This window comes from Syngnathoides biaculeatus, chromosome 1, assembly GCF_019802595.1.
Source record: "Syngnathoides biaculeatus isolate LvHL_M chromosome 1, ASM1980259v1, whole genome shotgun sequence".
In the NCBI taxonomy this organism is placed as follows: Eukaryota; Metazoa; Chordata; class Actinopteri; order Syngnathiformes; family Syngnathidae; genus Syngnathoides; species Syngnathoides biaculeatus.
The window spans coordinates 10,764,463-11,014,027 of record NC_084640.1 but is presented as its reverse complement, the minus strand read 5'-3'; the positions used below and the strand labels follow the sequence as shown (position 1 = coordinate 11,014,027).

Genomic DNA, 249,565 nt, shown 5'->3' with positions numbered 1-249,565 from the left:
AGGCGTGCTCACCACTGCTTCACTGTGGTACCCTTGCTTTTTTCCATTGTTGCCAATTTTCTATTTTCGACAAATTCCAAAGCAATAGCGACGTGGTGCGGTTTCAGCCTTCTTGTGTGAGGTGTGCGCGCTCACTTCTGTTTTTTTCTGGGTACTCTGGCTTCCTCCCAATATTCCGTAAACGTCCATGTTAGCTCCATCAGGGCCTTGAGTTTGAAACCTGTGCTCTAATCTCCCCTCACAATTATGTGACTTTGAATGATTTTTATGGACCAGCAAAAACAAATCCTTCTGGAAATAAAAAAAAAAATGGTCACAGGAGGAGAAAATAAATAGATTTTTTCCCTCAGTCACAACATCATTAAACGACTCTGACATAAGCGCGACCAATAATAAAACACATAGCCGGGAGTCAAAGCAACTGTTCCAACCCCCTTCCCCTTCGCCGTGCATGTTAAACCAACTAATGCGCTCCTTTTCAACACTGTAGGCGATGCAGCGCGTACAAGTACGACTACTGTGTTTGGAATCCAAGCACAAATCGCAGAATTTCAAGAATAAATTTCGTCCCCTATCGCCTGAAGACATTCGAAAGTCAACACATGGTCATGTAATACATTAACACAAAAAATATGTGACGTAATTGACCTTCAAACCGCCTTCTCTCTTTCACACTAAACAACTCAGTCCGTGTGTAAAAAAAATGATGAAGAACAATTTATTTGAGATACAATACATTCACAAATATTACGCACAAAGGCACAATCGTGGCTAAGAGCACATACTGATAATCGGGCCATTTTTCTTCTCTTCCAATCATAGTCAACGCAGGTCTGATTATTGGATATCTAAAAAAATATATCGTGAGCGATCATCCTACAGCATGGGGGGGGGGGGGGGGTGTCAAGAGTGATTTTTCCTAACCCTGATCAGCTCACAAAGCAATCATGAATGTTAGACTTGTTCCATATTCACAATCGCAAGGGAGACGTGTGTGGTGCAGCGTTTATAATTTTGACTACGCACAATAAAAACAGCATGCGCACACTTTAAACCTATTAAATATTTACAATTGCCAAGGAGATTTGCTTATGATTCTTGTGGAGATATGCTTAGGAGTGTTGTTGTGGTTATATTGAGTTGCGTACTCCACACACTACAAAAGCAGCATGTGCACACTTTCCCAGTTCCACTTTGTCACTTGTAGGCATAGATCCGTCCCAATTTAAATTAGGTGAAGATGTTACGTATTAAGATAGTGGCCTGAACTATTTGTCCCCTGTTGAGATGTGAAGATTGACTGAGAAAAAATGCAGATGGCAGTTTACACTTCATTCTGTATTGCCGCCGTCGAAAAGGTCACTTACAGTATATACAAGTTTTCCTATAAAATGAAGATAGTACCGTACCTCCAGCTGGGGTGAACAATACAGAGCAATGATGAGTGTGGTAAGGAAGTGAAGAAATGGGTCCAACTGGGGTGGAACAGTTGGCGGAAGGTGTCTGGTGTTCTGCGTGACAAAAGAGTCTACGCGAGGATGAAGGACAAAGTTTATAAAACAGCGGTGAAGTCGGCAATGATGTACGGATTAGAGTCGGTGGCACTGAAGAAACAACAGGAAGTAGAACTGGAGGTAGGAAAAATGAAGATTCTGAGGTTCTCGCTTGGACTGAGCAGGTTGGATAGGATTAGAAATGAGCTCATTAGAGGGACAGCAAGAGTTGGATGTTTTGGAGACAAGTTTAGAGAGAGCAGACTTCGATGGTTTGGACATGTCCAGAGGCGAGAGAGTGAGTATGTTGGTAGAAGGGTGCTGAGGATGGAGCTGCCAGGCAAAAGAGCGAGAGGAAGACCAAAGAAAAGTTTGATGGACGTTGTAAGGGAAGATAGGAGGACAGTGAGTGTTAAAGAGGAAGATTAGATGGAAAAAGATGACACGCTGTGGCGACCCCCCAACGGAACAAGCCGAAAGGAAAAGACCGTACCTCCAGCTGTGCTTTTCTTTTCTAAAGCTACAACATTAATTGTCATTTACGCGCAAGCTTCACGTTGCTCTTTACTTAGCGGCAGCCTCTCCTAACGCATCCACGATTGACAGCGCCGACCTCGACGGCGTTCATTTCAGGCGGGGCCGAGTTATCGAGAGCTTCATTTGCGACGGACGGGCCCAGCTACAGTTGTAGGACAGAAGCGTGCGTACGTTTCATTTTGTCTTTTTATGCTCACACGGTGATGTAAAACAAACCAAAAAAAAAAAAGATGTCATGGGATGAATTAAAGATCCCTTACTAATTGCTTCCAGTACAGTGGAGGTTAAATGATGACAGTAGTATGTCGAGTTTTTTTTTTTTTTGAACATTTTATGCCATACCCTACTGGTGCGATGAGTAAAACAAAGTTTTTATACCCAATGTGCAAAAATGGTTTTACAAGTGTCTTTCAAGGTCTTACAAGAGCATATCACTATATGGCCCTTAAATTGGATTTCAAGGCTATATAACAAATGCTTAAACGGCTGGCTGGTGAGGTAGACAAATATGAAATGTTAGCTCTGCTGTAAACGTGAGGATTCAATCGTTTTCATTACACAGTTTGAAGGGATTGAAAAACAAAAGAGCCTTAACAGATCTGAGATGCAGCTGAAAGAAGTCCCATACCTATTCCAAAGGTAGCAGTTATGTAAAAAAGTACGCGGGTGGACAAACGGAGGGAGTGCAACATTTATCCCCAGCGAAAAAAAACCCCCAAAGTCAATAAACTCCTGGATGCGCAGAAAAAATGGAACTGCTTCCCGCTTAGCTTATGTCACACGTCCATCAAAAAAGTGGTTGTCGAAATCAGTGACATAGTAAAAAAATACATACATTACTATATATAAAATAGAAAACATCCCATAAAGTGAACCCTCACTGCTGGGTCATCGTCAATACGACGAGCCCATATTATGGATTTTCAAGCTATCATTTCTAATGAGTTTTTAGCATATACAGGGAAGTTCGAATTTGAAGTTGCGTGCCTTCAATGTAGTGGGGTACCATAGGAAAAGAAATGAAAACTAATTGAAAAAAATCAAGAGGATAGAGAGGTAATATTTGCCTGCGAGGATGTATGTTGTTTCAAAGTTTATATTTCCCATAACATCCGTGCTAATTTCTGTTCGCTATGCTATGGCATTTTGAATTGTTTAAGCTAGTAGAATTTTGTTAAGAAAACCCATATGTTTCGGTTGAAAATGTTGGCCATCCATTTTCTTCGTTGCTTATCCTCACGAGGAGTGCTCGAGCCTATCCCAGCTGTCAACGGGCAGGAGGCGGGGGACACCCTGAACTGGTTGCCAGCCGATCGCAGGGCACATAGAGACAAACAGCCGCACTCACAATCACACCTAAGGGCAATTTAGAGTGTCCAATTAATGTTGCATGTTTTTGGGATGTGGGAGGAAACCGGAGTGCCCGGAGAAAACCTGCGCAGGCACGGGGAGAACATGCAAACCCCACACAGGCGGGGCCGGGATCGAACCCGGGCCCCAAGAACTGTGAGGCCAACGCTTTACCATCTAATCCACCGTGCGGCCATGGCCTAAAACAGACAATATTTAATTGTATTTTAGTTCATGTGCCAGTTTTAGAGTAAAATTCATCTGGGCGTGACAACTAACTATTTTAAAACCAGGACTCTTTGTCGCTTATTTGGAGAACTTTGCAAATAAGCACAGGAGCGAGGCACAAAGGAATAGTTTAAAAACTGTGTTATAATAAGTTTATACTCTATGGCACTTAGTGTGTTAAAACTATTTTTTTTTTTTGTCTCCTACAGCGCCAAAATTTCAGCTATCGCAGGTCTGGACCACATCCGCTGCAATTAACGGGGGGTTCGCTGTATTCGAGTCTTTTCTAAAGCAAAAAAGGGATCAATGCCTTCCTGTTTTTCGGGTAGTCTTCAAATTTAGCGAGATACCATCTGGAAAAAGCAAACACACGAGAACGTCTATTAATATTGCCCGCGAGCGAGGGACGCAACGGCCGAGCGCGTTTGTCCGGTTACTTGTGGTGGGCGCGAGCCCGGCTGCTGAGGACCACTGCGGTGAAGATGGCGAAGGCGGCGCTGTGAACAGATTGGCCCGCCAGAGCGAAGCCCGCCCATTCGGTTATCTCCCCGAAGAAGTTGGCGGCGGACACGTACTCGAACATTCCACCTGTGGGGGCGGCACGCCACACACGAATGCGCACTGAATCTATGCAGCGGAATAGAATGAAATGGACCATGCTACAGCTAACGTTACAGGGGACTGAAACAAAACAACAACTTTTTAACGGCTTGAATATAAATAACTGGATTTGATTTTTAGCAGAGCAGAAATTAGTTTTTAGATGTCTGCTAGCTGCTGAAAAATGAACCTTAACCCTTTCTAAACTGACCGTATTGCTTTGGCGCCATCTTGTAGCACCTTGGTGGCAAAGAACTGTGTTGAAGTGAAGGGAGGAGCTCTTTTCAAATAGGTGATCGCCCTTTCTAACAAAAATGCTGTGCTTTTCCGCCGTCTTGGAGCACGTATGGGCAATTTTAATTTTTTTTTTGGGGGGGGTGGCGATCAATTGCACAGATTTTGGCAGGCCTCGTTGTCTAAGGATGAGACAGGACCTGATTTCAGCAAGACAAAAAAATAGGGTGTGTAAACTAATATAACCCAAGGATCAATAATTATTAAGACACAAGGTAATGACTAAGTTGTGGGAAAAATGCATCATAAGTCTTCTTTCATAAAAAAAAAAAAAAGACTTCAAAGTAAGAGAAAGATCCCGGTTGTCGCGTGCCAAGACAATTCTACCTCTGGGGATCTTATATCCGCTCTCTCCGGGCCTCCTCAGATTCCTCAGGATGTGGTCAGAGTGTAAATTTGTCAGCCAGCCAAGCAGCCACAGCGTAGAGCCTGCAAAAAAAAAAAAAAAAAACAACAACAGCTGGTTCAGCAAAATATCAGACGGACACAAAACTTGAAAGCAGCCAAACAAACATGTTCTTGTCACAGAAATCATTCAGTGGTTGTACCTGTCGGACTTGACTAGCAAGTAGTAAAAGTCCCAAATGTGCATTTATTCATGATGACAAGCATTTAGACTGCTTAAGGGATCCAAACGAACTGCATAAAGTCACTTGAAACTCTTGAACTAATAATTCACGAGTAATTAATGAATAACATTTACATTTAAAGCAATAGAATGAAGCTAGCACCGAAACATAAAACCTGTTTAAATTCTTTTCTTCAAGTACAGTGCAGTTCGGTTGTATTTAGCTTTCAACTGGAATATAACTTAAGCGTGTCAATGTGAAATACTTCTTTTTAATCAACATCAATGCTGTATTATGTATGTATATACATTCATTCCACTTGCCACCCAACAAGGCCTGAAATGTGCCACGTACCTGCAATAAAGCAAGGATGCGTCACCCAGTCCGCAGGATACTCGGCGTAGTGGCTCAGGTATCTGATCTGCATGAATCCATTATAGATGCAAAAAACGACAGCCAGGACAAAGGAGACAAATGGCGTCGGTTTACCTCCTCTGATTAAAAATGGATAAATAAGTGATCTGCAACAACAACAAAATAATAATCAAACATGCAATTAGTGTTTAAGTAACCATCATAAATACAGAATCGTGCTGTGGTATATATAGTGAAGGCTAGCAGGACATTTTTTCAAGTACAGTACATTTTTTGCATGTGAGAATTTGTTGTCCAACGACCAAAATAAATCTCCTCCAATCTCCACCACTGATCTAAATAAAAACAACAACAACAAAAAAAAAGCTGGATGGCTCACTGGCCACCCAAACAGAAGTTGCCATCCGCCATCTTGATACTCCCAAAACATCCACGCCGACCTGTGCAGCGACAGCGATGAACTGCGTTAATCTCCAGTTTCGTGGCTGTGAGAAAACATTTAGATGTACAAGATTTACTTTGAGACTGTTAAAGTTTGTTTGTAAAGTTTTTTTTTTTTATTTTCTGATGAGCTTAATATTCACTTGAACAAAGTTTTGTTTACAGTGGTTGTTGTTCACTCTCTGCTTCACCTTTGTAGGCCGACGGTTTTTCGCGAAAAAGCGATGTCACTATTTTCCCAAACTTCATCAGTATATAAGCAAGAAAACACTTTTTCTGTGAAATTTTTGATGAATTTCTTAATACAGAACTCTGCAAATTGAATTTGATTTTCAAATGGAAGGAAACAAGTTGAAATTGTCTTTCTGAAATAGGACGTCGCAGAGACAACCAATGAACAATGCGTTTTGCATGTATTTTCCCATTGCGAGTCCTTATTTCCAAAAATATATCAAACTGATTGACCTAAAATTGAATGTTTTCATGACAAAAAATGCTTAGATTTTTGCTATGTTATGATGATAGTGCTTCACAGCGTATTTTGGGAAAAGTTAACATGTCATAGGTAATATGCAAGGTTTCTTGGTAGTCATGGTGCTGTCTTTGCTTTGCACTTTGTCTTTTTTGACTTACCAAGTGAAATTAAAAATCCTTCAGGTTACCAGAACTGAAAAAATGTAGAGCTCAGACGACCAGTTTTAATTCCACCATAATCCAACCTTTAAACCATGTCCTCCACACCTTTTGGGAGTACCAAGATGGCGGCCAACTGGCTTCAACCAATCGACGTACTGCTCGATGTGTCTGCGCCATCCAGTCTTTTTTTTTTTTTTTTCTCGATCAGTGCTCCACATGCACAGGTCCTTGGCCCCCAAGATGCCATTTGAGGGCACCAATGCAAGATTTTCATGAGACGTGGCTTTGGTCTGAGCATAAACATAAACAGTAAATAGGTGAATTTTTAGTGAATGACGCAGGGTGGGGACCCCCCCCCCCGTGGGGACCCCCCCCACCCCTAAAAACCGCAAAAGTGGGGTTCACTTGTGCAACCGCTGAGTGCATCTTCGCGGAAGCGACAAGCACGATCTTTCATTCAAGCGTCCAAGCATAAGGGGAAAATCCAGGTCTTTACCTACCTCTGTGAATAATGGCACAGAAACATGCCAATGAGCAACCGATTTGCAAGCAGGGAAGTCTTGGCCGAGGATGCCCACACGAGCAGACACACGGGCAGGAGGAAAGCAGGCAGCTCTTGGACAAACCAAGCCAGCTTGGGGTTCACCGGGAATCCGTACGCGCTCGAAGCGTACCGACCGTACGGCACGTTCACGAACAGCAAGGAAACGAACGTATACGCTGCCATTAAAATCATCAAGTAAGCCATGCAGTCCAACACGTACTGCTCTTCGGCCGAAGAAGAAAATAACGCCGATAGAAGGTTGTCCATTATGGCGGTGTGTGCAGGATGGAAAATAAAAAAAAAAAAATAAAGGGGTAAAAAAATACCGTGATTTTAGCTTAACGAGGATGTAAACATGTGCTACAACGTGCGCATTGACACACTGGGACCGAATTGTGGAGTCAACCAATCACATTGCATGAACTGATATGGTTTCCGAATTATCAGCCAATCAAATCGCGCGGGGTTGTATAGCTTATTTAACGTAGTGAGGTAACTAGTGTGAGTTCAAGACAACGTATGAAGTTTTAAAAAATATATAATACGTACAGTACCCGCTCATCCAGTTAAAAAAAACAAACTTGTCTGTAAATTTAGATTTACATTAACTCTTTTTAGCGTTCTTCATACCATATATAATCTAATAATAAAAAAATTGATACTAGTCGAGGTCTTCGTGATTTCGTCCGTCTAAAAGGGAGCCGCCATACTAGTCCACGATGGCGCTACTTCCGTATGTATGCCATTTAACGGCACCGATGCAACACTGACATCTGGTGGCTGACTTAAGTCAATTCAGCCGGAACAACTACCAAATAAACGATTCACGTTTAAAGTGTAGAAACAAAATATAAATCCACAAAAAAGGTGAAAGAAGTTGAGAAAACACAATGTATGCACAAAGCTTAATGTCTTTATTTTTTTTGCACAGTATATTCATTGAACATTTTCATATCTTAACATTTTCTTTACATTTCCCCCATGTTTTTTTGTTTGTTTCATGTTCATGTTTGTGTGTTATGTTCAGTTGAAAGTGTTTCTTGTCACTCATTCATACCGTCGGTTAAGTCGAGTCGAGTCACAGTTTATAAAGATGGGTCGGAGTTGGGAGCAAATGGAAGGGAGACAAAAAAAAAAAGGATTAGAGGAAATAAATACACAAAAAAAGAAATGAGAAGGACCAAAGCAGACAAGATGAGGACTGGTCAGTGATGTCGCATATATGAAAAGTTGTAGAGAAACATTGTAAACATTTGTAGCGCAGTACATTACATGCTGTTGGACTTTTGATACAGATGGCAACACTTTCCAGGACGGAAGACATAAAACATTAAGAGTTGGGATTTTCCGTGATTCCACCTGGAACATGATTTCCTGATTACTAGGCAGCTTTTTCTTTTTTTCCCATTTTGAACTCTAAACACCATTATCCAAAAATATATCTCAGAATATCCCGCTCAGGAAAAAGCTGAAAAAGGCTTCCTGCTGGCTGCGTCGTGCCTATTTATTTTTTTTTCCTGCCACATATTCCAAATGAGGCTTTTTTTGTCCACTTCTCAGAAGTGAGTAGAATTGCATGTGAATCCCTGTCAATGTATCACAACATACATATAATTAATACCTTTTCACACAGGGGTGGGTGACCACTTCGGGCCTGGATTTTAAATTTTGAGCCCTCATTTACATATGAGCCACCCATAACTTCTCAATTATACATTACGAGCATGTTTTGAGGCTCAAACAAATTGACCAGATCAATTGCTCTGTGGCACACATGCCGTCGGTTCCCCCACCCCTGTTCGAATGTAAATCGCCATGAAATCTCAATGTCAGATATTTCTCAGCGTAGAGGAAAAAAAAAAAAAAAAAAATCAAGTATGAGAGGAAGTCATGTTTGCTTCCCCGAGTGCCTGATTGTTGGACATTTATTGCAGTCTCGCGGGTTGGCAGCCGCTTGATTGACCGACTCCCTTCAAAGTCAAACGCGAGTCGATCAATCAGAGAGGGACTTTGAATGGATATATCTCAGCCTTCGATTTCGGGAAAGGAACTTTGGTAAACAAAGGTCGGTACCTGAAACCCTCCACTTGCGGACAATACACATCACCCAAGTAACAGCCACGTCAGAGCGATTTCCTGGGGCTCGGCTAAATGCAAAGTGAAACCCATCTATAGACTAATTGTAAGCAGGTGGAGAGCAGTTAAATGCATCAGGATCACACAGGACACTTGTTAATCAGGTGCCCGCAGAAAGGAAAGCCACCTTTTTATTTTCTTTTTTTGATAATGGCAAAAATAATTACTTAAAAAAAAAAAAAAGAAGGAAAATAGAGCAGCAATGTTTTTTGCACAGTATGTGTGCACATTCAAGTAAATAAAAGATAATATATATAAAAAGAAAAAAAAATAGAGGTCAAAGACATAAGAATATCCAGTCTTTGTTGGTCAGATTGGCACTTTTGTGAATAGGAGTGCAGTTTAGTGGAATACAACGCTTGGTTTATTTCCCCTCGACAATTATTAGCGCACACAGTGCTGTAATTGCTGTGAAACTGAACTCTCGATAAATCCTGCTCCACATCTGTCAGGTAGAGGAGGTAAAGTAAGCCGTCGATGCTCAATTTATTGTACTTTCACCTCGGAAAAACGGGGACAGGGAACCTGGTCCCACCCCTGTTCTATGCGTCGTTTTTAAAGAGCGCACATGCTCTGTGGAGAACATCGAGAAGAGTTTGTGATACACTGAGTGGTGCTACCGGAAATGAAAACACAATCACGAGTATTGGGAGAGTCATCTTTGTCTGTCCACGGAACACAGAGGCTCCGGCACACCGATCGAGGACGAAGCGAGCGCTTCTTCGCAGTGCCGCTCAGTCAAAACATCACACGGGCTCGCACGGAGCAGAAGTAGCGATGGGGTCGTATACTTGACCCCCCCCACGTCGGAAATTGAAACCATCCAAAAGTCTCAGTGGCTACCAGCAATCACCAAAAAAAAAAAAAAGTTTCCATGTGTTCCTTCATACCTTGCAATATGACAAAGTTCGGCCGGAACAGTCATAATATTGCAAAATTATTTTGGGGGAAATATTTTGGGATTCAAATAGGGTCGAGATTTAGAGATTCTGAGCTCTAATGGGGGCAGTATTAAGGCCACACTGGAAAGAAACCCTGTTAGTTAAATTTCATCATAAATTGAGGAGGGGGGGGAACACCATTACACTACAACAAAGAGATTTCCATCAATTTAGACAATTAAAAAAAAAAGCATAATGTTTTTACATGGTTATTTTTTGTGTATGGCAAAATTCCCAGATGTCCACAAATGGAATAGTATATATGCTCCTTTATGCAGAGATCTGACACATATTCAGTGTGTCCTATCATAAGATTGTCAACAGTCTAATAATCCCCCCCTCAACCACTGTAGCCTTAATACACAGTTGTACTTTCAGACCCAAAATTTTGGCTTCAACTATAAAAAGTTGCAAAAATGTCCTGGAAAGGGGAAAAAAAAAAAAGAAATCCAAAACTGAAACTATAGACAATGGAAACTTATTTTTGTTTTGCTTGCTAATAGCCACTTATCTGTGTGATGTGCAGTGTTTTCAAGTGTTGAATGCAAGTGTGGGTGTGTGTATGTGTGCATGCATTCAAACAAATACATTAATAATCAAATGGAAGGGAAAAAAAAAAAAAAAAAAAAAAAAAAAAAAAAGGGACTATAACTTCGAACGGCGCGCGGACATCCCGTGCCGACTGGCTACGCAACAGCAGGGTTACATTAGAACCATGCAAATGCTTCTCCGTCCCACCTAAGTGATGCATAAGACCTTTCAAAAGCTATACATCCTCTAGTACTACGTAGTACATGACAACACCACTTCTACTCAATCATGACTGCTTCCTGCCGAGTGAGGCACGGGATTGTGCGGAGACAGCGACGAAACCGGGAGGCATATCTCGGAATTGTCACCTTCCTATATCCGCTCATCTAAATATACATTTGCTTTTATTGCAGCTACCACGCCCAGATTTTTCCATGTTAGATCACCTCACAATTCTAATGTAATCCTATTAATAACACAGCACACGACGGGCATTTGAACACCAACTAAACCGCCTGCAGGAACCCTGAATTTTCATCTAACAATCTCAACTCGAGCCTTTTAACATTTTCTCCTGCCTACTTACACAAAAAAAAAAATCCCAGTTTAAAAAACAAAAACGGATCAGGGTCTGAACCCCCTCCTGCAATGGATTACCTAAATTCCTTCCCCAAGTCTCGCAGACTAGTACTTTCCATAAAAGAAATATATCTATCTATATATATTTGAGGGGAGAACTTAAAAGGGAAAATAAATTTCGAAAGTACATTTGTTTAATTGCACTGTCAGGATGTCAGGCTGACATCAAGGAGGTGGGCGTCTCAAAAACAGGAATGGAATTTCAAAAGTCTCCGAATCATCATCATCATGCCTCCCATGAAGATAGCCACAAAGCCGGTGGCAGAAAGGTGTGTGTGCGGGCTTTAAGTCAGAGTACTGCGACGGAGACCAGAGGTGTGACATCAAAACACTGTGCCCCCCCACTATCACATGGATGAGCGTGAACCTTATTCTTATAGTTGGAAGCCCTCCATGGGCGCCTCCTGCTGGGGGAACAGGAACTGCTGGTTGTCCTGATCCACCTGAGGGGCCAGGCTGCTGTCCTCGTCCTCCACCCCAAAGTAGTGCTCGATCAGGTCGAAGGCTTTCTGATAGATGTCCTGGTTCTCGTGACTCTGGAGGAACTCGATCTTGTCCAGACCTGAACGGCACAAACAAGAATCAAGTTGGTACGATTGTAAACTGGAGAGATACAGGACCAGAATTTTGCAACCATCCATTTCCTGCACTGCTTATCCTCACTAGGGTTGTGGGAGGGGTGGAGCGTAGCTCAGCAATGTTCGGGTGACAGGTGGGGTAAACCCTGACTGGTGGGCAGGCAATTGCAGACTTAGACGGTTGTATTGAAAGATGGCGTATGAGAATAAAGTTGTACATTTCAAAATGAAACATCTGACACCATACAACTGTACGTTTAACTCGTGGAAACATATCCATGTAAACTCTCCTGTGGCTTGAATATAGTCCAAGTTTGTGTCACGCGAGAAACAAAACGCCGTCACACTAGCTAGCTATCATGTTGAAGCTTTTTTTCTTTTTTAAAGTGAGTTGACATTCGTGGATTTGAAATTCCTGCTCAGTACCGTAAGCTTCTTCGATGAGGCTGCAGTACGGATTAATGCCCGTGCCGTGGTTCTCCTGCTTGGCTTCCTGCTCGCCCAGCCGGAGGATGTTCTCAAGGGCGTTGAGGGCCACCTGGACGATCTTAGAGTCCATTACCGTGAGGAGATCACAAAGCGGCTTTATGCAGCCCAGGTTGACCAGATACCTAAAGCACACACAACAGCAGATTAAAAAAACTTAATGAAAAGAAAAACTATCCCAAATTGAAATAAGTCTGGACCTGATCTGTTCTGGTGTTCCTCCCGAGGTGGCGTTGGAGATCGCCCATGCGGCCTCTTTCCTGGTCCTGAACTCTGCTTTTTGTAGAATTTCAATGAGCACCGGAAAGATGTTAGCATCAATGACAGTCTGCAAAAGAGGAAGGGAGGGAAAAAAAAAAAAAAAAAAAAAAATCAGAACCAAAGAAAAACTTAAAACCACCGAGTGACTAGTTTTGTAGTCATGTGCCACCTGTATCTGCGCTCGATTTCCAGCCGTAATGTTGGAGATGGTCCAGCAGGCTTCCTTGCGGATGGACTCTTTCACGTTGCTCAGTAGGTGCAGAAGACAGGGGAGGGCAGAGCAGTTCAACACCACCTTCGCACAGCAACGACAGATGAAAACTGAAGGGCAGCAACTCAAATATAATCCAAAAGCAGCATTTCCCAACCTTTGAGCCTAGACGCATTTTTTACATTAATAAATTCTAAACACCACAAAACGAAATGTTGACAAAAAATATATATTACAGTCTGACTGAAAAACTGGCATCGATGACAACATGTCACTGATAAATCAATATTGTTGAATGTAACCAATAAATTTGCACCACGAGCACGCATGCACCCACAATAGTCCATGACCAGCTGTCGCCACAGATCAAAATACCATCTTTGTTTTTAGGGACGCCTACTTTATTTCCCCCACAAGTAGAAGCTCGCAGTCGATTTAAATCGATATATAATTCATCTCAACGAGAAACGTTCAAACTTTTGGGGCCTTTCCCCTCAGACTCGCACCTGCGTCTGGATGTCATCTCCTGTTACAATGTTCCCCACAGCTCTCAAGGCAGGAGAGGCCACCCTGTAGTCGGTGTGCCTGCAAATAGAAGGCATTGCAGCAACAGGCTGGGAATAGAAATTGCGGGGCTGGTCGGTGGACCGGGCTTACATGAGCAGTTCGATGAGGCGCCTGCAGACCCCGGAGTCGATGACGGCCTGGATTTTGTCGTTGGGGCCGTCGGAGAGGTAGGACAGCGCCCAGCAGGCGTCTGCCAGCAAGTCTGGGTCGCTGCTAAAAAGAAGTCTGGACAGAACAGGCAGACAGGGCGACACCTAGAAATACACCAAGCAGAATAGACTTGGGATCAGGAACAATCTTTGACAGCACAAGCAATTTTACAAGTCAATAGCGTCATCAGTTCCACAAATAAGCATTCAAAGTACATACTGTAAAGAATAATATGTCATCATCTCTTTAAGGGCAGTTTTATTTACACTGCTCTTGTATTGGCACAGGTGAAACTAATAAAGTGTCCAGTAAGTTTACGTGAAATGCACATTCTTTTGGACTGATGATAAACACCATTTCAAATGCAGGGGGAGGGTTTTTTCCTCTGCAGAGATTAGACAGGGCCCACACAGCGTTCCTGGTCATGGTCAGTCTCGTGGATTTAGTCAGAAGCCTGCAACGGCAATGACAGACAAAGTTCAAGTGTTTCAATATGTATTTGAAAATTTGGAAAAAGGTTAAGTAGCTACTGTACACTAGTAGTGGTGGAAGGATGTTGCAGCTCAACACGTAGTCCCTGCACAAGGCGCTGTCACCTGCGATATTCCCCAGAGCCCACACAGCCTGAAGGACAACAACACAAAAACATGTAAATCTGGGCGACAACTGGCATGTCTACACAATAGACGCATTACCTGCTCCTGCACATCCTCAAAATCGGAATTCAGGAGTTCTATGAAGATGGGCACAGCTCCAGCCTCAATCACAGTCTTGGTCTGCATGGACGTGCCTGATGCGATGTTAGTCAGAGCCCAAGCGGCTTCGAACTGCAAAGACACACCGAGTGATATTAAACATATTCATCTGTTAAACCTTTATCCACATCCACCTATCGTGTTTTACACACTGACCTGTAGTGTGCAGTTGCTGCTCATCTTAAGGAACTCCACAAACCTCACAACGACTCCACTTGTGTTAATAACTTCATCAATAGGTGGGTTTGGCTCTAAAAATTAGCACAGGGAAAATGAGACTAAATTCTCTGTCGGTTCAGCTCACTTTCACATCACACCAGTTGCACAGTACCTTTAGAGAGAAGTTTCCTGAACTTTTGCGTGGTGGCGAGCTGAAGCTCAGGGTCCTCTGAGAAAAGCAATTCAACCATATCTCGAGTGATGACTCCTTCCTGCGACAACATATACAAGCACGCTGAGCACATTGACTACTCTTTACAAAACATACTATAGGATCCATCTTGACCTGTCATTTATTCTTCTTGAGACTCCACTTGCGCATAGGAAAAATACACATTTGAACTTTCTTACCCACCAAACAAGTGCAACAACAATTTAACAGTTAATTGTTCAATCAAAAAAAAAAAAATAGAATAGGAGAGCGCTGTTATATAGCATTGGATTATATTTATCCTAACGGACATTTGTTCTCAAGTTTTCCCGTTAAGGGTTGCAGGAAGTGCTGCATGAAGCTCCTCAATTCACACCAACAGTACTTAGGCACTAACACGTCACAAGATGGCACCAAAGCAACACTTTCATTGCAATGGCCCGAGAAAACAACTTTTGAAGCACTCTCACACGCTAAACTGCTGACCTAATGCCAAATTCTACAATTTCAAAAGGTCGTCTGCTTTATTCCCTGATGAAAAGAGACAAAAATAAAAGCCCAATGAAGCAAACACTTACTGTGACTGGTATGCTGAGTTGATAATCCACGAGGGGGCTCTCCAACATGCCTTCCTCTTCAGTGAGGACATCCACGTTCCTCCGTTTGCAGAGCTTGGAATAAAAAGGAGACAACTCTCACCTCTTCAATCTTTTTGTTTTTTTTTTAGTATTATACAGAAGGAAGACAAAGACATGAAGTTTCAGGGTACCTGTTGTTCTCGTTTTTGTTTCCTGAGCTGAATGCCTTCCTCCTCTCTCCTGCGCCTCATCTCCTCAGGGTTCAGCGCTTTGTTCTTATAGCGGTTCATCCTATAGTTGTTATCCTTGGCCGGACTGGCTGATGGCTCTGTCGAACCACAGACGAGTTACGACAAATTTTACTTTGAGAATACGACGGGGACAACGTTGACGCATCTGCAATAACGAGCTACTGTGGCGAAAATGTTGGTAAACAGGCATGGATATAAAAAGACCGTTAACACATTAGTTGGCCCCATGTGGACAGCTCAGCCTAAAAATACACACGTACGTACGTACACACAGTTTACAGAGTTAAATCGCAGAGTTTGCATAAAACGCTGCCCACCCAAGAGAAAGTGACCATTCTGAGCATGCGGCCAGCAGTCGAAACGGTGCCAACAATGAGGTTGGGCACATTGTGGTCCCATTATTTAGACACACACACGGACACACACACGGACACACACACACCATAAAAAGTGTATGCACATGGACACCGGATAAGTCAAAAAATATTTGGACAAGCGCAAGGTAGATACTATAAAAATAGTGTGGATACAGCACCATCAGATATGGAACAATACCACATTAACAATACAACTTTTGGGGAGCAGATCATTTATTTGTATTCAAAAATGCCCAACAAGGATTCAAAATGTTCTATAGCTGAGCTGCTATCAATTTTCTATTTTAGTCAATCAAGACAGAAAATATCTTTTTTCTTTAATATCCACCATTATGTTTGAATTAATAATGAGGTCCCATGTTTTTTCTCCTTTTAGGCCAAAACATATATGCTGTGCTCGGCCATTGCAAAGTTTATGCTACCGTTTCGAGGTTACTAGTCAACCATCCATCCATTTTTTTAGCCGCTAATCCTCACAAGAGTCAGGGGAGTGGTGGAGCCGATGGCAGCCATCTTTGGGCAGCCAATCACAGGCCACAGAGAAACAATCAACCAGTCACACTCACACCTAAGGGCAATTTAGAGTACCCAATTAATGCATGTTTTTGAGATGTGGAAAGAAACTGTTCTTAAAAAAAAAAAAAAAAAAAAAAAGTTACATGCACAATTTATCTATACAACACAGTAAGCCTAAATATGGGATACGGTCATCTTTGATAACTTTTGACTTCCTGTGTAAAACAAGGTCATATAATATTTTAACAAATTAATATATAACATATTTCTACAGTTGCTTTGTCCCAGTCTCCAGGAACGGAAGGATGTCCTTCACCAATTTTTTGCTGAATAGAAGTTGCTTGCCCACAACGCCGATTCCCAATCAGTAGGCTTTGGAGGATCATCAGGTGTTCTGCAGTAACTTATACAATTCTACTTAAATAGTCCCAAAACTCACGGTGGAGCAGTTGGAAAAGCGTTGGCCTCACAGTTCTTTGGACCCGGTCGATCCTGGACCCACCTGCGTGGAGTTTGCATGTTCTCCCCGTGCCTGTGTGGGTTTTCTCCGGGCACTCCGGTTTCCTCCCACATCCCCAAAACATGCAACATTAATTGGACACTCTAAATTTGCCACTAGGTGTGATTGTGAGTGCGGCTGATTGTCACTATGTGCCCTGTGATTGACTGTCAACCAGTTTAGGGTGTACCCCGCCTCCTGCTCTTGGACAGCTCCAGATACGCTCCAGCACTCCCCGCGACCCTTGTGAGGATAAGCGGCAAAGAAAATGGATGGAAGGTTCCAAAAGTATTTACTACAAACAATATACTGCATTTTTGTCCATCTCTTTGTGCCAGACAGATCAACTAAATTTAAATCGCTGTCCAGATGGCAGTATCAGATCCATAATGACCCTGTCCATCCACTTTTTGTGACTTATCTGACATTTATTTTCATGTAAATGATGTATTGGAAGAATAAAGGTTGGCTTTGGGAAAAACTGAACTACAGATTTCAGATTTAACAGCGTAGGGAAGGAAACTCCATCGTGAAACGAGGACCTCAAATTTAGACAGTGACCAATCAGAGTATGCCACACGGGGTATCTGGAGTTCTGTATTATGTAGTGTTGTAGTACAAAAAATAAAATAAAATAAATAAATTAATAAAAAAAAAAAGAGGATTTTGGGCCATGGTCGAGATTTTCACTTTTGTGGAGGGACTGTTAATTGCATAAGAGTTGTCAGCATTCTAGGTGTCACACGAACGAGTTGGTTTGAAACCGAGCCACTTGGAAAGACTCAACGAACGAGCAAACGTGTCAAACTGCTCAATGTTGAATTTAAAAATGACTCCAATGCACGAAAGAGCGACAGACGTGAAACGGGGATTATTTGAAACATTCCAGAGCCGAGGAAGGCTAGCATAACGTCAGCTAAGCTAATGTACGGGTGAGCAGCTACACGAGGGACTGCTGACACGCAAACGTACTTATATTAGCTAGTTTAATTTTGGGTTAACTGTAAAAACGGTGAATTCGTCAATAGCGCCCTGGTTGAGCTATAAAGTGCAGAAAGAAATTTTCACAAGCATTACCCCATGACGACTTAGCATACAGCGCAGCGTACGCCTGTCTATTTTAAACCAGTGGTAGTAAAAAATAACGTACCCATCGTGTTTTCCATGTGGTTTATCCGTACGACGCAGTGTATATGCTGGAGATGTTGACAACTTTGAGCCGCTGTCGTCCTACTTCTGTTGAACAATTTGCTCCGGTAACTTCAGCAATATGTCTGCCGGAGGCGGAACCATTAATATAACAACCGCTTCCTGCCACCAGAGGCCCACCTTATTCAACAATCTCCTCTAACGCACCAAAAAAAATATCACTATTTAGTTGTATTCAATCAATAATAAAGCTTGATTTTTAATATCTGTGGAGTTTCGGAGGATGTGTGTTGGAAATATGAGCAAAATGTTATCTTTTATTGAGGATAGGAGTGGCTCGCTGGATTAGTTCTCACCAAATCACGCGAGACTTCATTCAACCTGGAAATCCCGTTCAAAGGCGACAGTGACACTTGGTGGAAAAGTGAGAGAACTTTTCAAATGCAAATCGAGGACAGAAAAGAAATAAAACTTGATGAGTTATTATATTCTGCATTCATACAGTAACGACTGAAACGTTCTCAAAATGAAGCTGTGCTAGGCTGCTTGTTTTGCTCAACTGTTAGCACCCACCATGAATTCCACAGTAGCAGGAAGGGTCACTAGTTACATAACCCAAACACATCTCAGAGCCACAAAATAAAATGCTTGATGTACTGTTCTAATTTTAGCATTTGTTTTGGGCTTCCACGGTTTTTGTTTTTAAACTGTATATAATTAACTGTCTTGTATTTATTTGATTATTTATTTACCATGTACAGCACTTTCTTTGCAGTTGTTATTGCATAAAATTGAATTGATTTTACTGTTGATCCATCCATCCATTTTCTTGTGCTTATCGGCGGTTGTGTCACAAGGCAACAGCTTAAGCAGGGAAGCCCGGACATCCCTCTCCCCAGCCAGTTCGTCGAGCTCGTCCCAGCCCAGGCCAGGCCAGTGGAGGGATGAGCCCTCGTCCTGGTGGAATGTGCCCGGAACACCTTACCAGGGAGGGATCCCGGGGTCATCCTAACCCGATGCCCGAGCCACTTCGTCTGGCTCCTCTTGATGAGTATCAACCAGTCTATGTGTTTTGTGGACTTCGACTGTGTCCCTGACAGTCTTGTGGGGGATGCTCTTGGAATATGGGTTACCGTAACACCTGGTACGGCCATTTCAGTCCCTGTCATACGAGTGTCACAGTTTGGTCCGCCTTACCGGTGGGAAGTCATATTCATCCCTGGTCAAAGTTGGACTCTTCCAATTCTGTTTATTACTTTTATGGACAATGGAGAGAAATTTTAGTCACAGCCAAGGTGTTGAGGAGGTCCTGTTTGGTGACATCAGTATTATGTCTCTGGTTTTTGCAGATGATGTGGTTTTGATAGCTTCATCAACAGTGAATTCCAAGTCTTGCTGGAGCAGTTCACAGCAGAGTGAAAATCAACGCCTCCAAATCTGAGGCACGAGCTGTGGGTCATGACCGGGAGAACAACATGGTGGAAATGAGTTTCTTCCCTTAGAGACTGGGTGACATTAATTTCAATTTTCTATAGCTGCAACCTATCATAGCTAACGTTAGAGTGATTGCCTATAAATTGCACGGTACATATAGACAACCATTCTCGCTTACATTTACCTAGAGACAATTTTGAGTCTTCAATGAACGCAATATGTTTTTCAGGCAGGAGGAAGCTGGAGTACACAAGCATGAGAAAAATTCATGCAATTCATGCAGAAACCCGAACTAAACCCAGAACCTCAGAACTGTGAAGCAGACACGTTAACTATGAGTCCTAAGTGCCCAAGACAGAAATTCATTAAAAAAAAAAAAAAAAATCAACTACATTGTTAGTTAATCATTACACATCAATAAAACACAATAAAATACATTTTACTGCAAGTGGATTCTTTTTTTTTTATTTTTTTTTTAATCGCATTTGTTTTCCACAACAGTGAATCAGCTTACTGGCACAAACATGAGGAGTATTTTTCTCTTTGGCCTCTCTGTGGGACACCAGGGCCCGTGATAGCTTGGTAAACATCACTGAAATAGATTCGCATTCGCTGACGCGTCCGGGGGACGACGGTGACTCCCTCGGCTAAAAATGAATCCCACTCTGTCCGTGGCAGCGAGTTTCAAAGTCTTTTGATTTGTCTTGGGTCCTGTTGCCGTCTTTATTGGAGCCTGACTGACTTACTTAGCCTCATTTCGTGTGCGTAATTCTTGAGCGCAGAGGACTCAATTGAAAAAATATTTTAAAAATAATGAAAAAAAACAAAACAAAACAACAAGGTGTAATAGCTTTTTGAGATGAACTCCACAAATGTTTTCATTTTTTATGCGATGCTAAGTGCAAAGATTACATAGAACCACAAATGTACTGTGGAAAAAAAGGGTTTGGCTACTTATATATGATGAAATATCAATTACATACACAAAGCAGATGCTTATTGAAATACTATACACAGTTATTTAATTCCAGAAAGCCCTTGAAAGCACCTTGTGTATGCACATGAAAAATGTCAGCCTGACGTAAGATTTCATGCTGGAATTGTCCTCCAAAATACACACCTCGAGTGTTTCCAACAAATCAAACATAAAAATGTAGTATTACCCACACGCGCTCAAATTGCCAGGAGCAGATGCTTATAATCTGCCGTATTTTTTTATTACCATGTTGCATTGGCCGCCATGACCTGGGAGCTGCTATGTGGTGGAATAGACAACAGGGGGCAACGTTGCACAAATAACGCACATGCAGCTGCGAGAAAGGGCGTGGGAGGTCAAGTGATCAGCAGAACAAAAAGAATACTACTAGATACTTCCCTATTCATTGCAATTTCCCCAGATAATAAACAAAATGAAGCTTTTGGGATGAGCCACAGGCCGCAGCAGGCGTCGTGTTTCCACCGATATACACTGCTTTCCCACTTCTTCCCCATTTTTCCCCCCTCAACTTAAAGCTCGCTGAGGCACGTCATACACGGGCCAAGCGGCAAAGGTTACGCATTAATCAAAGCCAAAGCTTTTGAGCTGGAGTTATAAGACCGAAGACGAGAAGCATCAAGGAGAACTTTCAAATGAACGTGCACGGGGAAGGAGGCCGTTCTGATACACTTTCCCCACTCCCCATTAGATCCAAAATATTCCCCGGCTCCTCGTTCAAATTTAAACAATCCATACCTAAGCTAGAGGATCACTCAATAGAACGTGTGTGTGTACGCTGCTGTTTTTCACCGCCTGCAACTATATTTCATAATGCTGACCTAAATGTAACATACACACAATTAGATATACTCACATAGTATTGTGGAATCCATTACAGTGCATCCCGTCTTTATAACAGTTCAGTTTTTGCAGGCCCACCTAATCGTTTTTTTTCTTACCGGACTCCACCTACTTGCACTTCAACTATTTTTCAAAATACATTGTAAAGATTTTTACAGTAGTATACATACTGTAAGGTATTTAAAACAAATATTGGTTAATGTGGAGGAAAAAAAGTGGCTGTACTTTGATGCTCTTGGGCTCTGCAGGGTTGAGACCAAAACAACAATTCCAGCCTCTGAGAAACATTAGATTAACAGTGCAATACTTTTATTGCTGTGTTTGTAGTTTATGGTGGTGTGTTGGGAGTGGGTGTTTGTGGGAGGGGGCATTACAGACCTCACAATATAGTGCACCTACAATACAATTCCATATTTTACGTATAATGAGTTCAATGCAGCTCTTGAACTGGATCTCGTCGGTGAATCAAAGTATCCCACTGATTTGACCCAAATAATTCATAATTAAAAGCCTTGTAAATATTGCTCGGAGGTTATTTGCTCATTTTGTGTTCCACACGGCGGAGATAATTAGCAGACACAAGGAAGGACCCTTGCTGACATTGCGAAGTTCAGGCTGGGCCCAGTCAGCAATATTGGGAGAGTTAACTTGCATATTTTAGGTGATTTAAAATCACCAATTTAGCATATTAAACACATGCAGATGTGAAATTAGGGCTAGATGAATACATTTCCTAGGTGCAATATAGAGAATTATTTTCTATTGCGCATGAATTTTAATGGAATGTGAGGATGTCGATGAATGTACCGAACTGCCTGAACAAATTGTTTCAGATCAGAGACGATATTGTTCACGTTTGCTCGCATAAACAGTCCCTCAGATGAATGAAAGAGTCCAGACTTACTGCATGCTGCAAATAATTCTGCACTATTGAAAAGTATCTTATGTACATCATCTTGAATGTTAGATTGTGGCGCATGATGGCACCGCAATGTTGTGTCCAGTCGACCTCATGTCTCACTCTCCAAGAATCCTTCTTATTTCATTTTAAACTCCTGTTTGACTTGACCACATAATATATTGGTTACTTGGTTTAATCCTGACCCAAAACTGCTTTGTTTGGCCCGTAACGGAGTACTACTTGTGCATCGCTCGACAACCAATTTCGCACAAAGAGCGGCATTCTAAATGATTTCTTCAATTCCTTGTGGGTTTTTTTTTTCATCGTGAATTCAACATTTTGTCTTTCTACAAAATAAAATCTTTGTGCAGGCTTTTTATGCAAATACACACTCATCTTCTCTGCATGGTAAGGACGGCTCCCGCCTGTGGAGATGTTTCATATGGAGACCTTTTGTATATTGCCCCCGCTAGACCACCCATAAAAATACACTGTGAGTGATTGATCTCTGCAGGTGGACAGCGCTAAGAATAAAGCTTCTCCTCCAACGGCAATATCAATGTGCTGGGCTGGTTCAAGACCCGCAATTGAGGCTTCTGGAGACCCTGTAGGTCCTTTGACCACTGTGAACTACACATTTAGCATAACTTGAGCTTTACTTCCAAGCACTGTGCTCCATGGACAAATTCTAAATCCTGACAAGACAAACTACTTTCTCCTTTTACCGCACACATTTCAGTCATTGGGGAGTACAAAGTCCATAATGAGTCATCAAACTCTGCTTAGTTTTGATTGTGCTTGTTTGTGCCAATTGGCCGGATTGGAACGGAGCCTTAATTCACTTATGTGTACTATGATAGGACTAATTGTGGATATAAATGACTTGCTCCACAGTGGCCGAAGGCTCTAGGACACCAAGCATATTCAGCTACCAAATTGTTTCAGAAAAAGAAGCACTTAATCACCACATTAAAATCTACGGACCACCAAATCTCCTAAAGTAACAGGACCGCCGAGTATTTTAATCGTTAACTGCATTGTACGGTGAAACCCTCCATGGATGATTTGTACAAAGAATTTGAAGCAAATTTCCAAGGAAAACAATCCATAATTAGAACCTAAAAACCAAAGGTTAAGAGAGCTGATCTCCCTTGCATCAGAGTCATTATTTGTTCAAATGATTTCTTTCAAAGAACCATCCATCCATCCATTCATCCATCAAATTTCTGAGTCGCTTATCCTCACGAGGGTGGCGGGAGTGCTGGAGCCTATTCCAGCTGTCACCGGGCAGGAGGCGGGGTACACCCTGAACTGGTTGCCAGCCAATTAAAGTGTACATCGAGACAAACAGCCGCACTCACATTCACACCGAGGAGCAATTTAGAGTCTCCAATTAATGTTGCATGTTTTTGGGATGTATTGTGGGAGGAAACCGGAGTGAACCTAAAGTCCATGCATGAGGAAGCCCGATTAGCCGGATAAAACTCACATACGCAGCTCCAAATCCGAGACTATGGTCCTCAGTTGGAAAAGGGTGGCGTGCCCTCTCCAGGTCGGTGATGAGATCCTGCCCCAAGCGGAGGAGTTCAAGTATCTTGGGGTCTTGTTCACGAGTGAGTGAAGAATGGAGCGGGAGCTCAACAGAAGGATCGGTGCAGCGTCTGCAGTGAGGCGGACTTCGTATTAGTCCGTTTTGGTAAAGAGGGAGCTAAGTCGAAAGGCGAAGCTCTCAATTTACCAGTTGATCTACGTTCCTAGCCTCACTTATGGGCACGAGCTGTGGGTCGTGACCAAAAGAACAAAATCTCAGATACAAGCGACCAAAATGAGTTTCCTCCGCAGGGTGTCTGGGCTCTCCCTTAGAGATACGGTGAGAAGCTCAGTCATCCAGGAGTCAGTGCTGAGCCGCTGCTCCTCCGCATTGAGAGGAGCCACATGAGGTGGCTGGGGCATCCGATTTGGATGCCTCCTGGACGCCTCCCCGGTGAGGTGTTCCGGGCATGTCCCAGCGGAAAGAGACCACGAGAACAACCCAGGACACGCCGGAGAGACTATATCTCTCGGCTGGCTTGGGAACGCTTCGGGATCCCTCCGGAAGAGCTGGAAGAAGTGGCTGGGGAAAGGGAAGTCTGGGTATCCCTACTTCCCCCACGACCCGACCCGGAAAAGCGGCAAATAATGGATGGATGGGTGCAGGTAACCGTCTACCGAGGGCTCCTAAGAACTGGGTTAGGGTTAGGTTAAACGTGCTCCCCATCCTACACCAAGCACTAGTTGACCAACGGGTGAGGGTTCGGATGTGCTTCGAGAGTTGTCCACAAGTACTTTGCGGTGGATGGGAACGCCGCTGAAACCAAGGGTGCCCTAAAAACAGTTAAAAAGAGACGAACTTTCTTTGATCCTATTTAAAGAAAGCAAACATACATTTTCAGAAGAGAACTGGGTTGTTTCAAAATGTAAGGGGGAAAAAAAAATCCCTCACTTTGAGACCACTTAGGGTTTCTTCAGGACCACCAGGGATTCGCAGACCACACTATGAGAAACACAGCTCCTGGGGGGTAACATAGAGAGAAAGATAACACCACGGAGACAGCGGCGCGAGCAGTGCGTCAGTGCATGCGGTGCAGAAATGGGCAAAAAAAAGCAGATATGTCTTCATAATGTAGTGTTCAAAATTCACACTCTGCTGTCGTTCCCATACTTTTTTTTTTTTTTATCTGATGAACGGCACCTTCCGCCCGCTCTCGCCATCTCACTGTCGGCTCGCTTGGCTTAGTGACATCTAGCAGGTGGTGCGGCAGATAAGTGGGATGCTGACGAGGTGATTCTGGAATATTCCTGCGGATCATTCGATCTTGGGCGGTGGATATTTGCGGGAGCCACGTGAATACCAAGGAGTAATTCTCACCTGAACGGATAATAGACGGACACGGAGACTGATCTACTGTCAAAGTGCAAAATCACAAGGTAATCATGTAGCCGGCACGGTGGATCAGCTGTAAAAGCGTTAGTCTCACAGTTCTGAGGTCCAGGGTTTGATCCCGGCCCTGCCTGTGTGGAGTTTGCATATTCTCCCCGTGCCTTTTCCTCGTGGCGTTTCTCCGGGCACTCCGGTTTCCTCCCACATCCCAAAAACATGCAACATTAATTGGACACTCTAAATTGCCCCAAGGTGTTATCGCGAGTGTTGTCGTTTGTCTCTTTCGTGCCCTGCGATTGGCTGGCAACCAGTTGAGGGTGCACCCCGCCTCCTGCCCGTTGACAGCTGGGATAGGCTCCAGCACTCCCGCGACCCTCGTGAGGATAAGCGGTTCAGAAAAAGGATGGATGGATGGAATCATGTATGCTACAAAGCTGTACAGATCTTGCTCCAAATTGATGTGTCTATCTGGGTTTTATGGTGCTATGCTATATTTACATCACATTAACATTTTGGATTTCAAATGTCTGAAGTTTTAATGAGCGAACGATGCTCACTAATTAGTTGTAACGTTAGGTATACCTGTACAAGTTGTACAGAAAAATCAAAAATGGATCAAAATTGCCTTTACAAATTCTCATCCTGTTCTCATTTTTGATTAGGTTTCCCCAAAAATTCAAACTGGAAACTTTCAAACTGGAAATAATTCCGACAATCAGGGGTTCACCGTATCATCTTTGTGAATGGAGGTGATTTCATTTTAATTCTATTGTGCATATTGTACCATTTCTAACCTTGCAAACACAAATATCATGGAAACAGAAATATGCGCAGGCACGCAAACTTGCCCTTGAATCACTGTACATTTCCTGACAAAGATTTGAATGTATGAAAAACCTGCTCGCATCCATTCTTTTGCTGGTTCTTTGCAATCATCTGCTAATTACATTCCCACAACTAATTCACCGAACGTTCGATATATCACAATAATGTTTAGCTTCCAAGCCAAAGTGCATTTTTGGGTCAGAAGTGCATGTAGAAGAATGTTAGGAGCAAAGAAGATGGAGAAAAATTTCAGATGACGCTCACGTATAATTAGCTAGTGAAGCTTTTGATGTGTCTGATTAGTTATCAGCGGAGTAATGAGCCACAACCAATTAAACATCATCCAGCTTCTCCTTCCATCACTTAGTCGTGACATGGAAAAGGTCAGCAGAGACGACGACTGACTCATGAGAGTCAAAAGTGAGCGTAATGGCGTCCAGTTAGCTTGAAACGTGGAACCCGTTTAACACACCCTGCATCGAGGATGATCGCTCAGGATCATCTTTGAAAACATCCCTTAATCGTGCCTTGCCTGATCAGAATGGATGTAAAAATACTCAAATGTACCCAGATTATCATTATGTGTGTAGCGTATGCCAATTAGAACATCCTACACCGAACTCGTTTTGGGATCAGAAATCAAGGGCCATGTGTTTTTCCAAATGTTAACACAAAAATGCTTGTCATATCTCTAATTCATCATTTATGATAGTGACATTTTGAAACTTTGATACAGATTTTGCAAGAATCATGAAAATTGACACTCTGGATTTAGACATAAAATCATGTGGCGGGCCAAATCTGCCCCCCGGGCCTTGAGTTTGACACCTGTGTTTTAGAGACATCTGCCAGTTGGACCTTTGCCGACTTGGAGAGGAAAAATGCAAAAATTCATCCCAATTGTTGGTATGCGTGTACTCAGCCAGAGGACGACGTGACTGTCGACATCATATTATAAATTGAAAAGAAATACTTGACAATTTTTTTTTGTTTTTTTTACAATTCTATTACGGACTTGACTAAACCCCGGCAAAAAATAAAAATCACCTAGTTTCTGCCTGCAGTTAATTAAAAAGATATACTCGAGGTAAGTTGCTTTTGGCAGACTGGAATGATCTGACTGCTGTCCAGATCAGTGTTGGTGTTATTTACCGAGCAATGTGTTTTTGTGTGTGTGTGTATTACACCGTGCACTCGGACCCTCATTACCTCCTCTGTCCAATCACAGGGGGAGATTTATGACCACAGCAGGGCGGCAAGCGAAAGGCCCACGGCGAGCTAGTTAGGCGCTGTAACATCACCTTTACAGCACCTCCTGTCTCACATCAGGGGGGCCGAGACCGAGAGGTGAACTGAAAAAGCAGGACACATCATTTGAAGGCTTTGCTGTTACGTTTTGTGCAGAAGAGGCACCAACACGGCAGTAAAACACACACACACACACACACACACACACACACCACACACACCACACACACCACACACACACACACACACACACACACACAAAGAGCCAAACGTGCTATAAATAAGACTCAAAACAACCCAAGGCATGCTCTCACCCTTGAGGGTAAAAGCAGCTCGTCACAGAAATCTTAAAAACAAGACAAAAGTATCGGAGTGGGAGAGAGGGGGTGTAAATAATAGCAATTTGAGTTATTAGTAGCACGTATTGATCCGCATCGGATCAGTCTGTGTGTTCATCAATTACGGTGAATGTCCAATAATTGTGTCTTATTGATTAGGCTGCTTCAGTGGCATGCTTAAGTGCTTTTGTGGTGCAAACACACCTCCCCGCTCATTATTGAATTAGACTATGTCGTCTAAACTCGGAACACACGCTACCCGAGGTTATGTACCAATTTCCTCGTACATCTACCTTCACGTACATTTCGCCTGAACTTTTCTGGATCATTACGGCACACAACCCCCCCACACGAAACTGCTTCCAGGAGGGGACAATGACCGTGTCAATGTGTTTTTATTTTGTTTCTTAGTATTAAGAATGTATTTATTATCATTTTTTTACACTTCTGTGACAATTAGTCTTATTAAAATGTTACTTACAACATTGCCTGGGCGGTCAACAAAGCTTTTACAATGGCAACACTTGGAAATTGAAGTCTTATGTTTTAATGTACATCAGGGATTTAAAAAAAAGGCATGGATTCATACACTGTCATAGTAAACCACAAAAAGTTACTCGCTTGAGGAAAGTTTTCCCAACAAATCAGCATTCTCAAATTGATTAAGTTTGATGAGGTTTCCTTTGTTGCCAGTTTGCCAAAATGAAAAACAAAACAAAAAAAAAAGTTTCCAAAAAGTGAGGAGCGACACTTTTAATTCACAATCTCATCTCTTTTTCTGTCACGATTCCGATGATGAAAGTACTCTTTGAAATGCCTCAGAGAGATCGTTGTGACGCTTTAGTTATTTATTCATTTACTTATTGTTTTTAATCAATATGATCCATGCACAACGGATGCATCATTTTACAAATCCCATTTTTTTCTTTAATAGAATCATTTTGTCAGACAGGCCATCTATCAAGCATATAATTGTGGGCGAAGTCATCTTAAAATAAAGAATGCCTTTCGCTCTCTTTTCTTTTTGTGTTGCTGCTGCCACACCTCTGTTTGCCTGTGCCATGGACTTTTTATTAATGGATGTAATATCCACTATATCATAGCGTTAATATCCCCTCAGGCTGCATTCTTCTCCAGTGGAGCGTGACGTTCCTCCCGGGGAACTCTCAAAGTCAAATATCGGATCCTTGATCATTTTGTATTCATATGGTGCCTTGATGTGATGATGTTAGCAAGGTAGCGTCCACATTTTTATTCATGGCCATTGTACACAAAGTAAATCTTCACACTTTTAATAGCGGTGGGATACTTTATGTGTTGTGTTGGGATGCACTCAGACTTAAAACAGACAAAAATCCCTCCATCCATTCTTTGTTAGCTCTTCAGATGGTGTCGACCTATCCCATTTAAAAAAAAAATGCAAACACACCTTTAACATGCATGTTTTTGGAATATGAGTGGAACCTAGAGTACCTGGAGAAAAAAAAACACCAAATCCCCCCCCCCCCCCCCCAAAAAAAAAACAGACCAAAAAAAACCCCAAATAGGATTTATAGAAAGTATGGCTGAGGGGCAACTGGAGAGGTTCAGTCCAGTTATAGCTCATATCCTGTGATAGGAGCTAATTTGCGGACACGTTACTGCACCATCCATCCATCCATCCATTTTCTTTTGCTGCTTATTCTCACGAAGGTCGCGGGGAGTGCTGGAGCCTATCCCAGCTGTCAACAGGCAGGAGGTGGGGTACACGCTGAACTGGTTGCCAGCCAATCGCAGGCCACATGGAGACAAACAGCCGCACTCACAATCACACCTTGGGGCAATTTAGAGTGACCAATTAATATTGCATGTTTTTGGGATGTGGGAGGAAACCGGAGTTTCCGGAGAAAACCCACGCAGGCACGGGGAGAACATGCAAACTCCACACAGGCGGGGCCGGGATCGGACCCAGGTCCTCAGAACTGTGGGGCCAACGCTTTACCAGCTGATCCATTGTGGCGCCTGTTACTTTATTTTTGTGGCAAACCATAGAAAGTTGCCTCCCAAAGCAAAGTGTTGTTATTGCACGACAATGTTGTCAAGACCAAAGCCCTGAGAGCATTTTAGAAAACTGCTGACTTGGTGAGTCCGTGTTGCGGTGCAATGTAGAGAGACACACATGGCGAGAGGCAGGTTGTAAAGTATTAGGGCCAAAAAAAAAAAAAAAAAAAAAAAAAGGGGGGGGCACTCTCTCCCTCCACTTCACTTCCACTTCAGTTAAATTTACATCGTAGCCTCTTCGGAAATACGAGAAATAGGGGGGAAAAACAGAGAAACAACACAAGAGCATCCAAATTCCTAACAAGGGATCACATTTATGAAGTATTTGTATTGTTTGTGTATGTGTTTTCTTACCTAGTGCAGCATCGGTTCTCAACTGCAGTGCACTAACGTGATTGTTGCGGCACAGCTTTATGTAAACATATTGTTCACCGTGCGGGTATTAATGCACACACACGTGCACGGCAACTGTAAATAGGTCTATTGTTTTGTGAACCGTACTTCTGCAAATAGAGAAGACGCATTCACGGACTCGACTGCAAATCGGGGAAAACGTCTATTGGATGAACTTCAGCAGATTGCTGACGCGATTCTGCTAGCAAGCGAGCTCAAATGGGCTCAGATGAAGAATGATTAATGAGCATGATTATTTTAGTTGGTGTCGTAGATTTTTCATGAGGTGAAAAAAAATGGTGTTTATTAAAGGGACATATTATTGAAATATAAGGCTAAGGGCTTGTGTACAGCTAGACTGGGTGAAGTTCCAGAGTCCTTTTCAAGTGATGGCTTGCTAGTGTGATATACGGTGTGTTTGTGTATATATAGGGTGGCACGGTGGGTCAGCTGGAAAAGCGCGTTAGGCTCACAGTTCTGAGGTCCCAGGTTCAATCCCAGACTCGCCTATGTGGAGTTTGCATGTTCTCCCTATGCCTGCGTGGGCTTCCAGCGGGCACTCCGGTTTCCTCCCACGTTCCCAAAACAGGCAACATTAATTGGACACTCTAAATTCCCCCTAGGTGGGATTGTGAGGGTGGCTGTTTGTCTCCATGTGCCCTGCAATTGGCTGGCAACAAGTTCACGGTGTACACCGCCTCCTGCCCGTTGACAGCTGGGATAGGCAACCCTTGTGAGGATAAGCGGCTAAGAAAATGTATATATAACACACATACTCTATATCCTTGGAATAAAACGATATACTGTACAGACCTAGGAGTTGTTATATATTCTATTCATATTAAGTGGATGATGATGCTTCACTAGTTATGAAAAGTCTCTAGAGGAGTAAAAAAAATGGGGAAAAAGAGGAAAATAACAAAAAATAAATAAGGAAAAAAAAGGAGTCTCAATGGGGTGGTAAAATGAAAATATGGCATTTAATGATGAAAAGTAAACTATGACCATTTATTCATTGAGTCTTACGCAAACAGACAAACGTTAAACATAGTAGGTCCCAGAATCCTTAAAATATGAACTCATTAAATTTTTTACTCTCGAACACACACGCTGTTCAAGTGTACGAAGAGCACACGAGCATCGCAGGTTACACGATGAACTCAAAGCGGAGTTGGTTAGCCTCCAGAAATAAACAGCGGCCGCGAGACTCTCCACTGCTGTTATCCACAGAAGGAGTAATTTCTGGGTTGCGTGGCGGTGGCGAAGCGAGGTCGCGGGGGTGTGTCGGCGGAGGTTGCGGCCCACCCGCCGAGTGTAAAAAAAGGCTGCCGCCGCGCGAACTCACTGGAGTGCACGGAAACGGGCCACCAGCGAGCGCAGTCTGTCGCTTTTTGTACTTTGACGTCACTGTGACCTACTAAAGGAGATATGCTATGCAATTTGTTCCCACAGATTACAAGAATTACAGCACATTCCAGCCATGCTGTCTGATGCAAACGGGCCACTGTTCCACGTCCCATCTACTGCGGGGTGTGTCAGCGCGAGTAAGCTTTTGTCTACATTTTTGGGTGCGGCGTAAATGGTCGGCAGTTAATTGGAAGCTAAACTTTGAATGCGCATGTGCAACGGTTCAGTGTTTTGATATTTAAGACATCATTTGCTGTTCTCCGACATGGGAAAATTCACTGGCAGGAGTCTGATCAATAAATAGATCCAAATATTTCCAAACTGTAAATAAATCAAATTAGCTTTTTGTGCTTCTGATTTTATTATTTCAATCTATGACGGCTGCAATTTGTGAGATGCCAAATCGATTTTTCTGTGAAAGTCACAATTCAATCCAGCTCTATTCCGTTCTGCCCTAAAGATTCAGTTTTGACAATATGAGATCAGGTCAACACACGATGACGAGAGAATCGTGGCACTGAGATGAGAGTCCCACGTGGTGTCATCGGCGGCTTGCAACAGCCATACGGGGGACTGGAAGAGTCACAGAAAGGTGTGTAAGTGGATGTCCTTGGGGATTTTTATGTTATCAAACACTTGTGAATTTTGCTGTTTATAGAAAGTCACGTTCAAAGGTTAAGAGTGCATTTTAGGTTCATCCTGAAATATCACCCGCAAGCCCGACACCCTGAACACTCTGTGAATAAAGGGGGCCACATTTGGTCCGTGGACCACAGTTTGACAAAGCCTGGTGTAAATGCTCCCAAAGATTGCGTTCTATCTCCCGGAGGCAAACAATTAGTTCTCGGCCTTTTATCAGCGCAACGAAGCTGCTCTTTTTTTTCTTTTCTTTGACGAATAGCTGAGATGATTCTGATATTGAAGGTATTTCTCACGCACGGAGGAAGACTTAGATTAGCGCGCAGCAATGATAGGAATGCATGGGCACGCGGATGAGGGAGCTGTCGCCTTGCACATCTCTCTCCGCCGTCTGCCTCCGTGTCATTATGACGATCCCCGTTTGCGACCCCGTCCTACTCTTTGCAAATCGCGCTGTCCGCCCTTCCACCTCTCCATCGCGCCGTCTCTCCCCTCTCTCCGTGACCCCTGTCCATCCTCCAGCGTCGTTCTCATTTGGCGAAACCCCCCACCCCCCCACCCCCCATTTTGGCACGTCGGCACGTGTTTCCATCCGGGTGACATTTCCACAGTCACGCCTGTCACGCCGCTCGGCTCGCCGCCACTGAGGTGTCATTAATGTGTTGAGCTTATTGTGCTTAGTACTAGAGGTGTGCTCTCATTAATCCGAAGCCTTTCATTAGGCGGCGAAAGCATGCGCGTGTGTTTCACGCGCATGAGTGGGGTGGAAAAAAGTGATTAGGATGAGAGAGCATCTAATTACATGGACATGAAAGACTCCTGAAATTACTCGACAAAGCTCCCCATCTAAATCTTGTCACCAGCACATCACATTCCCACCACATGCTGGCAAAACGCAGACCTCTGCAATGACAATTCTGCGACACGCTCCTCTGTCTGTCAGGACGTCTGTGTGAGTACTATGACTTCAACATATACTGTATTGACCCTGTGAAGAAGGACGAGACGAGAAAGACAAGTTTCTGACACGGCGCTGATTAAATGTGTTAGTAAAAGTCCGGTATTGAGTGAACTGACCGTGGAAAAAAAAGTGGGGAATAGCAAGCAAGCAAATTTATTTGTATAGCGCATTTCATACATGAGGCAACTCAATGTGCTTTACAAACAAAGAGATAAAACATTTAAAACTGGATAAAAAACAATAAAAATGACAAACGAAATATACAAAAATAATTAAAACCATATACTGTGCAAGTAATATGAACAAAAAGTGGACATATATAAAACAAAGAGTTTTCAACCGGGATTTAAAAACATTTCCTCTGACCTCACCTCTGCTGGCAACTTATTCCATTTGTGTGCAGCATAATAGCTAAATGCTGCTTCACCATGTTTGTTTTGGACTCTGTGCTCCACTATTTGACCCGAGTCAGTAGATCTCAGATCCCTACTGGGTTTGTATTCTTCAGGACCTAAATCATTTAGTGATTTTATAGCCCAGTAGCTGAACTGTAAAATCTATTCTAAAGCTGACTGGAAGCCAGTGCGAGGACTTTAGGATTGGAGTTATATGCTCTGAGCGCTTTGTTTTGGTCAGAACGTGACCTGCAGCATTCTGAATGAGCTGCAGCTGTTTAATCCGCTTTTTTTGGGAGTCCAGTCAGAAGACCATTACAGTAGTCAAGTCTACTTGAGATAAAAGCATTGATGAGCTTTTTGCTTGGATTACAACTAAGGGAGCAAACAGCCATTCACAATCACATTCACATTTTGTTTTCCAAATTTAATTTGTTCCGTCATCCCACAACGCCCGTGACCCATATCTCTGAAATCATCTTTCCCCATTGAAATGAATAGAAATGTCATTAATGCCCCTTCAACCCCGCACCCCCAAAAATAGTATATTTTTTGTAATCTGCTTTTAAATAGTGAAGAGTCCTGTAGAGTATTTTACTTTATATAAAATACACAAAGATAATACAACAAAAAAGATTGTAAATACTATGCTTGCATTTGACGATGAAACATAGGACAGTCACAAGCTGAGTAAATGTCAGTTTTATGCCGAGTATTAAGAATATATACGTTTGAGTATTCTTATACTATCTGTCTTCATTTGTAGCTACCGTATAAATGTAATAAATGTAAACATAGTTTTTTAGAAGTTTGTACCGACCGCAATATCTATGCCAGTTTCATTAGCTTTATGGTATCATCCATTATACAGTATGTTAGCATAAAGTTATTAGACCGTCTTTAGAGAAAGTTAGATTAAATAAACAAGATAATTGTTTTATATTTGACAAATTTAAACTGGGAGTCGGAATTAACAGTTTAAAGCTAGCAATGAACCTCATTACTGAATAATGTTCATCGTCTGCCAAAGCGCTGATGAATTTCGTTGCCTACATCCAAGCACTTGCAACTCAAATTGTCGCTCATAACGCAAAGCAAAAAAAAAAAAATAACTTCAAATGTGAGCTCGTACGTCAAAAAATGTATTATTTGGGCCACCCGTGAATTGAAGTGCCACTGTAATTCGTCTTTCTGCCAGATACCACCACAGACGTAGCTCTTCGCAATGAGGATAAACTGTAAAACTTCTTTGGGGCTCGAGCAAAATCGCCCCCATGCCAATCCCGAAATTCCACGTCTGTATGTAAACTCCCTTAGAAACAGCAGCAATCACATCCAGAGGGAAACAAATACTTTTGAAATGTTAACTACTCTCTGACATACAGTAAGGGCGTGTTACATGTTTGACTTTTTTTTTTTTTTTTTTTGACAGATGGATCAGTTCCTCAGAAGAAGAAGAAAAAAAAAGTTCTATGCAAATAATTGACAGCTCCCAGGTTTGATCTTGTTCCTCGCCAATTCCCTCTGGTGCCGAGCCGCCAAACATCTGGTGCCTTCCGGAAAGTGGGACGCAAAAGTGTCACACCGAGACTCGGGCGCCCGGCTCAGCCGTGCATTTGCGGAATGTTTTTGTTTTTATTTTTTTGCATAAAAATAAATTAACTTGTGGTTAATTTATCCTTTCAGCAACAAGCCAGCTGCCGTTTTCAAGCTGTTATTTTTTTTTTTCCTTCTCGTACGCAAACTTTTTGAAAGATTTTTGAGCGGCGTTTCATCTTCCATCCGCCGTATCTGCCGTGCCATCGCATATCCGCCCGAGATCTTTTTCCTGGTTTTTCACTGCAACTGGGGCACATTCCCTTTTTGAGACAGACAAGCAGATTGCATCTCAAAAATCCGCCAAGCCTCGCAGCAAATATGCGCCAGTCATGTCAAATATCAAGGTGAATGATCCGACTCGCGAGCGCAGGCCATTTCTGCGGCAACCTGCAAAGAATACGTTCGGGAACTTCTCGTCAGCCTCCTTCGTTGTTATTTTTCATCTATCTTTAGTTCCGTTTTTAATTTTTTTTCCACCACGAAATGTGTCATTTTCCAAACAGATGGGCTTTAATAAAACATTTTGTATCTGCCACAGGAAAAAAAAAGGGGTCCGCTCGACGCCGGGAGAACAGCTCAAGTTGTTATTGTGACGGCAAAGCCGGAAAATTCTGAATGTGATGAGAAGTAGGGCAAAGGAAAAGTCTTACATGTGTACAATATGAGATGATGTGAAAAGATGTTACTCGTGAATATCACATTGCAATTAACCGATACGTAGAAACAAAACCTATACACAAGTCAATAAAAAGAATGACAAAAATCAATTTATAATCAGAGCTGCAAGTGACCTGCAACCAGTCCAGGGTGTATGCCGCTGTACATGGTCGTATGGATAAATGTATAGTTAACTATTTGGAATATACATCACAAACAGGTATATGATATATGCAAATAATACAAATAAATATAAAAATCCATCCATCCATCCATCCATTTTCTTTGCCGGTTATCCTCACGAGGGTTGTGGGAGTGCTGGAGCCTATCCCATCTGTCAACGGGCAGGAGGCGGGGAAAACCCTGAACTGGTTGCCAGCCAATCGGCCGCAATCATAATCAAACCTAGGGGCAATTTAGAGTGTCCAATTAATGTTGCATGTTTTTGGGATGTGGGAGGAAACCGGAGTGCCCGGAGAAAACCCATGCATGCAAGGGGAGGAGAACGTGCAAACTCCACACAGGCGGGGCCGGGATCGAACCCGGGTCCCAAGAACTGTGAGGCCAACGCTTTCCAGCTGTCCACCGTGCTGGCCTAAACATGAAATTATTAACATAAAATTATGAAATGTACCGATTGTGGATGAAAAGGCAGTGGAAATGTCTTTCTGATGTCATTGTAGTAACAACAACAACAAACAACAACAACAACAACAAACTATTTTGGCTTCTGCGGGGTCAGTTGTGATTCTATTTGGATTTGGCAGCAACGGTCCGGTGTGATGGCCAATCAAAACAACACCACACATTCGCAGAAAAATGAACTCAAGTCTGCTCAGCCGTGAATTTCTTTTCAAAGGCAAGCGCTGGACGGTCGGGTGTGTGTGTGTGTGTGTGTGTGTGGGGGGGGGGGGGGTCATTGTTTTCTGGCTCTCTCTCTTGTCACTCATTCTCACACCCACACACATACAAAAAAAAAACGTGTTACAGTAGATTGTCTTCCAAACAAACAGAAGACAAAAATGATTGAGCAATCTAATTTTTTTTTTTTTAAAATCGCTCAATGGACAAAACAACGGAATGACTTTCCAGAGGTGTGTGTGTGTGTGTGCACGCGCACTTGTACTTCCGGGGCAAAAAGGACTGTGGTATGATTACACACCTACTCCGTGAGAATAGTCAATAATTACTTTATCACACACATTTGGCAAGCATTTACCTCTACAGACAATTGAGAATCTTGTTGATTCCTTTTCTAAACCTTCCTCTGATGGGCCCCAAATTCAAGCAGTTCTTGTAGGCTTTTCCTGACATTTTTTTCTCGTTTGCTAGCATAGGCCTGAAGATTATATCCCAACATTGACTTTGAGCACCTTGTGTATAATGAGAATTCGTGGGTTTAATCATTTGTGCCTTTTTGTAACCGTTCCTCTGAGTTTTTCTTTGTTTTCAAATGTTCTGCAAACAGCGCACCAAGCAAACCAACCACACATTTTAAGTGGACCAGATTCATGATGCAGCAGTCAAACCTTTGTAAGGAATCAGGAGGGTCAGCTTTGGTCCTGTGAAAAGCCTTATCTGATCCTACATCAGTCCAGAAAGGACACAATCAAATCTTATCGAGGAAGAGTTAATGTTTCCAGCATTACTTATCGACTACTTTACATCCTGATGGCTTAGCACAAAGTGTCTTTTTTTCCCCCGCTCTTCAGGAGCAAAGACACAGTTCAACTTGAGGGATTATTTCCACCCTGGGAGATCTCATTTACCGGCTGAATTATAGCGGTGAGTGTTTCTCCGCCTCTTTTGTGAACAGATCCGCCAGCAACCTCCCAAAGACCAAAAGACAGTTTAAGCAGGAAAGGCTTGCACAATGCGATAGCGTGATGGACGGCTAAAGTGGTCGTTCGCAATTGTGCTCGTGTTTAGTATTGGTCAAATTACTGGAAAAAGGATTTGGGTTACAAAAAGTGCCTTCAATATGTTATTCTTCATTAAATGGGAACATTTGAAAACTTGGTACAGCTTTTAGAAAGAAGCAAAAAAGTCGAGACAGATCATTTACTTTTCGCAGGCCACATAAAATGATGTGGCGGGCCGGATGTGGCCCCCAGGCTTTAAGTTTGACACCGGGCCAGGTGTCAGGCAATGAGTGGGCGGAATCGATTGGGGGCCAGGGCGAGCCGGGTCACGTTCACGGGGGAGCGCGGGATAATTTAGCCCCGCCGCTAAAGATGCTGAAAGGCCCCGGCTTGTCACCTTTGACTTCCGCGTGACCTCGTTACTGTGGCGACGGCTCGCAGCAAAATCTTTCACCTTCTATGATTCTTGCAATGTGACCCCCAAGATAACTTTCGGAATAAAAAATGAAGAAAATTGAGGCTGTGAGGTGGACACACATACACACACGGGTACATACACCACTTTATCGAGATAATTTATAATGCAATAAAAAAGCGGCGTCAAAATTCACCTTTTTCAGGGATGGTTTTACTCAACAAACTGAAATGAATCTCCAGTGTAAATTTAAAAATCATTACACTCTCATAAAACAGCAACAGCATACACCTTAGTGCTCTTATTCAAACAGATGGACTAAAATGCAACAAAAAAAAAAAAAAAATCAAAAAAATAAAGAGATTTGTTCTCAAAATGAGAGAAATAGTCAAACTATTTATTGTCTCATAATTGTGTAGATCTGTCTCCTAGTTTTAGTGGCTCACCAAGCATGAACCTGACTGCATGTCACCTCTTTGAAGGCATATTTTTCAACATTAATTTCAATTTCACCATCATGTGTTCCTACTTCAGGTTAAAAAAAAAAGGTGGCAACATGCATTGAAAAGGTAGCAAGCAATAAAGCTTGCTTCATTAACAACATGACATGGAGGCGCTAATTCAAACCGAAAGGTCCGCGCGCACACCAACGCACTGACATCTGAAAATGACAGATTTTGATTAATGGCGGTAGCAGAAGAAACGGCGTCGGATACGTTCCGCATAAAGTTATGACATTTTTATGAAAACACGCAAACACACCCGCACCCACACGGCGTGACTCGCTCACCAAGAAATTCCAGACTGCCAACCACGACTACTGATTAGCGCCATCTTATTCTGTGATATGCTAAAATACATCCCTCGCTGATCAAATAACCTTGAGCAAATTCTACTCCTCAACTTCCATTTGAGCAACGGAGCACACACAGCGCAATTCAAACTGCAATACGTGGCTGGATTGCGATTTCCAAATCTTTTTTCGTGCAAACATTTTTTTTTTTTGGTCCCACCACTTACAAGCCTGTCAATCAATAGCCTCCAATTACAAATATAATACACTCAATTGACTTGACGGGCAGCGGATAGATTGCGGTGTGGAAAACTATTACGGGGGTGCAGAGAAGTGAGCCTCTGGAGTTTTGTGTGTGTGTGTGTGTGTATGCTAGGGCCTGTCAGACATTGGCTTGAAAAAAAAAATACGCAGTCAGGAAGTAATCACTTTCCAGACGGATGGGGGAATTAGGCTATGTTTAAAAGGATGCACGGATGTCTAGCATCAGCAACGTATGGACGACAAAACCAATCACGTCTATGTGGAAAAAAAAAAAAGTAAGACCTTCCCTATGAGGATGCCTTTTTGTCAAACGCAGACAAGCATAAAAAAAGAACAGACAGAGTGATAAAAAGCGTGAAGGACAGGTGTAATATTGAGGAAGATCTAAAGACATGGCGAAGGATGACAGGCGGAGACTGTTTATTGGAAAGCTACTTATCTTCATAAATATGCCGCGGACGATAGCGGTCGGACTGTGTCTGACTGTGAGCTGTACGCCCATGTTTACCCTCCATTAATATCGCATTTGCACGGTAGGGGAATCGAAAGAGTGGGTGCCTCTTTGGATTCCTGCAATTCGCGAGTTTCTCCACACTGAGAAAGAGTCAAGGCCCGCTGTGTCAAGGTTGATGCTCATGATATCCTTGTCCCACCGGGTTATGGATTGCGTAAACTCACTCGCTTCTGCGTCAGGGACAGCAAGATATGAGATCCGAAAGAAGAGTGGTGGGGTGATAAATTCCAGATGATGTAGATTATAGATTACTATCATTATTAAAAACATCTTGAACATTTTTTTGTGGGAGGTTGGAACAGAATCATGGCATTTCCATTCATTTCAATGGGGAAAGATGCTTTGAGATACGAGTGTGGTCACGGAATTTGTGTTTCAAGGCAACACTGTCATTGACTCTGTACGTAGATTGTATGCTAGAGGAAAGAAATTTATTCCTAGTGCACCTACATTATGTAAAAAAAAGATATAACCAGGATTTAAAAAATATATATATATTTGCTTCTTTAAGTCAAAGTAAAAATCACAAGGACGTACTGAAATTTTCATCTGAACTCAGCCGGTTCTGAACAGCGCTGTGATGTTGGACATGTTCAACATAAAGCGAATGAATCATGTCTTTAAGTGACATAATATTCATGTCAAATTGATGATCCTCCGTCGACGCTCCACAGCTCTCCGGCTTTGTGCCTCGGAGGGACGTTTGTTTATTGAGCAGTCTTTACGTTGGCTTTACGGGGTCATGGATTCTCCTCCTTTCAATATGTCAGACGAGCCACGGCTCCATTTTCGCGCTCAGGAGTCCCCACCGAAATAAATAATGTTGGAAAAATAGTTAATAAGATTTTTATGATCAATAAAACATCAGAGAGGAGCTTTGATGTCAGTCATTGCGGGCGTGTTTTGATCAGTATTCATCTAAAAATGAGATTGATGACTTGCTGCTTTCTGTTTGTGCCCCTGCAGACTTGTGGCTCGTGTGTGGTGATGTGGGCATGTCCGTGTATTGTATATGCGCGTGTGATGGCTGCTGACGTTACAGTGGTCAGTAAGAGGTTTTTTTTTTTTTTTCATTTTATTTTCACACCCCCTTGCCCAAAAGCGACTAATGTAAAATTCATGCTCTGTGCTGCTTGTGCAAAAGAACACTGGAGGTTCGCACATCTGTGTGTGTGTGTGTGTAATGATGGTGGTGGAACAGTGGGATGAAAAGAGAAAAAGATGAAGAGCGAGAGACAAAATATTTAAGAAAGAACGATGATCCCCTTTGGACACAGTAAAGAAGAAGTGGGTTTGGAGGAGGGGGGGGGCAAATAAAGTGATGCTGTCCTGCTTCACTGACTTTATGATTCAGAGCAGAGCTGCAACACAAAGGAGATGTCTCGCAGTAATTGAATCCTGACCGAGTGCAAATAAAATAAAATAAAATAAAATATGTTCTGTAGCCTACTGCAAAATTAAATTGCATTTTTTTCTAATAAAATACAATGCCAAAAATATGAAAACATTGAGGATATTGAAAAAGTGTCAAATAAAATATCAATCCGAAAGTATACTGTACTTACACCGAATCCCCCTAAATTATTATTTTTGTCTGTGGCTCATAAAATATAGTATATTGAGTATATTCAAAATTATCATAGAGAAAGAATTTCATTAGGTATTATATTTAATTATTTTTGCTTTTTAATAAAATAACGGAAACAAATAAGTAAAGTAATTTATGTTGGAACAAATCATTTCGTCACTATATTAAGATATTAAGCATTCATTATCATCTCTTTCTAAATTTTATATTTTTTGAGTTCACAAAAACAAATTATGAAGCCGTGTTGTAAGTCACACTGATTATGATAAGTAGTGTCTGGTGCATCTGCCTCTCATAGTCAGGAAATTTGGGTCTGAATCCCAGTTGGAAGAACTTCCCATTCATATTAAAGTTAATTGAAGATCAAAATGTCTCTCGGTGTGAATGACAGTGGGAAGAAGTTATAATTTGACAGAAATTTAAGAAATGAATCTCGTTTGTTCTTCATTACAGTAGTTTTAGCAGGTTGATATCACTTCACCTCCTTCCTCCTACACATTGGCGCAATGGGAGCGTCTTCCTAATTGTGTGCTGAGATTCCCTGACAGCCAAGGACGGTCTCGAGTTCCACTTCCTCAGTCTCTATCCGGCGTGATTGAATGCGTCGTGCTCCTCGCAGAGGCGGCACGTTGAGGCCGCCCATGCCTGTGGTCGCCCGATCATTTTGATTTCCCCAGTTGTACTTTGCTACAATCGTACTTTAACCGTGCCGCTGCCATTTTGTACATTCCCGTTGCCAATCAAAATGTCCAATCTTGTCTCTGTATTAAAAAAAAAAAGTGCTTCTCTTCAATGGAGTGGAAATAACGTTTCCAGTGGGGCCGGAAATGGATTCTACTGTGAAGACATAGTCTATCAATGTGCAATGTAGATGCATGTAACAATAAAATGTTATTGGTAATATATTAACATATTCATCCATCCATTTTGCACAGTGTTTATCCATGGTCAGGCCCTTTCACACTGCACTGAGCACAGCGCAGCGGCGTCAACCAACCCATTCAATGTGTATGTGCTGCACGGCTGCAATGGCACAGCGTTGTGCCACGGAGGCACGCTGTGACAACATCCTTGTGCATGTAGGAGAAGTGCTGGAAAAGTCGTTATAGAGGGACAACAGCCAGCTACAAAGCTCCAACAGGCTCTTAAACTGCTCCCTGGTCCACCTAAATTACACCCTGAAGTGGTCTTCATCAGCTCCACCTCATGAACAACCCTAAACTGACCCAAATCATTAAAACTGGAGGAACACATTCCCTCATTTACTTGCTTCCCATCTCTTTCTCCTGCATTTTAGAAGCAAAGCAAGGACTTTCAGTTCTAACAGTGACAAATCCATTCTTTCAAGCACTTTGGTCGCTTAGCAACCAGCACCAAAAATAGGCAAACTTAGGAGACGGAGACTGGTACCTAGAACTCCTACCTAGAGCTAACTTCACAGGCTCAGTACACTCCACTGCTGCTATTCATCAGTGTCAACATGAGTCGTGACGTCAAGACAACGATAGTAACTTGGTATTTAAATGATTCAACAGACTGCTAAGTGGAAAGTGCACTCAGTTAATTCTTCTTCGTTTGAGTTGCAAAATGATTGCAATTTCCTGCAAGCCAGCTTCCTATATCAGAGCACTTTGAGCGCCAACGGCAATGACGTCGACAACCTGCAGCTTTCGGTACCTTTGACTAATGATGCTTTTAATGAAAGCCGTGAAAATAATTGCGCCGCACACGTTGCGAGGTGATGGACGTTTAAGCGGTTCTATTATTAAGACTGCGTCAAGGCGGACACCTGCTGGCTGCGTTTCCCATTTGCGACACGCAGCTTTGTCGAAGCATGAAACACAGGTGCCGAGAAGTTTTTCTCGGGCTCTGTCAGGTAAATTATATATATTTATATTGTAAGAGTTACCTCGCAGCGTGAAAAGGAGATTCACATAACTTACCACGTCATTAGGTACACCTGAACTTAAAATCAAATTCCAAACCAAAAAGCTGCAATAATGCTATTGATCATGCTTACTTTTGATACATGACACAGCAGGTGGTTCCCCTTTAATACCAACAACGTTCCACCTTTTGAGGTGATATTTCAGCAGTAACAGGTGGGACACACCTGTAATTCCTTGAATGTGGACTGAAGAAATTGAATTATTTCCCTCTGCATCAGAAATTTGGGTTCTTGATGAGCAGCATGGACACGGAAGAGGCGGGTTTCAAGTCCTCCTTGCAATGTTCTGCCTACAGCGCATCTGGTTTGACTTTAAGCAATGACGAGGATCACAAAGCAAAATCAGGACACTAATTAAAAAATGTCCTATAATCAAGGGGCATGGAGATTGGGAGTGAACAAAAACAAACAAAATGGTTAATCCAGACAGTAAAAACGGCCAAAGTGAACACAAATTACTGGCACTTTGAAGGATAATACCCGTACTTGAAACACAAAAACTAGCAAAACCAGACAAAAGCAATACGAACCTTACTTTCCATTTCAGGTGCAGCTACAAACCAGCCGACTGACAGACACAAAGCAGGCGCGCAACAAGAAGACGACGCTCACCGACGTTCACAAACACAACGTGACACACGAACGGGAACTTGACAAGGGGATAACCTCGTTGCAGGATAACAGATGGTGAACTTGCGTATCGGACTGTTTTATTGCCGGAACAAGAGTAAGAAGTCGCGTACCTGCTGCGTCGGAAGCTGTTGTTGCTGCATTTTTTTTTAAACATCAGGGATCTAAGCGTCTGATTGCAGGATACACAGTTGTGGCAATGTCCTACTTCACTGGCTTCTATGTAAAAGGCACAGGAGGAGAAATAAAGTCTCTCCGTCTAACGGCAGTTTTAGCGGAATGTGCGTGACAGAGCTTCCTGATTATTAGCTTTTCACATCTCAAATGTCCTAAGACTGTCAACGGCGACTGATTATTGGAAGTGGTAGAAACTCGGCTTTGTTCACTTCACTCACCTTGTACTCTCACCCTCTGTCTCTGCCTTTGAGTTTCGTGAAAAAGAGAACAAAAAGCCGGTGTGATGTATATGCCGGGATGCCTGGCAATCGTCAAAGCATCGATCAAAGGTTTTAACGGCGCGTTCTATTCATAGAAAGCCATTAATCACCTCGGCAGGCTGAAGCCTCAAAAGAGCCCGTAGGCGCAAAACTTTAACGCCGAGACCCCTTTATTTGGGAGTGAGATCTGAACAAAACGTGGGTGTTAACTTTGAAAACAACCCAGCCGTCACTGCATATGCAAATATGTCACTTTGCTGAGGAAGTCGCACTCATGACGGTGCAATCTGTTGACAAGAGGTGTCATTTTCATTTGCACATGACTTACGTGGTGGTTTTTTTTTTTAATGGGAACTTTAAGGTACACACACATACGCAGTGCAGTTGCCCCCCCCCCCCCCCCCCCGGCTGATGGTGTATCAATCAGCCTCTCATTACATTCCTCAGTGATATTCACACCATTAAACACAGCGAAAATAACACCATTGTGTATTCAGCATCATTCCAGTGTGGGCCTGTGGGACAATAATGTGCGTCCAGATGGATTTGCTATAAAAAAAAAGAACATTTTCAAAGTCAACCAGTAGTTTGTGGAAGGAAGCTCAAAAAAATATGCTTTTCAAAAATGTTCAGAAGCAGGATGACTCATGGCGCCAACAAGGAATGTCGCTATTTTTGGGAAAAAAAAAAAAAAATTGGCACCGAAATGGAACGTAAGGATGAAATGAATCCATGGTGGTGCTTTCAGTTAGATTTGTTTTCATAAACAAGCGAGCAACTCAAAATCGCAAATCATCTTTCCCCATTGAAATGAATGGAATTGTCTTTCATCCGTTCCACCCACCACACACACAAAAAAAAAATTGTAAGTTGTTTTTAACTAAGCGGTCTAAAACATTACACATTACAAAACACATGGCCATGACATAATTACATACTTTAGAAGAAGAAGAATGCACATAGTCATCGCATGATTTTATACTTTAGAATGTCAAGAATTACATAGTTTTATTTCAATGGTTATTGTGCTGCTCTTTCTCTCACCTGTGGGCAGCATTGATAGGTTTCCAATTACCCGTCATGCCTTGCGACGGCCGTCATCTTGTGTGTCATAGAGGTCAGAGAACACAGGTGATGGGCGAAGCGGGAAGTTTTTTTTCTATCGTTAATTTATCCGATTGGTCTAAGAGTGATGATGTCGTGAGAAAAAGGGAATCCTGGGACTGCGGTGACGTCAACTGAAACCTATCCATGATGCACACATATGGATGTACTGTACATTGGTCTCAGCAGTTCAGCAAGACGCAGTAATATTAATTATTCTTTGCTGAGGATAAAGAATATGTGCTTGTGAGTATTATTATATTTACTTTGTGTATGTGTCGTCACCGTTTATTTTTAAATATCCATTGCTGAAAGGGATAGGCTATATTACAGCATCACCTACGACGACAAGCCTCAGCTGGGAGTGATAAACAGCTTGATGTTATTTTTGAGGGAGATTTTTTTTTTTTTTAAATCCTATTTTCCATGTTGCTAGTCTAAATAAAATAGCACCGACACTGTAGAATTCTGACTTTGGATGGACTATCTGAGCGGAAAAACATGCAAAGACAAAATGCATTTAGGGAAGAAATTTTGAACTCATGCGACAGCCTCTTCATCATCCACACAGAGTTGGAACATTCCTTCAAACACCCTAAAAAACTCATTTTTATTCTGTTTAATCGACAAAAGATATGATTCATTATTATGATGTATTGCAAGGCTGTATTTGGACATGTGGAATTCACAAGTGGTTCTATATCAAATAATTTATTATCTGCTAACAAGAGGTGGGAATTGAGCAAGTACAAGTCCGTTAAAATTAAATGTTGGAACTGGCCTCCCACTGGTGTCAGGAAATAGGGGAAAAGAACAGACCTTATTAGTTGCTGAACCATATTATTTTAATGGCCAAACTGATGAGAGGCTTCTCAGAAAGAATCTACAAAAGTTAAAGAAGAAGGAACGGAAAAAAAAAAAGTTAGGAAATCAAAACTTAATCCTGGCGAGCGGAGGAAATATAGTGGGGAAAAAAATTGCAGAAAATCCAATCCTGCTGTCTTCTCGTGTTCGCACTCCCGACATCTCCACCCTCCGCTCATCTTTGTGTTTGGTTTTTATTTGTTTCTAGTTCCACTTCACAGACATTGCCATTTATAGATTCAATTAAAAAATATGTAAAAATAATGGCCAGACCCATGCAGCTTCCTCCTCTAATTTGCAGAAATACAGAACAATACATCATTTTTGGGTAAGGATGAGTATCTCCACGGAGTACATTCAAAATTGCATAATATTAAACCCTTTGTGTGAGCAATATACTGGAAAAGCATGTTTCTAGCGCATAAAGAGCAACGCAAACGGTAAGATGGGAAACTCTGCGGCGCCGGCAGGAGATCCATGCATTTTCCAGCGAGCGGGCTAATTTTAAGAGATGCGGCGCCGACGACAGTGCCAAATTGAAGCCCGTGGAATGGAATGCGGAGACGAGAATAGCCGCTCGCTGAATCACAATGTTTATCCGTGAACACAAACAAAACAAAAATAAAAGACGCGCGTGGGAGGTGACATATCTTTCCTGGTTGACATTCCTTAGATGTACGAGTGGCATCAAGAGCACATTTTGACACCCGCACGTCACGCTAGGGGAAGGTTGGGGGAGAATTGCTGCGGAAGCCGCGCGGCTGGCAAACGCTCTTAAGCGCTTGTGGCGGTTTTCTGCAGTACTTGTGGAAGACAACCACACTTGGACTTTGGACAAAAACCAGGCTACACCCTGGACTGCTTGCCCATTATATGTTAGCATTAAGTTAGCAGACTTTCAACATATGTAATTATATTACAAATGTGCTTTGTGTGTTACTTTCACAGCTAGCTACAAACGGTTAGCTACAACTTGAAGTACAAGTAAGTACACTTTGCTCCTTCTTTTGGTTTCTTGAAAGTGATGTTACACGACGTCTTGACAGCGAGAGTGAGCAGAAACTGAGGAGTATTTTCAAAAGTCTGTTTTTCAGTTTTTCTTTAGTAACTTTAAAAGTTTTAATGAGGTTAAAGCATGTAGGAGAGGTAATGCTATCCCCAAAAAGTTTTTTTTATGGTCTGTCTATATCACAAATTTTTGTACTGCGTATGAGGATGGATCTGGAACAAGTCAACTTTATTCCTTTCAAGAAAAGTGCTGCACATACAATGAACGTGCCATATTCGATTCAAAAAGCCATCAGCCTTAGCAACAGTAACTAAGTGGGTAATTTTTGGCAAAACGGTAATTATTCCGCTCTACCGCCATCAATCTCTCCATTTTGGAATCGAGGCTCGCTTGGTGCTCATCATTTCTGCTGAGCACTGATTGACTTCTGCACGGCCCCCCTTTCTCCATCCATCTTGGCGGCTTACTCCACCCCCCCCCCCCAATCGGTCACCATCAGGAATGACTTCTGGCACTTCACCCGTGTCTGTCCATGCATCTCTTCTCTTATCCTCCTCCACCCCCCCCCATCCATCGCTCTCAGTGTAAACAGACAGCCGCGGTGCGGTTAAGGAGCCGTGCGGCGCCTGTTATTTATAAAAACAAAAGGCTACACGTGCTGAATGTGGTGGTCAAATGCATCGGCGCAGATTAATTGTATGCAGGTGACAAGACGCTTTCATCCTCTGACTTGTGCATTTAATCATCAAGACGCATTGTTTGCTTGCCAGTGTGAGAAATGACAGTATGATGCGGTGCAGTTCTAGAACTTAGCAAAATAAAGCCAAATTGCCGGAAAAAAAAAAAAATTGTACGGCATAGTTATACAATAAGGAAGTGCTTTTATTTCGGTTCAGAAGTATCTGCTTCATGAAGACATGGCACATAGTGGAATAGTGGTTAGCATGTCTGCCTCACAGTATGGGTTCAAATCTTGGTTACATCGGCGTCCTCCCACAACTCCAAAAACATGAAGGTTAAGTTCATGGAAGGACTCCAAATTGAATGTTCGTGTGAATGGTTGTTGGTCTGTAAGCGGCCTGCTATTTGCGGGCAACCGGTCCCCGGGGGACGCTGATTGATTGAGAGGAATCGCATGAATTCTACCGCCTCACATTCATCTGCGCAGGGTCCATTTTGAGCACCCGCTGACTAAATATAATTCCTTGGCCAAGAGGCCGTTGATGAAGGCAAAGTGAACCCGAGCATGTGCATATATCACGCTGCGAAATTTGACACGAGCATTAATTTCATCTAATTCGAGTTGGAAGTTATTACCTGGGAGTGACTTACATTATAAAGTTGAACGTAATGGCCGGAAGGAATGAGAGAACACGGGGTGGGGGGGGGGGGGGAGAAACAACTAATCACATGAAATGAATGAAGAAGACATGACCCTTGCAGACAAAATGCAGAAGGAACAGAATTCCCATAGAGCAGGGGTGTCAAACTCATTTTTGCGACGGGGCACATTGTAGTTACAGTTCACCTCAGACTGAAACTATAAAAATCTTTAATCGCCTCATCATATCCATCCATTTTCTCAGCTGCTTATCCTCACAAGGGTCGCAGGGGAGTGCTGGCGCCTATCCCTGCTGTCAACAGCCAGGAGGCGAGGTACATCCTGAACTGGTTTCCAGCCAATCGCAGGGCACAAGGAGACAAACAGCCACACTCACAATATCTCCTTGGGGCAATTTAGAGTGTCCGATTAATGTCGCATGTTTTTGGGATGTGGGAGGAAACCGGAGTGCCCGGAGAAAATCCACACCGGCCCGGGGATAACGTGCAAACTCCACACAGGCGGGTCTGGGATTGAACCCGGGACCTCAGAACTGTGAGGGCAGCGCTTTCCAGCTGATCCACCGTGCCACCCTATACACACACACACACACACACACACACACACAACACACACACACACACACACACACACACACACACACACCACACACACACACACACACACACACACACACGCGCACACACATTATATCACGCTAGCCATCACTTGAAAGGGACTCTGGAACTTCACCCAGTCTAGCTGTACACAAGCCCTCAGCCTTATATTTCAATCATATGTCCCTTTAATAAACATTTTTTTTTCACCTCATGAAAAATCTACGACAACAACTAAAATAATCATACGTATGTTCTTCATCCAAGCACATTTGAGCTCGCTTGCATACATGCATATTTACACAAGAAATTAGTTTTGGAATTAGAAATCAAGGGCAATAGGTTTTTCAACAATTGTTGGTGTTTGGAAACAACAATGCTTGCAATTTGTAGATGTTATTTATTTATCTATTTATTTATTATAAGAACTTGAAATTTTGGAACAGATTTGAACAGGAATCATGGAAGTTGACACACGTGATTTGCCTTTGCGGGCCACATGAAACCATGTGGCGGGCCAGATCTGGCCCCCAGGCGTCGAGTTTGAGGACCGTGTGAATCTTTACATCCAGCTTTTTTTTTTTTTTTGGGCCAGAGAGCCCCCCCAGTCAGTATCATGAATCATTTACAGTCTTTCCCTCAGGAGCACGTGTTGAAATATTAATGCTCTCCATTCAGATCACAAAGCCGCCCTGACCTGCATTGTGGGGTCCGCTCCCCCAAGGCTGCCGCGCCTCACCGGAGCCCATACAAAACACTTGCCTGCACCGTCTCGCATGCAGAGATACACCGCGACTAAACAGAACTCGCCATGAAGCGTGTGACTAAAACGGATATATTAGCACAAAAGTGTAGCTTACCAGTACATATTACTTCAAAAACGGGCCCGCGCAGAATCTCTTTGTACACAAACAGAGATGTGAAAATCTCGCCTTCAGATAAATGACGGCGCATGGAAAACATCCTCATTTTTTTGTCACTTCTATTACCTGCGATAGCTGTGAGCAGCCTGCTCAGGTTTGTAGACTTGCTTCAGGGACCGTGTCGGCAGCTGGAATACATAAATAATATTATTAGCCAGGTGGTCCGGTGGACAAAACACGCTACAAGCTAGCCGTTTTGTCTCCCACATGGCGATGACCCGTTTTAATAGGATGCTCATGACAGCTTTATCAGAGCCGTGTTGCAGAAACCCTGCAAGCGCAGACTGAGTTGAATACATTGTCATATATGATAACATTTCTGCCTTCAAAAAAGTAATAATGCTCACTGTCAGCGGGGTGATGAACGGACAATACAGTGCTACCTTGACTCGAAACTTTAAACTGCTCCACGAACAAACTCGTACTTCTATTTGCTCATTTCAAATCAATTGAAATGCTGTTAATCCATTCCAGCTACCTCCCCTGACCCCATTTTTTTTCTGTTTGGAAAAATATTACTGTATTGTTGGCAAAACTTAATAAAAGAGAATGTAAAAAACAAACTTTTTAAAATAATTGGTCAGGATCTATTTCCTCAGTTTTAGCTTCGTATATTAAAGGGGAAATCCAGTGGTTTGCATGAAAAATCTATCAAATAGGTCATGTAATATGTACTCTATTTTGACAATCTCATGTTAAACCATTTCTCATTTAATAGTGTTTTGAGAAGATTTTTAGACAATAACGAATTTTCAAGGGTGCTGCCATTTTTGCGACTCACATGACGTGTAAGGTGCCGCACCAATGGCTCGATTACATTGTGCCCAGCACTGATTTCTCGGGTTTATCCTCATCTGATGAAGAAATAGCAATATCGGTTGATCGGGAAGATGGAGGAGCTCCGGGTCAGCAGACGCGGATGGTTCTTCGGATGGGAATGACGCGGATTCTGACGACTGAGCTCCGGCGGCGGGCCGGGAGCCGAAGCTCGGCTAACGGCCTTCATCAGATGAGGATAAATCCAAGAAATCAGCGCTGGGCACAATGTAATCAAGCCTTTACCTTACAGGTCACATCCACGCATGTAAGTGATGTGACTGGCGAAAATTCGTAATTGTCGATAACAATCTTCTCAAAACACTATGAAATGAGAGAGCATTTAACATCACATTGTCAAAATAGAGTACATATTACATGACCTATTGGATACATTCTTCATGCAAAAGCCCCGGATTTCCCCTTGAAAGCCAAATCCTGGACAAGTCGAAGCCAAGCCCAAGAATAATAACGACAAAGAAACAGAAATTTCAAGTGCGGCGTACTCTGTCCCTAATGACAGAAAAACACAGCGAAATGTTGTCTTTAGCTTTTTTTCTCCTTGGCATTTTCTTTTTTTAAACACACACTGCAGACAGACATTAGCAACATCTGCCACAACCGTGCTCTTCGAAAAGATGAAGACCCTTTTTCCAACTGCCAACAAGCCCAATTAGTGTCCCCCCCCCCTCCACCTTTCCGCATCAAGGCTCACTTTCTTCCGTCAATTCCCTCTTTGTTCTCACCTCTAGGAAAAAATAAAAATAAAAAAATCCCACACTTTGCCCCTTTGCTGGTTGGCTGGCTCACATGTCAAAGTATTTGCTGCTCCCCTCTCTCCATCCCTCCCTTCCTAATTTTGATTCTTTCTTTTTCATCACAGCATGAACGGCTCACTCCCCGATGCACTTTTAATAAGGCTTCTGTTGGGATCAATCCCGCCCGATCGATAGTTAATATTAGAAAGAAGCGCCCGGACTTTTTACTTGCGCAAACTCCGGCATATTGTCCAGACACGTCTGCGCTCAACCTATTCACACCGAACCTAATGAGATATTGAATTGGCCTCAGCTACGCTAAAGGTGCACCCGACGTTGTACCCTCCACAATTGCTACATTTCTCCTCCGAGTACCTGATAATATTTGATCAGCGGCTCATTTTTCTTCATTTGGTTCATCGTATCCAAACAATGCGAGCCTGGCGTTCCCCCGAACTTCCCTTTTGGCTCTAACGCAATGGAGTTGAGCTGCGTAATTGATATTCTGCCAAGTGTTTCCGATGATAAATGAACCCGGGGCCACTTGGCTCTCTGCGCTAAGAGCATTTACATCCAACTATGTTCTTTTTTTTGTTTTTTTTTTTGTTTTGTTTTGTTTTTTGAAGAGGCTACTTTCAAGACCGAAAACAAGAACCGAGTCTCTCAAGACGGTCCCAGATCTCCCATTAAGCATGCATTACACGCCAAAGTCTACTGGTTGTAATGAGCGGGCAGCAGCCAGATTTTAAGTATGTCTTACTTGGGCTGTATAATTTATCATGTTAGGAGCCTCAAGCTTTTTTAATGGTCTCCACTCTCATTATCCAGTCTGTTTTTTCATCGTGCCTTTCAGAGCGTCCCCCCACCCCCCTAATGGAGAGACAAATAGATTCATATGAGATGGTAATTACAGCATTAAGCGCCGGCGTTCGATAGAACAAAACAGGCTGGAGTGCCTTTGCGAGACACGAGCGGCGGGCTGAGAGTCCGACGGTGTCAGATTACCCAGCATGCTTGTCCGTCACCCGTCTCAACCAAGTTTAGATTTACTTTCTGTCTCGGTGGTGACGGGTGAGGCCTCCGAGGACGTGTACGACTTAGCCGAGAGGTGCCGGGAACTGATTTCTTGTCAGTTCAGATGCCAACTCCCTTCTCCTGTCCCAAAAAACAAGCAGATGAAGCACTGAGGAGGTTAAAGGCATGCGCAGTCGTCTGCCTCGAACAATCTCCAGTCGTCCCCGACCCCAAAGATTGTCTCATTGTATGGGAAAATTTACTCTAACGAGCGGTTTTGCCACAAAAAAAAAAGACGAGTGAGTCATCGACTGGTGTGTCATTTCACAAACCGCCCCGGGTAACAACATTCTACTGTTGTCTACGACCACGCCACACCCCCATTGAGGTATAAATAGTACTATAATACTTAAAAATTCCTGACTGAAGAAACCTTTTGCAGAATCTCATTGTGATTTTTATTGAGGTAAAAGATTTCGAGAACATTTTTCTACAGCTTGGCAGTGGAGTTGAAGGTTCAGATGTCCAAAGGTTTTGACATCCATATAATTGGATTTTTGACTTTGAAACTGTTATCGGTACTGATCATTTTCTAAACAGATCCTAGTTTGTCGGGATCATTTTAAAAGCTACAAGATAGGGCCTTTGATGATTTATAAGGGAGGGGCGTTTGGCTCAAAAGCATCAAGGTGACGTTGCTTTAGTCTTTAATCGTGACTTGTTCTCAGCCAGTCTTGGTCTTGACTTGACCTCAGTTCATGTGCTCTCGACTACAGCGATGAGGGCCAATCGTTGTCAAGCTCTTAGGATGGCAGGACTGGGGTGCAGTCACGCTAAAACCAAACGATGGGAAGTATACACTTGCCGTAGCGTCTTGGGATATTGAATCATTAACATTAACAAGAGGTCTGAAGGGGGTCCAATTGAATCTTTTATTGATTACTAGATTAGGGTTGTTCAAGGAGTACGCCTCTCCATAGCAAACCAGAACTATGTTGCAGTTTGACAACATTTCCAAATAAACATCCTTTGAATGAGACACTTAAGTCATCCCCGAGCTACGAACTCTTCGCTTTGCCCAGGAAACAATCGAGTAACTGACAGCATTGTCAAAAACAACAAGTGCATCTTTCGCGCACTTGGAATGCAGCTCGGCAGAGCTCCACGTGTTGTCGAAAATATTAGCATTGAAAATCCACATCCCTGCCAGGAGGAGCTCATGAATAAACAAGACTCCTATTTGTATAGGCATCCCTGCGGAGTCCTTCCACTATTGCGCCGTTGTACTAACTAGCTCTGTTGTGGGAACATGACAGTATCGCCACAACACATGTTCTTAAGTGATTAAAATTCGCTCTGCCCTTGTAGGCCTTGCTTATCAGCGAGCAGTTTTGGTGTTCCTCAGCCACACTGACGGTCACTGGGGGCAGCTGCGGGTGGCAGATAAAAACGGCGTTTTTCCATCGTCATTGAGCCGCCACGCATCGATACCCGCGCGTACCGCAGAATGCTTATCAGGGTGGAACGCTTTGTCCTACAACAACTGAATCCCTGCGCTGTATTGGCGCCTTGTTCTCTTATCTGAAGCCTATTGGTGGAAGACTGCGGTTATTGGGTTTTCCCGGGAGAAGACAGTTTCAATCCTTAGCACCACGGAACACAGCCAAACATTGTTGGCGTGCATGAGATTAAGATCGTCAGACATCTTTTCAGGGTGACACATCACCACAGACTCATCCTTCATGTCAAAGTGCACCGTAATTGAATAAAGAATTTTAGTACCACGGCGTTAGCAGTTAAAGTCACAGCAGATACAAGCTCAGAGGGGATGATTAATCTTTTATTGCACAGGAACATGTGTGTGTGTAACCCAGACTTGGGTTTATTTTACAAGAGAGAAAGGAAGTCTGCGAGGTATGCCGGATTGGTTGATAGGTTTACACATCAGTCACGGTCCACGGGTGAATGAATTACAGGGAGGGAATCGATTTCCACCCACATCGCTCTCATTATCTCTCGAGAGATAAAGTTTGCGGTGAGGAAGAGATCCTCTCAATTCCAAAAACCTTAAAACCGGTCCAGAGTACTTGACCTTGCAAACTTTCCCTGCTCGCAGCCAAATAAAGTTTCACGTCAGCTCCCGGGCGCTGCGAACTAATGAGGGCTCGTCGAGAGAGTAGCGCGTGCTATCTGTGGGGCCTTGTTTTGAAATGAAAGGTCATTCTCACCGGATGAGCAACCCCGATACCAACTCCTCGCTTATCCCCAGCTCACCCCTCGCTGGCCGACTGGGAAATCAAACGCCGTTAGACCAGAGAGGGGTCCTTTATCACGGCAGTCATTATCCTCCGAATCATCACCCCAGCCGCGGAGCGTCATTTAGCCTTCCCATTTAGCTTCTCGCCGACCACGTGTCAAAAGGGAGCCACCGGTGACAATGTGTCCGGCAATGTCGGGAGGCTTCGGGGAATTATGCGGGAAGGAAAGCAATTAGCTGCCCTGATAGGGAAGAAGATTCAAAAGCGGGGCCTGTACGGTAATAGAACAAGTAAGGAAGGCGAGATTCCGTCGGAGATGGAGAGCTGAACGACTTATTAATGCGGCTAATGAGGCCACTGGAATTACCACCGAGATGCTCTGCTACGCGAAAGAGGGCCTGCAAAGGGGACGCCTTCATGTTGCATTTGGTGCCCAGCAGGGGGCGACTTCCAGTGGGGAGCTTAATGAGCGACGTGGGCTCAGGAGGTTGAGTGGCCATTTCATACTTGGCAGGTTACCTAGTCGACCTCTGGTTCCCGAGACGGAGCCAAAGTGTGCTTCGGATAGACCTTGAAATTCTAATGGCTGCACGCACTAGACGGATTTCTTTTTGCCCTGAAAAGGGAATGGATGGAGGGATCGCTGCACACTCTTTGTATTTCTATATAAAACAATGACATAATAAATGAGAATGTAAAGATTTTTTTTGCCTTTAAGGGGCGTGGCCTAGTGCAGGACATTTGGGGTTGCAGTCAGTCGGGTGGGCCGTTCATCACTTCAGTTTTAGCATCTGCTCCATGCTCCTCTGCGACTTTTATTTTTATTTCATTTTTGTTCATCCAGTGGGTGACGTGATTGAAAGTGCATCTGTGACTGTGGCTTTTTTTTTTTTTCACCCCCACTTCACTCAAGCACTATGGGGGGGGGGGGGGGGCGCTCTTAAGTCTAGGTACCACAGTACTTTATTTATTGAATGTACGACATGTACTTCAACCCTTTTAACATGAGAGGAAAAAAAAATACTCTGTCAGGCACTTCTCAAACTGCGGGGCCCGACACCCTTGGAGCCAGTGTTGCAATGAAGGGGGGGGGGGGGGAACCCTAAAGAACATGATTAACAACATTAATACATATATTCTTTATTGTAAGTTGATTTATATCACTTTCTTATGTACTTTCTTCAATGTTTATAAGGATGAGATTAGATTATCCTTTATATACAATATATAGAGATGTACGCGGGGGGGCTGTGGTCAGGGGGGTCACAAATTTTCTATTTCTTCCTGGGGGGGGTCGTAATAGAAAACAATTGAGAAGCACCGTATTAAGGACAGAAAGATAAGCATTCACACTCACATTTTACGCCTACAGACAATTTAATCTTTGATTAATTTAAAATGCATGTTTCTGGAATATGGCGGGAGGTCGGACTACTGGAGTTTCACGCCATGTTGACAGAGTAAGATTTTTATTTATTTTTTTCAGAACAGTGCATAGAAATCACACTTAAGCAAAAAGTTTTTTTTTTTTTTTTTTTTTCCCGACAGGGTGCCCACTGCCCAGCGCAAGAGGCAAAGAGTTTTGAGGGATGATTTTGTGTTTGAAAAGCACCAGTGATTCCTCACAGCATGGCTGCCACTAATTAGTCTCGCACACATATTTCCCCAAAGGCCCCTGGAACCCTTTTGCTCTGCACCAACCGGGAAGTCAACCCAAGATGAGACAATGATGGGTCGGGGAGAAAAAAAAAAAAAAAAAAAAACTTGGAAAAACAGAAACACCCAAGAGATGGAAATGAATACTCTTTGTGTGTGTGTCTGGAACTATGAACTTCATTTACATTTTCGCGATAAACATTGTATTCCAACAAGATAACTTTTAACATCACACAATCATGTAATTACCATACAGTGGAAACATAGACCGGGTGCTTAATTGGCATCCAATTTGCAGCACCCAAAGTTTTAATTTAACGACAAAAACTCTCTGTTTTGTGTAACACCGAGTTAGCTACAGTGTTATAGTAGTAGTTAGATGAAATTACCGAAACAGTTATACTTTTGCTGTCCAATGTAAAGCATGTACAGTCGCGCCTTGAGATACAGTACAACTAACTTGACATGTTTTGAGGAATATGAGCTATCACTGATAAAAAAATAAACCAGATTTCAAGCTTTTTATTGCAAATCCCAGTTGAAATTTACCACCAAACTAAACAAAGATTACATCTTGTATAGTTAAAACTAGTACAAAGCTTAGCGTTTGAAACTGCTAGCTTGATGGTAATGGTAAACAGCATCTATGTTACAATGCTTTAACCTTAGAAGCAACAGAGTGAACACAAACGCTCGAAAATATACTTAAAATGACGTTATCAAATCATTTTTTATCCTCTGCATAGAACAACTAATTAATTGATTAATGCTGAATTGATGAGCCCAAGAGGAGATGAGTCTCAATGAACAGTATCAGTATCAAATGTGTCGTGCACCGCAATATAACAAGGGGAACAGTATATTTCCAATAAACAGTGCAGCTTTGTTGTAGTGGTACTGCAGCACGGTCTCGAGGGAAGATGGCCGCCGTGAGCCTGGCTGATGTCTGTGTACCCTGCGAGGTTGAACTTGTGCGCTGGTGGCTCAGGTCGCTTTGCCCGCACCATTCAAACGGAAGTGTAAATCTCCTTGCAAGTGTACCCTTGGGGTGGGGGGAGGGGGAGAAGCGAGGCCGGTGCGGGGAAGTGCACGGGAGCCAAATGCGGGAAACCCACAGCGAAAATGCCAGCTTTAATCAGAGTTTCCTTTTGATGCGAGTTAACAAGCAACAACCTCTGCTTGATAAAAAAAAAAAAAAAAAAAAAAGAGAGGAGGAGGAGGAGGGATCAACAAAGGGTGGCCTCGCCACTGTGGGGCGTTCCAAGGCAATTGGGATGGAGAAAAGTCATCGACAGCCAGCCAATGATAAAACCTTCTGAAGCCCAGCGCTTAAGTACAATTGAACCGCTATTTGTGCCTCATTACATTGATTTGATGGCACCTGCACACCAGAAATGCTGTCGTCGACTTTCTACCTCATTACATTTATAATGTTGACTTCTAGCTTGCATTTAGGATTTGACTCTGTATGATTTGAAGCATAAACCATTTCAGTACTGGCATCTTTTTTTCTTTGTGTTTCTGCTAAATGGCGTCGCTTTTCCTCATCCGTTAGTAGGGCTCATAAATGACTATCAGTTAATTATATTTTGTTTTCACAGTTAAATGAAACTGGAAAAACAGCGCTCAGGTGTCTTAAAAAGATCTTGGGCATTCTTGTCATGAGCAAGGCTTGGCCACTGCCGAGTGCAGCGTTTTTGTCACTGGCATTTGCCAGTTCCTTGCCTTGCATCAGTGAGTTGCATTCATTGCCTGTGGGACTCTCAGCTTCTACTCGTAAATTAGAGTAACCCAAGTCACAGCGATTCTGTGCCCTGTCCTGTTGAGTTAGTTAGTTTGCTTCAGAGTCATCAAACCCATGCTGTATGTCTTTTGGTTCCCACCTAGCCGAGCATTTCTGTACCTCTGCCTACACTGTGTATGACCCAGTTTCCGGAATAAACTATATTGAACATTATGCCTCTGCCTCAAAGTCCTGCGTTTGGGTCCACCCCTGCACTGCTGGTTCTTGACAATTCTTCAATCGAAAGACGAAGAACTGCAATACATTGGTTGCTGTCATTTGGTTTTGATGGGCATACTTTTAAAAACAGCGCTTGTAACAGATTTATTTCATCAGGGTGTGGGATGCACTTGAAGTCATAGAGGGTCTTTCCTTGAAGGGGATGGGGGCAATAAGGAAAGGTGAGAATGCAAAATTACCGTTGAAGCATACAATACACAATGCAAGAGATTTGGTGTGTTCCATTTCTGTGGGATGGAGACAGGGAAAGTGGGTGTTAAGGGGTGGGGGTGGGGGTGTGGGGGGTACATTACAGTGAGAATAAAGTGGAAAAAGGAAGGCAGGAGTGGTTCACTGGGGAGAAGAAGATTGCAGGTTGTTCTGTTAAGATTTTACAATGTAATCACAGGGAGGTGGGGAGGGCAGGGGGGCATGGGCGGTACTGGGGAAGGTGGGTGAGGGGGTGGGGATGAGGGCTTGCGCGAGTGTGTGTGGAGGGCCCACGAGAGGAGAGGAGATAGAGGAAACTAATTTGCTCACTTTAAAACACAATAATAAAAAAAAAAAAAAAAAAAAACAAAGGATCCTGGGCCTTTGTTTCCCCACATCAAGATAGTAATTACCTTGAGATTATTCATCACTAAGAGTGCACGTAGCCTGTAAAATAAAAAAACTAAAAAAAAAAAAAAAAAAAAAAAGTATAATCCTCACTAAGACTGGAAAGACCAAGAAACTCTGAAGCCGAAAAGGATGAGAAGCAATAACCCACTTCATGTTGCGTACAGCGGAAAGACTCAGAGGAGTCGACTGCAAACTCCTTGGCCCCTACTCTGATATTTATAGAGCAGACAGACTTTTATCTTCATAAGGATAAGGAGCAGGTAGAAAGCCTTGGATCTGTCCCGGAATATGTATTTGTAAACACTCTTATTTTTGTCTAAATAAGTGTGTGCGCTCAGCAGAGCAGGACAACGCATACAGATGTTATCGCAGAATAAATACGATTTACCCTAAATAACATCAAGGTCGAGCTGGAGCTATTCTAAGAAATCTCGAGATCTTTCGCAGGAATGATGAGACGAGTCGGTCTGGTATTTGTTCTCATCATTTTTAGAGTGGAAAGTTTCAGAGAAAAGTTTTCCGCAAAGCACGTTCGCACTTTTCAGCAGAAGTCCCCCCAAAAACTGCAGCATTTTCAGAAAATTTGACATTTTGAGACATTTTATGACATTTTCTGCGAACGTCTCTGCGAATAATGCATGATTTTCAATTCATGGGAAAGGGCGTTCAACAGGTCACCATTCTAAATCCCCTCCTGATCTCATTTTTGTCATTTCTTAAAATCCTCCTTGTACTCGTTAAGCTGTGTCCTTAATGCGACAACGTGGTTGCAAAATGGTTCCACGACCTTCTTCATTTCATTACACTGAGAAAGGTGTTCCACAGGGCACCCTTCTCAATCCCATTCCAATCCTCTCTTTGTCGAACTACGTTTTCTTAAAATCCTGCTTTTCCAGCTGAAAGATAATCAGCAACTGGTCTTACATCAACTTGAATCAATACATAAAAAAAACTGTCTGTGCTTCTTTGTACAATATGTTCAGCAGCACCAATACAGAAATATTTTGTATGTTTGCCTGTTTCATGCATGTTTTATTCTGTGACCAGCTGTGAGGCGTTGCCGCCATGTTGCTATGCATGCACTTCATTAGTGTTCTTTAGGTTCTTCGGGGGTGAACGGATATATCCGCGTCTGGATAAACATCAATTATTAAGATGTGCTCAGATTGATGATTTGAAGAAGTGTACAGAAAGCATTCACCCGCCTTGGCTATTAAGTTGTTTTCTTGAAGGTGCAAGTCGAGCGAGTTATACACACGCACACACCACTTAAAACGGCATTATTGTTTCATTTCTTTAACCGCTTCCTCCCAATAACTACTTATACCCAGAAGCCATAATCAGTGCTCATTTTTAATTCAGTTTGCCAATCCATGTGATTGAATATTCTGTCTCAAGTCCAATGTACATTTCTGACATATTTGGGCGAACTGAACGCCGTATTTCTGTTTATGCTCTTTAATCGACTGTGCTGCTGCATGCGGATGCTTGAGATGAGGAATGAAAAGCAGACGGACTGAGTACGCTCACTGGGGTACTGATCATTAAGCCTGTGAAGGAATGAAAGCAAGGACGTGGAAGTGGACGTGAGACTGAAAAGAATGAAAAATGTTTCACGGTTGCGCCGCGGGCGGCAGACGAGCCGTCGACGCCGGCCGGCGCGCTAATTGTAACATTCCGGTAGTCTTCCATCACCGTGCAAACAAGGAGAGCACAACAAAAACCTCCATGTCATTAGACCCGTATTCACTGCCTGCTAAACAGGAGGATGGTGAAGAAAATAAGTATTTGAACACCCTGCTATATTGCAAGTTCTCCCACTTAGAAATGAGGGATGGGTTTGAAAAAGACGAATGACGAGTTCCATCCCAAGAACACCATCCCTACTGTGAAGCATGGGGGTGGTAGCATCATGCTTTGGTGGTGTATTTCTGCACATGGGACAGGACGACTGCACTGTATTAAGGAGAGGATGCCCGCGGCCATGTATTGTGAGATTTTGGGGAACAACCTCTTTGAAGATGGGTCGTGGCTGGGTCTTTCAACATGACAACGACCCAAAGCACACAGCCAGGAAAACAAGAAGCAGATCAAGGTTCTGGTGCTCCCTAGCCAATCTCCAGACCTAAACCCAATATAAAATCTTTGGAGGGAGCTGAAACTCCCATGTTTCTCAGCGACAGCCCGGAAACCTGTCTGATCTAGAGAAGATCTGTGTGGAGGAGTGGGCCAAAATCCCTCCTGCAGTGTGTGCAAACCTGGTGAACAACTACAGGAAACATTTGACCTCTGTAATTGCAAACAAAGGCTACTGTACCAAATATTAACATTGGTTTTCCCAGGTGTTCAAATCCTTATTTGGAGCTGTATCACACAAATAGATTTCTAAGTTTCTCGTTTTGTTTTTGACTCACTCAGTCAAGGTGACTTTTACTCTGAAATTCTCTCGTTGGCTGCATTCCAAAGTGGAGATGACAATTTCCTCAGAGGCTCACAGGATGAGTGTTATTATGCGAGGGAGAGTACATGTTCTCAGTGTTATTTTTTAATGATACTTGAAGGACAATGAAAAATAACAACCTCTTGATTACGCCTCATTTTGGAACACATGCCTTGCCGTTGACTATTTTAGAATGGAGACCAAAAAAAAAAAAAAAAAAAAAAAAAAGAAGTGGGATTTATATAGTCTGCTCTGTCACGCTACCAGATCAGGGCCCAGCCTTTTCAATCTGCATGCAAATATCATATTTCGGGATTGCATGCAACGCGGGCATCGGATTTATGTGCTGGAGGCGGAGGGGAGCGCCTCAAAACACAGCAAATGATGATATTATTATGCCAGAAAGTCACCTGGGGTTGTAGTCGCTCCAACTAGCAGGCAAGTTTTACCTGAAACTGTGAGGACGGCACTTTAAGAGTGGACATGATCATTGATTAATTGGTGAAGAATATTGTGGATGCAGTGGAATTTATTTTTTAAAACATTTTAATTATCATTTAGTTAAGACCGCAACCATAATTCAGCTGTGTAACAATGTAAAATACCAGTTTCCCTTTTCACAATTGCCCAAGTCAAGGATTCTCTTACCACTTCAACTAATCATAAAAGATGAATTATTAAAAGTTTAATTTGAGCTCATGTAATGAGATTTTGGTTTTCACTGCCAGAGAATCATTTTAAATCTATATTTACCAAGATTGATTCAAAGGTGCTGCTAAAATTGAGGACTAGGAAAAAAAAGAGAGGAACGTGGGTTTCTATAGCCATCCATCCATCCATCCATCCATCCACCCATTTTCTACCGCTTTTTCAGGTCGGGTCGCAGGGGAAGTAGCTTCAGTTGGGATACCCAGACTTTCCTTTCCCCAGCCACTTCTTCCAGCTCTTCCGGATGGATCCCGAGTCGTACCCGAGCCAGCCGAGAGACATAGTCTCTCCAGCGTGTCCTGGGTCGTCCCCGGGGTCTCTTTCCGGTGGGACGTGCCCGGAACACCTCACCAGGGAATCAGATGCCCCAGCCACCTCATCTGGCTCCTCTCGATCGGGAGGAGCAGCGGCTCAACATTGAGCCCCTCCTGGTTGACCAAGCTTCTCAGCCTATCTCGAAGGGAGAGCCCGGACACCCTGTGGAGGAAACTCATTCTCCAGACTATTTCTTTTGTGTTAATTGGTGTCTTTAAGACGCAAATGCCGCATCTTTTGCTCCATCCGCATTGCATCAACAAACAACGCTGGTGCCCGGCGTCCCCCAGCAAATTGGCGAGGTGGGACTTCCAAAAAAGAAGCCGAGGGTGGCTGCTAAGACTTTTACAAAAGAGCCCTTGATATTGTTCCGTGTTTTGTGTAATAGCGACTTTGAACAGCTTTCTCAGGAGGTACAGCCAAAAGCCCGACGTAATCCTCCCTCACCGTGTCTAAGTCTACATCAGCATCGCTGCTACAGCTCTGAGATGAGATAATCACCACCCCATCCCCCCTCCCTTTCTCCATGTCTTTATTCCTTTCTAGTCTTTTGCCGTCTTTAGAAGACGCGTACCAGTACTCGGTCACAGGCGTGCAGCGCACACGTTAATGGGTTGCATTTTGGGACGGATGCAAAAACTTTGGAAATGCCTTTGCAAGAAGATTAGTTATGCCTGTTGTTACAAATAGTGTGTGGTTATACCAGCGTGAGCTTATTTGAAAAGCATGATTTAAAGCAGGGACGGCCAGACTTTTTTACCCCAAGATCTACTTGTCAAGCAGCCAGCCTCTCGCGAGCTACCAGCGGGGGTTGGGGCGTGATGATGATGCTCCCCAAACCGTTTTAAGGTTAATGTTGTGTTGCCTTCTATATTTAAAATACAGAATTAGCTTTTTGTGCACTATCTGTGCTTTCATCCTGGATCAGGTTGTGCCAAGGTGGAATTTTAACATTATACACCATCACATCCTGCACTTTCTACTTTGGCTTCAGACCGGACCTTTCCCCCTCGGGAAAGAGAAAATTTCATCCAGTTTAACCACTTTTTTCTTCAATTATTCACATACTCCGACACTCATTGCATCGTAAAACAGCAGCATTTCTTTTTGAACTTTCTCGAAAGTAAACATAAGCTGCATGTCTAGCTCGTCTTTGCTCTACGTTGCCCCGACTGTGTTGCTAGCTAAAACAGCGGTGGTGGACGCTGTCATTTATAAAACACATTGATGGGCTGCGTAAGTACTGTAACATTTGTAATTATGAGTATTTAAGAGTGGGGAGGGGGGGGGTAAGGTGAACTAGGAAAAAGAGTGTGGCAGAGAAGCTTTCGTTGTTAGAGAAAGTTCCGTGTGCTGCCTAAAAGAAACCAGTGGCTTTTTCTTTTCATTTTTTTCCAGTACGTATGTGAATTGTGTCATTGGATGTAACAACCATTCATCCTTCACTCATTGAATCACGTTGCAAAATGACACAAACTGAATAGCTCTATGTTATACTTTCAATTTACATTGGATTTTTAATTTTTTTTTTTTTTTACACACAACGTAGAATATCTGCAAAGAAACTGCATCAGCGGTACACAATTGCGCACACGCGCAGTTTCGAGGGAACATTGGCTGACGTCTTGGCTGACGATCGACGCATTGAGCACCGCTGATTTAAAGTCATAGTGACGACATTTAATGTCTATAGGACGCGATTTAAAATGGTCATGGTGAGATTAAAGCCACCCACATGAGATAAAGTCAACAATTTTCCCGTTTTATTTTTGCTTACATCATTTTTAAGAGCGAGTGCACACTTGTGTAAGCACATTATCTCACTTCTTTATTTTTACTCCCTATTATTGAAAAGACGAGAAAAATAATAAGATGGTTAGCGGTCACAATGAAGGGCGGAAAAATTTAGCGTGTCGACTTTTTGACACCCGCTGTAAATACGAGCATTAATCCTTGCACATTCATTCCGATTCAAGTCAGCAAATGATCGGACCTCATTGGCTCGCCATAAAGGTCACGGCCAGTCAGAGTTTGCGTTCCGTCTCTGCACGACACCGCACCAAACGACTCTTCTTTTTGCCACCGAGGGCGTACAAGCCGACTGAATTAATGAGCAGACCTTGACACCATTTATTCACCATTTTCACCAAGAAAGCCTTTCGGGGGTGGGTTGGGGGGGCGTTTGTCAAGTACCTGAACGCTCAGTTTGCTTTTTTAAACAAATGGTAAACGCGCTGCCTTCCTCGTTGGGATTTTAAAATGAAACATGAAACATCTTTCCATCTTGGCAGACTTCATCGAAATGCATTAAAAAAAAAATAATAATAATAACCGAGAATGTAATGTTCTTTGTGTGGGCGGGCGGGAGAAAGCTTTTTTTGCTGAAATGCATAAGGAAAGGAAAAAAAAAAAAATCAGCATGCAGGCCAGTTGAGCGGGTGCAGGGCAACTTAGCTGTGAGATCGGACCAATTTATTTCATCTTGGAGCGAAAGGAAAAGAAAAGAAAAAACCTTAAAGCTACACAAAACCACATTAAAATTAAGTGCTGTACCCAGTTCCTACATACGTACATAAAAAAAAAAAAGATGACAACCCATCAGCTTTGATGGCTAACATGAGATAGGATGATCGGCGATGGCAACCAATGTGCCGTGACAGCCATTTTGATTGAATACGCACGTGCACACACACACACACACACACACACACACACACACACACACTGTCCACAGAGTCGCTAATGAGGAGCCAAAGGGGGCTCTCACTCAGCAGCCAATTATCCCGTCCCTTCGGAGGAACACCGTGCGTGTGTACGTGCGTGCATACGTTTCCAGCCGCTCCGGTTTCCCTCCCCGTACCGACCGACGCGGCGACAACAAGGCTCTGATTTACATAATCGCTCTGCATCACTTATGACCGTGAAACGCGTCCTGGACAAGGACTGTTCAACCGCACTCGGCAGATGTCTGCGGCGTTTGCGCGCTTAGCAAAGTGAAGGAAAACTCTTTTTTTTCTTTTTTTCTGGGGTTCCTGATGTTGCGTGTATTGTGTACTGCGATAGGCTGGCAACCAGTTCAGGGTGTACCCCACCTTATTATTTCTGCGATGTGAATGAATATGTATGAATTGTGAAAATGTCTGTCATTAATACGACTCTTTAAAGACGACGGCTAACGTGTTTGATGAGTAGTTAGCATGATTTCTGCACTTGCATCCACAGATTTTGAAGGAAAAACGCGTAAATTGTGCAATTCACATGATTCTTATGATGATTATATTTGCAAAAAGTGTATTTCAGTGTGCCAGAATGGCTGACTGACCTGCGCTTAATCATTTGCAAAGATTTACCGAGGGACGTACTAATCAATTTGATAAAATATTTTGAGAATGTTATTTCTGTTTCAATAAATGAGCTAAAATGACAATGAATAACGACAAAACTTCATTCCCAAAATCCATCCATCCACGTTCTTAGCCGCTTATCCTCACGAGGGTAGCGGGGAGCGCTGGAGCCTATCCCAGCTGTCACTGGCCAGCAGGAGGGGTACACCCTGAACTGGTTGCCAGCCAATCGCAAGGCACATCGAGGCAAACAGCTGCACTCACAATCGCAGCTAGGGGCAATTTAGAGTGCCCAATTAATGTTGCATGTTTTTTGGGATGTCGGAGGAAACCGGAGTGCCCGGAGGAAACCCGGGGAGAACGTGCAAACTCCACACAGGCAGGCCCGGGATCGAACCCGGGACCTCAGAACTGTGAGGCCAACGCTTTTACCAGGTGATTCACCGTGCCACCGATTACCAAAATGTCACTTCAAATTACACATTTCTCTTGAAAGATCCTGTAACAGTGCAGCTTTGTTCTGATAAAATATTACCACTTTTGATTTATAAAACATTTATGCTTATGGTATTACAAATACATTCCCGGAAATGTGCTATTTTCTCCCCTTTTTTGGAGGCTGCGTGTTGGGGGTGGGTGGAATCGATGCCGGGAGATGAAATGCTATTTATTTGACGACCGGGAGCATGTTGATCATAAATCATCAGCATCTGCTGAAATCTCCAATCCCTCCCCCAGAAAAGGCGTGTGTTCCTTTACTGTTTGCGCAAGCGCTTTCCACAAACTTGAACAAACAGGGACGTCCCCCGTTTCTTCCCTCATTCACTTAAACCCGTTAAAAACTGTCAATTTGACGCGTCTGAACGACAATTTGCACAAATGAGCCCGTTCGTGTGTGCTGTCAACGCTGGAGAGGCCGCTCGCTTGGTAGGAGCGCGCCGCACTTTGCATTAACGCTCTCGTCGCGTCTAAATTACATGCAGTCAAATCATTATCATATTCAAAGGGCAATTTAGTGGTGACATAAAGCCTTCCACTCCAGCAGAGGTATGATAACAATGTTTCCACAGTGTGTGTGTGCGTGTGTGTTTGCAGGGCTTCGTGAGCTTGTCAATAAGAGTTAAAGGCCTCCAGAAGAGCAGATGACTCTCGGGGGCTCTGGCGTGACCCTCGCGACTCGCCATGCAAAGTGTTGCAGAGCGAGCCATCACAAGCCATCCGTCAGCGCGCATGTGTGTGCGGGAGTTTGCAGATTGCAAACGCGCAGCCGAAAAATGTGCTGTTTGGAAGACGAGAGGCCCCCCCCCCGGGCGCACGCATGTGTGCAAAAAGTGTGGAAATTCGTGGGTATTCCGAGGCCCCCCCCCCTGCCGGGCATCCCGCGGCCATTCCGATCCCGTCGAGTTTGCGTTAGGACGGGAGATCGCCTGCAGGCTCGCCGTACGCTGATGCTGCTTTTAACCGACGTCCACGGCGAGCTTTGGGCCTGTCTGGATGCATCCGGCGCTTTGCTCTTTTATCCGGGCCTTCTACTTTCAAAACGGACTATTTCACACGAGCTATGTTTAGAAATGGCTGCCATCCACCTGTCCATTATTATTATTTTTTTTTTAATCGGGCCTGTGTTCGCTTCCTCCCACATCCCCAAAACATGCAACATTAATTGGACACTCTAAATTGCCCCTAGGTGTGGTTGTGAGTGCGGCCGTTTGTCTCGATGTGCCGTGTGATTGGCTTGCGACCAGTCCAGGGTGCCCGTTGACAGCTGGGATTGGCTCCAGCACTCGCCGCGCCCCTTGTGAGGATAAGCAGCAAAGAAGATGGATAGATTGTTAGTATACTTTTATTTTTAAATCTACAGCACGTCCCTGCACATTTGCAGTTTTTTGTGTGTGTGTGGACCATCTGGTGGCATCTCGGAACAAAAGAACTGTTTAAGTTAGTTGAGGAGCTTCATTCGGAGAAAAGAAGCCCTTTGTTGACATCTTGTGGCATCTATAAGCAATTACAGTACAAATTTAGATCTTTTTGGGGGGGTTGTTAAGTTGAATTCATCACCCGAAAAATATCACATGGGATGCGGGAGTGCCTGCACAAAAGCCACACGTCAACCATCCATCCATTTTCTTTGCCGCTTATCCTCACGAGGGTCACGGGGAGTGGGGGAGCCTATCCCGGCTGTCAACAGGCAGGAGGCGGGGTACAAGGAAGTAAGGATATTCCCAGTTTCATACCCATTTTTTTTTTTTGCAGTTAAGTACGTAACAAACACAGCGTACTTTCTGATAAGCAGTAAAAGCCGGAAAGTTTTTCCACAGGCGCTCCCACATGGGGTGGTAGTTTTTCTTTTTTCGCTCTCAGCTATAAAGAACCAAACAACCGTCCCATCCCGTGACGTCAGCCAGCTACACGAGCACCACACAGCGACCAACATCTGAGGATTATTTCATGGCAAAGCCGTAAAGTGTAACAACTGCGTGGCGTACGCAAAGGAAGAAAAAACAACTAACTCATAAAGTGCGGCTGCTTTTATGCGGCGGACGCGCGGCGTCAACGTGGGAAGATGCCGCCTCAAACAGTTTTCCTTGGGCTGCTGTCAACGTTCATTGCGCAGCGAGACGTCGCGGTGTCAGGATGCGCCGAGGCTTTCTGGAAAAACAGTTAAGGGCTGGAGCGCCCCACAAATGTGTTCTTGACCCCGCTCACGTTTGTCTCTCCGGGGCCCCACCACGCTGACGCAAAACGGCAGGGACAGGCGGACTTGAGTTCGGCGCTCCCGGGGCGACCGCGGGATCGGGCCGAGCTCCCGACTTGAGTCGACTGGGGTAGTCGCGGCGGATGAAACGCACATTAGCTTGACTTTTACGCGCTATTACCGCGCAATGCGGTCCATTAGGGCCATTCTGGTTGGAATGATGTCGGGGCTGGCACAATACGCAATACCTGCAGGGACACCGCACTGCATTTGCACTACAGGTCCAATGTCACTATTCAGAGATGAAACTGTATTGAAATTTTCCATCACAAATATACGGAACGGCGTTTGAACATTTATTCGATGGGCTTGACATCCAGCTTAAGGTTGATGTACTAGCGCCGTCTTCTGCCTCATTATTAAGGCCATCCAGCGCACGAGCAGAACAACAAGGGCGCACCACTGTCTTATTAGTTGTGTTTTTTCCACTACTTCACTTTGGATAGTCGGTCAAGCATTATATTCAATATTCTTGATACAGTGAAGAAAATAAGTATTTGAACACCTGCTGTAATAAACGTTCTCCCATTTAGAAATTGATGGAGGGGTCTGAAATTTTCATCGTAGGATCACATGGGTCAGGACGACTGCACTGTATTAAGGAGAGGATGACCGCGGCCATGTATTGTGAGATTTTGGGGAACAACCTCTTTGAAGATGGGTCGTGGCTGGGTCTTTCCAAATGACAATGACCCGAAGCACCCAGCCGGGAAAACCAAGGAGTGGCTCCGTAAGAAGCATATCAAGGTTCTGGCGTGGCCTAGCCAGTCTCCAGACCTAAACCCAATAGAAAATGTTTGGAGGGAGCTGAAACTGCGTGTTTCTCAGCGACAGTCCAGAAACCTCTGTCTGATCTAGAGAAGATCTGTGTGGAGGAGTGGGCCAAAATCCCTCCTGCAGTGTGTGCAAACCTGGTGAACAACTACAGGAAATGTTTGACCTCTGCAATTGTAAACAAAGGCTACTGTACAAATATTAACATTGATTTTCCCAGGTGTTGAAATACTTATTTGCAGCTGTATCACACAAATCGTTATACAAAAATCATACATTGCGATTTCTGGATTTTTCTTTTGAGATTATCTCCCTCACAGTGGACATGCACCTACGACGAAAATTTCAGACCCCTCCATGATTTCTAAGCGGGACAATTTGCAATATAGCAGGGTGTTCAAACACTTATTTTCTTCACTGTATCTAAACTTTCCAGGGTGCGCTGCTGAGTTCGCCGACGTAAAATACGTAGTTAACCGGAAAATAAATAACGAGTGCGTTTCCGGGAGGTTGAGGCAATTCATCTCGAAAGAATATAGCGATAAAAACAGAACTGGCAATATAGCAGGGTGTTCAAATACTTATTTTCTTCACTGCATGTAGCTTAATGTCCATGTACTCGTACGCGCTTTGAAAACGTTGGCATAGTAGTAGGCAGGATGGTGCTAATGCACTATTTTGACAATTGCATGCTACTCGTGCTATTGTTGAAGTGCTAGATGCTAATGAGTACAAATTGATCTCGTATCCTCTCCGTCAACCGACTCACGCCGCAGACCTGCGCGCAAGTTTGCCTTCCTTTGTTCCCACCCACTTCCTCACGCGCTGCTTTCAGTACACTCTTCCTCGCCGGGACATTTGCAAAGGTGCAAAACAACAGCAGATAATGGTTGTCGTTCATAAATAATGCAAAGAGAAGCGTCGGTACCCGCGCGTACGTCTCCATTAGCCGAGAGTTGAACGCTACTTTGTCAGCACCGAAGCTCCTCCCTGACAAAAAAAAAAAAAAAAAAAAAAAGACCCCGAGATGAAAGTTTCACTCAAAGGCCCTCCATCAGGTTTTAATCTCCCGCATTGTGCTCCTCCTTCCGCTCGAGACGGGAACATGTAAAGGAGACAAATGGCTCGTGTTACGGCGGAGGAAAATGACCCTTCCAAGACGTATTACACGACGCGCGCATACATTTATTGTGGGGAGAAAATGAAATTTCCAACGTGTTTGTACGAGGGGGTGACAAATAACGGCGTAGGGCGGTTGGGGTGGGGTGGGGATTTCCGTGATATTTGTTCCGGATGGCTCGACATTGCGTACGACGTATAGAGCACACTCGCCTCCGGGACGCCCCCGCGCTGTAATCGATCGACAGAGAGAAGATTACAACGAAAAGATAATAAAATCCCTTGCGCGGAACAGGAACAGGGTGTACGCGCCCCTTGGGACGTGTCAGCAGATTACCGGGGGTGGGGTGGTTTACCGCAGAATATCCATTTATGATGTTTCCAGATTACAAACGCACAGTGAACTGGGTAATTGGGTCTTTTGCGTGATCAGAACGGATAGCTGCGACTGTGCATTGCGGTGACAGAGACTCTCCACACTTCACTCTTTAGTCACAGATATGTATACTGTATATACACTACGTCCCCGTTTTCGAAACGAACGAACGAAAACTTAGAGATTCAAACGCCCCCCGAAAATAAACCCAGAAATGACATAACGCGCGGCGCAACCGACGCACTTTTGTTATTCTGTATAACGCAGCCTCTGTACACGGACGTGTCCCGGTAGTGACTGTTGTTTTTCTTCTTATCGAGGACGACCGTATTAACCCCCAATCACAGCTCCGAAGAAGGAGAGTTGCTTGTTTCAAGGTATTCTGCACTTTTGTCAATAAAAAAAAAAAAAAAAAAAAAAAAAGTTTACAAGGCTGGGGGCTGAGTCACTACAGATACCCTACCACTAAAGCATACATTTTAAGCCAAAAATAAATATATTTCTTAAATTATTTGATCATATAAATTATTTAAATTATACATGTATTTCTGCTGTGCAGTTTATTAGCAGGAAAAGCTAAAAAAAATGCTTTAAAAAGCCCATTTTTTAAGGCTTTGGAACGCATTGGGGGTGGGGGGGGGGTGGTAACAGTTCGACCAACCTTGTTTCTTCAGTTTTTTCCTCATTTTTAATGGCTGGTGCAACTGAAGACCCAATTTGACAAACATACTGACAGCGGTACAGTAAATAACATCTCCGACGCGACGACGTAATTCGCCTGCGATTGAGATGTGGAACCTCAGCAGAACGAAGTGGCCGACGGTCAGCCGCTCACGAAAACGGATGCCGAGACGACGACAGTTTTTATGCTAAGGCGGTCGCACTTTCTCCTTCCGTGAGATTTGCGCTCCGTTTTGAAAGTGTTTAACGTATGCGAATGTGTCATCCAGATGCACTGCGTGTGTTATAGGTTGATGACTATTCATTTGAAATATAGCTTCCAGCGTCCTGGACGACAACAAAAGCCTGTTGGAGCTTTGCGAGGCAAAAGTGCACTTCGCTCCAGGGGGCTTTAAAGCACAGTTATGAATAAATACGCTTCATTTCCTGTGTTTGATAGAATGTTTATAATAAAGAAAGGCGCGGTAAATATTGTAGTGCATGATTTGCAGCAAAGTCGGGCATCATTTCTTGTGCTGGCGGGAGGCCATTTTTTTTGTTTACAGGGATAAGTTAGCGCGTGCGCGTCTTCAATGTGTCTATATTGGAATTTATTTAAACCCATCTAGTTTACTGTTAAAAATATAGTAAATGCATAATGTGATTGACATCGACATTACATTTTGCATTCGTAAAAGTCCTCATCACAGCATTTCTTACTTTGTCATTGACTCAATTATCACAAGTTCAAAATAATTACAATAAAAAAAATAGCTTCCAACTGATCAATTCCTACCCATAAATTATTTTTTTAATTTCTTGAGCTGGAGAATTTCCATTTTTTTTTTGCCGCTGTTGGTGTAAACTACAATCATGAAAACTGCAACAAATAAAATCTTGAAATGATTCTGAATGTGGTGGCTATATATATATTTTTTTTCCCCCAAAATATTCAAATCGATGCACTTCGATATAAAATAAAAGTGATCTATTAGATGAACCTATCTATAATGTTGTGCATGTATAACTTGATGAATTATTCCATAAAACTACTTTAATTCTCGCTGAGCAAGCGGAAGGGGGGGAGGGAGGTTTTTTTTTTTTTTTTTTTAATTTAATGTTCTGTGGTTTCCTGGTGATTAATTGGAGTCAGATAACAGATTATCCCACCTCAGCACCATCGCAAAGAAGCTCAAATGAATTTCCTGATTGTCCTAATCTTCCGGTCCAGGCCGGAAAAAAAAAAAAGATTGCAGTGACTTTTCAAGTCATTTATTTTCTTTGTTTTCTGAAATTAAAAAAGTCACTTTGAGCAAGTGTCCCCCCTTGAGGGATGGGGGGGGGGAGCTTGAAGTGGGAGACGGCGCGGTAAAAAGTACTCGACGGCGCCGATCCCGCGACACTATCCGGCCGCTCATCTCGCTCGCCGTCGTCGCGCAGTTGACATGCGTCGCCTTCGCACTTTCCCGAGTCACACCTCCCGCACAACAAACATCTGCCTGCGTGCACACGCACACACACATGAGCGCCCACTCACTCTTCCTGCACCGAGTGACCACTTCCGAAGCATCTCTGCCACTTAGCTCCCTCATCACTCACACCCTTCACGGCGCTCTCGGCAACATTTTTAAGAGTCGGGGTGGGGATGGGGGGGTGAAAAGAGGAAAAAAAAGTGAAGATAGATTGAGATTTAAAAAAAAAATACAATTGTGTTTCCACACATCAGTCAAAAAACATCTCACTCTTCTCACAGCTGATGTATCAGTTGACCTCAGGGGATGAACGTCGTCCGTTCAAAGAAATTCGACTCATTTTTATGTTCTGCCAAAAAGCACATCCCTACTCGTGAAGAACACGAGGCAGAAGCTGAGCTGCACTGCATTTGTTTACCGACAAGAGCGCTAGGCAGTTACATCTTATGTTAGAAGTTCAGTATGGCAGCCCTGATAATCGCCCAATCATGTTATGTAATTGCTTCTGAGTTTATCACTTTTATGGTTTATTTTTGAAATGGAAAAAATCCATCCATTCATCTATTTTCTTCACCGCTTATCCTCACCAGAATCGCGGGGAGTGGTGGAGCCGGCACCATGAACTGGTTGCCAGCCAATCGCAGGGCACATGGAGACAAACAGCCACACTCACAATCACACATTGGGGCAATTTAGTGTGTCCAATTAATGTTGCATATTTTTAGGGATGTGGGAGGAAGCTGGAGTACCCGGAGGAAACCCATGCAGGGGAGAACAGGCAAACTCCACACAGGCAGGTCCGGGACTGAACCCGGGACCTCAGAACTGCGAGGCCAACGCTCTACCAGCTGACCCACCGTGCTGCCAAGGGAAAAAAAAATGTTCCATTTAAAAAAAAAAATGGAGATGTTAGCAATAAACGGGAAGTAGACACACCCCAAAAAGTTCAGAATTGCAAACAGACGCCACAAGACAGCGTCAATATACTTCCATTTAACAAAGTTACGGCTTGACGGACAGAAGCTCCTCACCTCACTTCAACATGCAGGAGTTCCTTGGCACCAACATGCAATAAGATGGTGCCAAAGCATTTTTTTTAAACTATTCAATTTTCGTTCCGTGAGTAATGGATGGTTAATCCCCCCCAAAAATCAGCTAACTGGCGGATGCCAAACTGTGCAGTTTGCTGTGTGCATTATAATATGATTGTAATATGAATTAAAGTCAGGGTTTTAGTTAGAATAAGAGCAAGAATGGGCTGCATTTCCCCAAAAAATGTGCCTCTGCCAGCGAAAACTTTCCTCCATCACACATTGCGATTGATAGTTTGAGACGTCCGCCCACTCAGCCAAGCGACGGGACGATTCTCAGCGTCGGCAAATTGGGAGACGACAGAGTGATGGCTGCGGCGTGGGTGGTTGGGGCTTGGAGGGGGCGACATCACCCGCAGCGCTTGTCGTGATTGTTTTTATCGATTTCGTAGCCCACCTTGCCTGTTATCATCACCAATGTTACCCGTGCTGTCTGCGCCAGCTGTGCCACGACCGATTAGTCATCATTATCGTCGTCTTTACGGTAATCATCATCACGCAGGTCAGTCGATGCCATCAAGGGACGTAATCGGTCGCCTTTACCTCCCTCTTTACCCTGCAGACAAATGAGCTGACCAAATCCAGCTAAACATACATTCATAGGACACTCCATTAGGTCGCGAGCTAAACGCGATACAATTACCGAGAGCACATTAATCAAGCAAATGGTCACTTTCAAGGACCACTGACGCCTTTTACCGTCGATGATAACTTTAAATGTTTGTTTTAAAAGCAATGAATTCACATTCGGGTCTTCTATTGTTTTCACAGAACTCAAAGTCATCGAAAAAAAACAAACAAAAAAAAAAACGTTGCCAATTTGTCAACATTGGTGAGCACAGCAGAATCTAAAAGCCTGGGGGGGCAGATTAGATTGACATGGCAACACGTAGAGGCTGAAATTTGATTGGCCAAGAAAAAAAAATGTCTACAAACGGTACTGGGAGGCCAAGAGAAATGCTATGAAATAGACTGCATAAATTAATACAGATCTATGTCACAAATGCAGGAATTTCGGGGGTCAGTTTTTCAAGTGCTGTTTCGACCACCTGCCACGTTTTTTTTCATGAATCTATTGGAGGGGTAGCCGCTATTTGAGGAAATATGATATGTCCTCCACTGAAACAGACTACAATAAGAGGTAGCCATGACAACTATTAATATGCATTAGCGTTATGATCCAGGGTAGAATTGGGGCTGCACATACTTTACACGTTTCAACACATTGATGACGTTGTGGTTGTCACTCCTCAAAACGGGAAACACACACACACACACACAATAACAAGATTACGACGGCTCATTTTGCGTCTCAACTCAAGGGGAAGATTACGAGATCCCCGTCGTAAATGAGCCCAAATGAACGGCTCATTCTCGGCGTAAACGCGACGGCGGCGGGCCGCGATCATTAAGGGCCGCTTTGGCTTGATTAATCGTGTAATTGCTCAGACGGACTCGCCTTGCACACCGCGGCACGTGGCGCAGCGTAATCTGCGGGAGTAACGAGCGGATTTGTTCTTTTTTTGGGCTAACCTCATAATGTGCGTGTTGTACGAATCTAAACAACGGCGGATTAATTAGTGATTTTAGTCAAAACACACACGCGAGGCGTCATTGCTAATCTGTAGATTTTTTTGTGTCCTTGCGTCGCTTTTTTTTTTTTTTGTCTTCTGCAGCTTCTCCCCGTCTGCCTCGCCTGTCCCAGGTGTTTGATTTGCTGCACAAAGGCATCTCTTGAATGACGCCTCGAGCTTGTCAATACAATCACGCGGCGTTGCCCTTCATCAATGCGAGCCGTCAGCAAACAAAAGCGCTACAAGTCACGCTTGCAGCGGGAATCTGGCGCCCACGCCAAATTTTATTTTATTTTTTTAAAACAGATTTTTCTCTCACACAACAACGCGAGCAGGTAAACAACGCAAGGGAAAAAGTCCTGAGAGTCTGACATTGCCTTTGTGTGTTTACAAGTGGAAACTATTTTCCTGTTGGAGGAAAAACTCCCCGCTGTGGGCTAATGATGGCGCCTGATGGCAGATTTAGATGCATTATGGGAAACCGCTCATTCACTTCAGAGTTGGGGGGGGGGGGGATACTCAACCATTATTTTGTCCTCGTATTGACGAAAATGTGTTTCCTTCCCTGTTGAATAGGACCCGGAGACAACATCCAAAGCGGAATCCTCGTGTGTGGGTTTTAAATTGATCCGAAATTAGATCGGCAAATGGGTGCGGTACTCAAGTCCAATTTCTTTTTCTCATCAGCTAGCAAAGATGAATCCATTTCTCTGCTTCAAAGCTGCCGAAAACTGTATTTTGGAGTCAGCCAGCCTTCCCCTTAAATGTCCCTACTTGGCTGAAAATGTTGTTGCTTACCTCTGAACTGGAGCACATGAGAAGGAGCCAAAAGATACTGGGTACATAAGTAACAAGAGAGGAACTGTGGTACTACTGCATGCGCAAGTCTGCTGTGGCGGAGAAATATGTTACAATAGTACAGGACATTTATGAGGGCAGCAGAACAGCGGTGAGATGTGCCACAGGTGTGTCAGAAGAATTTAAGGTAGAGATGGGACTGCATCAGGGATCTGCTCTGAGCCCCTTCCTGTTTGCTGTAGTAATGGATAGGTAACAAAAGCCACACCTCGCAACCTAATTTGCACGAGACACAACCGCCCCCTAAAAAATAAATTGAAAGGGCGTGACGCGTCCTGTAATTTTTGACACTTGGGGTATTTTGACGAAAGCTTGTCGCGGACATTTTATAAAGACCCTTTGAAATTGAAGTGAAGGCGGCGCCGGTTTCATCGCGTCTACGCGCTGAAATGATTGCAGTTATTTCTCCCGTTTATCTTCCTCAAGTGGATGACCGAGTGGGGAACAAAAACTCTGCCAACGCAGTGTGACATTGTCGCTTTGAGTATTTTCACGGGCAGACGTCCCCGCTGTGGCCTAATGACGGGGGCTGATGACAGATTTGGAGAAGACTTATGAGAAACGGCGACCACTTTTTTCTTAAAAATAAACAAATAAAATAGACGCTCAACTTTTGACGCGAGATCGCTCGTCGTTGTGCGTAAGCAGTTTCGTCATTTAGCGAAAAAAAGGGAAGGTCAAAGCTGGGCATGTTTGTCGACGGCGCGTACGCAACTTTCGCTGGCAGCTACACGAGCGGAAAGCCAGACAGGATGCGCGCGGCTTCACAGCCCATCATGCGAGACCAACAGATAGCTTGTGATTTATGTATTCACTTTGAAGCAAAAGCAACTTCCTGGGAGCAATTGCGCAAGAGAGGAGTAATCGCAAACGACAGCCACGAAAAGAAAAGAAAAAAAACCTGCAACGATCGCCCGGAAAAGTTTTCGCTCCTCCGCTCCGGCCCGAAAACCGAGGACCCCCCCACCCCCAATCAAACCTTGAACCTTCAAATGAAGACAAATGCGCGACACCCTGAGAATAATTGGAACTAATTGGCAGATTCAGATGCGCCGTCGACTTGCCGCATCAACAACCTGACGTGTGAGCGCTCGGCGTTGTGTTACAGCAGTGCAAATGAGATGCACCCCCTAAAAAAAAGGCATCAAAACTGTTTCTGTTTTGCGGCAATTCCAGAAACTTCCCTAATTAGGCCTGTTGAGGTAGTTAATAAATCAAAAGCCGCCCCCCACCCCTTGTCGTTTGTGGCTATATCATGAATAAATGATGAAGTGTGAGACTGACAGAGCAATTATTAGCTTTCTTAAACATCGTTTACGCACCAAACAGGCTCTACATAATGCATGGGGTTGTTTTTTTTTGAACGTCGTGGATCAAAGGCGAGCCCGAGCCCACTGCTGCAACTTTTAAACTGACTCCAATTAATGAAAACATCAACAAAGGCTTTCACGTTGGTTGTCCCACGAGCGAAACGAGCGATATAAGGATGATATAAGTGTGATATTTCATACAGAAACACTGCAGGTCCAAATTAAAGTAGGAAGAACTAATAAATCCTTGCCCTTCCCCGTTAATTAACATATTACAACATGTTTATGTGATTATTGTTCATGAGCCGAACACAAAGATATGAGCTTTTCTCTTTTCATTTGATCTCAAATCTGCCCAAAATATTTTTCGTGAGCACTTCTCCCTGGCCAAAGCAATCTCGAGCGCTGATTGGAGCGAGCTCGGACAATGGCAAAAATCAAGCTCCATCTCCGCGTGCTGCGTTATTCTCCACCGCCCTCCAGCAAGGTGACACTTTGAGAGCTTGAGCGAGCGACGCGTCGAGTTGAGAGATTTTGCTCATGAGCTTGACCGCCGGCTCAAGTCGGGCATCCAATATCACGACACGGATTACAGCGGCGCTTTCAATTTTCTTTTTCTGCAAAGAGTCCCTCCACCTCCGCCGGACCGCGGTGATGATTTTATCCCTCCGACAACCGCGAGGTCAGACTGAAGGACAGAAGCGAGCGGACCCCGAAAGAAAGGCTCCTCTTCCCATTCATAAGACAGCCTTATTTATTTGGGGTTTCATTTTATAGCATCCCAATGGAGAAGGAGCTGCGCGCACCTCCAAATGTCGTTATGTTTCGGAGCAGACTGTGGCAAACAAATCATACTTGCTTCGGGGGGAAAGGGCAGCTTGTACAAATATGGACAGGAAAAAAAAAACCCAAATTACAATTGTCCTTTCAAATATTTATAGGAGTGTTCTGCAGGTGAAATATTGGTGTATGATGCAGAAAGTACACATGAGAGTGTGTACACTAAGAATAGAAGACGAGCTTCAGAATTGTTTTGTGTTATTGCTAACTGTAATTTCTCGAGTATAATGCGTCCTGAAGTATAATGTGCACCCCCAAAGTTGACCTAAAAAAACAAAATTCAGAAAAACCCTCCTACCAATGTACAATGCACACCACCAATTTGGTGCTACCCATATGCTCAAAATATTGGGAATTATCTGTATTTATATTTTGTTGGGTTTATACTTGTATTGTTTTTAAAAAAAAAACTGTCTGTACAACAATCATTAATAATAATCATTGCGCGTGCTAATGTAGCCATAATACAATTATGGGACAGACCACAGGACACACTTGTCCTAGTCCCTGTAATTGTCAGAACAGAATCCCTCAACCGACTAAAATAAATGCTCAAAGATGGCATAATATTTTATTAATACTGTGTATGTATATCATTTTTTTTTCAATGTACCTTATGTGATTGTATTTTTTTTATTTTTCATCCATACCTAAATATAACGCGCTCTATTAACGTTTTGATATTATTTTTTTGAATAATTTGCGCATTATTTTCGAGAAATTACGGTAATTTGCATGACGTGCTCACTTTTAATGGCTTGTAGAAAAAGAAAAAAAAAGCTTCACAATTTAGCGGCAACCCCCACACCCCCTGCTGGTCTGATTTGAGCAGATTTCATAAAGTCTAGCAATTTGCCCAAAATGGAATTGATAAAGTTCACACTAATAATGCCCCACCACACAAATCACAAACTTGCCCATGTATTATTGTACAGCCCACTAAACAGCAACGTAAAAAACAACACCCACAAAAGCTGCTGTGTGTATTCTGAGACTTGCAGTAGACAGAACAAAGTAAAAAAAAAAAAAAAAAAGTATTGTATTCACCATATACACACGCGCGATCTCACGCTGTCTCGTCAATCAGGCCCGGTGCATTGGCAAATGTCAAACAAGGATGAATGGTTTAATAACATTATTTAGTATCTCGCCGTATACTTTTTTTTCCCCCTTTTCTGTATTCTTTTGTGCGTGAGTACGGAACTCCCCCCCCCCCCCTCTCCCCAGCGTCCTTCCTCTCCTTGGGCGCACTAATAATGCGCGTGCAGGATGTTAAGAAGCAATCTCGCAGGCCCAAAACTCTCTGCAGAATTGAATCTCTGGTCCCCCTTTTCTGTCTCCATTCCGACAGCACCGCTCCCCACTTCGTTACGACGCGTTATGTGTGTATGCGTGCGCAGTCCGGGTTATTGGGCCTTCCGTTAAAGCACCTTCAGCGTAATCAGTGGAGAATTATGAGCGCCCGGGGCAAGACGACGGTACTCTGTAAACCTTTTGCCCGGTCGGCGTAGCTACGCGAGCGCGTATTCTCCCGCGCTGCTTTTATTGAGTTTTATGAGTCTGTCTACATGTTTTTCTCAGGTTTAACAATTAAGGAGGACTTTCCGGAAGACTCTTTGCCACGTCCAAGTCGTAACGCATGAAGCGGCTCCCCGCAACGATTGCAGCGAAAATGCGCTCCTGCCAGTTTCTTGATATTATTCATATATCTGCTGTATTAATTTTGCTTCACCCGCTTGGATTATCACCAATTGAGATGTTTTTGAAGGCGCTTTGCAGCCGCAATATTGCTGATGTGACAAAGTGTAAGTGAGTGAGTTATCCGCCGCCTTGAATTCTATTTGGGGCGCAGCCTGCTCAGAAAAGGTCAGGCTTAATTTCCACGGGGAGGGATAATGACCAAGGATTTTCACCTTCTCTGCTGGCCTTCTGACCACAAACAGGCAACTCTGCTTTGTAGGACTTTGACTTCATACTAATCAGTTCAGTATTCCGTTCTCTGAGTCATTGCTCGTTCATATTTGCGGACTGGTAAAAGCAAGGCAGAGGCCAGGTGGTGATAATCGTGTGAACTGGTCAAATTTTCTGACATTTTCTTGATAGAGCGCCACAATGGTTATGAACTAAACCAATCAGTATGCATTCAGTGGGTGCGTAAAGCCTTGAACGTCACATGTACAAGGGCGAGAACATCAGCAAAATCCCTCACCGGTCGATGCTTTGCCAGGTTTTTTATGGATCGTTTGTGACTCTTGATGCCTTGTGTTTGCGCTTCAGCATGTCAAACACATGCTCTATTGAGTTTAGATCAGGCAACTGACCTTACCATTAAATATTCTATTCATGTGGCTTCAGGCATTCAGTTGGTTTATGTATACTTTCAGTTTTGTAGCATCTGAATGGATGTGAACAGATTCAGGAAACGCTATACACTTTGCGGCAGTGAGCGCGTTCCATTAGCAGTACCGCCATTAAATTTGACGTATGGTGCGGTTTGATTTAGATTCTTTCCTTCACCGTGTGTTAAAATTTTACTTGGGATTCTTCTTTCCAAAGAATCTGATTGCAGGATATTTACTGTCAGGCATTTTCTAGCAATCTCATTTGTATTTCCTGATCTTGAACATGACTAATGGATTTCCTCTTGTTGTAAACGCTGTGCATAGGTTATTTTCTTTTCATTGTACAATTTGACCGTGGTCCTTCTCAAGAATATTCTTGACTTCTATTAAAGTTCTGAATTGTTGAATCACCAAGGACACAATTCAGCTCTCATCCACTTTAGTTGATTTACTAAAAAAAAAACACTTTGTGAAGGTCGAAGTCAGGATAATACCTCAGTGGAAATAGTAAACGATATGCTTTGAAATGTTTTAAATTCAAGCTGAGAGTCTCAAATTCAATGAAATCTTTATTATTTTTTCCCCAGATTCATTGTGGTTAGGTGTAATAATATTAAAAACACTGTCACGGTCTCAGACTGCTCAGTGTAAAGACCCACTTCACAGCTACGTGGAGCTACTTGGCTGTAATCAAGACAAACCGCCGTAACTATTGCATCCCAAAACATGCAAGCGGAGACAATGGACGGACTGCAGTTTGGGGAACTCGTGCCGATCCCTTCACTTACTGCTTTTGAACTCATCCACGTGGAACTTATCCACGGCAAAGCGGCATTACATGAATTACCGGCGTAATCCCGCACTGACACTGCCCTCATCTAGACTGGGACTCGCGGGATAAACTCGCAGTCTGCATATTTTACAGAGCGTAAAAGACGGTGGGCAGGCGGTTTGAGGAAAACGTGAAAGTGAAGCATCTTGGTAATCGGGAAGAGAAGGAGATGAAGAAACTTAACGGCCACCTTATCTCAGTCTGTGAAGGACTGAGCGTCGCTTCTGGTACGCAATATTTAGCAATGTTTCAGTCACAGCTAGTATTGAACAACTTTTTTGGAAATAAGAACCACGAGGCCTGATAATGGGTTCCACAAAATGCTCCGGGACAGGGGTCTCCTGGTTACCACCTCAGATTTGAAACGTTACAAAGTAACAGCTGTTCAATATGAGGTGTCTTCCCGCAAGGCCCTGACATTTATCCCACTTAAAGTCTTGTCTGTGGACACAACACAGCAGACTCTTTGCCCAGATGCGTTTGTCCAACAAGCTCTTCAGCTTATGGCAAGCAAGAGTGAAAAGGAGACGGGAAGAAGTGTTGTCAGCCAAGGACCTTGCCTTAGTCCAGACGCTTTGGCAAACAGAGGCAACATGAAGACACACAGATTCTATTCTGGCTTGCCGCAAGCCCACACAAACCTCCTTGTGAGTCAACGCCCTCAAGGCATTGACTCATGACTGTGATCGCACAATATTCAACCGGTGATACCAAGCAGATTTTCTTTTTCGAACATATATTGTTGACAGGACTGGCGTCTGGTTAAGGAAAGACGTTGCGCACAGATGTGCGTGTCTAAGCCGGTGGAACGACTCCTCCACACATCCCCCGAAAGCCAGAACAAAGCTGATTGGTATTCCGGGCGCGAACCGCTAAAGGATGAGGAACCACAACGTTTGCCGTTGTCAAAAGGCGTTAATTCTCAAATAGCCAATATCGCTAAAGCTGAGTGACACGGGGATATTAAAGAGCGCGTGCCGAATCCATAACACCACACGGCAGATCTTTCCAGGATATGGTAGAGGCCTACGTTTGTCTGACAAAAACGCAAACGCTCACATTTTGTTTTGGCGTAACAGAACCAACCAAACTCAAATTTTCATATGTAGCTGAATAAATTGGAGACCGACAATGGAAAAAAAGAAAGTTCACCGGTGAGACTTTACTGCGCTCGTTAAGTTTTCATATCTGTTTTAAGGTCCCTGAACCGTCATCATTATGACATTTGCCTTTCGCCCACAGTCAGAGGAGTCGTCTCCCCGCGTTGCTCAGCAACACCCAAAGGGAGTCGCACCGAGAGTTTTCTTTATGAATTTGAAAACATCCCGCACGGACTCCTTGGAGAGTTTAACTGAGTTGCCAATTTAAAGTGAATTCGGGGGGTAATGATGAAGTTTATAAGGACATGCGGGGCTGTAGGGTTCAATTTCCAAAAGTGGTATTTCGCTTTTTTTTTTTTAGTGCACAGAAGCATGTAGTTTGGGGGAGGGGGGAATTTAAAGGTTAGAAGAAGGAAATTCTGCTCATTACATCGATACATTTTGCGACAGTCCCAAAAGACGACGAATGAGGTATGGTGTAAGATTAACTTGGCATGCTCAGTTACCACCGTGCTTTGCCAACTCAAGTTAGATGTTATTATTTTTTTTTATATTAATGGCCTAGATGTGGTTTTTACAAAACTATTTACTGTGATTATTGGGTTTCTTTTGGGTTATTACAGGTTAGTAGCAGACTACGACATATTGCAACTAATGAGCGTACAAGTTTGGGTGACATCGCAGACCCTAATTTAATTGTTCATTTAACAAAGTTTATTATTTAGGTTATAATTTGTGGTTGCTTGCAGTACAACTCCACCCCACCATCCACAAAATATTAGCAACACACACAAACTCTCTCCAGAACAACAAACAAATTGCTTGATCGTGAAGTCCGACTCCAACTTGGACTCCCGCTGACCTTTCTACTTCAGAGAGACCTTGCGAGGCTGCCGGGGGACGCGCACAAAGTCAACACACATAGTACCAGCACAATTTAGGAATTGAGCTCGGGCATCATTTGGCAACTTTTCAGACAGAAGGTGGCAACTAGTTCAAAGTGAGCTGCTGCCACTAAAGGGATCCCAGGTGAGAAAGAGGGGAGCTAATTACACCAGATAAATTATAATTATGGTTAGCATTCGGAGATGTACGCTGCTTACAAAACGTTAGGGGTGTCGGGCCTTTTGTGCAACGAACAACAGCAACAGAGTGAGTGACAATGAAATGATAATTGTGTCACCGTGAGGCTATTGCCATGGGATAATTACAAACTATCCAAAAAAAAAAAAAAAAATGGATTGCCAATAACTTGAATGGAGGATGCTATTATCTTTCTGAGCGTCAATAATGAATGACACAGAGTCAGAGAGAAAAACACGACTCAGCGCAAACAGAACTGATATTTGTGTAGAGACAATGCTGGGGGGGAAAAAAAAATTGAAAAATGGCACTCGCATGAATTTAATGAATCATTTTATGAGGTTTTATACAGCTATTGATTCGTCTGTAATTGCCTCGGTGAAAACGGGAGCAGGACGACGCAAGTCAGGCTAGAAAATTGATAGCTTGCTAAAGGCGGCGCTGTGAGTACACACATTGTATGCGCGCAAATGGAAAATGCTATGTGATATTTACAGCTAACCCGTTTTACACGGCTTTTCAAAGGCTTGACAATGAGCTGAGCGTAGGACATTAGTAAAATGATCTTGGGGGTGGGGGAGTCAGCCATCTTGTACCTCTAATTGGATTTTTAGAATAGCAAAGTGAGGGTGCAAACTCCCCATTGACGTAATAATGTTAAAAGGTAACACACATAGTGTAACTACTCATTACTAGTGCAAGAGACTAACATAAGCAATTACCGTAATTCCCGGCCTACAGAGCACACCTGGTTATAAGCCTCACCTAGTACATTTGTAAAGGAAATACCATTTGGTACATACATACGCCGCAGCTGTGTAAAAGCCGCAGACGGTACATACAGAGAGTTTAACGCTAGCGCCGCCGCACTAATGCTAACACGAGGGCCATCACGCTAGCAGAGCCAGTTAAAAAAAAAAACATACTGGTAAAAATCACAGACACAGCAGTAACACACGAGCACAGCGCTAACAGGGCTGGACCGGTAAAAGTCACTTCCTCGGCACACATATTCCACCGGTCTCACTCCCGTTAGAAAAAAAATGCACAAATTATTCGCATCACCGCATAAGCCGCAGAGTTGAAAGCGTGTGAAAATGTATTATATAGATGTATTAAAGGCCGTAAATGACGGTAGTATCTTTACTCTGTACTCTTTTTTTGTCGAAAACGTGAAAATAAATCCACAACACCGCAATTAAGAGTCCGATCACACCACAAAAACACGAAGTCAAAATCTACCTATTTAAGAGGAGTTAGCTCACGAGATATCCTGACATCACGTACGAGGTGTGTCAGAAAGGTGCCAGGACCGCCATCGCAACGCACCAATGCGAAATTTCAAATAAAATTCCCAGTTGGGTTTAATCCTTCCCAGATAAGCAGCTGTAGAATTCCCGGGTCGTACTTGAGAGACAAGGTCGAAATATGTGCCCCCGGAGAGAGTCGAAGGCAACCAAGAAAAAGAACCATTTGGCGGTAATGGTTCTGGAAATGGCTCGTGACCTCCATGTTGGTATTTAACATTTAAACGTACGCCGTGACTCACGACAGTCATTTAGAGGAGCGAATGGCCGCAGTGTTTTTAGAAGCCGACGCGCGGGTTGGCGGCGGGCCACACTCGGCGAGAATGGCTTGTTAGAATAAAGGTCACGCAGTGCATTTGTGAGGGTTTGACTTTGAAATAGGATTATAGCCGTTTCATTGGGTTCTTAACCACATTTGCGCGGCGCCGACGATGTATTATGTTACGAAATGACTTCAATGACTGAAAAGCTACATGTTTATAGCTTTTACCGGCTCCTCTGCACTCGTCTTTTTTGACACTAGACAACAACAAAGAGGATTTTGGGCTAATACATTCAGATGAGCTGTCAGATGGCTATCAAATACAGGAGCATATAAACCAGATTACCGGGAAAATATACACGCAGCAGACCCGCTTGAAAAAGACACACTTTGCTGCACTGAAATTTTTATTTTTGTTGGAGGGGCCGAGTATATTTCAAAGTAATTACACTCCAGAAAACATGTTTAATCAAATTGATGCCATGAAAGTGTCCAGTCTCCCTTCATCGTTTCTTACATTTCCCGCCGGAATTACCGTTAAAGTCGATGAGGTGTTGGTGATGAATTCTGTCGACTGCGCGGAATCGATGGTTGATTTATCGAGCAAACTGAGCCAAAATGGCGTCCTTTACTTGACTGGCAGCAGCAGGGTCGCTGTTGAGTCAGTCGAAAGTCAAAACCAAGAAATAAGACGTGTTGCTAACCCTCACCCTAACCACAGATTTGCAATCGAGACAGGCGCATTTATATAATTATACTATAAGTCTTTGTTCTGACTCAGTTTCCTGTCAAATTAAACATAAAGAGAAGTGATCTATGCTTACGAATTAAGATTCACTTCCGAATGCGATTTTGAACAATCTGAAGTCGACGGCGGGTCACAGCGTCCGCTGAATCGAGTTTTTGTTGATCCGTAGTTCCAATCCACCCCTCTGAATCGACTTTGCCTGGCTTTACGCGAACGCCTGCCGTAGAATTTTGCATCAGTGGTCATAGTAGTGGGCCTTGTGGAGCGCCATTTGTCAACTGATTTCGTGAGACAGCATGGCGGTCACAACAAACTGCCGTGAATCAATGTTTTTATTATCTGTATTGAATCTCTGAGAGTGTTCTGAATCTTTGTTTTAATGCTCGTGTTTGCAACTGCAGCGGTGCGGTCGGATGACGCTGACATCATCGTGTCCTTTTGTGGAGAGCAATTTCATTAAGATTGAGTAGCGCACTCCATTTTTCCATTTTACTTGCCTTTAAACCCGCAGAATTGTAAACAAACTCTGTTAACGCTCATCCCTATTAACACCTGACGGCCTCCAATGCACTCCAAGCAAATGACATCATTCAGTTCTCCGGCAAGGATGCTTTCGCTTGTCGATATTTTTTTTCTTCCGTTGTTTTTTTCCGCTTGTAGCTTAGTTTGGCGGGTATAACGACGGCGCATCTACAATGCATTCCTTCAGGCGTGACTGCGGAGTAATGGAGCCTCCAGTCAGGAGTGTTTATCTTTGCGGACAGTTGATTGCTCTCCGATGTGTCATTACGCTAACTAAGCGTAGCGAGGCTGCAGGCTACGCGCCGGAGAAAGGAGAGAGCAGATGTACAGTACCTGCACCCACCGGGTTGTAAATACACGCCAGTGTGACTAAAAGCATTATGCTGATTTACACTCACCGGGCCACAACATTAGGGACACCTGCACAATTTAATGACGGGTCTCAAAAGAGTGCTGCATTGTAAAATCTACTGGCTGTCAATGTAATTACATTCACGCGCTTAAGTGCCGCAATGATTCCCCGTAAGCTTCCGTTGGATATTGTAAGCGCATACGAATTGAGTGATGGCAGGCTGAAAAAAAAAAAAATAATCATGAATATGTTTCAGATTTTACTCATCCACTGCTGTGGTTGTTTATATTTGTCAACTGGAATACAAACGTTTGCCGCCGCCGCCGGCAAATTCAGGTTTGTGAACTTCTCTCGTAACTGACAGATCCCTTTAGATGGCAGCGTGACATCGCTTTGGATTTACGATAAACACCGTTTTAGAGATTCAGGGGCATGGTGTAGCCAACATGAAAACCATATATGGGTGAAAACAAGAAAATACAGTGAAGAGAATAAGTATTTGAACACCTGTCTATCAGCTAAAATTCTGACCCTCAAAGACCCGTTAGTCCGCCTTTAAAAGTCCACCTCGACTCCATGTATGATCCTGAATCAGATGCACCTCTGTGAGGTCGTTAGCTGCATAAAGACACCTGCTCACCCCATACAATCAGTAAGACTCAAACTTGTAACATGGCGAAGACCAAAGAGCTGTCCAAAAACACCAGACACAAAATTGTACAACTCCACACGGCTGGAAAGGGCGACGGAGACATTGCCAAGCAGCTTGGTGAAAAAAGGTCCACAGTTGGAGCAATCATTTGAAAATGGAAGAAACTAAACATGACGGTCAATCTCAATCGGAGTGGAGCCCCATGCAAGATGTCAACTCGTGGGGTCTCAACGGTCCTTAGAAAGGTGAGGAATCAGTCCAGGACTACACCACAGGACTTGGTCAATGGCCTGAAAAGAGCTGGGACCACCGTTTCCAAGGTGACTGTTGGTAATACACTAAGACGTCATGCTTGGCACTGAAGGTTCCCTTGCTTCAACCAACACATGTCAAGCCCCGTCTTAAGTTTGCCAATGACCATTTGGATGATACAGACGAGTCATGGGAGAAGGTTTTGTGGTTAGATGAGAACAAAATGGAACTTTTTGGTCATAATTCCACTAACCATGTTTGGAGGAAGACAAATGATGAGTTCCGTCCCAAGAACACCATCCCTACTGTGAAGCGAATTCCATCCCAAGAACACCATCCCTACTGTGAAGCATGGGGGTGGTAGCATCATGCTTTGGGGGTGTTTTTGTGCACATGGGACAGGACGACTGCACTGTATTAACGAGAGGATGACCGCGGCAATGTATTGTGAGATTTTGGGGAACAACCTCTTTCCCTCACCTCAAGATGGGTCGTGGCTGGGTCTTTCAACATGACAATGACCCGAAGCACCCAGCCGGGAAAACCAAGGAGTGGCTCCGTAAGAAGCATATCAAGGTTCTGGCGTGGCCTAACCAGTCTCCAGACCTAAACACTATAGAAAATCTTTGGAAAGAGCTGAACCTCCATGTTTCTCAGCAACAGCCCAGAAACCTCTGTCTGATCTAGAGAAGATTTGTGTGGAGGAGTGGGCCAAAATCCCTCCTGCAGTGTGTGCAAACCTGGTGAACAACTACAGGAAATGTTTGACCTCTGTAATTGCAAACAAAGGCTACTGTACCAAAGGTTAACATTAGTTTTCTCAGGTGTTGAAATACTTATTTGCAGCTGTATGACACGAATAAATTGTTCAAAAATCATACATTGTGATTTCTGCATTTTTTTTTGAGATGATCTCCCTCACAGTGGACATGCACCGACGATGAAAATTTCAGACCCCTCCGTGATTTCTAAGTGGAAGAACTTGCAATAGCAGGGTGTTCGAATACTTATTTTCTGTATCCTGTGGCAACAAGAGAGCGGGCCTGGTGTGTGTGTATTTGCGTGCGCGCTCAGTTTGTGTGTCCTCGCGAGTCCACATACTGTACGTGGAAATTGATGTGCTTTTAAAAGCGTGTATTTTGTGTGTGTGAGTGTGAAAATGAGCCGGTCATTCATCAGCGCCTGAGCGTCCCGGGTTAAAGACCATCCATCTCGCCGCCTTCCTCCGCCAAGGCTGACACTCAAGGTGTTTGTATGACTTAATGTTCTCCTCTGCAGGATTTCGAGAACAGCGTGCACGCTGCTCTCTGTTTGCGTGTGTGTGTGTGCTAGGTGATGCAAATATTTCTCTTTGTTTACTTGGCTGACTTTCAATGACCCATTTCATTTGAATTTGGCAAGGAAAAGAAATGGAGCGGAATGAGGCGCTGGCAAGGTTAGGAAGTTGTTTGTCAGGGTGTTCATTTGCTCAACTGCAGATGGCGGAGGCGTCTATTAGCGGGGATGCTTTTATTTGAATAAATGTGGTGCGCGCATGTTGCAAACGCTTTCATGAATGTACAATAATGCTCGGTTAAAAACACAGCGGTGAGAGTGAAACTTTTCCCCATTGAAATGAACTGAATTGCCAATCTAATCCCACTACCCCCCCCCCCAAAAAAAAACTGTACTTTTTGGAAAAATATCACTCTACAATGTTGTACTTTAAAAATGTGGAGTAATTACATATTACATACTGCATGGATACATAAACTCTAAAGCACAGGTGTCAAACTCAAGGCCCGGGGGCCAGGTCTGGTCCAATACATAATTCTATGCGGCCGGCGAAGGCAAATCATCGGTGCCAATTTCAATGATTCTTGCTCGAATCTGGACCAAAATTTCAAATGGTCGTATCATAAACATCATAACATTCAGATGTTGCAAGCATGTTTGTGTTCCATCCATAAATCCATTCATGATCAAATGCTTTTCCGGGTCGGGTCGTGGGGGGAAGTAGCTTCAGCAGGGATACCCAGACTTCCCTTTCCCCAGCCACTTCTTCCAGCTCTTCCGGAGGGATCCCGAGGTGTTCCCAAGCCAGCCGAGAGACATAACCTCTCCAGCGTGTCCTGGGTTGTCCTTGGGGGTCACTTTCCGGTGGGACATGCCCGGAACACCTGACTAGGGAGGCGTCCGTGAGGCATCGGAATCATATCCCCCAGCCACCTCATCTGGCTCCTCTCAATGCGGAGGAGAAGCGACCTCGACACTGAGCCCCTCCCGGATGACCGAGCTTCTCACCCTATCTCTAAGGGAGAGCCCGGACACCCTGCGGAGGAAACTCATTTCATCCAGGATCTTGTTCTTTCAGTCACGACCCGCAGCTCATGCCCATAGGTGAGGATAGGAACGTAGATCGACTGGTAAATTCGCCTTTCGACTTAGCTTCCTCTTTACCACATTTGTGTTCCCAAATATCAAAAACCCATCACCCTTGATTTCTGATTCCAACGCTAGTTCATAAATTTTGTGTAAATAGGATGAGGCGATTAAATAATATTCTGGTTTCAGCCACAACGGCCTTCTGAGGGAAATCGTAACTACAACGTGGCCTCTGCCAAAAATGAGTTTGACACCTCTGCTCCAAAGAACGCAAGTTTTTTTTTTCTTTTTGCGACAATTCAACGGATATTGTGCTGCTCTTTGTAGTCAGCAATAAACACACTTTAAATACGGATGTACAAACCAGCAGCTGTTTTTTCCCCTCCTATTTTCTAAGATTTGTGACACTTACAGTAATTTCCCGTTGAACGGTAAGTAGCATTGCTTAATCCGAACTACAGAAAAAGTAGTGCTTTTCTTTGAATTGTTTCGCCGGGAAACTTCTCGCCAGCGTGTACGCAAACACAAAATATCTCCACGCTCACTGACGTCTCCCCGGCGACGACCCGAGATTAATGCGTGCGCTTCTCTGCCGGGCCCCGTGCGTGAGCGGTCCGCTTACAGTTACAGGCCTTTTCGCTTTCCTCTCCCACGAAAGGTCGGCTGTCAGGCGTATCGAGCGGCGCGAAAGGTGAAAGAAATGAAAAATATGTTAAACGATGAACTGCGGGGCGACAACTTTGCTTCGCACTCTACGACGACACAGAGGAGTGGGAGCGGGAATTGCACGCCGCACACGCTGGGTCGGGGAAGTTTACAGACGCTCAAATGCAGTCTCACCAAGCCCTCCCAGCAGGCCCCGCCTCTTAAAGCCACGCAGATATACGTACAGTATTTCTTCGACGTTTCATGCGATAAATTATAGTGTCGTGTTTATATAATTTTTTTTTTTTTTTAAATGGTCACCTCGAGTTTGCATCTCTGCATCATCAAATTAAAAGTACCTGCCATCTTTTATAAAATAGAGCTTCTTTTTCATTAGAAATAAAACAATTATGAACATTTTTTTTTTTTTCCCTGACAAGAAGTCAATAGCCCCCCCCACCCGACCCCCCCAACCCGGGCTTCAGTTAGTGCGTCAATACATTTCTCAGCCGTTCACGGGCTCAAAGCAGCAATCTGGCTTCTCTAACCTTTAGATCCTGCTTGGCCTTTTCCGAACGGGCTGACAGGAGCGCGGTCGGTCGTCTTGAATGTGTGAAGGGGAGCGCTGGGATTTACAATTGGCTTTCATGGTATTATTTCTTTTTTTTTTTTTTTTTCTTTTATGACAGAAGGGTTTCAAGGATGACAATTCTATTCTTCCATCAAGTTAACGACGTCTCGCAGGGGCCGTTCCCGAACAGCATTCGCTTTAAAAAAAAATTTGTTTTTTAGTTATGCAGCGATATTTGATCGCAAGGGGTTTTATTTGAACTTCTACGCAGAACAGACGAACTTTTCAGTTTTAATTTTTAATAAGGTCTTCAATGGAAACATCAAATGTGAAAGATTTATACTTAATCAAAGCTAAAATTACCTCTGTCAAGGCTGATGAATTATTAGCATTTCCGTCCGACTTTTTCGTCCAAGGCCGTACTTTTTTTCTTTCAAATAAAGTTTCCGAATGTTTAACAGAAACCTTGGTTGGGCCACAATTCACGCAAAGTATAACTCCCAAAATGAAAAATGAAATCCTTTATCAGCACCACTTTTTGGACGATTCCGACACCTCTATTAGGCTTCGTAGAAATTGTAAGTTGTAGTAATTTTTGCAGAATCAAAACACACGAGCGCAAACCTGAGGCTGAGATAGTAACTAAAAAAAAAAAAAAAAAATCCATGAAAATGATGAATAATGCTTCCAAAATTCCAAAAACATACGCCGGAGACTCGAGATCGTCCATAAACTGTCCCCCAGAATCAAAAAGGGTCTTGTGGTCTTCTGTCATCTACTGTGAGCTACAAAGTAACTTAAAGCCCAAGTGTCATCCCGTTAAACATTCTAAAATAGATATTGAAATGCAAAATACATATAACATTATTCACTTCGATGTCTATACGAAAAAATAAATATGAGCCGAGGGCGCGTCATGCGTCCGCAAAGTTGTGGAAGTGCCATTTGACATCCATGGGATGAGTCCATAGTGGCTGCCGTTTTTTAATAACATATTAAAAATCATCCATTTGATGACAGTGGCACTTTAACCTCAGTCATAGTTTCATTTTTGTCCTCAAGGTACAATCTTCATCCGTCTACTCCATAGAATTGATTCTGTTTCGACGAGTTCAAAGGTTAAAAAGGTTTTGGTCTATTCCCCAAAGTCCCCTGTCCAAGCAGTCGGCATTGCAAATATGCAGTGATATATTTCCTCTTTCTCGAAAGATTCACAAGTGCATCATTCGAAAGCGTCCCTCTAACGGTATTTTGTCCGCCGGCGTCCTGTAACTGCTTCGTTCGCGACAACAGCGACGCTCAATCACGGGCTCTCAAAGGTTCTTGTAAACAGATTAACCTCTCCGCCGCAGCAGCCGGTCGGCTGTTTGCGTCGTGCATCAAAAGGCAGCCGGGCGAATGCGTCACGTCACGTCAAACAAGCTCCGCGGCGGCTTCCGTGCCCTTCGCGCTCGCACGGCGCCAAACGCGGGCGATTAGTTACACGTGACAGTCGCGGCCAGGCCATTCATCAAGGGCTCATTGGAAAATATAATTAGCGCCGTCCCCGCAAATAAAGATAAAGCGGCCGCCCGCGTGTTTGGGTTAAGGTTTACTGATAAGCGTCTTTAACACATACACCACTGATACAATGTCAGTGTATTAAAACGCACTGATTTAATCTAGGTAGCTATGAAAGTGACATCTGATTTAAAAAAAAAAAAAAAAAATCAAATTTGGAATAATAAGTCTGTCAAAATAGATTTCATTGTGCTGTAGGCAAAGCGGAGATAAACATTTTGACACGCAAAGATGTTAGTCGGCGCGGTTTCACCGCCACTCATTTGATGAAGACATTTTAATTTGCAGACGATGCCGACTTTCACCCAAACAATGCTGTAATTAAAAACTGCAATTATTCCCTCAAGTCACAGAGGACGACGCCGATGTTGGAAATGACAGATATTAGACGACGCCATATTTTGTTTTGTTTCCCGTTCTTCGTCTCCATATGCAAGTTGGAGCCGCCTTCTGCTTTCGGCACCGATCCGTCAATTAGATGAAGGACCATATTTCCGTTTGTGCGTCAGTCCATTTGATTTCTTTCTTGTTCATGCAAGATGAAGTCGGATGGAGTAAAACAAGGGTAATAAATCACTTTTTATTCCATTTTAATTGAAACATGCCACAATGAAATTCCGACACTAAAGGCGAAAACATTTTGTGCCCAGGAAGGCCACATAGGATGATGGGAATGCAACAAAAATATGGAATGCTCTAATTTATCTGTTTGTGCGGCCATTTGTTAGTTAAAGTGCCGCTGTCATGAAATGGATGATTTTTAGTACCTTATTAATGAAAAAAACGGGAGCCGGTATATGGATCTATCCATTTTTTCACCACAAAACATGATTTTGACGTATATGGCCTTTTGTAACTCCCGCCATGAAAATCCTCTCGAGGGATTTGTTTTCCACAGGAAGCAGGAAGTGACGTTAAGGGCAGTAGCGCACACAAACGTCCGAGCTTCTGTGTCCCACGAGCCTCATCCGCGAGGGACGGCTTCGGCCGGGCTGGCTCATACATACTGTCTGGGAGTCTGTTGTTAGTTAGAAGTGATCCGCATATCATCTAAATATGGCTAGAAACAAAAGGGTAATATTGCCCAGGAAGATGTTCTCGTCTTCGAAAAGAGCTTCTGTGTCTGAAGGGGTGTTTCCCATAGTAGGTGGCACAGCGTGTTTTCAATGGGGAATGTCCGGGGTGATGTCACGGGCAGTAGATGCAGCCAATATGGCCACCACTTGGATGTCGAATGACACTTCCGCCACTTTGCTCATGGATGACGCGCTCTCCGCTCATATTTATTTTTTCGCGTCGACATTGAAGTGACTAATGTTAACTGTATTTTTCATTTCGATATCCATTTTAGAATGTTTATAGGGATGACACTTGGGCTTTAAACTTCGGAGGACAGTAACCAACCCAGAGTCCAGAGATAACAGGAACCACACAGGACAAAAACCCCTAGCCTCCCCTTGACCTCTTTGTGCAGATAAAAGCCATGCAGCTGCGTCAGCACAGGAACCTCCGCGACCCAAACCGGTCAGCTCGTCACTCCGTGACATGCAAATGTGGCCGCCGGCTCCGCCCCGGCTTGTGTTCGGGCGGACGTCCGTTGACAGCTCCATCTGTTTGCAGTGACGTGGACAGTCGGGGGGAGGAAGGGGATACGATGGGTCTGGCGTGTCCTTGCTGCCCGCGTCCACCTCACATGAATTATACCTCCACGGACGCTCTAACTTCAATCATCATTCTGGGTCACTGGAAAACTGGAGTCCGTCCCTGCTGGCTTGGGGGCAAAAGGTGGGCTACGCCACGTATGAGTCGCCAGTCAAACACAGGCCACATACAGTATGGGGATGGAGAAAAACAGAAATCCACATGAACAGTTCCTGAAAGGGAACTTATTCCACGCTGTCTGCACGCTCGTGTGAACCACCAACCTATCAGTAAAAGCAGCAAAGACAAAGCTTTGTTTTACAACGATTAAGTCGAACTGATTTAGTTGGACTTTAGTGTTCCGAGCCCGCTCCGCGGTTAGCTTAACGCGCCTCCCTTTTTGCTTTCTGTCTCGATGCCAAGCGAGAACCGAATTGCCTCGCTTAAAGTTTGCTGTCGGCTCCAGCTAACAAAATTAACTTTGCATTCTCTCGCCGCTGAATGAACAACCGGTATTTGCGGAGCGCTCGAAAATCGTGTACTTTAGCTCAGAGACGGGTTGGTGTTTAAAAGCTCAGCCGTCGTGCGCGAAAACTTGTCATCGCTCGGCGCCCGCTAAGAAACGAACAAATGAGAAGTCATCCCATTGGACTCGGGCAAATTATCTTTGCCTTCTGCTGGTTGCGTCTGGGCTGCCTCCTCTGGCATCTGGCACAGACAAACACACGTAAAAGCTGCAGCGAGTGCGCTGGCTTCTCGCAGCGTGCGAGAGATTCAAGCGTACGAGCTGCCAAGTGTGATTCTTTGCCGAGAGTCCTTTGCCAGTCCTCGTCATCTGCCTTTGCCGCTTTCCTTTTAAACGCGGCTGCATCTTGGCAAGACGGCGTACGACGCGACGCGTTTGAGCACAACTCTCTCGCGCATATTTGATTAAAGCAAACATTCCATTTAGCCCCCTTCAACTTTTTTTTTTTTTTTTTTTTTTTTTGGTGTGTGTTCCTGGCTTTGCTCACACCCAGCTGGGTTCGTTCTAACCTCCGGCACGGGGGAAAATATCATTTTTATTGACTTTGGCAGTTTGATTAGGTTTGATCATTTTTAGCTCGACTCAAAGTCAAAGCATTCGAAGCCAATACTATTTTAATACCAATGGCGCAGCCGACTTTCTTATTCACCGATTTATACTTGCTCGAGGGTACTTCCACCACAGATTGCAAATACTGAATAATACCAAAATCAAGTTTCTAACAATCATCAGCAGATTAAGATGCAGTAGTATGAATATGACCTGTTCAGCACTGCTACAAAATTGATCCATGATACACATTTAAGCTTTGGAGCTTTTGCCATGCCTTAATCATATATATATATATTTTTTTTGTCACAATATTTCTGTTAATGAAGCAAGGACTGTAGAAGGCTCCAGAGCTCAGCGGTTAGAGCATTGGTTTGGTAAACCAGAGGTCGTGAGTTCGTATCCCATTGGGGCTTCCTCTCCCCGAGAGGGGTTGTGTCAGGAAGGGCATCCGGTGTAAAAACTGTGCCAAACAAATAGTGTTCATCTGAGATGTCACGCTGTGTGGACCCCTAACGGGACAAGCTGACAGAAACTTACTTGAAGCAAGGACCAAAGAACAGAAAACCGACCAGGTTATGACTCAGTTATTGGATGACACGTTAGCCCTTCTGATTTGGAGAAAAATGTTACTCCTGTTTTTAGCTGACAACGGCATAACAAAAGCAAGCATGAAAGGTCTGTTGTTGGTTTTTTTTGTGTTGGTAAATCACATTTTGTGACTCTGTTGTTCCATTTATAGGAAAACAACCCAAGTTAAGTTTTATCATTCCAAATCGTGCGGTTGTGAGATGAACTGGATTGTACCATTCTTGGAAATTCACCGTGGCTACGTTGTCTACGTGAACAGCGGCGGCTCTGTGCCTGACAACTGATACGGCCATTAGTCCTGCGGGCCGCTGGATGGGGCCAGGCCAGCGCGGGTCTGGCTTACCTTTGCCAGCTCTAGGACAGAGGGCTTGTCTCCTGGAGATTAATGACCGCCGGGTGCTGCTTTGTGAGTTGGTCACTTCTTGCCAGTGAAATACACCTCATCAGCCGGACTGGAGCTCTGATTTATTCCTGCCTGCATGCTTGCCCTCAGTGTCGCCAGAGGTTTGTCTGTCTTGTTTATCGTGTGTGTGCGCATTGTTTTATTTAATTTGTCCCCTTCTTACCCAGACAAAACATCTCTTGGTTCAAAATCTAACAAATCACACCTCTAAATTACGGCTCTTTAGAAGACAGCGGACTGGCCGTCACATCCGAGGGAATTCAAGTGGAAGAACGCATTTTCAAGTCCTCATCTGGGATTTAAACGTGTCCTCCGCAATTCCTTAGCAGCCATTCAAATCAAGATTCGGCGCCGAAGATGGATGGCGTAGGATGTCAGCCGTTTGTTGGCTGTTTGTCTTGGTTATCCGGGAAAACAAGTGGCCGGCGGCGGCGCTAATGACCTTGAGCGTGGGCGCTCCCATTCGCAAAGGCGAGTGGTTGCGACCGCTCTGCGGCACGCGGCTCCCCGGACGAGGGACGTCGTGGCGCACGGGCTACTTCGTGATGTGTGTCCGTGTGCGCGCGCGTCACCCCGCGTGCTATATGCACCTGACCTCCGCTCACGGCTGGCCTCTGCCGCCGGGTATAAATCACGGAGACGCGCGGCAGGCTAACCCTGCTGAGGAGATTCATGGAGCTGCCTCCGTGACCTTCCGTTCAGGTACACAGCTGTGCCTACTTTGCCTGACATGTCCATTCGCAAGGAGTCAGTTACTTACGTTACGGCAAGCTGACGGGAATATACGCCACATGCAATCAACGCTGTTGCAAATGACATTCTAGTCAGGCTTCATTCCAATTTGAAAAATAAACGATCTTTGGGTGTTATTAGCTGTCGATAGCATAGTACACTGAACTCCTCTCCGCATCATGCAATATGTAAAAAGCATCATAAATCATTTCTGAATCTTGGTTAACAATTGGGGCCAGGATACTTACAGGTGCCAAAAAAAAAAGTGATTGTCTACAGCTAACTTGAAATTAAACCATAACAAAAGCTTGTGATTGGGGTTTGCCAGGTTTACCCCAAAAAGGTTTGGATTTGTTTCAATTTCTTCAAACAATTAAATAAATACAAAAATCCAGCTGAACTTACGGAGCCCCTAAAGGGACATTAAAAAAAAAAAAAACTAACTGGTTTCTCATTGTAATGAGAAGGTTTCTCATTGTCATGAGTAACTAGTCCATTGCATGTGTGCGTGTATAAAAGAACCTTATTCAGGAAGCTACGACTACCTGAACGCAGGAAGCTACCGCTGGCAGATAATAAGCTATGACTAATTGAAAGCAGGAAGCTACCGCTAGCAGGTTAATGAGCTACAACTCATAGGTAGTCATTTTTCGACACTCTCATTGTAATGAGTAATTACTCATGAGTAACTTACTCATTGTAAATAGTAACTTACTCATTACAATGAGTAAGTTACTCGTTACAATGAGAAACCTGTTAGTTTGTTTTTTTTCCAATGTCCCTTTAGGGGCTCCGTAGGAACCTCTGGTTGACGGGAATAAACTGAGTGGATGTCGATAGCAGTCGTAAGGAGAAGATCCCAGAAGTGCTTTCTGGTGTAATAGTTATTTCCGAACGGACAGACTGGGAACAAAAGTGCCATCATAGCATTTGCGGACAGACAGAGTTTCCCCCCCTCACAGTTATGACTCAAAGGTTTGGTTGCGTCTTTGCCAAATTTAGCAAAACAAAATGGCTAGCCTGCTAGCAGACAGCAGTGCGCAATCCATTTCACGTCTCTGGTATTAATACCAAACAATAGAAAAGTCAATTAGCGATCACCGTGTCCCTCAGTCATCATATTGACTGCGTCTAAATTCCCTCGGCTATTTTTGAATTATTTTGCCAGTTAAAATGTGAATTACATAACACCTTTTCGACTGACACTTCACAAACTACAGCAAATACCGCACTTGGGGCACAGCGGCTATTAGGCACTTCCATTACCCGCCAATTGTTGCTTCCTCATGCTAACGCAGCTCTCAGTTTAGAAATATGACAACAACAACAAAAACGGAACAAGCAAAATCCTTCCACAGAGCAGAGAAATCCTACGTCGTATGGAATACGTGTAATACTTAATGACCATGTGTGGCTGTGCAAGAGGATCTGCTGGATTTTCTTCGATGCGATACAGTAAACGCACTTTGCTACGCGTTTGGGCTCGCGTGAGTTTAATGTGGCCGGACACCGCGCGGCTCGCAAAGTGACTCTTGCTGTAACAGATCAATCAGGCCTGGCTGAGTAGACAAGCTCCCCACGCCTCCATTGTGATACCATTATCTCCCATTTAGCCAGGAAAAGTCACATTGATTCTTGCCATTGTGTCACTGCACATTTAGCTTCCATTTAGCGTCGCTTTTTTCCTCTATTTCCCGCGGAGGTCAGAGCTAAAAGCAACGTCTGAAGCTCGCCCGGTGTTGTTTATGTGCTCTCACATTTTTAAATGTCATGTGATCTTTAGAGGTTGGACCTTCCTGGCTTTTCGTTCTGGCCCTTAAAGGCAGCATGAGAGGCGAAGATTCATCTGCGCGGTATCCATCCATCAGCTTTAGCGGCTTGTCGGGAACCGTCCTTTGGTTTTAATTATGCAGGGTCGCAGATTAAATGGTAATATTTTCGGTTTAAAAGTTAATTTTAAAAAGAGCTAATACAGTAGTTGTGTGTGTATGTGTGTGTGTGTGTGGTTTTTTTTTTTTAGTAAAGACAAGTACATCTCACAATAAGAAGGGAAACCATTAAAAAAAACCTGAACAAAAATAAAGTGGTTTAATTACATGTAATTACTGCAGTCTCTGAAGCCACTTCGTAATGCAAACAAAAGCCCGCGACACCAAGACAAACAAAAATTAACATTTTACTTTATGGTGCAAAACCTAAATAGAGAACACATACAGTGGTACACAATTTTCTCGCTGCATATATAACATTAAGTTTAATTGATTAGAAAAAAAAAATCTTTAAAAGGCCACTGGGAAGTCTTCCATTATTTCTCAGTTGGGTTTCTTATTCTCCGCTGTGTAGTTCTTTAAAAAAAAAAAAAAGAAAAAGAAAAAACGATTACTACGTCTGCTCTACGGGAGCCTTCCCATTCTGATTCTCTACGATTGCGTCAGCGAGTCTCAGCTTCCGCTATCCCATCACCATCTCTTCAGAAATCATTCCATTGCTACCCATGGCGTGAATTTAAAAAAAAAAAAAAAAAAAAAAGAAAAGAAAAAGAAAAGAAAAACGCTCTCTTGCCTCTGGAGTCTTAAATGGGAAGTGTCATTGTGGACAAAAATAGAGTGAAAAACTAATCATTGCGTGGACCTTTTGAGCGAATGTCGCTATCGATTAGCAATTTTAAAAGGCCTGGGGTGCTTTTATCCGGGGGAGGGGGGGGGGGCTCCTTTTGCGCAGTCAAACTGGGATTACTGAACAATGAAGAACAATAAAGAACTTTATTTGGCCTGCAATGGTGACGGAGGCCATGCGGTGCCGTGGAATGAGCCGAGGGTCCTAATGTAGGAGGCGGAGGAAAAGTAAAGCAATTTAACCCGCAATTGATTCTGAGTGAAAGCTTTATACTGATAATTTACAGTGTTCAGAGAAATGAGTTTAATATTTGCAGTAAAACTTACTTGTTTTTTTTTTTTTTTTTTTATTCAACAACTACGGCCCATATAATTGAAGCTCTTCAAGTCAAGAGAGTCTCTAAGCACCAAGGTAGCATAAGATGGCGTCAAAGCAATAATTTTATGTTGCTGGCAAATAGATGTTTTTCCGGCAAATAACGGCAGTGAAGTAAAGGAAAGAACCAGAGGCGAAAAAAAAAGAAAGTAGACGAGAGTCACTACAGCAGCTAAAAAGGAGGTAAACAAGTTGGAAGGCATTAATATTTAAATATTTCATTAGCTGCCGTCTCGGGAGGAGACTGAAGACGGTCTCGAAGACAAATCAGTCCTATCAATAACCTGAAAGAGTCTTCGGAGGAGTGGAAGTACGCGTGAATATTTGACGGCGTCGCTAACGCAAACCTGCAACGAGCCGCTGTCTATTCAAATATGCATGCCGAGCAAATGTCGCCTATAAATCTTTAAGGTAAACCGTTGGGGGAGAAAGGCTTAATTAGCAAACTGCGATTTTCACTAATGAAAAAAAGTGCTGAAATTGTTTATCCAGCGCCGGGCGACATATGTTTGGATTTTCTGCAAAAGTTTAGTTTTAGAGAAGTACAGAGTATGCTAAAGGCATACGATTATCAAAGTGTGTTATTGTGATGAATAGAACTCATACCCAGCTTCAACAAAATAGCAGCTAGCATTAGCACTGTAAATAAGCTAACATGAGTCGCAAGTACGACGTTGATAGCGTGACTTATTTGTGATGGAGTGTTACGATAACACTAAATATTGTGGTGTTGTATGTTTAGAGGTTTTTTTGGGGTGTTGCACAATCAATTACAACTGAAAAGATGATGAATGCAGCCGTCGAGTAGAAATTCCACGTCACTTCTGAATTCTCTGCTAGCTCTGCTTCTCTTCGCTAGTTTGATATTCAGTTGTCGGCAAAATGCGGAATGAGAGAACTAAATAAAGCCAACCAAGAAATGGGCACTCCACTTTTATCATTTTAAGTTTAAATGAATTTGAGGATGAGATCTGCTTCCATTGTTAAACCATTCAAATCTATAGATGACATTGATTAACTCTTGTCTCGGTTCATACAGAGTATTAATTCCAGCCCGGAGCAAACATCCCAAACGACGTCGCCGTGACCCCATTAAGACTCGGAATTTATTAAGCGCGAGAGATGCGTGTGAATGACTGTGCTTAAATATTAAAATGGGATTAATTATGCAAACTTTCTTGGGCTTCACATCAGCATTCAATAATGTATCTGCAAACAACGAGGAGCGGCATCTTGCTTGTATTCCGTGGCGATGTTACCGCTTAAAAGGCTTCGGTCTTACGCTGTCATTTCCCGAAACGAGGTCCGGGAACGCTACTTGCTAATCTGGAATTTATTGAACAACCACTGCGCTGCTTTGCTGAATTCAAATCGAGTTTTTTCCATTTTTTTTTTTTAAATGACATTCTCCACAGCTCTGTGGGTGTGTGCCTGTCTAAAAGTTCCGCACAGACTTGCAAGGGAATTAGATCCGTGTCTCGTCCTTTGTAAAACACGGCGAAGCCCAAGTGGAATCGATCCCCGAAAGGAGCGCCGCTTCGCACCCGCAGCACGGCAGAGGCACATTATGGAGTTTGGAAAGGGAGGCAGGAGTTATAGTTTTGCTCTCTGTTTTGGGTTGAGAGTGTGGAGGAGAAAGCTTCTTCACTCTAACGGCTTCACGTCTGTCTTTGATTCTGCAGAAATGATAAATGATTGATGACGGTCACGAGCGGGAAACGGCGAGCTCTCCCGTGCACCCAACAATTCTTGGAAGTTCTGAGTGGATGTAATTATGGCCCACATTCATTTTCCCTCTTAGTGGTCATTAGAGAGTCGTGTGACGCCGTCATCTGGCGTTAGTGCTAATCTCTCCGTCTTCTCTCCCCGCGCTAATAACGTTCATTTGTTCTTTCCTCCGCCACGCCATCGCGGACGCAACAAGAGAGTTCCATAAACCGCAACGGGGCCTGAGGCTTTTGGGTTTCGCGAAAAAGGAAGTCGATAAAGACGTTTGTGGTTTCACCGAAGAAGCGACAGAAGACCACCTGCTCCAAATTAGCATCTTGTGATGGCTGCCCCCTCCCAACAACACTGATCCCAATAATCCTACATATTCAGAATCCTTTCACAACAGTAAAAAAAAAAAAAAAAAAAAAACGATAAGTCGCGATAAAGTAATTAAATAAGAGGTTTTATGATCATCTCCTGTGCCAGGATAAGAACAACAACACTACAACTTCTTCGGGGGATGAGTCATCTCTGTCAGAACTCGAGAGAAAACAAAAGAAACTCCAGGAAAAAAATATTTTTGGGAATATCTAGTGAAGAAAATAAGTATTTGAACACCCTGCTATATTGCAAAATTCTCCCACTTAGAAATCACAAAGGGGTCTGAAATTTTCATCGTAGGTGCATGTCCACTGTGAGAGAGATCGTCTCAAAAGAAAAATCCAGAAATCACAATCTATAATGCTAATCAATATTTGAACACTTGTCTTTCAGATGGAATTCTGACCCTCAAAGACCTGTTAGTCCGCCTCGACTCCATGTATGATCCTGAATCAGATGGGCCTTTGTGAGGTTGTTAGCTGCATAAAGACACCTGCTCACCCCATACAATCAGTAAGACTCAAACTTGTAACATGGCCAAGACCAAAGAGCTGTCCAAAGACACCAGAGACAAAATTGTACAACTCCACACGGCTGGAAAGGGCAGCGGAGAAATTGCCAAGGAGCTTGGTGACAAAAGGTCCACTGTTGGAGCAATCATTTGAAAATGCTAACGCTAAACATGACGGTCAGTCTCAATCGGAGTGGAGCCCCATGCAAGATATCACCTCACGGGGTCTCAATGATCCTTAGAAAGGTGAAGAATCAGCCCAGGACTTACACAACAGGACTTGGTCAATGGCCTGAAAAGAGCTGGGACCACCGTTTCCAAGGTGACTGTTGGTAATACACTAAGACGTCATGCTTGGCACTGAAGGTTCCCTTGCTTCAACCAACACATGTCAAGCCCCGTCTTAAGTTTGCCAGTGACCATTTGGGTGATAAAGAGGAGTCATGGGAGAAGGTTTTGTGGTTAGATGAGAACAAAATGGAACTTTTTGGTCATAATTACACTAACCATGTTTGGAGGAAGACAAATGATGAGTTCCATCCCAAGAACACCATCCCTACTGTGAAGCATGGGGGTGTTTGCATCATGCTTTGGGGGTGTTTTTCTGCACATGGCACATGACGACTGCACTGCATTAAGGAGAGGATGACCGCGGCCATGTATTGTGAGATTTTGGGGAACAACCTCTTCAAATACTGTCCAAATACTTATTTTCTTCACCGGATGTGAAAATACCTACACTATTTCCACTAGTAATAATATTACCATCTCTACTTCACCAGGGACTATTTATTGGCCAGAACAAGAAGACCAACTGTGACAATAAACGTGCTGATAGCGAATACAATAATTACTATATGTATAATGACAACCATGACAACAACTACTACTGCTGCTGGTACTTCATCGGGGAGTAGTGTCCAACTTTATCTGTGCCACAACAAGAACAGCAACATGACAATGTCGTCCATTCACTACAACACTCGCATGGAGACGGGAAATCAAACAATGCATTGATTACCCTATACTAATAAAAATTGCATTTTGAAGAAAAGAAAATATTCCATTGATTAATTGATCATCAATGTCACAATTAGGAGGATTTAGTCGGAACACGCTCAATTCGTGAATGAACGAGTCATTCATTAGCATTACTTTGTCAGCAATCTTGTCGACACATTCGAGCGCCGCGGCCAAGTGCTGGCAGGGCTGAAGACGCCAGAGGGTCGTCCTCTGTACTTCTCTCCACTTTTCGGCCGGCGACGCGCCGCTGTTGACTTAATGAGGACATGACTTTGAGCACGCACTTGAGCTTGCAACACTTTTTTTTTTTTTGAGCATCGCAGGCGCACGCCGCTCTGCTGAAAAACGGCGGATTAGTTCCCGTGGATTGGGAGCACTCGAGCATCTGGGGGCTTGCAGGGCAAAAACAAAATGGGGGAAAAAAAAACTCAAGTGGAGCTCATGGGCGGATGGATGGATGGATAAAGGTTGTTTAACTACCAAAATGGGAAATGAAAATGAGGGCAGAGTTACAGAACCTTTACTGAGCCGAGGCGTACAGTTTACATTAGAAAAATGTCAAGGCACACCACCAAAGAGTTTTGAGCAGAGCCAGGGGAGGCCTTTGGTTTTCAGGGGGCAAGAAATAAAAAAAAAAAAAAAAGATATAAAAATAGCTCAAAAAAAAAAAAAAATGCTAGAGCGGGCATTTGCGCAAAGCCAGGCAAAGTCCGTCTGCGCTCCAACTCTTCACCAACAAAAGCTCGATTCAGCTGACGCTTTGGAGAGCGTCAAAGCGTTACCTGTATCGACGTCGGACTGTTCAGAGGCTTCTGAATGGAGATTATGTAGCTCAACAAGACCCGGAAGTCGGTGCAGCCAAAGTGTTTGGTGCCAGGCGGGAATCTTGCAACGCTGCTCCAATGTCAATTGCCAAGTTATGGGCGGGCGGGGGGGGGGGGGGGGGGTGACAAATACTTAAAAAAAAAAAAGAAAAAAAATCCAGACCTAAATCCATTTTCTTCGCCGCTTATCCTCACGATTGTCACGGGGAGTGCTGGAGCCTATCCCAGCGGTCAAGGGGCAGGAGGCGGGGTACACCTTGAACTGGTTGCCAGCCAATCGCAGGGCACATAGAGACAGAAAGTCACACTCACAATCACACCTAGGGGCAATTTAGAGATAATTAATACTCTATAATATTGTAAGATTGTATTTTATTATAATATTGTAAGAAGTGAACATTTTTTAACCACCATTTTTGCTTCAATTGATATTGTGCTGCTCTTCTGGTGGCTGCCACCTGGGGAGAGTATAATACAGCCATCCATCCATCTATCCACTTACTTTGCCGCTTATCCTCACAAGGGTCGGGGGGAACGCTGGAGCCTATCCTAGCTGTCAACGGGCAGGAGGCGGGGTACACCCTGAAGTGGTCGCCAGCCAATCGGCCTCACTCACAATCAGACCAAGGGGCAATTTAGAGTGTCCAAATAATGTTGCATGTATTTGGAATGTGGGAGGAAACCCACACAAACTCCACAGGGGGGGACAGGATCGAACCCGGGACCTCAGAAATGTAGAGCCCAACGCTTTACCAGCTGAGCCACCATGCCGGCCGATAGGGAAGTCAAAAAAAAAAACAATCAGAAGTCTATTAAAACTTCTGGGTCACCTAGTTTTATATTTTTTTCATCTTTTTAAAGTATGAAATCTGCAAGAAAACTGCGATTCTGTTGCATGAATCACATCAAGTGGATCCTGGTTAGTTGCACCTTCTGCCATCCATTCTGCCATTGTTCGGTTCGGTCAGTATACGAAATGTCAACAAACGTACATCTTAAATACTAAACAGATCGTTTTCGGTTCATTTAAGGGTCATTCGCCCGATGATGGCGCAGTGAATTATATTTTCGTTTCGGTAATAGTGCCTATTTTCAAAGTGGGGGTTCTGGTGTCAAACGGTGTGCTGTTTGCGTACGCCAAGGGAGGCGCACGCAAACCCGAGTAGAGTGGCTGCTCCTCGTCAAATCATTCCATCACCCTTGGGGAGGGGGGAAAAAAAAAAAAAGTCAGGTCGTGCACGAGCAACAGCGAGAAGTGACAATAGGAAACAGGAGATGGCATCTGCGCCAGCGCCGTCTTGCAAGGACGGGCACTGAAGATGGAAGAGTTTTTTTTTTGCAGAGAGCTGCCAGCTGAGGCGAGAGAAAAAAGGGATACTGCAGCACCACGGGACAAAATTTCCACTCATTGTACATCTGTGACTGCTCGGAAGTCACACGGTGACCGCCGAGTGGTGCGCTTCGGACCAACCAAATCTGAGCGCACACGCGTTCTATATATTGCCCCCCCCCGGGTGCACGGCATCCATCGTCGGCGCACGCTCGGCACGGGGCCCGGCGGGTCAAGCCTGACAAGCAGTGGATCAGTTCGAGGGTCTGCGCGCTCCGAGCGAGCCGTGCTGGGAATGCGAGATAATCCTCGCCCGCCTCCTCGCTTTCCTGCCGTTGTCATTCCTCTCCCGACTGGCAGGTGAGACAAGTGACGACTGCCTTTTAATCATTGCAAATAACAATAACGATAATATTAATCCCCGCGTGTGCGCGCGCTCTCTCGCCGGGCGGAATAATTACGCCATCACCATGGTAACGCCGCCTTCCCTCTCCGTCTCGGCGAGAGTTGCGCGCCCGCCGCTCCCCTCTCGCCGAACCCTTTAATGTCCAGGGCGCAGGAATACGCGCATAAATGCACAAATTGTTCCGCCCATCACCTCAACAGGACACACACGCACGCACGCACGCACGCACGCACGCACGCCACTTAATGAATTGTCTTCGAGCGCTGGCCTGCTTTTTTCCCCGGAGGGCTGTCGTGCGCCTGCAAAGAGACATTAATCATTCTGAGGGGGATGTGTGGAAGCCAATGATGGCATCTCAGATGTGGCGTCTCCTTCGGCGCTCTGTTCACCAACATGTCCCGATGTGTCTGCCCTCGGGCCTCCCTCGCTGCGGCGAGCTAGTAATTCTTTACCACGCTGGTTTTTTGTTTTTTTTTTCCACTCCCCTTGTCACCTCCCTCACCCGTGTGTTTATTTCCGCGGACCCTATTTCCGAACAAATGCCACGTTTGCGTACATGCCTTAGTTTTGCCATCAGAGCAAAAAAAACAACAACAACAATGCAGAGTATCCAACATGTATCCCGGTTAAAAAATTGCAATAGTTAAAAGTTGAACTAGAGTAGCGGACATATTGTTAACGGTGGACATTTATAAACATTGATCAACTTGTTCGACAAGGACTGTTGAGTGCTTGAGTGGACTACTCAAATCACGCCGTAATGTGGGGGAGTTAGCCGCTAATACGGAGGCTAAGTGGATGGATGGAGCTTTGCTCGGGGGCCGGCGACAAGCTAACGCCAGCTAGCGAAGCCTGCGTCGGACCAGGAGGAAGAAGACGAGGACGCTAGCGACGAGCAAACGCTAGCGAGGCCTGCATTGGAGCACAAAGAAAAAGCTTCGCAAAGGATCGGACCGTGAAGACTTGGATTGGACGCTACCCTCGACGTCCGTCAATCCTGTTGTTTGAAACACATTTGGGTTTGAATTTCTTTTGTTTTGCCTGCCATGTTCATATTTGTATGGGCCCTTAAATTAGGTTAGCTTAGCTCATGTGTGCATTGTGTACCTGTTATGTTGACTTCATTTGTCTGTTTTGTAAACAGATTCAGTTTTCCATCCTTTATTTTATTATAAAATCTTCCTTTCCTTTCGGCTTGTCCCGTTAGGGGTCGCCACAGCGTGTCATCTCATATGAACGCACATTTGTTTGCCAGTTTTACGCCGGATGCCCTTCCTGACGCAATCCCTCTGCATTTTAGCCGGGGGAGAGAAGCTTACAGCACCTGGTATTCCCAGGCGGTCTCCCATCCAAGTACTTGACCAGGGCCAAACCCGATTCGCTTCCGAGAGATCGGTCGGGCGTTTTCAGGCTAGCATGGCCGTAAGCCCATTTTGTTCGAAAATCTTCACACTTTTTGTTACATAACCAGGTCTATTTTTTTGCACGACAGTTAAAAAAGTGGGGAGTTTATTTGGTAGGTAGTATCAAATGAGTGATCGATCGTTTGTGGAATCTGTAGTTCAACTTCAACACGAGGCCCCGCCCACACAAAACGAGCTCCCAAAACACAAACTTTTTGTGCAAAACTTTCGGATGAAGTCAAAGCTTCAAAAGCGCCATCTTGTCTGCACGACCTACTTATCACTGAAGGTCCTTTCATGAGGGAAATACTTTTGACTTCTGTTGTGGTTTGGAAACGAGCGGTCCTCAGAACCACCGGAAGCTTTGTTTACTTTATCTCCTCGCGTGGAAACGCGGCGGAGCGCGACGCCACGGTGGGAGCGGGCGCTCAAACTCAATTCCGTTTGAAGTCAATTAAAGAATGTCTATTCATCATTTTTTATTTTGTCTAATGAAATATTTAACTGCAGCAAGACCGAGATGAGATTAATTAAAACGGGGAAGTTGTGAGAGAAACACTCCTTTCTTCATCCCTTTTTAATTTTGCCATTAAGTCATTCCCCCCCCCCCCCCCACACTTGGACTCGCAAGCAGTCTTTTACAAGCCGAGTCCAAACTTCTGACGCTTTTAGTATTTCTAACTTATTGATGCGGCTTTTTTGGTGTCAATTATTGATGGTCTTTGAAAAGCATCACTAAGCTGCCTGATCCGAAGAGTTGTAAAAGCCCCCAAATTTCAATTAGAGGTCATTTAGGATATCTCCGTCATAAAACTTTTCTCCGTCTCCGTCGTCGCACTATAGCTCATTATACTAACGATCCTTCAATGACGTTACAATTAACCATTACATTGAACCACTGAGTATTAAAGACAGGCCTTTAAAATACGCATATATGATAATCATAATGTCAGTGAATTGCTTAAAAGTTACACAGGGGGAAAAAGGCAATTGCTTAATTGTGATTACATGGATGAGCATTTGTGTGCTGCTAACAGCCATGTTTTTAAAATGTCATGATAACCATAAAACGCCGGGTCATAAATGTAAACCGGATTGTATGGCATTATAAAAACCGTGAACATTGTTGGCTATTATTTTGTAATAACACATTTACATTTTCGCTCGTCAAACTGTAGTGGCCAGGAAAACAATGAGCTGGAAAACTAAAAGAAGAATCAAGCTAGGAAAGGTCGTCAAATGCTCGATTCAGTTAATTGCGTCCGATTGGGTCGTCGTCTAAAATGTGCACCCAAATGGACAAAATTAATCGACTTCACATGCTAGTTGCTAATTGTACATGTGACAAATGTTTATAAGCCTGACAGAAGGTCAGCGACTGCCCCTGGTTGGTGTTTGCGTGGACGCTAAAGAATATTGACAAGCACTCCCACACAAACTCGAGCCATCGGTGCGGGAGGGGACCCAAATGCAGGACTCCGAGGCAAAGGCATAATGTCAATTGGGTTTTATTTCAAAAGCAGCATCCGCACACGGTGACCCGGTGCAAACTCATTGAACTTGCAAATGCCTGTGAGAAAAACTCCAACATAAAAACATGGTCAATTAACATGCCAAATGCACAACAGCTGTGACGAGTGTGAGAGGTGGCACCGCCCAAAGCGGTGACAGGCCACGCCCCTCCTGGCAGTGCCCCAGCCCCGCTCATGACATAAACAAAGTCATGGAATTGAATGAGAAAGCGTTTGGTAATTTCTTAGCCCATACGCTAATTCTCGCGGTAAACCAGACTCAGGAGAAGTGGCGGCTGCCGCTTTAGTACGCCGGCGTTAATTAACAGCCTTCCGGCGAGATTAAGCCGGGATGAAACCTCAACGCGTCGGGACGCGAGAATGCGACGTGTTCGGATGAACGTCGCATGGCATTAGCCTCCCGTGCGGGCGCAGACAGGGAGTCGTGGCCTCCCGGTGTGACTTATTGATGCTGGCACATGAAACGGAAAAAGGAGAAAGCAGTGCAAGTAAACGACACGAGAGGGCCCGCCTGACATCTATTGCCTGCACGGCGGCGAAGCCTTTTAAAACGCGCATTGTAGTCCCCGCCCGGCTCGCGCAATGGCGCGATCTATCTTTCCTCTCGCTCTAATGTCATCAAGCGTGTGCGAGATTTGTCTAGGTCCTGCTTAATACGTCCCCGTCCTCACCTTGCTTGGCGGTGCGTTCATGCGGACCGCGGCCATCATGCTGCCAGGTGAACATGCTCCCGCATCCGCGCAGGTCGGCCCCCCCCCCCCCCCCCACCCTTGTCGCACAGACTCCCTGACCAGCTGTAACTCATTTAGAAGAATCCATTCGGACAGACAGCTTGTATGAATAAAAGGAGACGCCTGACATCATATCTATATGCCGCCTCCTGGGGTCTGGAGGTGCTGCGGGATTGGAACCCGCGGACTTGTTCCCCCCAGGGACACAGAAATCGAAAAGTGTGGGAATACATCGATGTGTCACGTGTCGCGCATGGAGCAAGCAGCACGACTCTGGATGTAAAACACGAGCTTCAGGTTGAAGCAAGCGGTTCCAAGGAAGAGGAGGAGCCGGCGCAGGGTCATTCCAAAGGAAAAGACACTCGTACCCGTTTATTTCGGAACGCAGGATTGGGCCACACACACAAACACAGCAATTAGAATGTACCAGAATGTACATTTGTTCTGTACTGTAGTATGTACTGGATGTGGTTGTCGTTATTCCACTGATAATGAATGTTTTGCATTCTTTCCTATAACGTGTTTAGTTTCACAACGGCCATACCTGTAGTTGCCATGGTAATGAGTCATTTTTGCATACTGATTTCCTACGATGGTAAATCGCAGTGACACGATCTATCTTTGAAGTGTCCCATATTAGTACATTTTTTTTCGTGATTCACCATATTGGGAAACAGGTGGCACACATGCTTATTGAAACCAAATTTAATAACGTGTAATATTTTAAACCGCATGCATTTTCGAGACAAAAATGTGCGTGTGAACTTTTTCCAGCTTTTTATGACAAGCAACGCACCAGGGAAGGTTTTTTTGCGACCTACAAAAAGGCGGCGGAATGGAATACCGAAATCGGTCCACGGGCATTTATTATTCCGCTGTTCTGCGGCTTGCGTTTCAGGGTTGACACACATCGCCCTGCACGAGCTGACCGCCGCTACTGCCCGACTGGTTATGTGGACATTGGGAAGTCAATATGTCGATGATGAAACGCAGTGACACGGATGATTTTTTACAGTCGCCCAGGAATTGATTGGACACTTTCATTTTCGATACAGCCTGTCCTAATTAGGGCGAGAGGCCGGGTGCACTCTGGCACTGGTTGCCCATCACTCATATTTCCTTCACAACAACGGTCACTTTAAAGTCTTAAATCGGGCGTGCTCAATGCGTCGATCGTCAGCCAATGTTCCCTCTAAACTGCGCGCGTGCGCAATTGTGCACCGCTGATGCAGTCTCTTCGGAGATATTCTGCGTTGCGCGCAAAAACATTTTAAAAATCCAATGCAAATTGAAAGTACAACACAGCTATTCAGTTTGCGGCACTTTGCAATGTGATTCAATGAGTGAGGGATGACTAGTTGTTACATTCAATGGCACAATTCACATACGTACTGGAAAAAAAACGAAACAAAGAAGCCACTGGTTTCTTTTAGGCAGCACACGGAATTTTCTCTAATAAGGAACGACCACTGGTCCGCCACACTCTTTTTCCTAGTTTACCTTACGCTGTTAAAGACGTATACTTATAATTACAAATGTTACAGTACTTACGCAGCCCATCAATGTGTTTTATAAATGACAGCGTCCACCACCGCTGCTTTAGTAAGGAACACAGTATGGGCAACGTAGAGAAAAGACGAGCTAGACGTGCTGCTTATGTTTACTTTGGAGAAAGTTAAAAAATAAATGATCTAATGACTGGTGGAGTATGTGAAAATTCAAAGAAGAAGTGGTTAAACTGGACGAGATTTTCTCTTTTCCGAGGGGGGAAGGTCCCGTCTGAAGCCAAAGTAGTAAGTGCAGGATAAGATGGTGTGTCATTTTAAAACTGCACCTTGGCACAGCCTGATTCAGAATGAAAGCACAGACAATACAGTGCACATAAAGCTAATTCTGCATTTTAAATATAGGAGGCAACGTAAAACCTGCACCCCAACATCGGTAGCTCGCAAGAGGTTGGCAACTTGTAAAGTAGATCTTGGGGTAAAAAAAAAAAAAAAAAGTCTGCGCACCGCTGTCTTAAATTAACCTTAGCACGAAACTGGAATACCATCCAAACTCCACACATGACTGATTTGTACTTCAGTAGCACTGGTCATTGTACCAGAACATATTCAGATACCTTCCCCTGTATGAGTGGGTTGGTTTGGGGTCCGCAGTGAGCAAGGTTGTGTGTGTGCGGAAAAAGACGTGTACTGTAGTCCCATTTGAAAAGAGTGGCTTTAAGTGGCACGTCTGCTCATGCTTCCTTGCATTAGTACCCCCTGAGAGGCTTGGTGACAGCACTGTGCTCAAAAGAGGACTCGCGGAAAAAGAAGCTTGGTGGAAGCGGGAGAAGGATTTAAGTAGGCAATACGGCGAGTTGCCCGACCTTAAAGTTGGAAGGGGGGGGGGGGGGACTTCTGATGAAAGCCAACAGAGCGAGTCAAGGACGAAAGAGTGACTGAAGACTGAAATTTGGATCTTGGGTTTGTGTCGATAAGGACACTGGAGGGGGGAGAGGTGTGAATGAGCTGGGGATGAAAAAAAGAAGGGATGAAAGGGGGGAATGATGTGAGATTGGAGGATAGCGAGTGGGGGGGGGGGGGGTGGAAGGGCGCTGGAAGTTTCATGAGGGTGTCACAATGGAAGCAATGATTTTTTTCTACTACCATCTGTGGAGGACAAATTCCTTGGGGTGGGGGGGGGGGGTGGGGGGTTGGCGATGGTGTGATGCAGAGCTTTGTGTGTGTGTGTGTCTGTGTGTGTGTGTACGTCGCAGTGTGTATTTGGGCACAGGCCAAGGGATGTTTCTGTTTCAACAGCCAATCCACGTGGGGATAAGCGACAAACTGTGAGCTAAACAAGAAGAAAAATGAAAGCCGGGCCCACACATACAAGGTTATTTTACTGACTTGTGTATAAATATATATATATATATATTTTTTTTTGTGGTCACACAAACACTTTCAAAACACATTGAAAGGTAAAAAAAAAAAAAAAAAAGAGATTGAAAGGTAAAGATCAAAGCATGAAGTTGCAATATAACCTTGAATCATAAGCAATGCTTCGCCCGTCAGAAGACCGGAGAGAAAGCACGATAGATCATCTGAATCTCGAACAAAGTTATTCACAGGAGAAGGCATTACAGCTGATCAGAAGACTGAAGAAATTCATTTCAAGGTGAAGGCACAGGAACCAGTCACAAGGCTAAACTTTCTTCCAAAGTTATTCTATAGCCAATTAAAATTGGGAATAACGTCGTTCCGAGTAAAGGGTATAATTTGAAGGAAAGTGTGTGAAAGGTGATCGGAAGCCTAAAGGTAGGCAAGAAAAATGAAAACACAAATTGTCATGAGCAGGACTTGGCCAATACGGTTGCCTTGAGTTAGTGAGTTGCGTTCACTGCCAGCAGGAATCTCCCCCACTGAAAGTGAGACGTGAGCCATCCTCGTCACAGCGATTCTGTGCCACCTTAGCTTAGTCCCGTCTTAGTTCATGTTTCCAAGTTTGCCTCCTCGCTTCATGTTTTTGGATTTTGGGTTAGCTCAGCTTTGAATAAAACTACGCCTAACATCATACCCTCGTCTCGGAGTCCTGCGTTTGGGTCCAGCCCCGCAATGTTGGTTTCGTGACGCAAATAACTAGTTTGAACTCTGAAGAAAATCATTCACAGGAAATGCGCGAGAGCCAATCAGAAGTCTTCAAAGTCAAAAAAAAAAACATTCCAGGGAAGAAGATATAAGAGCCAATCAGAAGCCTCCTGAATGACCTTTCCAAAATATGCCATGCTAGCCAATTAAAAGGCATTTGCAAAACTGTCCATGTTGTCATCACAAATAGTGCAGTTTTTCCATCCCTCTCGGGCGGCGTTTGCAGGACCTCGCGTACTCGAACCCGAAACAGCCGACGGCCCGCGCTCCGCTTGTTGTTACTCCGCGCACTGCAAACATAGATTACCGAACATGACAGTGTCTTTTTCAGAAAAATCCATCTGCCGCGACCTCTCTGGCACGATTACAGCAAGGTCAGAGAACACAGAGGCAAACCAATCAATACCATATTGAGTGCGCTAGTGGACCCGATCTGAAGCAGAAGGACGGGAAATAAAGAGGATGATAAGAAAGGACATAGAAGGGGAAAAAAAAGACAGCGAGGGAGGGAAATAAAGAGGCTGAAAAATAGCGATTGGAAACAGAGCCGCGTCTTCTGGGGGTGGTCGGTCAGCTAGTCGTTAGCATGTCTGCATCAGTACGTGGGGTTTTGGGTTTGAATCCCATCTCGGGATGCGGAGTTTGCTTGTGTGGGTTTTCTTCGGGTACTCTGGCGTCCTCCCACATTCCAAAAACATTTTCCGTTCGTTGAAGACTCAGTTGTACGAATCTGAACGACTGCGAATTGGTTGGAAAACAGTCCAGAGTGTACCCGATTCCCCATCACTAGTACTTTCCGAGGTGGGGTTACACACAAAATGGAGGAAGACATGCAAACCACATACAACCGTGCTGGACGAGTTCGACTACCACTGTATTTAGTTATTCCTAAGACAAAATACTGCCCGGATTTACATAATCTGGTGAGTTAAATTCATTTTGTTCCACGGGCTACATGATACCTATGGGCCACATTAAAAGATGCAACAGGCCGGATCTGGCCCCCGCGCCTCGACTTTGACACGCGTTTGCAAAACAGGTGGTGAAGAGGAAGGTTTAGCGTCTCGTATGCTTAAAAACAGAAAAGAAGGAAATGTAATTTTCACATTACAATTAATCGCTATGGATCTTAAAAGACAAAATGAATTAAACTGTCACGTAAATCACAAAAATTAAAGCTGCCACCGCATCAAAACATTTTTATATGCACTATGAGCATACGGATACGTGGCGGAAGCTAAATAAATCAAGCGGCAGTCACGTGATCCGACATCCCCGCATTCATTCAGAACAGGCCTCTTCCACCACGTAGGATCGTTTTATCCTCCGACAGGCCCCTCACAAGTCGACTTCCTTCTCGAAGATGCACGCGCACGGCCCAGCACTTTTCCCCCGTCCGCAAAGTGCACTTCACGCCGTTCCCGGTAGAGCTGACTGTGTGATTCGCGGCTATTTCTTTCTCTTTCCCTCCCTCCCTCCCTCCCTCCCTCGCCATGCATTCAGGCGCCGGGGGGAGGGCCGAGCGCCTGTTGCCTGCGACCACCTGTTCGACATCGAAAGAAACCAAACAAATGAAAAATGAGAAAATGAAAAACGGAAAATGGTCAGATATTACTGAACGGAAGTTGGAGAATGGCGGAGGGGAAAAACTTTGCTGAAAATGTGTTTCAGGGTGCTTGAAAAGATAAATATTAGCATGGCTGCGTGTGCGTGCACCAAGCAGCATGACATGTTGACTCACATTAACTGCACCAATATTGTCGCACAGATTTGGGGGATTTGACCGGCTCCTGAGCCAGATAGCGAAAAAACGAAAAAAAAAAAAGGCAAAGTGGATCATCTACCCATCAATATTCTGTGGCACTCGTCGTCATTCGGGTCACGGGTGAGCTGGACGCTATCCGAGCTCGCTTGACATTCGCCATTTGTTTCAGCCAGAGAAATGGCACCGAACCACTCCAATAGATACTTTTCACTGACGTCACGCCGACCACGCGTTTGTTTGCTTTGGACGGCGAGATCGTGTCTACATGTCACGGCCAGGAAGCGATAAATCTTTCCTGTAATCTTTTGGCTACGGTTATCGTTTGATCTTTTATCTTGAAAGTCCTTTGACAAACGAACACTGTGACCAGAAGTGATTGAGCCACTTGTGCTAGCGTGAGGAATAAAGAAAGAAGAAGCCACATGTGAAACTGAGAGCATTGTGCCGACGTGAGCGGGGCGCGACGAGACAGGACGATGAGGAAGTGAGCGAGAGAGGTCGGGAAGCGAAATAAATATCACCCACGTCAAAAAGTACAGTTGGACTCACATCTATGTTAGTCAATAGCATGACAGCAATATCATAACATGGTGTCAGAGTGATGGAAGCATAACTACGGACTCACGAGCGGAAAAACAAAACAGAACAAAGACGACGAGGATGAGTTCGGTGTTCCGGCTCATCCAATTTACCAGACGCGTGGCGGAGATTGAAGCAACACGCCGAACTCATGTTCACAGGACCGCTTAAAAACAGAGCTGAAGAGGAAAAGTGCAGTTTCCTCCGGCTGTGGATCGGCGAAAAAGGACGGGATGACGAAGATAAGTTGCTAAAAACCTTTTACGAAAAATTCTCTGATTACCTCACTTCGATAGCAAACCCCGTATTTGCCAGATATAAGTTTCACGAGAAGGCGCAAGGTAACTGTGAGTCATGAGAGCGCTTTGTGACAGAACTCAAGCCGTTGCCTAAAGACTGTAACTACACAAACAGCCATGAGATGGTCAGAGACCGCACAGTTTTCGCTAACAACTCACTGAGTGTGCGCGAAAAGTTACTTAGTCAGGGGCCGGCGCACGAAAAAAGCGATCGGGATGGCCCGCTCCCACGAGTTATCAAAAGTGCAGCTAAAGGCTATGGCTAGCGACAGCCACGAGGTTCACGTTAGCCACCGCAAACCTGGAAAGCAAAGTTTCACCGCGGGTGCGAGCAGGCATATTGACAGCCCAAAGACCTCCGTAAAGAGATGTAAAAAGTGTGGAGGATACCACAGTAAATTAGCTAAACAAAGGTAAACATTGCCTGAAGCGTCAGACCCCTTTTTTTCTCCGTTCTTATAACCACATGAGCCACACAATAAAATATCACAATGAAAAGGCCGTAAGACGCTTCGAAGCAAGTCAATATTCACAAAAAGATCCGAGTTGTATTGTAGTTTTGCCGTCCAGTGGGCGTGGAAAAACAAAAGTTATGTGACTCACGAGATCAGGTGAAAAGTATCTATTATTAAACGAGCGTGCATAGAGTTGGGATTAGCGTTTCCGTTTCCTCTAGGACGTTCTCTCCTCTTCCCCGGGCACACGGTTTTCATCACCCCCTCTAAACCAAAAGCGCCCCAGCCATAGTTTGGACACCACTGCAGTCCACCTTTGTTAAGCTAATTTTAGTTTTAAACTTTTTAATCAAATGCATGTCAACAGTTTGTCCCTGAAATGGATTCGCGCTATTATCCTGTCCCAAACTCCCCCCCCCCCCCAAAAAAAAAAAAAAAAAAAAAAGCATCTGTGCTCGGTAACTTCTTTATGAAGTTCTAAATTTTCAAATCACAACACGGCCAGCGTAGCCCCCAAGTCACAATGAACCCAGCCTGACTTGGACGGGCGGCCATAGTTGTTAGGACTCCACCGCATTCCCATTTGCATCCGGCTCACCTCCAGCCATGCCTTTGTCACGTCCGTGACATCCCTCCATCCCTCCATCCCTCCATCCCTCCACGCACGCAACCTACGGCAGCTGGAGTGGACCAACGTTGAATATGTAAATTGACATCTGCTCCGGTACCCAATCTCCGGCGCTCACCGCGCGTCTGATATGCTAATGCGGCCAACACGGTTCCTTCCCTCCGCATCCTCCTCCGTTCTGCGCCTCTCTTCGTCTTCGACGAGCCTGCCAAGCCCGAGCAGACGAGGCAGAGGAAGACGAGGGCCGGCGAAGGAGAGGGAGACATAGAGGGTCTTCAAACAAAAGCTGCTAATGATGTTGTCACGGATGGATGTTACACACGCAAACAGACACGTGGGGGTGGGGGGGGGGGAAGCGCGCTTATTAGAGGCAACACCGGCTGGGTATCAAGGGAGCGAGACGCAGGGCGGCGTGGAGCGTGCGGGAGGAAGGACAAAGCCCGAGACCCGCTTTGTGCGCGCCGTTCCCCTCACCTTCACTTCACTCCGCGAACCCGTCCCCGCGTAATGAGCCCGGACTCCTTCGCGCTCACTTATCGCAGTGCGGCGTGGAGTGACGCGGGTGCGGGGCGGTCGCGCGACAACTTCGCCCGTCCGTTCGCTTTCTGTACTGCCTGCTCTCATTAGGGCGGCGAGTGAACTGGAGTTTAGTTTGCCGTCAACTGCAGGCCACATACTGTACAGACCAACGGGGACTCGCACGATTTAGACAATTTAGCCTTTGAAAACCACTAAACCATCGTGCTGCAATGAGCAGTGCCAATTAAAACTAGAGCATCATTTTACCAAGCCGAAGCCGACATAAATAGCATGTCCTTGAATGTGTTATAACTAATGACTAGCGTGCACGTTACTTAAAACATTGGCTGCACAGTTAGCTCGATGGAACGGTGGTTCACCTGGTAAACCGTTGGCCTCACAGTTCTGAGGTCCCGGGTTCGATCCCAGTCCCGCCTGTGTGGAGTTTGTGTGTTCTCCCCGTGCCTGCGTGGGTTTCCTCCGGGCACTCCGGTTTCCTCCCACATCCCACAAACATCCAACATTAATTGGACTCTCTAAATTGCCCCTAGGTGGGATTGCGGCTGCGACCGTTTGTCTCCAGTTGTCCTGGCCACCAGTTCAGGGTGTACCCCACGGTCCAGCACTCCCCGCTAACCCTGTGAGGATGCGTCGCTAAGAAAATGGATGGATGGAAAATTATACAATAAATAATTGGTGGCTACTTCGTGTACGTCGTTTATTGCTGGGGGTTTTCTGAAAGCTAACTGCCAGTCAGAAGCGCAGCAGCAGAGTGCTTGTTTGCAGACTAGACGTGCGGCTAGCCTACAAGGCTAATAATCACCCCCGTCATATTACAGACATGCCTGTGATCGTCACTTTTATGATCAATAACTACTTTTGAATTGGTGGTGTAAAATGGAAGGAAAAATTGCACCGCAACTCTCCCTGCGATTGGCTGGCAACCAGTTCAGGGTGTACCCAGCCTCCTGCCTGTTGACGGCTGGGATAGGCACCAGCATTCCCTGCGACCGTTGTGAGGATAAGCAGAAAAGAAAATGGATGGATGGATGGATGCACAGTTAGTAGTTGTTTTATAATACATGAAATGATTTTGTTGGCGAGCACACAACTGAGTGCAAGTTTTCCCTCAAGCTCGTGTGAGCTTTGTCTGGGTACTCCGGCTCCCTTCTACATTCCAAAAACATGAAGTTAATCCTCCCCCGAAATCCAAATCCATAGCGTATGACTGTGAATAATTGCCAACATGCGCGCTGCGATTGGCTGGAAACCAGTCCATGATGATGATGATGATGCTCCAGCTCCCCCCCCCCCTCGTAAGAACAGCCAGTGTAGAAATTAAACAGATGGATGACAATGTTTTGAAATCAGAACAACTTGAAAGTCAACCGAATGTGGAATGTGTTCCACTGCATTTTGCTTCAGAGGAGAATCGCAGCTCATTGCACGGAGCAACCTTCAGAATCCAAATTCCTGGTGTGCGCTTTTGATTCATAAAGGATGAAGCGGGACGACACGTCCCCCCCCAGATATCCCCCGCTTGCCGGGTGCACACGGCTTTGGCTGGCTTCTGAGTGAATACATGCATGCGAAAAAAAACGCGTTAGCCGCTGTACGCAGCCGCCACGCTCGCATGTTGCCAGAGAAACGTTGCATTCAAATATCACGAGCGGCCTTTTATCAACCTCCGAAGTTGCACCCGGGTCGCGAACGCGGTCCGAGGGCTGACTACATTATCCACACATATGCATGCCGGGTGTACCTAACGTGGCGACAAGCGGAATGCACATCGTGTTAAAAGCCACATTTGGAGCATTAAATAAGCTTTGTGATGAGCACATTTTCCCATTCCCTTTGAAGTGTTGCTGCAGCTTTGAGGTCTGCGTGAAATGATGTGAAGTACTACAAGCTCGGAAGCAGCTGAAGGTGCTGAGACACCCCAGAGCATCGGCGCTTCTTTTGTCGGGGGGGGGGGGGGTGTCATTGCAACATTGATTTTAAACGCCCTCGGGAGGAAAAAGCCAGTGCGCCGTAGTTGTCGTCAGCTTGTCCAGCGGTACCTAATCAAGTGTCCGGTGGACGCACTGTGAAATGTTTTTGAGATTTCCACTCTCAGCGCCGCATCCATATTTTCCTCAAACTCAACTCTACGGCCCTAACCCTAAGACTCAAAATCACAATGTTTGCGTGTGTGAACAAAATAAGCGACGCACAGCATCCGCACGAGGCGGATGACATCATGACACACGCTGCAGAAGGCGCTTTGTAATACTTCAAAATACATCAGAGATGGAACATACTCCACAATACAAAGATATGCAAAGTAGCGTGTGCAAGTGTAACGGCCCTGTATGACTTATTATGACAGCATGTAATCATCTCCGGCTTTAAAGGATCACTATAGCTTTAAAACGCAAATATGATGGGATTTTATTTAAAAAAAAAAAAGTTTTTGCAGCTCTACATTTGGCATCCAGTGGCTGTTCTGGAGGCAATATGACAGCACGATGGTTGGAAATGCACAAAAGGGGAGTTGTGTGTCATGAGAACGAGACCGCCAACAAATTCATGTAGTTCACGGAAAGTGGCGGGAAAAAAAAAAAATCTTGAAATACTGAAATTAAATTTGTTGGCAGGTGGGCAGCAAAGGTTAGCATGTTTGCTTCAAAGTTAATGATTAAACTTTCCGCATTAAAACAGATGGAAACACCATTAATCCATTTCGGCCTTCAAAAAAAAACTAAAATTGTTCTAATGTGTTTTAATATGAAAATTAATACTCTACAATACTGTAAGAATGGAACATTTTTTACCGCTATTTTTGCTTCAGTTTTTGTTGTGCTGCTCCTCCGGTGGCGGCATAATACATCCATCCATCCATCCATTTTCTAAGCTGCTTATCCTCACAAGGGTCGCGGGGAATGCTGGAGCCTATCCCAGCTGTCGACAGGAAGGAGGCGGGGTACACCCTGAACTGGTCGCCAGCCAACCGGCCGCACTCACAATCACACCTAGGGGCAATTTAGAGTGTCCAATGGGATGTGGGAAGAAACCGGAGTGCCCGGAGAAAACCCACGCAGGCACGGGGAGAACACGCAAACTCCACACAGACTGAGACAGGATCGAACTCGGGACCTCAGAACTGTAAGGCCAACACTTTACCAGCTGAGACACCGTGCCGCCCCGGTAAAATACAAACATTCCAAAATGGTCTCGGCCCTTCAGTAAGATGCAGTAATATTAGGCGCTCTTTGCAGGGGATCAAGAATATATGCCTGTGAATGTGAAATATTTGGACATAATGCAAAAAAAAAAAAAATAAATAAAAATAATGGCAGAACAACTGCTGTTTTAGTTAGCGATACTGATGACTTGGCCAATACGGATTCTATTCCGAGAAGCGGCGGAAAATGGGTCGCCCTGTGCAGATATGAGACATTTTATACAAGAAGAGAGAGCCAATAATTATAAATATGACTCTGAGAGTCCACGCCCAACTGTACTTTTTCCAAAGTTGGCCTGAAATAGAACAGCGGCTGTCGTCTGATTATCATTCATTCAGGTTAATTTGGCCTTGGCCAGCTGAAACATTCTCACCCGCCGTACATGAATTATTGCCTTCGAATATGAGAGATTGGATGGCGGGCCGGGGAAGATGGACTTGAAACTTTAAGCACAGCTCAATATTTGAACAGGCCGTTCCAGGAAGCCGTATTGACCTCCATCACTTGTGTTTCACTTAAGCGCTTGCAGAATATCGAGCGCGCTCAAACAACGCCGGTCCGGTCCCGCGCGCTGGAGTGCCGCATGAAAAATGAACGGCTCAAGTGGAGCCAAGCAAGGTTTGATGATGACAAAATTAAATGTTTATGGCGCACATTTCCGCTGAATAAATCATCTGCCGTTCTCGCAATCCGCACTATGTACCATTTTCTGTTACTAAATGGTTTAGAACTTATTTTGTTTTTTGATTCGAGTACAAATGATTCCCCCCAAAACTGCTTTTTTTGGCTATAAAAAGTCTACACACCCCTGTTCAAAGGGCAGCGATTTGTGATTAAAATTAAAATGTGACAATAAAATGAATTTTATTTCAACCTGTACGACTTTAGTTGGACGACCAGTGTAGAAAATTGATGGAAGGGTGGAGGTCACGTGGTTGCACAAGTGCGAACACCCTTTTATAACTGGGATGCAGATGTGGTCAAAATTATCCAATCATATTCCAACTCAGGGGCGGCATGATGGATCAGCTGGTAAAGTGTTGGCCTCACTGTTCTCAGGATCCAGGTTTGATCCTGGCCCCACCTGTGTGGAGTTTGCATGAACCCTGTGAAAGGTTTACATGTCGGCTTTTCCTGACTTCATTTGCTTTCTAGGACAAAGGCCGGAAGGTTTTGTGCTCGGTGTTTAGAATTCCTTCCACCTTTTCTCCTGCCCGAGTTCCAGGTGGAAAAAAAAAAAAAAAGAGCCTCGAAGCGTGAAGCTGCCACCCAGCCTGCTTTACCACCGCGGCTGGTGCTCCCTTGGGGAAGAGCACAATCAGTAACGCGGGAGAAATAATGTGCACTTTTTTTTTCCCCCACATTGAGTTTGTCAGGTTTTGTCTTGTCTATTTATCGAAAATGTACAAAGATGATTTGGGAAAATTATGACTAATGTTATTGTGGAAAGCATATAGAGTGGCTACGCACATTTAAAAAAAAAAAAGTCAATTTTTTTTAGCATTTTCTCAATATAAATTTGAATATTACACGAGGGACATTTACCTTTTGAACGACATATTAAATACATTTTGTTGTGTACCATAATTTAATTTATTGAGCTGAACCTGAAAATTTTGCAAAACACCTAAGTTACGATAATATCGCTTATTTACGGAAGCGTATTACTGCCACACCCAAAAAAAAAAAAAGGTCGCGTTTCACATTAGGTGAATTATTTCACGTTATGACGTGAATCATTTTACATAATAACGTAGATTCGTTTCACATAATAATGTAGAAAATAATAAATAAATAAATTTCACCCCTCTTTACCCCGCCTTCCAAAAGACAATTACTTCCGGTTCGGGTGGGTGGAGGAGACCTTTTAGAGTTATATACCAAACATATACATTCCGGTATATCTGCCCAGCTCTTCAATAACACCCCTGCATCTTTACGAAAAAATGATTTAAGATTGAAAAAGAAGATGCACGTTCATCGGGCTTCGCCGAACTGGCTCTGCCAGGGGACCTGAACTGGAAGTTATTGCTTCGAAACGGTCATTTCTGCAGGATGGATGGTTTGGCAACACCAAATGACTAAATGATGTCTTACGGAAGCGTATTGCTACCGCCCACCCGAACCGGAAGCAATTGTCTCTTGGGGGGGGGGGTAAAGTGGGGTGAAATGTATTATTTTCTACATTATTATGTGAAATGAATCTACGTTATAACGTGAAATGATTCACATTATAATGTGAAACGTGACTTTTTTTTTTTTTTTTTTGGGGTGTGGCAGTAATATGCTTCCGTACTTTTATACACCACTGGTTGGAAAAATACTGAGTGCCATACATTATGAATAAGTGATTGAATAAAATACCGCATGAGGGGTAGGAAATAACATTTTTGTTGCGTTTTAGTCTGTCGGATTGTACTCGCAAGCAATTAGAGAGGCAGGCCACTGGAATATGCAAAAACCACGTTTTGTGTGTCATTCTTTCTTTTTAGTGTAGTTAAATGGAATTTCTGGAAGCCAAATCTTAGCAACAAGCACCGAAATACTGTAGAGACATCAAGAAGTCAGCAGTGAACGTTGTGGAGAGGAGGGGGGGGGGGGGGAAACCCTGCAAATTTAGCAGGTGACAAGGCGCGGCGGCGGGCTGAGAATGGAAATGAGAGGCGATGAAAGGCGGGAGGTCGGATAAAGATGTGAACCGCAACGAGCCACGAGGCGATGCGATGATGTGACGCCGTCGTCGGGCCGCTCGCACAACTGCAAGCGCGAGGGAGGAGTTTTTAAACGTGAGAATGTGCGTGTCGCGCTTGGGTGTGTGACCTTGTATGTATGCGTGCGCGTGTGTGTGCAAGAAAGCTGTCAACTACTCCCGGCAAGAGAGTTCCAGCAGTGTGTCAAGCTAATGGGCAGAAACTGGGGCATGGTGAATTATTCAACAGCTTTTTATGGGGAGGAAGATGCTTCCAATATCTTCCCTCAGGAAAAATGTAATGACCCTGCTCTCATAATCCTCTCACACGCGCGCAACACAAGCCGCTGCGTGTGCATTGGACAGCATCGGTATGGCGCCTAAATTACTCAATTAATGGCTTTGTTTGCAGAAAAACAAACAGCACCGGCTAACCTCTATGACTTCATGTTAATTAAAAGGGAATAAAGCTGCATTTAAATTTCTTTTTTTTCTTCCTAAAACACACACGCACAGCAAAAGTCACCTTCTTTTTCAAAACGTATGAATTATTCTCTCCGGACCGGAGGGAATTGTTTGAGGTCCGCTTCAATGTTTTAAAAGTTAAAACTCAGTTTGGAGTTATGCGGGATGAAAGCGGGGAGTGTGTTTTGTATTAATTACATTAACTAGACAATGAGTTTGGGGATTCGTGCGGCTTGATATAGCGCCTTCATTTCCTTTCATTGGAAAAGTTTCACAAACTTACTTTATATATATATATATATATATATATATATAATATATATATATATATATATATAGACACTGTCGTTCAACATTAGTGTTTCAATGAACTAAAGGAACTTCAAGAAACAGGCCACTGATGATGTTCAAATTTGACCCAATTGTCACCACAGTACACCTGGACTCTCGACCAAGTCCGAAACCTTGGTGTTCTGATCGATTCCGACCTGACTTTCAACAATACTATCAAATCAATCACAAAAACTGCCTTCTACCATCTCAAGAACATATCTAGAATTAAGTCTTGTATGTGTGGAGTAGACCAGGAAAAGCTCATCCATGCTTTTATCTCAAGTAGACTTGACTATTGTAATGGTCTTCTGACTGGACTCCCAAAAAAAGAATATTGAACAGCTGCAGCTCACTCAGAATGCTGCAGCTCACGTTCTGACCAAAACAAAGCGCTCAGAGCATATAACTCCAATCCTAGAAAACATTTTAAAGTTCTGCAACTGGTCTATAAATCACTAAATGATTTCGGTCCTGAGTACATGAAAGAAAAGCTTACGGAATACAAACCCAGGAGAGTTCTGAGATCGACTGTCTCGGGTCAAATAGTGGCGCGCAGAGTCCAAAGCAAACATGGTGAAGCAGCATTAAGCAATAACCCTGCCCACAAATGGAATAGATGTGAGGTCAGCCCCAAGTAGGAATATTTTTAAATCCCCCCCCCCCATGCTTTCTAGAATATATCCACTTTTTGAGCATATTACTGGCACTGTAAGCGGTTTTAATTGTCTTTTTTTGGTCATTTTTATCCCATTTTAAATGTTTTAACTCTTTGTTTTCAAATGCCTTTAATCATGTAAAGCCCATTGAGTGACCTCGTGTATGAAATGCGCTATACAAATAAATTTGCTTTGCTTTACAGTACGCGTGCACATCGCTTTACCATCTTTAGCGGAGAACCAGGGAGACAATAACCTAAGACTCCGTGAAGCTATTAAAAGTTCATTGTGGTTGTGCACTTTGGGGGCGGACCACCGTGCGAAGGTTCATTTCCAGCGCTCACCTTAAAAATCTCGAGACATTCTGGACTGCCAGAGCGACAACATATGCACCCCATGACATTTACGACAAGGTCCACTTACTTCCCTTTCTACCTCGCCGTCATTCTCCTCGACTCTCCTCCTCCTCCCTTTCCCCAGCATCCTTCCACGTCCAGTGTGAATCGCTGACATTTAATTAGTTACTGAGCGGAGGACGCCTCTCCAAATCAGCCCTGTAGTGCTGCTGACCTTTTCCGAGGGGGTCACTCATCCGCCATGGAGCACACATACACACACACGTCCTTATCCTGTCAGTGCTGACATAAAAAAAAAAAAAAAGAGCTGTGACAATCTAGCTGCCGCAAATGACAGAAAGTTGTATAATTTGGAGGTGGGGGTGATATAAAAATGAAAACAAGCAGACATTTTAGACGAAGGCACGTTTGTGTCTTGGTTTCTCTCCGCAGCAAAAAACAGGTTTGATGATTCCGGAGAGCGTTGTTGGCCCTTTCAGAGCATTGCATCACTCTAATCAGGCATCACAGGGGGAGGCTAACAACATGAAACATGACGCTTTAGTCTACGGTCAGCGGGCGATTCCGCGCTGAAGATTCCGCACAAACACGCACGTCCACTTGCCACTCGTCGACTCCCCCCCCCCCCCCCCCCCCATGACGTATCGCACGCTAACGTCGGCTGCCAGACATCGGCAATCAGGATCCGTTCGAAAATCTTCTACCGCGCCCCTGGAAGAAGCGGCCTCTGTCAACAACACAGGTAAGACGTGACCCAAATACAGAAAAGGGAAGTGAGATGAGGTGAGACAAGCTGGCGGAGGCGGCTATCATCTCGTGCCAGTCGTGGGACGTTGTCCAATCTTATTTTGGGGATTTATTAAAGATTGGGTAGCATGTTCCAAAAAACAAAGATGTGAGCCCCCAAAGCACAACGGTCGGAAAGGCGGAGTTGAAAATAAATGAAAAACTGGACTTGGTCCTGCCATACGACGGACGGCCTGGCAAACAATCCGAGATGTGCTGCAACTGGCTCAACAGTACAAGTAAAACAAAAACCAAAAAGATTGGCGTCGTATCTCCACGGTGTTTGCCAAGCTTTGTTGCGTCAAGGCGCATATTTTCCCAAAGCATAACACCAACCAAAACTGTCACAAAAAATATACACCAGTCACAAAAATTATCTATATACTGTTCCAATTTGCTCACAAGTTTACTTGGGTCACTAAGTGATTATTCTTTTGCATTCTTTCATATCGACGATCTTGGGCTCAAGAGATTTTCACGAGTATTAATGGCAGCATAATCAGTCCTGACAAGCTTTGAACCCCCCACCTCTTATGTCGGAACCAAAGCGTTGGAGCCGCTGAAGCGGCGCAAGACGGAGCGGGGCGCGCTTTAATCACTCACCGCGGGTTTGAGCCCCCGCGTGACGACAGACGACTTTTGCATCTCCTCGCCTCGTCCTTGACGACGCGCCAAGTGGCGGCTGACGAGGTCGCCGGCGTTTTGTTCGACCCACAAAGGAGGACGCGGCATTGCCGAGATGACTGTTTTTTTTTTTTCTTTACCGTGACCTCGCCTGGAAATCCTGCATAATTCTTTGAAGGGATTATAGGGATGTTGTGATTCTGCAACACGAGCCTGCCTGAGGAAATAAGTGAAACCCCTTGAAGAACAAGCTGGCAAGCAAAAAACTGCAAGGTTGGGACAAAGGCTGGAACTGCCTCCTAACCGGGGCCAGATAACTCAAATTCAAGGGCTAAAAAAAAAAAAAAAAAAGGCTGAAAGGGAGTTTCCTCCCCCCCGCATCCAATTACTAAAGCCCCTCTACAACTCTGGCTATCGCAGCAAAACAGTACCGGGGAGCTTCATTAAGGAGACCCAGAAGTATATCATTAGGTGACCCGACAAGGGTACTCTCCCCTTCACCAAGTCTCCCACTCTCTGGTGACTTAACCCTCTTGAGGATGCTTCCAAAACCGAATCTCTGAGAACGCCGCAATTCCCCAGCCTATCGAGATGAGAGAGAGACGCACTGGATGTTTCGTGCATGTGTGCGAGTATTTATTTATTTTTTTTAACTTTCTGGTCTCCATCCCACCTCATTTTCTTCTTCTCCCCCCCCCTTTTTTTTATATTTTTACTGTTCCAAAGCTTCGTCTGATCCGATCTGATGTGAAATCACAAATTGGCCCCTCGCCGATGCCCCCCTGTGTACATAACAGAACTCATTAAAGATAGGAGGGTTATTAAAAAGTGATGGAGCGAGGGAGGACTGTGACAAGAAAAACGGATTCTGTTTAACAAAAGAAACAGAGGAAAGGAGAGCAAGGAGCTCCAGATAGAAATCAAAACAAATCTCGCTTGGGGAAAACAAGAGTGGAGATGCCTTCGCTATTCACTTTGGCGTCGGACATGTCCCGAATCCGAGTAGGGCTGAGCAAAAACGAGACCCACTTTGCGATGCTAGGCTAGGCTACAAATAAATGATGCATGACTCCCCACTTAAGATAAAAACATTGGTTAAATGACCCCGTCTCAACGCTCACGGAAAGATAGTTCACTCGGGTGCGGAGCGAGCGAGTGCACTCAAAGATCGCTGCTATTTTGCTTCACGGACGTTCATCTATATTTTAGTTGTTGTGACGAGGAACACAAACACTGGTGGATTTTAGGGGGTCGGCGGATGGGACGCGGTGGGGAAAAAAAAAAAAAAATTCCCAGCGACGAAGCCCAGGAAGAAAAGAAAAAAACGGGCGGGGAGGGAAGTTTGTTCCAGCTTGTTTGCTCTCTGGAGGCGAGCGTGGATCCAGATGGACCGAGACCGCCGGCGAGCAGAATGTGCATCAATATTTACTCGCCTCGTCCCAACAAAACCAACACGGAGTAGAAAAACAGGACAACGCGGAGCATGTACAGAACCACTTAAGACGCTGGTGTCAAACTCAAGGCCCGGGGGCCAGAACCGGTCAGCCACATGGTTTTATGTGGCCAGCAACATCCACGATTCTTGTTCAAATCTTTAACAAAGTTTCTAATTGTCAAATCATAGATAACATTGAGATATTGCAAGCTTTTTTTTTTTGTTACCAAGCATCAATAGTTGAAAAATCCATTCCACTTGATTTCTGATTCCAAAACTAGTTCATAAATTTCACATGTAAGTATGATGAGGCAATCAAAGATTTTTATGGTTTCAGTCATAACGGCCCTCTGAGGAAACCATAACTACAAAGGAACCCGTGACAAAAATGATTGACACCCCTGAAAGACTGCACATTCGCCACCATCCCGTCTGAATAGCGACACGAAACGTCTCCTATCCAAGACATTTACATGCAATTTCTGAAGCAAATATTTTACTTCAATTCGACATCTTAAAGGCAGTCAATGCAGCACCGAGCAATAAAGCACGAGTACCCGTGTCGGGGATTGAGCTGGCAGACAGTGACCTTGGGAGTCAATAAATATGAGGTGAGACGCGCAGTTGAAAGGTTAATGACCGGCTAGGCTCATTACCTGGGAGACATTTTGACACCGGGAAAAGCACAGGCCCATAAAATAAACTGGGCAGAAGCAGTCGTAGCAACACCGTGACTTAAATAGGTTATAGAGGCGCCGTTACAGTGTTGAGCAGGTTTTTCATCCGAATTGCCTCTCAACGAATAATTTATACTATATCAGAGGCAGCTAAGACATGCTCAAGTCATTGCTGGCAATGCATTTTAGAATTACTCAAATAATTGCATGCGTGTGAGATTTTGAACTGCAACACATTGCACATGAAACCGTACAAGTAGGTAACTCAGAGAGGAGGAATTTTAACGAGGCTACCAAATTTGATCATAAAAATGAGCACACAAGTCAACTTTGACCCTCTTTGTCAGTGAAATAACACCAAAGAGGGCATTTGACGACAACAGTACAGTCACGGGAAGACCGAGTACCGGGACAGCACTGCCCCATTCACTAGTATCAGATTAAAGACCAAGGAACGTTGTCTATGGTCAAAGTGACAAACAAAATGACTTTGATTCTCGCTCAGCCACTGCTGGTGGGGGTGCGACCCGAAACGGTTTTCTGGTTGTTTCTATGCGCGTCCTGTGAGCTGCGACCAGTCCAGGAAGTACACTGAAGCTTTGAGCTCATTTTAAAAACAAAGAATCTCCTAAAAAAAAAAAAAAAAAAAAGAAAATCCTTTGAGATGTGATGATATTGTCTATTTATCTCCAAAGATGTCTGTCAGTGTGATGGATTTCTATTTGACATAAGGGGGTGCTAAGGTTAAGCTCTGTAGCTGACAGAGTGGAGACGAACGGGGACAAACGCGACCACGTTGGGTTTCCTCCCTTTCCCCCGCGGCCTTGTGCGGCGTCGCCACCATCCGCCCGCCCTGTCCATCTCTGTCTCATATGCGCCACTTCCCGGGCCTCCGACCGGCCCGCCTTGTTTTTTTTTTGTCCGTGTTTTGATGTCTATATCGCAGAGACGGAAAGAGGCGGAGGGCGGCGGAATCGCGGGGATGCTGTGTGCGCTGTGTGTGGAAGTGGAATCAGGGCAGAATGGAGGCACTCATCTGGATAATGGAGAGAGAGAAAGAGAGAGAGAGAGAGAGAGAGAGAGAGAGAGAGAGAGAGAGAGAGAGAGAGAGCTCTGTAAGCCGCGAGTCTCGATGCAGCGGCGGTAGTGCGTGTACGCACACACTCACACACACTCCCATGCACACAAACAGTTGTAATTTGTCATTTGGCCGGGAACTGGGCCGTCAGCTCGGGGTAACTTTTCCCTTCTGCCGGCGCGATAATCTTCCCCTTTGAAAGGCGGCCAATCCAATCCCACGGCTGACATCGGCAAGACGAACGCCGCCATTCTGACCTTTGTGCCGCGCCGGCTAATCTTTCGCTATAAGAGGTGAGGCGTGATATCGCCGGCACGTTCAACAAGCGGACCTATCCTTCGTGAGTGCGGTCCACGTCTCTTTTTGTTGTACTATTTCCGCGCAAACACCCGCGGCTTCCTCCCCACGGCAGCTGGCGAGCATTGTCTAGTGACTCGATTTTTAATAAAAGCAGGAAAAGCCACAAAGGCCTTTTTAGTCACTTGACATTTAACAAAACCCCATGTTTCTGCCTTTGGCTTAACGTTTCAGGGTCTGTCAAAACGACTTGTGATCCGGTCCTTTCCCTGGGAGCTTATGAACATTTGAGGCTTTTCCACACCTTCAAAACTCTTCCCTGGGATTTTTAAAGGTCCAAGGAGTCTAATACGGAACGGTAAACACAATATTGCAACATGCAACACCCGCTGTCCTAGAATCCATCCCAGGTGGCATTGCGCAAAGAAAAAAAAAAAAAGACTTCAACATCCATTTTCTACCACTTATCCTCTTCAGTGTCACCGGAGGGATGTCTTGCAGTCGGAAACACCTCTTGACATTCTCACCTAACGACAAAAAGTGCTACTTTAAATATCGGTTGTCATTTGAGACCATCAACTGTCCCAACTGATCAGTCCAAACCTGATCAACTGCAGCAGCCTACAAATTCCAAAACCAGAGATGGTTGCGGATCACACAAGTTCTTGTCTGCCCTGTCTGGTCATTACCCGTCCAATCTTTTTGAGTGACACAGATTTCTCTTATCTCGTTCCAATCAATGACCAATTTGCCTCATTTCAGGCTCCGGTGTAGACACAGCTGCTCTTCTGCAGTCGGATTTAGCGCACTGAAGCTTAGATAAACACCAAAAACTGGAGGCTAAAGACAACAGTCGATTGATTCCTTATAAAGTACTTTTCAGTCTGGGTCCCCAAGCATCAATAATTTATATATCTTAAGTTGCAAAACTGACAATTTAGGACAGAAGCTGACAAAAGTACCTGATTTCAAAGAGACTTTACACCGATGTGATCTGCTTGATCGGTATCGGCTGATAATTAACATGTTACGCTGTCATAACTCCCTGATCCGATCAATGACGTCATTGATTGGCTCCGCGAAAGATATTTACTCATACGAATACACGACCTGACGAGAGAGAAACAAAATATGCTTGAAAATACTCAGTTTACGGAATATACAATAAATGAACAAGTCATTCAAATGGACGCATTGCACCAACTTGAGGTCGGATCGGTAATCACCGATCGTTCTTTTAAACTGATCGGCCCCAAGAATCCTGATTGTGCAAAGCCTAAAAACGTGGTCTCTGCCTGTCGATGTCGATTTTCGTTTTAACCTGGCCCCCAATGCCACGATCTCCGCAGCCCTTGCCAGCCCTCGCGGAGTGCGTGTTCGGCCCTCAACAGGCCGCTTCAGATTCGCCGCTATTTTCTATGACATGGTACCAATCAGCACTTAACCCCCCCCCCCCTCCCCCAGCTGAGAAGCCACCCACAATGAAGACAGACTTGGAGCGATGGCGCGTGAAAGGCAGAAGGGGAGAGAAAGAAAGAAATGGCGGGACAAGAAAGAAGAAAAGAAAGGGAAGCAGCTCCTTGTTGAAAATCCTCAATTTACCCAGATGCTGACGCTCCCCGCCGCGTTCAAACCCGTCAAAAGACGAGCCACATCCGAGCAGTGAGACGCATAAATACACAACTGCCCTCGCATGAACGCTTACGTCTCTACCATTACTGCAGTAATTTGAATATAAGTGACACATTCGCGGATGTCTCCCGCCGCCAATGACATCAGGTAAATAATACCTTTCAAAAATCAATAGCCTGTGTTAAATTACGCCCCTGGGTATATTCATCTCTTTTTCCAATAACAGTTTTTGTATTTGAAAATATTCCTGCGTTTTATCATGCCGTGCCCTTGCTGACGACGCCCATCCCTCAGAAGAACGCAATCGATGCGAGCCACTGCGATGATAGATTGCGTTTACCCGTTTATCAAATATGGTATTTCATTTGTTTGTCCTGGGAAATGCCCGAGATACTCGATATTGTTAGCAGCGTTGATAAAAGTTGCAATGGATATAGTGAGCTAACGGTTGCTATGGAAATACTCTTGGGCGGAGAGCGTATTTTGGGTGTTCTGTATTTAAAGTTGAGTTTTCAGTTTAAAAATCACAATATCACGAGTTAAATGAAGTGAAGCGAGGCTCCATTCAGGTCTTGCTCATGGTTTTAAAACTGCAACCTCCCCATAAATATGACCATATTAGAGGCGCGTCCATTGCTCTCAATCAATTTGCCCCCCCAGGGGGCAGAACCTTGGCAAGGGTTCTGTATCGTCGTGCGATGCAGACTTTTTTTTTTTTTTTTGTCCAGTTCTCTGTTGCCATGACTGAGTGGCGATGAGGAAGTCGGCGGAGCAAAGCGCGGCAAACAACATTTGGACTTTTCACACCGCGCTGGAGCCCACCGAAGAAACAATGTTGACGCAATCATCAGTTAATTGTCCGTTAACGGCTCCCTTTCCGCGTTCCTCCTCTAATTGGCTGGCGCGCCATCTGCGCACGCTCACGGATGCGTTGCCCGCGCAGGGGGAAACCGCTCCCGTCCTCGACAAAACTCTCCACAACAGGCCTCGGTTAAACGCTCTGATATAACCAGACGCGTGAAGTCACATATTTCGGCCCGACAGAGCGGCTCGAGCGATAACCAGTCGCCCGCAGAGAAGCGTTTACAGCCCCTGGCGAATGTTTGCATTGATTTCTGCCTTTGAAGAAGGGCGGTCAAAAGGACTATTTCAACGTTTGTCGTCGCAAATGGCCTGACTTCAGCGAGAGGCAGTTTGCGCCGCACTCAAATCTGCTGACAAGCCCGTTATTGCACTTCTGATGGATCTCTCTTTCGCACCTTCCCTTTTCGGCGACCTCTCTCCCGACTGGCACGTGAATCATTCCCGGGAATGTTGCTCGTTGTCCTGTAAATCACGTTTCGGCGCTGCGGTTTTGTTGTTGTCACCTTGCAGAAAACCATGTGTGTGCGCGTCTGGAAAAAGCACAAAGGTGAGACAGATACAGCAACGACGGCGCTTTAAGCGCGCCTGTTACCATGGAAACCTCCTTTGCCTGAGCTCACCTTAACCGATGGATTTCCTCCCATGGATGTACTGCATAATAAGCCCAGGAGAAAGTGGATAAAGGACGAGCCCGCCATTTGTGGACAAGCAATACGTCCCTAAAAATGGGCTTAAGATGTTTTCCGGGCGAATTCGTGCGCACAAACGCAGACAGCAGCACGGTGTGGGCGGCTGTTATTAAAGAAATTCAAACAAATGCGAAAGAAGCCCAGCACTATTATACCAGACATTATTTTGTCTTTATTACTCCCTCGGAAGCTAGTACTTGCCCCTCTTTCCATGCTGGAATGGAGCTGGCAACTTCTGTGTAACATCCATCGATCAGTTATCTCCCGCTTTTCCGGGTCGGGTCGCGGGTGAAGTAGCTTCAAGCATGGATACCCAGACTTCCTTTTCCCCAGCCGCTTCTTCCAGCTCTTCCGGAGGGATCCCGAGGCGTTCCCAAGCCAGCCGAGAGACATGGTCTCTCCAGGGTGTCCTGGGTCATCTTCGGTGTCTCTTTCCGGTGGGACGTGCCTGGAACACCTCACCAGGGAGGCGTCCGGATCAGATGCCCCAGCCACCTCATCTGGCTCCTCTCAATGCGGAGGAGCAGCGGCTCGACACTGAGCCCCTCTCGGGTAACAGAGTGTCTCACCCCCTCTCTAAGGGAGAGCCCGGACACCCTGCGGAGGAAACTATTTACCATTCGATCTACGTTCCCACCCTCACCTATGGGCATGAGCTGTGGGTCAAGATCCCGAATACAAGCGGATGAAATTAGTTTCTTTGTGACATCTTCTCTGAAAATATGGGACTGACAATGAGATTGTTAGTTTCAAACCAAATCTGTTTCGTGATGCCATGTCCCCCGTGGAATTCCACATTCAAAACCATGCCGAGACTACCTTGTTCTTTTGTTCGCTTATTGAACAAATAAAACAAGACCGGCGCTTCTCTCCTTTGTCAAAAGCGGGAAGAGCGCCTGGGAGACTCCTTGGGAGGTGGACAGCTCTTTAGTCAAATAGAACAGGTAGATGTGTCACTTGACAAAAAAAAAAAAAAATCTCAGATTTGAATCACGCTCGGCACCGTGGAGACGGACTCGGGTTCGTGTCACACTAAACGTCGCGCGACGTCGCAGAGGTGACACATCAATTCACACTTGTCTGCTGGGATCCTAACTCGCTGCAACGGCGCTCCGCTAGGGTGACTTGGATATTTTTCCCCCTCGACTCGCATCAAACTAGAAATCGTTTTGCGTGGCGGACAGTCAAGGATTCACTCATTCCTTTATCATTTGGGGAAATTTGAAATTCTCCTTTTTTTTTTTTTTTTTCTTTCCCCCCACGTGCGTGAAACTCTTCAAGTCTTGACTTTCAAAACCGAGCCGGTCAACGTCGAGTCCCCGCGAAATTTCAACCGAGTTGTGTCAAGTCATCACAATTGTAGTCATAAGTCAGATTCACTTTTCAGAGAAGGACAGTGGCCTTATGTAAAATACATGTGTGTGTGTGGGGGGGGGTCTGCACAGTGGGCCGCAGATTACCATGGCACAGTGTCGTGCACCTCACCCCCCGAGTGCGGCAGGAGCAGATGTTAAAGCTCGTGTTGGCCGTGGGGCTTAAAACGCGACTCCCATCAAACGAAAACCGTTTCTCCCCGCGGACAGCGGCTCTGCATGCCCGCTCTTCATCCAACGTTCGTTTCTCTTTGTTCATCAGAAAAACGGCACTGACGCCAGGGGGGGAAAAAAAAGAAAAAATTAAAAAAAAAAAAAAAAAGCTAAATAAAAACAGGCAGATTAGCCCCTTAAACTAGGGCAAAAAGTTCCACTCGCAGCCTTTGTTGCAAAGGCCTTTCATGTCGAGGGCTGTGTTTTTTTTTTTTTGCACTTGACCTTGGAAAAATGATTTGACTTTCCCCCGTTCTTAATACAACAGGCTCAACCTCGAAATTACATTTTAACGTGACGTGCTGACGAAGAGTGCGACAGGGTAGCGGACGTGAGGTCCGGGTTCGAATCTTGGGCGCTGCACATTCCCAGAATACTACATGTAAATTTGTTCATTGTATCGGTGTGAATGCGATTGGTAGTTTCTCGTTGTGCGCCCTGGGATTGGCTGGCGAGAAGTCAAGGACGGTGCCGACTTCGCTTGCCAAATGTCAGGTGATTTCCAACAAGTCACTTTCTGTCTCGAATGAGGACAAGTGCAATAAAAAAAAAATATGCAAATTGAGATGGCATGATGGAAATGTATTTCTCGTTTATTGGAAAGCAGAGGACATTGTACCTTAAAAATAAAACATTTTTGTGATGTGTGTGTGTATTTTTCCATTCTTTGTGCGGTTTATTTTCCTTTTATGCTTTTAAGTTGTTAGGACGTGGATCTTTGCGACACTGTTTCCTTTCATACTTTAAAATCCTTATGATGTGACGCGGTTTCCTCTGATGCTCTCGGGTCCGTGTGACGCCTACTCTTTGTGTTCTTTGTGACGCGGCAGTCTGAAACGTTTCAAGGGTTACCTATATAAGGACGAGAAAGACTGACCACGAGGCTTCTTCTCGCGACCTCACCGCTGCTCTGGGAAACTACGCTGCTTGGAATACTTAACTGCACGGACGCCTGCCGCTTTTCGTTTTTGGACCGGCTGGAACTTTCCCTAACTTGGAAATACCCGCTGGGACGAACATTTACTCGTTTGGGAACACTCGTTCGACTTTGGTTTAACTACTCTGTTCTTGAACGTCTATTTGGTGTTAGCTATTTTTTCGTGTTTGTGTTGTGTTGAGGTGAGTGAGATTATATTGTAGAAACGCAATAGAACTGCTTTGTCGCATTTTTGCTGGTTTGAACAAAGGGGACGTTAGTCTAAATTCACACGTAACATTTTCAACACATGAGAATCACCTCATGCAGGCTCGCGAATAACCTCGGTGTTACAGCGCTATACTCCTTTAAGCCCCTTTGGGTATTTGGAACACAAACAGTGGAGCAACACATGCAGAAATAATATAATAATCACGAGCTTATATTCTTTATCTGCTGCAAAGAATGATTAAAATTACTGCTGCTTACTATGGAGCTGAGACATTGCCACGTGTATTAAAAAATTAATTTGACAGACTCCTGATTCCCATGTTTGCATTTGCCTTCATTTTTCACCGTGACCCATATTCCAGTGGCGGCACTTAGGAGCAAAGAAAATGGCAAATGTGTCACTTGAATCACGTAGAGTAAATCCAGCCCGAAAGCCGCAGGCCTCTATTTTGTGTCCCGCAATGTGTACTGCCTTCCGGCTGATTGAGCTGTCACAGCACTTTGGTCGCCGCATGGATTCTTCCGGACAGAGGGGCTCGATGGTTAAATTGAGCATCAAGGAGTGCGCTGAGCAAAAAAACTCGGGAAGCTCACATTGCACTCGAATCGTCGGACTTGTGTTTAGCGGTCGTGACCCCTCGCTTAAGGAAAAGGCAAGTCAAGGTTTTGAACGAGCCGAAGTGCTTTCCGACTAATTTTTCAGCGACTTCTCTTATTCTACCTTCGCAGGTCTGATTGGGAGGCGCCGGGGCGTCCCGACTACACGTTTGTAATTCTGCGTGCAAAATGATGACACTTTGGCAGCCGTTTCGCCGGGATTGCATCACGTCAATCAAAACATTGCACGGGTGGATAAAATGTGAGCGACGCGTTATGTGGTGATAGTGCTTGGAATACGGGAGGCACTCAGACAGCTTCAAAGAATAAAAAACAAAAACGAAAATTATAGTTCAATAGGCCTACATATTGTATGTCGGTTTTTAGGTTACGGTTTGGTTGAATTTGGCAAAGGGAACAAAATGAGTTTATGACATTTCAAATCACCATCTCAATGTTTTGCTTGTTAGGAAACTAGAACACAAATAGCGTGTCGCATTTGGAAATGAAGGAGCCTGACAAAAGCAAAAAGCAAAAAAAAAAAAAAGTTTGACTAGTCTGAATTATGCTATAAAAAAACCACTTGTGTCATTTGTTCGTGCTTGAGCTCCATCTGGAGAGCCCGGGTGAGTCTGTTTAAATTGCGTATGATGATGTCGCAAAGATTTTACATTTTGTAGAAAGCGTGACATCTGCTCGCCAGAAGCTGAGCTGCACTGTGTTTGTTGACGGCCTAAGCGTGCGGCGGCAAAAGTGCGAGGCGGTTACACTTCTTTCTCTCGTGCGATAAAATACATAATATGACGATGGAGGACTTGAGTGGCATTTATCTTTTGGTGTAAAATAGGTGACACACCCACTGACTAATTATTATTATTAGTGGCGTGGGCATTATTTTTTTTATTCTATTTTAAATGGCTGACACTTTTCAGTTTGTAATATGAGACCATTAGTAATATTATTCGCTGTGTCAGAACTTCTGGAATACAGTCTCAAATGTTATATAAAAATATATATATATATGTATATATACACACGCGCACACACAGATACATAGATGAATGAAAGAAGTCAAAGAAAATGTATTTGAAATGGTCAAAGGTGTCCTCAGACAGGCACCAAACAACCCAATCCAATATTATATAAAGCCATTTTTTGCATCCTTGTCTATCTTAATGTCGACATTACGTGGAACACGCAGAGCAGATTCAAACAGATTCGTTTGTGTGCTTCTCTTTGACACTTTTGCACATTTCAGCTACTGTCTAGGGAGAGATCACCCTCCCTCGCTCGCTCGTGGCTTCGCCGTTATGGCGTCGAGGATAGGTGAGCTTGCGACAGACGGTGCAAGAGGAGCAAGGGAAGGGGAGGGAGGGAAAGAAAGACAGAGAGAGAGAGAGAGAGAGAGAGAGAGAGAGATACCAGGCATCTGTCAGTGTGCAAAGGTGAACTTGCCACGGGCATTCGCTCTCTCTCTCTCTCTCTCTCTCTCCCTTTCTCTTCCTCCCTTCCCCTTCAAACACATCAGCATGTCTGTCATGGCTGCAGTTTTCTTTTTGCCCAGACGCATTTGTGGACAAGAAAAGTGCATTAGCGCCTCCCTCCATGCGACTATTTACAGTATTCTCCGACCCCATGGAGGCAACCGTGCCGCCCCACACGTGAGCACCAACGCCAGCGGGTGAACGTTTCGATGAAGACGTACTCATCGGACACGCGCGGATGCTTCGGTACTGTACTTCAAGTTGCTGTAAAGTGAAAAATTGCCAAGTGTGTAAATGATGAGGGTTCCAAATCGTGATAAAGACATTGTCTCCTTTCTCAGGCGCTGTGGGCGTGTCTACTGATCCAAACACGCCCCACTCGGCTCTCGACTCCCAGTCAGATAGCACGTCAACGACCTGGAAAAATGGATGCTACTTTGCCTCATATTTATTTATTTATGTATTTATTGCCTACACGTCAGTGAATTATTGAACGACAAGTTTAAAGCTCTTGGGCGCAGGGCTTTTTCACACCACAACAATGAGGCACTCGAAAGCGGACATGCCAGCCCGAAGGCCTCATCTGATCCAAGTTTTCATTGTTGAGATATTTCCTTTTGTTTCATCTCTTATTTTCCTGTGTCCTGCTTCCGTCGTGTCTTGCTCCACCTGCTCTCCTTAATCCTGCTCCTTGTTTCGTCCAATCAGCTCCCTTTAGCCGCTCGTATCTTGTCCACGTGTGCCTCGTTGTCTCGTCATTTCTGTCAGCCTCTGTCGGATCATTTTCATAACACGTCACGTTTTCCTGAATCCCATCACGCCAGTTTTCCTGCTGATTTTCCCATTTTCTTATTTTATTTTCGACTTTGAACCTTAGGTTTTTTTTGTTTTTTTTTTGGTTCTTTTGAAAATAAACCCTCTTGTGAGTCCACCCCTTTCCCCACCAACATCACCGCAAAACTATAACAGAAAGAAGGCGCCAAAAGCCACGCTCTGGAATTGCTATTTCGGGAGAAACCCGACTAAATGTTTGAAAAGTTGGAAAAAAGTTTTGTAAATCCCGACTAAATGGAACAGGTTTAAAACGGGAGTCAGGGGGATGCAGCTCACTCGGCTTTGCGTGGAATTAAAGCTCTGCATCAGCCGCCTATAGACTATGGAGACATGAGAACAATATTTATGCAAAGGTGCTGCGCCATCCTGCTCTCTTTTGTTACTTTTTCAAGCACTAAGTATTCCCCAGGTGTTCTGCTGTTCTCTCTTCAAACACTCCCTCCTGGTGGAGTGGAAGCGCAAGCTTCATGCATTTAAACGTAGTGCTTGACCTGCCTGTCTAGTCTGGTGGTCCGGGAGTAGGGTGGGGGGGGGGGGGGGATGCCCATGTGATTATGTAGAACCTCCATCATTGCACCAAAAGAGAAAGACATGTCTGCATTCCAGTCTCAAGCACACTGAAAGAAAGCTTTCAGGAGCTCTTTCTAAAAAGGTCCCGCTGACTTGTGAAGACATAATGGAGAGACGATTTAACACACACACACACACACACACACACTTAAGTGTTGCCTGTCATGAGTCCAATTGTAGAACGACACACTATAGCAAAGCGTCACAGACAGTTGCAGCCCGGTCGGTGTGGGAGGAAGGTGCTGAGAGGTGAGATGGGAAGTAGAATACGGGTAGGAGAGGAACATGGTGGTTTTTTCGTCTGTTCCAATGTATAAAGCGAGGACACAGCATTAAGTACACCGGGAGTATTTAAAAGAGAAAGTGAGCGCGAGAGATCGGATGTTTATCAGCAGCAAATGAGAATATACTGAACCCCATGACAAATAAAAATTAAAAGCTCGAGCGTCTTGGCCAGCCCGACATCCTGATCACGAGATGACAAGGCAAGAAACGTGCCCCAGAGCCTTGCGCAAAACCCTCCAAGATATCGAGCCATCGATCGAGCGGTACATTCACCGGCCCGCCGTCGATGCGGAGGACTACAGGCGCGGCCTCTCGGCGATCCGTCGAACCGCCGTAGCCGACGGGATCGCCGGCTACAAACCCAACATCGTGTTGGGCGGCTACCCGCCTCCAGTGGCCGTATCCCAAAGACAACTCCCACGGCCCGTGAGATCGACGCTACCGCAACTCCGTTCGGGCTGGTGTCACAAGCGCAACAACGATACGCATTCTCTCTTCAACTTTGCTCAAAAACCGACCACTCTGACGGTGGAACACCTGTGGAGCGCCCCGGCAGATTTCCGGACCCTGACACGGGAATAACGACCGTCCTACTTGGCTACAACAACGAATAAACATTAGCTGAAAAACATAACTATTCAGGTTTCTGCAACACCACAAGATGCCACCCACGTACTCTCCTCACAGGGGGCGAAGTTAGCGGGGAAGTAACTCGTGTTAGTCAGCAGCTGGTTGGCTTGGCAGCATGATGGGAGATACCAGTAGAGATGCGACGGGCATGCGAGGCTCCTTGTGGCATTTAAACCACAGAGAAAGCAACGTGATAAACCTCTCAGGATGATTCCAAGAAAGGTCCGGATTGCTAAGAACCGTCAAGTGCTCTTCGTTATCCAACAAAGGAGTTTACAAAATGGAAATATCTATGTGCATATCACTCCAAAACATAGTAGAACAGTTGTTACGAAGGTGTGTTTGTATATAATATATAATAATATAAGGTTTCCTGCCTAAAATATTCCTCCCCCATCACTTGAGTAAACGTTACCGTTTGCGGGGGGCGGACTGTTATTCGAGGCTGATGATGTGAATGAGTCACGTCTTGGAGGTTATTGCTTGGTTGCATCAGTGTAGACAAAACCTTGCTAGACAATGAAGAGAAATCCTTCCTCATTGCTTTATGTCTATAACAAAAACACATGAAAGAACTGAGTCATCAAAGACAAACTCCCTTTGTACTCCTCCTGCTTTTGGGCAACAAATACATCCCGCCTTGTGTGACCCAACCAACATATTGCCATATTCATCTACATCTCCATGGCGAGACGGCTAATTTGCCGCTGCTTGAGTGATCGGCGCAATTGGCAGAAAGTACAATTTAATTCGGGGTCACGCGGATGCAGAAGACAATTACAAGAGGCTGGAGCAAGGCCTTGCCATCAGTCCATCACCGCAATCTGATTAAATCATTAGCCGGGGCAATCCTCCTCATCATGCAAATGCGCTCTGCAAAGTCGGATACCAGGAGGGGGGCACCACGAGTTTTCTGGTAATAGGAAAAAGCCACTTAAGACAAGTGTGGACTCTACGGCGGTTGGCGGGAAAGAAGACATCCCACTGTAAAAATCCAACATCTGGTAGGGATTAGCGGCAGACTGCACCTGCATACAATCTCGTGTGCATTGACAGACACGTGCACAGGCTAGGGAATGGACCCATGGAGGCAAACGCGTCGCGTACCCAAGCAGCGACAGCGTGGTAAACGACATGCCTGTAAAACACGCACACACCAAATGCTGGCACTTATCGAAATGATCTGATAATTATCTAATCATGGGATGCCGTATCCGTGGGTGAAAGCGCTGAAATGGCCTGCCTTGTTGAATCTAAAAGCCCAGTAACATGCACTAACGACACGTAAAACACCTTAATAACACATTTGGGGAGCAACACATAATGGCTAGTGCTAACAAGGATTTTTAAAGGTCAAGTGTCATGCCTATAAACGTTCTAAAATAGACATTGTGATGAAAAATACACATAACATTATTCACTTCAATGTCTATATGAAAAAAATAAATATGAGTGGAGAGCGAGTCATCCACGTGCAAAGTTGCGAAGTGTCATTCGACATCCAAGTGAGCGCCATATTGGCTCCATCTACTGCCTGTGATGTCACTCCGGACATCCGCCATTTAAAAACATGCTTTGCCACTTATTATGGGAAACAAACACGACCTTTCTGACACGGAAGCTCTTTTCAAAGAAAAGAACATCTCACAACAGAGTGAAGTGACCGGGGCAGTATTACCCTATTGTTTCGAGCCATATTTAGATGATATGCGGATCACGGCCAAACCACTTCCCAGCTCGATCCACCTCCGAGCGGCGGTGATAAAAACGCTGCCCGCCCATGAGCGACGACCACACCATGGGAAAACCGCCTCCCCGTTTGATCCACTTCCGCGGCAGAGATGAGCCACCCCGGCCCGGCGCCACGAAAAGCCACCCCAGCTGAAGCCTTGTCGACCAGACCAAGCCGGCCGCCGGTGGCGATCCAAAAGGCCTGCGGAGGCCGTTCTTCAGCGGCTGCTATACAGAAGTCTTTTGATGCGCACATTGTCACATGTAGCTATGTACGTATTACGTCCCCACCCAATATATATATATATATTTTTTTTAGTAGCTGTATACAGACCTACCTGTCTTTACCTTTACACCTGTGCAATCCATTTTTCACGACAAACTGGATCTTTTGGAAAAAATATGAAAAGGGAATCCATCCTCCTGAGTGTTCGCGCAATATCCAGCAATACAACGAGCCGGCATTTTGGCTAACACGAAGGGACAACAAGCTACCTTCCAGCAGGTAAAACTCGTATAAACAGACGACACCGCTTGAGTGCGCTACTGCCCTGTATGTCACTTCCTGCTTCCCTTGAGAGGATTTTCATGGTGGGAGTTCCAAAAAGCCATATATGTCAAAATCATGTTTTGTGGTGGAAAAAAAAAAACAAAACAACTGGGTTTATTCGGGCTGCTGTTTTTTTCATTAATAACATACTAAAAATCATCCATTTCATGACAGTGGACCTTTAAGTTTACTTGATCATTGATGGATGAAACTAATAACCTGGCGCACACGCTTCTGACCCAATGCACGCTCTCGTTCTCGAGTTCTGATTTCAGAAAGGGCCGTAACAATTCAGAGTCCGGACGAAGCCCACGGGGCCGCCTATTGAGTACCCGCTGGTCTACAGGAGAGTTCGCTGCTACAGCCCGCATCTCGAAGCCAACACAGCAGTCTTGTTTACATTCCCAATAATCCCTTCTCCCTGCAAGGCCGGTCTATTGGACTGTGTACAAAGAAATGTTTTATGTTATTAAAAAAAAAAGAAGAAACCTCAAAGCACAAGTATGGCCCTTGGTGAGATTGTCTCCTTTGCTAAATACTGAATTGCAGAAACAGTGCAGCAGCCGTGAATCACCAGTGTTTGCTGCCCGTGGGTGGCAAGTGTAGCGCAGACAACATTGTTTGTTATTTCAAAAGCCGAGCGCAAAGCCCGCATGTATTGTGCCCGAAAGCAATTATTGCTGCGGATGCGCGCCGCGCCACGTGTCCTCAGCCGCGGGAGCGTGTCACATGCGTACCCGTTGTCTGCAAAGGAAACATGTACAGTCTGGCGTAGGCAGTGATTAAAAATGCATGAAAAAAATATTAGAAAGGGGAAGCATCGATTTGCGACGCGCGGGTGGAAATTGTCTCGCCGCGGTGGGTTTCGAATTCAGACCGCTCTCGGGACACGTTTTCGACTTGGCCGAGCGTGGAAAGCACAAGTGGGACGGATAATGATGGCGGCGATTGTTTGGGTTTTGATCATACCCGTTGTCGCAAAGCCTTGTGGGGAATGACGTATTCAGTTTTGCTGCCGTCCGAAAATACATATTTTTATCCGTCAAAGTCTAACTCCAGAAGATGGTGCACTCTATAATACAATACTTGTACAGTAACGGGAGTTCAGAACATTCAGCCGGAAACACAAATGGCAATCAAGGAAACGGCGTCGATCCCTGCAGCAAAGCTTTGTTCTCTCAAGGATGTTTCGACCACGATCCAAAGACGCCATCAGCCTGACTGCGTCCATCAAGATTATGAATTTTCAAATGCACTATCATCGAAAAAAATCTGCTGCGCCGTCACTCTCTCCACTTCATCCCCGCTAAGTCCATCCTTGGCTGACGCGGAGGGACCTTGATGTCACTTTTGAGGATTTGCCACGGCACATTTCCGCTGCAAATCTAACGCGTTAGTGCCAGCGATGGGATCTCGTCACCCACCCACTTCCAACTCGTTGCGGTGACTCACAAAGCGACACAGCGAGGCCAAAACGCGAATCTCCGCAGTGACAGTTTTGTCGCATACAAAACACGATTTCAACGAGATGAAGTCCTCCGAACACTTGAAGTTCAATACCGTGACTGAACCTTGAGCAAAGTGTGAAGAAAAGCGCCTCCCTAAGTGCGGGGAAAACGTAAATGGATGTGTTTACGGAGCACCTTTCTACCTTGTGGGTACTTGAAGTCCTTTACCTCGCTTAACCGCTCGCACAATGACGACGGCTCGCAAACACGCGAGTGACGCAGAATCAAAAGGAACTGGGGATTTCTTTTCCCAGCGGATTGCATTTGGTGACGCTGCTCGACTTCCGATTTGGACCTTTTACAATTTTGTTTAGAACCATTAGTTTTACAACCCCACAACCTCAAGTATTCTGGTAATACTCTTCCATCCAGTTTCTTCTGTCGCTTATCCTCACAAGGGCCGCGGGGGAGTGCTGGAGCCTATCCCAGCTGTCAACGGGCAGGAGGCGGGGTACACCCTGAACTGGTTGCCAGGCAACCACAGGGCACAACAAGACAAAAAAAAAAAAAAAAACATCGCACTCACATTCACATTCACACCCAGGGGCAATTTAGAGGGTCCAATTAATGTTGCATGTTTTGGGATGTGGGAGGAAACTGGAGTGCCTGGAGAAAACCCACACGGGCACGAGGAGTTCATGCAAACTCCACACAGGCGGGTTCAGGATTGAACCCGGGACCTCAGAACTGTGAGGCCAACGCTTTCCAGCTGAGCCACCAAGCCGGCCTGGTAATATTACTACATTAAAAGGAAAAAAAAAAAATACTGTAGTTGGTAGGCTGGATCTTAGATGCCAGCTGTAAAACTGTACCAGATCATGTGACCTGTACCCAGCAGTTTGATTGGCTGTAAATAGAAAGACCAAAAAAATCATCAAAATGGCAATCATCTTTATCAGATTTGTGATCTTGAAACGTCTCATTACTAACGTGAGACAAAAGTACTAGCGCACTCACGGTACCTGAAAATGTGATGGTCTGAAATGTGTGCGATACATGTGAACAGCATATTATTCCAGAAAAATAGGGTCCGATAATACAGAGGAACGAACGGTGAGTGTGGTAAGGAAGTGAAGAAATTTGAGCTGTAAATTTTAGGCGCTTTTGACTGGAGATGAACGGTGCCCACAACCAATTAGGAGCAAAACACCCACTGACACAGACAAAATAGCAGAGAGCAAAAGGAGCTTTCATGTAAATGCCAAGGACAGGGGTGGGGGCATTTATGTATCTATCGCACCTTCCTGACTGGGTCGTGTTACCCCGAGGTGACAACAGTTCACATTCAGCATGCTCCAAAAATCAATGATCACTAATGTTCACGGTGCACGGATCAATCGCATTAAGAGTGATCAAACAGGGTGTCGAATCGCAGCCCGAGGGCGGCCGTCTTTCCGCTCTCACAGCCAGAGCTGCATTTAGCCGCTCCCGGTTTGAAATGGCGGCGGGGCGGCGTCGCCGGGGCGCCCCCCCGGCCGGATAAATGCGTCGAGGGCCCGAACGGCGGCGGCTAAGTAAGGGAGCGGCGGTTCGCTTCGGAATTTTATTAGGATTTACAAGGCGAGCGGGCGCCGGAGCTGCTTTATTACGCCGCCACCGACGAGGAAATGCGCAAATGTCACTCTGAATGTTTCAACTCATATTTTCCCTCCACCGCTCTCATAACCGGGAAACTGACAATCATTCAAACTCCAGGAATACTTCGGACAGTTCGTATTATTATTCAACAAGGCTCCCTTTGCACTCTTTGCGCGATTGCGTTAAGAAATTGTCCAAAACGAGGAATTCCCCACACGGCTTGCCGGTATTTTCCATCCATATTGGATGCCGACATATAAGCCGTCACGACCGTGCGAGGCTGCGAGGGAGCCCGATCAGGCGTGAGGAGAAAAATGGCGCTGATCCCCGAAAGTCATGTGAAAGAATAAGAAGCAAGAACCATGCGTGTTGTTGCTGGAAACCAAAGTGTGAAAAGTTGTTTTGCAGGTTCACTGAATCACGATTGGGATCACAAATGCGGGAGGAAGTTTACGGAAGTCTTTTTATATTTTTTACAGCGTATTTGCCTGTAAGGGGTCACTATTAAGTACAGGTACATTTTATGGACCCATAATGGGGTCCCCTGAAAAACTGTACAGACATTTGTCCCTCCAGACGCTTTCATTGTTTCACATCTAACGATCTCATTACAGGGTCTTTGTGTGAAAAGCGTACACACACACACACACACACGAGCATTTCCTGGATTTGTACGAAAGGTCCAGTATATACAGTAAAATGCGGTTGATCTATAACAGGGGTGTCAAACTCATTTCCCTCGAGGGCCACGTTTTGACTGTGAAACACAAAATTTTAATCGTCTCATCACGTTTACATCATCAATTTATGAGCCAGAATCCGAATCGGAAATTTCACCTATTCATGTTTGGTCACACAAAAACGCTTGTAATATCTCAACTTGATCATTTATGATATATGACAATTTGAAATTTTGGCACAGATTTTGGAAAGTCTAGATTTGGCTTCGCGGGCCACATTAAAAATAAAATAAAAAAAAAAAAATCACATGGCGGGCCAGATCTGGCCCCCGGGCCTTGAGTTTGACACCGGTGATCTATAACATTCATCGGACAGCTTTTCAAACACTTTCCAGCTCGGGAAGGTGATCGTGTTTGACCCAACATTGTGACAAAAATAACCAAAGGTGGAGCCGGTTTAGTGCCATCGATATTAAACCAGCAAAGTGAGCAATCGTACGTTTTGCTTCATGTAATGACAGCTAATTACGCGGCTGCGCAAAATGCTTGTTGGCTTCACCGCGGGCAAGCCCGTTGCCGTTTTTGCGCGCCGGGAACGCCGTCGCCGCTGTGCACGTGGCGAAACAAAGGGTCATTATTAGAGACTCTCATTGGAATTGTTGCGTATTAGAGCGAGCGAGCGAGAAAGAGAGAGAGAGACAAAATCTAATTACCGGCCTCTTCCCCACCCCCGCCCGACATCAATACTCCATTAAAGTGGCTCGTCTCCCGGGCGCAGGCCGGCTCGGACTCCGACTACGCGTGGGAACGTGTAGGATCACGCTGAACTTACACTAATGCAGTCATGATTACAGGAAATAGTAATGTAAAAAAAAAAAGAAAAAAATACAGGCCAAAATTATGAAACCATCCACATCGTCTTCCACACGCCATCAAGATTCTTCAGTAATGGCTAATGTTCATTTTTACTTTTTTAACATTTTTCTGTATATGCTAAACTAGTTGTTTTCGATGAAACATTTTCTTTGTCAATATTGGTGGGTGTCTGGAATGGATTACCAGGTAATCGGATATGCCGTCATATCAATGAGTAACATTGCTTCCGTTTTTGTCTAATTCGGTTTCAGTCCAACATTTAGGAACAGATTGAGGTTTTGGCGGTATGTTGGTGCCGTTGTACGCAAATTCTGGAAAACACTTTTTGGAGATGTGATACATGGGTCAAGGGTCAAATTTGGAGCAAATCTCGATCGAAATGTGTTGATTTAGGAATTTATTTTAAAGGTCAAGTGTCATGAAATGGATGATTTTTAGTATGCCATTAATGAAAAATCAGAAGCCGGTTTGGGCCAGTCTGTTTTGTCACCACAAAATATGATTTTGACATATATGGCTTTGCAACTCCCGCCATAAAAATCCTCTCGAGGGATTTGTTTGACGAGAAGCAGGAAGTGATGTTGGAGGCAGTAGCACACTCAAGCAGACTCGTTTCTATGAGTTTTACCTGCGGGAAGCTAGCTCGTTGTTCCTTCGTGTTAGCCAAAATGCCGGCTCGTTGCATTGCTGGATATTGCTCAAACACTCGTGAGGATGGATTTGTCCTTCATAAGTTTCCAAAAGACCAGGTTCGTCGTGAAATAGGATTGCACGGGTGCAAAGGACGAGAGGTTCATGGGTTCCAAATGACAGGTAGGTGTGTATAGAGCTACTTAAAAAAATAATAATAATAATAGTTGGGGGGAGGACATAATCCTTTCAGAATGTAACAAAAGATCCGCGTCCGGAAGTCTGAGGTGCTAAATGTGTCAATGTGCCCATCGGCGCAGTGTCCTCCGATCACGGCTTCGGCCGGGCTGTCTCATACATACTGTCTGGGAGTCTGTTGTTAGAAGTGATCCGCATATCATCTAAATATGGCTCGAAATGGCAAATGTCTGGGGGGGACGTCACGGGCAGTAGATACAGCCAACATGGCGACCACTTGGATGTTGAATGACACTTTTGCAACTTTGCGCACAGATGACGTGCTCTCTGCTCATATTTATTTTTCCGTATAGACATTGACAAGTGAATAATGTTTTATATGTATTTTTCATTACAATATCTATTTTACAATGTTTATAGGGATGACACTTGACCTTTAATGTTGCATGTCATTTTTTAATAATAATGCAAGAATCTTAGAGACAATACGGTGCTGATCCAAATCAGGATTTTTCGGCCTTAACGGCGGTCTCTGCACTACCGAGCGCCATTCCGGTGATTTCCGCAGTCCTTCAAAAGAAAACGAGCGATAGCGCCGAGAGGCCTCTCGCTGCCAAGTGCAAGCGCAGAGAGAAAACTTCGATCTGTGCCAAGCGCTTCTGTCGCCCGATGGAGAAGTTGCAAATGAGAAGTCGACGGCGAACGCCGCGGGAGGCACCGAGACTCGGGGCCCGGCATCTCGGCTGCGCTCCCGCTCACGACTCGAGCGGAGCGACGGCGGGTGGCCGTTTTTTTTTTTTTTTTTCGCAGCGAGGGCGGCAGACTCGGTGAGGCGGTTTAAAAAAAAAAAAAAAAAAACGAAAGAAAAGTGAACGAGGGGAAAGACGCGAGTTGTAATTCAGCACCGGCGTCGTCAAAGTGCGAATTTACACAATTAAGTAGACGCTGAGCTATAAGAACCGCTTTGACGCCGTCGCCGAATCATTATCAGGTAAGCAGAGCTGCAGCGGTAGCACAGATTAGCGTTAAATTGTTACCAGCGTTCGGCTCTAATGATGATTTTATCAACATCATGAGCCAAGTTGCATTTGGTCATATCCACCGGGACACTCGGCGCCGAAAAGCTGCTCGACGAGCGCCGAATTATTGGAATCTTGATGGCCGCTGGTTTGTCGAACGGGCGAGAGGTGGATGTGGTTTAATTAGCCAGAAAGATAAGGACTGTCGCCTGACGCGCATATTAGCCCGATAAGAGAATTACCTTCGGAAATGTGCCACTTCCTTGACTGCTGCGTGAAGAACTATTTTAAAAAAAAGATATGACTGAAACACACCGCAGATGTGCACGAGTTTGGGGCGGCAGAACTTACAGGACGCTAAGTCAACGCTTTGTTCGGTGCGCTTTCCAAACAGCACACCATAAATACAGCATGAATCTGTGAATTTGTGCGTGAATTTCTTGCATTCGATGCGATATACAAAATACGTTCTTCCCTTTAAAGCAAAATACTGCAACATACGCAGGGTTTGTTGTTGCGGAACTCGATTACTTAGTGGTTTTCGGGACCCGATTCGCTGATCGGACCTCGGCGCTCAGTAGAAAACAGACGACGTGTGAATTATCCAAGCCGCCGGCTATTGAGATCAATAGAGGTGCTGTAAGTCCAGCCTGCTCTCCACGCCACTCGCTCGCCCGCCCGCGTCGTCGCTGCCTTCGTTCTTTGTGTTCCAGCGGCCGCGTATTAGATATGCGCATCTTAAAACACTTCTCAGAACTTCTTACCAATATAAAGAGTGCTGTGTACTTGAAACTCAAAAGGAAGTAAAACACGCTTATTAGAGCTACTAAAGTTAATCAAAAAGATGTACACTAGCTAAATAAAGACAGTTGTGTCCTTACTTTAAACCGGACTGTCAACTTGGGCAACTATTTTACATTAAATTATATCGCATTATACATATATTCATCTTACCTGGTGTCATTAGCCAATCAGCTCGTTCGTTCGGCGTGACGGGAACAGCCAATTAGCTCCTTCTTTCGTGGCACTGTAGAAAAAGAGTTCATTGCTAAATGTTAGCGAGAAGAGAGAGTTCATCCATCCATTTTCTTAGCCACTTATCCTCACAAGGGTCGCAGGAGTGCTGGAGCCTATCCCAGCTGTCAACGTGCAGGAGGCGGGGTACGCCCTGAACTGGTTGCCAGCCAATCGCAGGGCACAACAGTTGCATTCACAATCCCACCAAGGGGGAATTTAGAGTGTCCAATTAATGTTGTATGTTTTTGGGATGTATTGTGGGAGGAAACCCACGCGAGTACAGGGAGAACGTGCAAACTCCACACAGGCAGGGTCCGTGATCGAAACCGGGACCTCAGAACTGTGAGCCCACCGTGCCGCCAAGTCAACTTTACGTTTGTGGTTCATTTAAACGAAAGATCAGTTGGGAACACTTTCGAACCAAATCTGCAACCCTTCTCATCAAAACCACTTTTGTTTCCCGTTAGGTGGCTGTGACTCCAGCGAGGCGAGAGTCAAGGATGACGGTGGGGGTGAATTCCGACATCCGAGCAAGCTATCAAGAAGGCGCTGCTGGTGTTTGAATGGAAGCATAGCGGATCCCATTCTAATTTCCTTCTCTTCCCCTCCTTCCATTTCATCCGGGCTCCTGCCGAGTGAAGCTTAATGATGTCCCCGATGACCAGCCAGCCGACGCTCGCGGTCGCTCAGTCGCGTGCTCGCCGTCGGCTTTGGCCGGCTGAGCGCGTCTGACTGGTGGGGTGGGCCGGGGGGTTTGGGGGGAGCCGCTGTGCACTGTCTTCATCTCGAGTGCAGCTTCGCTACCTTTTGTCCCCCCGCCGCCGCCATCTTGATACGGGACGCGTTCGGCTGTTTTTATTATCTGCTCCGCCGCAGCTTTGGAAGACGGCCGCCGCGCCCCGTCTGTGCATCACATCGCAAACCGACATCTGCGACGGCAAAAACGGCGGATCAGCTCTCCCGCGGGGGGACAGCGGCCAACAATGGCGTTACATACTGCCCTGTTGTATTCATTTCAACTTACAAGTGTCAACAGGCTAAACCTCACAAGTCACATTGACTTTTGTTATTTTTGTAGCGGCATAACAAAATAAAATGGTAACTTCACATTTCGGAGCCAGTGAATTCCCACGGCGATGTCACGTTACCATCGTCAGTGATTCCCAGTTGGTGACAACCACTTTGAAATAAATATAAATATAAATAAGCCATCATCCAAGCTTTAACAGACAAAGAAGTTTTGCTACAAAAGGTCAAGGAAAGCCGTAGAAGATTCCACTTTTCGAGGAGGCCCTCAGTGCTACCGAAAACGCCTCGCCCTGAACGCTAATGGCTAAGTGTTGAAAGTGCAAGTTCTCACTTGAATTGGTTGACTTTCCAGAAGATTTGGCACCAATTAGTCATTGCGATGCAAGCCATCTCGTGCCGTTACTTCCAAAAATGACCGCGATTAATGAGGCGTGAAGATGAATAAATGTGAAGGGGGAAAAAATGGATCGAAATCCTTAATGTCGAGGCAATTTTATAAAAGTGTGGGTAAGGGGGTTACCTACCGTCAAGACTTTCAAACTTTGTGCAGGAATTAAAAGGTAGGCCGTAATTCACTTCTAATCTCCTCAAATGTGGCGGTTTTGCCTTCAGGAATCAGACCAGCACGCTGGATGCTCTGTGAAACCGCAGTCATGCGCGTCACTCAACAGTAGACATAAGCAAGGCATTGGTATCGTCCATGCGCTGATCTGAGACCAATTTATTGATGCACTTATTGGCATAAAAAGCATGGCGGCCTGCTTTTACATATGCCTAAAATTTGGCGCATTATAGTCGGACTGTTCCGAAGCGCCAATGCAAATGCGACGCCAGCGCAACCTAACGAGCGGCGTGCGCGCCTGTGTATAAATAAGTTCAACTAGTGTCCCAGTTACTGAGAATAACTCAAAAGAGCACAAGTTGTCTCGCAGGAGGCGCTTTCGTCTAAAAATTGCCAAGTCGTCAAGGTTGCGCGCACCACAGGGTCCCGTGGTAATGTTTTGACGGGCCTTTAAATGCTAATTAGTTCATTATCCACGTTGGCGTGCGAACGGCGTAAAACGAACGCGATTAGGTTACGACGTGCGTTGCCGTCACGCCCTGCGTGTTTGGCGGCGGAGAAACATTTGTTTACATTAAGAAAAACATAAATCCCGTAAGAAAGGATGGAAATTTGTCAGATGCCGTCATAAAACATTACGATTCTTTCAAATAATCTTGCAATATTAATACTTTGTTGTTGTAATTAGATAATAGTGGAAAACACAATTCTCAACATTATTCTTTTAATATTCTAAATTTCAATCTTAAAAAGGACTTTCCCCAAAACACGAAACTTGATTATGTTAATATTTTGTAAAAATATACCAAAAATTTTTTGAAAATCTAAACTTGAAATACAATTGATGATAAGAATGTGAACATATTGCAGAGTTAGCGGAGGTTTTAATGGTGGATAAAATATGAATTCTGCAGGGAGTTACTTCAATTAGAATTGGTGGACCGACGGCACGGTGCCTCAGCTGCTAAAGCGTTTGCTTCACAGTTCTGAGGTCCCCGGTTCAATCCTGGACCCACCTTTGTGGATTTTGCATGTTCTCCCCGTGCCTGCGTGGGTTTCCTCCCACATCCCATTAATTGGACACTCTAAATTTCCCCTAGGTGTGATTGTGAGGGTGACTGTCTCTATGTGCCCTACGATTGGCTGGCGACCAGTTCAGGGTGTCCCCCGCCTCCTGCCCATTGACAGCTGGGATAGGCTCCAGCACTCCCCGTGAGGATAAGCGGCAAAGAAAATGGATGGATAATTGGTGGAAATGTTCTTTTCAGAAGCAAATAAAGCAGCAAAAGAGCGCTCGTCCATTTATGTTTCACTGCGGGCCGACCTTGGCGTTACTAATGCATTTGCCGGTGGGGAATTCCCGGAAAATCAAAACACGCAAATGCTACCTTGTCACAACTCTTCTGGAACGAGAATGGAAAAGAAGAGGAGGGGGGGGGGGAATGAAAGAGAAAAGCCAAAGGGGAGAACATGGAGCGATAAAAGGCCAAGCCGGGAAACAGAGGAGAGGAGATTGGGGGGGGGGGGAGGCCTTACGCAGAATCAGGCCGGAAAACGGTCACGGTCCGCCGTCACGTCAAGTCCACCTCCCGGGCTTCTATTTAACACGAAAATTGATTTCAACACAACCGGAGACGTCCGCACGGGGACCCGAGGACAGGTGCGCCGAAACCCCCCCACCCCCCACCCCCCCAACCATCACGGGTCGGCCGGGAGAGAGGCTAATGAGAGGTGAGCTAACCCGATCGGAGCTAACAAGCTCGAGACGGGAGAAGAGGAGCGGAAATTAGCAGAAAAGAAGAGATGGAGGACAAGTTGAAATGTTTTCATTGACACAAGAAACTAAACGAGGCTTCGCGGGGGCGTCGAGCTGCAGTTTGGGAGGCTCGCGGTGCTCGCGGTGGTGGTCAGGCACGCGCAGAAACAAAACTGAAAACAACAAATGTTTCAACGTGGACTTGAAATCTTTACCCGCAGAAATGGGAAAGAAATGTGGTAACCTTGGCAACAGTTTAAGATGGAGATGGCAGAGGGATTTGTGATCAAACGATTGCTGCCCAGAGTTGCCGACTCAGCGACCTTTCATGCAAACGCTCTATCGAAGATAGATGATTTTCTCTCCCTCCCCAAACGAGTGATGAGCAACAAATCCAGCGAGTTTCGGTATACTGTGAGAGACCCTCCAAAGCAGAGTTGCACACTTTTTATTCAAGGAGTGCCAACTAATAGCCAAGTTCACAAAGCGCCGTTTGACAGAAAAACACACACAGTAATAGAAGATAACGGGGGTGGGTGGGGGTGGGGGTTACTGATGGAACATTTGGAAAAAAAAAAAAAAAAAACAGCAGTCCCAAAATAACTTGGCACTGTCCCCCCTCCCCCTACCAAAACCTCCACTCAGAAAATTTTTTTTTTTTTTTTTTTTTTTTTTTTTTTTTGCAGTGTCACTGCTCTGCGTTCTGCTTGTCAGTGAAAGCCACAAAATGTTGTTTTCTTCCTCCTGCTTCCAAAATTGTTGCCGCTAAAACTTTTTCCTCGCCCTCCACCTGACTTGTCGCAATCACTGCACAGAAATGTACCCTCGTCTCGACATTTCCCAGCAAATACTCAACATGCACCAGAACAAAAATAATGCATCATAACTCTAAATGGCAACTCCTGATGTTCCCACTGTTCTGTGACGTCACAATGTGACGATAATACAAGTAGATGGAAAATGAATGCATGAGGGGAAGAAACAACGACAGTATATTATTTTCACTTCAACCGTGGCCTCTATGCGCGAACTCCAGTGACAGAAATAATATGAATGATAGAAAAATGTATCTATTGTGCTCTGCAGATTTGTGTCATGACGTTACCTGTCGTTGGGTTGATTCAAATGAAATAAGACAGCTGCGGCAGTGTGCGCATTGCATTCTGGGACTTGTAGTATCACGGAGAAACAGCTCTATTGAGGCTGTCATGTATATTTTAAGAATGGTAATAGCTGCAGAACCACTATTTTAACTGGAAAAATAATGTAATAATGATATGGATATATGATGCAAAATTGTAAAATATATATATAAATATCGCAGGGGGGGGGGGTAAAAAAAACATCTTTTACATGCTGTCTTGGACCGAAATTCACGAGAGACTACCTGGGGTGGTCTGCTCGGGTGAGAACGCTGTCTCACACTTCTTCTTTGGAGAACTGCGCCAGCAAGAGTCCTCATTTGGGTTCTGCAAAGTGACGTTCTTCATTTCTTAATAACGAGTGTTTTAGAAGTGGTCGGTGTTCTTTAAAGAGTTTAAATGCGTCTCATGTCTGTAGGGTTGTAATTACTGTGTAATTACCGTGTTTGGTCACGTGACAGTCGCAATGCAAGCGGGATTTTAATTTCAGCAGCAGAGAGATTGCCCAACATGGTTGCCTCCCCTTATTGGAGAAAATCAGTTTAATTCTTGCTTCACAAACACAATAGCAATCAATTTACCTACGTTAGCATTCGTTTTAAACTAGTGGACTAAAGGCTCAATTTGGAAGTTGTTTAAAAAAAACATGAAATTCTCTAGTTTAGTTTGACATCAAACTGAGCGGAAATGCACAGTTTTGACATTTGAAGGGGAATCATTGTCGTGACATCTGCTTATACTCGCACACGCGTGCTAGCTTTAGCGGCCAGACAAAAAAATGTCAAGCCTGTCGTGCTTCCCGAGTTTTAGTCGCGAAACAATAAGAGCGACCGGGTGTGTGCACGCCGTGTTCTTCGCGCAGCTTAAAGCTCATATGAGCTAGACCTTTGGCAAATCCCGTTGATATTTAAAAAGCGTCTCCTCGGGGCCCGGAACGCACTCCTGACATGCGCCGGCGTTGGGTTTCTCCCGATCTCTTGAGCGCCGAGCGAGCGATCGATGCGATCGACGGGCCTCAACCTTTCGCTTTTGAAGCGGGCTTTCGCACCAAAGAACGAACGAGGGAACGGCCGCCGAAAAGAGCGCTCCCCGGGCTTCGGCGTCTCTTCGGATTGCCTTCAGCTTTAATGAAGATGCTTCCTCTGGTCTCGGCCCCGTGAGCCGTTTTTGTTGTTGTTGTTTGCGGTTTCAAGAGGCCAGAAATGAGAGAGGTTGTACTTGTGGGCAAGGCTAAAATATCCAATATCCAGCTTTTAAGGACCATGTACTGGTACTCAGCTCACTGGAGCGCTAAAGTAGAACATCTGTCTTACTAGCAGTATTTTTTTTCTTCCTCCACTGCTGTACAACAACTACTTTGGTGTATGCTAACTACATGTGATTGGTAGACAAAAATATTACTAAGTTGACATTTTGGTACGAGCAAAGTTTCGCAAACAGGCCTCGCGGCATTCTGAGAAAGGCGCATTCGCATAGTAGACGTGCCTTCCTCCGGAGCTTCTCCCGGAGGACGAAGGCCACTCGGATCGTAGGAGGGGGAGTCAGCTCGGCGCGAGGTCGCCATGACAACCGCCTCTCGCCACGTCGCCAGTGTCGTAACGAGCAGCGGGGACGCGATGTTCCTCGGACGGTGTGAATCTGTCAGGAGCGGGAGATGCCATCCAGCTGTCCACCGTATCCGCGTTTGTGTTTTTTTTTTTTTTTTTAACACTTCCACCTCCACACGGGCCTGCTGTCTCTCACCTCGTTCAATCTCCTCTTCCACTGGCCACTTGCCGCCGTGCGGACCGCTACAGGCGCATTGATGCTTCAAACGAGCAACATTTACTTTGTGCTCCTCCCTCGTGCCGGACACTCGATCGATTCCCGAAGGAGACGGCCTTCATCACGTTAGCGATAACGGCTCAGTCAATGGGAGGTAAAAAAAAAAAAAAAAAAAAAAGGTGCAGCCTTTGACAATTCATCTTTAAGTGACGGTTTACATCATGTGATAAAATAAGTTCAGCTTTCAAGGGAAAATATACTTCAAAACGCCTCATTTGCCGTTGAGTATTAAAGGTGAATTTCAAAGGTGAACTTTTGCAATGTTTTGCCTTTTTGAGTTTTTCTGAGGCGGCACGGTGGGTCACCTGGTAAAGCGTTGGCCTCACGGTTCTCCCCGTGCCTGCGTTGGTTTCCTCCGGGCACTCCGGTTTCCTCCCACATCCCAAAAACATGCAATATTAATTGGACACACTAAATTGCCCCAAGGTGTGATTGTGAGTGTGACTGTTTGTCTCGACGTGCCCTGCGATTGGCTAGCAACCAGTTCAGGGTGTACCCCGCCTCCTGCCTGTTGACAGCTGGGATAGGGTCCAGCACTCCCCGCGACACTCGTGAGGATAAGCAGCGAAGAAGATGAATGGACGGACGAGTTTTTCTGTTGCCAACTATGACCAAAAAAGGTCCAACTCGCAATGTTCGTGAAACCAAATTGGGCAGGAAATGTTCCAATTTCTAAAGTTTGCGACAACCATCCACCCTGAACTGGTCGCCAGCCAATCGTAGGGCACATCGAGACAAACAGCCGCACTCACAGTCACACCTAGGGGCAATTTAGAGTTTCCAATTAATATTGATTTTGGCATGTGGGAGGAAACCGGAGTGCCCGGAAGGGACGCACGCAGGCAAACTCCACACAGGCGGGTCCGGGATTGAACCGGGGACCTCAGAAGTGTGTGGCCAACACTTTACCAGCTGAGCTCACCGTGCCGCCTTTGAGCCGACCAAGTAACCGGAATTTACCCAATTTAATTTTGTGTGAATTTTTCATTTGGAATTTCTTGTCCACAATATTCACAGGAACTGGAATTTTCCCTTTTAAAACGCGGTAACCATAGAAACAGAACTATTATTTTTTAGAGAAAAGCTCTGAAACTTGTTTAAACTATAGACCCAAAACGCTCCACAAATATTTTCTTTTTTGCTAACCATAGGTGAAAATGCTATTTTTGAAACTTTTGTGACAGCCCCGCAAAAGATGTTCCAATTTTTGCAAGAACACACAATAAAAACTTTTGTGTTCTTAAAAGCAAAATCACAATAAATTTAGTTTTAATTTTTTTGTGTGCACGCGGTGATATGCACAGAACCAGAACCCTCTTTTCTCGAGTTTCCATCTTGCCGCATTAGCATAGTCGGACAGCTGCTATTGGAAGGAAGGCTACTTGACATGCGGGAACATGCAAATGGCGGCCATTAGCATGCGCTGTTCTCAAAGGGTGGGCCGAAATATCCGGAGGACGCCGACTCGCTCAGCGAATTCGTCAAATTTCTCAATGCACCTCGACAGAATCTTAACTAGACTTAGCGGGAGAAGACTTGCAATTCAATACTGAGAAAGCATCTTAAACGTTCTCCTGAACTCTTTGGCATTGACTGCATCCATCAACGAAAATTCATTCCGCGACAAAGATCGCAATTTCATTTACTTAGCGTAAATTCCGGCCTATAAGCCGCAACTTTTTTCCCCAGACGCTTTCAACCCTGCAGTTTATGCGGTGATGTGGCTAATTTGCACATTTTTTCTAATGGCCGCAAGGGGAACTCGATTGGAAAAGGTAAGCGTGAGACCGGTGGAATATATGTGCCGAGGAAGTGACTTTTACCAGTATGTTTTTTTTTTTTTTTTTTTAAGCAGGACCCGTTAGCGCTGTGATAGCGTGTCGCTGCTGTGTTATTTCATTTCGATGATTTTTAGCGGTGTTTTTTTTTTAACCAGCCCTGTTACCGCTGCACTAACATTAGCTGTACTTACTGCTGTGTCTCAGTTATTTAAGGTCTGTCTGTGCTGTGCTACCCTGTTGTTACTGTGCAGCTGCTGCGGCTTTTTTTTTTTTAAAACCAGCCCTGGTCATGCTCCCGTGTTGTTGCTATGTTCAGATATTAAAACATATTTGAAAACTCTGTTTACTGTCTTTCACTGTGGGCACTTGCAGCTTTTTACACAGCTGCTGTTTATGCATGTACCAAATGGTATTTCCTTTACAAATGTACCGTGTGAGGTTTATAATCAGGTGCGCTCTGTAGGCCGGAAATTACTGTAATTTGGCCTGTTGAATGTAAATCTCATTATCCCATTTTAGGCACCCCTCTCCAAAACAAAAATGACAAAAATTCACTGCACTTTTGATATAAAGGAATGCAGCTGCTTGTGAATGTTCTCATTTTGTATTTGTCTGAGTCTTTGTTGCAATACATGTCAAAGTGAATCAAAGATGTTCGTAAGACTTTGGGTGTCCTTGTCCACCGGCCAGGAAATTATAGTAGTACAACTGCTACATTTCTTTCCCATTTCACGGGGCCACTTGTAAAACATTACAAGATTAAAATCTCCAAATCAAGGCAAAAAATTTTTTGCCTTTCATTTTGTGTAAGCGCATTTCACTTATGTTGTTTTTCTGTGAAAAAAAAAAAAACGAAAATACTGTTGAGTTATGTTGGATGTCTACGGAGTAAAAACACACTTATACTTGTTTTAGTCAACTAGTGGGAGTTTTGAGGCTAGCTGTTTTCCCAAGTAAAATTTGCCTCTCACCAGATAATTTCAAGTTACTACATCCCTCAATGTATTCCATTTTTTTCACATTTTATTTAATCCTATTATATGCATCGCGAGTACATTTTGAGGAACAGCCTTCATTAAATCACTCGGGACTTCAGATGCGACCGGAGCGCCGTCAGGACTCCGAGGCTCGACGGGAATTAAAACCAATTTCACGGCCCAACTATGGCAAGCAGGACTGCTTGCTCATTTGACACTAAATCAAAGTGGAACAATTGCATCAGACGCTGGAGAGGTTCCCAATCAGCAAACATAATGAAAGCAGCAGTTAAGATACAGACTTGGTTTTGATAAAAAAAAATAAATAAATAACAAAAAAAAAAATAAAGGGGGGGGGGGGTGCTGTTCATTATTAGTCTCTGGTGGTTTTGGGGCAAGCCAGCCAAGATCTTTTCCAGTCTGAGCTTGGACCAACACCCCGCACCGCGTCATCCGGCTCCAGCGTCTCCACTCGTCGGCCGCCAAGTGTCATCGGCCGTTTTACGAGCGTCTCCTGCGTGCCGCGTCGCTGTGGAGGAGACCAAAGAAGAAATAAGCCCAGACGTCATGGAAACACGCCAACGCGTGCCGAAGTTCTGAAATGTGCACTGATTTGATAGCACAAGGTACGGCGGTGGGGAGAAAAATCAATTTGAAGCAGCGCCTGTGTTTTCCGCGACCGAGCGAGCGAGCGGCAGCTTTTCAACGTTAGTCGAGACCAATTCTGAACAAACACAGCGGTTTGTGAATTCAATCAGCTTTCGAGTCACAGGTCGCCATTTTAATCCCGCATATTCTGCTCTGAGAGAAAAAGTTACCTTGAAAAAAATTCAAGTACCGTCTGGCTTGTGTTGTTCCCATCACGTCGGGGAAAAAAAAAAAAAAAAAACGACAGGTCGAGTCGGACTCGCGCCAAGGCCAAACTCTCCCGATGTGGATCGGGTCCAATTATGTAGCGTCCAACTCCATTTTTCATATCTGTACTGAGTATCATCATTTCTATTGCCAACGTTTGAAAATAGATCTGTACTTTCTACTCCTTTTGTCAAAATATAGTCATTACTTTTACCAGCATCTATAGATATACATAAAAGACTAAATAGAAAGTCGCAAGCTCGACTGCAATCTTGATTTTGATTGACATCTTTGGAGAGAATGCCGTGCGACTGACTGGCGACCAGTTTAGGGTGTAGTCCGCCTTTTGCCCGAAGCTAGCTGGGATAGGCTCCAGCTTTCCCGCAACCCTTGTGAGGATCAGCAGCTTGGATAATGACATGACATCTTTCGGGAGATAAAACAGGAGAGCGGGGACATGGACCAACTTGCGCCAAGAACAAAGCAGCAAGTTTCTTTGCAGTGGAAGGACAAGACCAGCTGGTGGCGGTAACGTGCCATTAAGGTGGTTTGCCAACTGCCAAAACACCGCAGAAGAAGCCATACAAGGAAATGCGGTTTGGGTACAGACGTGTTTTGGGCTTGCATTTTTTGTTTGCTGGGAACGCGGAAAGCCAATTTTACTACATTTGCACTATAAGGCGCACCTAAAAGCCTTTAATTTTCTCAAAATCCAACGGTGCGCCTTAGATATGGATCAATATAGAGCCTTTAGTGCAGCTCCATCTAATGGATCCATAACGTAGCACCAACCTCTACTGTAGCGTCTATTCTGTGCGCCTTATACATGAAAAAAGTTTGAAAATAGGCCATTCGTTGAAGATTCGGTGCGCCTTATAGTGCGGAAATTGCGTTATATTTGAGCTCCGGTGAAAGAATCATTTGTGGCCAGTCAGGCCAAAAACCTCAATTCTATATTTTTTCCCCAGTCTATTTTTTGAAAATTTTACTTATAGTAGTTCTACTTTGACCTTATTTTCTCAAGTACCTGCTCTCCAACTTAACTGCAGGATCTAACTACAGAACAACACTGGGAAATCTGGTAAAATTATCAGAAAAAAAAAACAATCTTGCTCTTGACCTTTAATATGAAACTGGTTTTGGATAACTTGACTCTTCCATACCAAACAAAGTAGAATTTCACTCAGCGAAGCGCAGACGCCAACCCGCCAAGGACGTATAATCCCAACACCACCAAAAAAAAAAAAAACGCAATCTCCTTTGTGCAGGTGATGAAAAGTCAAAAATAGCTTGCTTGCCCTGGTTTCACACCTGTAGAAGACATTTGAAACCTCTGCATAAATGGCACTGAAATGGAATTGGAGGGGGTGGGGCGTCAGACCCATAACAGAACAAATTAAAACTTGTAAATCAAGCTGCCACAGTATTCACTTGATGACATTCATAACCTTGAAATGTTAACGTCAACAGGCTAGAGCAGCAGCGTGGCTAGATTTGTGCATGCACCGAAAGCTTGTGCACTGCAGTTAAGTTGATTAAAGTGTGACCAAGCAAGCAGCGCCACACTCCAAACGTTTAACTTTTCCCTGTCCTCTAGGCAGAGACAGTACATCGTGAGTAATCTCTCAGACACTGCTCTTCCTCCTCCTGCTACTGTTTCCATTCCAGGAGTCGCCACAGTCCCTTTTGCTGCAGTTTCGTCTTGTCGTCGGGGGCCTCGAGCAACGGCTGCTCATTAGTCACTTTCCCCGAGAACGCGCTGACAGTAGCCCGCCCCCCCACGGCCGGCAGAGCCGTTGGCGAGCGATGCCACACATCATATCGCGCGCTCGTCAACACGCGGGGAGATCATAAGACAGCTGAACTTTGGAGACACCGGGAACATAGTCAGCATGCTAGTTGTTAATTGTGTGGGGGGGAAACGAGCCCACTTAAGGACTTCCACTGCTCGTGGTGCTAGATCATTTCCTGTAGAGCAGGGGCGTCAAGCTCAGTTTTGTCGCGGGCCATATTGCAGTCACGGTTTCCCTCAGAGGCCCGTTATGACTGTGAAACCATGAAAATCTTTCGCCCCATCGTATTTAGATGTGAAATTTATGAGCAAGTTATGGTTTTAGAAATCAAGGTAAATGTGTTTTTAAAGTATTGCTGATGCTATTATTTATGATATGACAATTGGATATTTTCATACAGATTTTAACAAAAATCATGGAAGTTCATACTCTTAAATTGCCTTCGCGGGCCACATAAAATCATGCAGCGGGCCGGATCTGGTCCCCGGGCCTTGAGTTTGACACCCGTGATGTAGAGGAATGTCTCGATCACGAAGCATCCCTCTCAAAAGTAAAGATTATTCATCTTCAGATCAAACAGTTCCCATCATAAAACCTTCACTGCACAACGTTTACATTTTCTTTTAATTAAATTCCAACACAATTTTTTAAAATCGATGGAACCAACTCTAGGCTTTCAAGTATGGATTCTTTTGGAAGTGGCACAAAGGTATTTAAAAAAAAAGAGCTTGAACCACTTTATTCTCCCAGGTGGGGGACATCGAGCTAAACAACTGGTACAAGTTGAAGAAAGATCCAAAGCACGAGAGTTTGAGTAGCATTATAGTTGTAAACTGCTTATACTTGAGGGAGAGCCAACAGATATCTAGAAAAGAAATCTTGACATATTGAAATGTTAATTCAAGCCATCTATGAAAGTCTGAACTGTGTGTGGAAAGAGGCAAGGTGGTAGCGTGGCTGATTTAAAGCGGCTTGTCGCGAGCGTGGAAAAGCTCCCAGATGACCCAGTGGGAGAGATATAGCGGCCGCACAAGTTGAGCGGCGTGCAGTAGGCAGTAATTTGAAATGAGAGGGACCGGCCAGATTTTTCACTTTTGAAACCTCGTATGTAACATTAAAATGACAGTTGTGAACAACACTGTGGTGTTTAAAATTTAAATGGTTTTCACTTTAGTGCGGGGAAGCTCCATAGGTTTACAAGTGGATTGTTACGTTTTGGCCAGCGAGGGTATGAAGATGTTGGGGGATTGCAAGCAGGGTGGAGGACCAACCTGAGGGTCACATGGTCTCCCTCCAGCAGTGCAGATCTCCTGCCACTCAGCGAGAGGCCTAGATGGGCCTGAGGGGAGCAAAGAGCCCAAATCAATACCCGGTCGACAGAGCACAAGGAGCTACTTGTGAGATGGAGTCTCATGCAACATGTCTAACAAAGAGAACATCTGCTCATGCAACTCAAGTTATTGATAACTTTGTACAGTTGAAACATTTTTTTTTTCTTTTTAAATGGTACAAAACAGCTATTGACTTAGATTTGGCTTTGTTCCTTTTAGCAAGAGTTGCATTAACACTATCCTGATGGCTGGTTAGTACACAGAACAATTAATTTTAGTACATAAAGTACACTATTAATGATTTTTTTTCTTAACTTTTTTTTTTTGAGTCTTTTTGTCTTGGGTTGCTATTTTTTTTTTAAAAGCAAGTTTATGTCAAAGGAAAAAAAAACACTACCAAATTAAACATTTAGGGTTAGGTTACCTTTACAGTGGAGTTGTCTAGGTTAAAAGCCTCCTCTCCATTGCACTGCCATTAGTGTGTGATTCATGACAACGAAGCCTAGATCCTGAATGGTGGTTTGAATTCAGTTAATTTGCAGCGGCGATGAAAGCAATCGTCATTAACGCTTAAAACGAGACCACAGGTAAGAGGATTGAAAAAGTCTTATACATACCCAGGGATTCAATGCTTTACAACTCTATACACATTAGGAAGCTATCCGGCTTATTTTAGCGGTCTTACCTCGGAGTCCTTTTTAAAAAGTATAGAAAGAGAGAGAGAGAATAAGTCGAGCTCTTTTGATAATCCATCAAGACATCATTTAGGAGGGTTAAAGTCTGCACATGTTACTGCAAAATTCAATTAAGATTTAAAATGCGCTTTTGAAAACAAAAAGGCAAATTTCAGATTGGACTAGGACAGGAGACAAATCAAAGCAAGTTACGTTTCATAGAAAACCCACTAAGCTTTATTGAACAAACTGCTGCAAAACATCTTTTGGACAGATTTAGTAACCTATTTAGGCAAGCGTACACATGTAGCATAATGCATTTTATGGAGAGGGTACAGAGTAAGTACAGTTAGGTTTTAAAATATGTACAAGAGTTGGGATTGAGCTGCAGGATCCCTTCTCTGTGGAGAGATGACCCATGTGGAGATTTGTGTCCCAATCCTTTTGTTTTCTTCTCATTTTGGGGCATGCATTTTATGCAGAATCAGATCACAAACATGAAGAGAAGACTTGAACTGTTTGTTGACATAACAGGAGGCCATTTGGTGAAATGCTAGAATGTGCTCGGTTTCCCTCCCATTTACATGTAAACCAAATTGAGGATATAAGGACAGGCCATCTCAACAGTGTCTTATTAGGGCTATATTTCAAAACTCTAAATGGACAATGACACATATTGTTGCCTAAATCTAAATGAAGAATGTTTTTATAGCTATTTAAAAACAAACCATCACAAAGAATGACTTGATTTCAATTAACTTTAATCTTCACTTGATTTTAGATTTCTTTTTGTCTCTACATTACAGGTTTAAGAAGGACTTTTTTATTGGACTATATTAACAGAATTTTGAAATGTAGCCTAAATGGGAATCTGCAACTGAACCATGACAGATTCTTTATTTATAAAACACAATTAAATGTATTCTTTAAGACAGGTGGAGAATGAGCCAATAATTCAACTGGAAGTTACTTTTACAAAACAGCTTTTCTCTCTTTTTTTTTAAAAAACAATGCCAAAAAAGTCAGAGGGCTGTGGGATGGTCAGAGAAAACAATACAGGAAAAGAACCAAAGAAAAAGGAAAGGAAATAACTCTAGAAATTGCTTTGGTTGTCTGTGGTGTGTGTATCGGGGGAAATGGGTGTGTGGCCGAATCTAAAAAAAAAAAAAACAAAAAAAAAAAAAACCACCCCCCTAAAAAAAAAAAAAAAAAAAAAAATCCCCAATGTTGTATAAAGTCCAATTGAGTTAAAAATAAAGAAAGAAAAAAAAAAAACAACCAAACAAACCAAGGAACCAAAGCCAAAACGGACAATTACTTGTGTCGGGCTGCTTAAAGCGAGAGCTGCCGTTGTCGACAGGCGCTTGTCAGGGCAACCCTGTAAGGGGGAGGGCGGGTCCGCTTCAGTACTGTTGGTATGGGTGCTGCCTGTAGGGTGCCTTGGCCCCACCCCTGGCTGCGGGTGCAGCTTTGCCAGGAGCTGCTCGCTGGGTGCCGTTCCAGTCATCTTGGGCTGAGGGTGACATGCACACGTACAGTTAAAATCACATTTCAAATGGGTTGTCATTGCAGTAGTAAAAAAAAAAAAAAAAATGAAATAAAATAAAATAAAGTCCATGACAGCTTACCAAAATTTTCATATGACTCTGCAGACTCTCCATGTCCGTAGTCGTAATATTCTGCCTCTCTGATGGTCAAAGGAGGAAAAAGGAAAAAAAAAACTAATCAGAATAAACAAATTCGCGCTCAGTGACATGTCTGGGGGACGCTAATTGGCTTCTGTGAGCGAGATCAAAGCTCCTGAAGAGCGCTGCCAAACAGCCAAGTGGCATCCAGGTTGGATCGGTGCAGAATGGCTCACAACAGATTTCAGGTGGCAGGTGAGAAAAGGAACGTGTGATTCACTCACGCCTGTGGCTGCTGGGTGTAATAGCTGTCGTATGACTCGTAGGTGGTGTCAGCCGCGTAGCTCTCGTCGTAGGCCTGGAGATGGGGAGACAGGAAGGAAGAGGAAGAGGCTTGTCAATGAACTGGGCTGAACTTGAGAAATCCTCTTGAGATCAAATTCATGTAGAGCAGGCTATGAAATCCACTGAGTCGGTCAAAGTTACTTACATATTCCTCATAGCTTTCCGCGACTGCGGCAGGAGTGTGCTGGTGGGGTAGCATTCTCTGGGGTGGGGCGCCGGCGGGGGGCCTGGCGCCACGGGCCGCCACAGCCCCCCTAGCCGCGGCGGCGGCTGGTCCTCCTCGAGCAGCAGGGACGCCTCTTCCTGCGCCTCTAGCTCCCCGACCTGTGCCGCGAGGGGGCATTCCCCTTCCCCTGGGAAACACGGCAAGAGAATGGCCTCAGTGACAAAGACCAACATTGTTCTTATCACAATTCTGTGCCTCGCCTCCACGTGCCTACCTGTGTGCTCCGGGGGGGCCGCCACGTCCCCGAATTGGCATGCCGCCTCTTCCTCGGCCCGCGTGCTCCTGGCCTCCGTTCAGGTAGCCCATCTCCATGAACTGCTCTTGGCAGATATCGTCAGTCACATCCTGCATGAAGAGCAGAAAATTAACATTTGTAACCAAGCAGAAACTCAGCGGAATGAAATTCAGCAAAGTGCCAACTTCACACCTGCCCAGACAGCGAGCACTTACTGCATATTTTGAAATTTGATCCACAAAGGACATTTTCTGTTCTAGTAATCTCCACAATGAAAACAAGTAACGAGAGGCAAACCAAATAATTAATTACGATTAAAGGCAAGGAACAAAATTTTAAAGATTTGTCGATGCAAGTCAAGCAAAGGACAAAGGTGTTGATAGTGATGTTATAGCGGCACCGACACAAAAGGGTCCTTTGCCTTGTGAACCTTTCATCCCAGCACTTTTTGATTGAGCCTTAGGGACACTGCATGACACAAAGTAAAAAAATAAAGTTGCGGTGAGTTGGTCTACAATCTACCCAGGCAGCACAAACCCCAAACACAGCCTGCTGTTTTCCTTTGGGGATCAACTTAAGAGACCTGCTCCGTGACCTAATCAATCTTTTCATATAGCAGATCTTCGTCAGAATGGAGACGGAGCTCTGATGACTGCGAAAAACACATAACACATGATGGATATAACTGGGCAGACGGCAGCTTTCAATTACCTACACCATCTGGCTAAACGCGTGAGCCACTGACAGACCGCGAAAGGATCTCTGGCAACGTGTCGTGGCATCGCAGGCCAGCTTGGTGACAGGATTTTACAGGTAAGTGTTAGATGAGCTCAGAGTAGAAAAGTCAAATATGCACCAAAGGGTGACCAAAAGGACCCACAGGCATTGACAGAAAAGGCTGAGTAATGCTTTTTGGAGGGGCGTCTGCACATAAAAAGCTCCAGCATGGATCCAGGGACACGTGCAGCCAATCCACTGAAGACAGCGGACCCAGCAAAGTCAACCCTTTGGTGCTTACCGTAATTATGAGGGGAAAATATGCTTCAAAAGGTCAAAGCTCAACTTAGAATTCAGTACTGTTCTTGACGTCTTTCGTCTCCATGTGTTTTTCGCCTTTTCTTTGCGATACAGCAAAATATACCATTGATAAAGAAGTGATCATCAGAGAACTTGGGATGCATGATTACTAAATACACATTTGAATTACCAAGCATGAATGTAACTAGATAAGTGTAACAAATCTCTTACACCAGAAGTCTTCAAAGGGTGAGGATTAAGTGAGCCACTTAACGTTAAAATGTTAAAGTTTTTTTTCCCCAAATGGGATGAGCGTGAACCGCAAAAAAGAATATTTCTTTGAAATAGGAACTTTTATTAAAGTCAAGATGGGATTTTGTTCAACCTTGCTGCCGCTCTGTAAACAACCCCAAGGCACGAAAGAATGCATTAAATCATGACCTGCATCCAAATGACAGCCATAAAAAGCTGACAAATTACAGCCTTCTGGCAGCTTTTATTTTACACATCCCAACTGTAACAACATCACAAAAGGTTTGGCCCTTCCTTCTTCAGAATGGTGGAGCCCAATTAAAAATGTGAGGCCTTTCACAAACTCCGGATTGGAGCATTATTCGTGAAAGTGTAGCATTCTGTGGACCCTGATGGGCCTCAGGTTAACAAACATCAACTCCAAAGAGTGTAGGCGTGTATGTACTTAAAACTCACAGCTGTCTGTACATTAACCACAAGAGGAGAGATGAAAACAGAAAGACCCGAAGAAGAACTCTCTCTGACTCTTCATGCATCAACAAAGCCCCCATTATTCACACTGCTATCCACGCGAGAAAGCACCATGACCAATGAGTGACTTCTTATTTACCCACGAGCAAGTTACCTGCATTGTTGAATCAAGATTTAAAGGAAACGCGGACAAAAAAGCAATTTAAACAGCATGAGGATTAGCTTCTAATATTGTCACCATGCCGAGCTCCCTACTGCTTACAGGCTGAGATGATGAAAGACTGCAAATTCAAAGTGAATTGCATAAATGTAGAGAACATAGTCAATCTTTAAAAAAAAAAAAAAAATGTCGCATTTTCAACAACAATTCGCGCCAACTAAGCAAATCAGGCAAGAGAGGTTCATGGGGGAAACGTCCCTTTGACGAGCGACTTGTAAAACTACAACTCACAGGAAACAGGAACTTCTTGACTTCTTCCATGGCGTGGGCCATACGCAAGTAGGCCTCTGGCAAGGGGGCAAACACCTCCACAAACACGTGCAACTCCATAGACAGGTGGGCATACTTCGGCTCTCCGCCGATCCTCAACTCTTCCTCCTTCAAATAAAATATAATCACTTGATTATCATGAGAGAATATTATTCCCAACTGTATTAAAAGTATGCTAGCGAGAACCAAACCCTGCTTTTATAAGTTTATTTTTTTATTTGTGTGAATTTCCATGCACAGTTTCCAACTTTGAAAATCCCCCGTGTTCATACCTTAGCTTTGTCTCTCATGGAGCCCTTGCCCAGCACAGAGATCCGGGCCCCGGTCTCCTCCTGCAGACGTTTGATGGTGTTGCCTTGGGGTCCCAGGATCTTGCCCACAAAATTGAACTAGAAAAGCACAAACGATGCACAGAAAGTTTGAGTGAGAACACAAAGGCAACATTGGGGTGGTGGAGTCACTGTCTCGCCACAATAAAAATGCACAAAATAGCTACCTGGCCCATGTGGGAAATAACTGACACGCGTGGTTTTGGTTTTATTTGGGCCATTTCATGAGCATATCACAGAAAGGTACCAGCGAAGGTAAACCATAAAAGTATGATCATGATTGCAAAACTACAATCGGAACTTGCAACACAACATTGTACTGAGCAGACCAGAACCCTTTGGATGTCGGCCTGTTCCTGAGGGTGGAATTAGTTTAACTTTGTTAAACTTCTTAATACTTTTAACACCTGAGAATGTAAAATTTGAAAAATAGAAGACATTGCTTGAAGATAAAACATGCTTTAAGATGGTGGAAGTTCCTTCAACAGATCATATAACTTTGCATAAACCTTTCAGAAAATAGAACTCAGAAGCCTGCCAGCACTAAGGAATCGTTCAGAATCCGCTGTGGTGGTTCCACTGGGCTTTTAAAATTAACATGCAAATGGAGAATTTAAATAATTCTTTTAATGCACACAAATAGAACCCTCACGTCTATTTCCTTCATAGCCACGTGACTTAAACCAACACAGCAGCGAGTCTGAGTCTTGTTGGATATTACATTTACATGGCGAGGACCATGGCACATTTAGTGACTCAAAACAGTGGGGAGGATCCAAAACAGCGGGGCAGAATGAGATTCAAGGTAGCAGAGAAGCCATGTTAGCATTTTAATCTCTGTGATCTAAGTGAGATTTATATGACAACGCTACAGTGATATAAGCTATAATCATGTCTCAGAGTTTTGAGATCAAGGTTAAAACAAGTAATTAGAGACCCAGAGTAACCCTGCGGCTTTATGTAATTGAACCTCAACTGCAGCGGGATAAATTGAATCACAACAGGGAATAAAGACGAAAGGAGGGTAGTGGCGGGAAAAAAAGAAAGAAAGCTCACCTTGGGGTACTGTTTCACAGGTATCAGGACCCGTTCCTTAAGCTTGATGAATTTGTTCGTGAAAAGATCAAGGTATGTGTCTGGCTCCTTCTTCGACTCGCCCTTCTGGACCCTGTCGATTTCTGCAAGGTGGGAGGGATTTGGATCAGTCAATGTGATCGTGATTCAAAGACATGTTTAAATTACCAATTAACTGCAATTTTTTAAAGGTTCAAAACACCACAAATAACAGTTTTGAAATTGAGTCACTGACATAAGGATGGGGTTGCCAATGGTGGATTTCCACTGCTTTCCCTTTTCATCCATTTTTAGGGCAGTCAACTACATGGCGATTCTGAATTGGAACCACGGCAGCTTTGAATGAAAGCCACCGAGGTGAAAAATCGAACTGACAGCCTCCCCAAGTGTTTTGGAAGTCTTTCTCATATTAAATGAGAATTCAACCATGAAAAAAAACACAATCTACAGCTATGTTGCTATAAATCCTTATCACCGGGCACACAATGGTCATTGCACTAGACTATTGCTTTGTACAGCATTCTAAGTGCTCTAAATGCTAGAGGACTCTACATTCTTTGCACAATTGTCAAAAATAAAAAAGCCCCATAATTGACATACCTAGCAACCCTGATTGCTCCGTGACCATCACCGCAATGTTTTTACGTCTCAATTGTCTGTCTTGTTGTCCTCATGTGTGGCGTACTAGAGCGGCTCCAACTATTGGAGACAAACTCCCTGTATGTTTTTTGACATACTTGACAAATGAATCTGATTTTCACATCTTCATTGGTTAAGTACACCAAAGTTAATGAGTTTAACAGGGGAAGGAGAGCAACTTTAAGCCCATATTAAAATATACACTGTATACTAACACAGGTGGTTTACTGTATTACTTTGTATTACCAAGGATATATTTTCAGGGGTAGAAATTTGGTTAGAACTGACGACTTTGGGCAAAATAATGACAATAGTTTATCTCCCTCTTACACCCCGCTGCGAGTTATAAGCCTCAATGTATACAAACTAGGTCAGAACAAGTTATGTTCGCAACAAGAATTTATACTACGGTAATTTGATAAAATCGTGATTAAAACAGGAATCTAAAGTAGCCCGCCACCACCGCGAAAATGGGCAAGAGCATCCCGAAATTGCACCTGAACCCGCCCCAACCCCCCCAAAAATGAAGAGCATCACTAGCTCAGAGTTGATATGAATAAGTATTGCTTTTTAAGCTGCTTTAAACATTATTCTTGCCTTGCAAATTCTGTACAAAGCCGCCATGTTTCTTTCAGTCTTTGTTATACATTTGTCTTTTATTATTATTATTTGCCCCCGTTTCTCCTTTCCATAAAACTCAGCGACGTCACTGGTAAGACGGCACACTCTTGAAGTCTTTACGTTTATTAATGTGTTACCATCAAATGACTTCATTAATGACGTTACTACTACGTTGACGTAGGTTAGTTTTAGATCAGGATTTATTCAGACTTGCGTAAAAATCAGACTTGCATACAAAGTCGTAGTACCACCGGAACTTTGTCATAAACCTTGGACCTCGTGTACTGCGATAATAAATTCTAAAATTATGATGTATTGCATTTTCACGTTGGGTAGGGTGGTCTACACTTAAAGGACATATGTTTATCACAAAGAGTTGTTTTGATGACATAGCGACAGGCTAAAGCTAATTAAGAACGTGCTAAATTTGCTAATGAAGACAAAGAAAAGTACATACATGGCGATAGGTGTGTGGCGGAAGGGCTCGTTGTCGCTTGAGGACCACCAATCTCACTACATCAAAGCCCCACATCAAGAGTTAAAATTTCAAAAATGTAGTAGTAGATGAAATCGGAAAGCGGTCGACGACTCATGTTTGTTTCAAGGCGAAATAAGGCGCCGCGACGACAGCGATGTGAACGTAGCTCCAGGAAGCGGGACGTGGAAAAAAGTAAATAAATGCGTAATAAATGGCCAACACGCGTAAATACACCCCCCCCCCCGTAATTTAGACTAATTCATATGTAATTTAACTGCGCAAAAGCGCCGGGTGTTTGCTTCTGCTTTGAGCCATAATGGAGTACCCCGTTGCAACCGTCGCCACATGGCGCTCGACGGCGTCGTCTTCTGCCGCCTTCACTCCCGACAACAACAAAAAACTTCGAACAAACCCACGAAAATGTCCGGAAAAAAAGGAAACCGCTTTACCTGCTTCTAAAAGTTTCATAGCGTGTGTGAAAGACGAGTCCAGGCTGTCCTTCTCCGCCAGCAGCTCGGGGAGGTATTTGTTGTCGCCGTTCTCCATTTTGAGTTTGGAAAGAAGAGAGAGGTGGGGGTTTCACTTCGGGTGGAGTTAAACGCTTATGGCGGCTCAAAAAAAAAAATCCCAAAGGAGGTGGAAAAAGTAGTCCTGTTATGTAGTTACGTAAAGACGCGTGTAGAATTCTCCTTTTAACAAATGCTCTACGGTGATTTAAAGCCGGACGTGTCCGCTACTTCGTAGCCACCGTGCTCGGTCCTGACCGTCTCGGTTATTTTTCCGATCTGCTCAGCGACGCCGACTGGGTTGGAATGAACGAAGAAGAGGAAGAAGAGCCGGACGGCGTAGGGCGGATGTGACGACACATTTACGTAACTATTTATTGCAACGCCCCCCCCCCTCTTCCCCGTGCGGAAGCTCATGTTAGCTGCGTGCTAGTCTACACGATCGTGTATTGCAATGATTTTCAATATTAGTACTAAAAAGTGTGTTTTTAAGAACATTCGCTTATTTCCCAGGTCATATAAATTCCTGATGATCATTCTCAAGATTATAAAGCGTATGCATTGCATGAAATGAGAGGCTGAGCCTCCCAAAAGTCAAAGAATACGTAATATATATATATTTTTTGTGGACGTTGGAGAAGGGGTAGAAGAAGAAATACTTGTGTAAATGTAAAACTTTTTTGTTTTACAGTAAAATTAAAAAAGGCGGAAAAAGTAGACTTACTGATTTACAACCTTATTTTTTAAAATCTGATTATTTGTTATGCAAACAGGAAAACGTTCTTTGCCACAAACCCATTCCAGATACTCATCTGGGTGAATCTTTAATGTTAAATAAAGAAAGTATACATTTATTTGAATTATTACCTTAATAACATGTTGCAAATCAATGATGTTAGTTTTGAAATGTGAGCTGCTATGCTAACTGGTCAAGAATAAACAAACATACAGTAATAAAAGAAGCAAAACATATCTTTTCAGATGCTAGGAGTACCATAGTGTAGTACATTCCATTATGGCAGAGCACATTGAAAAAATATTAAAATAGTAGAGAATGTAGCTTTGGTCGAACTACTGTTAGAGGAATTATCTTGATGTAATTTCTGCTGAGTCATTTGCTCCCTTTCCTCCCCTCACTTAGGCCTGAGTAGCAGTTTTGCATATCCAGCATGTCGAGAGACAACTTCAGAGAACAATTACGACTTTTTAAAAATGTGTCTTTGATTTAAAAAACCAAAAATTTAAACAATTACCAATAAGACATTTCTCAAAATATTCCCCCAAAAGTTTAATTTAAAATGTATTTTTCTATCATATTTGACATTTAAATTAGTCATCAAATTGGAGGGACAAGGGAAAAAAGCAATTTTAGACATTTGGCTTTTGAAATAATATTTAGGAATCACTTTTCCAACAGTAAGAGTTACATTTTGTCTGCTAATAAATCAATACACAAGTACTGTACGGATACCAGAAAAAATCTACATAACAATACCTCCAATCACTGGATTATGCATAATGCTGTGCACTGGCCTACATGATATTCTGGAAACGTTCCTGAATTTTCCACGCTTTGAACGTGTAGCTCTTTACTGCCCCCGAGCGGCAGTGCTAGTCATTGCTGAGACAGTGTCACATAAAAAGCTCAAATTGGTTCCATCAGAGGAAGCCCTTTTCCTCTCTGCCAATATCGATCCCACACACTTAGACAGTGGTGAAAAGAGCGAGGAGCGAACGTCGCGAGCGGACCTTTCGGGGATTGATTCCTCTGGTCTGGATGCTTGTAATGAACCCTTCATGCCATTGAGTGGAGTGTATGAGAGGGTCAGACAGTTAGACTTAACCTGATGCATACAGAGCGAGTCCAGGTCAGTGCTCTCAGAGTAGCAGCAGGAGTGAACAAACCGTAAAAAAAAAAAAAAAAAAACAGCAGGCCATTTGTCAGTGTGCTGCCTGAGAGAGAACCATTACAATTAACCGCAAGGTGCATCCAGGCGTGCTACATCTACTCGGAACAAATGAGCTTCAAAATATGTTGGCGGCGAACACATAAGCCAGGCCGGAGACCAGCTCGTGCTATCTATGATCTATGTATGACCATTACGCCGTTATTAGGATTGGGGCTCGCAAAGGCCGTCCTGACTCATCTTGTCATTGACAGAATGCCTCTTCTTCGCCTGTGAGCGGAATTCTGATGGCCTCATAAAAGCAAGAGTTACTCCTCTTGGCAAGTGGACGGGTTCCAATACGTTAGTTGTGTGCCCGTCCCCGCGAAGAAAAGCCCCACAGTTCGGGGTTAACAGGTGCAAAATGGGAGCCGGGAAACGCGCACAAGTCGCTGCTCATCCGCTTCGCCCGCCAGTCACGCTCCAAAGAGTTCACAAAATGGCGACAGAACGGAATTACCTTGGAACTTGAGACCTTGGAGCGCAACTTTGCAAAGTTTAAAATACAGTCGCACGAGTTGAATTCATTCTGTAACTACGCTCATAATTTATAACACACGTATCTCAAATAATCTTTCTCCAAAGAAATCAATGAATGGATGGATGGAAATGCCATTGATCCATTTAAGCCTCCCCAAAAAGTAAAAAAAAAAAACCCATTTTTTTTTAAAAAAAGAACTATTCTTTGTAGAAACACTGTAATGATAGAATCAAATAAAGAATCATTTTTTTGGTCACATTTTCTCTTCAATTCAATAGACGGTGCTCCTTTTGGTGTGCATAATTTGTCCACCTGGGGGCAGTATACAACACATGTATATGTACACATGGAGATGGTCACAGCTACTCAGTAAGTTGCAGTTGTATTCGGCGTTTTTTGCAGAGGATAAAGGATATATCCCGAGAATTGTTATGTTTGTTGAGATGTTTTGCGCCATTTTTTGTCAAAATAAACATTACTTCAAGGGTTATAACGTAGTGACACTTTTGCTACTTGTTAGCCCACCTATGGTATTTTGCATTGTTTGTTTGCATCAAGATAAGCAGATTTCACAAAGCTGTGGTTGTTTCAATTAATTATCTTTGTTTTATGTTTTGTTTGACAGAAACCTCACCTGTGTGTCAATAAACAACTCGAAGAGTCATTTCTTAAGCTTTCAAAAAAGTTGACTTTTGTCCATTAAGATACCGGAAGTTACCGTCATTTTAAAAGTAAGCTTAATGCCTATTTGCCTGTCACGTGTTACGCACAATATCAAATTATGACAAAGTCTCCTTTAATACATCCTGTATGTTATTGAGGCAAGAGAGACGATCAGGTTCACCGGTCGGGTCATGGCATCGTTGCAGGGCTACGGTAACCCCCCCCCCCCCCTCCGCTGAAAGCTTTCACAACTGTCACATTCGCTTAGGCCTAAAACGCCGAGCCCCCCCCCCCCCCCCCCACAACACCACCACCACTACATCCACCATCACAGCAGATCCTTTCTCCATTTTTTCCCCTCAAACACCTGACAAGCCGCACTTCAAGAAATCCCCCCCTGCAAAAGGCACTAAGAGAGTTATTTACAGTAGTTGACCGTGCATTCCAACATAGACCGTTAGATGAGATTGTTGTCCTTCATGCGTGTGTGTGCATTTACAGTATGTGTGCGGCATCACAACATTTATGTCACGTAAACGAGCGAGAGGTTACACAGACTCTTCCTCCTCTAAAGATATTCACAGGTGATTTATCATACACAGCCTCATTCATCATGGCCTAAATGAAAAGCCAATCAGGGTTTATAGATACATACATACATACACACACATACGCGCGCACAGATATATATTTTATGTATCCTCACATAATGGGTTTTTATAGTCATGCTCACCTCAGGGAAATAGCTCAGGAGGCAGTTTGCATTCAAACACATCAGTAAGCAGAATGTAAAGTGGCTGCGAAGAATACATATCCAAGGTTATTAATCATATCAGTCTCGACCAGGGTCACTAATAACCATGCTGAATCCGTCTGACTTTTTGACTATTCTTACAATGGTTGCATTATGAGTCCTTTAAATGAATTGAGAGATTTTTTTTTCAAGTACAGTATATGTTTGAAAAAAATTATTGAATACATGCGCCAAGACTGACAACTATATAGCACCAGTTGTGGAGATATACGATAGCCTACATACCGAAAATGCAGCTTCCCTTTTAATAGTTGAAGAGCGGAGAGGGAGGAAAAAAATTATAATAAAATGGATCCAGTCTAGGATTGTTATATTCAAAAGCATTTTTTAATTACTGCAATTTGCTGGCAACCAGTTCAAGGTGTACCCCGCCTCCTGTCCGATAATAGCCGGGATAGGCTCGAGCCCTCCCGAGACTCTTGTGAGGATAAGCAGCTCAGAAACTGGACGGATGTACTCGATGTGCTGTACCTGCTTTCCACCCTATCTTAAAATTTGATGCATTTACAGAAACACTGCCTGTGAGTCATCTCACGTCATATATATTTTTTCAAGATGCTAAAAAGATATCGACCCCACGTCACACTGTTGCTCCGAAGCAGTTTTTTTTCCGTTAATGTCCAAAACAAAGAGGGGGATGACTCCAGCCTTTCAGCCTCCTTCCAGACATTGCTTTGATCAGATTCTGCATGTGTATGGATGTGTGCAGGGACACACACTGCAGAGACAATGTTTAATAATTCCAACAAGAACCATGTATCATTACCCTTCATCGCGAACACTTTTTGCGTTCATCAAACACACAATTCATCGCCTCTTTGCACCATAGGCTGTCTACAGCGATCCATAATTCCATTTTCTCGTTCATTTAAGAACAATAGCTCTGACTCAGCTTTTCGGCTGCGACGCAACATCCATTCGTCCTTGATTCTCAACCATGTAATGTTCCCTTTATCTTTACAGCGCACTGTGGCAAGGGTAAAGCTGGGAAACGAATGTCTCATCTCTCTCTCTCTCTCTCTGTATACATATGTATATGTATATAGAAATCTGCCCCAAACACAAATTAATCTGTAACCTGCAAAACTAGTGTAAGACTGAACCTGCATTGTTTATTTTGTCACATGGTGATCATTTTTAACATTACCTTTGTTTTGAAGTTTTACTTTGAAGGTGAGGCTGAACCAAATCAGTCGCAATCTTGAAGGGGGGGGGGGGGAGATATGCTGTAATTAAGGGTTACCCCAAACTGTGGTGAGTGCACCCTCCCCTCCCCTGCCGGGGGTATGGATGTGCTTTCCATGGATATTGGATTATAATAATTCCATATTTACTCATGGGATTTTGGGTATATGTTCAAATTTGGGATAGTGCCTGTACTCCCATGGGTGTGAAATGACACATTTCCATCCATCCATCCATCCATCCATCCATCCATCCATCCATCATCCATCCATCCATCCATCCATCCATCCATCCATCCATCCATCCATCCATCCATCCATCCAAACAGCTTATCCTCACAAGGGTCGCAGGACGGCACACTCAAATACAAAGTAGTGTTAATACATTTTTAGTTATCTTTATGAAGGTAAAGCTATGTCTCCAAAATGGCTATTAATGGAAAAACTGTTTTTGAGGGTTTTCTTTCGGTCTTTTCAAATATTAGGAAAGCTACTTTTTCCCTCCCGTCGTCTTGGGGAATCAGACTGGTGGTCAGGTCTGTACACCACTCACGTCCAGGTTACGGGGTCCTTCTCCAAGCGTCGGCTCCAATTTGTCCACTGTGGCCTTTGAGTCAAACTATGCATATGCACACAAAGCCCTGTGGAAATAGAGTGAGTGAAAAAAAAAAAAATCATTCACACATGCCATGGGCAAAGACGAGTTGACGCCTTATGAATGGATCAGCACCTGAATCCCCACACTTGCTCCAAACGAGGTGTTGTGCCGGCCTGGAGCCGCTGAAGGTCCGCATTCTAAAACTCAACTTAAAGTTTCTTTTAAATTTCCCTTTCTGAGCAAGAAAGTCTCGAAGAAATGACCACAGAACATGCGCTAATACGGGGAACATAATAGTGAAACAACCAATAAGCCTCACCCAGATGAAGATTTGTAGTCTTCAATAAACGTAACATTTTTTTGTTTTTGTTTTGTGAGGAAGGCAGAAGAAAACCCTTCAAAACTCTCGCTCTATGCCCTTTTGTGTTGAAAGCCCTGTCGCACCGATGTTGCCATTCATCCAACAGGTTTGAGGTCATGGGAAGAGAGCGGTCACCGTGAATTGTCTCCCTTTATACCCATAGCCATCCATCCATCCATCCATCCATCCATCCATTTTCTTAGCCACTCATCCTCACAAGGGTGGTGGGGGGTGCTGGAGCCTATGCCAACTGTCAGCGGAAAGGAGGCGGGCTACACCCTGAACTGGTTGCCAGCCAATCGCAGGGCACATCGAGACAAACAGCCACAACCACACCCAGGGGCAATTTAGAGCGTCCAATTAATGTTGCATGTTTTTGGAACGTGGGAGGAAACCAGAGTGCCTGGAGAAAACCCACGCAGGCACGGGGGAGAACATGCAAACTCCACACAGGCGGGGCCGGGATCGAACCCGAGACCTCAGAACTGTGAGGCTAACACTTTACCATCTGATTCACCGTGGCGCCTAGGACCTAAAACTTCAAAGATATTTTTTTTTCAGCGCAGGATGAGCCGTTGTCACGCTTGAGAATTATTTTACTGGTGAAGCCGTAGCTCTGCTTTTATTAACATTTTACAACATGGTTAGTTAGCAATTTTAAAAAAAAAAACTTTTTTTTTTTTCCAAAGCATAGTTTTATTCAGTGAGCAGTCACCTTTAAACTGTGAGCAATCTTCTCCAATTTGATTGCAATGAGACAATTCAGCACTCCATCTCTCCCCTCCGCCTGCAGTTCTGATTATGATGATGAGCCGAGGAGTTAATAAGCTTATTAATTACCTATGTAGGAGACAAACCGGCTCCCACAGAGCACCCAGCCTCCCATGCCCTTGCCCCCCCCCCCGCTCTGTTTCCACACTAACAAAGCTCTGTCATCTCTTTGCCCGACTGTGTCCAAGGTCGCTTTGCTTTTTTAACAGCGCAGGCTTTGCTACAGGAAGTCTCTAAAGTCGCACGGTAATGAGCTTAATGAGAATAATTCAAGGTCGGGCAGGACGGCAGCGATGGGCGGAGAGAGCGGGTCATAAAAAGGATGAATACCAAAATAAAATTAAACCATATTTTTGCTGAGAGTGCGTTTAATGAGATGACGCAGCGTGTCACGGTTAATCGCCGCACTCAAGGATGACATCTTGTCTGAATTTCGACACAGAACTGCCTTTTTTTTTCATTGCGGGCGTGTGGAGAGACAAACAAACAAACCTCCAGCAAGGGAGAAAAATCCCCTTTGAATTATCTTTATCAAAATAGCCCAAAAATTGTTTTTAGCGGGTGGGCAATTTAATGTTTCGAAACTGAAGTGCTTGTCTAGGTCCACGGCAACATGCTAACCTCAAGTGTCGTAAATATGAATGTCTTTTTAAAAAGCAATACGTTGTATTGTTCCACTAACTTGCTACTTGTGTGGCTATGGTATAATATTGTCATAATTCGTGAATACACATTAAAATAAAAACCGTTTCTAAAGTTATTAGTTATTAAGGGGGTTTGATCAGATGATGTTGCTGATCTTGTTCAACTTTGGGCCTGTGGAGGTTTTTGAGACAAACATAAATTACTCACTATAAAATGACTTATCCACACATTAACATCCATCCTTTTTCTTTGCCGCTTATCCTCACAAGGGTCGCGGGGAGTGCTGGAGCGTATCTGGAGCTGTCCAAGAGCAGGAGGCGGGGTACACCCTGAACTGGTTGCCAGCCAATCGCAGGGCACAGAGACAAACAGCCACACCCACAATCACACCTAGGGGCAATTTAGAGTGTCCAATTAATGTTGCATGTTTGGGGGATGTGGGAGGAAACCGAAGTGCCCACCCGGAGAAAACCCACGCAGGCACGGGGGGAACATGCAAACTCCACACAGGCGGGGCTGGGATCGAACCCTTTACTTACTTTTATATAAAGTTTTAAAAAGTCACTTTGTTTTTGACATTATTTCATCACTTCACACCTGACGGTTTGATATTTCCAAACGTTATCCAGTACTTCAGCCTGGTTTGCACTTGTTTTCCTTTTTTTCTTTGCTCTGGGCATATACAGGATAAAGTTATGAGAGCCCGAGGGAGAGAAAAGAGCAGGATAAGGTATAGAACCCCCCCCCCACACAGCTAAGAGGAGAGGCCTCTGAGGAGTATTTTCGCCAAGTATATCATCCTGCTTGTGTCCAGTGGAGACATCATTAAGCAAGCAAAAAGAAAAGGGGGAAGGAAATAAGGGTCTTTTTTTTGGACTAGGTGGTCATGACAGATTCAGGCCAACGTGTGCCACTGTGACTGCGCTTCCTCCCTTAATTTCTTTTCGAAAAGGAACTTGGCATAAAAAGGGTATTTTCTCATCTAGTCAAGGGCAAACTGATTGTGAGACTGGTGCCGAGGAGGGATTTTTTAAAAAAAATTTTTGAGTTAAACTCGAGAAAGTAGAATTTGCTTCTCTTTTGCTGCCAGTGTGGAGGTAACCTTAACAGTCCATCTCGCCTTTATCTCCATCCGTGTGCACCCTCCTCTCGTCATTGTATCGAAAAGGACGCCGACACTTAAAGGAGAAATTCAATCCGACCGTACAGGAGAGTTTGCCGTTTAGTAGGAAATAAACAAGTACAATAAAAACAGGACAAATCGGAAGAAAACACCTGGAGTCAAAACTGCCGCTGGCTGAGCTGTGGAGTAATAAGCGCTGACAAATGGAATTGGATACTTTTCATGCCACGTGTCATCGGGCTCCTTAAAAGATGAAGAAGAAGAAAAAAGAAAACGAGTTACCGAGGCAGTGAGATGGTCTGTTTCGTCAGCAAGAATAGGTGACGGGTCGTGAATTCGTTCGCTTTTCCACTGGGAAAGGAAAAAAAACACGTCAAGTGGGTATGAACGATGCCAGTCTCTCAAAAAAGGAAACTGTCGTACTGAAATCTGAATGTGAAACATTTGTTTGAATCTAAATAAAAAGGAGTACAGAAATATGTTGAGGATATGATGAACACAATATTATGAAGATCATCTTCAGTTTTGCACAGGGAACTAGTTAATATGAAGTTTCTGGCATGTGCAATATGTGCGGCTGCACATTGTAGCATTGACCCCCTACCACAAAATACTCCATGAAATACATTTCTATCATGTAAAGGTATAACCTGTTTAACACCAGAATTTCATTCTTTAGGTGCTAGAATGTTTACATGCCTTGATATAGCGATTACATAAATCAACGCCTCAACTAGTTCCTCCTTTTCATTCAGTATCAGCATCTGATGACACAATTACCAACTTTTACCATGATTACAATTTACAAAATGCCATATAAAATAGGTTCTGCATTTTGCATCATACTATGTCCAGTGAAGAAAATAAGTATTTGAACACCCCTGCTATATTGCAAGTCTTCCCGCTTAGAAATCAAATATTATCATTGGTTTTCTCAGGTGTTCAAATACTTATTTGCAGCTGTATCACACAAATAAATTGTGAAAAAAAAATCATGCATTGTGATTTCTGGATTTTTCTTTTTAGATTATCTCTCACACCGTGGACATGCACTGACGATGAAAATTTCAGAGCCCTCCATGATTTCTAAGTGGGAGAACTTTCAATATAGCAGGGTGTTCAAATACTTATTTTCTTCACTGTATAATTGCAATTATTATCCGTTGTGAGGAAAAAATTGCAATTATAAATATTCACTGTTACAAAAATGGCCATGTACGCAATCAAGAGTAATGTATACTTGATGTTACGAAGCTCTGTATATAAGGACAAAATTTATATATAGTAACACATAATTCTTGCACTCATTTTAAAGATATGCCAGAGCAAAACTGTCTTCTTTCTCAAAAGATGTAAATTTATTGAGTTTTACTCATCTATGGGTATTCTCAGTGTTTACATGTTCATATTCATATAAATGTTTATTTTTTATCTGCTATTTCTATAACACATCTTTCTAGTGGTTAACAATCTTTAATCTTTAGAAATTATGTATTCTCAAATTTGTACTCGCATATGAACTGAAAAGAGAACAAGTTGACATAGTAAAGGTCAAAAAAAGTGTTGACGCCGGAGTACTTGTGTATTTGTGGCTATGCATGTAATACAATATAAATTTGAATAAGGCCTTGAGGGAGTGTAAATGATTATTCGGCCTCTTTCGGCGTGCTGCTTTAAATCGTGCCCGGAGGTTGTCGAACCGCAACCCGAGCGTCTAATCAGATCGAAACGTAACTTTTTTTTTTTAACGATGACGCAGCGCGTTTGGGCAGTAGGACGTGTCGCATGAGCGCACGAAGGCACAGTTGATGCGCTGGAAGTTGCTTCGGGCCAGCTGGTGGGGAAACCCACGGAGCGTGGGCGAAAACGTTTGATGCGGCCACCCGTACAATTTTAAATCAAATACCCAAGAGGAACGGTGATAAAAAAAAAAAACTGTTTCCATCGCGTTCGTCCTCATTGGGGTCACCGGTGAGCTGGAGCCTGGCCCACCTGACTTTGAGCGAGAGGCTGTAAGTGGTCCCAGGAGCTAAAACGGAGCCCTGAGACTTCAATAATCCTAAAAAACCGATGTGAGCACGTAATACTGTACATAAGTGGTCTCAAATTCAATTCACATCGGGGGCTGATGTGGGCACATTCGAGCTGAGGCCGGGCACAAATTAAGATAAGCAGGGAAGCTAGTGTAAACAAGTTGTGTGCAAAACTGCTCATGAAACTCTCCGCGGCAATACCACTGTAACTTTCACTCTCTACTTGCATCAAGCCTGGTCGCCGTCACTCCCCCGAGCCACAACCTCACCGTGATTGGTGGCTTGGTCAGCTATGCACACAACACTGTAAAAGTGCCCTTCATATAAAACTTCAGGGCCGCACTGTCATTTAACTTTCGTAGTAAGGTGGGGGCCACAAAATACCATCTTGGGGGCCGCAAATGGCCCGCGGGCCACCAGTTGAGACCCACTGCTGTACATGGAACCCGCTTACAGGAAGGCCAAAGCGGAGACTCGAACCAGGTAGCTGTTGGTTATACACCTCATTGCCACCTCAAAAATCTTTGAACCACAAATGTTTATAATATAGACCAGGGGTCACCAACGCGGTGCCCGTGGGCGAATGGTAGCCCACGAGGACCATGTAAGGCGCCGGCAAGGTATGTTCTAAAAATAACATAGGCCACAAAATGTGACTACTATTTGTGTTTTAAATTCTGAATCGGACTTACTTACGTGAATTCAAATTTTAAAATACCTGTAATGTCGTTGACTACAATAAATTAAAACAAAAACATTTTATGTACGTGGAATGAACCGAGTCTGAAATTTGCCGCACACAGGTCACGTAGCCCTTCGTTAGATCGGTGCTCACGAAGTAGCCCTCAGCCTCAAAAAGGTTGCTGAGCCCTGTTCTAGACACTAAAAACATGTTTGGAAAAAACTGAATTATGCACCACTGCCTCACTTTTAGTGTGATCAGGCACCAAGGATATTAAAAAAAAAAAAGGTGCACACTAAAGACCACAAGAAAATAAATGACAAACAAAACTCAACTCATCATAGTTATGTTCAATAATACTGTTAATAAATAACTTGTGTCTCCTAAAGAGGGACAAAATATTGGATGACTTGAAACATGTAGGAACCCACTTGGCCTTTAAGCGTGCACGCGTGTCCATATTCATTCTTGCATAATCAAAAGATGATTTGATGCTAATGAATGGATTAAAACATTGATAGTAGATTCCGACAAGAGCCTCAAGGCCAAAGATTACTACAACGAGATCAATGTGTCTCTGTGAGTAGTAAAAAGAATTATGACTTTCCAAAATGCCAAACTTTGCGGTTAATTTGGCCTCACGGCGCTCAGGCACCATGCGCGGCGCTCGACCGCAAATAAATTTAACAAGATGGAACACGTGAATAGGAGGGTAGTGATCACTTTCTACGGCTTAAGAGGGGCTAAAATGTTGGAAATGGCCGCGGAGTGAATTTGGGGGCATTGGTCTGCTTGAGCATCTAACCTGCAGGCAACATTTTCATGCAATTAACAATGACGAGATTGGATCGGATCGTTGCTCGAAGAAATCAGCAATTAAGCCTCAAGAGTTCAAGGAAGAAGGTTTCAAACAGAATTGGACCGAACCAAAATAAGGCCCACTTCCCAACTTCATTTGGCACTACGCAGTACTGCCATCTGCTGCTGAGAACTGGTGCCTATTATTGAAGTATTTATATTGCTTACATCAAATTAAGAGAAACACATTTGTGAGTTTTACTGGTATGATGCCTAAATGCATTCATTAAAAACAAATTATACGTGGGTACTTATAAGAATCATCATCATAATCATAAGATAGTGTAAAAAAATCCCATAGAGTATACTTTAAGGTAATGTTTAAACTGAACAAAAATACACGTTATTGCTCCCATTTTTCATGATCTGAACTCTTAAGATCTAATCATGTGAAGCATATTTAGTTACCTTGTGTATGAAATGTGCTATATACATAAATTTACTTTGGTCTAATGCTACGCCAAAGTCCTATTTCGTTGCAATTATTCTCACAAATCTGCCTAAATGTTCGAGAGCACAATATTCAACAGAAATAAAACTTGTGTGCATGGGAAAAAAATCTTTGCTGTTTGAGTTCATCTCGTGAAAAAGAAGAGTTGCATTTATGTTCAGTGTTTAATGACGCAGAATTTCTAACACATTACTTTTTAGATCATCAGTAGCTCATAATGGTAAATTTTCATTCCATCATCCACTCTATTGGATTACGCTTACTCTAAAAGTTCTGACATTTAATATAAAAGAAAACAGAAATACAAGCGCTACAATTACATGCAATATAAATGGTACGATATGAGGTAGCGCATCAAAAGACAATAAACGGGACATATCGCAGCCATCGTTAACAATACTTTTTATTGTTGCTTGCCGTCAGATAAAAGCAGATAGCAAGGAGCATAATAACAATAATCAGTTTCGGAGGGTTTCCTATGGAGGGCGGACCACCCCCCATCCACTGACAAAAAAAATGCTACAAGACACCGTGTCAAGAACAGTCACAACAATGGCTGCCATTGGCTTGTAACATGGATTCCTCTTAAAGAGTGTTGGCTAGTGTTGCACTGAAGACCACCTCCACCGCCATCCACACCTTTGGCATCAGGAGGTAACACGATCGGAGAAACATCGGCCACAGTTCCGCAAATAGTGGCTACTCGACTGCAGGTGCGAGGGAGGCGTTTGTTACGGGAGAGAGTGTCCACATTTTTGTAATACGATCCAGTATCGGTTTACGATCACACTGGCGACTTGAGATAGGAGTTTAATACATTTAACACCCATTATTATTATTATTATTTTTTGATGAAGTGTTCAGCTGAATGGACCTTTCCGACCTGTGAATCACTCGTACAATAATAGCCAATCAGATAGCCGCAATGTCTTAACCCCTGGCTTGACACGCCCCCGTCGCCACATTGTCCCACAAGCAATGCCGGTTGTCAGTAGCGTGCGCTTGGAAAAGTTAATGTTACCAAGAAAATGGTTATCAGATGCGCTTGGGGAGCGTGCAATTCTGATGAAAGATATCCCGCTAGGTTAGAAGGAGCCCGTTTGATTCATTTTCCAAAGCCTTAAACACAGTTGACCAAGTGTCTACGATGGATTAACTAAATGTTTGATTGAATTATTATCAGTGCTTTATACATTGCAGGAGAACAACTTTCACTTTGTTAGTGTATCACTGACCTGGCGAATGAAGAGTGGAATGTTTTATGCCAAAGAATGGGGTTAGTGTTACGTAAAGGCACCACGTCATGCAAGGGAAACGTCTATCTGCCCATTTGTATCGCATCGGACTTTTAAGACAGAGCACTGGCTTCGATTACCAGCCAAGTCAAATGAATACACCCAGTCACTTGTAAAGACTATAATGATATTACTCGTGATCTTTCGAAGTAAAAAGTACTCACCCTGCGATACATACGCAGTACGATTCCACTATTTTATCCTGTTGGATTTCAATATGAAGTTTGTGAGGCGTCAAACCTTTTTTTGCATCGATCGCCAACGTCTCTCTGTAACGCTGACATTGCGTCCTGCTCTGTCCAAAATCTTAATTCCTATATCATATCCTTGTGTGAAATAGTTGAGACTTCTCTGGACAAGTCACATTTGGCAAAAAAACACACCCCAATATTATCTGGAATATGCGATAGAATCGACTTCAAACCTGTTCTGTTCAATCCCCATTTTGAAAACTTGTGTGACATGGCTGAGGGGCGGAGCTTAAGGTCGCCATCAGAAAGGTCCATTGAGTTTACTGCCACAATAGAGCAGTTGTATCTAAATTTGGATCTAAATCATCTGAATGGCAGCTTGTATCTCAAAAAACTCAAATTGGATCACTTGTATCTCAAGGCATCACTGTATTAGCATCAAGCTAAACAAGAGACAGACTGCGTAGATACAGTCCCGTAGCTTACTGGAACATAAAGATGGATGCACATTATTGCATGAGACCGCATCCCAGCCCCCACTAGAACACTAAAAAATCTTTAATACTGTGATACGCCTTGTGTGAAAAAGCGCTTTTTGTGAACTGAGGTAATTACAGGTATGTCCCTTTTTTCTCCCTAATAGGAAAAAGATGGCATCTATTAGAGAGCGGCATTGACTTGTGGATGACACACTGCTTACTAATCGGGGCGCAGCGTGTATTTGAGGGACAACCACGAGGTTGAGGAAATATGGTTTAAAAAAAAAAAAATGGAAAATTATAGAATTTCCTTCAGGTGAAAAGACTATTTACCTTGGTAGATGCTGCAGTTTTGGTTAACTATTTATGTCCGTGTACAATCTGAGGTAATTACAGTTACGACCCGTTTTTTTTTATTTTTTTCCCCCGCTGATGGGAAAAGGCAGGCTTTTATTTCAGGGAGGCGTTTCGATTTGTCTTAAAGAGGACGACGCAGAGGGACGGCCACTATTTGAGGAAATACGGTTTCGGACGAGCACGTTTGTCCATTTTATGAACAATTCGGGAGCGACTTCCGGGACGCTTGAAGTCTGCTAGTCATGTTTCAAGTTTGACAACGCTACAGTATATTTCTGCTAATGTCGTTAGTTTGAAGAAAAAGCACCCACAAACGCGATTATCCTCTGGGTTATTATGTACACAAGCGGTATTATTACTATTAGAGTGAGGATCCACTTTTGAAGTGCAGTACGCAAGCAAAAGCTTTTAGCTTATTCCAATAAAGGAGGAAGAAGACGGCGTTGTGATTTTCAATCACATTGACGTTTGTTTTGCTGGAAAGAAGCTTTACAGGCTTGGAAAATGAGGTTAGATGAGGGGGGGGTGGGGGGGAGGAAAAAAAAAAGGAGCAACAAGAGCAGCATCGAGTTCAACAAAGAAATGATGGATAGTCCTCGCTTTGTTCTTCTAATAAAAAAAATGTATAAATAGAAAATCCTGTTTGGAGTGAGCGTGGATGTGATGAAGAAAATCTCTTGAAGCGTACAGGCACAGACGCGCACGCATACGTACATACATACACACGCACATCTGGTGCACTTCTTCTCTGACTTGATCCACCATTGTTGGATTTCCTGAGATTCCAGGTGTCCCTCAGGGCTTTGCAAACTCCAACGATAGACGCATTATTTGATCACTTGACTCTTAGAGGTCGGACGTCAGCACCAGAGAAACCAAAATAAAAACAACCAAACAAAAACACACATTCATGCAGACGAGATCTTTGAAAACGTCTCTCTGACCTGACCTGCAGGCACTTCATCAGCACTCAGCGTTAAAAAGAAAGCATGAGGCGAAGAAAATATTAAAACAAACAAAAAAAAAAAGAACAAAGATTAAAATGGGTGAGGTATTTTTTAGGTAATTCTAAGGAATTTAGGCTTGTTAATACCACGTCGGAATGCACTACACATTCATATATATGTTTATGGATATATTTATATATGTACTGTATATTGCTGTTAACATAATTAGCAGGATAACTTTCGATAAATATGGCAGCCTCTTTCTTTTCAGAGGCACCCTTGAGTGAGCTTCAGAGCCCGACGCTGTCGTCAGCCACCCGAGGAGGAAGCAGACCCCTTTTTTCATTTCTTTTCTTTTTTTTTTTAAAGTATTTCAATTAAAATTCAAATGACTTCACCAGCTTTTGGTCACTCCTCGTCCACAGTTTCCCTTTTTGCATCCTTCTCTTTCTGTTCCGCCACCTGTACGGCTGGGCTGGGGAGGACTTCGGGGGTGGGCCTGACAGAGAGGTCTTGTTGTTCCACCATCCTCTGCGTGGACACCTCCTCCTGTTAACAAGGAAGCACCAAGAATTATTAAATTCTACATTGAATATCACTTATGCAATATGCCCGTTACTCGCATCAGCAGTGACCCACCTGCTCTGAGAAACGTTGATTGACCTGATCGGCGAACTCTTGCATCTCCCCTTCTTCGCCGTTGGAGTGGCAGCTGGGACTCGGGACCTCAATGCCGTGACTTTCCAAAATGGCGGCTTCTATACATACATAAACGGCGTAAAACTTTCAGAGAGGCTTCTTCCTCGCTCCCATATCAAGTGCTCACCGATATTCGCTCTCCGCTTCATCTCCTTACGGCGGTTAGCGAACCAGTTATACACCTTTAATGCTGTCACACGCTCAAACTCAGACAGCTTGCAGCCTGAACACAAAAGACGCACGGAATAACCGTGTCAAAGCTCAGCAAATTCCTTACCGCACCTATTTATAGTGTAGCTATCCCCATAATGCTCGGCTTCAAAAGTCTTTTGGCACCTGGTTTCTGGATGACCGAGTTGCAGGCGTTGGCGATCTCTTCCCGCTTCGCTTCGTCGGGGTACTGATTCTCCACGAAGAAGCTGGAAGAGCGACGGAAATATTCAAATCGTGCTGACCCGCTTCCTCCGCGGGAGTGAAGAGAACCATTTCAAATACAGAACTCAAGTTAAATCAGTTCAGATGGATTTAAAAGTAGCCGGGTTGGAATAACTTTTCTCGTTCACTGGGTTGTCTTACAAAGTGCCTGACATGCACACACATACACGTCTGTCCTTGGGTCTAAAGAAGCTCCTTGGGATCAGCACTGCAGAGGGCCCCGTGTGGTCTTATTACCGTGAGTGCACCGAGTACTTACTGCACGTGTCTAATAGACAAATCAATTGCACACAGTGGGTGGCAATGTTTGTATGGGGCGGGACTTGGAGGTGTGTGTGTGTGTGTGTGTGTGTAGGGGTAGGAGCAATGCTACTTTGTCAGCATCCTCCTGGGTAGCTGAGAAAGAGAAGAGTTTATATTCCACAGCAGCAGCGGTAATAAAAAACTGCTTAATAAAATCAGCACAAATGGAGGAGGGGGCTGGGGGAGAAGCATATGCTTCAAATGTGCGTGCGATGGCATTTGCTGTGAGGAATTAGAAAATAATGATAGATTTGTTCAAGGGTTTTTGCAGTACTAGGCTGAAACAGTAAAAACACTGAAAAAGACTGCATTTTTTCAAGAACATTTTAATCATGTTATAAACACCACTGTATGGTATGTTGCTTGTAATTAAAGTGGGCGCTGATAGGTTAAATCACACAGTCCGAAAACATCAGGCAGTAGAAGACACCCGCCCTGTCTTGTAGAGTCTCTTACCTCTCCATGATGGACTGGCACTCCTTCCTCCAGGTAAAGCGGCTTCCCCGGCGCAGCCTCAGCGGCGCCCCGACGATCGCCGGTCGGTCAGCCATGATCCCCGTCCGCCAGTCCGGTTCTTCCTTCACCATTGAACGCATGGATAAAGTTGCGCCTGGAGGAGAGAGGGCATTTGCGTGGTTGTCAGAATGCAGATTGCAGAACACACGATTAGGGTCTGGATTCATTTTATCGAGCAGAGTGCCCCAGTTTAAAATTGTGATACAATATACAGGTGCATTGCAATACATTAATTCCAGTGATAATTTAAAAAATGAACTTTTATACTACACGAAGAAGGGAACATTTAATTTTGTTTTGGCATTGTTACGTTAATAGCACTTTACTTTTAACATGGAAATTAGTTTGGGATTTGTCTTCTGGAAAGTATGCATTTTTTTAATAATTCTGTATAATATTATACAGTGAACAGACACCGGTTGCAGGGGATTACTGCCAAAAAAAAAAAAAAAAAAAAAAAAAAAAAAAATCATACTGCATAGTAGGTTCACTTTCAGTTGAACCACTGAAATAAAAGTTTTCTTTTATTTATACTCCAAATGATTAAAATGCACCTGTATAATTAACCCATTCATGGGCAGGGTGGCAATTTTTTTCCTTATTGAGATAAAAGTCTCCTAACAGGCCACAATCAAGGAAATAACACATCTTTTTCATTTATGGTTAAGTTATATGATAACTTTACTAATTTATAATCTCGTCCCACTGCTAATTTTGACCGATGAGTTATCCTCTCCTGATACCAAATTATGGCTAAAGATTAAAACACTTAAATATTTTGATATACTGAAGGATATAATGCATGAAAATCATGATGTCCCAAAAATGGGACGCTGCCCACGAATGGGTTATTATTAAAACTAAACTCGACACTAAAATGATCTCAAAGCATGTGGGTCAAACAGGTTTAGGTCCTGTGGTAGTACTTCCAAAAGGGATAAGTAGGACAAAACTGGAGCAAATGTATTGGAATGCTCAGCCTACAGGAAGTAAAGATAAAATGGAAATACTGTATCTTTGCAGCTATAATAGCTTCCACTATGCTGGGAATACTTTGTACAAGAATGTGGAGCTAGTCTGCGGGAATTCAGAAGAAATATTTCTTTTATGTCTCATGGGCTTGAGAGCTCTAGTACTACCACACCAAACTCAAGCATTTCTTTATGGACCTTGCTTTGTGGTCTAGTGCCCATTCCAAAGTCAGCCAGTAACACAAAGGGGCTTTACCCCCCCAAAAAAAAAGTCTTGAGAAGGGGTCTTTGGTGTTTGGAGTGGAACAGGGAGGGTCCAGGGTTACCTGGCTGGGCTGCGGTGGCGGCGGCAGTGTACCACGGCAGCAAGTGCATCAACAGCTCTCTCTGCCTGCTCCACACGGGGTTGGAGTTGGGGTTGAGGTTGGTGTTGGGGTTGGGAAGGCAGCCGCTCGCCCCCGCCGCCAGCCCATCTCTGTCCCCTCCCCTGGCCCTGGGACTCGCGCTGTGCTGGCTTTCACTCCACCTCAGCCCTTCAGTCAGGGTAAGATTGCAGACATCAGTTGGCGCAAATGGAATTTGTATTGTGCCGTGCTGTGCAATCAGCCAATGAGAATTTGCTGCTTCGTATTCTTTTTGCCGTGTCAGCCGAGTGAATATAAGCTTTAATCAGAAGCAAAGCGCTGTGGCTCCGTTGGATCGGAGCCACTGCGGAGGATCATTGTTGTTATTGTTAGTATCGGTCCGTGTAGGAGGGAAAACCAGCACCAGAGTAGCTCCAGTATGAGAACTACAGCAAAGCGTCAAGGATGGAGCGGGTAAAGATATGAAAGCAAAGATGAAAGGAGGAAGAGGATGTGTGTGTCTCAAGTGAACTATTTTTGGGCATGACAAGACAAAGACAAGATCAAAGTTGTGTGCGCCATCTTCCGCATGCAGGAGGAAGTAGGAGTAAGCAAGCGTTCCTTGAAATCCCGATTGAAACCGTAACCTTATCGGTCTTCGCCGAGCCCTCACCTGGGTTGTTTCTCTCCAGCAGGTACCAGCGGTAGAAAGCTCTGCGCTTGGAGTCGCTCATCTCCAGACCCTGCTGCAGCAACCACTGCGAAATGTAACTCTGACTGATGCCTGAGTAAAGGAGTTAAAAAATATCACAACTTCCAAAAAAAAAAAAAAAAAAACAAGCAAATTGGGGTCAAAATGTTTTTCTGCTATATAATCAGAATCATCTTTAGTTGCTGAGTGCGTCACGAACACACAAAGAATTTTTCTCCAGTACTTGGAGCTGCTTTTGTACAACAACAGACAACAACTGTGACAAAACATAATTTTAGGACATAAAAACATTATGGAGAGTCACTTTGCAGTAGTTCTCCTTCCACGAGCAGCAATATAAATCAATGCCGTTTGTGGGGTATTACGCGTGTGTCACGGGTAATATTCAGATTTTTAAATTCTGGACGAAGTGTAGTGCTAGCTCCACGCCTAGTTGTTATGGTAACAAAATCCAGACTCGCTATTGGCGCAGTGGAAAAGGCCGGGGCATGACAGATGGAGACAAAACTGACCACTTGCAGCAGGATGAGAAAAGGTTTGATATATGATATGATATGAGATCACAAATATGTCATCATGACAGCTGGGAACTGTTTTAAATTGTGGAAGAAAGGAATAAATTGCCTCCTTTCTTGTTAAAAATGTATGCCATTGGCTACCTTTCATGTGTCATTAAAATTCAATGCTTTGCTTGCAAAGCATGAAATAAGACTAGCTAACTTATTATATTTGCACGACAATTCATAAAGTTAAACTGTTACAGTAAATATTTCTTGCACGATTAATGAAAATTTTATGCAGGACACCAATGTTCCATAGGATCTGCGCAACTGCGCATTTGTCGCACACTCTCAGCGCTGATGAAAAGAGATCCAGCGCAGTGAACTACAGTCTGATGTTTTGTTTTGTTTTTTGTTTAAATCATGCCAGCACACTGCCTCTCACAACGATCTGCGGCCACACAATCTACTTCCTGGTTTACCTGACTCCGCCCCCGCCGCTCATAAAGGGGTAATTACAATTGGTATGTAATGCTCAAATTCCACCTTGGCACAGCCTGATCGAGGATGAAAGCACAGGCGATACAGTCCCCAAAAAGCTAATTCTGTATTTTAAATCTAGGAAGCAATATAATATTAACCCTAAAACAGTTTGGGAGCATCATTCAGCTTTCAACATGCATTGCCAAAGATATTCTGCAAGCAATAATTCAGTTTTACACCAAGAAAAACAGACGGGGATATCATTGTGGGTTAAAAAAAAAAATAAATGAAACAAAGTTGAAAGCGACATTTCAAATTTATAGTTCATAGTTGGCTTGGTTTGGTTAGCAATGTACATTTTTGTTTGTTGACATTTTCAGTGTAAGTTTGTAAAAACACAAAATTGTTCTTAAAAATGTTCTGATGTGAATGTAACCTGAACCTTTTAATGAGCCCGTGTAACTTCAACGGATGACACTGATTGACCATAGCGTGTACGTCTGATGATGCTCACAGTGGTCAAAGGGAGCACTCACGGCCTTATAGTGTGTTTGCTCAGACACGTCAACATTGATTAATTGATTTTAATGGGAACGGATTCCGTCGTCTTTTCTTACCTGTAACTTGTCCCACGATTGCCTGAGAGATCCTGCGGTTGTTGAGGAAGGTTTTGATCTCCTCTTTCACCAGGTTACTATCCCTCCTGTGAAAGTTACAAACAGTAACAGAGTAACTTTGCATGCTGCTGGATAGCTGAACTTATTCAGAGAAAAGTCCCCCCACCCCCAGCCATCCCAGTACACCTGACCTGAATTAACGGGACTACACTTGCCGTGGAACAGCCTGCAGCTCTGGGGAACTCAAGTGCCATTACCTGAAGTTATAATAGCTTGTCTTTGTCTGTCCCTTTATTCGCTTCTATTCACCCTAACTCGGTGCTAATTCATGCCTGACCGTCCTCACCTCATGTACTCCTCAACCTTCTCCTCCAGGTCCCACTCCTCCTCCCCGACAATGTCGTAGCTGAACGAGCGCTGCACGGGGACGCTGGTGGGGTACAGGGGAGGAGGCGAAGCTTCAAAGCTGTTGCTGGGGGACAGCGCGGCGCCGTCCAGGCCGGAGGTCTGCGTGGTGGCCGAGGCGAGGGAGAGAGATGAGGCGGACGAAGAAGAGGACGGTGCCGGTGCGGACGTGGTGGCGTGTGTGTTGTTGCTGCTGCTGCTGTTGTTGTTGTTGTTGTTACTGGAAGGGGCCGTGTGGGAGTCACAGTGAGGCGGACGGCGGTCTGGGTCGAGCCTCTCCAGAGACTCTAAAGCGTGGACGATCTGAGGTTTGGTCATGCCAGAGAGGCGCAGACGCTGCAGGAGGTCGATTTGCTCGATGGTGTAGCGTGGCTCTACCCCGCAGCACTCCATTCTGACATCTGCACAAGAGATACACACACTCCACGACATCAGGTACACCTGCGCAACTCTAGAAGACCCATCCATCCCTTTATCCGAGGTCAGGTGGCGGGGAGGGGGGAGTAGCTTTAGCAGGGATGCCCGGACTTTTCTCAACACAGACACGTCATCCAGCTGAATCGAAGGGCACAAAAAGACAAACAAAACCGACGGTCAATTTTGTGTCTCCAATGAGCCAAACAAATTAAGTTTGGGGAAGGTGGAAGGAAGCTGGAGCACTAAAAAAAAAAAAATGCAAACACACTGAAAAGTTGCAACCTCTATAGAGGAAGGCTGGAGTAGGCATTCAAGCACAAAACCTCAGAACTGTGAGGCAAATGTTTTATCCACTAGTCTGTGTGTATTTTTCACCTCTCATTATTTCGTCCCCGATGACAGCTGGGATAAGGCTCCAGCAGTCCCTTGTGAGGATAAACGGCTCAGAAAATGGATGGATGGGTGACTAAAATAGTCAAAACATCTCTTGGTATGTGGCAGGGCAATGAGTTAAAAGGACTACTTATATTAGTAGATATTAAACAAAAATTCACAAGTCACCATTGAGACATGTCCAACATTTTTTTCTTTAAAGACAAGCTTGTTGTATAACTTGTTGTTGTATAAGACATCCAGGAATGTCAATCTGTTTCTTCAATTAAGTCCAAAGTTGAAACTTCCTTTAAAAGTTGCAGTAAAGCCAACTCGACGCATTCATTGAATTCAGAGTTTTCCAAAATCATTCCGGACAGACAATAAATGTCATGTCACTGATGTGAACCCCCCAGCCGCCGTTAGCCTACCTGATGGAGGGGGCGACACGGACAGGCGCCCCGGGAGTGGCTCCGCGCTTCGGGTCGCAGCGGGGACGCACCACTGCCGCATGGCTCCACTCGGCGAGGAGTTCCGCTCGCGGTGGACCTCCTAGAGACAGCGGGCGTACCGCAGTGTGTCGCGGTGGTTAAAAGGCTATTAGCATGCTGGCAGACCGACAGCCTCAAGATGACTTGCCGGAAGGCTAATTTGGCTAAGCTAACGTCGCTAACTCCGGCTGGTTCCCTGGAGCCTGCTCCGAAACCATTCGTTAAGTCAAACGTTACCAATCAAATGAAATGCGGAAATCGTAGCACTCACGTTTCAAAACAAAAGTACATTCCACGCCATGCTTAACGAAGCGTTGTTAAACTTTGTTTTATTTTGAAAAGCAAAAGAAGGAAAGTTGCCACGGTTGTACACATTGACGCGGTAGTCCGCCTGGTCTCGGTTAACTTATCTAAACTTGCACATTGGACGCTCAAAAAGTATTACAGTAATACAACTAAAATGTGTTGCTACATAGCAACAAAATCGGTGTCTATTTAGATTGCCATCATTAATGGTGGCTGTTTCTGTCGGGTTAGCTACGTAGCTAGCACAGTTAGCTCGTCGCTAACTAGCACCGAGGTGGTCGGTCCCACGGCGGACGGCATCTCGCTTACCTCTTCTCGGGGGCGATGGACGAACAGCTGCCCCCGGCTGGCTGGAGCGAGGGTTGGAAAGCTGTCAATCCCCCCAAAAAAGTGTCTATCGTCCCCCCAGTTCTCCGGCCCCTGAGTTTTTTTTTTCCTTTAAAAAAGGAAAATGATTATTTTTACAGCCGGGAAAGGAGCACCCACGGCTGGGTCATGTTGTCTTTGGGCTATGCAGCAATACTGTATGCAAATACAGTACAAGGAGTCTCGATTTATGACCCCCCCCCGTCCCCCCCCCCCCTTCACCCGATACCACCGCCATCAAGTACATCGGTATTATTACGACTTCCGGTTGTGCCATAAACACCCCACGAAGAACCCCAAACGGCACAAAAATGAAATATATGTCATTTAAACACACTTTTAAGGAAGAAAATGTGAAACAAGAGCAAATATTAACCCAGTGAGCACCTTCTACACAAATTTGATTTGTTGTCAACAAATGAGACAAATGGGAATGTATAACAGTGATACTGGACATATTTGTATTATACGTCTCAAGATGGCCCTCAAACGTCCCACTGGACATGGATAGTGACAAGTTTATAACGATTATTATTAATGGTCTCAATGAAAATACCCCAAACCATCCACTCGATGGCGCTAAAGGTACACTGTTTTGTGAGGCGCATCGTATATTATTTGAAATAATTTTAATAATAACAACATTGGATCCAAAAACTATATCCTGCATTTCAATAATGTCGATAAAGTGATAAAATATTAACCTTGAAAATATAATATTTATTTCTGATTATTTAAAAACACGAAAGAAAATCATACTTGAAAAAAAAAACTAGTAAAATAATTAAATAATTGATATGATTAAAAATAAAAAATTTTCAAATTGTTTCCAAAAACAAATATAACCAGTGTGATGGAAAAGAAAAATAAAATTAAAAAAGCTCATTTATTTGGGTTATATCATTCTGAACATGACATTGAATTGGTCGCAAAGTACAGCCCAGCTGCGATTGATTCAATGCTTTGAGAATTTGAAAAAAAATCCCTCACTCGGAAGTAGTATAACAAGAACTTATTATTATTAACAAGAAACAACTATTTTAGCAGTTTTTTGACTTTCATTAGATTGTAACCAGCTTTTGAAACGTAAACAATAGTAAAAAGACAGGTGTGGCATCCACGGGAACGCCTCTGCTCACCTGTGACTTAATTAAAACCCAACACTGACGAATTACCATGTTGACTTTCAAGGTAAAACTATGGCTTTCATTGAGACTTAATAAACCACAGTGAAACCATTAGTTACTTCACGCCCAGCTATGTATTAATGTAGCAACTGTAATTAAACATTTTAGTGCTGACAAAAATCTCTGTACAGTTTTAAATACCCATTCTGAATGGGTAGAATGTTTTACTTTGAAGTTCTGTCGACGTTCTTGCGTTGCCAGATTGGCGTGTGTGACTTGTTTGGCTGGACGTTGGGAGACACGCTGCCTTTCTTTTAACGCTTAAACCTGTGAGTTAATATAACCGAATGGTGACCTGATAGAGATGGCCAAAACAGGTATTTAATGTGTTTTATATTTGTTTCATATGCGCAATGTATGAAAAGTTGATAAAAAGTTGACTGGGTGTGGCGGTGGTTCGGCTGGAGGGGCTAAAGTTTGTGGGAACAAATGCAGTCTTTAAATAATGTAAAGCCAATAAAGTATAGCTCAGTGAAAGGTTACATTTATAGAGACGAGAAATACTGTAAATAATACAGGTGTGGGTGTATTTTTACATCCACAAGGTGGAACTACTGTATTTGCTGATGCAGAAATATATGCTTTATTCATGACACAACAACTGGCAACCCAATAAAAATTAAACCGCAAAATATATTGGTTCCTGAAATTAATGTGGTCAACAAACCAGAAAGAATACATTTGGTCCAGGTGAGGTTTTATAAGTTTTGTCCTCTACATCATGTTGTCCTGTACTTTTTAATTCACGTCATTACAAGCTGACAGTTGGATCATTAATGATTAATAAGAGTGACATTTCTGTGTTTGACCTGGCTCGCGTGTCTCCGGTCGATACAACAGCGGGACGTTGAACCGGGGACGCCGCCGCCGCCGACTGAACGCTATGCGAACGTTGCTTTTCTCCGCAGGGGTGTGTTGCGCCAGCCTGGAGGAGCCCAAGGCCCTGATGAAGATGGGCCTCAGCATGGTGCTGGTGGGCCACGTCAACTTCCTGCTGGGGGCTCTGGTGCACGGTGTGGTGCTCCGGCACATCAACCTCCACAAGCAGGCCCGCGCCATGGAGTACGCCATCTCCAATGTGGTGGCTCTCACGTCTGGACTAGTGGTGAGTGTTTTCTGTCAACACGTTATCTGTTTTGGTGAATTGCTGTTAATTTTCTCCGTTCACGAACATGTGAGAGTTAACACCGAGCCCGTTTGAACCCTGTTGCTTGCCCAAACAGCACCATCTTAAAAGCATTGCTTGACATTCACACCCACCTTCTCTGCCATTTAGAGTTACCTATGAAATGCATTTTTAAGATGCTTTAAAAATGCAGTAGTAGCAATGACTCATTGTTCATCATGTGGCTGAATTTTTTTTTCAATGGATTATTGCAACAGTTCCATTCCTATTTTTACCTTTGCTCTCCTTCATGTTCATGAAACATTGATCCAACTTTCATTTATTTGTATTTGTTGTTACTGCAGGGAATCGTCGTTGGGATTCTCGGTATTGTCCTGTCGAAAAACAAGAAAAGCAGAGGTCTGGTGAGTTGTGTGGGTCGATATTTGATTGGTCTCAAAATGAAAAATGTCGACTGAAATTGTCCTTAATAAAGCCCTTCCTGTTTGCCTTTTGTTGGTTTGCACCAGTGGCAACTACGCCTTGCTGCGCTATCAGCCGCCTGGCATCTCCCTTGTTAATCACGCAGCTGTCATGGAGCTCTGATATTATAATTGATAATTGGATCTCCTAAAAATAACAGTGTAAAAATGCTATCCGATGATAACTCGCCGCATAAAGCCAGACTAATAAACATACAGAGGAGCATATCTGCTGGTTGACAGAAATTATGTCAACACCATTTGTCCAAGAGTAAATAAAATTAGTTCATTTTAAATGAGTGTACTAACTAACTAACAGACTAACGTAATTTCCGGCCAATAAGTCGCAACTTTTTTTTCACACGCTTTCAACCCTGCTGCTTTTGCGGTGATGCGGCTAATTTATCCCTTTTTTTCACCAACGGCTGCAAGTGGGCATTCAAGCGGAAAAGTTAAGCGTTAGACCGGTGGAATGCTTGTGCCGAGGAAGTGACTTTTACCGGTCTGGCCTTGTTAGCGCACGCGGCGCTAGCGTTAGCGTGGCGGTGCTAGCGGTAAAGTCTCTGTGTACTATGTAAATATGTAAATATCTCATGTTTCAATGTGAGGGCACTTGCGGTTTTTACCCAGCTGCAGCGTATGTAGGTACCAAATGGTATTTCCTTTACAAATATACTGGGGGAGGCTTATAACCAGGTGCGCTCTGTAGGCCGGGAATTACAGTAATTAACTAACATCAGTATTGTCACCGAAACGCAAGTTTTTATTAACTGCGTTGGACTTTGCATGTGTGCATTTGTCTGTATCTTAATGACAGACGTGGTCCCTGTTCAGTGTGAGCCTGGCGTCGTCGCTCCTGGCGGCGGCGTCCGCCATCGGCCTCCTGGTGTCCGTGGTGAGGGCCATAATGCACGGCGGGCGGAGCCTGCTGACGCACTGCCGCTTCCCTGACGCCATCGGCTACTCCAGCATCACCAACGAATGTCCTTTCGACCCCACGCGCATCTATGTGAGTGTGTATGCACACACACAAACGACATTGTATCAGAATTACTCCGTACCTAATGGTTTTAGTTGCCTTCCTAAATGAACTACTTTCACATTTGAGAAACTCACTAGCTATCCAGCTAATCTAACTTGCTAGCTAGCCAAAATTGCAGGTTAGTCATATTAGCTAACTACTTTGCCAGTGTTGTTCTAGTCTTGGTAACGAATGTACTTTGAGATGACCAACTAAATGGCAAGTTTGTGTTGGGTAGAAAATGGCTGTTAGTTGGCAAGGTAGTCAAAAGGATTACCGTAATTTCCGGGCTACAAGCCGTGACTTTTTTCACACCCCTTCAACCCTGTGGTTTATGCGGCGACGCAGCTAATTTATGCAATTTTTTTCCCTAACGGCCGCAAGGGGGAGCTTGAGCGGAAAAGGTAAGAATGAGACTGGTGGAATATATGTGCCGAGGAAGTGACTTTTACCGGCCCTGTTATCGCTGCGCTAGCGTGTTACTGCTGTGTTACTGGCACGTCTCAGTGATATTTACCGGTAAGTTTTATTTTAACCTGCCTTGTTAACATTAGCGGTAGCGTTAAACTCTTTCTGTGTACCGTCTATTTTTGTAAATATCTCCCGTTTGAATGTGGGCACTTGCAGCGTTTACACAGCTGCGGCCCATGTATGTACCAAATGTTATTTCCTTTAAAAATGTAATTGGTGAGGCTTTTAACTAGGTACGCTCTGTAGGCTGGGAATTGTGGAGTTATGAATGTTTTCTACTACCGAGTTGCCACGTAAATATTTAATGCTACTAACCAAGTATTTTTGTCTAAACCCAGTGGACTGAGTTGGCTCGCAAACAAGTTGGGTATCAGACAAATTTTGTAGTCGGTTTGCAAATTGAATTAGCTAGATAATCCCAACTACAGACCTAATTAACGTGTTTTGAAGCTAACTATTTAAGTGGCTTCTTCGTTGATCAGATAGTGAACTGCTTGGATCATTAGCAGGATTAGGAAAAACAATTAATCTTCTTATTTACTAGTTTGTTATCATACAAACTAACTCGTAACATAGCTAATGCTTCTTTTTTTGTTTGTCTAATCCTTTTAATGAAGTAGTTTCTTACCCAATCACATAACTTGCATGCTAGCTTTTAAAGGAGTTGCTACTTTTAAAACGTGTTCCGCTCTAGATGTTTTATTCATGGAAGGAAACTGACATGCAGACTAGGTGTGGAGGTTGTGTGTCGCATCCACAGCCTCAATTTCGTGGATGTATGCAAGCCTCAGATTGAACCTTGCACGGCGCAGCTGCTATCTCCATCTAATAATCAGATGCTGCTTCCCCCATTAGAGCACCACTCTGATCCTTTGGGTGCCGCTCATCGTGACTTGTGGGCTCCAGCTGATCTTTTCTGCCCGCCTCTTCTCCGTTTGCGTCTCCTTCCTGGGTCTGGCCTGCCGGCCGCGAAGGAGGCGGCCCAGAGAGGCCCGAGCGGTGATCAGAGCGGTAAGGTCGCTGGAGGAACTGGATGAATCCCGTGTCAACAAAGCAAAGCGGCACGACGAAACTCCCCCTCCACTCCCCAACAAGCGCTACACCGAAGCCCCGAGAAGCTACAGTGAATCCAAAAGATCGGCGTCACAACCGGTCCGGCAACAGCGGGCCAGGCTCCCCCGCAATACCACAGGAGCCTCCCCCCCGCAGAGAGGCTGCCTCTTCGCCAGAAGCCTCGCTGGGAAAGCTCGCCGAGGCCCGACGCCCCACAAGGGAGCCAGCGGCGGCCTCCGGAACAACGCCACCTGCTGGAGAGGGGCGCTCTGGAACGATCCAGTTTCTGGATATAGTCTGAAGGACAAGGACTGCTTTTTATTTCACTCTGGACCTCAACTTTTACGCATTGACCACTTCATTTGGTGCACTTGCAAAATCTGTTCCCATTAAATGCGAACATTCTGTCTGCCCTTTTGTCATCGAGACTCATTCCAGTTTTTGCAGGACCTTCGGACCGAGGGCTGTACTTTTTTTTTTTATTATTTTTTTTAAACATTTGGTGCCAAAAATACAATGACATCCATTTACATTTTTTTCCATGTATCAAAAATTTTAACTTTTTTTTCCTTACACATCTCATTAGCTGTTTATGCAGGTGTTCCTAATTTTGTGGCTCATGAGTACTTCAGTGTTAATTATGGCCCTAATAGTAGATCAGGTTATCATTGATTGGATTTTGATATTTTTTTAAAAAAAATTGTGTTGAAGTGAGGCAAAATGTGGTGCAACTAGCAGAATATGAATCACATAAATTGTCCTCATTCAACAATGTGTATCAATTATGTCAAACGATACTGTACTTTGCGAGGCTGTGTCGATGCCACCATTGTGTTGGTGTGCGAGCTACTTTTAAGCCAGTATTTTATTTATTACCTTTTCAAAATAAACATTTGCGTGGCCATCTGTTTCACGTTTTTGCTTTTACAGTCATAGATCGTGACCATTGTGCGGTAATGTTTGCAGATAGTGACCTGACAGGAAGGACTGGTTGCGCGTGCACACAGATACACACACACACACAAACGGATGCACACACCCATTCGATGGAATAATTAGCAAAGTCCTTATCTTGAAATGAACTTTGTCAAACAGCTTTTTTTAAAAAATATTTTTCTGTCTTGTATTTTTTTCCCAATTGGGTGTCCAATACAAATTTAAATGGAAACTCATTCTGGGTCCCAATCCACAGTTCTGGAAACCCCACCTTTGTCTGTTTAAAAAAATCTTATTTGTTCCAAGACCAAAGCAAAATCCGTTTTAAAAGACGCCAAGAACGACTTACTAGTTTACATCCTAGTTTTATTTAGAACCAGAAATAACAGAAGAGTCCACACACGTGCAGTTTTGAAACAAGTATATCTATATTGGTAATTCAGGACCAATAGAACAAATCCTCACATGATTTATTGGTCATGCAACAAAACAAACAAAAAAAAGTTAGGAAGGGTGCAGTGGTTCGATCAGAAGGAAGAAAGACTTCATTCAGCACAAGATCAATTCATGTGAGGCAGTGAGAACAGAAAACCGTGTTGTTCCTTATCCTACCAGCAGGTGGCAGTGACGCTACAGAGTCCCCACAAGATCGGAAACTCCAATTCAGACCTGATCTGGCACTGCTTGGACTTACCACAAATTCAGGTTGAGCAAGTTAAGTGTCGGACTTCGGCAATACAAAAAACAGGCACATACAATATGCTATTATGCGAAATAATGGACATGTTTCAACCATAATGGATATTTTTTTTCAAATTAGTTTTCATGATTTTAAATGGTTAAACTATTCATATACCAAACACTGTTTTCGTGATAGAATCAAAGCACACTTGACACGAAAGTGAAGAGCTAAAGCTTTTTTTTTTCTCCCTCAGTTGTTTTGATTGTGTTCGCTCTACCGCAGTCAGATACCCACAACATGGGTGGGGGTAGTATCGTACAATCTAATAAAATAAAAATTATTAGGGCAACACTGAGAAAAAGTCAAATTCCAAGGCTGAAGTATTAATGTTATAAGAATTCATAAAAATGCTACATCGTGTGAACAAAGTTGTAATGTTACACTTAATCTGGCCTGTAAATAATAATTTTCTGAATTAAAGGTTGAAGAATAAAATCATGTTGACCAATTAGTTAAGCTCTGAAATTATGGGGAAGAAAAGTTACAAGAATTAAGTCATAATGTCATACAGTCATAAAGGTACGAGACTAATAGTCAAAGTATTATCTGATTACATTCGTAAAGTTCCAAGAAAAACGCGCATGAACAACGTAACGTCAAAAATGTTGATTTCACTTACATGAATAAAACCACATTGTTTTAAAGAAAAAAATAATTTGCAAACTTTTGACAGTATACAGTCGATGTTACTATGAAGTCAGTCATCGAAGTACATTCAGAATATTATAGTGTAGTACAATGGAATGTTAAAAGATGCACTTTACTGATAAGTCAAAGTTCCGAGAATGAAGTCGTATATTTACATCTTCATTGTCACATTTCTGGTTAAATTCAATTGTTTTTTCATGGTTATTGGATTTTTTTCCCCCTCATAATTCCAATTTTATTTCTAGTTAATCCTATATGATTTTTTTTTTTTTTTATCAGTGTGGCCTTAATACTTCTTTGAGGCATCACGATCTTGATGATATTTATACATTACTGTTTTGCCGCTTCGCACTGAAAATGTAGTGCATTGACACCTGCAGAGTGTGATTTTTTTTCCCCCCTCTGTATGCTTACAAGCTTTTCTCTCAAATGTGGGCCTTGTTCAGGAAAGTGCGTTTGAAACACACGTCAACAATACCCGATTAGATCAATCGTAGTAAAACAACATACTGGACTAATCTGGTAAAACATGTCCCTTCGTCTTGACAAATCCAGGAGGTGATCAAAGCGTTCCGAGTGATGAACGAGCCCTTAGTGAACGACGTGTGAGCCAGAAAAACGCACAATGTGGTGCCGAGCTGTAAAAAGATACCGCCGTGCATAACAGAACTTCCCCGTCATTTTCTTTATGGGTTCATGCAGTGCCGATCAGTGACGACTATTTTCTTACAACAATAGTACTGTTAAAATGAACCTCAAGCATTCCGTACATATCGAACATGCACACACACAATCGCACTTGATATTGTGCAAACACAAAAAGTGTGCAGCTCTTTTTTTTTTAAATATCAAACGCATGATGGATATTTCACTTCAACCGGCCTTAACTTAGCATTTTCTCAATTCTCTCTGTCATTCTAAACTACATTGTAATCATAATTAATACAACAACAATAAAAATATACAAATAAAACGACATAATAGCATTGTGTACAAAACACAAATAAAAATGAACAAAGTATGACGATAAGAGCGACAGGCATGTTGGATGCCCGAAAATAGTAATTCTGTATTTTCTCAAATAGTGGCCCCCACTCATCCACGTTTCACTTAACCCAAGTCTTCAAAACAAATTCAAGTTTCACAAGTTCCCTTCACAGTATTAAAGATCATCTCACGTTGGTAGTCATGGTGACGGCGTCTTTATGACCGACGCTCAGTGGACGTTGGCGTTAACGCCCTAGTACTGCGTTGCTAACCAAATCAGCAGCACCGAACACCGCACGGAAACAATCACGGATGATCTATTGCAGCCATTCGCAACGTGTGGTGCGACAGCTCCCTCTAGTGGTAAATGAAATAATCACTGAATTAAATCTTTAACATTGCACAATGTCACGGTGGATTAAACTTCCATTCATCTATCCATTTTCTTTGCCGCTTGTCCTCGCAAGGGTCGCAGGGAGAGCTGGAGCCTATCCCAGCTGTCAACGGGTACACCCTGAACTGGTCACCACCCGATCGCAGGGCACAAAGAGACAAACAGCCGCACACACAATCACACCTAGGGGCAATTTAGAGTGTCCAAGTAATGCTGCATATTTTTGGGATGCCGGAGGAAACCCACGCAGGCACGACAAGCACATGCAAACTCCACGCAGGAGGGGTTGGGGATTGAACCCGGAACCTCAGAACTGTGAGGCCAGCTGATCCACCATGCCGCCACATATTTCAATATACCAGAAATATTCTTTACTAATATAATTCCAAAAATGTGAATATGAAGGGGTGCAGTCAAGTAATGAAATCCCCCTGGCCACTATTTGAGGAAATGCAGAACTAGTAGTTGTAATGTTAATACTAATAATAATAATAATAATAATAATAATCATGGTATCCTCCAAATAGCATCCGACATACTTAAAACAATTAAATAAATTAAATACAAATGAACGTCAAACCAACAGCGCCCCGCTAGCCCACACAAGTTACACCATGAGGCTACGCTACATAATACTGTACTGCCTTTGCAAATGGGCTTCATTTTATGATACACGTTAGACATGATATGTAAAGATATATACATGATATACACGCGTGTGCCAGATGAGTTGCCGCTCGTGTTCCAGCGGAAGCGAGCCGTTCGGGAACATGAGCCGCTCTCATCCCTACATGCCCGCACGTCCTTGGATATCAGCCGACATATACAAAAATAAACGGTAAGATGACAGTGATACGTTGCTTCTTATATTCCCTCCGTTTGCATACACGGACATGAAAAGAAAAAGATATGAGGAAAACCGTCATGCATTTATCCTCAATGAGCGTTGTCATAGCAACAGAGAGGGTTGAGGGAAAGGGGTGGTGGTGCCGAGCGGGCTTCCTGAAAGGGGGGGGGGGGGGCAGGGGGAGTTTGGGGTGTTCAGAACTGCGAGGCTGAACTGGGGTCGCACTGGAGTAGCCTGACGATGGAGGGGTCACTTTTGGCACCTTTGATGAACTCCTCCAACGACAGCTTGCCTGCAAGGGTGCATGCGCAAAGAGGAAGTTGATAGTTGAGTTTTTTTCAGTAAGTACAATTTTGTCATGAGAAATAAAACACTTTTCTGGTGGGGGGCATCGCGGGCTGGAACAGATTAATGGCCTTTCCATGCATTTCAATAGAGAAAGATGATCTGTGATGCAAATGCAGTTACAAGCGTGATAAAAGAACAAATTCAACTCATATCTCAAGGCACTGATGTATATTGGAAATTCATGCCTCACCGTCGTTATTGAGGTCCATCTGTCTGAAGATCTTATCCGTCCTCTTCTCAGGCGTGGACTCATCCTCTGGCATCTTCATGACGGAAGACACCATCTTGTAGATGGCCTGAAAACGAGCAGAGGAGAGGGAGCGGCAAGGGTTTGAGTGGCAACGGCTAGAAAAGACTCAGGGAAGTCCACGGGCACGACGCTGATAACAAGTGTCATCGGGGTGGGGGTTATTGATCCCAGGCGCCTTTGGGTCCGCTCATAAGACCGGCGCGCTCCCTCCGGTGGCATTGAATTAACCACTGCGAGGTAGCCTGAAGCACACATCTACGGTACAATCATCTTACAGAGCCATTACGACGGCTCCTGTGGGAGTACAGCGCATAAAAACAGACACTAGATCAGTGCCATGCCTCCAGACACGGTTCGTGCAAATGGGACCCTCGGAGCGCCTCGCCTTTCCTTATATTAACTCCCGAGCTGGACAACAGATGCTGTTCTTCTCACACTGGGCCAGTTCCAAGCAAAAGTGCTGTAATGTGTGGCGGACGAGGGATCCGTCGTCTCATGTCACGGTGTGCAAACTCCACACGAGTTGGGAGATAATCCCGCTATTGTGCACACTCGGGGATAAAGTCTGGTTAAATTTAACTTTCTAATCCACCAGAACAATCGCACGCATAATATAGGTGCAATATTTTAATGTGTGCTTCCTGTCTCTGGATGCTCTCCTTCAGTGAATTAAATACGGATGGGAATTTTAAAAGTTTAAAGTGCCACTGTCATGAAATGGATGATTTTTAGGACGTTATTAATGAAAAAAACACTATGGACCCATCTGTTTTTTCAGCACAAAACATGATTTTGACGCATATGGCTTTTTCCAACTCCCACCATGAAAATCCTCTTGAGGGATTTTTTTCGACAAGAAGCAGGAAGTGACGTTGGAGGCAGTAGCGCGCTGAAGCGGACTCGTTTGTTTCTATTAGTTTTACCTCCCGGAAGGTAGCTCCTTGTTCCTTCATGTAGCCAAAATGCCGGCTCGTTGCGTTGTTGGATATTGCTCGACCACTTGGGAGGATGGATTTACCCTTCATAAGTTTCCAAGAGCCCCGGTTTGTCGTGAAAATTTGATTGCACAGGTGCAAAGGGCGAGAGCTTTGTGGGTTCCAAATGACAGGTAGGTGTGTATACAGCTACTAAAAAAAACAATAGTTTGGGGGTGGGGGGGGGACCACGTAATCCGTCTCTCTGTACGCGTATGACAGCGGTGCTAACTGTATCGATGTGTGCGTCGGACGGCTTCTGCGTCGGGCTCGCCGGCGAAGGCTTCCACATCATGCCTTGTGGACGAGCACAGCTTTGGCCAGGCTGGCTATTACATACTGTCTAGGAATCTGTTGTTAGTTAGAAGTGATCCGAAACAATCGGGTAATGTTGCGCCGGACACTTCACTCGATTGTGAGATGGTCTCTTCTTCGAAAAGAGCTTCCATGTCTGAAGGGGCGTGTCCCACAGTGGGGGCCACAGTGTGTTTTCAATGGCGAATGTCCGGGATGACGTCATGGGCAGTAGATGCAGCCAATATGGCGACCACTTGGATGCTGAATGACACTTCCGCAACTTTGAGCATTTATTTTTTTCGTATAGACATTGAAGTGAAAAATGTTATTGTAATGTATTTTTCATTTCAATATCTATTTTACAATGTTCATAGGGATGACACTTGACCTTCGACTGGAATATGTATGATTAAATACTGTATGTATGAACATGAGCAAAAATTCACAAGTTTAACCTAGATTTGTATTCCCTAATTAAAGTAAGTCTATAAATAGCTTCATAAATACATAACATAATGTTCACTATTCTGTATCAAAATAACAATATATTACAGCACAATAGGAATATAATAATTAATTTAAAAATAATAATAAAACTATCCTAGTTTTAAAGAAATCTTTCAAATGTGTCCCTTATGAAATGAAGACCAGAACGGGGCCAAATCGATTAATTGAACAATCATCATAATATCGGAATGGATTCCAAACATATTTGATCTGAGTAAGATGTCCACACAGGCGCCGGCCGTCCCGTGACCCTTATGAGGATAAGCAGCTTGGATAATGGATGGATGGATATTACGTCCAGTACATGTAGAGTATGTCAAAGTGCGTCACCTGTACAATCTCCAGCATCTCCTCGCGGCTGATGTAGCCGTTGCCGTCCAGGTCGTACATGCTGAAGGCCCACTTGAGCTTCTGCTCCAGCTTGCCCCGCGACGTCACGCTCAGTGCGATGATGAACTCCCGGAAGTCAATAGTGCCGTCGCCGTTGGTGTCGAAGGTCCGGAAGACGTGCTCGGCGAATTTGGACGCGTCGCCGTACGGGAAGAAGTTGGCGTAGATCTTCTTGAACTCCTCCACGTTCAACGTTCCGCTGGGGCAGTCCTTGAGGAAACCCTGCGCGGGATGAAAAAGCGCAACGGTACAAACAACATGAAGCGTCTCTAAATTGTCTGCATGATTGCAAATGTAAACTCTTCCAACTATAGTTATGAAAAAGATAATTCAAGTAAATCTGGCTTCATGTGGAAAGGCCAAAGGCAATTTCAAATTATTTTCAAAAGGTATATTTGATCAAGAAACTGTAGGGAAGTAAAGGTAATGTCATGCGAGTGACGTATTTTTACAGTACTCAACTGCAGATGGGTGTGACCTAAATGGTAAAACAGTTTTGCAATTTATGTCAGAAGTCACATTGTAGTTTAAAGCAAAATATCAGGGAGAAATGTGGACTAGGGGTAAATAATAAATTACATAAATATTTGGCAGGTGCTGCTGTTTTGGTTAGCAACCAAATTCAAATGGTCTCAGCAACTATTTGATAAATGCCTGTGAACTGACACAAATTTTCCCATTTCTTTTTTTTTTTCCCCCTGATTTGAAAAGTCTCGCTCTAACCTGTGGCCATGGGGTTCAGGAGCTTTACAGAAAGTATGCCTGAAGAGCCCCCCCACAAAAAAAATGTCAAGCAAAAAGAACAAAGGGACCTGAGGTAGCTGAGAGGATTCAGACGTGTTGGAGAATTTTTGCTCTACAGGTACTTTCATTTTTTTATTTTTATTTGATTTGTAGATTCCAATAAATTCAATTTCAAACCAACAAATTTGATTGCATAGCGGCAGAGCGCAGTCGGAATCTATTTAAAACCGTGAACCGCCGACACTTACTATTCACGGGCGGACACCATCTGCGGGAGGCGCGCTGGTGTCACTGGGGCCGAGGTCAAAGGTGAGCGAGGTGGCGGATTTATCGGCGACAGCTGTTCCGCGCGCAGCTGTGAGCTCGAGCGCTAATGTATGCGGGTCCAATTCCCGCATATGGCATATATAAGCGTCTCATATGCACATAGGAGTCACGGGGTCAGGTCAGCGTGCCACCAGTGGATTAAAACCACAGATTTATTATTATTATTATTTTTTTGTTGTTAAATAATGCCAACGTTGATGGGTATGCTACTTCAAATTAGGATTGTTCGACACTGCACTCGGCTGATTTTCCACCATAGTGATATTGTGCATTTAGTTCCCTTGGACAGATTTAACAGAAAGGGGCTCATCCTATTATGTAAGCATCATCATTTATTTATTTGAGTGTCCAAGCTGTTTGTGTGTGTGTGTGTGTGTGTGTGTGTTTGTGGGGGGTGGGGGTGGGGGCTTACCTTGTACCACTCCTGCAGCTCATGGTCAGAGAACTCCGTGTTCTCCCTCAGGTCCTGCAGCATCTCTGGCCTCAGCTTGCTGTTCTGTTTCCCCATGGCGACGGCTCGGGCAAAGAGGTGCGTGCCCTTCTTTTTTTTTTTTTTTTTTTTTAGGGTGGGGGTTGGGGCGAGGGAGACGAGGGGGCTCGACAACGACAGCAAACTCGACAACTGTTCGGGTCGCTGTTCACACCTGCCAATCACACACAGGAGCGAGCATACAGCAGGTCAGTATTAGTTATGATCACGTGCTTTTAATCAATTTGTTGAAGCACTTTAGCAGGACGTCGTAAACGGCTATCAAAATTGTGAACGTGACCAATGGACAACTCTCAAAATAGTGTGCCATATCTTGTTTTAAAAGTCTTTACGAGTGTGTAATTACGACTTACTTATAGATACATTCATTTAAAAAATAATGTATGAACATTCAATAAAGTTGCCATTAACTAGTTGAGACGTTAATTAAGTTAATTAAGACGCCGCATTGTCTGAGTGAAAAGCAGTGCCTTAGTGCCAAGGAACTAAGTTGAAATGATAGGGAGGAGTTTCTACTGGACAGGTCCAAGCCCTGCCTACTTTTAAAGTAATGCTTTGGCACCATCCGTGGCATCTATAGGCAATTTCTAAACCTTTTTTTTTTTGAAGGTGTCAATTACTTGCTGGGCGGCACGATGGCTCAGCTAGTAAACCTTTGCCCTTACAGTTCTGAGGTCCCAGGTTCAACCCCCGGCCCACCTACATGACTTTTCTCCGGACACTCCGGTTTCCTCCCACATCCCCCAAAACATGCAACATTAATTGGACACTCTAAATTGCCCATAGGTGTGATTATGAGTGGCTGTTTGTCTCCATGTGCCCTGCGATTGACCCCGTTGACAGCTGGGATAGGCTCCAGCACTCCCCGCGGCCCTCGTGAGGATAAGCGGTGAGGAAAATGGCTGGAATTACTTGCCGAGTATTACTTTAGTCACTATTACGTAGTACATAGTCATAGATCCAAGATGAGACGTTGACAATCACTTTGTTTGCGTATCAAAATGAGATCCCACTACCGAACTCCACCTAATCCGCTCGACACAGGATGTTACAAAACACACTAAACGGCGGCATCACATTTACAAAACATGAATACAAATAATCCCCGAGGCCTTAATGACGTCACACGTCCATACACACAAAGTACTGATCACATCGACGGTGGCCAGATGTGTTGGTGTGTCAAGTCAGCGACGTGCTGCGATGTGCGTGCAGTTCTTAATCCGCCTGACCCACAAATCGCACATTTCCACGGATGTGACAAAACTATACGGCGCTCGTGAAAGTCTCCACTCGCACGGATGTTAATATCACAACTGCTATCATTTAGTGTCATGGTAACGCTCCCAAATAGACGCTTTGACCCATTCAAGTGAATAAACACCCTGGGCTACTATTTTGCAGAACTACAGCAGGGAAAAAATGACAAAACAAGCACAACAACCCCCAAAAAATTGCACTGTTAAATCTACGATGAATGCATATTTGTTGAAAATATTTTCCCGTGGGAACACAGCAGCTTCGGTTCCATTTATTCTTAATGACAGCTGTGCATTAACACACTTAAGCACGTCACGCGCGCCGGACGGCGCAGGTCTTAACCCGCGCACCTTGAATGCCCGTTCTGCCGGCTAATAAAATGATATAATGTGCATATTAAGTCACTCAGCGGGCGAGGCGTCAGGCGGAAAGGCTCGACGTTGATGCTTGTCGGCATTTATCAAAGCACCGAGGAGGGCGCACCGGGCATCAATTATGATTTATTGGCACTTTGCCCTCTCGGATCTTAACTGCGCTTTGGCTCTGTATGATTTACCGGTCTCACAAGAAATATAATTATCCTTTAGACCCTGAACCAGTAGCATAGTATTTCCAAGTAGCAGCGTTCCACGCAATCTGAAAGTTTTTTTTTTCATTATTATTATTTTTTTTTTTGGGGAAGAGAACCAGACGTCTGCTTGGCTTAATTGTACCAGCAAAAGTCTTCTTCATGCGTCCTCATTAAAAGTTTCCAGTCAAAACACAAAAACTCTCACAGATGACTTTCGATTTAATTGACTTAAAGAGCAACTTCTACTTCATCATGCGCCACTTACTGGTAATCATGAATAATGATTGTAAAAAAAAAAAAAAACAAATCAATTGGAGCCACAGCAGGACGCACTTGCTATGCGTTACACCGATTTTAATTTTTACAATCCGTGACCACAGAATTAAGATTTAGTTGTGCTCCTGTCTCGCGTTTGACAGTGATTGCTTTGCTTTGATTATTGATCGACTCTCGCATGGATAATGTGACCAATTTCGGTGCCGTGCGAGCTGGCAAAAGCGAGACTTTTCAATACAAACCGGTAGGTGCATATTTGAAACAATTCATGTTCTTCTTTTTGTGCATGTTTGTTTGCTTGCTTTAGCATCTTGGCTGTTCAGAATTCAAGATGGTGGCCCAAGGAGGTGTTTGATTCTGACAGAAAAGCCTTCAAAGTGCAAATCACACAAAAAGTGACAAACATCCCACAGCCACAACCCTCCATTTGCTCCACTCACAGACATTTTCACACTTCTTCTACTTCTTCTTCTTCTTTGGACTTACGGAAAGCTCGCCATATGCTGCGGCTCCCGCTATCTCGTCGCGTTTCTCTCCTCGCCGGCCTTGGCCGGTCACGCTAATCCCGGAGCCCGCTTCCAATCCTCCGCGCTGCCTCTTAATCGTTCATCTCTCCATCCCTGAGCCACAAAGCTCTAATCTGACTCTCCGGTCCAAGTGTCTCTCCGCGGCGGCTCGCTTGTCGGTAGCCAACGCTGAGGCTTCGTTGGAAAAATCGACGCACACGGGCGCACGCGTGCAAAGACTTGAACATCTGCTCCGGAGAGTTCTAAACGGGTCAGTGACATTGGCACTTGTGACTTGTTTTTGAAATGTGAAAAAAAAAACCCATATAGATAGGGTCATGATGTCATCGGGGTTCACCTTTTCATTGAGATAAGTTCTTGGGATTGTTTCAAAGTCCCCCTTGAACATAGTTACCTGGAAGAGTATCAGTATGATAAAAAAAAAAAAACTTACAAAAATGACATTTTGAAATAATTGATTTTTTTTGTGTATGTACCGTAATTCCCGGCCTACAGAGCGCACCTGGTTATAAGCCTCACCCAGTTCATTTGTAAAGGAAATACCATTTGGTACATGCATACGCCGGAGCAGTGTAAAGCCGCAAGTACACACGTTAAAACTTACATTGAAACACGAGATATTTACAAAGAAAGATGATACACAGAGTTTACTGCTACCGCCGCCGCACTAACGCTAACACTAGCGCTCGCACCGGTTAAAAAAAACATACTGGTAAAAATCACAGAGAAACGGCAGTAACACGCTAACGCAGCGCTAACAGGGCCGGACAGGTAAAAGTCACTTCCTTGGCACATATATTCCACCAGCCTCACTCTTTCCTTTTCCACCCGAGGGTCCCCTTGCGGCCGTTAGAAAAAAATGCACAAATGAACCGCATCACCGCATAAACTGCAGGGTTGAAAAGGTGTGAAAAAAAGTTCCGGTTCATAAGCCGGAAATTACGGTATTTTGGGTCTCCCCCCCCCACCCCCCTCCCTCTAATGCACTTGCGCTATTTAGTGAAGTGGACAAGCGACCAAACACAGATAAAAAATTAAAACACTCGCAAGGAGCATAGAGCCTACGTTGAAAACGGCCAATCAGACATTTTGATGTCGCTGTATTTCTTAATTAAAAACACGGAATAAAACAATTATGGTATTTTTGGGGGGGCTGGAGTGGATTAATGGCATTTCAATTCATATCAGCTTGGGGGAAAAATTGAATAAATTCAAATCGTATGTGGAGTTGAAACTGTATTTTATGTCCCCAAGAGCGAGAAGAACTTTCAAGCACATCAGTGGAAAGTCATTCCAGACTACCATATTACTCATTTACTCCTCTTTCCGAGAGAACTCGAAGCAAGTTGAGTCGTGTCCTCTCGCGCGGAGTCAAAATGATTTCTGTGGGCAGCGGTGAGAAATGGCAGATATTAAAGCGTATCGACTGCGGGTAGGAGTTTTATTATACCGCGCGTTACCGCGCGATGGCCCAGACGTCAGCTCCGGTAGACCGAGTCGTGGCGGCGGCGAGCAAATTGAGATGGAGAGTGGAGGGATCGGGGGAAGCCAGATGAATGTGAACTTTGATGAAGCACAAAAAATAAACAGAATGTGAAGCAAGCAAAATATCAGTTCTTAGGAATGAGAGATGGGGGGGGGGGGGGTGTCTCCAAAGCAGACCGAGCTGGTGCCACGTGAAAAGCAACCCCGACAGGCGCCATTGATACCGCTCTTTGTCTACCAACGCCACCCGAGACGACAAAACCTTTCATCCATATTTTTTTTTGTCCCTCCTCCCCGCTTGCAATTTCACATCATCTCTCCTGCGTCATTTTTCATACTGCGTCACACCGGAAGGAGGCGACCGCCCGCCATCGTCCGCCTTCTTGATGACCGTAATTATACCCGCTGCTCAGGCAATTTGGTCCGCCCGTGTGTAATGGCGGCCGTCTGAAAAGCGATGATGTCGATACTCGGGCCTTTCCTTTGCTGCAATAACCCTCAAAATTGACTGCAACTTCCCTAAACGGTGACTTCACTACGAGCCACATCAAAGTTACGGTTTCCCATTTTCCCATTAATATACGATCACATCATTGTATTACTCCGGGTACACAATCGCCCCTGAATACAAAATTTGCGACGGAATTTCTGCCAAAATTAAAAGAACAGACACAATTATCAAAAAACACAAAGAAGACACACTTTTTTTTTTTTTTGCTTAAATGGGATTGAGTTAGACACCTGCGGTATATATTGTATAAACGCCTTTCACCGGCGGCAGCACCTTATTTGCCATCTTCCAACCTCTTTATATGTACTGGCACCAGCACTTCCCGTGACCTTTGTGAGGATAAGCGGCTAAGAAAATGGATGGATGTAATACACAGCAATGATTCACGAGTCCGATTAATGACTACAAACTAAAGTCTCAAATTCTTTTTGGTGTGGTGAAATTTCCATTCATCACGGCAACAAGCATTTTTTAAAATTAATTTGCTATATCATTATTATATCCAATGAATTTAATTGCATTTATTCTCATTTATATGTGGGTAAAGTAGCTAAACAGTTTACTCAAGAACTACAAGAGTTATCTTAGAAAAATATGACTCCAGTAAAAGTAAAAAGAGGTCCCTAAAATAATTACTTTAATGTACTCACTGGGGATAAAAATGCTATGTACTGAGTAACTTGTAAGTTGAAATGTCGTTTTTTTTCATCGTCCATCACCTTTCTTGTTTTAGACCTATGTTGCATGATAACTATTCCGACAAGTACAATCACGCCACAAAGTTGCTAAAGTAACAGAGTAAATGTAGCTCTTTACTAAAAATAAGCTACTAATTAGTTATTAAATAGTACTTATCATTTATGATGGGAGTTGGCTACAAAACTGTTGGGAAGATATATTCAGTTCGGAGTACTTACACACACACACACACACACACACACACACACACCACACACACACACACAACACACACACACACACACACATTAACACGCAAAACCATACTAATGATCACATAACACGATAAATATTTAATGAAGGCAAAACACGACAACTTCAATTTACAGGCCGTTTAATACACATTTGCTGTATTAGCACATTAGAAAATATCTGAGTAATAAATCATATTTAAGGGAAAAACAAGGTTGGAGTCATTAGTGTTCGCGGTTGAGGATAAGTTACTGCAGCCAACGATTATCCGCTAGCAGATATTATCTGATAACCGCTATTGGTTTTATGCACAAAACAACACCAAAAACAATTTGGAAAGTGCAGCGCGTCGTTTTACGCGCCTCTCGCCCTCAGTTGTCGTTTGTGGCCGTGATAATGTTGCCTCGAGGCCCGAATGTCCGTTATTCGCGTCCACCGTGTGCGACCTAAAAAGACGGCAGGGACGGGAGGGGAAAGCGCTTAGCCTTATTGAAGGAAAAATGGACCTTAATGGGGTGGTAAAAATACAAACGAGGACTGGTCCTCAGCGTGGAGCGCTCTCATCGCTCCTTCCACATCCCGCTAATAACTCCATCAAAGAGAGGGGGGAGGGGGGGGGGGGGGGCTTAATTACACGTGTACTTTGCACACCTTAGGAGAATGAAAAGGCTTCAACTCTGGGCCGCTTTCGTTGTCTTCTGAGGTTGGCGCCGGGAAAGCGGGCGAACGTGATGGCCTCACACAGGGATGAAGGATAATGATTAGAAGCTTTTAAAGGTAGGCGGGAAGTAGATCCGTTTTACGGGTGTGTTGAATATGACTCACTCTAGGGCAGTGTAGATATCAGCACTCAAATACAGCAAATACCATGCAGTACAGTGAAGCCACGTTTATCCAGACATGAAAAAAAATACACAAAAAATTGCAATCTTAAATTGTATATTTAGAAAGTACTCCACTCATTGTAGCGTCTGTGTGTCAGATATGTACTGTACCTTTAAGTCGTGGAGGGTGGTGAGTGTGGGGTGTTAGGTGAGTCTGTGTGTGAGTGTCTGGGTGTGAGCTGTGACCAACAGCAGCTTCTGCGTGAGTGCGGGTATTGTGTTTGTGTTCTGATGTTCTCCCGGTGTTAAATAATGTCTAAAATGGTGTCATCGACTGAGGCTATGCATTTCCACATTTGAAGATGTTCAAGAAAGCCAACTTAAAATAAAGAAAAGGCTTCAAGGCTCGGGGCAAACATTCACCAACATTTGAGGAGAAAACCAGGACGCAAGTGGACTCTCTTTTTGAATCCAGACCTCCATCTGGGCGAAGGTTAACCTCATTTGTAACGCTCCGACCACAAGAACCAAAGTCGATTACCTGTCCGGAGCAACAAGCAGCGAGCGAAATATTTCTCCGTCAACTTGACGCCTGTGACAACGACGCTCGTGCCTGCGCTCATTTCAGGAAGTCGGACCTTCACTGTCGTTCACTTTCTGACGTGACGTGAAAACTGCGAAGTCGCTGAATCGCGGAGCGAGCTCCCCTCGGACGAATGGACGGAGACGGATGAGTGGATGGAGGGCTGGAGGGACAGAATGAAGATGGATTGATGAAAGGAGGGCGCAAGGGACGGACTGCAGATGGATGGATGGCGAGTCGGATGGTTGGACAGATCATAGAGGGAGGGAGGGATGGAGGGAAAGACGTGGTAGATGGCTCACTGGAGAGAAGGAAGAAGATAGATAGACAGATAGAGAGAGAGAGACGGAGAGAGAGACAGAGAGGGATGGACGGACAGATAGGTAGATAGATAGATAGATAGATAGATAGATAGATAGATAGATAGATAGATAGATAGATAGATAGATAGATAGATAGATAGATAGATAGATAGAGATAGATAGATAGATAGAGATAGATAGATAGATAGTAGATAGATAGATAGATAGATAGATAGATAGATAGATAGATAGATAGATAGATAGATAGATAGATCCATTCACCGGGCACAACATTAGAGACGCCTTGCGCCGGTGCCCACGTGAAGGGCGACACTGCGGATCTTGTTGTTGTGTAATCCCGCGGATGCATTTCAGATTACGGGGAGATTATTACCCGTAATACGGCCCTCGCCAGTTACGAGCGTGCAAAGACCGGCGCTACCCGCCGCACAATGAAGTTTCCGAGCCCACGCTAGCATCGTATCCATCGCAGAACGTCATTTTGAGGACATTAAAAGACGACTTGCAAGGACGTTTCTCCGAATAAGAAACCGATTGTGCTTGTTTCAAGACGTTTATTTGTCACTCCCTAACCGTTACTTGACCACACATGGAGTAGCAACACATGCAAACAGAACATTCAACAATGATCACGGGCATACTGCACATGTATCGTCTCTGCTCTGTGGGACCCACACGACTATCAACTGGGTTCAATTCCAAGTGTGAGGCAAACGTGCTCAACCACTGGGCTATGTACTAGTGACCTCCAGTCCAATATAGCCTCCGTCCACACAGCCTCCTCCTACTGCTGCAGAGGCGACAGAGAATGGAGATTTATTTCCGCCCTTGGCCACAATCGATGGGCCGACACGCAACACCTGCACGTCTTCCCATCTTCCTTCACTTCAGCCTCCCTCGTTCCCTGTCCTCCCCACTCCGTCCATCTACCGTCTCCCAGAAACCTTCTTTAATGTCGCCGCGCTTGATCGGCGCTAAATGCCTCTGGGACCCCTCCGCTCGCCGCCACGTTGCAATCGTCCCCCCTGATCGCGCTGTTCTAGATCTTTCTGCCAGCGCGCCCGCTGGCCTTTGTCCCTGTTACTAAACAACGGCAGGAGGCATGATGCCAACCTGGCTGTGGACACCGGAGAAGGCAATCAATCTCTCATCCCTGCGCTACTGACAAATTGGGGCGCAGGTTTAATGAGCTCAACTAGCCCGAAGCATGCGTGCCCACACGATGCACTGACTGGTGTTCAACTCGAGACCCGGGGGCCTTAAGTGGCCTAATAAGTAATTTTAGAAGACAGTCACCTCAGTCTATTTCTTGCTAATATCTATGCCAAAATGACGTTGTGAGTGTTTTTCCAGGAAAAGTCTTTTTAAAAATGAATTGAACAATAGTTAGTTAACCTTTTTTTCTCGAATTCTGATTCCAAAAATTTGATGTGAACACATAATAAGTAAACAAAGAGAATTACATAATAGACCTTATAAATGTATCTTTAGCTTGATGCTAACAAACAATGCAAACTGCCATAGACAGGTGAATGAATGGGGCACCGTTATAGACCTTTTAAGCACAAAATAATTGGTACTAACTGGGGGAAGAGAAGGCGGCACGGTGGATCAGCTGGTAAAGCGTTGGACTCACAGTCCTGAGGACCCGGGTTCGATCCCAGCCCCACCTGTGTGGAGTTTGCATGTCCTCCCCGTGCCTGTGTGGGTTTTTGCCCACATCCCCAAAACACGCAACATTGATTAGAGACTCTAAATTGCGCCTAGGTCTGATTGTGGGTGTGGCTGTTTGTCTCAATGTCTCCTGGGATTGGCTGGCCACCAGTTGAGGGTGTACCTTGACAGCTGGGATAGGCCCTAACACTCCCTGTGACCCTCGTGAGGATAAGCACCAAAGAAAATGGATGGATGGGGGAAGAAAAAGTGCCATCTGGGGGGAAACTGCTCCCAGATGAACCAAGTTATGAGAAAAGTGGAATGTATTGCATATTACAAAGTTATGTACTCTGTTTTGGAAACATCTCCGAAAAGCACGACGTCCTTCTCCGTGACTCGGCGCACTGTCGGGGGACTGCGACAAACGTTTCAAAATTCAACCCAGCAGAGCTCCAGGGAGCCCCCCCTCCCCAACCAAAAAAAAAACAAAACAAAAAAAAAAAAAGATAGAAGCTATTGGATGCGGGAATGGCGTGCGGCGGGGGCAGACTTCTCCCAGATGGAGGCGGTAATTATTTTCGCAGTAGCGATTTGGAGCTGGAGGCAATCACTCACATATTCAGGACAACGCGCATCATAAAGTTTGGGACTAGAAAGTTATAGGTAATATCCAATATCCATGATTTGCCTTTCATGTGAAATCAAGACGCACTATGACCTTTGCAGAAGAATTTTATTGGACCTTCTCTAAACTTTTCTGATGCTCATTTCAACAGTTCAATATTTCAGTAGTACATTTTGCACTATTTGCTGTTCTCTAACTGAATACCAAATGTGACATAATCTTTATTTTGGGGAAGGGAAATAAAACTATAATCTATTTAAAATGTTTTTCCTGTTTTAATCTGAAGTTCACCCTTTTGTGACGAACACATTTGACTTCCTGTTTTCTCTGCAGCGTTGCCTCACACCTGAGAAGGTTTCCCAATAATTAGCACAGAGCCGCTTTTATTTTTGCACCACTTCAATGTTAATTTATTCTTCATGTTATAAATGAGTGGATTTTTGATCACATTAAATTCACTTATCTGTCACGTTGCTACGTTTTCTTCTTCAGAGCTACTCGATGCTACTATTTTTTTCATTTTTTTTTTACATCAGACAGGTAAGCATTTTTTTTGTTTGTATTTGTATAAAACCACCAAATCCCAAAAATCCAATTGGCCAAATAATATTGTTCTGTTTTAAAAACGCAGGTGCAGGAAACTGGCAGTTTACATAATCCCGTGCGCTCCTTGGGAAATAATGTTGTTTAAATATTAATTTAGCCGTAACTTTTTTTGCTTGTCTGAGATCAATATTTCATAACCCAAAGACTCATGTTGTGCAAAAAAGACATTTTTGTTTTTAATTAGCTTGGCAAGAGTCACGTCTTCAGGCCCCGGAGAGCGTCATTGCTGTGTTCAATCAGAGATAATTAAGAGAGGTTGGGGGGGGCTGGAAAAGAAGCAGGGTGAACGGAAATATGAACTTAATTGTGAGAAAATTGTACAAGGGCGGCACGGTGCATTAGTGGTTTGCGCATGTGGCTTTCTGTCTCGAGGGTTCGGATTCGAATCTTGGCTCTCGGCCTTTTGTGTGTAGTTTGCATGGATTGATTTTTAAAACCAGGTCCTGATCATTCATAGGTGATGGGAAAAAAAAAAAAAACATTTTGCAAGTCAACCAGTGTCACTAAACAGATCGTGCGCGACTGTCGTGCGCCGCTCGTCCAGTTTTCGACGCTCGCGCGTTCTCGAAAGCGGCGGCAACCAGTCGGGAACAGGATCTACCCTTCACGGGAGATTATGTGGGAAGCTCAAGAGGCCCGCTGCGGTGCATTGTGGGAGATTCTTGCCGGTTTTCAAGACGGAGGCAGGGAAAGATCAGAGGGACTCCTCGCCTCGCTCGCACTTGCTCAGAAGTTGCGCTCGCTCGCGCTGCCTCCTTCAACTCCTGAAGGCTCGCCTGTGAAGTTTGAATGTCACGTCGTGGCTGCTTAGCAACTGTTTTTGGTCCCCCCCCCCACCTCCTCACCCACCAGAACATTATCCTACTGAAGGTGTATGTATGCACCGTTTGTTTGTGATGCTGCACATGGTGTGTTAAAGTGCCACTGTCATGAAATGCATGATTTTCAGTACGTTATGAATGGAAAAATGGCAGCCGGTATGGACCCATCCGTTTTGACGTGTATGGCTTTTTGTAACTCCCGCCATGAAAATCCTCTCGAGGGATTTGTTTTCGACAAGAAGCAGGAAGTGACATTGGGGGCAGGTGCACACTCAAGTGGACTTGTTTGTTTCCATTAGTTTTACCTGCGGGAAGGTAGCTCTTTGTTCCTTCATGTCAGCTCGTTGCATTGCTGGATATTGCTCGAACACTCGGGAGGATGGATTTACCCTTCATAAGTTTCCACAAGAACCGGTTTGTCGTGAAAATTGGATTGCACGGGTGCAAAGGACGAGAGCGTCGTGGCTTCCAAATGACAGGTAGGTGTGTATACAGCTGCTAAAAAAACAATATTTGGGGGGATGACAACGTAATCCTTTGCGAACGTAACAAAAGATCTGCGTCCGTAAGTCAGAGTTATTAATGTGTCGATGTGCCAGTCGGCGCCGCGTCCGCTGATCACGACTTCGGCCAGGGTGGCTCATCTACACCACGCGGAGGTGGATCGGACGGGGAGGTGGTTTGGCTGCATGCGGTTTGGCCGTGATCCGCATATCATCTAAACATGGCTCAGAACAATAGGGTAATATTGCCCCGGTTACTTCACTCGATTGTGAGATGTTCTCTTGAAAAGAGTTTCCTTGTCCCATAGTAGATGGGTGAACGAGCCAGGCTGGCGCATACATACTGTCTGGAAGTCTGTTATGAGTTAGAAATGATCCGCATTTAATCTAAATATGGCTTGAAATGAAACGAAACGGTCACTTCACTTGATTGCATCCACGGCGGACGGGTTTGGCCGGGCTGGCTCAAACATACTGTCTGGGAGTCTGTTATTAATTAGAAGTGATCCGCATATCATCTAAATATGGCCGGAAACGATAGAGTAATATTGCCCTGTCACTTCACTCGGTAGTGAGATCTTCTCTTATTCGAAAAGAGCTTCGGTGTCTGAAGGGGCGTGTCCCATAGTAGGGGCCACAACGTGTTTTCAATGGCGAATGTCCCAGTGTGACATCACGGACAGAAGGCGCAGCCAATATGGCGACCACTTGGATGTGGAATGACACTTCCGCAACTCTGCGCATGGATGACGCGCTCTCCACTCATATTTATTTTTTCGTATAGACATTGAAGGGAAGAATGTTATATGTAGTTATCATTTCAATATGTATTTTGGGATGTTTATAGGGATGACACTTGGGCTTTTAGTAGAGCAGTTGTTTGAAGGTTTATAATTACCGTAACGTGCACGCTAATTTCTGTTAGCCAATTACGTGTGTATCACAACATATGTTAGCATTAAGCTAGGAACTTTTGTTGGACAAAAAGCCTAGTATAAAACTAATTTATTATTATAGTCTGATTATTAATACAAGTATTAGTGAGTGATACTGCACCCGTGAGAGATGTTCGTGTTGTGAGATTTATTTTTTTGCCCAAGTATCGGTGGCTGGTATTGGCTAACTTCACGACTACCCGATAAATTGCAATGTAGGTATCAGAACTCATCCTCACAAGTTGTCTAATGTTAATAGTTTGGACCCAAACGACAGGTTGACTTTGGCGGCCCCCAGAATCATTGTTTAAGCTTCAAATTGGGGATGATTTTGACCACAAAGGTGGAATTGACCCCCCCCCCATCCACACATCTTCACCTCCTTTATCACACTATCTTTCGCAGCAGGTCCGCTCCATCCTTCCCACCGCGCCATCTCTTCTTCTCAACGCGCGAGCGGCAGCGCCGAGACACCTCGGCGAGGAACAGCTTGCGGCCTTCTGATCGCTCACATCCCGGTTAGCGGCTTTCACTTCAGCCCACGTTGTACTCGCTTGTGTTTACAAGCGACAGTCAGGCTGCTGATCCCACAATGTGAGAATTGCAGAGTTTTAGAAGGAAAAAAAAATGGGATGGTGTTTTCAGATGGGTACACAGAAGGATTATTAACAGCCGAACTGATTATTTTAAAAATGCAACTAGATCCTACACACCGAAGAATATAGATTCTTGGGGATTGTGTATCTTCCCCGTGTTTATTTCATCACATCGAAAAAAAAAAAAAAAAAAAAAAAACATCAGGTTGCGTTTCCCGATGCGCACAATCTAATGAGATCCAACTCGAGAGCCGTATCCCAAATTACAGCAGAAGCGCTCATCATTTATTACCCGAGCCCCCGGGCGAACAATGCTTCTCACTCACAGAGCCGCAGAGCGAAGAAAAGGTTGCCGTACGATTGCTCCATCAGCGGCGTAAATGAGTCCGCAGTCATTACGCGAGCTTGTAAATGCGCCCGAGCAGGCCGACGCCACATCCATTTGATAGTTTTTTCCCCCTTCTCCTGATTGGCCCGTTATAACCCAGAGGACCCCTTGAGAGGCTTGTACAGGGAATAAAAGAGTGAGTGGGGGTGGAAAATAGCACTTCTTTTGTATATGTAAAAATTGAGAAATAGGAGGAAAACATCAAACATGCTGTTATATGAAGAAGACCACAATTTGTGTGTGTGTATATATATGTATATACATATACATATATATATATATATATATATATATAATTTTTTTTTTTTTTACTCATACTATGTAACACAGGTGTTAAACTCAAGGCCCGGGGGCCAAATCTGCCCCACTGCATAATTTTATGTGGGCCCCGAAGGAAAATTATGAGAATCATCTTGCATGATTTAAAAAAAAAAAAAAAAAAAAAATCTGGAATAAAGTTTAAAATTGTAATATCATAAATGATAACATTGAGATATTGCAAGCAATATTCTGTGCCCAAACAACAGCAATAGTTAAAAAAAAAAAAAACATTACCCTTAATTTGTGATGACAAAACTAGCTCGTAAATTTCATTTGTAAATATGATGAGGTGAAAGATTTTCATGGTTTCACATTCATAGAACCCTCTGAGGGGAAACTAACCACAATGTGGCCTGCGACAAAAATGAGTTTGACACCCCTGCTGTATAAGATTAAGAAGAATCTTTTTGCATTCCCATGTATTTGAATAACATGCTTATTTTTTACTTTAATTTAACTTTTTTTTTTTTTTTAGTGTCGCCCTAATACTTTCATAATATGAATTGGTGATATCCAAGTTCTTAAAAAAATGACAATTTTTAATCAATTTACACTGGTGTATAAAACAATGTTATAACTTTATATGTGTTCAGAATACACTCTATGTACTGTCTGTCTATCTAAATCCACTTCTGTAAATAGCCTGAACTGATTGGAACAACAACAATCTTCTCTAAATAGCTTTTCGTTTGGCGTACAGGGACGATGTTTAAAAAAAATCAAATAAAGGACGAGGGAAAACATGAGAAGATAAAAGGCAAAGTGAAGAGAGGAGGAGATGTGAAGATGCAAAAGAGAAGACCAAAAAAAAAAAAAAAAAAAGTCCCTTCCCTTGAGGGGCCACACAATGGATTGGTCTAAGAAGTGGAGCTGTCGGGTGTGCAGTGGAAAAACCGAGAGGCCACTTTGAGATAGGATCTAAATAGAAGAGTGTTTGGCCTTTTATTTGAGTCGGCCCCTTTTATGCAAAGGAACGCGTGCGTACACACGTGCCTTTCCCTTCCGTCCCTCGACTCCATGACGAGTAGCAAATGTTGATCTCGCGCAGTAAATGGCTGCCCTTTCAGCCCGAATGGCTCCAAGAGCCTGGCCTTCAAATGACTCCCCACTTTTCATATTTGTATACTTTACTGTTTTTTGTGCTTTCGAGGTGCCCGAGATGGTAGAGTACAATCTAACTTGTCGTTCTTGTTGACCTCGAAGCGAAGGTACGTGGAGGATTCACGCCCTAATCTGGACCTGTGTCTTTTTGATTGGATTCCCTCACTTCGAGGCAAGTAGATTGCCCTAAAACAATCAAACAAACACCTATTCCATAAATAGTATAAAAAAAAATTGTACCTGAGCCATCCCCTACAGAGCAACCACTAACAGAATGTCCACCAAATAGTAAATAGAGTGCAACAACGTCATTTACAAGGCTGTTTTCACTCCAGACATGCTAATCGCTAGTCGAACGTAAAACTGAATCCAGAATACATCCATCCATCCATCCATCCGTCCATTTTCTTTGCTGCTTATCCTCACGAGGGTCGCGGGAGTGCCGGTGCCAATCACAGTTGTCAACGGGCAGGAGGCGGGATACACCCTGAACTGGTTGCCAGCCAATCGCATGGCACATAGAGACAAACAGCCGCACTCACAATCACACCGAGGGGCAATTTTAGAGTGTCCAATTAATGTTGCATTTTTTTGGGATGTGGAAGGAAACCGGAGTGTGCAGAGAAAACCCACGCAGGGAAGGGGAGAACACGCAAACTCCACACAGGCAGGGGGCCAGGCTTGAACCCGTGATCTCAGAACTGTGAGGCCTACGCTTTCCAGCTTACCCACCGTGCCACCTATCCAGAATACAATATCAGTCAAATGGGACACAAAAAAAGCAAAGAAAAATGAAAACGCATTGCTAGAAATACAATAAAAAGTTGTACAAATGAATGAAATTTGAAACTCTTGATGAACTATTTAGGAACCCTGAGGTATCCCAAGCAAAATGACTAGCACAGCCCTTTCTGTGCGCTCTCGTTTGTTGCATGCACCTGCAGCGGACCGTTGAGTGCCAGTCTACCAAAAGTTATGGACGAAAGGTGAGTCCACGTTTTAACAGCACACGCACACAAAGTCTGGTTTCGCCTCACGCATCCATCTCAGCCCTTACCGAGACGCCCCTGCCCCCTCCGCAAAGTAGGATCAGAAGAGATTAAAAGGCAGAAAACATGCATGGGGGCAACACGCAGACCCCCGCATCAAACCATGCTGACCACACCCCACTCCTCCTTCCCCTCTGCAGATGAAAACAGTCACATGGGGGAGGAATTACTCTTTCAAATCCTCTCAGATTCTCGCTAGTTTGATGATGAAACATTTCGGCTTGTGACAAACATCCCCTGTGCCAATTGCTTTGTTTGCTGCGATGATGTCATCATCTCAGTGCCTTGTTATCACCGTGAAAAAATGTACACGGTATCCCTTCCGCGTAAAAGAAATAATACAGCTAATAATTCTAGCAAATACACCAGTGTCAGTAAAAAAAAAAAAAAAACCTGCTATTAACTGACGGCACCCTGAACATTTTACATATATTGATATTTTAAATCATAAATACACCAGAAACTATGATCCTACCGCTTGATTTGAATGCAACAGAAGGTTGGGACAGATTGTCTGGCCCGTAAAAGCTCCAGACCACAGAAGCATTTGGACCTCTTTGGTTTGGCTGGGGATGAGTTTTTCGAATCCTCCCTCCCACAAAGTGGTCACCGTTGTCCTCTAAAATAATTCCATTGGATTTCCACATCAATCATGCTGTTGGACGACGTGCAGGCAGCAGGCCGCTGCCGCGGGGGCGGGCGGCGAGGGGGTGGGGTAGAAGTTTGCTCCCCTGAAGCCCCAATCCGAGGCTTTCTCCCGCTGTTTTCATGCTCGTAAACCAACGCTGACCTTCCTTACGGAGACCAAGCTTGATTCAAAGTGACTTTCCCCGTGCCATCGCGCGTCCTCTGCCTGCATGCCGACGCGTGGGGTGGGGCCGATGCTGCTGGGAACTCCCAGCAGCATCAAGGTCGACATGAGCAACATGTGGTGTCGGTTCATGTGACCATACTGGAGGGGAGGGGGGGGGGGAATAACCATGATGGAAGAGAGAGACAAGTAGCTGTAGAGATAACTTGAAAATATCCCAGGCTGAAAACGGCAAAGGGAAAAAAGAGAGCATATGCAGTGATAGTTAGCCTTTTTTTTTTTTTGTGACTGACTGTGAGGAGTGCTCATGCACACACTTCCCATCTTATGTAACAACTAGATTAGCACATGCAAGCTAAACGCTGCCTCGGCCCCAAAGCACATCCGAAGCATAATTCAAACTGTGTCACTTTCCAAGCAAGCCGCCCGGCACATGTTTTTACCGCATGATTCGCACTTATACAAAAAATAAAAAATAAAAAGACCATATCAGCCTCTCCCTTGCTAACGTACAGTCAAATAATTATCAAGTGTCTTGGAAAGGAAAACCTTTCCGACTCTGATCTTATGGTCATTTTTTCTTGGCCACCTACCAAACATCTCGCTTCGAGACTCCCACCAAAGCAGAAGTCAGATGCAGTCCCGTCCAGTCAGGTTCTAATGATAACGACAGAGGTGCCGCAAAACTGCTCCTGCAGAAAGACTGATTTATCCATCTTTCTCTTTTCCAAGGAACGCAGAACGTGAACAGAGCCCTGTTATGTTTTAATAGACCAACTGCTTACAAAAAGGGGGGTGGGGGGCGAGGTGGGGAGGAATGACAGCTTTTACAGCTCGTGTAAAAAGGAAGTTTGACACTGTCAAGACAAGAAGCACTAGTGCTTTTTTTTTTTTCATAAACCGACTGAAGGCAAAAAATGGGAAACAACACCTTGTACAGGCAGTGTAAAGGGAGTTTGTTTCGAAGACAATCCCGTTTAGACAACAGGTCACTGTCGTTTTGTTTTCAACCAACAGACGGTAAAATGCCAGTTTTTACGCGGGAAAAATAAGTCTTGTTTGGAAGACAAACAAAGACTCAACATTGTCAAGAACATGTCGTTATTACCTTGTTATAACAAACCAGCTGCCGACAACCTTGGATAGTGAACGTTCCTGACGTGAAACTTATATTAGCTGAGAACTCGGGAGTGTGTGGAGGTCAAAATTCAGTGGCGAGAGTCTGTTCGAACAGATTTAAAATTCAAAGCGAGCCCTTAGCCTCGCGAGGACAACACTGTGGCGTCTTTGAGGGGCAGTTGGCGCCTCTCAGTTTTTCGCCCGCGTTAGCTCGCCCTCGTTATCGCGAGTCGGCGGCATCTCGGAGCGTCTGTAAGTGACGGGTGATAATTAGCATCCTCACACTGGCGGTCCTGCGGCCTCTGTTGACTGAATTTATGGATGTCGTTGCCAACGCTGCCAATTGGGGGGGGGGGGGTGAGAGAGAGAGAAAGAGACAGAGAGAGAGAGAGAGAGAGAGAGCTTTGTGGATGCACTGATAAAACAGAGTTTCAGGGCGTGACCTAACTCCAACAGAACACAACCCAAGTGTTCATAATGATAATTATCACGTAATTAACTTGGTCAAGGAAATAAATGTATATATTTTTTAAAAGAAACAAAATGTATGATTTTATACAAGGATGTAACACTATCTCAATGGTTACAAGTATCAGGAGATCAAAGTGAGGCTCTTTTTGCTGGCCATGTGGCTACAGCTATAAGAGCATTCATAATAATGGGGGAAAAAAATGAAGGCCCCTCTTCCTATTGGCTGAACAAACAAAAGGGCCCTATTGGAGAACCCTTTAAAGCCATTTATAGTATACATGCGTGCGTGTGTGGGGATGTTTCAGCTCCAATTGGCCGTTTAAATAAGTCCAAGTGCAGAATTATAAATCTCCCCCAGAGAAAAAAATGAAAGAAAGGATGGGAAGGCACGCATAGAAAGTCTCTTACCCGATGCAAGACGCTCTGTGGACGGAAGGATGTCCTCGCTGCTCGATCTGCCGGGCTGGAGTGCAAGGGCAGCCGTGGAGGGATGCAGGGATGCAGGGCGCCTTCTTCACGGAGCTCCGGGACCCAAAAAAAAAAAAAAAAAAAAAAGAGAAGGAAAGAAAGAAAGCGAGCGGATGGCTGGCTCGACCGCGACCCGCTTTCAGACGCGACTTCCGCGGCTCCTCAGCGCGCGCATCCGCCGGTCTCCCCGCGTGTCTCGATCCCTCAGACGGATGCCCGGATGGTGTGCTTCCCCCCCCCCCCCCTTACCCCTGGACCCCCTCCGGTCTTACACGAGCCGAGTCCCGCAGACCATGCTTCGCGTGATCTCCTCCGGAGGAGTCTGCAGACTGGGGGGAAGGACGTCGGGGTTTTTTCAATGGGGTGCGCCGGAGGAGTGGATTTTAAGAAGAGGGGGTGTCGGGGTGGTGCTGTCCGGGATTACTTGGTAGGCTTTTAATCAGGTAGCCCGGCGCCTATTGGCACAGACGTGGCGCACAGCCACGCCCACTTTCTCTCTCTCTCTCTCCCCCCCCCCTCGGTTAAAAAATGGTACGTCACCACCAAGGCATGTAAAGTAGTACACAGTATTGTGGTATTTGTGTGAGCCACATGCATGTAACATTTTATATGAGGTGCATATGATATGTGGTTAAAAAGTTGCAGGTGTGGGCACAGACCTATATTTCCAACTTGATTTTATACAGCCGCCTCCCATTTTTTTGACAGCAAAAAAAAAAACCCCAAAAGAACAGGTGCTTATAACATAAGGAGTACCGGGTAATATGAATTTCCCAACTCTCAAATAGGCTTGTTGAGGCAATGCAGTGTATGCCTCGCGAAGCTCATCAAATAATGTATGTCCACCACTTTTTTACAAATATGATCTACCCCGAGCTTGTCATGTGATGAGCTGGAGTCACATGTTCAGCTATGCTACAATGTGGAAATTCACATGACTTGCGCGTCTCTTGTTGGGTTCAGTGAAGAAAGTGCAAGCAGGGATTGTCACTTTTTGACTAAAGTAAAAATCACTTTTTTTTTTTTTTCCAAGTCAGCACAAATATTAAAGTTACAGACACACGCTGAATTTTGCTATCCGAGCCAGACGTCGGTGGTACCTTGTTTGTACCTCATCGCACTCCAGAGACTTGAGTGTGTATTTTTTTTTGTGTGTTTTTTTTTTTCATTGCATTTTTTTTCACCCCCTTGAATCGATTGGCGATGACTCATCGCCGTCCGCTTTCGAGAAGGCCGGCGCCGGGTTACTACGTGGCCCCAACAGGAGAGTTAAAGACAATCACCTGTGGGATGGATCCGAAATGAGGGTTGTCCGCTTCAGATGAGGTCAGCCTCTATATGTTGCCCTCTGAGTGTGATAATCACGTAACGAGCTCACAATCATTCAGGCGCCGCATATTCTGTTGATTTGGGCCATGTGACCTGAGCACTCTCTGCTGTGCCATTAAAAAGTACAACGAAAAGTCTGCACACCCCTATTCGAATGGCCGTTTTTATGTCATATGGGGGAAAAAAAAGGGACAACGATCAACAATTTTTATTGTGACCTATAATTTGTATGGCTAAGTTGAAAAAAAAAATCTTTTGATAGGGGTAGTAATAATGAACATCTGAGATGTTGTCGGATAAGTGTGCACACCCTCTTAGAATTGTGGGATGTGGTTGTGTTCAGAATTCCAGTTCATGGGCTCGAATGGGAGTCAGGACAGACCTGACACTATTTAAGTCTCCGATTGGGTCCAAATAAAGATGATCTTATTGTTTTTTTATAGGAGCATTGAAGTGGAATTAAATACTTTTAAATTAAATCTAAATGAGAAAAAAAATCCCGGCCACACACTGTCACGAACATCCGGTACGGAGGCGGATCCAAATGCAGGACTTCGATGCAGAGGCATAATGTTCAATGGGGTTTATTCTGGAAACTGGGTCATACACAGTGTAGCAATCCGACAAGGTAGAGGTACAAAAACGCTAGGCTAGGCGGGATCCAAAAGGCATACAGCATGGGTTCGATGACTCTGAAGCATACTAACTAACTCAACAGGACAGGATCAAACAAAATGGCACAGAATCGCTGAGTCTAAGGTTACTCTAAGTTACGCACAGAAGTGGAGAGTCCCACGGGCAGTGAATGCAACTCACTAACGCAAGGCAACAAACTGGCACATGAAAATTTTTTCACAATACCTAAAATAATAATTTAAAAAAGTTCTATATGATTTTTACGGAAGCTGATGCATGTTAATGGTGGGGAAAAAATAAAGGGAGGAATAATGAGAAATAACTGAAATCCCAGAAGAAATTAAACATCTGTCATTAATTTTTTTTTTTTAGGTGATGGGGAAAACACAAATGTTTTGCAATGTTAACGTTTTGATCTGGGCACAGGTCAATTGACTTTATGTTTCCTCTGGGGAAAATTTGCATGTAACAATATGAAATTTTCCACTGCAATCCATTAAGCCAGGCATAGCAGTAAGAGTTGTTATTTAGAGAGCACACAGATGGCAAAAGGCGAAAATCTGCGGCGAATACAAAGTCGGGAATTACGCTTGCGATCAAAAGGAATGATTTATTGACAGCTGCTACTGATGATGAAGGAGACGGGGGTAGCAATCACAGCGCAGTGGTGGAAGGCGGAATTGGGGGGGGGGGTCCGATGTAGAGGTGACGTACAGCTGCGGAATGGCAATTTTTATGCACTGCATGGAGGGGAAAGCGGGGAAGGTGTCATCGTTTAATGATGATGAACTACGGCACAGGAGTCTCTGTTGCACTGTTGGTAGTGCGGATGGAAGACCGGTGGAACTCTTATCTTCCAGTCATCCAGCTCGATGATCATGACAAATGTATTGTCAGGGAAATAGAAGAAAAAGATTTTGGACATGAAATTGTCATAAAGCACATCTGACTAGACACCATGTCTGTCCCATCTTCATGAAGGTCAAAAAGACTCAAAGTGTATAAATGCTTTTGTCAAAATATGCCTCGGAAACATTTTTTTTGTGTGATTTCTATTGTTCAGAGCGCATCTCCAGCCGATGTGCACTGCTTCCACTAACAATGTGGCTGCAAACAGAGTGGAGGTAGTTTACTTTTGAACCCCCCATGGTGACTTTTTTTGAAAAATGAAGACATAGAAGAAAAACTTTACCGGGATAAGTGCTACAATTCCCAAATTCTTTTCAACTTATCCTCTGTTGAAGTGAATTGAGGAGCTTTATTTCGGAAGAAGTTGGTCTTTTGCTGCATTGGAGCTATGTTGGAGTGAGTTGAGCAGTTTCATTTAGCTTCAGGGTGGGATAGGCTTCATCTCCCCCCAGGAAGAGCAGTTTAGAAATGGAAATGACCAGAGAAATGTATTTTTCTCTGGTAAACAATACGTACCAGAGTAAAGTAAAATTGCCAGTTGCTTTGGCTACAGAGCAGCCGAACTTCTTAAATATGCACCACCCACCCTGTTGTTCTCCCGGGCCCACCTTCACGCCTCTCCTTGCCTCACCTCTGTGTCGTCCCCCGGCGAGCGAGACCAGGACAAATATCCAGCTCAGCTTTTACTTATTTCATTAGTTGCCCATGACTCTCTGTCTCTGTCCTGTGAATGAGGACACTGATGTGATTGAATTACCCTCCCCACCCCCCACCCCCACCATCCTCATCGACTCTCTCTCTCTTCTCTTTCTCTTCTCTGTCTCTCCCTCCTTTTTGTTCTGTTGGCACTTTCCCTTCTCTGCTGTTGCTGCATTTTTTTTTTTTTTTTTTTTTTTGGCGCTCTTGCATAACCGTGGGCGTCGCATCGCCGCTTTCTCATGGCAGAGTGGTCACTGATGGTGACGGCAACCAGAGACCTGACCTCCATTTTGTTTTTCTAGAAAGGCCCAGACTAGTCGAGTGCCAAGCTTGACTCCCAACGGCGGAGCGTTACGAGACCTTTTAGGGAACATTTAAACGTCAAGGGGTTGTCCAGGAACAAAATATCCATTCTTACCAAATTAATCACAAAAATAAATAGCTTACCTTAGAATATTCACATATTGTATACATATACATACATTTCATTGGGGGGCGGGGGCAGTGGCACCTATCCTCCATGATTTGCTGTTTTGACCAAAGTAATCGGTGCCAAATAAAACAATTTCAAGTGAGTTGAAGAGCTTCATTTTCACAAAAGTAGTGACTTTGCATCACCTTGTGACATTTTGTTGTCAGGGAGCTATGTTGAAATAAGTTATGGACTCATTTGGACAAAAGTAGTGATTTGCTGCCACCTTATGACATCTGCAGACAATTATACATCTTGCATTGATTGCAAGCAGATTTTTGCTTTCCGCTTCAGCGCTTGGCCTCGTTCGTTCACCGTACAATATTTGATATGCATCATTAATTAATCTCCACCACTGCACCTTTCTTTGCATCATCTTGAGAAGTTTACTAATCAGAGCAAGGGAAGTTTAGGGTGTTACAAAAACAGAACAATCATACACAGATAGACATAAATAGGTGTGTTGTTTTTTTTTGTTTGTTCTCAAGAAATTCTAGAAAGGAGATCTGTGAATTAGCAAGGAATTAATGTAATTCTACACATTCTCCCTTACGTTCAATTCATCTGCATTCATCCGGCTTTTCCTCTCAGATCGCGACCTTTCCGACGTGTGCCCGGGGCCACCATAACGAATAGTTATTTATTAAAATCATTCATCATGTCATCTTATTAGATGAGGTGGGAGGACTAAATCAAGCAAATCCTTAGGGAAGCTGCGAGGGCGGACGACCCCTCGGCGTCAATTACGATCCTGGCTATCAATTAGGGGCTTACCGTGAATATACGTGGATGTGTGGCCGGCGATTGTACAATTAATGGAGATCGAGCAGTTTGTTCACAACACTAAATAAAAAACATTAGTATAGATCTTGGCAAACGGCGCCAAAGGATGACGGGTCATATTATTTGCTGTTGCACATGCGAGTCAGCAACCACGCAACCTCTTTTTAAAAGGCTCCGCCATCGACTTGGGTTATCAATTTCCTCCTGATGCAGTGTATGTAACATTGGGCAATGTAAAAAATGGACACTCAGCTGGTGCAATGTGGGTTGGATAACAGTATTGACTGATGTCCAAGGTTTTAGAGCTGGAGGTGCCTCAAAATTTTTGTTATTTCTGTTACTTAGTTATTATTTTACCCCTATGGTGGATTGTTCGCTAGCTATGTTTACACCCCCCCGCAAATGAATCTTCCATGTATGTCACAGTTTACAGAACAGCTCGTCATTCTAATTCCAAAGCGAAGACGTAACCCTGTGGACGAGCCTACTGGCCGAGAAGACCCCCAGAAGCCTGTTAGCTCGCCGCCCAGCTGGTCGCTAGTGCCTCTTGTCTCGACACGGAGACCCGCACAAGGACCCCGAGGAAGGGCCGCGATTAATCATCAATCAATTCTATACAATCAACACAATTGCCAAATAAATCACTAATTAACACATCTCTTAACTGAGAATACCCCAAAAAGTAGCGGGAACCTTACACGTTGATTACTTGCTCAGTAATAATACTGCTCCATAACTAATATTAAACGGAAATCCCGATATTGTGGCAACAGAAGGAAACCGCTAAGTCGATGGAGTGGAGGCGAAATAGCAACAACAAAAGAAAGTAAACAATAATAAAACCAAAGCAGTCCTGTTGTTGTGTTGTGCTCGAGTGAGTGCTTGCCAACTCAATGGTAATAATTACGAGGTGCGTGTCGCTCCCAGCGACGGTTCGAGAGCCGGAGGAGGCTGCGGCCCACCAGCAGTGTTGAATTATACTTTCTCTCCCTCCCTCATTTACTTTACTCAATTTTCCCATCTCGCAAGCATCCTCCGTCAACTTTTATTACCAATTCAGCGCTCACTTCCCACCGAGCTGCTGGAGTCCCCACGGGACAGCGTTCAAATGCCATTCAAACCCCCAAGCCGCATCCAGAAAAAACGCATTACGGGCCGCGTTGCTAGGGAACAGCTTGAATTCCTCGGTTATTGACATTGAAAAACTCGGGAAATGTAATCGGATCATTTCATTTTGCTTATGGAATCACGATCCATTCAGCAAGATGATACGACACTTAGCTGTTCTCTCGTGACGGGTGAGCTCATTTCCGTATTTTGCGCTCCCCCCAGTTTGGATCCGAGTTCTATGGTGTGGAACCGCCGTGAAAAGAGCCAGACGGTAATTGGATCGTTGTCTCTTTAAAGACAATACAAAGGGCAGCGATGGTGCCCCGAACTTGACCCGCGCTGCGAGGCAGTTAGCGCAACTTAGTGCGTCGCCAAAATGCAACCCAGACAAAACATGTTGCTGTGTCAGGTTTAAAGGCCAAAGATGTTTTATAACCAAGTCAAAAATGAAATTACCGTAGAATAAAATCCATCGTCATTACACATGTCACAAGTAAAGGGCAACAAAACGCAGGTCGCTTCAAACCAGAAGTGCACAAGGACTGAATAAAGACCCTAAAATGCACTATAGACTGTTTTCGACCATGTGACTACATCCTGGGCATGCAGCCATGTTGGATGGGTTCACTCTATTGATGCGCTGTTTACTCTAATGCTTTTGCATATAGACCAGAGTTACACAAATGTTCATATGACTGTTCAAAGTGACGCATGATGGCTAAAAAGACTTTGGAAAGTTATCGGTGCTCATTAGATGATGGTTCAAGAAACCGTTACGAGAAAAAGCGTGCTTTGATCGACAATATCGACCCATATGCCTTGGAGAAAACATAAATGGAGCACACAAATTTGGGCGTCGGTAACCTATCCAGACATCGTCCACTATCTCCTCTTGTCGACAAGTGCTTATACTCTGGACCAACTAAAGAATTACAAAGGTCTGGAGGCCTACAACCAATTCATCAATGGCTGCCTTCGTCATGCGGCGGTATCCATTGCAAACACACTTCTAAGGTTAGTGTACTGCGTGATTATAGTCAGAAGATGTGAGACATCAGTCGAAAAAATATGCTTAACTTTTAAATGCACAGATCCAACAGTGCAGTTTTCCAGTACTTTTTCCAACAAGGAACTGAATGTGTGTGTCGGTGGGTCCTTCGGTCTCCCTGTATTCCAGCAACACACGCATGACTTTATATATTCTCTCAGTTTCATCAGCTAAATTCTGTTCCACTTTGGAGGATCCACCACCGCAACGGGAATTCCTCCCCGGAGGGTCCCGCCGGCTTTAACTCTCCCGCTCTCGGCCCGGCAGACTCGAGGTTGTCGCTTTTAAAGTACCGAGCGACTCTCGCTAATGCGTCTGACTGCGCACTGTAACGCTTCCCTTTAATCTGCTTTGGCCGCGAGGAGAGGATGTTCTCACCTGGAAGATCAACACAGGAGGACTTAATGAAACACGCGGAGGGAGGATGCCGGGGAATAATGATGGATGACTGCCCCTAACGAGCTCCTCTCGCCTACGCAGCCAACAAACCATTAACGAGGATTAAATAGCATCATGTTTTACCTTGATACGTTTAAAAACCATACTGCCCCCGTGCTGGTAATAGAAACGAGTGTAATCTATTCATGAAATTCAAGCCTGCGTCGAAGAGCTTTTTGCTCCTCCTGCTAACGAAAAAGTAGAAAGTACAGTCTTTGTTGCGGACACGCAGAGTGTCATATTTTATATTAATGCCCCCGGAGGAAGCTGCAAAGACGACCCGGAGCGAGCGTGTCGTGATGAAAGTCTGGAGTTCTAACAAGCTTCTTCCCTCCTGGTCGTCAAAGCACTCGGCTCGCCCCGCGGATGACGACACTCATCTATTTATTTTTTTACCTTCCATTTTTTTTAAAGAAGGGCTAAAAATGAACCTCACGCACACACGATGCTCCAAATGTCCAAAAGAATATGTCGGGAATTGTGTTTTTGGAAAAAATATCATGTTTCCGTGAATACTGGCCGGGGGCATTTATTCCCAGATGAAAAAGTTCATGTGAATAACTACTCACCAAAACCAGGCATTATTTTTCACACGGAATTAAAAAAAAAAAAAAAAATCGTATCATAAATTGGATACAGCTCTTACATTGTGTATAATTAGACGCCGTAGCTGTACCTACGTTCTGGCCGGTGGGTGCGTATTCGAAGCAAATGCCAAAAAGCACAGCTGAATATTTAATAGGTTAAACCCTTGCCTTATCCTCTAATCCCCTCTGCATGTGCATCACATCTTGGCGCAAACGCTGCGCCTCTTAGAGCCAAAATAACCAGTTGAAATTAAAGCAGGGGGATGCCTGTTTTCTAGATTTCATTTGAATATAACACATTCTTCCCTCGTCGGAACATATGTGTTTGGGTTCGTCAGGAGCACGTGTATAATTCAAAGAGGAGAATAGACACAGCTGTTGCTCAGCACGGTCGGCAGTTAGAGCAGCGCCTCTGATTGCATGAGAGGATTACGCTTGGCTATCTGCCGTCGGCTAGTTAATAGCGCCGCGCGGAGACGACGACGCGGCTCCCGGGCACGCTTGCGTAACGGTGGCGCGAGCGTGCGTATTGCCGGAAGCGCGCAAAATAGAAATGCGACGGCCCGTGCCTGCGTCATTGGGCCCGTCTGAAGCCTGTTGGCCTCTTTGACGAAAGTACTCGCGTTGTGTAGTTAAGTGAAAGTATAGATACTCGTGAAAAACAATAATCAGGGGAAAAGGGTGTGAGTACTGATTGGATTCTTTAAGTAAGAGTCGTAAAATGCACGCTGTAAAAGCTTGATTTTTACAGTCAATTATGTACAATACCTGATAATTTGGCACATTTAGTAGATATGTACACAACGCCAACCTCGGACCAATTAAGCGGACTGTAACTCTGCATCAATGTCCTTTTAACGGCGTTGCTGTGAGGTCAGGCCGCCGCTGACCTTTGCACTTGTTTCCAGGATAATTCATATGACACTGCTAATGATGATTTACAAAACATCAAGACTCTCCTGCTTCTAAGTTTCCCTTTTGAAAAGGTAGAAATATCTCTGTGTGAAATGTGAGCTCATGTTGCGTGATAGCACAGGTGTCAAACTCAAGGCCGGGGGGCCAGATCCAGGCCGCCACATGGTTCTAAGTGGCCCGCAAAGGCAAATCATGTGTGTACAGAAATTTCAATCTGTCATACAGTATACAGTATATTATAAAAGACAACGTTGAGGTATTGCAAGCATTACAAAACATGAACAACAGTTGGAAAAAAAAACATTACCCTTGATTTCTGACTCCAAAACTATTTCGGAAATTTCGTGTGTAAATGTGATGAGGCGATTAAAGATTTTTTTTTTTTTAATTCGTTTAGTCATAACGGCCCTCTGAGGGAATCCGTAATTACAACGTGGCCTGCGACAAAAAGGAGTTTGACACCCTCGCCACAGCGTCGCTTCTATTAAACTTCTGTGTTTGATTCTTGAATCATATCAAAGCGTCCGCGGCGAGCTTTCCATCCTTGCCGCCTTTCCGAACGCGAGGCGAGGCGGGAGTAGAAAAACAGAAAAATAAAAGCTAAATTAATAATGCGGACCGGGCTGGCTGCAATAAGGAGCTGAGCTTGTGTAATATTGATGAGCAGTGCGCAGCGGGAATGACTCATCTGGAGCTGCGGATCTACATAACAAGACATGCTTTCATTTTTTTTCATAACCCCCACCCCCCCACACAACAACAACGACACTTTTTTTCCCCTAATTAACGAAACCCCGGTAGAGACTATGCAAAAATAAAAAATAAAAAAATACACCAACATTGTCATCGACAACATATTGAGTTGGGCGCAAGAAAATTCGGTGAAACTGTTATGATATGAGCATGCTTTTTCAAAACTAGAGCAATATCTGGTAGCACTCCATTCCACTTCAAAATGCGCACGGATGGGAGCTCGTTACATGTATCCAATCAGGAGTAAATTGTGTGTCATTTCTCGCGAGGTGAAGTGTGTCATATTAACGACCGACCCACGGCAATTCAGCCCGTGCTGACTTTTGTTTTGCGCGTCTGCGAGTCTTCATTACGTTTCATCACGCTCGCCTCGCTTTGTTTGGGATGTTCACGATTGAGAATGACAGCGGCACGATTGCTCTCGCAGCTCATTAGCCTCCTCTGTAGTACGCCACGACAGCCGGAAACGTCGGGAGGGGGAGCGGACAACAGCGGGGGAAATACTCATGTAATCAGGCGAAAAATGGGCCCGTTTAATCGGTTTTAACTCGCGGAGCTGTGGGGCCGCTCTATTACGTATAATGTACATTTGCGGGAAGGCTGCACCGTGAAGCGAGATTTGGAGAGAAAATAGTTGTTATGGAGCAGGGGTCTCAAACTCGCGGCCTGCGGGTATTTGCGGCCTGCGAGATAATATTTTGTGGCCCTCACTTTGATATGAAAGTACAATGGTAGTGCGATCCAGGAGTTTTATATGGATGGCACTTTTACAGTGTTGTGTGCGGAGCGGACAAGCCAACCGATCACTTTGGGGTAGATGGCTGTCGTGGATGTGACATCGACTGGGCTCGATGCGAGCAAAGAAACAATTTCCAATGAGAGAAAAGAGTTTTTAGACACAAGTTGTAATTGTAAATTTTATTTTGTGTTTAAAAAAAAAAAAAAAGATGTTTGAGAAGATGGGATTGTTTTTAATTTCTAATTTAAATTCCACATGTGCACCGAGGCTGCGGCCTACAGCAGCCCCAAGGTGAATGAACCTTTCCGACCTGTCAATCATTCGTACAATAATAGCCAATCAAATAGCCGCATTGTCTTAACCCCTGGTTTGACACGCCCCCCTCCCCGTATTGTCCCACAAGCAATGCCATTGGTCAGTAGCGTGCGCTTGGAAAAGTTAATGTTATGAAGAAAACGGTCCTCAGATGCAATTCTGATGAAAGATATCCTGCTAGGTTACTAGGGGCCCGGTGGAGTCATTTTCCAAAGCCTAAAACGCAGTTGACCAAGTGTCTACGATGGATTAAGGCTTGCGGAAGAGCGCACGTACAACTAAATGTGGACAATATCAACAAACACAAGGCTGTATGTTCGAAGGTTAGTGAGGGAGAAGTGTCTTCTCTGAGTTTTATTGAATTATCATCAGTGCTTTATACATTGCAGGAGAACAACTTTGACTTTATTAGCGTATCACTGACCTGCTGAACGAAGTGTGTCATGTTTTATGCCGAAGAGTCGGGTTAGAGATAGGTAAATGCGCCATATCATATCTATTTGCCTATTTGTATCTCATCAGACTTTTAAGACAGAGCACTGGCTTCGATTACCAGCCAAGTCAAATGAATACACCCAGTCGCTTGTAAAGACTACAATGATATTACTCGTGACCTTTCCAGGTAAAAAGTACTCACCCTGCTCTAAATGCGCAGTACGATTCCACAATTTTATCCTGTTGGATTTCAATATGAAGTTTGTGAGGCGTCAAACTTTCTTGCATCGATCGCCAACGTTTCGCTCTAACTCTGACATTGACGTCCTGCTCCGTCCAAAATCTCAATTCAGTGTACATGTCCTTGCGTGAAATAGTCGAGACCTCTCTGGACAAGTCACATTTGGCAAAAAAACACACCCCAATATTATCTGGAACACGCGATAGAGAATCAACTTCAAACCTGTTTTGTTCAATCGCCATTTTGGAAGATTGTGGGAGATGGCAACTGTTGCTAAGGGGGGGCGGAGCTGAAGATCGCCAGTCGGACAGGTCCATTGAGTTTGAGACCCCCGTTATACAGCCTGAGTAAATTCATAATTTAAATGACTGAATGTTAACATTCACAAATTTTAAACACACCAGTCCTGGAACTGGAAAAGTGGCGTTAACCCACTCTTGGTCTCAGTGGCTCAAATAAGTCTGATGATCCTTAAAAAATCCAAAAAATCAAATCAAAAGCAGTATTCTAACAGAACTTGGGCTTTGCAGGGTAATTACAAGAAAAGTAACTTTGAACAAATACGACGTGGTGGTGTAATCTCGGCAAATTGCTTCAATGCTATTTCGTCGGAGACCCGCACGGGATGCCGAACAAACGCGCACATCATTTCATTCAGGGTCATCATCATTTTTCATCCTCCAAGCCCCACAATATGCAGCACCATCAAGCCACCATTTTAATATTTGCCCCCGTCAGCCCGCTATTTCTCAGTTACCCCCCCCCCCCCCGTTACATCATGCTCGATCTTAATTCCTTGCATCCGCCAGGCCAATAAAACAATATCCGTATTGGCAGCGAGCGCCATCGTACCCTTTTGCTCGGAAGAGATAAAGGAGCTGTGCACGATAGGCATCGGTTAAAAAAAAAAAAAAACCCCAAAAAAAACGCAATAACTTTAGCTCTGATGGATGCGGCTCACTGCCCAAAACAGGAAGCTGCAATATTTACTACTTACTGTTTATTCATGTTTGAAGTCTGCGCAATGTATCAGTACCTGTGTCAGGGGGCCTTTGGGGTTGTTGTTGTTGTTGTTGATCTCACCTTGCAACCACTCACAATCGTCATTCATTAGCCTCGGTGCTGTTCTTGTGCAGTTGTGCCAACGAGTTTCCTCCGTTTTTGTAAGCGTACGCGCGGTTTGGGCGGTTGTCCGTTGCCGCGGTGACGCGTCGCCTTCCCCATTACCTCCTAAGTGGCCGGCGCAATTTAGCTCAGGGAATAGTCTGGAGCTCACACTTTGCGGGGATTCGGGTCAGATTGGATTAGTGTGATTTCTATCGAGCCCTCGCGACTAAAACTTTTGTCGCCAAACAATTATTACAGAGGAGTGAGCCACGAGCCATCGCTGTAGGCTCCGGCACCCCCCCGCCACCCTTGTGAGGATAAGCGGCAACGAAAATGGATGGATGGATGTATTTAGAGATTATTGACGGGGGGAGAAACAGCCGAACACACACACATATAAAATGAACGCACTCACAAGGAGCAGTTGCAAACATAGACGTGACCGTGTGTTGAACTGTCAATCAGAGCTCCTGACATCACTCGCGAGGCCACGCCCCTTAAAAGGCACACATCAACACATAGTGGGCAAACGTTTCAATGGGGAAAATGTGTCTGATGGCAGGCTTTTATTTTCAAAATTCTATTCAACGAGTAAGGCCAAGTGCCTCTGTAATATCGTTTATTTTTGTCCGTCGTCGAATACAAGCCGGTGAACGGAAATGTTAAGGGAAGCTGCACGCGCGCCTCACTTCGGGCCAGCGTGGGGCTCGGCGTGGATATCCATTTACAGCCCTGGCCTCCGCGCGGTGAAAGCGACGCATTAATTATACAAGCGCAGTAATGCACACTTGGCCAGAGTGCATAGCCGGGCGGCACCGACGAAGTGGGGGAAACGCTCCGGACCTCGCTGAAAGATCTTCTTTTAATTACCACAATGTTTCTTTGAACTGTGGATTGCGAGCCTTATTAAGGCTTGGGGAGTTTGTTTGTTTGTCTGTTTTCCATCAAGGTGACCTCCAGAATCTGGAGAAACTGCAGTGTTACGGATTTAATTGATGCGGGGGGGGGGGGGGGGGTGATTCGGCTGGGTGATTAATCGATTAATTTCAATTCATGTGGCAAGATGAAGGCGACTCGCTGGGTCAGCCTGTAAAGTGTTGGCCTCACCATTCTCAGGACCCAGGTTCGATCCCTACTCTGCCTGTGTGGAGTTTGCATGTTCTCCCCTCGCCTGCGTGGGTTTCCTACGGGTACTCCCAAAAACATGCAACATTAAAATGAAATTGCCCCGAGGTGTGATTGTGTGACTATTTGTCTTGTTGTGCCCTGCGATTGGCTGGCAACCAGTTCAGGGTGTACCCCGCCGCCTCTTCCCCGTTGACAGCTGGGATTGGCTCCAGCACACCCTGACACGGTTGTGAGCATAAGCGCCAAAGAAAATGGATGGATCGATGTGGCAAGATGATTTTTTTCTTTTGTTTCTTCAGTGGTTTTGGTGGTTCAAAAGTGTGTCTTGACTGATGTGCACCGCTTCTACTAACAACATGGCTGCAAGTTGATGCAAGTTAATGCTCGGTGGGGGGTGCGGAAAAACTGTTCCAAAGATTATTTGGAGTCAGGGGAAATAAAGCAAAGGGGAAGGGTTCGAGTTTAAGTTGATTGATATCACTGTTATTTGCTTTTTCTATTTGATGAAGGGGGAAAACTGAAAGGCGGCACGGTGGCTCGGCTGGTAAAGCGTTGGCCTCACAGTTCTGAGGTCCCGGGTTCAGTCCTGGACTCGCCTGCGTGGAGTTTGCATGTTTTCCCCGTGCCTGTGTGGGTTTTCTCCTGGCACTCCAATTTCCTCCAACATCCCAAAAACATGCAAAATTAAAATTAAATTGCCCCTAGGTGTGATTGTGAGTGCGGCTATTTATCTCGATGTTCTCCGCGATTGGCTGGCAACCAGTTCAGGGTGTACCCCGCTTCCTGCGTGTTGACAGCTGGGATAGGCTCCAGCACCCCTCGCGGCCCTTGTGAGGATAATCGGCTAAGAAAATGGATGGATGGATGGATGGATGGATGGGTGGAAAACTGAAAATGGGAGATTTTTGTGAATCAAATCAGAGATGGCAAAAGAGCTGTAAGCTGTTGTTTGTGTGACACTGACCTTTTTCAGTTTACTGCCTTGATTAATCTTGCTCTTTCCCGACTTCGTCACGCTTCCTCCTATTTTCCTTCCCAACCTTTTTACCTCACCACTAATTAGCCATAATTAGACTTGAATCAGCCTTTTTTTTTTTCATTTTTCTTTTTTGCTGCTCTTTAAATCCAGCGTCATCTCAGCCGTCATCATTTCAATAACAAACGGGAATGTTGTGACTCACCGTTTTCTGTATTGACGGCTTGACGTATTGGTTGTTATGGCTTTGGTCCGCGCATTCGCTCGCGTTGCGGTGCTGACGCTCATTTTGCCCGAGCCCTTCGTCTGCTTCACTCCACGTCCTCAAAGTCTTCCTTGGCCGACCGTCATTCGGATTGTCGGGACGAGGAACACCACCAGTTGGATTTACTGAACAGTGTAAAAAAATGTTAAACACTTTATAATTGTTGCAGTTGTGAAGAAACTTTTGCTGGGAGCACTTTAAGTGGAATTGGATACTTTTCTGCAAAACAGCAGATGAGCTCTCACGGCAAAATAGTGTCATGCGGTTGTTGGGAATCACTGGCTTGAAGGGAAACGAGAACACGGTCATATTTTAATTTAAGTTCGAACATCTCCTTGCTATTACCTGAGAATACATACCTCCTTTGTATTTCCCCCAGGAAACCGCTAGGGCACCCACTGTTGCACACGTGAGGCCCAGATTCTAATTGGATACCAGCAAGGGGAAACATTTAATGAATTAATATGGCTTGTCCCAATTAGCCTCCGCACTTGAGTAATTATCAGCCCCGCACACATTATGCGCGAAAACTCGGAACAGCCCTCCGCAACCCAAAGGATTGTGGGAGTTATTTATATGCCGGTGGAGGTCAAATGTTTTTTTTTCCCCCTTTCATTCCTCCGTGTTAATTAGTTGGAATTCATTTGTGTGGAAGATATGATGTGACAGATGAGCGGCCGGGTATCTTAATTCCTTCGATCTTGCCTCCAGGGATGTGGGCGGGGCGGGGGGGGGGGTCCATGTTGTTGGAAAGCAGATCGCGGTTTGTTTCAGATGCGTGATTGTTGTCATCTGCTTCTGTTGTCACTGTTAAGTGTGGTTAATGGGAAGGCCTATAAGACCATATTCATAATTCATGTGTTCAGATGGGGCTAAAATGCAGATTATTAGAAAAAAGCAAGCATTTGTTTTTATTGGGATGCTGACTATGTATCATATGAACCCCTATTGGTATCATGGTGCCAATTGTTTACAAACTATATGAAATTTTCTCGAGCTGCCTAAAATTGTCGCTTTATTATACTAATACAACGAGGAAACTGATGAGTAAGAAAAGAGAGGCTGTAGATATTCGGGAGTTTTTTGCCATCATAAATTGAGTGGTCACACAGTGTGGTGACAGAGACTCTCCACTCTTCACTTTTTAGCCACAGATACATGTGAAATGATGAATATAGTTGTTATTATTACTTATTATCAGGGATACGGGTGAGCTGGAGTCTAACCCGGCTGAGAGATGGGGCAAATGATGAACTCCAAAATATCGGAGCTTCACCGAGAGTCGGGAGCACGATGCTGACGCGTTGATGGAGTGATGGCGAAGGTCGGTGGGGGGGGGAAATCGTCTGGATGAGTCAAAGCAAACATGACAGAAGAGAGTCAGGGTAGAAACATCCGGAACGGCTGACTGGCCTTTGGCATCTCGCACGCTTTAATTAAACAAGACTGGCTGAACCAGAAGCAAAGAGGAGGGGAAAGGGGAAGAGGCTGTTGCCATGGCGACCAAGTTTGAAAAGATGGTGACCGCGGAGCAGTTTGAATGGGGCGAGGGCAGTGTCATATTATTCAGTTGCATTCTATTATTCATAAGTAATAGATTAAAACCAATATGCCATAATGAGATTTTCTCAAAAATGATTTAAAAAATCCAAAGACAAACAATGAGCATTTGAATAGTTCTTATATCGGTTCTCAGCATGTGATTACATGGTGAGTGCGGGACAAGACGAGGCAGATTTAACAGTCTTAGTAGTTAAAACTTTTGTCTCTAAAAAATAATGAATGGATGTACAAAAAGCAAGAAATATACTTGTAAAGAGTGGTGCATGAGGTATTTAATTCTCACATTAACTTACCTCAATGAAATGAAAGAACTGCCATTTTTCAGTCAAAGCTTCCAAAAAAAATGTCCACATTCTCGTTATTTTTAAAATAAGAAAATATCACACTACAATATTATACAAAACCATGCAGTAACAAACATAATTAAATAGATTTAAAGATAATTAAGTAGCTTGTGCCTTGGCCACCTATGCACAATACTTGATGTGACTGATGTACAGAAATTAACTCTAGAGAGGTGCTGTCGTTTCTGGGCTCCTTAGTGCAGCAGTTAAATTAGTCGTTCTTTCCAGATGAAAAAGAATATATGTCTTTGAGTATTGTGATATTATATCTCCATGAGTCACTTCACACTGAGTCCCTCGTGGATAACCGAGCTTCCCACCCTGTGGAGGAAACTCATTCTGTCCGCTTATAAAGTGCGGTGCTCTGACACTGGTTGTACCCCATGATAGCCCGTAGCACCCCCTACCCCACAGAAGCCCCCGAGGGACTTCTCCGAGTCAACAAAACACATGTTGACCGGTTGGACGAATTCCCATGCACCCTCTAAGCCCGTGTTCTAGATGTGGAGCTGGGCCACTGATCCACAGCCAGGATGAAAACCCCCCTTTGTAAAAATATAAAGTTGACAAAATCCCATTTTGAAAAAATTCTAATCCACTGTAATTATCCTCAAATTCTCTTCAAATGCTTTACTGTAGTATAGTGAGAGGAAGGTGTTGCTGCACTTATTGACGTAAGGGTACTCAGACTCCCACAACCCAGCAGTAATTTGACTGGTGGCAAGCAGCAGCTCATCACTCACACAGGATGGGGGTGATTACTTGGCTACGTATTGTGACTCCTGGATCTAAATATAGACCCGGCAGTTGCGCGGGGGGGGGGGGGGAGGAAAGGGCCGTGACAAAGTCGAGCCGGCCGCCATCGATTCGGCAGCAGGGCCGAGGCGGCTGATTCATATACAGTAGATGCAGTGGACGCCCAACTGTACTTCGAGCGCGATATGGCGACGGATGATTGCTTGAAGTTATTCAGGATTCAAACAACAAGCGCTGCTTCAGCTCAATGGACCCTATTGATGCCATAACGCGACTTTCTAGCCTAATCGAGAACAAAACTTTCTCTGCTCGAGAGGCCATTAAAAGCACTGGGAGTGTAAACATACATCCCACCCTTGTGAGGATAAGTGGCTCATATAAATGATGGGTAATTAACATCCATCCATTTTATTTGCCGCATATCCTCACAAGGGTCGCGGGGAGTGCTGGAGCCTATCCCAGCTGTCGACGGGCAGGAGGCGGGGTACACCCTGAACTGGTCGCCAGCCAATCGCAGCGCACATGGAGACAAACAGCCCCAATCACAATCACACCTAGGGGCAATTTAGAGTGTCCAATTAATGTTGCATGGTTTTTTTGGGGGGATGTGGGAGGAAACCGGAGTGCCCGGGGAAAACCCACGCAGGCACGGGGAGAACGTGCAAACTCCACACAGTCGGGGCCGGAATCGAACCTGTTTCTTCAGAACTGTGAGGCCAACGCTTTACCAGCTGATCCACCGTGCCGCAAGATAATTAACATTGTTTTACAAATTAAATAAAATATGAGTCACATTTTTCTATTTAAAATCTATCGTCAGAAGTTTAGAATTCAAATGAATTACTTGAGCTCCACCTATATATATATATTTTTTTAATATATTTTTATAATTTTTTATATTATATATTTTTTATTTTTAAAAAATATATATTTTGGTGTTTTTGGGTTCAAATAAAATCCCTGTTCTCTGCTTTTTTTTTAATGCCACATTTATTTCCAAATCTTTCTGTTTAAAAGATATTCCGTCATTGGCCCAATTGTCATCCCGTCACTGCGTGACTATTTCCAGCGGCGCTGAGATCTCGTCTGCTCAATCATCTTTTTTTTTTTTCCCTTCTTCTTTTTCTCCCTCCACTTCCAAAAGGGCTTCCCACTTGGCGACACTTTCTTTGCCATCGCGGGGTCCACGTGTGACACATCTGTTATCAATTGCTTTCGATGTGGAAATTGCCTCGCAGGTTCTTTGTGAACATCTATTGTAAATCACAAACGCGCCTCCAGCAACGTGTCCTTGCTCTTATCGTCCTTCCTGCTTCCTTCGCTGCGACCTCAGATGATATCTCCTCGCTCCCATGACACTTTTTCATCACTCACTACATTTTCTGCCACTTTTTTTTTTTTCCCTCTCCCATCCTGGATCACGTATCCATGGAAACACAAGTCTTAGTGTGTTGCTGGTAAAATGGATTTCCAAATAGTTGGCCAGTCCTGTGTTTACCTACTAGCTTTTACCCGCCATAATTTGATACAGCTACCACAATATTAATTGGATTGGATTTATTAATCACCCGAGGTGTACTGACGGGGAGAACCATTAAATGCTTTTCCACTAGATTGCAGAAAGTCCAATTAACCTGTGCAATTAGTCGCTTTGGACTTTCACTAACTGTGATGAAAAAAAATTTTGCTGAGGCTATGTAGTTGTTTTCAATTACTAACGAACTTAGTTTTAGGTTTACTTTGACAGTAAACTTCAACGCAGAATGGCGATAAATAAATTGAAACCTCGTTTTTGAGGAATTTTCACTCTCTGCCAAACTGCTGCTTATTGTGAAATGAGTTAAATCTTGTATATCAAGTTTGCTCTCGCAAGTTAAAGCAAAACATCAACTGTACTTGGACCGCCAAAAACAAAAACAAAAATCATAAGTCTGTTCAATTGTACCTCAAAGCCCCACTGTAGTAATAAAAATGATCACAAGATCAATATAGAGGCACCCTGAAAGATGAACCGCAAAACATAAT

At 44.1% G+C, this 249,565-nt stretch overlaps 6 protein-coding genes, 3 long non-coding RNA genes and 1 pseudogene across 23 annotated transcripts; 3 read left to right on the top strand and 7 right to left on the bottom strand.

Moving 5' to 3' along the window:
* Positions 1-772: 772 nt before the first annotated feature.
* Positions 773-7,772, bottom strand: srd5a1 (steroid-5-alpha-reductase, alpha polypeptide 1 (3-oxo-5 alpha-steroid delta 4-dehydrogenase alpha 1)). The gene is made up of 5 exons (XM_061815823.1): positions 7,024-7,772; positions 5,426-5,592; positions 4,830-4,931; positions 4,046-4,196; positions 773-3,961 (listed from the first exon to the last, which is right to left on the bottom strand). Exons 1-5 carry the CDS (start codon positions 7,332-7,334, stop codon positions 3,895-3,897), a joined length of 798 nt encoding a protein of 265 aa, XP_061671807.1. The 5' UTR covers positions 7,335-7,772; the 3' UTR covers positions 773-3,894.
* A 192-nt stretch (positions 7,773-7,964) lies between these two features.
* LOC133498659 (importin subunit alpha-7) lies at positions 7,965-18,343 on the bottom strand. Its single transcript, XM_061815814.1, has 14 exons — positions 18,064-18,343; positions 15,462-15,598; positions 15,271-15,363; positions 14,654-14,753; positions 14,479-14,573; positions 14,263-14,394; positions 14,103-14,191; positions 13,922-14,021; positions 13,508-13,671; positions 13,357-13,435; positions 12,809-12,934; positions 12,579-12,706; positions 12,319-12,503; positions 7,965-11,876 (listed from the first exon to the last, which is right to left on the bottom strand). Exons 1-14 carry the CDS (start codon positions 18,077-18,079, stop codon positions 11,689-11,691), a joined length of 1,632 nt encoding a protein of 543 aa, XP_061671798.1. The 5' UTR covers positions 18,080-18,343; the 3' UTR covers positions 7,965-11,688.
* Positions 18,344-31,061: 12,718 nt separating this feature from the next.
* LOC133498655 (uncharacterized) lies at positions 31,062-155,847 on the bottom strand. 4 transcript variants are annotated; one of them, XR_009794399.1, is made up of 4 exons: positions 155,637-155,847; positions 151,122-151,194; positions 50,012-50,073; positions 31,062-31,978 (listed from the first exon to the last, which is right to left on the bottom strand). It is a non-coding gene; the product is annotated as an uncharacterized LOC133498655 (long non-coding RNA). The 4 variants fall into 4 exon arrangements; XR_009794415.1 differs by lacking the exon at positions 31,062-31,978 and adding an exon at positions 48,620-48,998; XR_009794407.1 differs by lacking the exons at positions 31,062-31,978; positions 50,012-50,073 and adding an exon at positions 128,929-130,740.
* On the bottom strand, positions 108,229-108,344 carry LOC133504342 (5S ribosomal RNA; annotated as a pseudogene).
* Positions 135,066-140,402, top strand: LOC133498654 (uncharacterized). Its single transcript, XR_009794398.1, has 4 exons — positions 135,066-137,856; positions 138,853-138,920; positions 139,216-139,324; positions 139,420-140,402. It is a non-coding gene; the product is annotated as an uncharacterized LOC133498654 (long non-coding RNA).
* A 4,743-nt stretch (positions 155,848-160,590) lies between the features above and the next one.
* khdrbs1b (KH domain containing, RNA binding, signal transduction associated 1b) lies at positions 160,591-173,535 on the bottom strand. 2 transcript variants are annotated; one of them, XR_009794385.1, is made up of 11 exons: positions 173,160-173,285; positions 170,955-171,076; positions 169,842-169,958; positions 169,531-169,677; positions 167,319-167,449; positions 167,024-167,231; positions 166,818-166,891; positions 166,537-166,595; positions 166,227-166,421; positions 164,175-164,242; positions 160,591-160,784 (listed from the first exon to the last, which is right to left on the bottom strand). XR_009794385.1 is itself a non-coding variant. In XM_061815778.1 (9 exons), the coding sequence occupies exons 1-9, from the start codon at positions 173,254-173,256 to the stop codon at positions 166,312-166,314; spliced, it is 1,065 nt and encodes a 354-aa protein (XP_061671762.1). In that variant the 5' UTR covers positions 173,257-173,535; the 3' UTR covers positions 165,118-166,311. The 2 variants fall into 2 exon arrangements, 1 of the variants encoding a protein (XP_061671762.1); XM_061815778.1 differs by lacking the exons at positions 160,591-160,784; positions 164,175-164,242 and having other exon boundaries at positions 165,118-166,421; positions 173,160-173,535.
* A 12,676-nt stretch (positions 173,536-186,211) lies between these two features.
* On the bottom strand, positions 186,212-197,207 carry zgc:91944 (uncharacterized protein LOC436941 homolog). 6 transcript variants are annotated; one of them, XM_061815747.1, is made up of 11 exons: positions 196,976-197,204; positions 196,301-196,421; positions 195,022-195,481; positions 194,676-194,761; positions 193,037-193,147; positions 192,346-192,552; positions 190,989-191,142; positions 190,131-190,213; positions 189,922-190,017; positions 189,735-189,850; positions 186,212-189,644 (listed from the first exon to the last, which is right to left on the bottom strand). In XM_061815747.1, the coding sequence occupies exons 2-11, from the start codon at positions 196,380-196,382 to the stop codon at positions 189,504-189,506; spliced, it is 1,536 nt and encodes a 511-aa protein (XP_061671731.1). In that variant the 5' UTR covers positions 196,383-196,421; positions 196,976-197,204; the 3' UTR covers positions 186,212-189,503. The 6 variants fall into 6 exon arrangements, with proteins under 6 accessions (XP_061671731.1, XP_061671706.1, XP_061671725.1 ...); XM_061815722.1 differs by having other exon boundaries at positions 189,735-189,853; positions 196,976-197,203; XM_061815741.1 differs by lacking the exon at positions 196,976-197,204 and adding an exon at positions 196,632-196,939 and having other exon boundaries at positions 189,735-189,853.
* Positions 197,208-198,072: 865 nt separating this feature from the next.
* Positions 198,073-202,843, top strand: LOC133498616 (transmembrane protein 54-like). 2 transcript variants are annotated; one of them, XM_061815709.1, is made up of 5 exons: positions 198,073-198,223; positions 199,128-199,324; positions 199,690-199,749; positions 200,624-200,815; positions 202,154-202,843. In XM_061815709.1, the coding sequence occupies exons 2-5, from the start codon at positions 199,166-199,168 to the stop codon at positions 202,742-202,744; spliced, it is 1,002 nt and encodes a 333-aa protein (XP_061671693.1). In that variant the 5' UTR covers positions 198,073-198,223; positions 199,128-199,165; the 3' UTR covers positions 202,745-202,843. The 2 variants fall into 2 exon arrangements, with proteins under 2 accessions (XP_061671693.1, XP_061671686.1); XM_061815702.1 differs by lacking the exon at positions 198,073-198,223 and adding an exon at positions 198,230-198,536.
* Positions 202,844-203,688: 845 nt separating this feature from the next.
* Positions 203,689-230,215, bottom strand: LOC133498585 (hippocalcin-like protein 1). Of its 5 annotated transcripts, XM_061815624.1 has the most exons (8): positions 229,933-230,215; positions 218,255-218,362; positions 217,618-218,157; positions 217,444-217,528; positions 211,155-211,386; positions 209,612-209,893; positions 207,444-207,549; positions 203,689-207,197 (listed from the first exon to the last, which is right to left on the bottom strand). In XM_061815624.1, exons 5-8 carry the CDS (start codon positions 211,248-211,250, stop codon positions 207,100-207,102), a joined length of 582 nt encoding a protein of 193 aa, XP_061671608.1. In that variant the 5' UTR covers positions 211,251-211,386; positions 217,444-217,528; positions 217,618-218,157; positions 218,255-218,362; positions 229,933-230,215; the 3' UTR covers positions 203,689-207,099. The 5 variants fall into 5 exon arrangements, with proteins under 5 accessions (XP_061671608.1, XP_061671598.1, XP_061671617.1 ...); XM_061815614.1 differs by having other exon boundaries at positions 217,618-218,362; XM_061815633.1 differs by lacking the exons at positions 217,444-217,528; positions 217,618-218,157 and having other exon boundaries at positions 218,158-218,362.
* On the top strand, positions 221,160-235,541 carry LOC133498608 (uncharacterized). The gene is made up of 3 exons (XR_009794367.1): positions 221,160-221,343; positions 226,943-227,060; positions 235,247-235,541. It is a non-coding gene; the product is annotated as an uncharacterized LOC133498608 (long non-coding RNA).
* Positions 235,542-249,565: the final 14,024 nt, after the last annotated feature.

Excerpts from the sequence above, each read along its gene's own strand:
- khdrbs1b (XM_061815778.1), bottom strand. The coding sequence starts at position 173,256 with ATGGAGAACGGCGACAACAAATACCTCCCCGAGCTGCTGGCGGAGAAG. Across the intron at positions 166,892-167,023 it reads CGGAAAGCTATGAGGAATAT|GCCTACGACGAGAGCTACGC; the intron begins GTAAGTAACTTT and ends CCCCATCTCCAG. Across the intron at positions 166,596-166,817 it reads TACACCCAGCAGCCACAGGC|AGAGGCAGAATATTACGACT; the intron begins GTGAGTGAATCA and ends TTTGACCATCAG.
- zgc:91944 (XM_061815722.1), bottom strand. The coding sequence starts at position 196,382 with ATGCGGCAGTGGTGCGTCCCCGCTGCGACCCGAAGCGCGGAGCCACTC. Across the intron at positions 192,553-193,036 it reads GCTGGAGAGAAACAACCCAG|GGCTGAGGTGGAGTGAAAGC; the intron begins GTGAGGGCTCGG and ends CCCTGACTGAAG. Across the intron at positions 191,143-192,345 it reads CGCCACCGCAGCCCAGCCAG|GCGCAACTTTATCCATGCGT; the intron begins GTAACCCTGGAC and ends TCTCTCCTCCAG.
- LOC133498659 (XM_061815814.1), bottom strand. Across the intron at positions 14,395-14,478 it reads GCAGCAACTGCACACTACAG|TTCGAAGCCGCTTGGGCTCT; the intron begins GTCAGTGTGTAA and ends GTGTCTTTGCAG. Across the intron at positions 13,436-13,507 it reads CGCCTCATCGAACTGCTCAT|GCACACCGACTACAGGGTGG; the intron begins GTAAGCCCGGTC and ends TTCTATTTGCAG.
- srd5a1 (XM_061815823.1), bottom strand. The coding sequence starts at position 7,334 with ATGGACAACCTTCTATCGGCGTTATTTTCTTCTTCGGCCGAAGAGCAG. Across the intron at positions 5,593-7,023 it reads CTGTGCCATTATTCACAGAG|ATCACTTATTTATCCATTTT; the intron begins GTAGGTAAAGAC and ends TTGTTGTTGCAG. Across the intron at positions 4,932-5,425 it reads GCATCCTTGCTTTATTGCAG|GCTCTACGCTGTGGCTGCTT; the intron begins GTACGTGGCACA and ends TTTTTTTTGCAG.
- LOC133498616 (XM_061815702.1), top strand. Across the intron at positions 199,325-199,689 it reads CTCTCACGTCTGGACTAGTG|GGAATCGTCGTTGGGATTCT; the intron begins GTGAGTGTTTTC and ends TTGTTACTGCAG. Across the intron at positions 199,750-200,623 it reads ACAAGAAAAGCAGAGGTCTG|ACGTGGTCCCTGTTCAGTGT; the intron begins GTGAGTTGTGTG and ends TCTTAATGACAG.
- LOC133498585 (XM_061815614.1), bottom strand. The coding sequence starts at position 211,250 with ATGGGGAAACAGAACAGCAAGCTGAGGCCAGAGATGCTGCAGGACCTG. Across the intron at positions 207,550-209,611 it reads AGATGCTGGAGATTGTACAG|GCCATCTACAAGATGGTGTC; the intron begins GTGACGCACTTT and ends GCTCGTTTTCAG. Across the intron at positions 207,198-207,443 it reads GATGGACCTCAATAACGACG|GCAAGCTGTCGTTGGAGGAG; the intron begins GTGAGGCATGAA and ends GCACCCTTGCAG.